The sequence below is a fragment of the Monodelphis domestica genome, chromosome 1 (assembly GCF_027887165.1).
Source record: "Monodelphis domestica isolate mMonDom1 chromosome 1, mMonDom1.pri, whole genome shotgun sequence".
In the NCBI taxonomy this organism is placed as follows: Eukaryota; Metazoa; Chordata; class Mammalia; order Didelphimorphia; family Didelphidae; genus Monodelphis; species Monodelphis domestica.
In genome coordinates, this window is record NC_077227.1 from 378812758 (window position 1) to 379101115 (window position 288358).

At 39.0% G+C, this 288358-nt stretch overlaps 1 protein-coding gene across 2 annotated transcripts; it reads right to left on the reverse strand.

Annotated features, from left to right (window-relative positions):
- Positions 1-28489: 28489 nt before the first annotated feature.
- On the reverse strand, positions 28490-192885 carry SH3PXD2B (SH3 and PX domains 2B). 2 transcript variants are annotated; one of them, XM_007474016.3, is made up of 14 exons: positions 192214-192885; positions 121420-121500; positions 93763-93838; positions 85010-85086; positions 79023-79114; positions 74814-74839; positions 65793-65927; positions 63093-63197; positions 60062-60145; positions 57985-58102; positions 51789-52015; positions 48922-48971; positions 47941-48066; positions 28490-36087 (listed from the first exon to the last, which is right to left on the reverse strand). In XM_007474016.3, exons 1-14 carry the CDS (start codon positions 192283-192285, stop codon positions 34540-34542), a joined length of 2817 nt encoding a protein of 938 aa, XP_007474078.1. In that variant the 5' UTR covers positions 192286-192885; the 3' UTR covers positions 28490-34539. The 2 variants fall into 2 exon arrangements, with proteins under 2 accessions (XP_007474078.1, XP_001380540.2); XM_001380503.5 differs by lacking the exon at positions 60062-60145.
- Positions 192886-288358: the final 95473 nt, after the last annotated feature.

Sequence of the window (288358 nt, forward strand, 5' to 3'; positions counted from 1 at the left end):
AGCTATGAATATTCTTGTCCAAGTCTTTTTCCTTATTATCTCTTTGGGGTACAAACCCAGCAGTGCTATGGCTAGGGCAGACAGTCTTTTATCACCCTTTGGGCATAATTCCAAATTGCCCTCCAGAATGGTTGGATTAATTCACAACCCCACCAGCAATGAATTAATGTCCCTACTTTGCCACATCCCCTCCAGCATTCATTACTTTCCTTTGCTGCCATGTCAGCCAATCTGCTAGGTGTGAGGTGATACCTCAGAGTTGTTTTGATTTGCATCTCTCTGATTATAAGAGATTTAGAGCACTTTTTCATGTGCTTATTAATATTTTTGATTTCTTTATCTGAAAACTGCCTATTCATGTCCCTTGCCCATTTGTCAATTGGAGCATGGCTTGATTTTTTGTACAATTGATTTAACTCTTTGTAAATTTGAGTAATTAAACCTTTGTCAGAGGTTTTTATGAAGATTGCTTCCCAATTTGTTGCTTCCCTCCTGATTTTAGTTACATTGGTTTTGTTTGTACAAAAGCTTTTTAATTTGATGTAGTCAAAATTATTTATTTTACATTTTGTGACTCTTTCTAAGTCTTGCTTGGTTTTAAAGTCTTTTCCTTCCCAAAGGTCTGACATGTATACCATTCTGTGTTTGCCTAATTTACTTATAGTTTCCTTCTTTATGTTTAAGTCATTCACCCATTTTGAATTTATCTTGGTGTAGAGTGTGAGGTGTTGATCCAAACCTAATCTCTCCCACACTGCCTTCCAATTTTCCCAGCAGTTTTTATCGAATAGTGGATTTTTGTCCCAAAAGCTGGGATTTTTGGAAGCTCCCTACTTCTTGATAGAGATAAAAGACTCAGAGTACAGAATAAAACTTTTTTTTATATGGCCACTACAGAGAGAGAATATTGGGTGGAAATGTTGATATTTTTGTCCTCTGTCATATCTTTGAAATAAATACCCATTCTAAGAGCTAATTGACTTCACCCCCATAAAAATTGCATACTATTGAAAGGACTCATGGAATATATGTGTGTATACACATATGCATATATGTAAATTACTATAGAAACAAAATTCATGCAAATAGATCATCAAATAAACACATTTTGAGGATTGTTGAAGTAGCATTCCTTCTCACTTCAGAAATACATTCTATGTAACTCTAGCAGGCTCAGTTTACAAGATCTATATCTTTTCTTCTTTCCCTAATCCTTCATGACATGGTTCCATTCTCATAGCTTCAAGGACCATACAGGCAATCCTCTTCCTTACCCAAGAAGCACATGGTTGATGAAATCTCACTCTACAAGATCAATACCCAAACTCTTAAATTTAAGATTATTCACAAAGTCAAGATAGTCTACTCTCAGGATCTCTAACCATAGACAAATGTAAAGATTAAAATTAAGAGATTGGTCCTTAGAATGAGTAATTTTATTAAATCAAAAGTAGTAAAAGAAAAGATAGAAAAATAGGAGAAAGGTATATTTAACTTACTGATTCATTAGCTTGCTAAATCTATGGCTGTCATTTCAGTCCCCCCTACTCACACCAACATTGAAGAGAGCAATCACGAGGAAACAGGAGAGTCTAGAGAGCGTCCTTTGTTCTTGCCTCCATTTATCAAGCCTATTTTCCTTCCACTAACTCTCATATATGATACCTCAGGAGTCAACCATGATTTTTTTAATTCCCAGGAGGCAGTTCCTGGGAAATCCCTCTGCAGTCTCCCAATATTCTTGGCTGACTTGCTCCATTTTTTTGTCTGTTGTTCTGCCCTTGTGACTAAATTTATCCAATGATTTCTCTCACACTATCTTTGCTCCTGGCTTGAGTTCAAACTTGTACCAGATACCCATAGTTGAAAAGAGAAAAAGATAAATTCTCTTATCACACAGGATTCCCTAATCACTGAAGGAAGGCCCACCATTGGATCATCTAAATCCACTACAAATCCATTATCTAATTTTGTTTGGGTCTTCACTACTTTACTAGTCTTTTCTGAGTGACTCTTGATCATAATCCTCCCTATCATACTTCAGTACTCTCTCTCTCTCTCTCTCTCTCTTTCACACACACACACACAAACATACACACAATGACCATTTAACCCTTTTTCTTTACCCTCAAGCACCCTTGTCCTCTTTTGTAGCTGTGGCAGAATATAACATGAAGGCCCCCATAGTGTTATGAATAAAAAGAAATGATATTATTAATATCATACTAAGTATTTGGTTTCATATTTCAGAGTGTGTTGGCAAAATATCTTCAGTAGTAGAAGAATTCTACTATCCTAAAACATCTTATGGAGAACTGGTCTGGGGAGACATGGGCTAGTCTATGTCTGAAGAGTGTAGCCAATAGATTGGTTTGTGAGTCCTGGTAAAGCATGAATGCCTGTAGAGGAGAAAAAATGAGTAAGCACTATAAGAATTAGGGAAAGAAGAAGAGATCTAGACCTTGTAAACTGAGCCTGCTAGAGTTACAAAGAATGTATTTCTGAAGTGAGAAGGAATGCTACTTCAACAAACCTCAACTGTTAATTCATTTGGTATTTACCCTTTGTGCTTCTTTCCTATCCTGTGAATTCAACTGTAATTGCTTTACCTCTGGTACATCATTCCTCTTTAGATTTTCTTTGAGGATTCATGGGGACTGGAGAAAATGCCTAGTTTGCCATCTTGTGAATCATATTTTGTGGACCCCAAAGCATTGTTTTTTCTCTTTAATTCAATAAAGAGAGATTTTTCTTTTTTTTTCTCCTGAGATTTTTCTTTATAATTTTTAAACCTTTGCCTTCTGTCTTAGAATTAATATTGAGTATTGGTTTTGTAAAAATTTAAATTTAGGTTTTTATGCTAATATGAAAGTTCTAAAGTAATATTTCAGTCACCAATTTAGAAATATTACAGCTTAAGTCAAAATGGTTTTATTTACAAAGAGGTAGGAAAGAGTGAAAGTGGAAGAAATGTAGCTAAAGAGACTGAGAGTACTGCCTAGCTAGGAATATCCTAAATTTAATTCTAATGTCTCCAGTCTGCAAATGTGAATCCAAAAGTGAATCTTACCAGAATCCAAAGTCCTAATTAGGAAGCTGAAATCCAAAGAACCAGGAGATGTGGAAGAATCTGCCAAGAACCTTCAGTGCACACAAGGCTAAGACCACCAAGAATATCACCAGAACTCATGCAGAAGGGAGTGTCCTAAATAAACACCAACAAGCAGAGAGGGTCTCCTCACAGAAGAGATGCAGAATCTAGGGAAAGAGTCTCCTCCTCCAGGCCAGTTCACCAATGCAGAGAGAATGACTGAATCCTCAAGCTGGCCTTTTTAAAGAAGTTTTCTCAAGGTCACTTCCTGTCACTCCCCCACTTTATAGGAACCAATCACAGTCTTTCAATTTGCTTAGCACTGCCCAAGGGGGTGGGGGGAGCCACCTTTGGAGGTGTGAGCTTACTCTATCTAGTAAGTGACTTACTAGTAAGTGACTTGTGAACTCTCTTTAGTAAGTGACTTACTTGTAAATGACTTGTGAACTCTCTTAGTGTCAAGTAGGGGTAGTTCTTGATTTGTTTAGTTAAAAATAGACAAGGGGAGATTTAATCCTATCTTCACGGTTTCTAGGCCGAAGACCAAAAAGGTCTAGGCAATGGGGGTTAAATGATTTGCCCAAGATTACACAGCTAAAGTATCTGAGGTCATATTTGAACCCAGGAATCCTGTCTCCAGACCTAGATTTCTATCCATTGAGCCACTTAGCTGTCTCTTCTTTATTAATTTTTGACCAGATTGAAAGGGGAATAGTTAAAAGAGGACTAGTTGGAAGAGAACATAATTTGATTAGCAGAGAGAACTCTGAATCTCTTTTTAAATAGAAATGCTTGTTTATTAAAAAAGAACACAGTAATCAAGTCAATGGGACCATTATTTCTAGAATGGGCATGTCACCTGACTATTCTATAACATCAACTCATTTTCTCTGTGATTCCTTAGACCAAAAATCCTTTCCCTGGCTACTACTCACCTACATCACCTATTAGAATTCCCTATTAAATTAACATACTCTATTAGAATCAAACAAAACTAATGTGGTTCAAGTTAAGAGAGAAAGTTAATTAGAGAAAAATCTCATTCAGCAAGTTTCTCTAATAAAAATCTTATGTCCAAGATTTATAAGGAAATAATTCCAATATATAACAATAAGTCACTTTCCAATTGCTAATTAGTTAAAGAACATAAACAAGCATTTCTAAAAGGAAAAATCCAAACTATCTATAGCCATATGAAAAAATGCATCAAATCATTACAGTAATTAGGGAAATGAAAATGAAAGGAACTTGAGATTCCATCTCATACCTATCAGATTGGGAAAGCTGATGAAAACATGGAAAAGGACAAATAAGGAAGGGGCTTTGGAAACAGCAACACTAACTCATTAGTGTTGGAATTACATATTGGTCATTCTGGGAAAAATGTGAAACTATTCATCCAAAGTAACTAAATGTCTCGACTCATAATTTTAGTACCAGGCTTATATATCCCTGAGTGATCAAAGAAAGAGGATAAAAGATCCTGTGTGTACAAAACTGTTTATAGTAACTCTTTTTTGTGGTGGCAAAGAAACTAAGGGCATAGTCATAAGTTGGAGAATAGCCGAATAAAGTATAGTTTATTAATGTAACAGAAAAATTTTTTAACATAGAATTTTTTTTACCATAAAATGTAAGAAATAACACAGTGAATGGTTTCAGAGAAACCTAGGAGGATTTATATAAACAGTAAAGTGAACAAAACCAGAACAGTTTACATCATAATAGCATTGTAAAGTGAATAACTTTGAGAGTTCTGAAATTTAAGAACACAATGCACAACCATATTTCTGATGATGACCTTGAAAGAGAGGTGTTGAATTCTAGGTGCATTTTTTTTGACAGGACCAAGTAGGTAATATGCTTTGTTTGGCTTATAACTTTGTAACTATTTTTATTGCAAAGATAGTTTGTTTTTTTCTCCTAGTGGGACAGGAGTTGGTAAGGCAAGTTGCTTATTAATTAAAAAAAAATTAAAAAAATATTTATGGAGAGAAAACTCATGATAGAGGAAAAGAGACTTGAGGACAGAGCCAACTACATAAGTAGCTAGTTGATGCAGCATATAGAAAGTGGACCAGGAGTCAGGAAGACCAGAGTTTAAATTTAGCCTCAGATACTTATTAGCCATGTGGTGCTGGGTAAATCTTTTAACCTCTTTTTTTGACTCAGTTTCCTCAACTGTAAAATGAGCTGGAGAAGGAAATGGCAAACCACTCCAGTATCTTTCCTAAGGAAATCCTAAATGGGGCTGTGAAAAGTCAGACAGGACTGAAGAACAACAACAGATTTTAGGGATTATTAGGCAATCTTTTTACCTGAGACAGAAAATGCCACCACTAAAAGACAATATAAGTTTTCCTGTTCATAGAGAAGAGAGGAAAAACTAATTCTTTAGAGTCTTTGATTGCTATCATCCAACTTTCCCATCTCTAATGAGTCCACATCATTTCAACCACAAGCTAGAGCTGTCCCGTCCAACATGTGCCTGGATGATCCAGTCTCCTGTCTTGAATAGTCTCTGTCAAGTTCATAGTCCTGCTGCTGCCCACTTAGTCTCTCTGTTGTGCTTTTTTAGCAAAAAATATATCAGCACAGCTCAAAATAGGTGCACCATCTGTTTCCTCCTTTCTTCTCTTTTAAAATGACAAAGGGCAACACAGGTATCCTTGAGAGATATTCCCTCTCTTAGCCTGCATATGGTTTTGAGAGACCCAGACTGCTCTCCATATAGCTAGAGTTCAGCTCTCCTCTAATCAGAGGCCAGCAGCCCAGCCTGACTTCGGTCACCTCTCTTAGGTGGTGTCCTCCAGTCAATCAGTTACAGATTCTTATGCCTCACATAGGGATTTCCTTTTAACCCATCTCTAACTTATGGCATGAAACTAAATACATTCACCTTTGTGTCAGCTATGATTGCAACAATTCTTATATATTTGTCTCATAGTCCCCAAACAGTTATTTGATTTATAATTTCTTAGCTATAACCATCAAACCTCTGAAAAGTCATATAAAGGTTAGCCAATAGTTCTTACTCACTTGGTGCCCCATCTGCTAATAGGTACTCCCGGTATGTTTATGAGAAGGCCAGCTTTCTCTTAATTCCTCAGAAAGGTCCATTTTTCTTCAAAGTTTTTATCTGAGAGGTTTGTGTTTCTTCTCAAGTTCATTTTTTCAGTGTTTCTTAAAACAAATTTTCTTTTTTCTGCCCTTTTAAGCAATGAAAATGTCCATGTACCAAATGGGCAATTTTTTTTGAGTTGCTTATAGATTTAGAGCTGGAAGAAATCTTCAAGGCGATATAGTTCAATCCTCTCATTTTGCAGATGAAGAAACTGAGGCAAGGGGGGTGTTACATGATAAAGTCACATTAAGTAAGGCCACATACTAGGATCTGAATTCAGCTCACCTGACTCCAGGTCTAGCACCTATAATTTCATCAGGGCTGAGGACCCCTGATGTGAGAATTATATTCATCAACAGGTCACAATTTATCTCTGCCCTAGTAATTAAGTCTGAGGGGGTTGCCTGGGGTAAATTTGGTTAAGTGACTTGCTTAAGTTCACCCAGCTAGCAAGATTTGGAGGTAGGGATTTGAATCTAAATTTTCCTTGCTATCACTCTAGCTATTATTCAAGACTGCCTTTCACTGGAAAGTTATTGATTTTAAAAAGATGGATTTTTGTTTAAGAAGTAGCATGGAATCATCAAAAGCACTGTCATTTCCTGTATGCAAGCCAGCTCCCACACTTCCATCTATTCAGTTCTTTGACCTTCTGCAGTATCTGATAAAGATCCATCTACTGATAGACCAGCTCATCCAACTGATTGAGGAACCATCAATCAAGAGCCTTGTTCTTATCTAATGCTTCTTCATTTAAGTCTGTCCAATTTTTTTAAGGACAATTTTGTCTATTTTCCTCTTGCCCCCAACAATGATTTAAGTTCCTCAAAATCAGGGTCATTTACATTATTTGAACAAAAATGAACATAAGAATTAAAAAAAAATTAAACTCTTACCTTCCATCTTAGAATCAATATTGATTCTAAGGTAGAAGAATGGTAAGGATTAGGCAATGAAGGTTAAATGACTTGCCCAGGGTCACACAGCTAGGAGGAGCCACCTAGCTCTCCCCATACACAGATATTTAATAAAAGATTGGTAAATACCACAAGCCACTATGGATGATATTTCTCTTGCCTATCTTCTCCTTGACTAAAAAGAGAAAAATTGCATATCATCCCAATCCCTTACCTGCACTCAAGTTTTTCTGAAGATTTCAATTTTTTCTAAATTTAGCTGTTGAATCATGGTTCTGAAATACTCCTTCAGAGTGATGTCATTTGGACTTTTTCTTCTGGGAAAGGCAGAGATTTCACTTTTGTGGGGCCTTAAGGGTAGAGTGTATGGCATCTTTGTCTCAACTTCACCTAGCTGAAATTACTGAGTTATATGCTCCCTCTATAGGTACAGACGGGGTAGGGCCTCCAGTTAGCCTCAGACGGCTGTCTTCATCTAAGGTCATTGAGAACTGCTCTCTGAAATAGAGGAACTGATTTGGGCATATCAGCAACCTGGACAATTAAAATCCAAACAATTAGGCAGTGTGGAACTAACATGAAGGATGTTGCCACATCTAGTACCTGGATAACTAATAGAAAAATCAGAGGAGGGATTAAGGTCAAAATGGATGGCTTCATTCATTAGGTTAGGAAGCATTTTTGGAAGTTGAGAAGGAGGGACAAAGGATTTTAGAACCAAAGGGACCTTAAGGATTATGTGGTCAAATGGGTTTATTTTATATAAAAAACATTTTTGTGATTGTACTGTTTAGTTTTGCACAAACATCACCTGTAACTCCTGACTTGTAGGTATGCTTCATATAAAGTTAGTAGCAATGAACATATTTTATGACTTCCTAAGATGTTCTATAACTAAGAACAAAAATATGCTTTTATTAAATTACAGTTGAAGGCGAATTATTTTTTTTATAGTTATAGCCACTAATTTAGCAATATAAACTATTTAAGGTTTGCATGTAAAAAAGTGCTCTGCCAATTATCAACCCTGAATTACCTCTATCGTCCACCTTTTCTGTTCCTGCTACCTTGCTCGTAAATGATATTGAGGAACTTGCCAATGGGATCCACTGCAAATCCAAGCTCTATTGGATTTTTACTATTACTTGATAATTCTTTCATTTTTCTCTGATGACTTCATATTCCCCCAAAGTTACTGTTCTAACCCTCCTTTCTTAAACCCTCCATGCCAATCCTATCCCATTCTTGCCCAGCTGATGACCTCATTTTCTTTTTATTTCAGAAAACTAAAACCATTCATCATGAGTTTCTTCACTTTTCCCCTTCTATACCTCAAAAACCTTTAGTATCATTACTGCTCTTTCTTCCTTGCTCTTCTCTGTGGGGAAGAGCTAGTCCTTATGCAGGCTAACCCTAGGACACTTTGATTCTATTCTCTCCTGTCTTTTCTGGGAATTTGCCCCCTGGTTTCTCCTCTCTCCTCTTCTACCCCCTCCTCCCCTTCTCCTGCTCCTCCTCTTCCTCCAACCTCCTTCCTCTCCTCCTCCTCCTCCTCCTTCTATTTAGGGTCACACAGCTAGGGAATGTCTGAGGTCAAATTTGAACCCAGGACTTCCTATCTACAGACCTAGTCTCCACTGAACCACCTAGCTGCCCCTTGATCATTTCCTCTTTCACCTACAATGATATTATCTATCCATCCTCTAGTTTCCCATTGTCTACAAACACCAGCTTCACCAGCTTTATCTTTAAAAAACAAACAAACAAACAAACAAAAAACACCAAAAGCCTTCATTTGATCCTGCCATCCCTTCAAGTTATTGTTTTATATCTCTTCTCTTTCATTGTGAAATTTCCTGATGGAATAGCTTATCTTCACTTCCTTTTCATCCATTCCCTTCTCAACCTTTTGCAATTTGATTGGTTTCCAATCAGTTCCACAAAACTGCTCTTTCAAAAGCTACTAACTAATATAACTCGGGTTTGAAGAGAGCATGGAGAGTTATCCTTCTGGATCCAGGCCGTATGGTTTGTTTTTTAGGATAATGAATGCTTTGGTTAGTTCTTAGCTTCCAGAGGAGAGACTTTGGCCCCATGTCTTGTGCCTATGGACAGTGAAGTATTGCTGTGGATAGAGGCCTGGAGTCAGAAAAAGCTTCACAAGTTTGAATCTGGCCTTAGACTCCTACTGCAGTATGATCATAGGGAAACACATCCTGTTTGCCTCAGTTTCCCCATATGTAAAATTATCTGGAGAAATGGCAAACCACTGCAATGTCTTTGCCAAGAAAACTTCCCAAAGGGGTCACCCTACTGAACAATAATAATATAATCCATGTCTCTCTTTTATCTATCCAAGCTCAGGTGACAAGTATCTGTCCCCTGCCTGGTGCTGATGTAAGCCCCTCTCCCCCTTTTCTTAATTTGGTTCCAGCCAGGCTTCCACATGGCTGACTGGGCCAAGTCTGTTCCTCCTTTTGCTCTTGCTTCTTTGTCCCCAACCCCTACGTGTCCTTGAGCCATCTAGGGAAAGTGAAAACTGTCTGTAATGGCTTCTAGAGCATGGGTTCTCAACCAAGTGCCTGGGTCCCTGGCTGCTTTTCTGCTTCATGTTTTGCAAACTGATAGGGGAAGCCAGTTCCTTTAAATGTCCTAGATTTCCAGCTTCTTCCCTAGCGACCTCTAGCATGGACCTTCTTGGGTGAAACCAGGCCATTTCTGAGCTGAGATGTAAAGCAATCATTCATATTTTTATGTTCTTTGGTATATTATAGTCTATAAAACTTCTATGATTTCTGTTTGCTATTTACTTAGATTAATGGACTTACTTGCTATTTGTAATTTGTGATAGTCTTTTACCTAATTAACTATAATGCAGGATGAAAAGAGCAGAGTCCCTTTGGACTACCAATTAACAACACTTTTTTACTACTCACAAGGGGAGGAGGAGAACAGATGCCAACAAGGAAAAGTCTCAGTGTGTGGTCTCCCCTGCTCTGGAGTGTTGGGTGGCCGGATGTTGGGTATCTTCCAGAGGTCGAACCACATAACAGGTTTGTGTTCCAGTCAGTGTCCCAGGACCCCTCAGGGTTCAAATTTATGTAGAATTTTAGACAAGGAACCAGAATAAGATACTGCTCTCAGCTACAGGGAAAGATAGTACAGTAGTAATATAGAGACCAGGGAAATGACGATATTTTCTAAATTGCCTAACAGAGAGTGAAGAATGAGGGACCAGGATGTATGGAACTTTTATCATGCCATCCAGCAAGAAGTCGTGTGTGTGTGTGTGTGTGTGTGTGTGTGTGTGTGTGTGTGTGTGTGTGTGTGTTTGATGCCCCGTTACTGGGTTTATTAGTTTTATTCAAATTGTATTTCACGATTTCAAATTCTGTCTCCTGGTCCTGGCACACTTCAGTCAAATCATGAATGTTGCAGTGTTGTTAGGTCATTTCAGTTGTGTCCAACTTTTTGTGACCCATTTGAGATTCTCTTGGCAAAGAGCCTGGATTAGTTGGTCATTTCCTTCTCCAGATCATTTTACAGAGGAGGAAACTGAGGCAGACAAGGTTAAGTGACTTGCTCAGGATCACACAGATAGTATCTGTGGTAGGATTTGAATTCAGGTTTCTTCACTCTATGCCCAGTACTCTATCCAGTGAACTATCAAGCTGCCCATGAACATGGCATAAAATGAAGGAATTATCAAGTTGGTGCTGAATACAGTCACTATCATCAGGATGATTATTTCTATCATGAAGAGTACTAGGGTTTGGAAGGCATTCTGGTTACACCTGTTAAATTTTCCTAGGGCCAGATGACAGATCCATCTGCTGCTAAATCAAGCTGCTGCTGCTATTTCTTGAGCTGGTGCACAAAGGATTTCATTGTCTTTGCCCCCAAAGTGATACATCTGGCAGAAAACCACAAAAACAGGAGGATTCTCTCAAAAAGCAAGGACTGCCACCTTACATGGTGCTATCTGTGTCTGGTTGTCTTTACTATATAAGGTGATGGCTTAAGTTAAAGAGTAAATGGGAAATAAAGTAGGCTAACAAAAACAATGAGAATGGAGTCAGCATATCTCCATTGTCTGCCACCCAGTGTCTAGCGTTCCCTGTGAAAATAAAGCAAGGGAAGGTGCCAATCAGAGTTCAGGGTTTTCTCCCTCACTAAGTCACATTCTCTCTTCTAGGTCTACTCACTTCCTTTCCCATTTTCCTCTAGGATCCTCCATGTCCCTACAGACCCATTAGCTTGACTGGGAACAATTTATCACCACATGCTAGTTTCCACCAGATTTCCCTATCCCTATCTGGGAGCTCCACTCTTTCTGGGACCATAGGCCCTAAAGTTTGGAGAGGACCTACATAATCCACTTTCCAATATCTGACTAGCTAGATCCCCTAGGGATTCTTTCTGAGGGATCTCCTGTTTAGATGGCAATGGAGTAGGCAGGAAGTACAATTCTCTATTCCTTGCCTTCTTCTTGGGCAAAATGGAGGCCTTTCTGGTGGGCCCAGTCCTGCATGGTGTGTGTGTATTTTCATGGCCCATTCAGGTTTCAAAAACAATAAAATTTGTAATGACCTTAGCACAGTGCTTGGCACATAGTAGGTGCTATAGAAATTATTTCCTTTCCTTCCACAAAGAACAGTCATATTACTGGAGAGATTTGTTAGATGAAGATTTGATCAGTCATGTTAGTTCATTTAGATTCCTCTGAAATGCTTGTCATGGGGCAAGATAAATGAGTAAGGTCTAGTGGTCAGTTTTTCAGTTTGTCTATGTAAGCCCATGAAGATGCCTTCTCTCCCAGTAAGGTTTCCATTAGTTTGACATTCTTAGAAAGTTGCACAATAATTGTGACAGTCCTTTGGGTAACCCATAAGGTGGAATCTGAGCTAAAGCCCCTGAAGGGAATTCTCTTCCCCCTCATCTTTGGACATCCTCGTACTAGAGTCACTTTTTTTGACCCTAACCTTCTGACTTACAATCAATATTAATTATTGGTTACAAGTTAGAAGAGCAGTAAGGACCAGGCAATTGGGTTTAAATGACATGCCCAGGGTCACACAGCTAAGAAGTGTCTGAGGCTAGATTTGAATCTAGGATGTTCAGTTTCTAGGCTTGGCTCTCTATCCATTGAACTACCTAGATGCCCCTTCTAATCACTTTTGAGCCGGTGTCTCAGAGACTCAGGAAATGCCCAATTCTCCTAGTTAGCCCATGTGTGGAAACTAGAATATATTCCCATGATCCCCTAGGGAAGAAACAGCCTGGGGATACATCCTATCTCCATTCCTGTTTGCCTGATTTGGAAGGGCATGCAGGCAGGATAGAGGACAATTATTTGGGATATTTCTTCCTCCTCTATCACAGAAGAAGGGAGACACAGAAGAAGGTTAGAGGCTGGAAGTTTCAGCCTAGCAGACCATAAATCTGTTAATTAGTTCCTTCTCCTCTGAGGCACTAGGTGTCAACTTGGAATCTAGAAACCCCAAGTTTGCCCTTTTGTCCCTAGAGAATTCTCTGGAGGGAGATCTCAGATTCACTTGAGTTTCATACTAACAATAGACCTTAAAGTACTTGGTGGTCCCAGTTAAGTGGGACTAGCCAGACCTAAGGGTAATTAAGTACCCTTTTGTCCTGGTAGTTTCTCCCATTGTATCAAAATCCTTTCCAAGGGTAGCCCAGTCCTTGGCTGGACCCTTTCCTTGGTATCCCTTGAAAAGCATCAGCTTCTCCCTGATAATCCTATCTCAGGCTTCTCCTTTCCTTGTAGCCATGGTAATGTCAATCAATCATGCTTTCATGTCCTCAGTTCCCCAAAAGGTATATAAGTTCCCCAAATTCTATTGTTCCTTGGATCTATCATGTAGCGTGGTGATTTCTCCCCGGGATACTATTGCCAGAGTGCCAGAGCCTTTGGCTCTATGTGGGTTTTGGATGCTTGACTCTATGTGGAGACCTAAATATTGAACACTATACCTCTCCTGATTAAAGACTTGATTTTCCTGACTATTTAATAGTTCTGAGTTTTTTCCAAGTTAATATAGGTTTCCCCTGCAATCTATTCTAAAGGAGACTGACACACCCTCCCTGGATCCTCTTTGTTCTGATCTTCTATTTTTCCTTACTTCTTGTTGTTAGTTGTTTTTCGGTCATGTCTGACCCTTCTCCATCTTATTTTACAGATGAATAAATGGAAGCAATCAGGGTTAAGTGACTTGCCCAGCATCACATAGATAGTAAGTGTCTGAGACCAGTTTTGAACTCAGAGAAAAATCTTCCTGAATCCAGGTCTAGCACTCTATCCTCTATGTTACCTACCTGCCCAAATTGATACTATTTCTGCCTAATCATTTTCAGAATCTGCCTGTCTCTAAATAGCTAAGCAAGGCATGGGTGGTGCGGGGCAGTGGTCATCTTCCTTATTCCCCACTACCAGAAACAGTTCTTCTGGTATCCCTGCCCTTCTAACCTGGCAGGTTATTTTACTGTGAGTAAAACATTTCTTCTTCTCTTTCCTACCCCTTCCTCTGTCATAGGGGGAGAGGGAAAGGGAAGCTTTTCAGACTTATGACCTGTTAGCCTGCTGTCAAGGAACTCATAAATCCCCAGGATATCAATGAAATACAGTCACTTGAGTCAGGCACAAGAACAGTTCAAGTTCTCACTCTACATTTACACTTCCCTTTTTAGCCAGCTGTTCTGTGACTGCTTCTATCACCATGAAGAGCAGCCAAGGGACAGAATCCTCAGCTTCTTTGAGGTGAGGTTAATTTTTGATTGTCACACGACCCCTTGTTCAAAATTCTAGGTAGTCTGAGGTGAACCCTTGACCATCGAACACTGGTAATCTGTATGTCAGGGCCACCCAACCACTATGCCTGCCATGTATGGAATGGAATATGATTGTGTTAAACTCTTATTGGTACAGTGATCAACCAAGATTTCAGTGTATTAATCATGAAACATGCCACATACCCCCTCAGAGAGAGGAAGGACTGAGAATGCAGAATGAAGCAAATAATTTTTAGAATATGGTCAATGTAGAAATTTGTTTTGATTGACTATATGCCCTTAACACAGCGCCTGGTGCTTAATTATCAGGTCCTAAATAGTAGGTACTTAATTAATGTTTTTTGGATTGGATTGGATTACACATATGTAATAGGTTTTGTTTTTCTCAAGTCCTCAGTGGGTGAGAAGGTTAGGAGTCAGGAAGGAGGGTGAGAAGGCAGATCTTTATCAATTATAATTCCTGATGATTCATGATGAAATATGCTACCCAGACAGAGGTGATGCATGCAGAACACACACACACACACACACACACACACACACACACACACACAAATGCACAAACATATTTTTAGATATAACCAATGGAACATTTTATTTTGTTTGTAACAAAAGCATGTATACATGGTTATACCAAGAGTTTGGTTTTTCTGCCTTCTTGGTGGGGGGAGAGTAGCAGGAGGGAAGTAAGAGGGAGAAAAGGCTAATGTTTGTTGGAAAATAAAATTGAATTTAAATAATTTTTTTAAAGTGTAACAACTTGCTTATCTGATGTAACTTCCTCTCATGGAAGAGGTTAGGGAGTTTGCTTCCAGGAGAATTTGTGATGATGTGAAATAGCAATGCCTTAGAGAGACTGAGGAACATATGTGGATTTTCCATTGCTTCTGGTTGGCTAGGTTATAGAAAGGAAACTGGTTAACTGTGGAGACATTCAAAAAGGCCTGTTAGCACTGGTTCAATGCTATTTGGGGCATTTTCTTCTGGTTCTTCCTTGGAGATTTGTTTGCACACTGAATGTAATGGGCATCTTTCTTTCTGGCCTCAGTCCTTGGTATTTCCATTTGTTTTTTTTTCTTTCTTAAGCAAAGGGACTGGAGCCTTTGAATTGGTGAGTTTGAAGGGTATGGAGGCTGCCTCAGCATCCTAGAGTACTGCTTTTTATTTTTTTATTTTTTTAATTTTTTTTATTTTTTTAATATATTTTATTTGATCATTTCCAAGCATTATTCATTAAAGACATAGATCATTTTCTGCTTTGTTGATAGTATTTGCATTAGAGTGTTCATTTAGAGTCTATCCTCTGTCATGTCCCCTCAACCTCTGTATTCAGGCAGTTGCTTTTTCTCGGTGTTTCCACTCCCATAGTTTATCCTTTGCTTATGAATGGTGTTTTTTTCTCCTGGATCCCTGAAAGTTGTTCAGGGACATTACACCGCCACTAATGGAGAAGTCCATTACGTTCGATTATACCACAGTGTATTAGTCTCTGTGTACAATGTTCTCCTGGTTCTGCTCCTCTCGCTCTGCATCACTTCCTGGAGGTTGTTCCAGTCTCCATGGAACTTCTCCACTTTATTATTCCTTTTAGCACAATAGTACTCCATCACCAACATATACCACAGTTTGTTCAGCCATTCCCCAATTGATGGGCATCCCCTCGTTTTCCAGTTTTGGGCCACCACAAAGAGCGCAGCTATGAATATTTTTGTACAAGTCTTTGTGTCCATTATCTCTTTGGGGGAGTACTGCTTTTTAGAGACATTAGAACAATACTAACAACCAGCAAGGAGCGACTTTTGGGGCGCCAGTCCAACAGTAGCTGAGGCATAGATTCATCTGACACTCTTGCTACATCAACTCACAAAGTTGGTGGGACCAGTGTTATATGGGAACTATGTAGGAGCTGAGTTATGGATCTGCTTCTCAGGAGACTGAAGTGATATAATGGAAAATATGCCCTGGAGGGACTGAGGGAAATATTTGTACTTTGTCCTTGCTATATCTTTGAAGTAAAATCTATCTCTTTGTAAAAGCTAACTGATATTAAATGGTTAAGTGAAATGAGAGTGCTAGTCATTGGCCCCTAACTGTGGTGGGTGGGTGCTTGAGTCCTTGAATGCTCCAACTTAAAAGACTATTTTATGGAGAACTCACAAAGGCAAAGTGTTCACCCAGAGATCAGGAGAGGCAATATAAGGACACTCTCAAAGTCTCTCTAAAAAGCTTTGGTATCAATTGTGAGTCACAGGAGACAGTGGCACAAGATCGCCCAACATGGAGTGCCCAGATCAAGGAAGGTGCTGGGCTCTATGAGCAAAGCACAAGTGCAGTGGATTGAAAGTAATGTGAGATCTGAAAATTTAGAGACATCTTCATCTCAAATGTTTATATGGTCTCTTTGTGCCTGTCCTGTGGTAGAGCTCTCTGAGTTCATATTGGTCTGATCAATCATGATTAGACCCATTGTACATGGACCCCAACAGAGTCCTCTTTAAGTAGGAAATCAACCACCAACCAGCTTGAGCTAAGCACACTATAGAGAAGAAATATTCCAGCCTCTCAGGGTATCCTAGAACCTTGAGGGAACACATGTAGTATTCGTGTCTACTGAAGAGGCTCAGGGAACTAGGTAGTTAGGTTCTTTTCCTTTTTCTGACCTCAATTTTTAAGTTAGAATTTTTAAAAAAATTAAATTGTGTTGGATTCACAGTTTAGATCTGAATGTTTGCTGTTTGTTTGTTTTTTCTTTTTGAGAGTGACTGATAAACCTTTTAAAAATAGAGCAACGTTGAGGGGGGGGTGGACCTGTATTTTTTTTTAAAGAATGCTATTATTTAAAATATTTTTCCCAATTGCATGTCTCAGACTCTATCAGTTATTTCTCTAGAGGCAGAAGGTACTTTTCATCAACTTGGATAATTGTATTGTTGAGAATAGCCAAGTCATTCACAGTTGTTCAGCATACAATATTGATATTAGTGTGTAAAGTATTCTTCTGGTTCTGCTCACTTTACTTTATTCTCAAGAATGTTTGGATCAGATCACAGCTCCACCAAAGGCTCATTAGTGTACCAATTTTGCCACATCCCCTCCAACATGATCATTTTCCTTTTTTTGTCACATTGGTCAATCTAATAGGTATGAATGGGGTACCTCAGAGTTGTTTTAATTTGCAATTCTCTAATCAAAAGTGAATGAGAGCATTTTTCATATGACTGTAGATAGCTTTGATTTCTTCATCTGAAAACTACCTATTTGTATCCTTTGATCATTAATCAATTGGAGAATGACTTAGAATTTTATAAAACTGACCCAGTTCTCTACATATTTGAAAAATGAAATACTTATCAGAGAAACTTGTTATGAACCACTGCCCCAGCTTTCTGCTTTCCCTTTAATCTTGGTTGCATTGATTTTGTATATAATCAAACTTTTAAAATTTAATATAATCAAAACTACAGAAAAATCTTGCTAATGAATGTTGATGCAAAAATTCAAATAAAATACTTTCAAGGAGATGACAGCATTATGTTACAAGGATCATACACCATGACCAGGTGGGTTTTATACCAGGCAATATTCAATTCAGGTTCAATATTAGGAAAATAATCAGAATAATCAATCATATCAATAACAAAAACAACTGAAACTATATGATTATCTCAATAGTTGCAGAAAACACCTTAGACAAAATATAATACCATTATCTATTCTAAAAGACAGAAAACATTGGAATAAAAGACACTTTCCATAAAGTAATAAAGGGCATTTATCTAAAACCATCAGCAGGCATTATGTATAATGGGGACAAACTAGAATCCTTCCTAGTGAAGCAAGGATACCCATTATCAACACTACTATTTAATACAAAAACTAGCTATGGCATTAAGAACAGAAAAAGAAATTGAAGGAATTAAAATAGGCAATGAGAATGAACATATCATTCTTTACAGATGATACAGTAGTATATATAGAGAACCCCAGAGAAAAAAAGAAAAACAAATAGAAATAATTAACAACTTTGGCAAAGTTGCAGGATACAAAATAAGCCCACATAAATAATCAACATTTCTATTTACCACCAACAAAGTTCAACAGCAAGAGATAGAAAAGGAAATTTCATTTAAAATAACTGTAAAATAAAATACCTAGGAGTATACTTACTGAAACAAGACCAGCAACCATATGAACACAATTACAAAACACTTTTCACACAAATAAAGTCAGACCTAAACAATTGGAAAAATATTAATTGCTCATGGATAGGCTGAGCCAACATAATACAAATGATACTCCTACTTAAATTAATTAATCTATTCAGTGCCATACCAAAAAAACTACCCCAAAATTATTTCCTAGAACTAGAAAAAATTTATAATAAATTTCATTTGGAAAAACAAAAGGTCAAAGATATTAAGGGAATTAACAAAAGAAAGATATGAAGGAAGGAGGCTTAGTTATATCAGATCTCAAACTATACCATAAAGCAGTAATTATCAAAATAATCTGGTACTGATTAAGAAATAGAGTAGTGGATCGATGGTATAGGTTAGGAAATCCACAAAGTTAATGACTATAGTAACTTCATGTTTGATAAACCCAAATATCCAAGCTAGGAAGGAGCAACTCTCTTTCTGACAAAAACTGTGGTGAGAACTGGAAAACAATTTGGCAGAAACCAGATAAAGAACAATGTCTCACACCATACACCATGATAAAGTCAAAATGGATAGTTGACCTAGAAACAAAGGAGAATATCATAAACAAATTAAGGGAACATGGAAAATTTTTCCTATCAGACTTATAGATAAGAGAAAAATTTATGAGCAAACAAGACATAGAGAACATTATTATAAAACATTAAATGGATACTTTTGATTACATCAAATTAAAAGTTTTCTGTACAAACAAAACCAATACAATAAAGATTAGAAGGGAAACAAGAGGTCAGAGAAAAATTTTATAGCAAGTGTCTTTGACAAAGACATCATTTTTCAAATATGTAGAGAATTGAGCCAAATTTATAAGAATACAGAACATTCTCCAATTGATAAATGCTTAAATATAAATGGGCAGTTCTCAGAGGAAAAAATTAGATCTTTAGTCAGATGAGTAAATGCTCCAAATCACTGTTGATTAGAGAAATGCAAATTCAAAGAACTCTGAGGTATCACCACATATCTATTAGAATGGCTAATATGATCAAAAAGGAAAATAATAAATGTTGGAAGGGATGTGGGAAAAATTTGACACTAAAAGACTGCTAGTGGAACTGAATTGAAACAACCATTCTGGAGAACAATATGGAACCATGCTAAAAGGGCCATAAAATCATTCATACCTTTTGATCTAGCAATGCCATTCTTGAGTCTGTTTCTCAAAGAGATCAGCAATAGGGGAAAAGGATCTTCTCATACAAAAATATTTTTAGAAGCTCTTTTTGTGGTGATAAAGAATTAGAAATTGAAGAAATCAGTTGAGGAATGATGAACAAGTTGTGGCATGCGGTTGTAATTGAAAACTATTGCTCCATAAGAAATGATGAATAGGATGACTTCAGAAAACCTGGAAAGATTTCTATGAAATGATACAAAATGAAATGAGCAGAACCAGCAGAACAGTGTATACAGTAACAGAAATACTGTATGATAATAAACTATGAAGGACTAAATTATTATCAGCAAAAAAGAGGCTCCAAGATAACCTTAAGGGGCTCATGATTAAAAGAAATCACTATCCACAAAGGAAGTGTTAGAATCTCATTGCAGAGCAAAGCATGCCATCCTTCACTTTATTTCCTTCATGAGTTTTTTTTAATTGTATATGTGATACATGTTTTTAGTTATAATATGGAGATTATGGAAGTATGTATTACACGAAAGCATTAATATAACCTGTTATTTACTGCATTGGGGAGTGGGGAGGAAGGAGGAGGGAGGAGGGAGAGAATCTGAATCGCAAAATGTCAGAAAACAATGATCAAAAATTGTTTCTATGTGTATTAAAAAAGTTAACTAAAATTTTTAATATAATAAAAATGATCCATTTTATATATGATGCCCTCTATCACTTGCTTGATCATAAATTTTTCCCTTCTCCATAGATCTGACAGGTAAACTATTTCATACTCTCTTAATTTGCTAACAGTATCACCCTTTATGACTAAATCATGTACCCATGTTGACATTATTTTGGTACTCAGTATAAGATGTTGGTCTATTCCTAGTCTCTACCATACCATTTTCCAGTTTTCCCAACAGTTTTTTTTTGTCAAATAGTGAGTTTTTGTTCCCCAAACTTGGGTCTATTGATTTATCAAACACTAAATTACTCTGGTCATTTATTACTAGATATTGTGGACCTAATCTGTTCCCCTGATCCACCATTCTATTTCTTAGCCACGAAAGATTGTTGTGATGATTATCACTTTGTAATACAGTTTGAGACCTCTTGCTACTTTCCACTTTCTTTCACATTTTTTCATTGATTCCTTTGATATTCTTGACCTTTTGTTCTTCCAGATGAATCTTAAAAGTATTTTCTCCAGCTCTAAAACAACATTTTAGCAGTTTAATTGGTATGTTTTTTTTTAAAGCCCAAATAATTTAATTTCCTTTCTACTCATATCCTGGAATTGTTTACCAGTAAATAATTCAGAAGATACCCTGAAAAGATCTCTCTAATATAAAAAAAAATTTCTTGAAGATACACAGTATTTATCCAGAGTAGTTTGTCTTATCTACCTTATGCTCACATGAAAATATTGCTACGTAAGAGTTGCCTATTGCTGTAAATATAACCAATTGCTATGTGTTTATACATGAAAAAGTAATTGATGGCTATTTTCATAATTTGAACTCACAGCAGTTGCTATGAAATTATGTTAAAGTAATATATTAATCAAACTAATGCTGCTGTAATATAGCACATTTATTGATTGCATTCATATTTCTAATGTTTTTATCCAACAAAGATTAAGGGTAGGATTTATTTCATTTTTATCTAAGTGCCTAGTATCATAGTAGGTACATCAAAAGCTTATTGAGTTAAATTGAATCAATGTCCCTGGAGTGTCTGGAAGTAAAATGGCTCCTGAGTTTGTGCCGACTGTGCTGAATGCTATCCATCCACCTGTTTGGGATTAGGGTTACAGTGAAATATGGACACAGAATTATAGTCTGGTTAAAATTTGGGTTGGTGTCAGGTTGACTGTCTACAGTGAGTTTTAGGCCTGGGTTAGATGGTATTGGAGTTGAAGGGAAGGAGATGAAGCTGGGCTCTTGCTCTTTCTTTTCCATCTTGAATTCATTTCCTTCACTCTTGCGCTGAGGTAAACTGCTTTGGGGATGCTCCTGCCTCTCCCTCCTTTCTTTTAAAGGCATTTTCCCTTCCTTTCTTTAACCTTCCTCTCTTGGGACTACAGCGTTAGTAGAGGGGCACTAGTTGCATAAATTCTACTAGTTAATGATTTTGTTTTAGGAATTCACAATTCAGCACAGCATAGTTATATTTACTAGTTTCTTCTTTATGATATGATCCATTCTTCAACAACAAAAAGATTTGTCTGAGGTATTTTTCTACTGTGGGGATCAACTTATCTGGAGTTATCCATATTCTCACATTGTCTCTTTTGGAACTAAGGGTACATGTGTATAAATGTGTGTGTGTGTGTGTGTGTGTGTGTGAAACCCTTTCCCACCTTCTTTGAATCAATACTGTGTATTGGTTTCAAGGCAGAAGAGCAGTCAGGGCTAGGCAATGGAGTTAAGTGACTTGCCCTGGGTCACACAGTTAGAAAGAATCTGATACCTGATTTGAATCCAGGACCTTCCATCTCCAGGCCTGGCTCTCAATCCACTGAGCTACCTACCTGCCCACCCCTCATCAAAAACTGATTATATTCATCCTCTGTTCATTTACATGGTCCCTTCTCATCTGAAGTTATTGATCATGTTAGAGGGCAGGCAGAGAATCCCAGACTTCTATCTGAGTGACATAAGAAATGACAAGCTTTATGAAGCCCTAGCCATATTCAAAGTTTAAAACAACTAGCTCTGAGTCCAGGCAGATTTTGAAAGTGACACTCAGATAAAATTGCCTCCACTGTGAGTTTAAAGATTGGGTCTTACTGCTCAGCATTTGCCAGAAGAATTACAAAATTACAACTAAATGCTCAAGCTGCATCTGAGTTTTGGATCATTCTAAGCAATAATTCCACAGAGAGATTCTCTCACAACTCTGGGATGAACACACCAAAGACAATGAGTAAATATGAAACTACTTTAAAGACTAGCCAAACTTATCTTTTTTTTTTTTTTACAATACTGTGTGTCTGGAGGAGGGAAACCATACATATCACCAGAGTTAGTCTCCTGAAATTCTGCATTCTGGGGCATAAATTCTTTTTTTTTTAACTAAAAAAAAGTTTTTTTTTTTATTTAGAATATTTTCCCATGGTTACATGATTCATGATTTTTGCCCCTTTCTTCTCTCCCCCCTCCTGGAGCTGACAAGTAATCCCACTGGATTATATATATATATATATATATATATATATATATATATATATATATATACACACATAATTGTTTAAAACCTATGTCTATGTTATTCATATTTGCATATCTTTTAAAAACAAAACTTTAATCATATCTCTGTCACACTACGTGATCGATCCTATTTTTTTCTTCTGCTTTTCTACTCCCACAGTTCTTTCTCTGGATGTGGATAGCATTCTTTCTTTTAAATTCCTCTGGATTGTCCTGGATCATTGCATTACTTCTGGTAGAGAAGTCCATTACATTTGATTGTGCCACAGTGTATCAGTCTCTGTGTACACTGTTCTCCTGGTTCTGCTCCTTTCACTCTGCATCACTTCCTGGAGGTCATTCCAGTTCACATGGAATTTCTCCAGTTCGTTATTCCTTTGAGCACAATAGTATTCCATCACCATCAGATACCATAATTTGTTCATCCATTCCCCAATTGATGGACAAGGGACATAAATTCTATTCAGTGCAATGACACCTTAAATGAAAGTCATTAAAATAAAGTGAGATCACATTTGCAAAGTGCTTTGCAAATTTTAAAGCTCTGAATAAAAGTCACAGGCAGTTAGGTGGTACCATGGATAGAGAGCATAGGGACTGGAGTCAAGAAAATATGAGTTCTAATCCAGACTTAGACACTTAACTAGTTGAGTGACTCTGAGCAAGTCACACACACCCTATTTGCCTCAATTTCCTCATCAGTAAAATGAAATGGAAAAGGAAATGGCAAATCACTCTAGTATCTTTGCCATGAACACCCCAAATGAGGTTGTGAAGAGTCTGAAATGACTGAACCACAACAAACTAAGATCTAGTTATTATTATTGTTATGATTACTGTTACTTATTTTTATTAGATTTTGTTACAGGCTCTGCAAATAGGTAGTTGACTGGATCACAGGTTCAGGGAGGGAAAGGATTTTAGAGGTTATCTAGTCCAATATCTTTAATTCATTTAGGAGGAAATGGATATCTCTAGATACTGAGTGACCTGCCCAAAGTCATAGAGACTCTAAAGTGGTTTTAGCTAGGATTAAAACCCAGGTCATTTGACTTCCCAAACAGCAACCCTACCCATTTATATAGGTTACAGAATGAATATGCACAGGAACATCACAAATCAGAAGGTTAGTTTTTTGTTTTACTCTGCCTATACTATATAATACACAGCATTTCCCTCTAAACTCTGGGATAGAGTAAATACATTTACTTCAAAGTGAGCCATGGGAAACAGAGAACTAATTAATCATTGTTCAGAAACATTTTTTGAGGTCGAAGGAAGAACAGAGAATATGCAAATATGCAAATCTCATTTGATAAATCTGACAAGTGTGTCCTAGGAGCTGTCATGAACTGGTAGGTCTCAGAAGGAAAATGTTTTCATGAGGTGAAAAATAAACTCCCCGGTTTTCTGACTGCTTTTCCAAGTACAGTTAACTGCATATGCAGATATCCATTCAGAGGGCTCCAAGATCCACATTTTAGATATTTAAAACTTTTCCCAAAAGTTCAGGAAAGGGGGTATTTGCCGTTTAAAGGGATATTTTGTTTATGCAAGATCTATTGATATTAACATTAAAAATTAAGTTTCAGTAGCGAGTAATGTTACATTGAGAATTAGGGTTAGGGATCTGGTTAAGGTTAGCTAGAGGCCATTGGCAGGATAGAATCAAATTTATAGTTTGAAAGCAGTCAGTAACATCGTGTTGACAGCCTGATCAGATGGCATCCAGGATGGAGGCAGACCGTAGGGTCATTTCTGAGTTTAGGATAAGAATTACAGTTACAAGAGTAAGATGTAGGCTTCAGAGGGTAAACCTTAAATTGCTTTGGAAACGTAAATTATTCCTACTCTTGTTGTATAATAAAAGTTCTAACAATGACCTGGAACATTGAAGGACTTATGACAAATCATGCTATCTACCTTCAGAGAAAGAACTGTGGGAGTCAGAACACAGATCAAAGCATGCAATTTTTCACTTTATTTGTGGTTTTGTTTTGTGGTTTTGGTTTTTATATGAGTGTTTTCTGACAACAATAACCAATATGGAAGTAGGTTTTGCATGATTATATGTATATATATATATATTCTGGATTAAGTTGCTTACCATCTCTGAGGGGGGAGGGAAGAGAGAGAGGGAGACAATTTGGATCTTATAATTTTGGAAAATGTATGTTGAAAATTGTTATTACTTGTAATTGGGAAAATAAAATATCTTTGAATAAAAATGAGAATTTGAATTTTTAGAGTTAGAATGTATAGATGTTTATTTTTGGTTATTTGGAAATTTGAGATATAGCATCACAGCTTTAGAGTGGAAAAAGGATCTTCAAGGTTATCTATCATCCTAATCACCTTCTAACAGTTGTTCACTCATTTCAGTCTTATCTAACTCTTCATGACCCCATTTGGGGTTTTCTTAGCAGGGATACTGGAATAGTTCACCATTTCCTTCTCCAGCTTATTTGGCAGATGAGGAAACTGAGGCAAACAGGGTGAAGTGCCTTGCCCAGAGTCACATAGCTAGGAAGTATCTGAGGCCAGATTTGAACTAAGGAAGATGAGTCTTCCTGCCTCTAGGCCCAGCACTTTACCCATTTGCCACCTAGTCACCCTATCTTCCAACTAACCAAAATCAAATTTCTAACATAGTTCTATCTGAATAAACATTTAAATATGCTTAAAATCTGACCCAAAATTTCTAGAGCCATCATATAGTTGAAGAGTTTTAGGCTGTCCTTTTTTCTAAAATGAAGATGATGACATTTATATTACCTGCCACATAGATTCTTTAGAAAGTACATAGAATAAACCAATTAAAGGAACAAGCAAGAAATTACTTTTAAGATCTAGGAATAGGGAAAGAGTTCATGCTCAAAGGAGGAATAGAGACAATTGCATGAGATGAAATGGGCAGTTTTGATTACTCTAAATGGAATTTAAAAAAAAACAACCTCTTACCTTCTTTATTAGAATCAACACTGTGTGTATTGGTTCTAAGGCAGAAGAGCAATAAGGGCTAGGTAATTGGAGTTAAGTGACTTGCCCAGGGTCACACAGCTAGGAAGTTTCTGAGGCCAGATTTGAACCTAGGACCTCCCATCTCTGGGCCTGGCTCTCAATCTACTGAGCCACCCAGCTGCTCCTGAAAATTTTTACATAAATAAAACTAAATTTTTTTAAGTGCACAGAAAATTAAGAGAACTTTGCTGTTGCACCACTATGGTACCACAAAGATTTATACTAATCTTTAGCGGTCCATCATAGGTCCTGTGTTGCATCTAGAAGAAGGAGGAGGTTCCTGCTGGTTTCTTAATCAGGGGTTGTGGCATTCTTGGGTTCTGACAGTGCTTCCCTAACATGACTGATACCACAGTCAGATTTGTTGTCAGAGATCCTGGAAGGAGAGATGGAAGGGATCCTTCTGTCTTAGAACAGATACTATATATTGGCAAAGACTAGGCAATTGGGGTTGTGACTTGCCCAGGATTGACTGAGATCAGACTGGAATCCAGTATCTCTTTCCTTCAGGCCTGTTGCTTTAGCTACTGAGCTACCTAGCTGCCCTGATGGAAGGGAACTTAAAGACCATCAAGAAAGACAGGCAGTACCTGCCCTCTAGGAGGAGCTTATATTCCAGTGGGAAAGACGCCTCACAAAAAGAAACTAAAAAAAAAGATAAAAGGGAAGAAGGAACCCAGCAGAGCCATCTCCAAAGGAGTGTAGCCTGCTGGGAAACTCCTTATTTTATCGATCAGTCACAAGAATATTAAGTACTTACTACGTACCAGTAACAAATGGGGAAACTGAGGCATTGAGAGATGAAGTGACTTTCCCAAGGTCCCATAGATATTCATTGTAGGTACTTCATAAATTTATTGAGTTGGATTGAATCAGTGGTCCCTGGAGTTTCTGAGAATAAAATATCGATGTGTAGATTCCTGAGTTTGTGATGACTGTGCTGAATGCTACCCACCCACCTCTTTGGGATTAGGGTTACAGTGAAATATGGACACAGAATTATAGTCTGGTTAAAATTTGGATTGGTGTCAGGTTGACTGTCTACAGTGTGTTTTAGGCCTGGGTTAGACAGTGCTGGAGTTGAAGGGAAGGAGATGAAGCTGGGCTCTTGCTCTTTCTTTTTCAACTTGAATTCATTTTCTTCACTCTTGCGCTGAGGTAAACTGCTTTGGGGATGCTCCTGCCTCTCCCTCCTTTCTTTTAAAGGCATTTTTCCTTCCCTCTTTTACCCTCCTCACATGGGACTACAGAGTTAATAGAGGGGAACTAAGGACATAAACTTATTAGAAAACACCATAGTTATAGTCATAGTTTCTCATTTATGATAAGATCCATCCTTCATCAGCAAAAAGAAATAGCATTTTCTCCTAGTGAGGATCAACTTGTATGGAGATATCCATGTTCTAACTTTGTCTCTTTTGGGACCAAGGACTCACATGTATAGAAATAGATGCAGGGTTCAGGAATGCAGTCTGGGACTGTGTTTTGTTTTGTTTTTAAACCCTTACCTTCTATCCTAGAATTGATACTAACAGTATTAGTTCCAAGGCAGAAGAATGGTAAGGGCTAGGCAATGGGGGTTAAGGGACTTGTCCAGGGTCACACACTTATGAAGTGTTTGAGGTGAAATTTGAACTCAGGGCCTTCCATCTCTAGGTCTGGCTTTCTCTCCACTGAGCCCCTCCTGGGGTTGTTTTTCCTGAATAATGGTAACTAGACCCCCAAGGGACTGAACCTAAAGTTAGCCTCATTAGAGATGTGCTTTAGTCAATTTAGTGGGATTTAAGATCTTTGTTTCTCCAAGTGTGACTGGAACATAGGTGATTAGTAAACAGGTTTATTTACATTCAACTAATTATATATATTTGCCTTTTAAAAGCACCCAGTAAATCATTCCAATGGGGCATTGGCATGCCTTTGGCATTTTGTCCCCAATTCTTCTATACCATTTAGCCATGAAAGATATAAATCCCCCCCCCCCATCCAAATCTTGCTTAAGTCTTTGGGACTTGGGAATCCTACTTAAGATTATGTATCTAGAGCTGAAAGCTCTCTCTCAGAGGATGGGGATAGGTAGGTGGCACAGTGGATGTAATGCTGGGTCAGAAGTCCAGAAAACCTTGGTTCAAATGTGCTCTCAAACATTTACCAGCTGTGTAATCCTGGGTAAGTAATTTAACTTCTACTTGCTTCCATTTTCTCATCTGTAAATGGGGCCATAGCAATACCTGCTATCTAAGGTTGTGAGGATCAAACCAGATAATTGTAAAGTACGCAGCATAATGCCTGATGCATAGTAGGCACGATATAAATATTAGCTACTATCATTGTTGTTACTGCCTAGTTTGTTCCCCTCATTTTAAAGTTGGGGATAGGAAGCCTAGGGAAGTTAAGTGACTTGCCAATATCATACAGGTTGTAATCAGTAGAGGTGGTTTTGAATTCTAGAGCCCATACACAGTCCTCTATACACACCCTCCACCCCTTGCTCTCATTTTCACCGGTGAAAAAATGGATGCTTAGGAAGTTATAGCCATGTCCAAGGTCACACAAGTGGCATCCAAGTCAGCATTCAAACCCAGGTTCTCAGACTCCTTAACCAGTGCTCTCCTCTTCTGTGCTAATCCCTCCCTTTAGATTCTTCTTCATTATAAACCTCAACTGGCTCAGGGTTTCTTCCTTGTACTGACTGCAGTGATCAGGGGACCTCCAAGAAAGAAGACAAAAGAGAACTGGCAAATGTACTTTTCTGCCACAAGAATGAATCACATACTCAGTGGATGTGCCAATGACCGTCTCATGTGAATTTCTGGGAATCCCATAAAAGCATCCATGTGGGGGAGTTTGTATAATTCACCAGATTAACCATCTTTCATGGATATCCTAGGGTACAAAGCTACTTCTGTGTACTCCTTCTTTGCTATTCATGGAGGTCTTTTTATTTTAGTTTGGTCAAATAAAATACACAGACTCTGCATTCACAATGAAGCTTGAAACCAGTCAAGCATTTTGTTTTATTTAAAAAAAAGGAAAGAAAAGAGTCTACTGGTGAAGTATATAGCCTACACATGCTACAGTTAATGTTCTGATCCCCTTTCCCCTCACATATATATTTATATAAGTTTATGTGTTATAAGGAAACAAACAGAAATAACCATCAGAGAATTTGTTGAGTAAGAGAAGTTCTGGAATAGCCAAGATTCTTAAGCTTTATTCTATGAAACACACAAAGTGTTTGGATTCAGCCCATGCAGGGCTCATTTCCTAAAGTTTATGAGAAATCAGATTGGATATACTAATGTTCCTGATCTAGGTTACAGGAGGTGGGGGGGTGCTGTTCTTATTGCTGACAATTAGCATAATACATTGGGTTCACTTTTTTTTCTTCCAAGAAAGTAACAACTATTGCTCTTTTATGTCTTTAAGGAAAGGCCTCTGAAAAACCTTCCTTGGAATGACAGAGGTTCTTCTATCTGGCCTCTTGTCACTGTTTGGAGTTAAGGATGTTTGATTTGGAATTGAAGGGTCAGAAACAAGATGGAATATGGAATGTTTTAACAAGGTACAAGATCATGTTGGAGACCTTGTAGCAAAGGAAGTCAGCAGAGAACTTTCCCAGCTGAAAAAGTGTAACCTTATTAGCTATTAGCCAATATTAGATAGATCTGAAAAATACTGATGGCACAAATTAGTGGTTGGTGGTTCCTGGATTAGGAATAGATCATGGATCCACCTGATCTGTGCCACAGTTTCAATAGGACTGTCCTAGGATAGCAGGTATTGCTGGGGGTTGTTCCCAGACACCAGTACCCCTGACAGTAGTTGCCAGAGGTGGCGGGTTGAGGGTGGGAATAGAGGGAAGGTCTAAGCATAGCTCTACCAAGTCAAAGGACTGAGCAGCTCTCATGGCACAAATACTGTATCAATGACGCCAATGTGGCCACTGTAATTTTCATGACTCATCCTTTCCCCACCAAATCAGACTTCAGGATCCTGTAACAGGCAATCTTTGGTCTCTGGATTATTGACTGGTCACAGTATATACAAGTCTGGAAGAGGTGGGTGTGGGAAACTAGATAGATATAAGGAACCTGGGGGAAAGGCTGCAGGTTAAAAGTCTTGTCTAGTATTTAACTTAACAGTCAAAAGAGGAACGAAAGACCCTACTGTGATTCAGTGGGGTGTAATTAGTTACAGCAGCAGTAGCAAGGAAAGTAAAACCAAGCAAAATTGGACTGAAAGAATAGCAGCCATGATATAAATTGCATATTTTCCATGTGGTCCTCACCACATCTTAACATATGCTCCTGGAGGGCAGGAACTGTACCTTCCATTTCTATACTGAACAGGAGCGACAAAATACTGACTACCACGCAGTGGTAGATTGGCTAAGAACCATGACTGCCATTATTATACCCATGTGATTTGTCACATGACTTAAAAAAAAAACTTTATGGCAATTGGTTTTCCATCTTCCATTGGTTTTCTGGTGGAGAGTTAGCTCTTGAGAGTTTTACTTGGCAAGAGAATTATAAGTGGGCTGTTTTAAAATCTATTAATTTTACTTTGAAAATTACATGATGCAAACAGGACGAGTCCCTGATGGGGCAGATCCAATTTAGTATTTCTTACAGATGTGCCTGACTTGGGGCCCAAAGGACTTCCAGTATACAGTAAAAAAAAAAATAGCTTGTACAAGGCTAGAGGTCCAGCTTTCTTTATAACATATGGTACAGGAACACAGAATCATAGATTTGGAGCTGAAAGGAACCTTGGGAGTCATCTAGTCCAATGTCTTCTTTATATACAGAAGAGAACATTGAGGCTGAGAGGTTAAGTGATAAGGCTGTAATTTGAAAGTAGGTATTGGATTCTGAGTCAAGTGTACAACACTGCTTGGGAATACAATTTAATGTGAAAAATATTCTTTGTCGGAGAGGTTTTAGGAGTGAAGCTGAATGAGAGACTGTGCTATGATGCAGATTCACCCCAAGCAGTTTTAGTATAGCAGGTTTAAGAATTAAGTATTTGACATAATTTGGTAAACAGGGATGTGGAAATCCAATCACATTTCTATGCTTCTTGGGTTGGTATTTAGCTTGGAATTTTGGTCCAGAGCAAGATATGGGGTTATACAAGAAGCTAACCTGTCTTTGACTTGTTTGAAGGTGGGATGGGATGGGAGAGTCTATATGATAAAAAGTTCATTTGATTTAAGAAAAAGATTTCACAAAAACACTGCTTATAACCCTTTAGCACTTTGAGGCAACTGCTGACTCTTTTCTGCAGGGTCACAGAGTCTTGTGGACAGAATGAATATCTGATTCAAAGACTAGCTTCTCAATGTTACAAGTGGCTCATCATCAGGGTGCCTGGAGCATGATAGATTTTTAAGCCATGGCAAGTCATGAAGAACATCTTTTGGGGCTGAGAGGTATCACAATAAGTATTAGTGAAGAGTACCCAAACCACCCTAAATCATAGATTTGTGAAATTACCACAACAATCCCAAAGCATTATCTAAACCTGTCATCAAGCAAGAATGCAAAGACCCTCAGCTATAGCATCAGACCACACTGAATAACCCTATCTTAACCTGGCTGGGAAGGACCCATTAGTGAAATGAAAGAGAAAAGAGAAATAAAGACCTGTGCTACAGATTCAAATTGAAAAGGCTGCTACAGAAAGTAAGGAAACGTGGCTTCCAATTGAGCTGACTCCAGGGAGAGAGTCATCAACCATTTTAGTGACTTCAATGTGTAATAAAATTCCCCAGAATAAAGAACAGGAGGGAGGTGGTGCAGTTGCTGTAGGATAGACATCATTTGCAGAATGACTGTGACAGTAAGTCAAACCACCTTAGGTTGGTAGAGACCTCAAAGATCTTTGAGGCCAAGGATTTGTGACTTCTTCATGTCTGCAGCTATTATGGTGCTTAGTGTGGTGCCCTCTATATAGTGAGCACTTGGTAAATATTTGATGAATGGTTGAATGAAACCAGGAAGCAGGACTATAACAAAATATGTGGTTTTCCTTTCCAAAATGAAGTAAAATCCAGGAAAGTATCAGGTAAACTATCAAATGTTAGCTCAGCTCTGATAGGTGGTTCCATTCTCTGACAATCAGAGCTTCAGGAATGACAGAAGGGTCCTGAGTGCTCAGACTTGCCAAGGTTATTCTCAAAGTCATTAAGATTCTTTATCCTCATCTCCCTTGCTGCTTATCTTCTCAAGTGATTTCCAAAGACAGTGATGGAGGAGGCCAATCAGAAATAGGAGAAACACTCAAGCCTATGGTCCCAGACTGATAGGTTCCCTGGGGCTACACATTGATTCCCTTAGAGAAAGGGACAAATAATGAACATGAGATTAACATTCACTCTGAAATCTTGGGAAAATTTTGATTAGGCTTTTCCCCTCTCTGAGGGCATTAATGGCCACTTAAAAAAAAAAAAAGCAACATTCCAAAAGTATTAAGTATGAGAGAACAGACTTTTATACTCCCACCTTTCTAATTGAGAATATGTATGGGGAATTGTCTTCCCAGGAAAATGGACATAAACACCATGAAAAGGATGGGCTAGAGCTGGCTTGTTTTTGAAAACAATAGGAAGGAAAGTACATCCCTGCTTCCAACTGTGCCACTGGTCACTTGAAGCCACTGCTCCTTTTGTTCCTTCCACAGGAGATCATGGGATCAAAAAATTAGAGTCAGAAGGTACCTTAGAGATCATCTAAAACAACTTCATTTTTATGGTTGAGGAAAATGAGGCAGACTGAATTTAAATGACTTGCCCAAGGTCAAGTAATTATTATTAACCGATAGAGCTGGAATTCAAATCCAAGTTGCCTGATTCCAAACTAACCACTCTTCCCAACAAATTATGCTTCCTAGTCATGATTTCTTTTGGCCTGAAACAGTCTGGTCTCTGGACTACCAGGCAGGATGCCTGGGTTCTCATCTTGCTTCTCTTAAAAAAATTAGCAAAGTAACATGAACAAAATGTGACTCTGATTCATCTGTCAAGTGGGGTAAATAAATGTTGCCCAACTTACATCACAAGGTTTTGAGGACAAAGTGGCTTAAAAGATGCAAAAGCACTATGGAAAACTTGGCTGCTTTCCAGATATGGGGAATTAAGAGTATAGCAGAACATTCGTGGGAATCTTCAACTAGGACTTAGTTCTTATCTCTTGCCACTAAATCACTGGACTAAACAAATGGCAGCTTTCACCCACCTCTTCCTCTTAGAATCTCTTCTCCTTTCTTTTAAGGTTCATCACAATGTCACCTTCAACAGGAAGTCTTTCCTAATACCCCCAGTTACTAGTACCACCACCTCACCCCTCCAATTACCTTGCATTTAGTATATACTTTCCTTTGTACTTGTTTATTTCCCAATAGAACATGAGCTCCTTAAGGGTAAGGACTATTTCATTTTTGCTTTTGTCTTCCTAGCCCCTAACATAATGTGTGACACAAAGTAGGCACTTAATGAGAGTTTGTCAAATGTTGACTGGGTGCTTGAGCTGTGTACTTATGAGGCTAGCCATTTAGGGGTTTCCCTAATCTCTTCTCCCTACCCTCACCCCATACCAACTGAAGTTGATGGATCTCAGCCTTTCACCTGGCCTGTGCCACGGATTTTAGCAGCTCTATCCCTAAGCATTTGCCCCCATTTGAAAGATGAGATGCTGTGTAATGAACACACAATGATTCCTCCTGGAATCCTAAGGAACAATTAGGATGAGATACATTTAGGGGAAGGAAGGAGCGGTGGGTAGAGAAAGTGGTGGAGTAAGGGAAGAGAGAGGAGGGCACTGTGGTTCGTTTAGAAGTAGGAACATTTAGAATCCTTGTCTCATAGCTTTTGGGAGCCAAAGTGCTCCATTGCCCTAGCTTACATCAGCTAGCTGTCAATTCCTATTTCAGGCCCGCCTTCCTCTGTCCCCCAAGTACAGTTGGGTTGCCCATGAAGGACAGAGTCCCATATTCGAAAAGCACCATAATGAAAGAAAAAGGTGGCTGATAACCAGTTCTAAGTAACCCTGGGATTAAGTGATATCCAAAGCATGTATTGAATGCTGTACTGCCTTAGGGTATGGAATCACCCTTCTAAGATATAAAGCTTTTTCCAGAGTGCAAAAAAACAAAAACAAAAACAAATGCAGATTTAGCGGACTTCTGTCCTTGTCTTCTTCTACTTCCATGGCATGTGAGGAAAGATTGTCCCTCTCCAAGTCAGAGATGACCATAACCTTAATGAAGGAAAGACCTGTTAAGATTAGAAAAAGCACACAGGTCCTTTGTGGCAGCAGGTATTTCTGCAAACAACAAGATTTTAGGAAAAGGCTCAGTGGTGGTGAACTTGAGTCTGATGGTCATGTGAAAGGGGAATCATTGCAAGGCTTATCCTGGGACACTGAGCCTGGCTTCATATTTAATCAAGGTTGATTAACTTTTAGATGCTCAGAGGAATTTCTAGGTTTGCTATAGGATCCGATATCTCAGTACCTTTGCTAGTTAGATTCTGGATACCAGCATATTCTGGTGAAAGGGCAGCTTCTGGTTCTTGGATGCTGTGTTAGAGCTACTGGATGAATAACTGCTCTTGTTCTAGCAAGAACTTGTTTCTCCCAATTAAAACACTACTTTCTGTGGGTAACTGAAAACATTTAGAAGGGACTTTGGTCTCATCTAACCCTCTCAAATTACACATGAAAAGAGACTGAAGAATAGAAGTGGAGTTGGCCATTTGGCCTGGAGATGGTAACATTGGAGACTTATTACCACTCATGATGGACTAAATCTCCTTATAAGTAGGACAATTACCAAAGAATGGAATTAAACTACATTGAGGCTGGGAGATACATTCTCCATGCTCCTTCCAGATTGGGAAAGCCCAATGCATTGGGAATCATTTCCTTTTAAAGCCTCATAGAAAATGATAAGTTAAGAAGCTAATTAAATACCCAGGTGAAACCAATGGAGATATTGGAAGGATAGATCCTACAAGGACAGTGAGAACTATGGCTTCTTTCTTAGATAGTTGGAAGGAATCCAGCCTTCCCAAGAAGGCGCTCCACTTAGAACCTGACAGAACCACCAGCCACTGCTATTCTTTTCGCGTACTTCAAATACAGTCCCCTCCTGGAAGCCACTGGTCTCCTCATCCCCTTCAAAGTTGGCCATAGCCACATATAATGTATCTTTGGGGACTTCTGTAGTGGAGAAAGGTGCAGCAACTGGTTTCTCCCTTGCTTCTCCTAGCTTGGTTGCTGCTTTTGGCCCGAGCCCACTTTTTGCTTTGACCTCTTCTTGGCCTCCTGTACCAGGCAGGAAAGGTTTGGCCTTTGGAGGGACAAGCATGGGTCGGCCAAGAGCTGGAGCAGTCTTGACCTCATTTGCCTCTCGATATGGCACTTTGGTCTCAGGAAGGGGCCTGGAAGAGGAGGAGGCTTTCTTGGGAGGTGGTGGCCTCCGAGGAGGTACTACTGGTCTCTGCTGTGGTGACTCTTTGGAAGTGGTAGGACTACTCTTAGGCATAGGATCGGTTGTCTTGGCTGGCCTTGGGGGGACTTTTGAGGAAATGTCCTTTGCTGTGAGACTGTCCTGTTTAGGAATGAACTTGGTGTCTACCGTGGCTCGCTCCAGAGGCCTGCCAGAAGCTTCCCCTGAAAGCAAACTGTTGCTGAAGGAGACATCATGAGTTCCACTTAGGTGGTGATTCTCTTCTTCTGATGACTTCTCCTGAGACTTAGCAGGTCGGAGCTTGCTCCTAAGGTTGCAGATATCCAACCTATCCTCAGCTTGAGGTGGCTCTGTCCTGTGGGAAGAAGCTGGTTTTGGTCTAACCTGAGGTTTAGACTTCAAGAAGGGGTTCTGGGTAAAAGACTCAGGTTTATCTTCAGGCAGTTCAGCTTTGGGCTTGATGATGGGACGGAGGTTTGGCTTCTTTACCTCTTTGGCGAGTACTTTGTGCCCACACTCTAGCCCCATTTCATTTTTTTGCTGAAATAATTTGCCTTTCTCTGATTTCAGCTCTGTTTTCTTGTTGTCCCTCGGTGGGGGCATGTGTTTTGGTGGAATCATGGGCAGAATCATTCCAGGGGGTTTGGGGGACCCTCTGAGCTGCTCCATCCGCTGTCGCTCTCTCTCTTGCAGTTCCCCTTCTGATTTGATGATGGACTCCTTCCGTGGTGGGAGGCTGGGCTTCTCTTCCATGTCTGGGTCAGAGATTTCCTCATATCCAGCTGATGCGGCCATATCTAAAGAGACATTCCGATGGCCCTCCTTCCCCTTCCATTCTTTGGACCAAGGCATGCCACAGTCCATGCCATTATGCGGTGCTTCAGGTAAAGGCCGAGAGGGGCCAGTTGCTTCATGGCTTGTGCTGTTTTCTACCATGGCCTCCCCCAGGCGCAGCTGTGTCATTTCATTAGGCAATGGGGCTAAGAAGTTAGGTCTTGAGGCATTGCTTGTTTTCTTGTACTTGTCAATGAATGTTGCTGGGGCCCAGCCTTCCTTATCATCAATTTGGATATACCACCAGCCACTTAGGTTCTTCTCAATCACCTGAAAAGTATAAAAGAATAGATCAATTTAGTAACAATGACTTTACAACCATTTGACTTACAGGGTTTTCCAACAGGACCAAACTATTTAGAGTTGTGTCTTTGCAGGAAGGGGAAAATTCTTGGAACCCAACACACTCTTTCTGTCTCTCTGTGTGTGTGCTTAACTAGAGAGGGGAGATGCTAAAAAAATTTTTTAAACCCATACCTATGTTTTGTTTTTGTGTTTTTTAATTTATGCCTTTACTTTAAACCCTTTGGTTTATTTTGGTTTATTTGGTTTACTTTAAACCCTCTGGTATTGGTTCTAAGGGCTAAACAGTGACTTGTCCAGGGCTACAGTGGATGCAAAAATTTTAAAAGATGCTTTAAAGGAATAGAGAACTGTTATAAGGCACTGTAACTTCCTGCCAGCATAGTACTATAGATGTACAATGATTCCAATTTGCCTGCCATTTCAGACCCCTCCTGGACAATATTTTCAAATCAGTCTAAAAGGAGCATCTACTTCTACTTCCAATTTCTGAAAAAGAACCCATCTTAGATTTTATCATTGATATTAATGGAACAAATAAGATTTACTTTACATAAACTAACTTAACTGATGTTAATATAATATCTCTAGCAAAAGACATTTTTGTATGTGTATGCTATATAGAAAAGTGACGTGTGCTCTAATAATACAGAAGTGGGTAGGAAAAATAATTCTCTAGCTCTCTTTATGCTTACAGTAAAAAACTTTCAAAAAGTTTTTTCCTGATTCTCTGAGTGTTAGTGTTACTTTCTTTTTATTTGTATATATCCTGTGTCTATTCACTTGTGGACACATTGGGCCACCTCAGTAGAATATAATCTCTCACAGTCTCTTCTGTATCTGGCACATAGATGAATACAATAGAGCACCAATAAATGTTCGTTGAATGACTGAAATAAATGGAATACATATCTTTATATCAGTTAATCATTAGCTAATAGAGACATGAATAAGTATCTTCATCTCTACTAGTCAGTGCAGCATAAAGATGAAAACAGGACAATACATGTTCTCAATTCAATGGACAGTTTTAAAAGCACATACTGTGTGTGAAGGCACTGTACGAGGTATCAGATAGTCAAAGATAAAATGAAAATGAGTTCCTGCCTTCCAAGAATTGACATTCTAATAATTTTATTACATCCTATTGATCTGATCCTCTTAATGATTAAGTGTCCACCACATGCAAACAATATGTTTTCCCATCATAATCTAGAATTTTCCATTAGTTATTTATTAAAAAGGAACAAATAAAGTCTTAAAATTTAAAAATGAATATACAGATGGCTAGACATAGTATGAACAAAATGCATATTCAATGGATTTCAGTGAGCTTCTATCAGTATTTCATAATTTTAAGTATATCCAGCATTTCCTAACTACCAATCTGCTGCAAATTTTAACCATATACAAAACTTTGATTACCAAATGATGTTACTTCCTAAAACTCAGACACTTCAAAGAATCCTCTCTTTCTTTCCTTGGCACCATAAATGCCCTCTCAATGCTGTTCCTAGTCCTTAAGCCAGACTGAGCTGCTAATCCAAAGTTGCTGAGAAGAGAATAGAGTATATTTATTGTAGCAGGAAAAATTAGATTTGGAGTTGGGAAATAATGCTTTAAATTGTATCAAGTCAAAAGAAAAATCTCAACCCAGTCATTTAAAAAGCTATATCACTGGCATCAGAGAAGTCCATGGAGAAGAGGAGTAGAGTACAACACACTATACCAAAAATTGCATAAGAGGAGGGGAAGTAGACACAGAAGATGCCAACAGAGAGATTTATAACCAGAAAAGGAGATGGGCCAGCATGTAGCAAGAGCAAGGGATGAATGATGGATAGCCCATGTATTCCCCTGGAACATCTTTTCAATGTCAAGAGAACAAGAGGAAGTCCAGACTTAAAACATATTACAAAGTGGTTGTCAAAAAAACTATTTGTACTGGAAGAAAATGGAGAAATAGATCAATGAAATGGAATCTAGATAGCAAACTATATGTATACCAAAGATTAGTGTTTGATAAATCTATATAAAATAAAAACTAGGAGAAGGATTCATTATTTAATAAATGTACTTGGGGAAAGTCAGTTGGCAATTTAGCAAAATTGATTTAAGCTTATGTCTCACATCACATATAACAGTGAGTTCCATCTGGAAGAAGAACTTAAACATAACAAAAAAAACCCCAAACTATAAAAGAAAATAAAAAGGAAGAATGGTATAATGTATTTGCCTTAGCTGTTGAAGGGTAAGACATTTTTTTCAATTCAATAAGTGAAAGAACTTTTTGCTTCTAAAATTTTAGAAGTGTTTGACTTACATTAGGAAAAAAATGTTCTAAACAATTAAACATTAAAATTAAAAAATTAAAGAAAACTAACAGACTGGGAATAATTTTTGTGACAAATGTCAGGTTAAATATTTAATATCTAAAGCATATAAGGAAAAGTTTTAAAAATTCATAAAGATAATTTCCATTCCAGAATGGATAAATTTGGCTAATAAGTCAATAAACACTTATTAAGTGCTGACTGTGAATAAGGCATTGTGTTAAGTGCAATGGTACAAAAGGAGTGTAAAAGACAGTCTCTGCCCCTAAGGAGCTTACAGTCTAATGGGGGAAGGCAACATGCAAACAAATCTGTACGATCTATATAGAAGATAAATGGGAAAGAATTAAAAGAGGGAGGGCACTAGGTGCAAAGGTTTCCTGTAGAAGATGAGATTTTAGTTGGGACTTAAAGGAAGTCAGGGAAGTCAGTAGTCTAAAATGAGAAGGGAGAACATAGAAGACAGACCGAGAAAATGCCTTGCCTACAGAGAATGTCTTGTTCATGGGAACTGCAAGGAGGCTGGAGTGGTGTCACTAGATGAAAGATGATGCAGTTGGGAATAAAGTCTAAGAAGACTGGAAAGGTGTATGGTTATTAGGAATGGGGTAGGTTATAAAAGACTTTAAACACCAACAATTTAAGGTGATAGGAAGTCAATAGTTTACTGGCTGGGGGTAGGGAGGCAAATGAGGGAGAAGGGTGACTTGGTCAGGTCTATGCCTTAGAAAATTCATTTTAGTAGATGAATGGAGTGTGGATTAGAGTGGGAAGGAATTTGAGGCAGGAAGATTCCCTAGCAGAAAATAGCAATGGTCTAGGTGTGAGGATCTTACGGGAATGGTGGCTGTGCCAGAGGAGAGAAGGGACTGTGTTTGAGAGCAGCTGCAAAGGTGAAATCAACAGTGCTTGGTAACAGATTAACATAGATGGTCATAGACTTAGTTGAAGATGAAACCTAGGTTGTGAGCCTGAGGGACTGGGAAGATATTAATGCCCTAAACTAAAAGGCAGGGAGAGGCTTAAGGGCGGTGGAGAGAGATAATAAGTTCTGAACTGGACATATTAAACTTAAGATGTCTAATAGACATCCACTTTGAGATGTCTAAAAGGCAGCTAGAGATGTGAGATTGGAGGTCAGTAGAGAGGTTAGAACATGAAAGGTAGATTTGAGAATCATCAGCATGGAGATGGTAATTAAATCTTTGGCAGCTGATGAGATCACCAAATGAAATAGTGTAACAAGAAGACAAGGATTCAGGGCAGAACCCTATGGGACATCAAAAGATGCAAACAGACAGGTTTTAAAATAGGAAACCCAAATTGTAATTTCACTAATAATCAAAGAGATGCAACTTAAAAGAACTTGGAGGTGCCAAGTCACAGGCATCAAATTGGTAGGCATAATTTTTAAAAACGAAACTCAGTGCCAGCATTTTGTGGAGAAATAGATGTGGTATACTCACAAAAGGGGCAGCTAGATGTCTCATAGAGGGCTAGGTTGGAGTTGGGAAGGCCCTAGATCAACTTTGCCTTTAGACACTTACTAGCTGTGTGATCCTGGGCAAGTTCCTTAATCTCTGTCTGATTTATGTTATTGCAAAAGGAAATGGCAAGCCACTCTAGCATCTTTGTAAAGAAAACCTCACAGATACTAATGATCCATAGGGTCATGAAGAATCAGACACAACTAAAAAATAACAAGACACTTATATATTACTGATGGTACTTCCAACTTATATGATATTTTTAAAGATCGATCTCACAGCATATAATAAAAGTCAACAAAAATAATCATATCATTTAACCCATTAATTCCATTTTTGGAACTATGTCCTGAAAGCCATTAAAAACAAGCAATAGGAGAGGCATTACATTTTTAATAGCAGCATTGTACTTAAAAAAAACCAAACAAGTCTGGAAGCAACATTGAACAACAGGGAAATGGTTATAAAAATATAGATGGGCATTTATGAAGACAAAGAAATTATGAAATAATACAAAATGAAAAAGCAGAATAAGAAAACAAAATACCCATGAATTATTACTATAAAACAGGAAAAGTGATTTAGAATGGATAAAATATCTTGGCAGAGGTTTATATTTTGTATTGAAATTAATAATTCAATTATAAATCACTAATAGGCAAATTTAATTACTGAACATTATACTGATATTAAACATTTAGTTTTAAATTAATCACAATCTAAAACAATTAAGAGAGGACTAGACAAAGGTCTTCAAAATGTTGGATAGGATTTTTTGAGAGGATTTTTGGGAAGACAGGGACAAGAGTCTTTACGATGCTTGGTTCTAACGAGGAGGTATGAGAATATATCTCCTTTCCTTTGCAGAGGTGGACTATGGTATGAACCATTACATACGATGTCAGACTAGTCAATGTGTTGGCTAGCTTTTGCTAAACTGCTTTTTCCCAGCCTCTTTTCTCATTTTTTGTTATGTGGGATTGCACTTTGGGAGAGGGATGAGGTTATATTGTGAAGTATAAGTGATATAAAAACAAATGATATAAATACATTTAAAATAAGACACACAAGATGAGAAGGCATGGTTAAGTTGTGATTGACCTCACTAAATCACATCAATGAAATAATAAATTCCTCAAAGTAGAGAAGTATCTCATTGTTCTCTTCCTCTTAGTTTATTATTTTAGATATTTGTGGCTGACTCACTGGAAGAAATGATCAGTCATATATCCAATTCCTCAAATCCTCTTAGCACTGGGAAACCCCAGGAAGGTTAGAGATACAGGAAGCCCTACTTCCTATTCTCTTGGATATGGGCCAAATGGAAAACTGCTGGGATGCTACATTTCAAAACTTGGAAAGAGATCAAAGCTTCACCAGGAAATATGTCACAACTGGTTATCAGCATTCATTCATTTATTTGACAAATATTTATTGTGTCTATTATGTGTCAAGAAGAATAAGAGGCCATTGCTATACTCAAGAACCTTATAATCTAAAAGTAGAGAAAAGATACAGTACATATTTATAACACTGTGCACCAGAAGACTGGTCTAGAGGGAAGGGATCGATTAGGGAAGACATCACAGAAAATGTGGCATTTGAGCTGGGTAAAGGGTGATGTTCGAGCCAGGCCATGAAAGAGGAATATGATTTCCAAAGGTAAAAAAGAGGAAAAGGCCATTCAGATTTAGGCAGGGGGAATGGTATGAATCAAGATAAGGAGACAAAAAACATTCCAGTGCCCATGTGAGAGATAGTGAGTACTCTACACTGGCTGCAGCCCAAGATTTGTACTAGAAAGTATGAAGCAAAAAGTCTGCTTTGGGTGAGAATATAGAGCCTTGAATGCCAAACTCATGTCTGAATTTTATTTCATAGATGATGGTAAAGTTCAAGATTTTTGAGCAGGGAATAATATGAAGTGGCACTTTGGGGGAGATGAGCTTGGAGAAGGGTTTGCAGGATGAGTTGGAATGAGGAGAGTTGGGAGGCAGAGACATCAGATTGGAGTTCTGAAGTTGGGACCCAAGAATTTGCTTTAAAAATATTGGATTGGGGGCAGCTGGGTAGCTCAGTGGATTGAGAGCCAGGCCTAGAGAAGGGAGTTCCTAGGTTCAAATCTGGCCTCAGAAACTTCCCAGCTGTGTGACCCTGGGCAAGTCATTTGACCTCCATTGCCTAGCCCTTACCACTCTTCTGCCTTGGAGCCAATACACATTATTGACTCCAAGATGGAAGGTAAGGGTTTAAAAAAAAATTTGATCATTTCAATATAATTGGTTTCCTTTGTAATCCTATTAATTTTATTTTATGTATTTAAAAATAATATTCTGAGAAGGGGTCGATAGGCTTCACCTAGTCATGACATAAATTAAATTTACATCAATTCGACTTTTATTAAGGCCCTATTGTGTTCGAGGCCCTGTGTAATAATCTGGGGTGAGGTGGAGATGAAGACCTGAATTGGTCTGGTGGCAGTGGGATTAGAAAGGAAGAGAAGGATGCAGGAAGTATTTTGAAGGAAAACAGATACTACTGTGAGTCAAAGATCATAGGGAAGTTTTAAGCTTGTATGACTGAATGATGGCCCCATTAACAGAAATATGGAAGTCAGTTGGAAAATATGGGAAAGGAGTAAAGAGAAATTTGATTTTAGACATGTTCATACTGAGTTATGGTGAAAAATTGAGGTGAAAATGTCCAGCAGATAATTGAAAATACAGGATGGAAATCTAGTAGAGAGATCATTCAGGCCCACAGCCATAGTGAACCATCCAAGTTACAGAAAATGGACTTTGAAGTCCAAGTTCAGTTGTCCCTAGGCTGAATTTTATTTTATTTTTAAATTTTATTTATTTTTTAAACCCTTACCTTCCGTCTTGGAATCAATATTGTGTATTAGAACTATATCATGAAAAGTTAATACTGTGTACTGGTTCCAAGGCAGAAGAATGGTAAGGGCTAGGTAATGGGGGTCAAGTGACTTGCCCAGGGTCACACAGCTGGGAAGTTTCTGAGGCCAGATTTGAACCGAGAACCTCCCATTTCTAGGCCTGGTTTTCAATCCACTGAACAATCCAGCTGCCCTCTGAATTTTATTTTTAAATTGCAAATACGTTTATCTTTAGGTAAAGACAGTTCTGTCTGGAAGACTTTAGTTTCTACCAGTCAAAGAAAATAATCTACAAGGAGGAGATGTGTTGCTTACACAGACAGGCCATAAAATGTTGTGAAGTGATCCTGAGGGTCCTGTTCTATATTTGGCTATTTACTAGCTATATAGATAGAACTTGGCTTTAGTCACCCACCAACTGTGTCTCAGTTTTCTCCTATTGAAAATGGAGATAGTAGTAACTTTCTTTTGAGGCTCAAATGAGATAACATTTAAAAATACTTTGAAAATGTAAAGTAGTTGCTAATAGATCTGAAGGTATAATTTCTTCCTAATCCTCATACCTCTTCCCCTAAATAACCAGCAATGGACACAAAAGAGATTTCTTTCTGATGAAAAAGGAGAGTGTGCATGATACCCAATGAATATGAAACTAGATGAATTGAAGACCACAATCTCAGAGAGTAAGAACAATGAACACAAATGGTTTTTTAATTCTTTTTGCATGTCATGACAATCTGGTGAGGGCTATACACTCAGAATAATGTATGTAAATGCACAAACTAAAATATATAGGATTACAAAGGGTGCCAATTATATTGAAATATAGTTATCAAAATATAAAACATAAGAACCTTTGTTCTAGGGGCTGTTTTGTCAGGGTCAGAGATTAGCCTCTTTTTTTTTTTTGTACTAAATGTCAATAGTAGGGAGGAAACAATGCTTGGAAATACAATGGTAGAAGAGAATGAAGGAAGAGAGCAGCAAAGAAAGAGATAATCTGAAGAGAAAAAGAAGAGGAGGTGAGAGATTTTTTTAAAAAGTGGAATATATGGTTTGGGCTCTGATCTCACCAGCTGAAAGTCATCTCTCTTGCTCTTCAAGTTTTTCTGGGGGTACTTTGGATTTCCTTTTGCTTATCTCCCAGTTGACTTTACATCGCCATGTGTACATATTCAATTCAATAAAGGGGTATTAAGTGCCTATATGCCAGGAACTGAGTGATTTTATGGGGAACACAAATAAAGCTGTTCTTGTCTTCAAAGAGCTTCCATTCTATTGGAGGAAGGAGGGGGCACCCTTCACATGTACAAATAGGTAAGAGTACAAAAAAATGAATGAAGGCAATATTAATAAGAGTTTGGAAAAAAATTCATTACAGAGGAGATGGCAGTCAAGCTGAACCTTAAAGAAAGATAAAGATTCTTTGGGGCAGAGATGAGCACACGGTGTACTCCAGGCATGGTGGATTTCTTGCACTAATGCTAAATGTGGGTTCAAGGAATATTTATTAGAAAAGTTTGTCTGAAATATCCCATATATGAAAGGGAATATGAAATCAGAATGGAATAGCAGGTGAAAGAGATTATGAAAGGCATTTGTATTTTTCATTGGAGGCAACTGGGAACCATTGAAAGTTTTTGAGTAGGTGAGGGATGCGGTGAGACTTATGCTTCAGAAAGATTTTTCTTTCAGATTGGAGTAGGAAGATACTGGAAGTTAGGATCATAATTATGGGTTATAACAATAGTCCAAGCAAGATGTGATAAGGGCCTGAACTCAGGTTGTTGGCTTTGGGAGCGAAGAGGTGATGGATACAAGAGGTGACTGACAAGACATAGAAATTGTATGAGTAATGAGGGATGAATGATGAAGAAGGGAGAGTCAAGAATGACTCTCCAAGACTGTGAATAATGGTAACTATAAGAATGGTGGTACATATAACAGAAATAGAAAAGTATGGAAGAAGGGGTATACTGAGGGGGGAAGAATGAATTTCATTTTAGGTATGGTGAACTTGAGATGCCAGTGGGACATCTGAGATGAGATATTCAGAAGGCAGTTGAAAATATGGGCCACTGACAAAGTTTTTGAGCATTGTGTCTCTAACCCCATTATTCTCTTTGTAAGAGTAGGAGGCAAAGGTAAGGATGAAACATAAGATATGGCAGGCATATCATATGACAGGCAAAGACTGTTGGTAGCAAAGATCATGAGAGAAGAATGATGACCTGGGAGAACTCCGAGAGGAACTCTGGCCTTTTGTGCTTGGATCTCAAGGTGGGAAGAAGCACCTTTGCTTGCTAGAGATTTGTCAAGAGCCAACTAAAGGATTTCCAAGTGACTAGTCCTGGGACTTCTCCAGAAGAGTGATATTACATCTTTTTTTTTTTAAATATATTTTATTTGATCATTTCCAAGCATTATTCCTTAAAGACATAGATCATTTTCTTTTCCTCCCCCCCACCCCCCATAGCCGACGCGTAAGTCCACTGGGCATTAGATGTTTTCTTGATTTGAACCCATTGCTTTGTTGATAGTATTTGCATTAGAGTGTTCATTTAGAGTCTATCCTCTGTCATGTCCCCTCAACCTCTGTATTCAGGCAGTTGCTTTTTCTCGGTGTTTCCACTCCCATAGTTTATCCTTTGCTTATGAATGGTGTTTTTTTCTCCTGGATCCCTGCAAGTTGTTCAGGGACATTACACCGCCACTAATGGAGAAGTCCATTCCGTTCGATTATACCACAGTGTATTAGTCTCTGTGTACAATGTTCTCCTGGTTCTGCTCCTCTCGCTCTGCATCACTTCCTGGAGGTTGTTCCAGTCTCCATGGAGTGATATTACATCTTAATATCTCTAACAACATCCATAGAGAGATTTTGGTTTTGTCAAACTTGTGGGGGTCTTCAGACTCATGACTCGAGAGCTGAACCTTTTATCTGCCCTATTGCAATCGCTCTACTTTTTCCATGACCCTTTTTAGTATTTAATTTAGTTTAAGATCTTTGGGGAAGGTGAGGTAAAATTCTGGTCTGTTGTTAAAGGTCCCAGTTTCACTATCTTTGACTTTAGTTTGGGAACTCTCTGAATTTGTCCAGTTGTACCTTTTATCTGGACAGAGCCCACTATAGTACTGTCCTCTGGGGATGTTTTGAGAACATTTCTCGTGGCACCTGTAATCTATAAGAGCTGGATAACACTCTGTGCCTACTTTGATTCATACATTAGGTTCTGTGTTTGTATTGCTTTGGTGCACTAGGATCATTGGTGCTTGGATCTCTATCTTCCCCATGTCCCAATCATTTTCAGAACTAGCCATAGTTTGTTCTTGATCCTTGGTTTCTGATTGTAATTGTGTTTCCATTTGTATTGGGATTGTACGCTCTGGGATACTGTTTGATGTTGCCATGGTGTTGTTTTGATTGTTCTCTTCTAGTATCCCAACGTTGCTACAGTTTGGTTCTTAATTTGCCACTTAAAGATGTTGATTCAGTAGGATTCTTTGTATCTTCTGTTGAGTATGATGCTGATTCTTGGACAGGTAATGATTTTCCTGCTTCCCTGTGTGCTTTGTTGATTTGTTACAAAAGTATCTACTGAGGATGTATACAGTTGAGGAACTTACATTTGAGTTTCTATATTGTTATAAGACATGTTGAGAATGTATGGTTGTTCATACATCCCATTCCAATCAGGCAGTAACATGATAGATGGCATGGTTGAAGGATTTAAAGGAATTTGTGGTTTTGGGGTAAACATGCAGTTGTTTGGATTGCTTATGGGCACCAGAGATTATATAGTATTAATCTCTGTGTGTCTCGCAGTGTTGGCTATGTTCCCCAATTCCCACTTATTCTTTTCTTCTGCTTTTTCATGATGTTCTTTAGGTTTTCCCACGTCTTCTTGTTTCCAGCATTCAGGGTTTACTTCAGTGTCAGGCTTCACTGGAGTTTCACAAGCATGACACTTTGGTGAGAGGATAATGCTTTTGCTTGCAAGAATCTCCATTGATGTCTTTGGTTGGAACTCTTTGACTTCAGGATTAAGCTTTGAAATTATTCCTGTGTCATTTGAATTCCTATCTGCTTTAGCATTCCCATCTACCAAGTATGTTGGAGGTCTACTCTTTTGAATGCTTAAGGCAGTTGCTTTTTTCACCCCACTGGACTCTTTTGCTTTCATGGTTTTCAATAGTAGTATGTGTTTTAAGTTCTGTAGAACACCCACGTAACTGTGTTTCTTTTACTCTTATACCTTAAATCCTGTGATGTGATTTTGCATAGCACTGTGCCTTTGGGGAACATATGTCAAATTAGAGCAGAATTGACTGTATATGGATTATGGAACTATCTGTGTAGAGATTATTCTTGAGCCCATCTTTGACTGAGACACTAGACTCCCACTAATGAACCATAAGCTCCCTATGGACAGAAATTGTGTTTTTCTTATTTGTCTGGTAATTAAAAGATATTTGTTCACTTGCTGACTACAACTGTGATGGGGAGTGATGAACTGACATCAGCTGTCATGGTGTCATCTTTTTCTGCTTCTCATCTAGAATGGTGTGTATGTGTATGTGTGGTAACTTTACAGAAACAGCATGCCAAATTGCCCACCTGACAGACAACCTGTTCTTGTTTTCTGATGATAGGGAGGATGAATGTGAAGGAGAGAAAAAAGGAAGGAGAGGAGGTAGTGTATGGGTGATGACGACTTACTCCAACAATTGTGTTGTGCTGGAGAGTTGGGTCAATCCATCCCATCTTTGGTGTAATGCCTGTTTCAGGCCCATCTCAAGCATCACCTCTGGCATCCATAATGTATGCTGCCAAGTGAGGGGTCTTTTGTTGTTATTCATATCTATTAAGGGATTTCCATGCATGTATTTTCATAAAATCTCTGAAAGGGCCAGGAATACCTTAACTTCCTAGAGTCATCAAGAAAGATGAGGAAAAAGCACTCAGAAGAAAGAAATTCCAAGGAATTGTTCAGACAGCAGGGAAGGAAGATGATAGGATGAGAGGGGATTATAAAGGAAGGAAGGAGAAGTCAGAGGAGGAAAATGGAGACTGGAAGTAGAAAGTGAGGTCAGGTCCACTTACCTCAACTTTCAGTCCTGCTTGGAAACTGATTCCATCGGGAATAGTTGTCTGGAACTCAGCAATGGTATAATACTCCTCTTCTACTTGGGGTGGGATAGGGGGTTTTGGCAGGTTCAGACCTCGAGGCTGATGGAATCAAACACAAAACTAATTTCAATATAAAGAAATTGAAACACAGGAGGTAATTTTTAATTCTCTTGAAATGTGAGCTGGTTCCAAAGAGACATGTTGGATTTTTGATCCTATGAGTGAGCTAGAAACAAGCTTTTCAATTGAAGGCACGTATAGGAAAACCTCTAGGGCTACACAGACTTTTTTTTTTTTTAAGAGAAAAAGGAACAGAAGAAACTAGGATATCACTACAGGAAGTATTCCCATTTCATCCAAGGTTTAGGTTTTGTTCATCTAGAGGGGCACAACTTTATATATTTTTATCCACTGGAAGGAACCTAGTCTAAGAGTCAAAGGTTTGCCTTTGTCAAAGGCTTTGACTTTATCACTAATATCCTATGTGACCTAGGAGGTAGCTAGATGGCTTAGTGGATAGAAAGCAAGGCCTGAAGATGGAAGGCTCTGGGTTCAAATCTGATATCAGACACTTCCTAGCTGTATGATCCTGGGCGAGTCACTTAACCTCCACTGCCTAGACCTTGCCACTCTTCTGCCTTGGAACCAATACACAGTATTGATTCTAAGACAGAAAGTAAAGGTTTTTAATATATCTCTATATAAATATATACATATGGGGCCTTAGGCAAGTCACTTATTGTCACTAAACCTAAGTTTCCTTATATGTTAAGTAGGATAATAATATCTACCAGATCTACTATGTACATTGGGACTGTTGTGAGAACCAGATGAGAGGATGCCAATGAAGATACTTTGTTGAATATTAAAAAAAAATGTGAGTGTTAAGGATTGTCCTATAACATGGGCCTTTCAAATAAGAGCCTGGATTCCCAGGGTAAGGATTTTACTTACTATGGTCATGTCTCGTCGAGGAGGGGGTCTCTGCCTCATCTTTGGAGATCCTGTGGGAATATATGATGTTATTGCGTTCCATTTCAATATTTAGTACTCCCATTTTAACACATATTTTCTGCACACCAAATAGGCACAATGCACAGAGGGGAGGTAGAAAGTAAAAAAAAAAAAAGGCAGGGTTGCTGTCACTTAAGGAGTAAAATAAGATGTACACACAAATAATTACGATGCCAACCAGAGTGTGAGAATATAGTAAAGGAAAAAAATTAGAATTTTAGGTCAAAACTCCAATTAGGGGAAGAATCAAGTATCTCCTGCAATATTACTCATAGCCTTCCCTTTAACTTTCTCCCAGATTGGGCTCTTGCCACTCTACCAACACTGCTTTTCCCAAGATAAAATGAATCAGTAGCCTTTGTCTATTCTAGAATGAAAGAGATTTCCAGAATTCCCATTCCAGTAGCAAGAGAAAACCTGTGGATGGGAGAGGGAAAAGGTACATGCTCTGTATGTTTGAGAGGAGGAGAAACTTCTGGCCTCAGTAAGAGAAAAGCCTTACCTTTTCCTTATGAACACCAAGTTTCAAGAGCCTACATCAGGGACTGTCGGAGGCTTGTACTATCGGGTGGATTGTCCCTGAAGACTTATGTAAGGGAAACTCTTCATGGAGGTTTGACAGTGTGTGCAGTGCCCATAATGTACTAAATGAAGGCTTCAGTATATATATGGCTGATCAAGAAAAATTTAAGGGTGTAGAGAGGAGGAGGGAATTATCCCCAGCTACTATGCTTTTATTCCTGCCTCAGTAACTTAAGGCAAGTTATTGACTCTCCCTGGGCCTCAATTTCCTCTTGTGAGGGAGTTAGGTACTATAGAGGATAGATCTTCAGGAAGAATTAAGGCCAAAGATGTGTGACCTGGGAGAAAGTCACTTTGCCTCAATTTCCTATAATAACACCAACTTTATTGTTATTGCAAAGATCAAATAAAGCAGTATATATTAAGTACTTTGCAATCTTCCTCCTCCTCCTCCTCTTCCTCTTCTTCCTCCTCCTTCTTCCACGTGTGCTCTGACCTCCAACATTCTGAGGTAGAGCCTTACTTTCCAGGTATCCTTTTCATCTTGCCTCATTTCTTTCCCTTTTCCTTATTCTTAATCCTGATCAACATAGCCAAGGATCTGGAACAAAGTGCTCTCTTTGTCCAAACTAGAATGGAATATTGGCCATGGCTATGGGGGAAAGGGAGATCCTGGGTAGTTCAAGCCAGAGATTTAATCAGTCAATCAATAAGTATATATGCTAAATGCTGTACTAGGTATTGGGGGAAACAAAGACAAAAACTAAATGGAGTCTACTCTCACTGGGTTTATGTTCAATCAGATTCAAGAATTTTGTACAAATAGGGTCAGGAAATGGTGATCAAGAACATAAAAAATAAAAGCAACTTGGGGGCAGCAGTGGATGGAGAGCCAGACCTGGAGTAGGGGGAACCCAGGTTCAAATTTGGCCTCAGGCACTTTCTGGCTGTGTGACCCTGGACAAGTCACTTAACCTCCATTGCTTAGCCCTTACTGTTCTTCTGCCATAGAACCAATACACAGTTTTGATTCTAAGGCAGAAGATAAGGGTTAAAAAAAAAAGTAACTGGGGAAAGAGAACTAGACCATCTGGAACCAAGGTACTGCTAAACAGAAGTAGCCATTTATATATCCTAGTAAGGTGATGGCCCTGGTATAAACAATAAGGTTATTTATTTGTTTTTCAATAACACAACCATCAGCAGAAAAAAAACAGTGCAACTAATTAGGGTAAAGAAGGATTTTTCTTCTCTAATAGTTGGAAGTCCTTTCCCCCAACCAAATCCTTTCTTCATAAGGCTCACAGAAGTCTATAAATGTGATTCCTGGCAGGGCAGTGAAATTAGTGGAAAACAGGAAACCAAGATTATTATTCTAGTTCTATTAGTCATATGACTTTAGTCAAGTCACTTAGCCCCTCAGAATCTGTTTCTTCTTATGGAAAATGGGGATAATCATACCAATAGTTGTGAGGTTTAAATAAGATAACACTATGAAAGTACTTACAAAAGCATAAAACATTATACAAGTGTAAGTTATTGTTATTAGAATGAACTATTCCCTCAATTGATAAATGGTCAAAAGTTATGAATAGACAGTTATTGGATGAAGAAATAAAAGCCATACATAAGTATATAAAAAATTACTCTAAATCACTAATGATTCGAGAAATACAAATCAAAATATTTCTTTTTTTTTTTTTAGCAAACAAATTCATTTATTCAAGTCAGTAGCAAGCAGAAATCAGAAATGTGAATACATGCCAGATGATATAGAGTGAATGAACTCTGATCATTGGGAGTGAAATGTCATTGCTTAGCCAGAAGAGAGTCCCAGATCTCACCCAAGGAGAAATTCCCCAGACTCTAGGATAGTAAGCTGGGAAAAGGGACATGATCAGATGCTGGCTTCTCTACATATTGAGTTCTTCCCACTGTCTTCTTCTTCCTTCAGGACCCAAAGAGAACATGGAACCACACATCTTCTCTCAAGAAACTGGAAATCTCTTCTCTCAAGATTTCACCAACTCTACTCCTCATATAAGCATAGAGCATTGAATAACCAATATCTAGCTATCAATGAGGAAAACCTCATGTAAATGAACTGTGAGGCATGGGTTACACAAGCAAATCAAAATATTTCTGAGACATCATATCACACCTATCAGATTGGCTAAAATAATAAAAGGGCAGAATACATTTTAAAAACTTAAATAAAAAAATTTTTAAAGAATGAACTGAACAATGACATATTTTCTCTTTATCCTGGTTGGTAATCTACTTACTTTGCTTGATGTCACCCTCTAGGCCTGGGCGGCTTTCAAACCTCCCATCTCTCTGGTTGTTGAGTATATCCTTTTCTCTGCTTCCTGAGTTCTGCTGCCTGGAAATGCCATCTACATCGACAGTACATGAATGAGCAGGTGACCCAGAGCTTAGCTTCTGAGCAAATAGCTCTCCACTGCCTTTTTTCAGGTAGGAGGCAGGGGCCCAGCCCTCTTTACCTTGAAATCTAGGAAAAGAAATATCTTTTGTCAGCTCCCATTATACTCTCCTTGTGTCAGTAACAAAGTCTCTCCAACCTTTTAAATTCACCTGGCCTACTAAAGTATAAAGAAAGGGATATGGGACTGAGAGGCAAAAGGCATTGGTTCAAGTCTTAATTCTGCTACTCTCTGACTTGCATGCTCTGAATGATCTTAGGTAAATCATTTAATTTCTGTGTAAAGGAATTTCTTTCCTTATAAAATGAATTTAATAATATTCAACTACCCAACTCAAGGGGCTGTTTTAAAGATCAAATTAAGTAATGTATTTAATATTTTATAAATTGTAAAGTGCTTTAAAAATATTGGCTAGAGCTTTATCCCCAATACATGTACTTTTAGGATAGACAGGTTAGTCAAGGGCCTGAAGCAACACATGTGATAAAACTAGTCTGCATTCATTTCATTAATCTATGAAAAGCTTGAGGTCCTCTGACCAACTTTACAAAGCCAAATACAAACTGAACAACTGTTTGACTCCCTTTATTACAGACATCAGCCAGTGTTGGTGTCTGGTGCCCACAGAAAGTCATTCTAGGCCTTTAAATGGAAACTCAGTATATTTGGAGGTGATGTGGAATATAGAATTGATCCCATTTGCCCAAGAGCCTTCTCAAAGTAAAGATTTGTTTACATTTGCCAGAGGACAAAATGATGTATGTTTCAGATTTTAAAAAAACCTGATTGTACTTTGCCCAAACACATTTTGAGATGTTCAAAAGCAAAAATAGGGCTTAAAAAAACTGGGAGCAGGTTAAGAAGACAATAAAATCATAGAACTGATAATATTCATGTATTAAATAGTTGAATGGAAGGGAAAAGCCACCCCACCCCCTGGTTCCCCAAGGGCCCTGGCCTTTGAATAGAAAAATGTCAAGGGATTTTGGTTTCATTCTGGACTGAAAGAATCATGATCTGTCATGGATTTTGTATTATACAATGCCAAGTTACACCCTTTCAGGAGAAATCATACAAAGAGGCATTATAGTTTCTTGGTAGCCGATTACCTGAATGTGGGTGGAATGTCTTAGAAGAGCCGACCTATGGGAGCAATAGCAAAGCTCCCAGCCTCCTTCTCCTAGCCTTCTCACTCTATATCCTAACTAGCATGGCCACTCCTGACCAATTCTAAAAGATTTGGCTTGAGCCAGTTTTATTAAAAGGATAAACCAAACAGCTCCTCATCGCTATTTTGCTTATCAGCATATCTCTAGCCCACCCTAAACTCTTTTTGCCCCAAAAGTATTAGCTAAAACTACCATCATGGTGCAAGGTCTGGGAAGTAAAATTTTTTTTTTCTTGCAGTTGCACCTTTTAGATGCCAACACCAATTATTTATTTCTAAGGTTAGACTTCTTTTTTTAAGGATGTTAAAAGTTGTAAGGTTTGTGGTACAAGTCAACAAATCAAATTATTGTACTCTGTTCCAAGCAATCTGTAGAACATTATTCAACACATATATGCAAAGAAGAAGATGATTTTGGGGTGGAAGACAGGATCATTAGTTGCTAGGGGATCAAGAAAGAGCTCATGTAGAAAGAGATGTTGTCTTCCAATATTCTTTTGTGCAAAGCCAGGCTTCTTTAGCCTTAATAAGGGTGCTAACCAGTGCTCTTGTGTAACACTGCTAGGGATAGACAAGAAACAATGGAAACAAGGGAGAGGAAGAAATGGAGTAACAGATTTGCAAAAGAGATTAAAGTAAGAAAAGGAGGAATTGTAAAAATAGACCCAAACTTTGGACTTCAATCCCCACAAACCCTTGCTCCACTTCCCCAAGATGCTTTGTAATATCACGGAATTCTGATGTGGGTGAGATCGAGAAGGGATTTAAGTTGATTGCAAAGGCTTTTGTGTTTCTTTTTGGACTTCCGTTTTGGAGCAGAGGCGTCTCTTCCATGATGTGAGATCTTGTCTAGGCCTCTGGCCTAGGCACATGTATTTTCTTATCCTGTATTTTCTTTAATCCTTAACCTTTAATAAACCTCTAAAAAATATAATACTCCTTGCAGAGAGAAACTAATTTCTACCTGCCTCAGTCTCCCCTAAATTTTGACTGTTACAGAATCAGAGAGGAGAGAGAATAAAGTGGTAGAATGTAGTTGTTAATATATCACCCAACAAGTGTGTGAGTACCCATATGCTTGTGCAAGATGCCAAGTTTTGCTTCGGGCCTTTTAAACCCTTACCTTCCATCTTAGAATCAATACTATGTATTGGTTCCAAGGCAGACGTGCAGTAAGAGCTAGGCAATTGGGTTAAGTGACTTGCCCAGGGTCACACAACTAGTACGTGTCTGAGGCCAGATTTGAATCCAGGTCCTTCCAACTCCAAGCCTTGAACTTTATTCATTAAGCCACTTAGCTGTCCATAGATGCCATGTTACACTATTTGCTACTGATGTCCCATGGCTCTGGTCCTGCAGGTTGACTATCATGACCTGATCCCAGCTTTAGAGATGCTACATATTTTCTGTCCAGTCTGTTGTCTGTGGTGTCAGGTCAGGTAGAAGAAAACCAAATCCTCCTCTCGCTCATCCCCAAATCAGCTCTAAAGCAACATGGGTGTCTCCATTTCTAAGTATCTCCTGAAAATATAAGGATGTGGTGCCACTCAGGGATAACCATCACCTGAGGGCAAACACCTGCTTAGGGATAGGGTACAGTTCTTACAGAGAATACAAAAGGGAGGCAAGCAGGAAAGGAGGTCAAACAGTGGAAGGACTTTAGGCTCTATGGGCAAAACTACCAGTCCCATCAGTCATTATGCTAATAATCTGCTCTATCAGGGAGCAAACAAATAACTGGGCAGAGCAGGCTAGCTGCTGCACCCCAGGAAGTCACATAAAAGAAAAGGGCATCTGCACAATACAGATGACAGGCCAGTGGCTCAAGAATCAGGGGGACTGAAATGAGCTTTAATGGCTGATTAGCAAAGGGAGAAAAAATAGCCATGCTCCACATGGATTTACAAGTGAATTCTATCACTTTTAAGGAACAGTGAATACTTATATTTTACAAATTATTTGCAAAAATTGAAAAAGAAAGAGACATCTAGGTGGCTAGGTAGATAGAGAGCCAGGCCTAGAGATGGAAGGTCTTGTGTTCAAATCTCATCTTAGACCCTTCCAAGTTGTGTGACCCTCAGCAAGTCACTTAACCTCCATCACCTAGTTCAGTGATGGTGAACCTTTTAGAGATGGAATGCCAGGCCCTGCCCCCAACTTATCCCCCAGACTAAGTATTGTGCTCACCTCCCCTCAGAGACCACATGCTCCGCCCCCTCCTTACCCTATACAGGGGAGGGAGGAAGTACTCCCATTGGGGTGCTGGGCAGAGGGGCAGGTAAATTAAGGAATGTCCTCAGTGAGGGTAGAGAAGGGAAGGGGAGTGGCCTGGCACTCTGCTCCCCTCCAGCTCTACCACTTGTGAGCCTCCCACCTTATCCCCTGTGCACTCTCACTGGCTGCCAGGCAGAGGGGTGGGGATGTGAAAAAAATGCCATCAAACATGGTGGAGCTGGGGAGGTGAGCAGCTCTGCTCAAGTCCTTCTATCTTTTTAGTAACCAACTCTGGGGGTGGGGAATGGTAGCCTCGTGCCCACAGAGAGCCTCTACGTGCCATCTTTGGTACCCATGCCATAGTTTCATCATCATGGATCTAGTCCTTACTGTTCTTCTGCCTTGGAACCAGTACAGAGTATTGATTCCAACACAGAAGGGAAAGTGTTTAAAAAAAACTGAAAAAGAAAGCACTTCACCAAACTCTTCTTAGGATGTTAATATAGTCCTAATACCTAAATCACTGTAAAACAAAACAAAAAATCTATATATTAGTATCATTAATGAATATTGATGAAAATTTTTATTTTTTATTTTATTTTATTTTTTAAAAACCCTTACCTTTCATCTTGGAATCAATATTGATTCCAAGGCAGAAGAGTGGTAAGGGCTAGGCAATGGGGGTCAAGTGACTTGCCCAGAGTCACACGGCCAGGACGTGTCTGAGGCCAGATTTGGATCCTGGACCTTCCATCTCTAGGCCTGACTCTCAATCCACTGAGCCACCCAGCTGCCCTCTGATGAAAAATTTTAAATAAAGTCTTGGCCAAAAAAGGGACGGAGGCTGATTAGATCTCATCAGTTTTTCTGGTAATGAATGGGGTAGATGAAAAAGCATTTATTGTTTCCTCTCTGCCAAATACTATGCTAAGCACTAGGGATTCAAAAGGAAAAGGATAGTAATCCTTTCTCCCATTGAGTTTGCACTTTAATTAGGCCAAGACATGAAGGAGGGTTCAGTTGCAGGGGGAATGCAAGAGCCTAGAGGTCAATCACCCTGGAATTCTTTGGGTGCATTTGGGTGTCTGCTTCTCTGGGTGAGAAGCCTGAAAGGGTTTGTCCCATCTTCTGATCCCCATACTGGCAAACAGGGAGTTGACTCCAAGGGTCCAAGTGAAGCAGGGATTCTAAGATCCTTCTGGGAGAGAACAGGGGAAGGAGCATTGCCAGAAACGTTGGAATGGTGTCTCAGTGACTTGGGCTGGTGCAGGGAAAGTATATGCTACTTCATAGCCTCAGTCTTGAATGGATTCTGGGTTGGCCTGAGATTGGGGAAGGATGCCCTGCTTTGTGTTAGCTCTAGAGGAAGCCCTGAAAGGCAACGTTTTCGTGTGGTGGGGGAAAATTCTTCAATTCTAAGAGAAACACCTTCCCTTGCTTTCTCCTTTCTCCTAGGCCTACTCAGATCTTTGAGTGAGGAAGGGCTTTTACTCTGGGGATGATTACATCTCTCTGGCACAATGATACATAGCAATATTGCTGAATTAGTGATCTAGAAACTCAGGCCTGGTCTAGGAGTCAGGAGATCTTGGTGCTGTTACTATCATGCTGTGTAATTTTGGGAAAATCATTTGACTTTTATGTGACTCCATTTCCCAAACTAAAAAATGGGGACAACGATAACTCTCTCATTTACCTCACACTGTGGTAGTTAAGAGAGAATGAGTGCTTGGCAGTTTTGGGAGGGGGAAGGGAAAGAAAATGAATCATGTAACGTGGACAAATATTTAAAAATTTAAATTTAAAAAAGAGAATAAGCTAATGCATGGAAGGACATTCTGTAAAACAGAATGCTGTACAAATGCAACCAGCAATAATGTTAATAACATTATTATTAGGCCCTGAGAGACAGAGAACGAGGCAATAGGCCCCTGTCCTTGGGATACTTACAGTCTGAAGGGAAAGCTTAACATCAAACCAAAGCAACTCATCAGAAGGAGAAGAACAGTGGTTGTTGTAGTGGCATAGCAAAGAAATAATGCCTTTCTTCCACATAAACAGTGGTAGCACTGAATAGTGATGGAGACAGAGAGTCCACATCTTATACTAACTAGCATTGTGAATCTGAGCAAGACACTTAATCTCAATGTGCTTTGGCAGCTCCCTTTGATTTATCTACCAAGTCGCATATGATTTGCAATCTGAATCAGTGGAGGGAGTTTGCACACTGGGGATGTCTTCACACTGATGAAATCATGGATCTTTTATATATTTGTGTTTTCACATGCACAGAGGATTTGTGATTATGCTTTTTCTTTGTCCCCTACTTGAAGGTGGGGTTGAAAATAATTAATAAGTGGTAGTTTCCAATGGAGTTCCCAGTTTTGGGAAATATTTGTAGTCAGAGTCCAGGATTTCTAATAGTTCCTGATAAGCTGTGGTTGTATATGTTTGAAGTTGAGATTGTTTATTACAGGGTTACAAAGAAGAATATAATGATGGAGAAAAACATATAAGAGATATTTCCTTTTCAGACCTAGGCCAAAAATCCTCATGAAATGTTTGCCTCCATTTATTATCACATACAGAGTCCCATGATGTAAGAAATATCAATCATCCCCTTTCTAAGGCTGTAGGGGAGATAGGGAAGAATACCTGATTTTCCACCAGCCCTCTAGGTTTTTCTGGATAACTTCCACCATGGCCCCTCTCTCCAAATTAATTTCATCCTGGTCTCGAGCAGCATATGGGTAAATGACGGTGTATTTCTCCTCTGTTAGGAACAAAATATGACATTAGAAATGGGTCAAGCCTGAACAATCATTGAGGAAAATCAGTTGTCATACAGCAAGTTTCTTAAAAAGTACTCTTTCTTCCCTTTAAGGTCAGAAAATCTTCCTTCAGAAACTGTCCAAGCCCAAGTGAACACTGGAGAGCTTATTTTAGCCTTTTAATAGGTCCCTTATTTTTCCACCCAGCACTGGAGGAAACAGGAGGCAGATGTCCCAAATTTATTTGAAGCTCCTGTAGTTTTATACTCTAGTTCTCAGGTCTTTGGGAGCCTTATGAGAATTGCTAATTTTCTGGTCAGTTAGAATCTCAGGAATCATCCCTTGAGGTCTACTACCAGGACTTAACTGAAGATGGGGCAATCTCTAAGTATCTAGAGCCAGTTCAGGAGACGAAGGGTTAAAGCTTCACATGGCGTAGACAATCTCCAGTTTGGATCTGGCAACCTGGCTGCCTGTAGTGTTGAGGGATTAGATCCATTTGGCAGCAGATGGTTTGAGGATGAGATCATTTACCAACCAAAGACAGCTAGAAGTTCCATTAATATAGTTAGGAGAAGACAAATGTAAATAGGTAATTCCTCCTTTCTTTATACTAATTTCTCCAAAGTTGCTTTTGGACTTTCTTCTTAGTTACTTTCAGAAAAGTTAATTTCAGCTATTTCCCTCCCACAGTAAAACCCTGAGGTCTCGGGCAATCAAGCAGAGAAGGTTTGTTCCTTCGGAATCATCCAGATTCAGGACATCAACTCTGGAGAAAGCAAGGCAACAAACTTGTCCTTCAGCTGCTTAAAGGCATTCATGCTGGTAATATGTATATGGCTCAGATCAAATTGCCTACCACCTCTAACTGGGAAGAGGGAAGGGAGGGAGGGAGATGGTTTAGATCTTACAGTTTTGGAAAATGCATGTGAAATTATTACATATAATTGGGAAAATAAAATATCTTTGAATTTAAAAAAAAGCATTCACACCTAGGGTGAGGGGGATAAGAGAAAGAGCACCACAGGAAACAGCCTTGGGGGGGAGGTTCCCCCATGCTCAACATTCAATTCTGAAAGGAAGCGACAGGCAAGCTAGGAGGGAAGGAGTGCCTTCCTGCATTTGCAACCTTTCAGTCCCCAGGAGAATTTCCTTTCTTTCTCACTGAAAGCTAAGGCCAGCTGAGAGGCTGAAGTCTGCATGGGAGACCTTCCTCTCCTCCCATCTCTCCTCTCCTCCCCCTCTCTCCAATAGCCCATAAGGGGCTTTTTTTTTTTTTTTTGGTGGCCTGCCTGTCTGGCACCAAGAGCTGACTTACACTGTGTTCATTTATTTATTTATTTAACCTCCCTGATCCACCCAAGTAGGGAAATAAGTTGACTCAAATAATGGCGTATCCTGTGGGGTGGCTGAGTTGGCTGTTCCACTGATTCATGAAAACTGCAGACCATGTAGGGAAAGACGCCAAGGCATATGTGTTTGTGAGAGGTTCCATCAGGTGAGAGGGTGGTGAAGAGCGGATGTTGCCCAGATGGGATGCCTTGTCTCTAATACGGAAAGGACATGATCCTAGGGAGAGCTCTGTACATGGGTGGGTGGAGAGTGTGCCTCTAACCCCATTCAAAGCTGAGGAGAGCAGGCTTGACAACCAATTGCTCAGCAAAGAGAAAAGCTTGTGCTTTCAAAGGCATGTGCTTAGAGGAGCTAAGGAGAAAACTCAGCAGAGGGGCGTCCTCTGCAATATAGCAGCTGTGAGAGAGGATGATGATGAGTCCTCTTTCCAGGCCCCCACACCAATTTATCTAGTGCAAGTGACACAAGCAAGGTCACTGTTTATCAACATGCAATACACAGACACACACACACACACACAGCCACAGGGACAGGGGACTTCATGCATGGGGCAGAAATAGGGGACCAGGCTTCAAACACAAAACAAAACAAGCCTCCACAGAATCCACCTTGACCCCATCCAATGGTGTACAAGTCCCCAAGTGTCCGACGGCGACCCACGTGCCGGGGCAAAGACCAGTATCTCCAAGAGACTGGGAAGGAAGCATGTTGAGTAGTGGAAACCAGGAAATGGATAAAACAGGAGATGAGAAGGTAGCACTCATAAGTCAGTTAGTACCTAATACCTACCATTGTTTCTCATTTATCTATACGTTACTTCTCACCCATATAACATCTGTTCTCTCAGAAGCAGAAAGTCCCCCAGTGAGAACCCCAAACGCTACCTAAGGGAGCAGTAACTTAGCCAACCTAGTTCTGTGTTTAACATCAGACTATAAGAGGCTTGGGATTATGGGTTCTTAACCTAGCATCCATGAACTTGCTTCTTAAAATATTTTGAGATCATTAAATTTCATTAAATTGGTTTTTTCCTTTGCAATCCTTGTGTTTCATTTTAGGCATTTAAACATTACTCTGAGAAGGGATCTGTAATCTTTGTTGACTTGCCAAAGAAGTTCATGACATAAAGAAGGTTAAGAATCCCTACTCTAGGGGTTAAATTATTTAGGAGAAACCCACTGATTACAGGTTTTTAAAAAGGGGATGAAACTGTATTGCCCAATCGTTTTTCCAAAGAACAGATGAAGAAACATTTTCCTTTCTTGGTAAAGCATTGGGGGTGAGGAGGGGCCATGGATGCAGAATGTCTCACACTGTCATGTATAGTTGGTTTGTTAACAGGGTTTTATTTAACTCTCCCAATTTTTATCAAGGGAGGATTCAGTGGAGAGGGGACAGTATCTTGAAGAAATGATTATAGTATAAATAGTACAAAAATAAGACAGTAATAATATACATTTTTGAATTTAATTAAGAGAGAGGTTTGGAGAAACTTTTGGAAGTGTGTCAAAAAGGTTCATGGCTTGGATTGTTTTTTGAAGGAGAGGGGGGCAGAGTCTTGACCCATGAAGGAAAGTCCTGATTAGGAAATTCTCCAAACCAATGTAACTCGGTCTTAAAGACTTGCCAATAATCACGCAGCTCTTGCACGTCAGAGACTGGGCTTGAACACAACTTTTTCTGATTCTAGGGCTGGCTTTCTCTCTGTTATACCCCATGACATCTTTGATGTTTTGGATAAGGGGGTGTATTTTTTTTAAAAAACCACATTACTAATACATTTAAAGTTGCTCATGACTTATAAAAACTTGAAATAACTGATCTCCTTACATTTAAAGCTACAGTGGCTTATTCAGATACTAGAGACCACAAATATTCACAAAAGCACTCAGGCTGGCTAGAGCACCAGGAGTTGTTTCTGATCTTGTTTCTCTAAAACTTGCTTAGGTGCCTCATGTTAGGAATAATTAACTAGTTTCAGGTCCTGGGTTTCCTGGGAGTAGTTTCATTCATGAATTCTTTGCTGTTGAATTCTTTAAAATAATATTTTGTTGATGTCTTCTATTTTTTAATAATCATCATAGTTTTCCCCAGTATTCTTCCTCTCCCTCCACCCAGAGAGCCACCCCACATAAAAAAATAGTATTTTCCCCCCTAAACCCTTACCTTCTGTCTTATCAATACTGTGTATTGATTCCAAGGCAGAAGACTGGTAAGAGCTAGGCAATGGGGGTCAAGTGACTTGCCCAGGATCACACATCTGGGAAGTGTCTGAGGACAGATTTGAACCCAGGACCTTCTGCCTCTCAAACCACTGAGCCATCTAGCTGCCCTACAAATAATTATTTCTTAAAGGCAAGAAAGAAAGAATAAAAGTTGAAAAAAAAAACAAGTGCAACCAATATATTGAGAAAAGCCTGAAAACATGTGCAATGTGTAACTCCTTTGGATTTCTCACTTATATGAAGAAGTTGGTTGGGGGTGTCCTTTCGTATCATGACTTCTAAAGGAAAACCAGTGCATTGCTAGAGACTGATGGTTACAATGGGAACATAGATTTCTATGTTGGCAATTCAAGTTAAATCATGAAATACTAGAATCCAAACATGGAAAGATCTCTGGATCATTTCACCTTGATTATTTTAATGGTGGCAGTACTCAAGTTTAGTATAAAAATGGACAGTACCTGTTGGCATTTAAGTCAGAAAAGCATCACAAGTAATCTCTAACTTGATGGTTTAGTAACAGCAAATTAGGCATTTGATTTGTTATTAAAAATTTCTTTTCCGGTCATCAGACTAGGTTGAGTGTAAATTTTCAAGTGATCAGCTCCTTTTTTTCTATCATTACTATGGGAATCTCTTTGGGTATATCTTTAATAAGAAGAACTCTAGATATAGTTATATAGTACTCTAAAGTTTGAAAGTCGCTATATATAAAAGTTAAATGTTATGTTAATGACCTGTTAACGCCTATAATGGACTGCCAAGGAATGATTCCTGGATGGAAAATAGAGGAATAGACTTCCATAGGACTACATCGTTAGAAAAATACTGTCACAACCTTGTACAATGGATTATGTAAACATCTGCGCAAAGGACCTATGAAGCCTCTAACCCATGAAGCCAAGTCCTTCTGGGTTTTTCTCCAAACTGGCCTCTAGGAATGGAGGCGGTGATTCCCAATTCAAATACTGAGTTTGCTTTTACTAAGCTATCAGGTCAGAGATTATACATCCCCCAGGAGATTTTCAATCTCCAGTAAAGATACGGGAGGGAGCTTGGAGAGTCCCATGCCAACCAAAAAGGTTTTAGCTGCCATTCGTAGAATCATATTTAACCACTTATTCATGCCTTCATTGAACAAACATGTTAGTTGTCTAATGTGTATAGAAAACTTTCTTAGAGGCTGAGAGAGATGCAAAGTTCAAATAAGATACAGTCCAGCCCTTTAGCACTGATGGTCAGGAACGAGAAGATACAAATGTGGACAAATAGAATATATGACACATATGGTCTCCAAGCTAGAAGGGATCAAAGGAATCATTGAGTCCAATCTCTCACTTGATGCGGTGATTCCCTCATTTCACTAGGAGTCATTGGAAGTATTTATAAATACAATGTTGATTTTTTTTCTTACCTTCTTCAGGTTGCAGAGAAAATTCATCCTGGCCGCCATCCTGACCTTCCAGACAAGTTGCAGGGACCCAGCCCTGCTCATCAGCAGTGCTTACAAACCACCAACCTGGAGGGGAAAAGGCTAATGGGTAGGCTGGATGTCCCTGAACAATGAAGAGTAGCTGTGTCCATCCATTCAACCATCTTTCCCATGTCCCATGCTCACTCCCAACTCAATGCCTTTGCTTCTGCTATTTTGTCCTACTTCTCTCCACCATTCCATATCATACATAGCCTTCAGTGTCCAGGGCAGGTATCACTTCTCCCTGATAATCACTGTACACAGTGATTTAATTTAATCCAATTCCATGAACATAACTGAATGCTGACGGCATATAGAATTTTATGCCAGATCTTGGGTGACATGCAAAGTTAGATAAGATATTGTTCCTGTCCTCATAGAGCTTACAGACGAATAGGATGAGGGATTAGGAATCAAGTAACTATTGCACAAAATGGTACATAATAAATATTCAAGAAAGAAGTTGGGGCAGCACAGTCCTGGAGATAGGAGGTATTGTGTTCAAATCTGGTCTCAGATACTTTTTTAGCTATGTGATCCTGGACAAAGTCGCTTGATTCCATTGCCCAGCCCTTACCACCCTTCTGCCTTGGAACCAATACTTAGTAATTATTCTAAGATGGAAGGTAGGTGTTTAAAAGAAAAAAGAATAATTTAAGATATCTCTCCTGTCTTTGAATTCTCATAGCACTTATTGTCTACCACATTATCTAGATCTTGGTTAATGTAAACTTGTATTATTGTCTTTTTGGGTGTATGTAAATTTTGTCTTTACAACTTCGATGAAAGCAGTAGCAGTTGTTTTTTTTTTTTGTCATTTTATAAGCTTGTTGATGTGTTTTAAGTACTCCTTTTCTGCATATCCTTCCTGTACACAGAAATACTTAATCTATTGTTGTTTAGTCTTTTTCAGTCATGTCTTACTTTTTGTGACCCTATTTGGGGTTTTCTTGGTAGAGATACTGGAGTGGTTTGCCATTTCCTTCTCCAGCTCATTTTCCAGGTGAGGAAACAGGCCACCAGGGTTAAGTAACTTGCCCAGGGCCACATGGCTAGTAAATGTCTGAAGCTGGATTTGGACTCAGGAAAATGAGTCTTCCTGACTCCACGTCCAGCACTCCTACCCACTGTACCACCTAGCTGCAAGCCAACTATAAGAGCCTGCCTTCTGTACTCAAAGCTATGCCCAAGTTTGATAAAGACCATGCTGGAAGCTGGAGTTGATAATGAGCACTTGATGCTGATGAGAGGAGCAAGAATATGCCACGTAAAAAGTTGGAAAGAAACTGGAATATCAATTTAATTCTGCTGCTACATTAGATTTACTGAGTCACTCGGGCCTCTTTCTGTGTATCAGTTTCAGTCAAGGTAATAAGACACAAACCAGCCTTTTCTGGAAAGAGCTCGCTTGTCCTCTTTACTGTACTAGGTAATTTTTAATCGCTGAGATTAAAGACATGATTATTTTTCAACAATTGTGGTTAGTGATATATTTGCTTATAAATGCATCTATGTTAATATTAATGACAGTCATATTTAGGAGCTAACATTCATCACAGATTCAGGATATATGCAAGTCTAATTTAGTTGGCTAATGGTGCCAATTAGTATCTTAGCCAATGTTTATATCATCCAGAAAATGTGAGAAAAAGATTTTTCTTCCCATGAACCTCAGTTTAAATCTGGCCTCAGATTCTTATTAGCTATGTGACACTGGGAAAGTCACTTAAACTCTGTTTTAGTTTCCTCATCTGTACAATGGGGATGATAACAATAACACTTACTTCTCAGGGTTGTTGTGAGGCCCTAATGAGATAATAAATGTAAAGGGTTTAGCATAGTGCTTGACACCTGGTAAGCACTAGAGAAATGTTAGCGACATATTATCATGGTTCTTAGTCTTTGGGGATATTTTCTAAACTCACCAACTACAGACTTTAGCCATAATAAACATGCTGAATTTTTGTATATTTTGTTCTTCCATTAAAAGATTTTTTACCTCTTCTGGTCTCTCCCTTCCTTCTGTCCTACCCTAATGTCTGCTATTATGCTTTTTTTTTAAACCCTTACCTTTTGTCTTTGTAGCAATTCTAAGGCAGAAGAGCAGGAAACTGGGGCTAAGTGACTTGCCCAGTGCTACATAGCTAGGAAGGGTCTGAGGTTATATTTGAACCCAAGTCCTCCTGATTCTAGGCCCATCACTCTACCCACTGTGCTACTGAGCAGCCCTGCTATAATGCTTGATAAGTACTACCCACCAACCCTTCTAATGCTAAGGCTAAAAAGGGGGCTATTTCTAGCTAACCTAGTTTCTGAACTGTGAATATGGGTTAGCTAAAAACTGGGCTGAAATCATCAACTCTATAAAAACCTGGAACCCATGAAGATTTAGTCATATCAAATGTTCAGGGTGTTCTAAGTTGGACAGTAAAAAAAAAAAAGATTTTCTTTGGAATGGACAAACTATTTCATTTTACCAAGTTCATGTGACTGGGATAAAATGACCTTTATTATGGGTCACTAGTGTTGTTAGTGGTCAGTGTGGCTCACTTGGAATGGGATCCTGGGACTCAATTCTCCTTCCTGCCAGCTGCCATCCCAAAGCATCAAGATAGAATGGGTAAGGACTAGCTGTCTTACCTGATTCATTCTTCTCAATGATGTCCACCACCTGGCCCACACACAGGCTGATCTCTGAACTTTCCTGTTTTTGGTAATCTGCCACCACCACATATTGTTCCAGGACCATTGGATCTACTGAGGCTGAATCTCCTCCTGAAAGTGGGAAAAGAAAAACAAAATAAAGCTTCCTATTTGGCCAATGTAGACACTGGGGGGAAGGTTGGGGTGTTAACTATGACCCTAGTGAGAAGCTGGGGAAGGGTGACATTTTGAATGAAGAAAAAGGTGGCCAAGTCAAGTTGGTTGGTGTCTAAGATCTTAGGTGTCTTTATCCTGATTCCTTTAAACTGAAGGGACATCACATTTCAGAAAAAGTCTCTATGGTACAGAGAGGAGAGAGAATCTTCAGGGCTAAAAGAATGTGGAAGAAAGGGTTTAAGGTCATAACATGGGTATGGGGGTGTATGTGTGTGTGTGTAGCTCCTTTTATATCATCAGACTGCCAAATGTGGTAGGAGACTACGAGAGTCTTTTGTTTTGAGTTCCTGTGACATCTCTCTTCTGGGAAGTTCTGGAGGAAATTATCCCTTTTATCTAACCCTAATGTTCCTGAATAAAAGATGAAGGAAAAAAAGAAATGAAAAATTGTAGCAAAAAAGAATGAATGAAGAGAGGAGAAAGAGAAGTGAAGACAAAGCAGGAATAAAAGAAAGGAAATAATGATTAGAATCTGCCTTTCTTTCTTTTACCTTCTCCTTGTGATTCTCTCTCTCCATTTTTCCAAGACAGTTAGAGCAGACTAGAAAAAGGAATGCTGGGTTTGGATCAGGAGATTTGAGTTTTTATCTTACCTCCAATTCTTACTAGTTATGTGGTACCAGGCAAATCACTGCATTACCTACCATACAGCATTGCTGTGAACAAAAGCTCTGTACATCTTGATGCTCTATCAATGAGAATTATTATTACTGTTTCAGGGCCAAAAATGAAGCCACAAGCATTTTAAAATGTGGTTTTGTTTGGAGACCAATGGTGAATACTAAATATAGGTATCAGTCCTTCCTAGCATTAACCATTCCCTTTCCTATACAACCTGGGGGTGATTTCCTCAGGGTCTCCCCTCCAAAGCTCTGGAACTCAGTTTATCTGAGAGGGCCCAAGCCACTATTACTCACTCAGAGCAGGGAGGCAATGGAGATAGAAATTTCCAGGAAGGCCTTACAGTAACTCAGGGCCAATGCAGGGCATTTGGCTGAGGATCTGAGGGGGAGGGAGGTTAGTATTTTATCCTAAAGTTAGGTTATAGAAAGAGTTCAGCTGTCAGCATTAGGCTACCACAGGGCAGGGTATCACTTTCTAGAATAACCCCAACAGGTGGAGCCGGACCCCTGAGTATGCATTTCTTCCGAAGGGTGTAGCCCAGCACATAGGACTCAAAATCCCAAGACTCTCGCTGCCTTTGCACTTCGGTGCACATGGGCATGCTCACAAAAGACCAAAAACAACCCAGCAAACATCTGTTCCTGAGTGAACCCTAAATATGCATACAAATATAGTGAGCTTGTACTTTTTTGGGGCTATGATTTTTATATTCTTCTGGTATCCACATAGCTAATATAAATGCATTGGATGATAGTTGAGGGGCTATTTGTAGCATATCCCTACTAGGATTTTCCCCACAGGAAAAGGAAAATAACCTGAGAGCAAATGCTATCAATGTCTTTATATACTTATTGTCCGTTTTGCTGAGTTAAACATGGAGGCTAGGCTTGGTCTGTGGGGGTTAAAAATTAATTATAACCATTAAAAAAAGTAAACCCTTACTTTCTGTTTTAGAATTGATACTAAGTCTTTGTTCCAAGGCAGAAGTAGTAAGGGCTAGGCTATTGGGGTTAAGTGACTTGCCCAGGGTCATTCAGCTAAAAAGTATCCGAGGCCATATTTGAACCCAGGACCTCCCATCTCCAACCTATCTTTATCTTCTATCTTAGAATTGGTACTAAACTCTAAGGGTTAACCAATCCGAGTTAAGTGACTTGTCCATGGTCACACAGCTAGGAAATGTCTGAGAATGGATTTGAACCCAGGAGCTCCTGTCTCCAGGCCTCCCACTCATATCCACCGAATTTCCTAGATGCTCTTCAGCTTAATGTTAATGTTAATTTTGGGGGGAAAAGTTCCTGGGGACCCCTAAAATCACCTTTTTTTGAAGGGAGGGGTTTCTAATTGAGGAGAACAAAGGAAACAAAAAATCCATTCAAAATAAAACATAGTTTAAACTCTCCATCCTGAACTAACATCTATTTACCAAAAAGATGATTTCCTATTGGTATGATGGCCCTGAACTGGACTGGACAAGATCTTTATCAATGGACTGAGCCAGTGAGGAAATGACACTTGAGTTTCCAACTCCATGTGAATGTTTCTGTGCAAATATGCAAAGAATCTGTGATTTGATCAGCTCCTCAACAACTCCCTACACCAACAAAGACTACCAGTGGTGTGTCTTTGGCTACAAAGAACTGCTGTCTAATCCAACCCACATCTGGAAAGGAATTCCCACTATGCCATACCCGGGGAGTGGTTTTCTAGCCTCTGTTTGAAGCTCTCTACTGAAGGGATACCTACCATTCCTTGAGGCAGCCCATTCCTCTTTGGGAGAGTGCTACTCATTGGGAAAGTTTTTCTTTACATCAAGTCTAAATGTACCCTTTGCCACTTCCACCCATTGCCTTTGAATCTTTCTCTCTGGGGTCAAATAGAGCACATGTAATCCTTCTAGATAAGACTTGGGATACATTGAAGTTAAATGCTTTGAACAGGGTCACATACCTTGTAGGTGTCTAAGGTGGAGTTTGAACCCAGGTCTTCCTGATTCTAGGTCTAACAAATTATCCACTACACTGAAAGAGTAAAAAATATATAGTGGCAGGCAACACTACTCCAGATAGCAAGATGGGAAGTATTTAACCAAAAAAAAAAACAAAATACAACAAGATGTAGAAAATGTAAATAGGTGGTTTGTGAGTCAACATGCAGCTAGTAGAGATCATTAGGTAGAGTTTAGAAACAGAAATGGATTTCCATTTCTATTTGCATTTGACACCACTGCATCACACTATGCTGACTTTTGCACATTTCTAAACAGTCCAAAAATGTGACCTGTTAATGCCTTGCAGCAATATAATAAGTGAATCAGAGAGCTGATTTCAGAAGGACACTGAGCATGGAGAGAAGGAAGATGGAAAAAAAGGAGAGTGGGTCAAGATTTAGAGATGACATTTGTGAGATGATGCCTTCTCCTTATCCATAGAATTTAGTGTTTCGGTTCCTTTCAAAACTCGGCAGGAGCCTCTGTGGAAGATCATACTCTGGGTACCTAGGGCTAAGCGAGGGCAGCCTTCTTCCCTTTCACATCCTAACGTGTTCCTCTCTGACATCAGGTGGTCTAATAGAAGGGAGGACTGACTACAGTGAAAGTCAGAAGCTCCATTTTTTGCCCTGATCGGGTAGCTCCCTTATTAGTATATTGACATATGAGGTGTGTTTCCTTTGGTTCAGATCTATGATTTCATCAGAGTGGGAAACACCAGGTCAGGATAGATCCTCCAATGCGGATTCCACAACACAACTGTTCTTATCTCTTTAGAGTAGCCTGGTTCACTAAGGGGTTAAGTGCGAACAGTCAGAATGTATGGGACATGGACATTGAACCCATATCTTTCTGATTCTAGGCACTCTATCCACTACTCTATATTGTCTCTATATAGATCATTAAACTTACAGAACTTACAGATGAGAGAAGAGCATTTTTATTTTACCTTGATCAAGAAGCCTTAAAAAGTTATTTTAAGATTGGGCACTTTAGGCAGGAGTGCTTAGTGTGAAGTGTAATATTGCCAGCAAGCTCCCAAATACAGCTCACTGCATCCTTTTGGATAAAAGCTGAAGAATCTAGAAATCTACAAATAGATATGTGGGTGTATATACATATATACCTACACACATGTGTGTACACACACACATATGTATAAATTCATTCAGTAGACAAATAGGGGGGCAGAGTGCATAGTGTACCAGACCTGGAATCAGGAGGACCTGAGTTCAAATCTTGCCTTATACATTTCCTAATGGTGTGACCTTGGGCAACTCACTGAATTCCTGTTTGCTTAGCCCTTGTCCTTTTGTCTTGGAGTTGTTTCTAAGACAGAAAGTGAGGATTTAAAAAGAAAACACACACACATATTTGGGGGAAGGTGGCATAGAATATATTCCAATGGTACAGCTGGAAGAGGGAGATAAGGGTATAAGGCGGGGGTAAGGAAAAGGACAAGGCATAATGGCAGTAGGGAGATTTTAGAGTTGGGAAATGTTGCAAAGCACCTCCCAGAAGGCAAAATATTTCTGAGTATACTTGAAACTGGCCATAATAATCCCTATTCAACAAATCCCTGTTCTCCTTTCCGCTGAAGCCCCTCAAAGATTCATTATGATACAGAGATAACCCTGAGTCCACTACAGGCTACTAAGTCAGCTGGAGCTCAGCTCTAGAAGGTGCTACCAAGCTGGAAGGGCTTTGTGTATGGTCATGTTTGTCCTCTCAAGCTGGGTGAGGAGCAGGATTCGGAATCTGAAGACTGGCCACTAGGTGGTAAATGGGGAGAGAGTGCGGGCTCTGCCTCTAACGAATACTATCTGTCAAAGTGTGATGTTATGATCTGATGGTGTGAAAGGGAATTCTTTATTCTCTTTGTCTGTTTTGAGTTAACACTTACTTAACCCCTATTTAACACTTTGTTAGCCATCAAGTATGTGTATCAGTACCTGGAAAACAGAGATCTTCTAAAGCAAATGGGAGCAGAGCCACTAAACCATAAATAAGGATTTCAGTGGGCTGCATATTGACTTAAAAGACCACGTATTAATATTATCTATGTTCTGTTGTGGTTTTATTTTTATTTATTCATTTTCCCAATTATATAATATAATTACGAATTTCCACATAAGTTTTCCAAAGTGTGCTTTTATTTTTGTCAAATATTTCTCAATTACATTTTAATCTGTTTTGGTCTTACTTGGGGATATTATAGACCACAGTGTTTGATACTTCTGTATTTTTTAAAGTAATTAACTTTTAAACTCTTTCTTGTTGTCCTAGTAAGAACTTTAGGGTGGAAGAGCATGGCTTAGGTAAATGGGGTTATTTGACTTTTCTGGGGTCAGACAGCTAGGAAGTGTCTGAGGCCAGGTTTGAATTCAGGTCCTCCCAACTCCAGCTCTCTCTCTCTCTCTCTCTCTCTCTCTCTCTCTCTCTCTCTCTCTCTCTCTCTCTCTCTCTCTCTCTGTCTCTCTGTCTCTCTCTCTCTCTCTCTCTCTCTCTCTCTCTCTATATATATATATATATATATATATATATATATATATATATATATATATAGTGTGCCACATAGCTGACTCTGTCACTTCTTTTGAAAGCATCACAACTTTTACAATGCAGGACAGTGGCAAATAGAAGATTCACTTTGCTCTACTGACAATCTTACTAGAACATATCAGTTCTGGAAAGTGAACAATAGCTCAGTAAGGAATAATATCTGGGGTGCTAAAATATATTAAAACCCAGAGAATTCTGGTTCTGGGTGGTCCAAACAGGAAACGTAAAAAATTGCTAAATAAAATGATCAGGAGCACTGTGAGATTGTGTGATCCTCTTCTCCAGTAGAATTGGTGTAATTCTAATAGCTTCACAGTTCATAAGACTGGTCTAGCCAAAGTATTGGGAGGGGGAAATTGATTGAAAGGAACTGCAGACATAGGAAATTTTCCCAACTTAATTATCTTCAGTTCCTTAAAGCAAGAAGATGTTCAGAGGTTTTGAACCTTAAATGGCTCTAAAACATCTGCGCACACCGCTCAGCTGGTCCTAAAGAATGGATACACTTAAAGGTATTGGTAGTAAGAATAAGTAAGAGCCTGCTCAGCTCTGATTTTGAAAGCTGTGGTCAAGACCATATAAACTTTTCCAGTATTGCAGCAAAATGAAGTAGTCAGAGTTATCACTAATTAGAGGTTCCTCTGTCCCTTCTAGGTGAGGGCCTTCATCATTGTCTCTGAAAAAACAGGTCCATTCCATGCAGACACATCAGTTTTATTTACCCAAGCTGATTCTCCTTCCTTTTTATCCCTCCCACTAGTTCCTTCCAGGGACAAGATCCTAGCTATAGTCAAAAAACATAGGCCTTTTGGCCATCTCATGCCCTCCTATTTTCTACTCCCTTCTAGGGCCTATATAATTATCCATGGGTCTAGTGGCTATTTGTAGCTTTAGCAGGATGCCAAAGCTCCCCCAAGTACCTATTAAACCAGAAAATGAGGGCTGTAAACAAACCTTGGTGAGAAGAGATAGGAGTTAATTCCAGACTTTGGGTCTTTGGGCAGTTCCTTCCAACCCTTAAAATGCTAGATTTAGTTTATATTATATCTTCTTTCCAGGGACAACCTTAAGTCTTTTTAAAAATACTGTGGACCACAGTCTTTCCACTCAGGAGTGGCTCAAGAAACCAGAGATGCTGAATTCAGAATGCCGGAAGGTAGACATGTGCAACTGCAAACAATGGAGAAAGCCAATCTCCATGACAGGAACCACCAGATTGAAAACTGGAAGGGATCTTGGGGATTATTTGGTCCAATCCCTTCACTTCACAGAAGAATAAACTGCAGTCCAAAAAAAGTAAAATAACTGGCCCCAAGTCACCTAGGCATCAAATGGTCCAGTCAGAATTTGAATCCAGTTACTTTCTAGGAGTGGCAGCATCTTGGGACATCCTTTTGACCCAGAAGCTAGTTCCAAAAATATGGGAAGTGAATATGTATACACTGACCCACAACCACCACCGCCATGAATACAATACTCTTTCTTAATTTCTACAAATTCAATTGCACTTAGAAATCAATGGATGAAACTTAGTAAAAGAGCTCTTGTGACTTGGGAAAGATTCTACCAGTTGTGGTCCTCTTATCTGGCTTTCTTTTAACTTTTAACCTTAGGATCTACTCTGAGGTCACAAGCTGTCTACAGGGACAAAGTTGGGAACAACTATTAAGTGTTTTCTGCAAGACACACACACACACACACACACACACACACACACAGAGTCAACAGTTCAGGGCAATGCTAGGACATCTTTAGGTGGTCATGGATCATAGATCAGGTAGAGACCTTAGAGGCCATTTAGCCCAACTCATCATTTTATGGGTGAGAAAATGGAACCTGGAGAGTCTAAGTAACTTGTCCCACAGTTATACAACCAGTAAATGTTTGAGATCTTTCCAAGTCCAGTTCCAACATACTCTCCACTACAAATGTGAGAATCATTACAAGAAATTCTCATATTGTGATGGCTCTCAAGCCTGAAAGTAGAATGCCCTTATCTAAACACTCTGTCCTTTCCTTTCTCTGTTGCTTCCCTCACTAGAGAGTTGAGCATCCAGACAAGAATGAAGAAAGCTGCAAATGTTAAAACTTTGGCTTTGGGGAGAGAAGGAGCTGCCTCTGCTTGAAAATCTTTGGGGATGGGGATCTCAGTATCTCCTGAGGCAGTCCATTCCCCTCTGGAACAAGATTGAAGGGTTGAGATGAGACTGTGTACCACATTGTTGGTGAGAGCAGGAGAACACTTCCAGAGGGCTTTAAAGAGCTTACAAATGGCTTTCTTTAAAACAATTTTGTGACATATGAGACACTTCTAGGGCCCTCTGACGTCACTGGTAGTCACTGCTACACATCACAACTCCTTTATTCCTTCCTAAATTATCTTTAACAAACAAACAAAAAACCCTTACCTTCCATTCTAGAATCAACACTGTGTATTGGTTCTAAGGCAGAAGAGGTAAGGGCTAGGCAATGGGGGTTAAGTGACTTGCCCAGGGTCACATAGCTAGGACCTAAATCATCTTTGAAAGTTACCATGCTCAAAATAACCCATCACCTTGCAGTCAGTCTAATGAGGGATCCTTTCTGTTCTTAGACTGGTCCTCAGATGGCAAGATATCCAGTCCATTGCTGGGCCCAAACTCAAAGACCTCTGACTTCATAAAACCTTCCTGATGTACAAGAATATTCATAGCTGCACTCTTTGTGGTGGCCAAAAATTGGAAAATGAGGGGATGCCCTTCAATTGGGGAATGGCTGAACAAATTGTGGTATATGTTGGTGATGGAATACTATTGTGCTAAAAGGAATAATGAACTGGAGGAATTCCATGGGAACTGGAATGACCTCCAAGAAGTGATGCAGAGTGAGAGCGGCAGAACCAGGAGAACATCGTACACAGAGACTGATACATTGTGGTACAATCAAAGGTAGTGGACTTCTCCATTAGTGGCAATGCAATGTCCCTGAACAATCTGCAGGGATCTAAAAAACACTATCCACAAGCAGAGGATAAACTGTGGGAGTAAAAACACCAATGAAAAGCAACTGCTTGACTACAGGGGTGGAGGGGACATGACTGAGGAGAGACTCTAAATGAACACTCTAATGCAAATACCAACAACATGGAAATGGGTTCAAACCAAGAACACATGTGATACCCAGTGGAATCGTGCATCGGCTATGGGAGAGGTGGTGGGAAGGGGGGGGAGGAAAAGAAAATGATCTTTGTTTCCAATGAATAATGTTTGGAAATGACCAAATAAAATAATGTTTAAAGTGAAAAAAAAATAAAACCTTCCTGAGCTTACAATTGGCTGTCATAGCCTTCAATGACCCTGGGTCCCTCATTTCCATGCCATGAGGAGGTACTGGTATAGGACTTTGGTGGAAGCTGTAGGTAGTCCAAGTATTATTTAATATCTTCACTTTATAGAAGAGGACAATTTGGATCAGAGAAGTTAAGTGACTTTTCCAGGGTTGCACAGTTAATAAAAATTATAACTAAGACTCACACTCAGATCCTCAGATTCCAAGGCCAGGAACATATGCAAGAATCTGGAGAGATAATTCAATGGCATAAAGGGGGAAGAGAATTTCATTCTTACCAGATTTCTTCTTTCCAATATGTTCCCTGTATAGGAAAAAAAGCAGGGATGGGAGGGAGAATAATAGTAAGTCAGCATGTGTTGTGTATAAATGATGAGTTATTTAATTTAGTAACTGTTTTTGCATTCTAGAGAAAAAATAGCAAAGTCTCCAAGATATCTTGGGATTCTGAGGTTGCTTTGGATAGAAAAAAATCTCAGAAAAACCCTTGACATTTCTATACCCCTCATCCTGGTGTTTCACTTTGCAAAGCTAAATTTCTTAGAGAAATCACTGGTCAAGGAGGCATGTGGGTTCTCTGAAAAGAGGAAACCACTAGGATAAATACTGAGCAGGGCTCAGGCTGAGGAGCACGCTGCTGATGAAGAACTTGAGCCAGCACATTAGTAAGAAATCCAAGAATGGGTCCCAAAATGATGTCCCTCTAAGCTGCTGGCATTTCACAAAAGCTGCCATGGGGATGGAGCACATGCTCAAAGGCTGAATCCAGGATATAAGTAATACATACACTTGTCTTTAAAGGCGGTAGTCATGCTGGACTAACACCAATGCATGTTAGGGACTACATGACTTGTAGAATACTTCCTACCCAAAGAGCTATACTGTAGAGTGAAAAAGGATTGTGAAAGAGATTGGAGGAATGGGGCTCCTAAATTCGGAAATGCTGCCTTAGTTTTGTTCTCTAGAATCAAGTGGACTATCCTTCTACACGTCAAGTACACGTATGGCTGAGTTTTACCAGTTTTTCCTAATCTTTATCATATGCAACATCAACTTTGAAGAAGCAGCCAGGAGAACATCAGAAATCTATAAAGAGCTCCAATTCCCTTCTACTTAATGCAGAAGCACAGGCTTCAAGGGACTCCACCAACTGTTTGAACCTTACTCAACACTTACTCTTTCTTTCTTACTTTTTTAATATCAGAGATTCCTTATTCTCACTACTTCTTAAACAGAATGGGAAATCCAGCTCAACATCTGTATTCTAGGTAAGCAATTGCAACTGCTGGCTTTAGTCTCAGTTTCAACTCAGACATTTTGTTTAAACCTTCCCCAACCTGCATCTTTCTCCTGCCAAAATCCTACTACAATGCTCCCTCACAGGATTTGTTTTGGAAACAACCTCCATTGATCAACTAGTGCAATGCTTTAATTTTATACATGAGGAAACTGAGGCCCAGAAAGTTGAAGTGATTTCCTTAAATTCATATAGCTGGCAAATAGTAAAACTGGGATTGTTTGTTAAAAAAAAACAACAACAAAAAACCTTTATCTTCCACTTTGGAATCAATACTGTGTATTAGTTTCAAGGCAGAAGGGTGGCTAAACAAGGGAGTTAAGTGACTTGCCCAGGGTCACACAGCTAGGGAGTGTCTGGGGCCAAATTTGAGCTCTGGCTCTCTATCCACTGAGTCACTTAATTGCCCCCTGGGAACCAGGCTTTGAACCCAGGTCCTTGGACTCCAATTCCATTGCTCTTCCAAGAAGCCTTTGCAGATGAATCCCACCCATTTTTCTCACTCCTTTTACACTGACCGTGGACATATTTAGTTTCATGCATCTGAATTCATTTGCTCTCCCTGGATCCTCCTCTCCTGCCAAGCCAAAGCCCTTTCCAACATAAGCGTTTTCCACCCTTCAGGATGGATACAAGTCCTCCATCAACCGAGGGGAGAAATCCAAAGCAAAACCAGCAATGCAGCTAAGCATGGAATGTGCTGACCTAGTCTCTTCTCTGCCAGCACTTCTGAATAAAGGAAGAAATAATGAATGAAAAAAAGTTATTGATCTTCCGATTCCTTTTAAGTGTTGGCTTCCATTCAATTTCCTGGAGAAAGAAGTTTATCTTGTTTATGAATGATGACATCCACACAAATCTTAGAACCACTGTATCACAGACAGCTGAGTCAGGCTGTTTTCTATCACTCTTCATCATGTGGTACAATGTCTCCCATGGAACTTGTGGACCAGCTTAAAACCAATTTCACCAGGAGGAGAATCAGAGACGTGGGATAATTAGCATTTTGGATCTGAGCTTAGATAAGCATGTGGGCATTTGGCTGGAATAAGAGCTTATAAATGAAAATCTTAGGTATCCCAAAGTCAGAAAATAGCTTCCTTTTCTAGCGGCTTTTTCTAGTGACCATTCTCCCTCCCTTCTACACTTTGAAAAGAACAGTGGATTGGGGGTAAGAAAGCCTGTGTTTGAATCCAAGTTCTGCTATTTCCTAGAAATTGTACCTTTCTAAGCCTCTATTTGTTCAGGTATAAAATGAGGCACAGTGCCTAGAACACAGGAGGTACTCAATAAAGTTTAAAAGATTTCTGAGATCTTTCTTCCACCTCTAAATACGACAATTCTCTGAACCATGTGCTCCCAGTGGGTCATTCTGTTCATGTTTTAGGGTTTTCAAGACATGCCAACAAAAAAGGTGAAAGCTGGAAGGGAAGGAGAGTCAGCTATGGAGTCTTGTTTGAGCAGAGGAGGGTTCTGTTGTTGTCCAGTCTTTTTCAGTTGTTTCCGACCCATTTGGGGGTTTTCTTGGCAAATAAACTGAAGTGGTTTGACATTTCCTTCTCCAGCTAATTTTACAGATAAGGAAACTGAGACAAATAGGGTTAAGTGACTTTCTTAGGGTCATACAATTAATAAGTATCTGAGAGCATTTTTGAACTTAGGTCTTCCTGACTCCAGGCCAAGCACTCTAGTCAAGATCCACCTAGTTGCCTCTAGGAGAGAGTTCTAGCAAGGGACATTTTTGATGATGCTTTCAAATCTAATATCTTATTTGATTCTTAAAACCACGATGTGAAGTATTATTATTCTTATTTAAAAACTTTTTTGTGTCTAGACATGCAATTATTTTGGTGTCAAGAACTCTCTTGACCTAAGCAGAGCAGTAACTATTCTGCAACCTACAGCCTTAGAGAGTTGCCCATTATAGTGAAAAGTTAAGTGACTTGCTCAGGGTCACACAGCTAGTATGTTTCATTGGCAGGACTTAAATCCAAAGCTTACTGAATTCAAGGCCAGCTCTCTATTCACCTATGCAACACTGTTTTTCATCTTTATTTTATTAAAAAAAGTTTTTTCTGGATACATTTTGTTTTTGTGTATAGCTTACATTTCTTATTGTAAGCCCTTCATTATCCCCTTCATTATCTTTATTTTAAGTGAGAAAAATAAAAGTAGAAATGACATTAGGAGGAAGAAGGGGAGAAGTTGGAACATTTTGGCAGGGCTTAGCTCTAAGACTTCTGAAATTCTCTCCTGAGTCTATGATCTACCCTTTGTTATTTTTAAATTACTCTATTTTGAAGGAATAAATGGGAAAGGATGACAATCCAGTAAAAGGTGGGAACAAAATAATTTTGGAGACTATAATGAAACTATTAATCATGAAAGTTTGGGTCCATAATAAATATTCTTTTTGCAAAGTGAACTTTGCTCACATCAGGGTTAAGGGACCTAAAGGACTTAAGACTTTAAGAATCCCTGGGAAGATGGACAAAAGCATGGCATTTAGGCTTCTTCTCTAATGGTTTTCAGGTCCTGGTGCTGTTCTTCTCCACCCACTCCCCAATTCCACCAGACAGAAGACTGCATTCTCCCTGAACTGGAAATAGATTTTCAGCAGAGGAGGCTACTGCAGCCCAATACTCTTTAAACACAGAAGGGTCTGCCAATATCCCATGCCTCTCTCTCCACCTTTCAATTGAGTTCAAGCTAACTTGAGCTTTTAGGCATTTGTGCTGGTGCACAGAAGAGTCATTCAAACCTAGCCCTGGAACTAAAATTTCTCCCTGTTTTTCCCTCCTATTTTTCCCAGGCCTACTAGTAGCTCCCTACTCCTTTCTAGGTTGTCACTTCATCTCTCTGATTTCCCAACTATCTTTTTTTAAACCCTTACCTCACATCTTGGAGTCAATACTGTTTATTGGTTCTAAGGCAGAAGAGTGGTAAGAGCTAGGCAATGGGTGTCAAGTGACTTGCCCAGGGTCACATAGCCAGGAAGTGTCTGAGGCCAGATTTGAACCTAGGACCTCCCACCTCTAGGCCTAGCTCTCAATCCACTGAGCTACCCAGCTGCCCCATTTTCCCAACTATCTTATTCCTTCAAAAAACACATTTTGAATGTGGTTGTCCCCAGAATTGCAATGGATGTTCCTGAAAGGAAAGCCAACTGGACATTCACAAAACGACTTACTCTTTAGGAGGATTCAGATCTTCAGGTCTTGTTTCAAAGAATTGAAGTACTTCATCACACTGAGAAATGTAGGGTGGTAACCGGATCAGGGCCTAAAGAAACAGAAATTCGAAATTTGGTTCCTGTAGGAAAATTGACTATAGGACCATCCTCCCACTGAGCTCTTCAGATCTTTATCTGGATCTGTACTTCATATTTTGATAAGTATCTTCCCAATGTTTTTTTCTGAGGACATAGTTCAAGTTCTAGGATATAGTTCAAATTGCTGGATTCTCAAAAGGTTTGGGAGATTTCGTGTTTGGTTACACGGTTCAGGGGCTTGAAAGTTCAGCAAGGGGATTAGAGCTTTCTTGTTCAGGGTTAGCTAGTCAGCTCAGTGAATGATAGAAAGTCAGATTTGGAGACAGGAGATCCTAGGTTCAAATTTGACACTTCCTAGCTGAATGGTGTTGGGCAAATCACTTAACCTCCATTGCCTAGCCCTTTCTGCTCTTTTGCCTTGAAAATGGTATTATCAATTCTAAGAGAATGTAAGGGTCAAAAAAAATGAGCTTCCCCTGGTGTAACTGGCTCTCCCCCCACCCCAAGTAGGTGAAGTTTGCCTGGAGATTAGGGGGAGAAGTCTCTAAGTAGCATCATTACCCTCAGTGATATTAAGGAGGGCTCCTTCTCCCTAAAAATAGACAACACAAAAGAGACTGAAGCTATTGGGCTCTAACAATGAGATGCACTGGTTAAAGACACACAACATGGTACAAACATTTAGACACTGCCTTCATGGAAACATCCAATTATTTCCCACCCACCAGATGCTATTTTTATTTTCAGTTTTTACCCATCTGGCAACAGATACCCAAAGGAAACAGTCTAGCACCCATTGATGGGGATGAATTCCTTACCGAATGCACAGGGTAAGAATGAATGGAGCAAGAGCTGAGTGCTTAGATATTTCTGTATTGATCAGTCAATTAACTAGTCAACTGAGTAGGTCACTGACTAGATTATACATTCAGTCCTCTGCTGGGCTTTGTGGAAAATTAAGAGAAATGTTCATACTCTTGCCCTTCAAGGAGCTGTCAAGTTAGCTGGGGTGGCAGGGAGAGACTAATATAGCATGGTACAGGGATATTTCCCTTCCTGTGGCTCTCTCTACCCATACCACTGAACTCCACTGGAACTCAAGAATGGCAAATTTACTCATTAGTACTCTATGGCAAAAACTAGCATTTTATAAACTGTCCAATCATAATGGCAATTTCTTGAAAAAGCCTTACTTAAAACACTTGGTATTTATGGCTCACTGCTTTTTACTGCCCGCTTTACCATGCCATTTTCTTCAGCACTAATCCAGAAGGAATAACTTTTATCCAGGTATAGATCAAAGAATCCAAAAGAGATTTTAGTATTTTTTTTTCTGCTCTAAACTCCTTTACTCACTGGTTCAGAACTCATTCTCATCTTCTGAGTTAAGCAGGATATTACACTACTTATTGACCTTCCTCTAAATTTAGAGACTAAACCTACTAATATATATATAGGATATTCCAAAAGTCTTACTGAAATTCAAGCCTCATGGGTACACTCTGCTCTAAAACTTTTGGGATAATCTAGTCATTTCCTGCACACTGGGGTTTGGAGTCAGAGGAATGGGGTTCAAACTGAGAACTGCAGCACTGGTACTTACTAACTATATGACTTTGGGTAAATCACTTAATCTCTCTGAACCTCAGTTTCCTCATCTGGGTTGGAAGACTTCTAAGGTCCCTTCTAGCTCTAAATTTTGGAATGTATGAATATTTAGCATTATTCTGAGTGAGACTCAGGGCTGCATCTTGAGAAGATGCTGAAAATGCTTGCTAATGATAATATTTGGGAGGGAGAGGGGGTGGTACCTGTGCTAGTGGTATACTCTGCCCAAAGCAGGCACCTGAATCCTGTCACATCTCAGACTTGTGACAGCCTCCATCCATGATTGTTAGCTCACTTTGTCTGGGAGATCAGGCTCCCAGGAAAAAGGTGAAGAAAAAAATAATAGGAGAGGAAAATCATAAAAAAAGAACCGATCTATAAATGAGCCCAAGGCACCTAGAGCAAATTGGCACTTAGAGGATATGTCTTCACTCAGAGACCACAGCAGGCAGAGCCAATCCAAATAACAAGGGAGAAGACTGGATAAGTGACATCCCCAGACAATGCAAGACCTAATTTTAGTGCCAATCTCCTCTTTCTCCAGTGAGTTCAAAACAAAACGACGCTAGACAAAAGTGGCCACACAGCCAGGTTTAATTTCATCTTCTTCAATCTATGGTGGGAGTGTGAACAATGAATTTTAATTGTGAAATCAGACAAATTTCTATTACTAACAAAATGCAAAAGGGAAGATAACCATTAAGTTTCTGAAAAAAAATTGCATTATTCTGGTTTGGGGTTGCATCTCTCTTTTCTTTAATTGAAATTTTTTATTTAATTAGTTAATTTAGAGTATTTTTCCATGGTTACATGATTCATGTTCTTTCCCTCCCCTTCTTCCCCACCCCCCACCCCATAGCCAACAAGCAATTCCTCTGGGTTTTACGTGTGTCATTGATCAAGACCTATTTCCATATTATTGATAATTGCACCAGGGTGATCGCTTAGAGTCTACATCCCCAGTCATATTGGGGTTGCATCTCTTAAGGTAGGGACAGACAGATCATAACAATGGCTGTCACAGGACTTAGAAATCCCTATCCCTTTGAGTAAGATGTAAGGGATTAGCACAGGGCATAACATGAGCAGAGAAAGTCTTGCTTACCTATCTGCCCATCTGAACCCTGATGGTTTTGGTTTATTCCAGAGGCTGGCCTCTTCCTTTCGAGGAAGCAGGAATGTGGAAATTCAGGCTAAACTAAACATCCACTTTATTCTACATTAATGCAGAATGCAATGCATTAACCAGAAGGAGAGAAAGCTTCTAAGTGGGTCATAGAACATCAGGCATTATGTTCCAGTTGTTAAGCCAAATGGATTCATTATTTCTTATACCATCAAACACAACAGCCAGAAGCAGAAGGCAGTTGTTTCTTATCACTTAAAGACTTTTTCTTTCAAAATCAAATTTGGTAATGGGGGTAGTGAAAGGAGAAGTAAGTATGTGTGGATTGCTGTTCAGATTTGGGAAATTAGACTCATAACGGTAGAAGAGCCTGGATCATAATTAAGTATGAGGGAGAAGTTAATCTGGCAAATGCTAGCCCATTAGGAAGGTATGGTGGGACATGTTAGAACATCCAGCAGCTTGGCAGAGTGACCCCAAGAGGCCGAAGAGCATGGAATTCTTGCAAGGCATGGACTTCAACAAAAGAAGATTCTCTCTTAATGGTTCATAAAGAGAAGGGATGGAAGCAGCTAGGTAGCACAGTTGGTAAAGTGCCAGGCCTGGAGTTGGCAGGATTTGGGTTCAGTTTTGGCCTCAGATGCTTCCTAGCTGTGTGATCCTAGCCTAGTCACTTAACCCCATTTGCCTAGCCCTTGCTCTTCTGTCTTAGAATCGTTATTAAGGCAGAAAGTAAGGGTTAAAAAAAAAGAGAGAGGAACAAAATTAATTACTCTTCTATTTCCATAGTGCTTTATGGTTTAAAAGCACTTTCTTTACAACTCTAGTGTACTATAAATCTTGTCATCCCCAATCACAACCTTAGTAGTATAAATCATCATTCTCATTTTACAAATGGAGAAGGAAGAGTCTTCCTGTGTCACATGTACTAGTAAAGGTTAGAGGCAGGATCCAAACCCAGGTCTCCTGGTTCCGATATTTACACTCTTTCCCATATATCACTCAGCTTCACTAGGCTTTGAAAATCTCCTTTTCCCCATACATAGAGTTGTCTAAGAAAAGACAGTTTTATGAGATCATATTTCTTTTTAATCTTCTAAAAATTCTGAGGCAAAATTCTCTCCCTCTCTTCCCAACTCCCTAAGATGGTAAGCAATTGAATATAGATTTTACATGTGCAATCAGAGATCATACTTTTAAAATTCTCTCTTTTTTTTAAAGAGTTTGGATTTGCCTGATTTTTCTGAGAAATGACCCTTCGAATACATTAATAATAGTGACAATTAGCATTTATACAGGGTTTTAAGGTTTACAAAGCAATTTACAGACCTTTTTTATTTTATTATGGCCATTTTTTTAAAAAGTAAAGAGAGATTTATTAGTACTGTTGAATTTTTGGCAAGCAAGATGGCATGAGTGGAGCAACTGCTCCTGTTATGCCCATTTTACAGATAAAGAAACTAAGCTTCAGAGAAGTTAGAATAACAAAGCTGGCAGTCATATTTCTGGCATGAAGTCCAATACTCTCTTTTCTATATGATGTTGCCTCTTCCTTCTGTATCATGTTCTTTTTCCCATACTCCAAAGACCTCCTCCTATACTGTCTATCTCAGAGCCACCAACATAATAACATTCTGAAAAGATTATCTCTCCCTTCCAACTCAATATCTTGTCACTTCATTTACATCTCAACATTTATTCAATCTGCCTTTTAGCCACTGTGCAAACCTCCAAGCTTTTGTATCACTCCCACAGTGGGTTAGGATGGAGTGGATCTGTAGCTTTGAAGGATAAAGATTTAGGAAATGTAGAGCCTTTATGTTCTATCTAAGAACCCTTTAGCCCAGGTATCTAATTGACTCAGTACATATCCCAAGAGGTCTGCAGCCTCTCCCTCCAGAACTATAGCCCCAGAGACACCCACATCCAGGTGCCAAAGATGCCTGTATCATAGCCTACCTCCATCCATGCTCACAGCATACTAAATATGACAGCTAATAGAATTGATTCCTGAATACCATGCCACAAACAAGACAAAAAAAAATCCTGGTCTTTTTCTTCCTCCCTCCCACAAAACAAAACAAAGAAACGGGTCACTAATTATTTCCTAGGAAATGTCATAGGATCACAGAACATTTCTGCCAACTAATCATCCCTCTCCTTGCTTGAAGATCTCCAGTGATAAGGGGCTTACTACTTCCTAAGGCAACCCATTTCACTTTTAAATAGCTCTAGCTGCTGTGAAGTTTATCTTTGTAGAATATATGAAATATATATACCTATATATGCAAAACAAGTTTAATTTTTCTTTTCCAGAACAGACTTTCAAATGCTTAAATGGCACATACCATTGCATTTTCAAGATCTCTGGGGATCAACGTCTTGGTTGCTCTCCTCTGAAAATGTTTCTGTTTATCAATGTCCTTCCTGGACAAAACTCTCTTGATAAAAACTAGGGCAGTGATGGAGAACCTTTTAGAAACTGAGTGCCCAAACTGCAACTCTCACACTGCATATGAGTTGCCCCCTTAACCCCAGGCAAGCTACTTTACTCCAATTGGCTAGCCCTTGCTGCTCATCTGTCTTTAAATTGATACTAAAACAGAAGGAAAGGCTTAAAAAAAAAAAGACTATTCAGGACTGCGTACCATTGGTCCTGACACTCAAACCCAGATTTTGTCTTATAGCCACAGAAATAAATACTGTTGACTCATCCTGAGTTTGAAGTCCTCTAAAACCTGGAGTGAGTTATGTTTAACCAGGATCCTCTTTGAAATCATGCCCCCTGGCAGAAAAATGCTACTTTAAAATATCCTGTGCCTGCTAGAGTGGCTTCTGTGTTGATGTCTGAAAAGCAATTTCCAAAGATGAAAGAAGCACAAGTTATGTGCATGTGGATATGTGAAATGATAACAATACTATTTTGTCACTTGACCAGCTGCATAAAGTCAATTCCACTGAGGGAAAAACCAATCAATAAACATTTATTAAGGGCTTTCTATGTGCCAGACACTATGCTAAGCAGTGGGGATGCAAAAAGAGGCAAAACATAGTCCTGCCTATCAAAGAGCTTATAATCTAACAGAGTGCTAGATACAACAATGGAGACTGACAGCTTTAAAGATAGGGAAGATTGGGCTGCTGATTCTGAGATAGCTTTCAACACACTTACCTTACAGTATTCATCAATGGGAATCAGACGTTTGACAGCTACATCCCTAATGTGGCTTCGTCTGAAGAGAATTTTGCCTGTGGAAAAGAGCAGGATACTGCTGACATTAGCTAATCCTTAAGGTGGAAATCCACAAGTATTTAATGCTTTATAGGTCATCTCAATGCACCCCCCCCAATAATTCTGTGCTTAGTTGATGGGGGCCTAGAGGGAGGGGAGGCATGAAATGACAACCAAGATGCATAGGATCTAATCCAGAAAGGGAATGAAGGTCCCTCAGGGGGCAAAGAATCATAGAAACATAAAATCTCAGGCTTAGAAAGGGACTTGATGGCATCTAATCTAATCCCTACCTAGGTAGGAACTGCCCCTATGGAATCTTCTACAATTGGTCATTTACACTGCATTTGAAGTATCACCTAAGTGTTAGGTAACTCATGTTAGGTAACTTATTATCTCTTGAGGCAAGCAATTCTAATTCTGGACAGCTCTAAATGTTAAGAAATGTCATATTTGGGGGCAGCTGGGTAGCTCAGTAGTTTGAGAGCCAGGCCTAGAGATGGGAGGTCCTGAGTTCAAATTTGGCCTCAGATACTTCCTAGCTATGTGACCCTGGGCAAGTCACTTAACCTCCATTGCTCAGCCCTTACTGCTCTTCTGCCTTGGAATCAATACACAGTATTGATTCTAAGACGGAAGGTAAGGGTTTAAAAAAAAAAAAAGAAATGTCATATTATATCAAATCCATTGGTCCTAGTTGTATTCTTTATTACCAAGAAAAGTCTATTCCTTTTTCCATCTGACACAGCACTTAACATACTTAAAAACATATATTATATATATATATATATCACCCATTCTTTCTTCCTCTACGCTCCTCATTTCTTTCAATTGATTTTTTTTCTTTTCAAAATCCTTATTTTCTGTCTTAGCAACAACTTTAAGACAGAAGGGCAAATGAAGTAAAGTGACTTGCCCAAGTTTATACAGCTAGGAAGTGTTTGAAGCCAAATTTGAACTCAGGTCCTCCTGACTAGAAGCCTTACTGAGTTGTTATTGAAACAGAAAGTAAGGATTTTATATACAAAGACCTATATGTACACACACATATGTCTGTCTGTCTATCTATCTATCTATCTATCTATCTATCTATCTATCTATCTATCTAAAAGAACAGATGCATCCCTGAGAAAAGTCCTTATAATGTGAAATTCTGTAAATTGAATCCTATCTTTTCATTAATTTACATTAAAAAAATTAGAGCTGTAGCTCCAAAGATACCTTAGATCTATGGACTCAAGTTTACTCTGTGAATGAAAGTTCTAGTTGCCCTCCCCTCTAATGCGGCTTAATAATGTGACTTTAAGTGCACCACTCTCATAAAATGGAGAACATGAATTTCCTAGCAAATGGTTACAACCACTGGAATCCTTATAAAAAAGAGGATGGCAGGGTGTTGGGAAGAAGTGGGTATCCAGTATCCTTTAGTGGAAGCAGCTCAAGGAAGTCATTATCATGACAGTAACTTTAATTCCTTTAACAACTGATCATTTACAAGATGCTTTTCTCATAACCACCTTGAAAAATAAAGTAGGTATAAGTATATAAGGAAAATAAGTGAAAGTGTCTCTCTTAAGATCACATGGCTTACAAGTGATGGAACCAGAATTTGAACACAGGTCTTTTGATTTCAAATCCTGTGATCTTTCCATGCTGCCTTGTTATAGCTAATATTACCTCTCCTCTAATGTAGCTTAAAAACTCCTCTCTCTTGGAACAAATCAAATTCATTATATATTTTACTGATTTTAAAAATTTATCACCAGAGGTGCCTTACTTGGTTGTTCAGGCCTTCATGTTATTTGCAATAAGGTGAAATTCATGCTACTCCTAGTTTATGGTGCTTTTGCTCAGTGATTCATTTGTGAGGGGATGACTAGATGCTCCCCAGTTTTAGGACCTTCTTCTTTGTGCTACAGGCAAGGAGAGCACAATACTACAGCTTTCCAGCCTCTTGCTGGATCAGTTGGGCTCTTTGGAGTGGAATCGGTGCTTTACCAAAAAAAAAAGAAAAAGAAAAGAAAAGAAAGCAGCATTCTGGTGGGAACTAGTGGGTTTTGTTTTCTATGGTGGAAAAAGGCCAAACTGTAATTCCTATTATTCAAGCCATGCCCTTGGCCAAATTAGCTTTCCTAGCTCTGGTCAGAACGGAAAATTGTACAGGACTGCCTCTCTCCCGCCCCCTTTGCTGCTAATATCAGACTTGTTCTTGTTTTGCTGATGCTAGTGTCAGGGCTTGAAGGGTGAAGCCAGACCTCCGCTGGGTTCCTGGGAAACAGAATGTTTCTAGGGAGCTTCCCCACCCTGCTCCTGGGTTGCAAGAAATGCCACTAGGGAGGTTGAGAGGAGACATTCCAGAGGGTCACACTACACAGAGGGGTTTGGAGTACCCAAGAGATTCCCTGAATACAACAAGTGGTCATTGCAGCTTGTTACAAAGAAGTCCAGTTTCTGGGAACAGAGTCCCCATTAATTCTTGGGTGGGGGTGGGGAGCACATGATCAATAAAACTCCGGGGGTCAAAGAAGGTGAACTCAATTCTATCTAGGAGATTTTCTAAATACCCTTGTGACTGTCCAATTTATCCAGTAAAGTTATAGTTATCAGTTGTACTATACTCTAAGAATATATGGTGCATGCTTAGAACCCAGTGGATCTTATTTGGGCTGATTAAAGCTAAGTATAATTCCAGTAAATATTCTAGCATACTTCTCAGGGTTGTTTTGTATGGAGAAAAGGAAATAGTATTGGTGAAAGCACTTTCAAACTGTAAAGCAATATGCTAGCTATTATTGTGATCATTATTGCTGTGGTTATTAGGGAAATAGAACATAATGGATAGAATGCTGGGCTTGGAGTCAGGAAAATCAGGGTTCAAACTTGACCTTTGGTTTTAGTTTCCCATCTGCAAAATAAGGGGGTTTGGTAGATTAAAGATCTCTCAGGTCTCTGCCAGCTCTAAATTCATAATCCTAAAGAATGAATTTACAAGCAGAGTGGACTTGGGTAAATTACTTAACTTCTTAGTGCCTCTGACAATTCCTTAGAGCTAATTTCTTAAATCTGTGGCCCTACATGGTCTGCACGGCCATTTTGGGGCATGTTTTTGCAGTCTGTATGCAGTATGCCTTGAGATAAGAATGGTATTTACAGTTTAAAACAAAGTTTTTATTGTATTTTAAAATATAAAAATAATCCTTAGTTTGTAAACAAATAGCCAGTAGTTTGTCAAATGCTGTCTTAAATCATAAATGAGTTGCAACTGGTATTGGAGGGAGAGAGTTTCCAGAACTGGGGATGTTCATACTGATGAAATCACAGATCCAGTACATATTTGAATAAAAATTAGGGAAGGACTGTCTTTGAGCCTGCCATGGAGGTTAGAAGAAAGGGGAAATACAATTCTGTTGGGCTAGAGTTCTAAGAAGAAAAATCTGACCTAGTAGAGGCTGGGGTCCCTTTGTATAAGTCTCAGGAAGAACAGTTTAGTGGAGAGTACTGGATTTAAATTCAGATCTAGTTTTGAATCCTGGTTTTACATCTTACTTGCTAACTGTCTGGGCTTCAACTTTTTTTTTCTTTCTGAAAAATAAGAGACTCTCTTTGCATCTTTGCTTCATTTGGGAAATCTTGTTCTTATGATTCTTGCTCATGGTGTCCAGTGAAACCATATGATAAGGGGGAGGGCCTTCTCCCTCTGAGGTTCCTGAGAAATAGGACCTTCTTAACCTGGCCTTTTACTTCTTTTTGTTTGTTTCCCCCATATTAGGTACTGGGAATGGACTCCAACATTATATGTCAAAGAGAAAGCCATAGAATACAGAAAAAAAATACAGAATATAGGAAAAGAAATGAAGGGGTTTGACTAGCCGATCTCCAAGGTTCTTTCAGTCCTAAATCTTATGAGCTTCTCCTTGGTCTAGATCAACTGGGTCCAGATAAACAAAGTTCTATTGAACCTCCAGATACTATACTTAAGTTATATTCAATAAAACTCACTCATCATGTGGAAGAAATTTACCAACTTTGATAGAGCAGAAAAGAATCTTGGGTTAGATATAAGCTAACTTTAGAGGCAGCATGATGTAATGAGCAGGACACTGGCATTGGAGTTAGGAAGTTCTAGGTTCAAATCTTGTATATACTCAGTAGTCTTGTGACCTTGGGCAATTTCCTTAGTCTTTCTGTTTCTTGGTTTCCACATCTGTAAAATAATGGAGTTCTACTTAATGGTTTCTCCTCTCTCTTAGAATCAATCCTGTGTATTGACTTGCTCAGAGTCACACAACTAGGATGTGTCTGAGGTCAGATTTGAAACCAGGTCTTCCTTATTCCAGGCCTGGCTCTCAATCCACTGAACCATCTAGCTGACCCTATGCACTTAATGGTTTCTAAGGTCTCCTCCACCTCTAAATCTATAACCCTGTAATTTTGCATCCATATCTCCAACTCTGCCAACCTGTAGGATCATGGATGAATTGCTTACTACCTCTTCTGATTTCATTTCTCTCTTGAAGAGTGTAATAATCTCATATTTCTTGACTTCTCTGTAGTATTTGACACTTTTTATCATCTTTTCTTTGATACTCTCTTCTACCTAGTTTTTTGTTTTTTTTCAACATTGTTGTCTTCTGGTTCTCCAATTTGTCTTATTACCCCATCTCGGTTTCCTTTACTGGATCTTTCTTCATGTCACACTTGATAACCATGGGTATCCCTCAAGACTCTGTCCTGGGTTCGCTTCTTTTTTGCTCTCTACTATCTTTCTCAGTGACCTCATCAGCTCCTACGGGCTCAATTATCCTCTCTATATAGATGATTCCCAGCTCTACACATTCAGTCTCAGTCTCTTTGTTGATCTACAGTCATGAATCACAGACTGCCTTTCTGGACATCCTGAATTACATATCCTACAGAGATCTCAGACTCAGCATGCCCCAGTGTCTCTCTCTTTTCCCCAAAGCCTTTCCCTCTTACTAACTTCCCTATTGCTACCAAGATCACTACTATTCTTCTAGTAACCTGGGCTCGCAGCAGTGGGGTCATCTCGAGTCCTTAACAATTTTTCACTCCATATGTTTGAAACAACTGTTAAATCTTGTTTGTACTCTCACAATAAGACTCATGTAGGTCCCTTCCTTTCCACTTACACAGCCACCATCTTAGTTTGGACCACCATGATGTTTTATCTGGGCTATTGCTGCAGCCTTCTGATCAGTTACCCTGATTTAAATTTCATTCCTCTGCAATTCATCCTTCTCTTAGCTGCCAACATGATTTTCCTCAGGTGCAAGTCTGACCAAGTCACTGCCCTCTTCAATAAACTCCATTGTATTCATTGTACTCTCAGGATCTAATATAAAGTCTGATCTTCAGCACTAACGCTCTTCACAACCTGGACTCCCCCTACCTCTTTGGTCTGACACTTGTTCTCCACTATGCATGCTTTGATCTAGCTACACTGACCTATTTACATATCCCATTCCCCAACTCCATGCCTTTGCATTTGGCTTGCCATACCTAGAATACTCTGCTTTCTCATCTCTACCTTAAGTTTCCCTGGCTTTCTCTAAGACTCAATTCAAATGGAATGAAATAAGCATTTATTAAGCACCTACTATATGACAGGCACTGAAGCACTTTACAAACATAATTTTATTTGATGCTCACAACAACCTTGGGAAGTAGGTGCTATTTTGTTCCTCATTTTATAGTTGAGGAAACTGAGGCAGACAACAGTTAAAATATTTGCCCAGGTTCATATAACTAGTGTCTGAGACTAGATTTGAACTCAAGCCTTTTTGACTTCAGTTTTCTTGACCTCTTTGCATTATTTGACCCTATCATCACCTTGATACTCTCTTCTCCCTAGGTTTTTGTGACATTGCTGTCTTCTGGTTTTCCTACTGTTTTATTACTCCTCAGTTTCCTTTGCTGGATCTTCATTCATGCCAAACTCACTAATCATGAGTATCTCCTACGGTTCTGTACCACCTAGCTGCCTCCTTCTGAAGGAAGGTCTTTCCTGGTCCCCCTAGCAGCTAGTTCTTTCCCTTCAATAATTATCTTTCCTCTACTCTATATGAATCTAAATGAAGTTACCTCCATTAAAAATGTACATACATTAAAAAAAGAAATGTACCTCCATTAAAATATGAGTTCTTTCATAGTAGAGACTGTCATTGCTTTTTAAGCATATAATACACTTAATAAATATTTGTTGACTGGCTGGTTTTATTCATCTAAGATAAGAAAAATAAATATTTGGACTACCTGCCTTATAGGTTTATTGTAAGAACACAAGGAAATGATGATTGTAAAATCCTGTGACCATAAATTGCTATGCAAATGTGAGATTATTATTATCATCAATAGAAATCACAGAAAGGGTGCATTTTGTGCTTTCAATGCCTATAATCTTATCTTTCTGATACTTTTTTGATAGAATATAAATTTCTTAAGAGCAGGGACATTTTTGTCTATACCAAATGCTTAACAAAGTGCCTGTCACATATTAAGTGTTTAAAGAATGCTTGTAAAATGTAGAGTTATTTTATAGAAAAAGAAAAATTTACAGTAAGGAAAGGATGATAGATTCCAAAGAATCTAGGACACTGGGATCCTAGTCCTAGTTCATCAAACACTGTCAGTGGCAAAGATTTATTAACAGGCCCAAGTCAGAGAAAGAAAACAATGAAAATTCATGTGTAAAGGTTGTGTACACCTTCTGTCACTGAATGGATAAGTATGTAATTCTCATATAAATTTGTAGATAGCAGATGAATAACAGTGGCCTTCTATCTACACTACTAATACTTATTTTTCTGGTCTCCTACTTTAGATGAACAAAATCCAAGACTTTAAAGCCTGGAAGATCATTTAATTAAATCCACTTCTTTTATAATATAGATAAGGACCTGGTATATAGTAAGTAGATAGAGTGATGGACTTGGAGAAAAAGAAGATCTGCTTAAAAAGTCCCCATCACACACTTAATTCTAAGCTTGTGACCCTGGAGGAAAGTCATTACATAGCTCTGAATCTCAGTTCTTCATCTGTAAAATGCCAAAATGACTAGATGACTTCTAAAGTTTCTTCTAGTTCTAAATTTACAATATTGTGATACTCTGATATGAATGATTGAAATGAAGGAGTAAAATAACCACAGCCCCCAAATCCCAAGGACTTCTTCGATATCTACACTTGGAGGAGATTCTTTGAATAAATGCTGCTGGGTCAGAAATCCAAAACATATTTGTTTTGTACTGAAAAAAGGCACTTGGTATGGGTGGGAAACAAAGCTTTGGGTGAGGTTTTCTAACAGAAACTTTGTTAATAGTCAATTTCACTCCTTGATTTTAAATTATTTTTCTATAGTCATGCATCTTTGTGTTTATGTCACATAGAAAAACCAACTTTTAAAATAACTAATAATAAAAGACTTGAAAGTTCACAAAACAAAACAAAAAAATTAAAAAGGGATACCTAAGTGACTTGTATGAGGATTACATGGCTTGTGGCAGGATCAGGACTATTGCAAAAACCTTCAAATCTAACCATACTCAGAAGAAATTCCCACTATAATATAATATATTATAATATATTATATTAATAATATTAATATTAATATATAATATTAATTAATTAATATAATAATAATATTAATAATAAATATATTATAATATAATAATAATATATAATATATAATATAATAATTCCCACTATGATGAATAGTCATCCAGCCACTGCTTGAAGAGGGGGAACCCACCATCTCCCAAAGAAGCTCACACCACTTAAGTTTTCCTTTATTTCAAGTTCAATTTTGCCCCTTATTCCTGGTTCTATCCTTTTGGGTGAAACAGAATAAACCTAACCTATCTTCTACATGACACTCTTTCTGATACTTGAAGACAGTTATCATGCCTTTCTCTATCCTCCCAGTCTTTTCCAATCAGTGGTTGGTTGGTTAGTTAGTTGGTTGTTGTCTTTCATATTTGAAGATGACCAAAATGACATCACTAATTTGGGTTGATATAAAGTGTGTCCAGAGGTGACTGATCAGACCATTATGAGCTTGGAAGACTCTACCACAGGGCAGGCACACATATTCCAATTAAAAAACACTTATTAGTCATTTACTATGTAATAGGCACTGTGCTAAACACCCTAACCTTGAATCTTCAGGCCAAATGACCTCAATACTTCCAACCATCCCCAGCTGCATTTCTTTGTCTACTCAGAATCCTAGTCTCTCCACTCCTCATCTAGGGCCTGACCACTGTTAAATGTCTCTAAGGTTAGCATCTTGAATAAAGAGATAATCTTTTTACCGCACCCTGCTTAGGATCCCAATGGCACTTAACACACACCATGAATGTTAAATATGGTATAAAGGTGGCAATGAATATTCTGTACAGCTAAGTGGAGCATATAGAAATTTCCCAGGAATTGGGCAGAAACCCTGATGATTTCTTGGCTAGAGCATCAAAAAAAATTTTTTTTCTAAGAAATAACTAAATGCAAGAACACAGAGGCTAAAATAAAGATGGGAGAATTCTCTGCCTCTTTTATAAACTGCTTGCCCAGTGTGCCTGGTTTTAAAGAACAGTTTGTAAGGTATCCTGGGATCTGCAAATTCCATTCAACTACAGTAAACAAAAATCACAAGCTTGAGAAGTCCTGATTATACCCACCTGGCAGAAAGGGAATAATCCTCTGCTTTGGGTCCTTCTGACCTCCTTCCATAGGAAATTTGTCCAACATTTGCATCTAAAAGGACAGCCAGGAGGGATTGAGGGAACAAGAAAGGTCAGTATTAACCAAGGAAATCTTGAAAACAGTTTTGAAAAAATATCTTACCAGTTTCTCTTTAAAAAAAAAAAAGTTTTCTTTGGGTTATTATTTTTCCTGTGGAAATAAATCCATATCTGGAATTGTGGTGAAAGTCAGTATGGAAAATATGATTTGATATTTCAGAAAATGGAGATGTTGAGGTTCATAATCTTGGTAGATCATTTATAGGAGATCTATCACCTGACTATGTATGGCTTTAGCTCAGAAAAATTCTGACAGTAATGATCTAATGGCCAAGGCAGTTATCAAAATCTCTAGCAAAGTGACTGAGTTCTGCTATTACTTAGAGTAACAAACAGAAATTCTTCCATTTGCCATTTAAAGGTCTTTACAATTTAGTTTCCAGCCTCCTCTTTGAACCTTATTCCAGTATTCTAAGGTTCAGCTTTTGCATTGTTTGACCCCTATTCTATGCATTCTCTATAAACCTCAACTTTTTTTTTAAACCTTTACCTTCTGTCTTAGAATCAATATTAAGTTTCAGTTCCTAGGCAGAAGAACCAGTAAGTGCTAAGCAATTGGGGCCAAGTGACTTGTACAAAGTCACACAACTAGAAAGTGTCTGAAGCTAAATTTGAACCAGGAACTCCTGTCTCCAGGCTTGGCTCTCTATCCATGAGCCATCTAGCTTCTCCTAAACCTCAGTCTCTTTGATTCTGGATTTCCTTCAAAACTTTGCTCCAGCACCCACCACCTTTTGCCTATGGTCCTTCCGGTGACTGGGGTCTTCTGCACCAAAGGATACATTGCATTGTTCTTGATGTGTTTTGTATATAACTATATGTTCACATTGTCTCATTTTCAGAGACTTTCACATTTGGCTTCATAGTCCAGTAACTACAGTAAGTCCAGGAACTCAGTAAGTGCTTACTGATCAAGTGATGTGTAGAATTTTCATTGTACAATTTTATTTTATTTTTTCATTATACAATTTTAAAGAAACACACCTAGTGGAGATGGCTAAGCTACTTCAGAGCCCACATTAAAATACAGCACAGCTAGTCACAGCAAATGTCAGCCTATGTCAGCCCTCATTGAGGACAGGCACCATTCATTTTTGTCTTTGTATCCTGCATGCCTAGCCTAATGCCAGGAACATAGTAGGGGCTTAATAAATCATTAGTATTATTAAAAAAAATCACACACCTTACTTTCTGTCCTAGTAACAACTTTAAGACAGAAGGGCAATGAGTTAAATTGCTTGTTCAGGGTCACATAGTTAGGAAGTGTCTGAGGACATATTTGAATTCGAGAGGACCTCCAACTTCAGGCCTAAAGCTCTATCCATTGAGCACCTAGATGCCCCTTAATAAGTTGAATGAATTCATTGAATGAATTCATCTCTACACAGGTTTTTAACTCTCTGGCCTGAAGTTCACATAACTCCTCTAATGACAGTAAAGATTCATAAACTTGGTGATTTTGTCTCCTCAGACTAGCAAGATTCTATTTAGGAACGAGTTATAATCATTTTATTTCCTAGGAAAACCTGTGAACTCAAGGAAATTTCATCTCACTGAACCATTAAAAACCCTTGGAAGAATCACTGTTTTAAAATCTCAACCTCAGGAATTCAACTTCAACCTTGTGTTTATCTTTTAATTTTGCTCACAAGACTAACCACAAGCTAACATCAATGCTTTCCTATGAGCAAATGAATCTCAAATGTCAGACAAAAGTACCTGATTGTAAGAGAACCCTATTTATTGTATATAAAATTCCTTTCCTTTAGAATGTTAATTTTCCAGAATTCAGAAGTCTGGAGAGACTCAGAGTCAACACTAGTTTCCCATATCTTCCACCGTTTTACTTTGAAATCAAAATCTTATTCAAAGGTTGAACCTGTACCCAAAGGAAAATTCCCACTGCCAAATTCCAGAGAAGTGATCATTCAGCTTCTTCTTGGGGACTTCCAATGAGGAGGAATTCCTCTTTTGAAAGCAGTTCATTCCGTTAAGAATAATTCTAATTGTTAGGGAGGTTTTCCTGGTATCAAGCAAAATTGTACCCATTATTCCTAGTTCTGATATATAGGACCAATTACATGTAAAAAAAGTTTCCAACATTTTTCAACAAATATTGAGTCTCAAATTCTCTCTTCCCTCCCTCTCCCCCAACTTCCCACCCCTCTTGAGATGGTAAGTAATCTCATATAGATTTTATATGTGCCATCATGCAAAATATTTGTCTACATTAATCCTTTTGTGGAAGGAAACAAATAGGAAAAAAGTAAGTGAAAAAGGTTTGCTTTGGTCTGGATTCAGACTCAGTTCTTTTTCTCTTGAAGTAAATGGCATTTTTTTTTATCATGAGTCCTTTGAGATAGTTTTGGATCATTGTATTGCTAAGAATAGGTTTTATTCACTGTTTTTCATTGTAAAATATTCCTGTCACTGTACAATGTTTTCTTGGTTCTGCTGATTTCACTTTGCTGCAGTTCATGTAATTCTTTTAGGTTTTTCTGAGCTTCTCCTGCTTTGTCATTTCTTACAGCACAACAGTATTACATTACAATCATATTCTAAAATACTGTTTTATAGCTCTTGGGCATGGGTCCAAATTGCTCTCCTGAATAACTGAATCAATTCTGAACTTGGGATTTTATTTCTTCACCCAATTTCCTTGTTTTCTTAAAAAATCTGTTCAAGCGACACTTTCTACAAAAAAAAAATCTAATGTCTCCAGCTGCTAGCACCATCCCCACAAAAATTTTTACCCTGTATTTATTTTGTGTATATCTTATTTGTAGGAATATTTATAATTGCCTAAATCATAAAGTGGTCACATATATATCATTACATTATCTTTTACTCCAAATTTACCCTCTTGAACTTATATATTTCTATGGAGGTTATTCCCATCTTTCTAGTCATCCAAGTTTTCAACTTTATTATCTCTAACTTTTTACTTTCATTCAACTTGTCAAACCTTGTCACTTCTCCCCCTTATCTTCAGTTTCTTCTGTATCTGTCTCCTTGTTTCTCCTTGCCATTGCAGGTACTCAACATCTCTCAACTGAATTCTTGTAATTTTTTTCTTATTCTTTTCTCTTTTAAATTTTTTAGAAATATTTCCCAATGTTTCCATGATTCATTTTCTTTCCCTCCCTTCTTCCTTTCCCACTCCCAGAGCCAACAAGCAATTCTACTGGGTTATACAAATGTTATCACTTGATATCTATTTCTATATTATTCATTTTTGCAATAGAGCAATCCTTTAAAACCCAAACCCCAAATCATATACCCATATAAACAAGTGATAAGTCATATTTTTCTTATGAGTTTCTACTCCCACAGTTCTTTCTCTTGATGTGGATAGTGTTCTTTCTCATAAGTCCCTCAGGATTGTCCTGGATCATTGCATTACTACTAGTAGTTCATTACATTGCATAGTTCCACAATGTTTCACTTTCTGTGTATAATGTTCTCTTGGTTCTGCTCATTTCACTCTGTATCAGTTCATGGAGGTTCTTCCAATTCATATAGAAATAAATCATCCTGTTCTTTAGTCCTTGTAGCACAATAGTATTCCATCGCCATCATATACCACAATTTGTTCAGCCATTCCCCACTTGAGGGACACCCCCTCATTTCCCAATACTTTGCTACCATTTTTCATTATTTTTTGGGGGGGGTACAACCCAGTAGTAGTATTATTGGGTCAAAAAGCATATTGCAATGGTTTTTTTATTTGGTCTCCCTGCTTCAAGTTTTTACCCCTCTAATCTACCTACCAAAGCCACTTGCCAAAAGCAAATGTGCGGCCAGCTCCCCTTCCCATCTCCTCCTTCATTAAACTCCAGCCATGAGGAACAGTGAGTATAAAGACCCAGAGATAAAAAAGGGAATGTCACCCATGAGGAATAGCAAGGAAGCCACTCTGACCTACTTCTGGCTTGCATTTGGAATAGGGATACATAAAAAGGTGTACTGTACAATAAGCCGGGAAATCATGCTGAAGCCAGGTTGTGCAGGTCTCACATAGGTCACTTTCTCCTCAACAGTCGCTACCAACTTGTTAATCTCTCCAAGTGACCTGTCACCAAGATACAACACCCACGATATCAATTGTGCTGATGAAGATGCTTGTCCCAATTTTGTTCCCACATCTGAATCTGGTCACTTGCGAGCTTCCTGTTGAATCATACAGTCATTGTCAATTTGAACTGTGTTACTGGTATGTTGCATTTGTTGAAGAAGGAAATTCTTAGTTTTCTAATCTGGGAAACAGAGATATTACTGACACTGAAAATTGGATGGTGACATCATTTCCACTCTGGTGTTTTGTCTAATGGCTCTCAGGTTCATATGGAATCATTTTAACATGTTCAATGACCATGTTGAGATAACCTTTAATAGTTTATTTGCATGTGAATCTAATGCTTTAGATTTTCTTCAAGTTCTTTGACTAATCTCTGCTATAGAACATAGTGACTCATTAGGATTTTTGTAATATATCTTCAATCTCCCATATTCTCTTTACTGTCAGTAATCCCACTAAACTCAGGAAATGGTCTTCTCATAATTTTTCCTCTCAGTTGAAGAGCCTGGTGACCCAAGGGCCTGGTAACAGCTCTACCAGTTTATAAATAAGATATATGTTTCAGGCTGAATATGTAGTCTCTCATATCAACCTCTGTTGAAACTAAGGTTTTTGGATGGTTATCGTCAGTAGTTTATGAGCCTATGTTTTAGGGTTGGCTGAGTGCCTCCAGCTCTCCATGTCCAGCCAGTGGTTGAAGATGTGGTTTGCCTCTTTATATTTTCATTTTAAGCCCTATCTGATGCTATTGAGTTTTCTCCTTCATATTGCTAACATAATAGGCTATAACAATATGAGGAAATAGTGAAAAAAAGGTTGAGATCATAGGCCACAGGTTTCAGTGGTACCAGGTCCTTGGAGCACAGGGAATTTCTATTCAGAGGATATTTGATGCCTTTTGCACTCACATGAGGCATGGGACATTGAGGGAATTCCACGCTGGCTAAGACACTCACTCAGATGCCTAGTGTCTGGAAGAGCAAGACAAGAGGCCCCTAAAGTCTAACCACAGAAATTACCCCTGGAAACCAGAAAAATTCCCCAATTTCCCCCAAATAATAAAAGGAAGTCATGGTGGTAGGAGAAGGGCTGGTTTTAGAGGAGGTAAATGAGTCAGTCTGGGGAGAGGAAGATGGGAGTCGGGGCTGGGGCTGGGAAGGGTGTCACGTAAAAGTTGCCACATCACAAGGCTCAAAAAGGAACAGAAGAATACCAGTTCAGCAGTTTACAAGACATAAGCTTGCAGCTGAAGGAAAAGTAAAATACTTTGTCCAAAAAAAACAATGTTGAAAGCTGGCTCTAACTCCTGCAGGTGGTTTGTGTTAGTGGCAGATCTGAGAAGCAAGCTCCAAGAAGTTCTCAGGCTCAGAACTGCTCTTCTCTTTTCTTTAATATCACAATTCAAATATTCTGAAGCCAAAGCCCAGGAAGAAGACACAGTGATTGTGGGAGAGAGGGTAGGAAGACTGGGGAAAACAAGACCACATGGACTCCAGTAAACTTGATGATACTTTTTAAAAAAATTTTATAATATTTTATTTGATCATTTCCAAGCATTATTCATTAAAGACAAAGATCATTTTCTTTTCCTCCCCCCCAGCCCCCCATAGTTGATGCGTGATTCCACTGGGTATCACATGTGCTCTTGATTTGAACCCATTGCCATGTTGTTAGTATTTGCATTAGAGTGTTCGTTTAGAGTCTCTCCTCTGTCATGTCCCCTTAACCGCTGTAGTCAGGCAGTTGCTTTTCCTCGGTGTTTCTACTCCCAGTTTGTCCTCTGCTTATGGATGGTGTTTTTTCTCCTAGATCCCTGCAGATTGTTCAGGGACATTGCATTGACACTAATGGAGAAGTCCATCACCTTCGATTGTACCACAGTGTATCAGTCTCTGTGTACAATGTTTTCCTGGTTCTGCTCATCACTTCCTGGAGGTTGTTCCAGTCTCCATGGAATTCCTCTACTTTATTATTCCTTTTAGCACAATAGTATTCCATCACCAAGATATACCACAGTTTGTTCAGCCATTCCCCAATTGATGGGCATCCCCTCGTTTTCCAATTTTTGGCCACCACAAAGAGCACAGCTATGAATATTCTTGTACAAGTCTTTTTCTCCATTATCTCTTTGGGGGTACAGACCCAGCAGTGCTGTGGCTGGATCAAAGGGCAGACATTCTTTTATTGCCCTTTGGGCATAGTTCCAAATTGCCCTCCAGAATGGTTGGATCAGTTCACAACTCCACCAGCAATGAATTAATGTCCCTACTTTGCCACATCCCCTCCAGCATTCATTACTTTCCTTTGCTATCATGTTAGCCAATCTGCTAGGTGTGAGGTGATATCTCAGAGTTGTTTTGATTTGCATCTCTCTAATTATAAGAGATTTAGAACATTTCTTCATGTGCTTGTTAATAGTTTTGATTTCTTTATCTGAAAACTGCCTGTTCATGTCCCTTGCCCATTTATCAATTGGAGAATGACTTGGTTTTTTTGTACAATTGATTTAGCTCTTTATAAATATGAGTAATTAAACCTTTGTCAGAGGTTTCTATGAAGATTTTTTCCCCCAATTTGTTGTTTCCCTTCTGATTTTAGTTACATTGGTTTTGTTTGTACAAAAGCTTTTTAATTTGATGTAGTCAAAATTATTTATTTTACATTTTGTGATTCTTTCTATGTCTTGCTTGGTTTTAAAGTCTTTCCCCTCTCAAAGGTCTGACATGTATACTATTCTGTGTTTACCCAATTTACTTATGGTTTCCTTCTTTATGTTTAAGTCATTCACCCATTTTGAATTTATCTTGGTGTAGGGTGTGAGGTGTTGATCAATTCCTAATCTCTCTCACACTGTCTTCCAATTTTCCCAGCAGTTCTTTATCGAATAGTGGGTTTTTGTCCCAAAAGCTGGGATCTTTGGGTTTATCGTATACTGTCTTGCTGAGGTCACTTGCCCCCAGTCTATTCCACTGATCCTCCTTTCTGGATCTTTGCCAGTACCAAATTGTTTTGATGACTGCTGCTTTGTAATATAGTTTGAGGTCTGGGACTGCAAGGCCCCCCCTCATTTGTGTTTTTTTTCATTATTTCCCTGGATATCCTTAATCCTTTGTTATTCCAAATGAACTTTGTTATGGTTTTTTTCTAAATCAGTAAAGAAATTTTTTGGGAGTTCAATGGGTATGGCACTAAATAGATAAATAAGTTTGGGTAGGATGGTCATTTTTATTATATTGGCTCATCCTATCCATGAGCAGTTAATGTTTTTCCAATTGCTCAAGTCTAGTTTTAGTTGTGTAGAGAGTGTTTTGTAGTTGTGTTCATATAGTTCCTGTGTTTGTCTCGGGAGATAGATTCCTAGATATTTTATTTTGTCTAAGGTGATTTTGAATGGGATTTCTCTTTCTAGTTTTTGCTGCTGAGCTGTGTTGGAGATATATAGAAATGCTGATGACTTATGTGGGTTTATTTTGTATCCTGCAACTTTGCTAAAGTTGTTGATTATTTCAATTAGCTTTTTGGTTGAATCTCTAGGATTCTTTAAGTAGACCATCATGTCATCTGCAAAGAGTGATAACTTGGTCTCCTCCTTGCCTATTTTGATGCCTTCAATTTCTTTTTCTTCTCTAATTGCTACTGCTAGTGTTTCTAGTACAATGTCAAATAGTAGAGGTAATAATGGGCATCCTTGTTTCACTCCTGATCTTATTGGGAATGGATTTAGTTTATCCCCATTGCCGATGATATTAGCTGATGGTTTTAGATATATACTGTTTATTATTTTTAGGAACGACCTTTCTATTCCTATGCTTTCTAGTGTTTTTAATAGGAATGGGTGTTGTATTTTATCAAAGGCTTTTTCTGCGTCTATTGAGATAATCATGTGGTTCTTGTTGGTTTGCTTGTTGATGTGGTCAATTATGTGGATGCTTTTCCTAATACTGAACCAGCCCTGCATCCCTGGTATAAATCCTACTTGATCATGGTGGATGACCCTTCTGATTACTTGCTGGAGTCTTTTTGCTAGTATCCTATTTAAGATTTTTGCATCTATATTCATTAGGGAGATTGGTCTATAGTTTTCTTTCTCTGTTTTTGACCTGCCTGGTTTTGGAATCAGTACCATGTTTGTGTCATAAAAGGAGTTTGGTAGAACTCCCTTTTTGCTTATTATGTCAAATAGTTTGTATAGTATTGGGATTAACTGTTCTCTGAATGTTTGATAGAATTCACTTGTGAATCCATTGGACCCTGGGGATTTTTTCTTAGGGAGTTCCTTGATGGCTTGTTGGATTTCATTTTCTGATATGGGATTATTTAAGAATTCTATTTCTTCTTCTGTTAGTCTAGGCAGTTTGTATTTTTGTATATATTCATCCATATTACCTAAATTGGGGTATTTTTAATGATTGCCTTAATTTCCTCTTCATCAGAGGTGATGCCCCCCTTTTCATCTTTGATGCTGTTAATTTGCTTTTCTTCTTTCCTTTTTTTAATTAGATTGACCAGTACTTTGTCCATTTTGTTTGTTTTTTCAAAGTACCAGCTTTTTGCCTTATTTATTAAATCAATAGTTCTATCACTTTCGATTTTATTAATTTCTCCCTTAATTTTTAGGATTTCTAGTTTGGTTTTCTGCTGGGGTTTTTTAATTTGATTGCTTTCAAGTTTTTTTATTTGCATTTCCAATTGATTGATCTCTGCTCTCCCTAGTTTGTTAATATATGCACTCAGGGATACGAATTTACCTCTGATTACTGCTTTGGCTGCATCCCAAAATGTTTGAAAGGATGTCTCACCATTGTCATTTTCCTCGATGAAATTATTAATTGTTTCTATGATTTCTTCTCTAAACGATTTTGGAGCATCATATTGTTTAATTTCCAATTAGTTTTTGATTTGGTTTTCCATGTACCATTACTGATCATTATTTTTATTGCCTTGTGATCTGAAAAGGCTGCATTTATTATTTCTGCTTTTCTGCATTTGTGTGCCATGTTTCTGTGACCTAATATATGGTCAATCTTTGTGAATGTGCCATGTGGTGCTGAGAAGAAGGTGTATTCCTTTTTATCCCTATTTATTTTTCTCCATATGTCTACTAATTCTAATTTTTCTAAGATTTCATTCACTTCTTTTACCTCTTTCTTATTTGTTTTTTGATTTGATTTATCTAAATTTGATAATGATTGGTTCAAGTCTCCCACTAATATGGTTTTACTGTCTATTTCTTCCTTCAATTCTCCTGGTTTCTCCATTAGAAATTTGGGTGCTATATTATTTGATGCATACATGTTGATTAGTGATATTTCCTCATTATCTAAAGTCCCTTTTAACAAAATATAATTACCTTCCCTATCCCTTTTGATCAGGTCTATTTTTGCTTTGGCTTTATCAGATATCATGATTGCCACTCCTGCCTTCTTTCTGTCAGTTGAGGCCCAGAAGGTCTTACTCCATCCTTTAATTCTGACCTTGTGGGTGTCTACCTGCCTCATGTGTGTTTCTTGAAGACAACATATGGTAGGGTTTTGGATTCTAATCCATTCTGCTATTCATCTACGTTTTATGGGTGAGTTCATCCCATTCACGTTTAAAGTTATGACTGTCATTTGTGAACTCCCTGGCATTTTGATATCCTTCCCTAATTCTAACCTTTCTTCTTCAGCTCTACCTTTTAGTCCAGTGATTTACTTTAAATCAGTCCCCCTTGTCCCCTCCCTTGATATATTTCCCTTTCTAGTCCCTCCCTTTTTCTTCCCTCCCCTTCCCCCCTCTTCTTCCCTCCCTTTTTTGTGTTCCCCTCCCCTACACCCCTTGGTTTTCCCTTCTCCCTTCCCTTGTTGGGTAATATAGAATTCAAGATCCCAATGGATCTGGATGTTCTTTCCTCTCAGAGTTGATTTCCCTGAGATTAAGGTTTAAGTAAAAACTCTCTTCCTCTCCTTCTTATAGGAGTTTTCTTCCCCTCCCCTTCCTGTGTGAATCTTTGTGTGAGAAAGATTATTCTATTTGGTCTTTCTTTTCCCCCTATTTACACATTACATTTCCCCCACATGTTAATATACATAGATTGATATAAATGTAGTCCTTATAGAAGAGAGTTTGAATGAAAGAAAAAGATAACATTTTTCTCCTTTTCCCTTTCCTTCATATTTACCTTTTCAGGTATTCCATGCTCTTTGTTTTTCGATATCAAACTTTCCACAGAGCTTTGGTCTTTTCTTTGCAAAAACTTGGAAATCTTCTATTTTGTTGAATGCCCATACTTTCCCTTGGAAGTATATAGTCAGTTTTGATGGATAGTGGATTCTTGGTTGGAGGCCCAGCTCTCTTGCCTTTATGAAAATCATGTTCCATGCCTTACGGTCATTCAGAGTGGAACTTGCAAGGTCTTGTGTGACCCTGATTGGCATGCCTTTATATCTAAATTGTCTTTTTCTGGCTTCTTGTAAGATTTTTTCTTTTGCTTGAAAGCTTTGGAATTTGGCAATTACATTCCTGGGAGTTGTCTTTTGGGGATTTAGTGTAGAGGGTGTTCTGTGAACTCTTTCAAGTGCCTGTATTGCCTTCTTGTTCTAGGATCTCTGGGCAATTTTCTTTGATTATATCTTGTATTATGATGTCGAGTTTGCTGTTTATTTCTGGCTTTTCTGATAGTCCAATTATTCTTAAATTGTCTCTTCTCCCTCTATTTTCCAAGTCTATGACCTTGTCAGTGAGATATTTTATGTTCTCTTCTAATTTCTTGGTCTTTTGGCTTTGCTTTATTAATTCTTGCTCGTTGTCTTCGAGTTGCCTAATTCTGACATTTAAAGCCTGGTTTTCCTTTTCACTTTGGTCAAACTGGTTTTGTAGATGCGTGAATTTCTTTTGCATTATTTCCCACTTTTCCTCCCAGAAGGCTTCCATATTTTTGATCCTTTCCTATTCAAATTCTTCATGGGTTTGTGGAGAGTTTCCATTTCCTTTGGAAGGTTTCGGAGCATTTGCTTGTGTTTCTTCTTCTATCTCCTCTGTATTTTGTATTTTTGCTCCATAAAATGTGTCCAAAGTTGCCCCCTTCTTCTTATTTTTCTTGGAGTTTTGGGGCTTTTCTGTGGAGTTTGCCATCTCTATCTGAGTGGGGAGGTCTAGCTTTTCTTATCTCTGTCTGGTGTTCAGAGGTTTTAGCCCTAGGTAGATTGTCCATTCTCCTCAGCTGTTCTGTCTTCCCGGGGAAGCCAGGAATTGCTGGTGTTTCCGTGTTACTGCCCTCCCCAGTTCCCTCCCAATGCTTCTCCGTTGCCTTACTTCCATGCTCTGAGCCTGGCTTGGCCCTTTCCGTGAGGTGTTTGTTTCAGTGCCTTAGCCGGCCAGAAGAGCCTACACTCTGAGGGTGGAGAGGCCACGGCTTCCCGGAGCTCCAAGGGCTGCTGGTAGGATTAACTTTCCCTGGGTTGAACTGAGTATGCCCTGAGGCAGGGACTTCCCGTGAGACTCGGATGGAAGGATCCAGCCAGGGAGCTACAGGCTCCCCTCTGTCTCTCTCTGTTTCCTGGCTGTCTGGGTAGTCCCGTGACTGGCTCAGGTTGTTTTCAGGATGTGGCCTTCTGAATAGCCGGCCCTGAGGGTTACTGTTGTCTCAGAAGACCCTGCACTCTGAGGAGGGAGGGGCCGCGGCTTCTCAGAACTCCAAGGGCTCCTGATAGGATTAACTTTCCCTAGGTTGAACTGAGTATGCCTTGAGCAGGGACCTTCCATGAGACTGGGATGGAAGGATCCAGCCAGGGGGTTACAGGCTCCCCCCGTCGCTCTCTGCTTTCCTGCTGTCTGTGTTGGGTGCCCCCTCATCTGAGTCAGGTTGTTTTCAGGAAGCGGCCTTCAGAATAGCCTGCCCTGAGGCTCTGAGGTTCCCTCTGCTGCCTCGGACTCAGCGCTCTGGGTTGGGGGGGGGGATGGGTCCTGGGACCTTCCTTCTGCCTGTCCCTTAGATCCGAGTGATCTTGGGTTCTGGCTTTTGGGGGGAGCTGTACCTTTTGATCCAGGTCCAGGAGGAGGATTCCCAGGGTCTATGCTGTTTTTTGTTTTGAATTTCGGTGCCCTAGGAGCATATAGTTTGAGTTCGGTAAGGAAGGGTTTCCGGAGATCTGAACTTTAGCTTTCTCTAAGCCGACATCTTGACCGGAAGTCTTGATGATACTTTTTGCCCATACTTATACATATGCCACCTCCCTCCTGTATATTTCAACTTTCTCAATGTGATTTTTGAAATAGGTGATTTTTTTCTTCCCTTAACTTCTCTCCTAAATAACTATTTATTACTATATCAAGGGGCCTAAAACTGTTGTTAAAATGACCTTATAAAAGGAAGTTCTAAGACAGTGTATTAAAAAGAGTTACCATTGATTGACTGCTCCAATTCAGTAATTCATAGCAATCTGGGTTCCTCCAGTCACTCTCTTGTCTATAATAACTGGGAACAACTGGCCCATGTAATTCTGCCCCCTACTCCCACTATTTATTTTAGCAGAAAAATATCTTCTAAACTTGGGGGGATGGGGGGTGATTTGAATAAATATGGTAGCACACTTCCCTTGCTAAGTATTAACTAGACTTAACCTTTCAAAAGCTGGAAGAGCCTAGGAAAATGCTCTATGGGTATTGGCATGTTTGGTTTGACTTGGGGCTCTCTAGCTCCTTAGGCTTGGAGACCCTTGTGGCTGCCCTCTTGACTTTAGAGAATAAAATATTCTTTCCTTCCATAGCTTGTCAGCAATTTCCCCCAAAGGGTCTGGGAAACATGAAAAGGCACACTGGACTGCATTAAGGAAAGAAAGGGTTAAGAGATGAACTAGTGAGATCCAGTAGGGGAAGGAAACATGCTTGGCCTGTGCCCTGACCTATATTTAAAGCAGCATCTCCACAACCCAGTAGCAAAGGCAAATCAGAAAGAACATTCAGATTATAGTAAAATCTAAGAGGTGAGTAATTAGCCAATTAGTGGACAAACAATATCTACTATTCCCAGGCATTATACTAAGTATTGGTCATATAATACAAAGACAAAAATGAGAGGGTCCTTGCCCCTCAAGGGGTTTCTATTCTAATAAGGAAATGATGTTCAGGGAAGGGAATTTTTGCCTGGGCAACCATCCACACAGTGAATAGTCTTAAAGGCATAGGCTGTCATGCTCTTTCTAGTAGCAATGGTAGGATTGATTTGATTATTGTTCTGTTTTTTACAAATCTTTACTTTGGGGCCAGCTGGGTAGCTCAATGGATTGAGAGCCAGGCCCAGAGATGGGAGGTCCTGGGTTCGTATCTGACCTCAGATACTTCCCATCTGGGTGACCCTGGGCAAGTCACTTAACCCCCATTGCCTAGCCCTTACCACTCTTCTGCCTTGGAGCCAATACAAAGTATTGATTCCAAGATGGAAGGTAAGGGTTTAAAAAAAATCTTTACTTTCTATCTTAGAAGCAATATCATGTGTTGGTTTCAAGGCAGAAGAGCAGTAAGGGCTAGGCAATTAGGGTTAAGTGACTTGCGCAGGGTCACACAGCTAGGAAGTGTCTGAGGCCAGACTTGAATCCTGGTCCTCCCATTTCTAGGCCAGGCTTTCAATCCACTGATATACCTGAATAGATCTTAAGAAGAGTAATGACTCTAATCTGTGGTTTACTCTTTCTCTTTCTATCTCCCAAATGTACAAGCAGCTCTGGAGGTTCTCTTTCATAGACTTGCTCTGGCTCCTCTTGCCCTTGTTCCCCAATAGCTAGAGCAGCTACTTACACATAGCAAGGGGCATGTGTGCTGTCTAGGCAAGTCTGAGCCTGGACCTCAGGTCCCTAGCTCCCTTTTCTGCTTTGGGTTTCCCTGAGCAGAGGTGATCAAATACTGAACCTGTGGTGAATATGCTCAGCTATAGGAGGCAACCTCGTGGCTATGAGAGTTTGGGAGCTCCCGAGTTCCTCAGTTGGAGCTGACTGTCAGCAGGGGGAATTTTTGGAACTACATTCTTTTTAGAAAAAAATGACTGTCATCAGGAGGGTGAGCACAAGTCAAGCGCTAGCATGCAAAAAAGTTTGGAATTTGAAAGATTTGCTCAAAAAGTGCAGGGCTGAGGTTAAGGAGGTGAAATGTCTATTTAGTAGTCCCACAAAATGTCTCATGTTTTAAGTACCTCCTAAGGGAGTATAATAGGAGTTATGGGTTACAGTTTCATATTTTATGTCTAAGAACTTCTTTGTATGAAGGAAATACCTTAGATCACCTCAAAGGAATTCAACTCAATCCAGTTCAAAAGAAAAATGGTCAAAGGACAACTTTCTGAGCATGATGAGATCACAAAGGAGAATATGGGCTATTGAAGATAAGATACAGCTGTCCTATACATGATCTACATTGTACATTTTTTATCTTTCTATTCTCATTGGGGGAGAACCTAGACTTAGGCCAAATTTAAACTTCCAGGTATTTTTCTGAGGGCTCCAGGGTAAGAGCAAGAGAGCAAAGGAAAGTCAAATCCCCTTTTAGAGAAGCAGTTCCCCCAAAGTCCATATAAGTGCAGAACTAGGGCTCTAGTAGGAGAGGGGATGCCCAGGAACATGGCAGTGGATCCTTTGTTTCAGGAAGTATGATGTGATGCTGGCTAACTACATAGTGGATTGGGTGACTGTCATTATTGTTCAATCATTTCAGTGTCAGATTCTTTGTGACCCCTTTTAAGTTTGTTTGTTTTATTTTTGGCAAAGATACTGGAGTAGTTTGCCATGTCCATCTCTGGTTCATTTTATAGATGAGGAAACTGAGGTAAACAGGTGATTTGCCCACATGGCTAGTAAGTATTTGAGGCCAGATTTGAACTCAGGAAAATGAGTCTTTCATACTTCAAGCTCATTGGAACTCTATCCATTGGGCCATCTAGGTGACTTTATTCATTCACCAATCAGTTCATCTCAGTCCCAGAGGGGAGTTCCAAAGCTGAGAGATTTAAGAGTAAGATTTAAGAGAGATTAAGGTAAGGAAGAAAAGAGACAGTTTCTCCTAAAAAATGACTGAACAGTATGATAACAGTGGAAAGAATGCCACTCTAGGAATCAGCTTCTAATAGTGCGATTATGGACATTATTCTTTCTCTTTTTCTTTCTCTCTCTCTCTCTCTTTCTTTTTTTCTTCCTTCCTTCCTCCCCCTCTCCTACTCTTTCTTTCTTTCTTTCTTTCTTTCTTTCTTTCTTTCTTTCTTTCTTTCTTTCTTTCTTTCTTTCTTTCTTTCTTTCTTTCTTTCTTTCTTTCTTTCTTTCTTTCTTTCTTTCTTTCTTTCTTTCTTTCTTTCTTTCTTTCTTTCTTTCTTTCTTTCTTTCTTTCTTTCTTTCTTTCTCTTGTTCTCTCTGTCTTAGAATTAGTACTAAGTATCAGTTCCAAGACAGCAGAGCAGTAAGGATTAAGTAATGCAGGCTTGCCCGAGATCACACAGGTAAGAAGTGTCTGAGGCCAGATTTGAACCCTTCTCCAGGCCTGACTCTCTATTCACTAAGCCCCCTAGCTGCCCCTTACAGCCATTATTCTTTACTTTTTCTGGTCTCATTTTCCTCATCTATAAAATGGATATCAGGAATTAAATGACCTCTTCAGGATCAACTAAAAATATTCACTTCTGCACCGGGAGTCAGGGCATAAACACAAAATCAATAGAATGTGTGGGGCACAAAGGACCTTTCCAGCTTTGGCACTTAACACAATATGCTGCTCCCACTTTCCCATTAAAATCATGGAACTGTCCATGGGAATATTCTCATTTACATGGCAGATGTTTCTGACATTTTCTGAAATTATTCTGCCAGGTGGAATGATATGGTTGGGCTCCGCTTTCCTCCCACTCCTGAATTCTGCATGTGCTTGGCTGAATCATCACATGGAGCGTATGTAGCAAAAGGTCACACAAAAGGCAGGATAACAGCAGAGGAAAGACAACCGATACTATCTGGGCTAGACCTCCCCCTATGGTATAGTCTAATGAAAAAGGCAAATCATCATGAGGTTGGAGTCCTCACCCAGCTCACCAAATGACTCACTGTTATACCTCCGTGGGCAAGTCAAAGAAGCTCAGAGAAACCTTATAGGATATAAAGTCCAAACTGTATTTAACCAAGAATCTCTGAGAAGTGGTCATCTAGGCTTTACTTAAAGACCACCAAAGAAGGGGAACTCACTACTTCCCATCATGTTCCATTCAACTTCCCCTGGCAGTCCATTCCATTTTTGGAACTGCCTAATTATTAGCAAGTTTTCCCTTGCATTGAGCTAATCTCTGCCTTCTAACAATGTCTACCCCTGGATTCTGCTTCTGCTTCTAAGGCAGGGCAGCTAGCTGGCACAGTAGATAAAGCACTGGGTCTGGGGTCAGTTCAAATCTGACCTGACACACTAGCTGGGTGACTCTGGGAAAGTCACTTAACTGTGATTGCCTCAGTTTCCTTACCTGTCAAATGGGCTAGAAAAGGAAATGACAAATCATCCTAGTATCTTTGTCAAGAAAACCTCAAATGGGGTCATGAAGAGTCAGACACGATTGAAAATGACTAAACAACAATAACAAAGGCCAATTAGAATGATTCTATTCCCTCTTCCACATGACAGCCTTTAAAATTCTTGAAGTCAGTTAGCTTATTTTTTCTGAAGACTTCTCCAGGATTCACAGTTCCCTTCAATGATCTAATTAAAACCTCTAACCATCTTGCAGCAACTAAAACAAATAAGTAAATAACTCTCTGGGTCTCAGTTTCCCCATCTGTAAAACTAGGGAGCTGGATTGATGGCCCGTTTAAATGCTAACATTTGATGACTATACTCACCTCAGAGGTGGTCCTTCTAGATAGAAGGACCCCAAGTACTTAGACTAGCTTTGTACCTTACAAGGCAGACTGAGGGCTGGCAACAATCAAGCCTGGCTAAGAAAACTGAAGTTTTAGGCCAGAACACTTTTCCTTTCCCTAATGTGTTTCCTTGGCAGCTTAGTGCTCCCTCATGACTACTAACCTCCCAGCTCTACAGAGAAGTCCTGAGGGCCCACTCCTAGGCTGTCTGCCATTGGCCTAGCATTTTATAACTATGGGCAGTGCTTCAAGCTCTTGGCATCTTGGAGGGCTGGCTGGCAGTTATATTCTCTTCTGCACTGAAAGGGTTCCATGTGGGTCAGTGGTTAAATGCTTCCAGTACCAAATAAAAGAAGGATCCCTAACAGGAAACTCAGTGGACTGCTGAGATAGCCTAAGGAGAAACTTCGGTACATCAGGCTGAGGGACTCCAGCCCATGGCTTCATTCAAATACCTAGACGTCTCACAGTCCTCTAGCAGATGCAAGAAGCTGTGTCCAAAATAATAGAGAGTGAGCACCTGCTGTGTACACAACATGCATGAATGAGGCACTGTATGGAAAATAAAAGTACATGTGGCTTTTGCCCTGGAAAACGTCCCAAATTCTGGAGAAAACACCTGCAAAGTAGATATAGGGATGTCTATGATAAATTTTATATTTGTGCCAAGAAAATAGAGCTCTAATGACTCTCTAGGTGGCCCCCTTTCAAATTTGTTTAATGTTATAAGCAAGAATAATCAGGTAGAGAGTGCCGAGGGGTGCTCCCCGGGGCCTCATGAAGTTCTATTCTGATTCCTCATTATGGCGTGGAGGCCACCTTGGGCTCTTGAAGGCTGTGCCAGCACATTATAATTGTGGCAGGAGTATCATGCTGGAAAGGTCTACTCTCAGATGGCCAGCTTATTTAAGCATTTCTAGTAGTTTAGCAGCTTAGTGATGATGAATATTTTGGTCGTAGCAACCCATGAAAAAGAAAACATAAAACTGTCCTCCGTCCTCTATGGCTCCCTGCTGCCTCTATAGGGACTGTGGCAGAACTGGAAAAGGGAGCATAGGATTTTAAGCATTACCCATAAGCTCTAACTTAAACGTTAGTAATATAACTGTGGAACCTTTGCCCAAGGATCAACCAATTGGACACGTTACTGGAGGAATGGAATTGTACTGATTTTGACATCCATGCTATATAAATGGTATCCAAAAAAAGAAGGAAGTTTTAGCTCAATGGAAAGGTGGTGGCTTATAGATTCTCCCTAAAGAGATAAATAAAGGAATTGCAGGTGGGGTTGATATTATCATGCACCCAAGAGGCAATAGAAAACATCATTTCATGAGATATTTGTTCTTCTTATATTGCAAAGCTCTTAACAGGTATTTGTAAAAAGGCCATGATATATAATTGTAATAGAATACTATTATGCTATAAAAAAATGACATGCAGAGGGGGCAGCTGGATAGCTCAGTGTATTGAGAGCCAGGCCTAGAGACAGGAGGTTCTGGGTTAAAATCTGGCCTCAGACACTTCTCAGCTGTGTGACCCTGGGCAAGTCACCTAACCCCCATTATCTAGCCCTTACCACTCTTTTGTCTTAGAACCAATACATAGTCTTGATTCCAAGACAGAAGGTAAGGATTTAACTTTTTTTAAAAATGACAAGCAGGAGGGTTTCAGAAAAACCTAGACAAACTTACAGGAACTGATGCAGAATGAAGTGAGCAGAAACAGAACATTGTTTACAGTAACAACTGTTAATAACTTAGCTATTCTTAGCACTAAGAATCTAAAATAATCCGAAAGTACTCATGATAAAAAATGCCACCAACCTCTAGAGAAAGAACTTATTCAGTGGGAATACAGACAGAATCATGCTATTTTCTACTTTTTTTGTTCAAGTTTTCTTCCACAAGATGACTAATATGGAAATGTTTTATATGATTATGCATGCATAATCCATATCTAATTGCTTGCCATCTCAGGGAGGGAAAAGGTGGCAAGAAAGGCAGAGAATTTGGAAATCAAAATTTTAAAAAATGAATGTTAAAAATTGTTTTTACATGTAATTATGGAAAAAAAATATTGTTATTTTTAAAAATCCACCATGAAAATAATTGCTGTTTATGTATTAATGTTTGTTGCAGAGAGTGAACAGGTAGACATTCTATGAAGAACTTGTTAAGACCTTCCAAATTAAATCAGCATATATGTCAAACTAGGTAAGAATGGTGAGGAAACTTTTGGGAAATGGTGACCAGGAATAAATAGTGAGGCAGGCCAATGACTTGTACATAGAAGCTTCAGGCTTATATATCATGAATAATTTCTTTTAGAAAAGAAATGGTATGAGCTAGAAACAGTAAGTGCCAAAAATTTTTTTTAAAAAAAGAAACACATTTTAACAGACAGGAGACAACTCATTATTGATAGTCTACTTAGAATCTTAGTCCAAACTATGCTCAAAGGGTTTTAAAAGACTGTCTGCCTTTTTTATCCAGCCATACCACTGCTGGGTTTATACCCCAAAGAGATAATAAGGAAAAAGACTTGTACAAAACTATTCATAGCTGCACTCTTTATGGTGGCAAAAAATTGGAAAATGAGGGGATGCCCTTCAATTGGAGAATGGCTGAACAAACTGTGGTATCTGTTGGTGATGAAATACTATTGTGCTCAAAGGAATAATGAACTGGAGGAATTCCATGGAGACTGGAAAGACCACCAGGAATTGATGCAGAGTGAAAGGAGCAGAACCAGGAGAACATTGTACACTGATATACCACGGCACAATCGAACATAATGGACTTCTCTACTAGCAGCAATGCAATAATCCAGGACAATTCTGAGGGACTTATGAGAAAGTACACCATCCACATCCAGAGGAAGAACTATGGGAATAGAAACATAGAAGAAAAACGACTACTTGATCACATGAGTCAATGGGGAATATGATTGGGGATGTAGACTCTAAACGATCACCCTAGTACAAATATCAATAATATAGAAATAGGCCTTGATCAATGACACAAATAAAATCCAGTGGAATTGCTCATTGGCTAGAGAACATGAATCATGTAACTATGGAAAAATACTCTAAATTAATTAATTAAATAAAATTTATCAATTGGAGAAAAAAAAAAAGAATCTCCGTCCAAGTGTGGTGGCTGTAGCCAAATCACAAAACTGTTCAAGCAAAGATAAATTAGTACAAAGCCAGAACAAAAGTGAGAGAAAAACACGGTCTACAATAAAAATAACTACCCTGACCTACTTATTTATAATGAAAATTGTACTATGGGTGGAAGAAAGGACAGATATAGACAATAACAATTTACATATTTAACCAGTATAAATCAATTGTGAAAACAAGAGCAGAATAGCTTTTTCATCATCTTAGTAGTCAAACAATTGAGTTATTTAACAATTGGAGAAATACAGCTTAAAATATAAACTCAGCTAGAAAATCTTCCAGATAAGAATGAGATAAGTTTTTGAGCAGTGTCACCTTATAAAACAGAAGCAAAAGAGGGTAAAATGCATTTAAAGTAAATCTGGCAAGAAAACAAACCAAGAAAAGTTGTCTGAAGAGCATCTGAAGGTGAAAATGAAAGGGCAACAAATAGAAGAAAAATGGGAAAGAACTACAAAGATTTTTTTATAGCCATTGTTTTCAAGAGCAGCAGGAAACCACATTTTGACTCTAATATAGCATTCCCAAATATACTTCCAGAGGCTGTAGTAATAATTCTCTAAAGAGAATAAAGATAGAAGTAGCTGGATTAAGCCAAACATATATAGAAGAGATCTGTGCTAAAAGTTAAAATCGTGAAGATATTGATTGAGATATTGGAAGGCAGGGGATATGCCAAAGGCATAGAAAAAAACAAACTCAAACCTTTTTAAGATGAAAAAGTTGAGAAAGAGAACATCAACCAATGCTAACCTATAGAACTTCTTTCCTATCTACATAAAATACTTATGAAATTCATCCATGTGAATTGAAAGCATCCATAATGAAGGAAGTCAGATCTGCAAGCACAATTTTATAGTAGAACACATCTTTACCATTATACAAATGACCCAAAAGTTAGAGAATACAAGATCTTATTGTTTATTGCTTAAAAAACAAAACCAAAAAGCAACTTGATTGACTAGAGCAAAATATTTCCTTAAAGACTGTCAGATTCTTGAAGCTTTCTGAGGATGTTTATGTATTTTGAAGTAAGCCATAGGCTGATGTATTGTAATTTCTTCTAGGGTTATCTCAAGAAGTCTACTGAGTCCCCCATCTTAGGGACCTTTCCAACAAGGTGCCTTCTATGCATATACCAAAATTATTAAACATTCTATGAAAGATATAACAGAGATTATCTATGATCTACTGATTGTTGATATATCAGGTGAAGCATAAAAGGGATACATAGGCTCACCAAAGGTACTGACCCTGTCAAGTAGATTAGTATGGAGGACAAGATGAAGAAGAATTCCCTATTGATGATAAAGTTCTCCAAATACTCCTGTTCAATTAGGCTGGTTACACTAGGTTCTACAATACTGCCAAGGCTCTTGAATGAGATCAATAGTCACTTAAAAGAGTTTGTCCTAAACATCTACAGAGGAAAACCCCAAACAATGCCTATTTACCTAGATTATGACACAGTTAGATGGACAGCCTATAAGAGCCTGCCCACATGTATCCATATCTTGGAAGATACTGTAAATGGACAATAAGTTGGTCCCAGAATTAAACAGGAAGAGAGGGCAGATTGTATTGCCTTTTGGAAATGGCCTCAAACTTTTCTCAGAAACAAAGGGCAATCTTTTTAGTACCAACAGTTTATCAGTTGTTGTACAGCTGTGAGTCACAGGAAACTCTAGTCTGTAAAGACTTTAAAATGTATACCAGACAGAAGACAAAGGGGAGGTGTATACCAAATGTGTGTAGGTTATATAATACAGAGAATAAGATATTGAAAAAAAAAAGAGTAAGTTGGTCCCATGATGGGAAACAAGCACAAACAATAAAGAGTCCAAAGTGTGTGACTTTTAGGGGGATATAGACAGGTAGCATAGGGGATGGATGAGCATGGTACAATCTGCATCACTGGTTGAGATGTCATGTAAATGATTGGTGACAGACTCATTGGAGTTTGAGCCATCTCAGAACTGGTCAATCAACATGGTTGTGACAAGTGGTGATGACTTTTATCATTACATCCAAAATGCAGTATAGATCCTGGAATGGATGGAGTGATCTTTTAGAGAACATCAAAAATGGCTGTTGACTTCAGAAGTCATCTTGTCCAATCTCCTCTGTAAAATGAGGAGATTCCCTAGAGGGAAGAGATTTGCTTAGAGTCATATGGTAAGTTAGCTATCAGAACTATACTGACTCCCCTCAAAGAAAGAGAGGTTAATCTAGGAAAGATTCAATGAGGAGGTTGAATTTTAAAGCAGAGGTAAAGAAACATGATTTCAAATCAGCCCTATAAATATTTTCCAAGTGTTCACAGCACTGTGAAGGTCACATAATTATTCAATCCAGTTCAACAAATTTTTATTAGGCACCTACTATGTGCAAGGTCCTACTGATAAAAAGCCCCTACAAAAAGCAACAATTGTCTCCCCCCTCAAATAATTTATATTCTACTGGATGATAAAACACAGAGGGAGAAAAAGAAATACAAGGTGTTCCCGAAGTCCTTGACTTTTGGAACATTCTGCAAAAGCTTAAAACTGCACCAAGATTTGTGGAATGTTCTGTACAGGATAATTTGAGGGAGGAAGGAGCATAAAAGTGAGTAATCAGGAAAGGCTTCAAAGAAGTGATGCTATTTGAGCTAAGTTTTGTTAGGAGTTATAGATTTTAAGAGGTAAGGGTTGGAGGGAGACTGTACTTAGGAGTTTATAATACAGTTGAGATTAAAAGCTAATTTGAAATAGAGTACATCCTACCAAGGGATATTATTGATTGATACAGTATAGATGATAATACTACAGAAATCCAGAAAAAAGGGAGCTTACCCAGGGGCAGTGGGCAATGAAGACAGCCTTCTTTCTAGCAAAGGAAATGACTAAAGAAAATCACACATCCTCTAAGACCTGTTTCCAGAAAAGTCACCAAATTCTTCAAACTAAATTAATTCTAATTTACTTTAATTTATACTGATACCTATACCACGAAATATATATTTTACAAAGAGACAGTATGAAGGGAGAGAATCTCATGAAATCAAGTAACATTTGGATATCACACCTATAAATTGCCTTAGGGATCAACTCCCTCTTTCTGCTCCCTTGCAACAGCTGAGATCAGCTGGTGCATTTCCACTAACCATTTCCAGATTTACACTTTGGGGAGCTGGAGGCAAACGCATTTTCCATGATGAGCCGAAGCCTTTGGAATTCCATGCCTTCTTAGGTCCAACAGCCCATCTGTTAATCTTTAGAACATGTTGCAAGTCATACCTTTTAAAAAGTTTTTTAAGACAGGGAAGTCTGGGGCTATTTATGGTAGAGTAAACTCCTTATTACTGCGGATTGTATTAGGGGAAATCTGGCTTCTAACTTCTAACTGATGGAATTAAGCAAGTAAGTAATATAACCTTGAGTTGAAAGTGCTCTCTTTATTTCTTCTTCCTCAGGAAAATGCTGGTCTAGCAAAAGTAAGCCTTTTAAAACCAGTGTACTCAGTTACATTCCTCAACATGGAAAAGCATGAGCCAGAAAACCAATAAGGTTAGAGGAATAGAAAGCTGATGCTGTTTGTCTTCGCCCTGGACTGTGTTTACGGAACACAGAAGAACTCTAAACAGCTCTTCAACTTGTCCTGAGTCAGCAAATGACTTCATTATTTTGTTTATAAAAGCATTATGAATTCCCAGATCAGCAGGCACGCCCATTTTCATGTATGTTGTGTTCCATTATAGGGAACTGAAGCTAACAACCTACCCTCAGAAAGACACATGCTTTGAGTTGTTTTTTTTTTCTAGTGCTCAGGATGGGTTTGCACAGACACATTCTCTCTCTGGTACTCCTTGTGTCACAGGGTATGCAATTGCAAAAAAGTTCTCTAGTTTCAGGGATTTAATTTGTGATAATGGATCATGGAGTTTATTTCTCTTGAGTTAAGTAGCTTCCATGGGGAATTATACCCATGGCCTTGGATTCACTAGTATTTTTAATTCACTCTTGATCTGGTCAAATTAGACATCTTATTTTTCCTCACTCAGGATAGTCTATTTTCCATCTCATCTGCTTTTACATAGCTTGTTATCTATGCTTAGAACACAGTCTCTCTTTCACTATACTACTTAAAATTCTTAGTTTCCTTCAAAGGTCAGTATCCCTCCTGATTCTCCACAACTGCTACAGCCTCCTCCTCTACAAATTAATTTGTGTGTATTTTATACACATTTATATGTATACTGTGTAGGTATATGTATGTATATGCATATGAGTATGTATATGTATATGTATATGTGGACAGCTAGGTGGATAAAGCACCAGGACTGGAGACAGGAAGACTCATCTTCCTGAGCTGAAATCTGGTTTCAGATCCTGATTAACTGTGGGACCCTGGGCAAGTCACTTTAACCCTATTTGCCTCAATTTCCTCATCTGTCAAATAATCTGGAGAAGGAAATGACAAATCACTCTAGGGTCTTTGTCCAAAAAAACATTAAATGGAGTCATAAAGTGTTGGATGTGACTGAAATGACTGATCAACAAAAACATGCATGTATAATGTTAGCATCTCAAAGGCTTTTTTTTCTTTAGCTGTTGCATAATGGGTGCTGAGTAAATGCTTCTTGATAAATTATAATACCATCTGAATTAACATGCCATTTTGAGCCATATTCAAATATAAATTCAAAAAACTCAACTGAATTTGGAGTCAGATGACTCTGACTGGGTTCTAACCCTGGGTTTGCTGTGGCCTTTGGTAAATCCTCTAACCTTTCTGAGCCTCAGATCACTCATCTGTAAAATGAAGTGTAGGCTAGATAACCTCTGGGATCCCTTTCAGATCTAAATATATGTTGCTATAAGGATTTGCAAGTCATACTTAGGCTTTTCAAATGATCCACCATTTTATGGTTCCCTTTGACACAGACAACTAGTTGGCCTGTGTATGTTTGTATTTTGATAATTAAAATATATAATGTGGCAAAAGCAACATGTGAAGGTTCTCCTCTGCCAAAGAAGCTTTAGAAATTAGGGTGCCTGTGAGCGTCTGCGTCTCAATTGTGTTTGTTCTGTGTCTGCCCATCACTTTAAAGGACCATAGAAAAGGGGACCAACACCCAGGCAGCTCTATCCGAACCAGGAACCATGGCACACAGAGAAGAAGTCTCCCCTCCTTGGGGCTGCCACCCCCTGAAGGACCCCAGGGTGGCCCCAGCAGAGAGCCTGCAGCCAGAGAGAATGGCTCCCAGGACCCCGAGGTCATCCTCCCAGGGGTTAATAACCTTCAAGGGTGTAGCTATGGACTTCCCTCAGAAGGAGTATTGTTGGGCCATTCCCAGAAAGAGCTATACCTGGAGGTCATGCTGGAGAATGTGCAGAATCTACTCTCTATGGAGCTTCCAGTTCCTAGAGAAAATTTTATCTCCTGTTTTCATCAAGGGGAAGCACCATGGCTGCTAGAGCAAAAAGGCCCAAGTTGCTCCTCTCCAGCAGAGACTAATTTTGAAGTGAAGGAGATACCTACCAACCTGAGCCTTTTGGTGGATGAATCTGGCTCCCAAAGATGCATGAATGAGGGTCCCTGTGACTTCATTTTGAAAGAAATCTGTGATTCTAATATCAAGGGAAATAAGAATCCAAAGAATGACTGTGAATTTGATGAAACTGCAGAGAAATTCAGCCAATATTCAGTACTAAATCAGTATATGAAATTGACTTCAGGAAATGACTGTTGTCAAGATATTGAATATAACAAATACTTTCTTGAAGAAGTAGGAGTTGTTCAGTTGCCTGAGAAACCTCCTGTAATGTCCACGTATCAATGTAACCTGGAGGAAATGGCCTTTGACTGGAGTTTTGACCTCATTAGACATCCAAAAAGTAAACATGTAGAGATGGTTTCTGTGGGTAACAAAGATGGGAGATCTTTCAGTCAGATCTCTGAGCTTGGTTCACATCAAATAATTCACTGTGGAGAGAAATCTCTTGAATGTAAACAGTGTGGAAAGACTTTTACACAGAAGTGCAATCTTGCTATATATCAGAGAATCCACACTGGAGAGAAACCTTATAAATGTAAACACTGTAGAAAGGCTTTCACACACAGGAGCCATCTTGCTGCACATCAGAGAATCCACACTGGAGAGAAACCGTATGAATGTAAACACTGTGGAAAGACTTTTACAATGAGGGACAATCTTGTTGCACATCAGAGAGTCCATACTGGAGAGAAACCTTATGAATGTAGACACTGTGGAAAGGCTTTCAAACAGAGTGGCAGTCTTGCTAAACATCAGAGAATCCACACTGGAGAGAAGCCTTATGAATGTAAACAATGTGGAAAGGCTTTTAGATAGAGGAGCTCTCTTGTTACACATCAGAAGATCCACACTGGAGAGAAATCTTATGAATGTAAACACTGTGGAAAGGCTTTCACACTGAGTTCAGGTCTTGCTGCACATCAGAAGATCCACACTGGAGAGAAACCTTATGAATATAAACATTTTGGAAAGACTTTCACAGTGAGGAGTAATCTTGCTAAGCATCATAGCATCCACAGAGGAGAGAAACTTAATCAGTTTAGATTGGTTTTCATATGAAAGTCCACAGTTGCTTCACATCAGAAAATGTTCACTAGAGGGAAACCTAATTAGTGAGACTGAGCTTATAGTTGCCACTTTTAGATTATTTAACTTAAGAGGATCCACATTAGAGAAAAACTTTGGGAATACGATCATCTCTTATTCCTTACCTAGAATTCCTTTTGGATAAAAATCTTATTACTGTCATAAATGATGATGGACATTGAAATGAAGAGTCCAGAGCTTATTTAGTAGGACAAAATGTCTTCTGAACAGACTAGTTCCAGATGGATTCTCTGTAGGGATATTTTCACTGAGAGATCCTCTCTTTATATCAGTGGATGTATAGTGTAGAAAAACCTAATGAATGTGTACTACTTGTATGTGTTTTCCTCAGGAGAATGGTGATCACTATTATTTAAAGAAATGTAACTTCTAATAAGTCTGAGAAACCACCCCAATCAATTCCACAGAAGGAACAATATGGAAAAATATTTATAGTATTACACGGGCAAAATCTATAAAGAGATTACTTAACAGCTCTTACACATGAGGGAAAAAAATCCAAGACTAAATTTTTTTTTGTTAATGTTGGATATTGTTTTTACACATAATTATAAAAAAAATGGAATGATGGAGAAAAAAAGAAATTAGGGTACCATTTTAAAAGCCTAAGAAAATGAAGTCCCTTGGATACTTCTGGTACTTCTGGTAGAGAATCTAGTTCCAAAGGAGAGAACATGATGCACCATGTAGGAAAGAAAGAAACCTTCCCAGAGATCCCACCTCCAGAATTAGTGTTGCACAGATGCCATTGTGGCAACATCTTTACCTGTAGGTCAAAGAACTTGCTGTACCGTCGATAAATGGCTTCAGTGGAACCACTGGACCAAGTAACTTTGATGATGTAGACCTGTGGAGACAAGGGAAGAAAAGAGTTAATAAAATCAAGACCAAAAAACATTTATTAAAATACTCCTTTCTATATGCAAGGTACAATGCTAGGTGCAGGAGATACAAATAGAAAGAATAAAATAATCCTTTCTTTGGATGAATTTATATTCTAAAGTGGGGAGGGGATGGGTGGGAGTAACAAGGACATGTATTGCTATCTCCAGAATAACTATAAAGAGAATTAGTATAAACAAGTACAAGATGGTTAAATATATGGCAGTTGGGGTGGGGCATAGTAAGTAGGGGAATGAGGTAAGGCTCTGGGTGAAATAGTGATACTTAAACTATATCTTGAAAGAAGCCAGGCATTCTCTGAAGTAGAGATTAAGAAAAAGTGAACTCCAGGCACAAGGGACATCTACTGTAAAGGCATGGAGATAGGATATGGAATGCCAGATGGAACCAAAAGGGCAGTTTGGTCAAATCAGAGAATGTAGGAAGAGAAGTACTTTTACAGTGAAACTGGAAAGGTAGGTTGGAACCAAATTATAAAGGGTTTTAAAAGCTAGAGTCTAATCTACAATATTATATAATGCTATATAATAAACATATAATATGTAAATATATATAAATGTATAAAAGTATATATAAAATATATTAAAATGAATATGAATATGTACAAATATCTAAAAATGAAGATCTGATATTATATGCAGTATTACATACTCATGGATCCACCTACCTATAGATGCAGGGAGAGGTATTTCCTCATATCTCTTTTGGGGGGGAGTTTAGTCATAATTTTGCCTCATTCCATTTTTGTACTTAAATGTTTAATATTTGCTGTTTTCCTTGTTGAATAAAACAAAGCAAATATGAACAATGGCCTTTGGCTACATCTCATTTTGTTCCATATTTAACTTCAATATAATTCCATTTTCACAACCTCCATCTTGGTCCAAATTATTTTTGCTTATGTGTGGCTTAACAAAACACCTACTTAGCTGATCTTTCCTTGAGGCCATCCTTTGATATTAATGAAATTTTAAGATCATCTCCTAAGTACTATGTTCAATGCCCTGTTGTAATTACTATGGAAGATATGAGTTAAGTATATGATATGTTCTCTGTTTTCAAAGTTTATAGTTTAGTTAGGAAAATAAGACATCAAGTTATAAAAACAAAGTAACTGATGACTAAAGGATTGTGTTGCTTGTGACAAAACAGGGAAACTTGGGAGAAGGATGGGTTGGGGGATAAATATTTTATGTTAAATCTGAAATTTTATAGGGCATCTAGTTCAAAATGACCAATAGGCGCTTAATGAAATGGATTAAAGCTCAGAGGAGAGGAAAGGATCCAGAAAACTGCAAATTATGGTCATTAGACCCAAGGGAACTAACAAGAGCATATAGAAGGAAAAAAAAAGAAAATGTAGGGAAAAAAGAGGCTTGGGACAGAGCCTTGGGGGTGTACTCATAATTAAAACATGGATAGAAAAGGAGACTAAGGAGGAGAACTAAGAGAGAATAATGTTATGGAAATCTAGAGAAGAGAGGATGTATTAAAGAAGAGAGGGTGGTCAATGGTGTGAAGTGTTGAAGAGAGATCCAGAAGGGTGAGAACTGAGAAAGAGTCATTGAATTTAGCAATTAGGAGATCCTTAGTAACTGTGGAAAGAGCAGTTTCAGTTGAGTGTAGTAGATTCCAAGGGGGTAGGGAAATTAGTGAGACTAGGACAAGGTAGGAGCAAAGGGTATTGACAGCTTTCTCTATGACTGACTATGAAAGGGAGAAGTGCCTGCGGGGATGGTAGAGTCGATTGAGAATTTTTTTAAAGAAGAAAGACCTGGTTATGTTTCAGGGCAGCAGGAAATGAGCAAGTAGATAGGGAGAAACTGAGGATCAGAAAAGAACATGATTTGAGATAGAAGGAGGGAAGCTTAGAGAAGATAGGATCAAAGATATAACTAGAACTGGCTTTGTTCAGGAGAAGGATCAATTCTTCAGCAGACAAGAGGAAAAAATAAGGGAACAGGGGATAATGTGAAAAGGTTTTAAATGTAGGAGAAAAGAGGGAGCAAATGGTTCATTTTCTTAGTAGAATACAGGACAAGGGAGTCAAAATGGCAGCTTAGAGACAGCAACAGCCCAGACCTCCATAAACCCTTCCTCACCAATCAAAAACACAATGCTTTGACAGAACTGAAAACCAAATCTAACAACAGGACAGAGCGAGGGAACCCTGCTCCTGGACCCAACATAAAAGGTATGCCCCCCAAAAGCCTGAATTCTAGAACACGAGGGTTTAAGGGGAAGGAAGAAGGAAGATCCCAGGACCCCTCCCCCACCCTCAGTACTGAGCCTCCAGTGGTGTCTGGAATCTCTGGGTGGGCAAGGGTGCAAGTCCAGAGGGAAATATTAAACACCTCATCCACAAAATAGAAGATTTAGAAAACAGGTCCAAGAGAGACAACTTAAGAATCATTGGTCTACTGGAAGATTATGACAAAAGAAAAATCCTGAACATCAATCTACAGGAAATTATCCAAGAACACTGCCCCGATCTTCTAGAACAAGAGGGAAAAGTAGAGATTGAAAGAATCCACAGATCACCTCCTAAACTGTAAAGGATAATTTTAGTGTTGTGACCTAAATGATATTAATTATTTGGACACCATGGATATTCCAAATAAAAAAAAAATACCCAAGTCAGCTAGAAATTTATGGTGATTTAATTAATATAGTAGAAAGAAATGAAGAAGAATGGAGAAGGAAAAGGTGTAGGATTTCTCTTCCTGGTTTGTGCCAGGGGGAAGATTAGAGGCTCTAGGAAGGTAAGGTTTTGGAGAGTAAAGGAGGAAGGAATCAGCCTGAACTCCAAGAGGACTCAGCCAAGATGCCTGAACCTGAATTATCTCAAGGGAAAACTCACCACCAAAACCCAGACAAATAGCTGGCACCATGCCAAGATGTTGGAACACTGAGCACACTGCCAGCCAGAGCCTCCTCTCCGGGGAGCAAAGAGAGGAAGTCACATGCCCTATATATAGATGATTTTATGTCACTTTCCTGTGTCTCATCTGTACCAATGTTAGCTTAGCTTGACTTAGGACAGCCCAGGGGTCTGTCAGCTGTTTCTGCACATGTCTGTTGAAGGCCATCTTCTTAGATATTTAATCCTTGAGTATGGGTGCAGACATTTCTGACCTTGTTAAACTAAGTAGGGTGGAGCAATGTAGAGTTCCCAAGACCTGATTCTGTAAGACCAAGTATCTCCATTGTTACAAATCAGGAAATAACTAAATCAAATTTTCTAAAATACGGTCTGAGTAGGGTGGAGTAGTTTTAAAATTCACAGTACTTAATTCCCAAATGACAACACCCAGGAATGTTATAGTCAAATTCAAGAACTACCAAACCAAGGAAAAAATATTACAAGCTGCTAAGAATACGTCATTCAGATACCATAGAACTACAGTTAGGATAACACAGGATCTGGTTGCATCTACACTGAAGGAGTGAAAGGCATTGAATATGATATTCCAGAAAGCAAGGAAACTAGGTCTACAACCAAGAATCAAGTACCCAGAAAAACTGACTATATTCTTGCAGGGAAAAGTATGGTCATTTAATAAAATAGAAGACTTCCAAGCATTCATAAAGAAAAGACCAGACCTGAAGAGAAAATGTGATGTCCAAACACAAACTCAAGATAATCACCAAAAAAGGTAATTAAGAAAAGGGAAAAAAAAAACAAAAAAATGTTTAAGGGACCTAATAAGTTGAAATGATATGTATGCCTACAAGAAAAGAGGATATTGTTAACTCTTAAAAATTGTTATTATCACTTGGGTAGCTAGAAGAATTATACCTAAGAGTGAAAAGTGACAAACTGTATAGGATGAAATGCCAAGATATAAATATATATGTATACATATACACACACACACACACACACATACATATATAAAACTAGAGATAAACAAGAGGTTAATACTAAGAGAAATGGGAAAAGAAACAAAATGGCGTAAATTTATATGTCATAAAGAAGCGCATGTTGGGAGTTGGGGGAGAACATCAATATACTAGAAGGGTAAAGAGGTTGGAGATAGGAGATACTTAATTCTTATGTGCAATGAAATTGAGTCAAAGAGGGAAGAACAATCCAATCCATTGGGCCAGAGAATTGATTGTGCCCTATGAAGTAGAAGGGTAACAAATGGACTGGTGGGGAGGGAAGCAATACAAGGGAGGGAGAGGGTGGTGGGGGTAGTTTAAAAAGACTGTAAAGAAATAAGAGGGGAATAAGAAGGGAAGAGGGGTAGAAAGGGAAGGGAAGGGTAGGAATTAGGCAGATTGGTTAAAAACAAAACACTGGTATAGAAGGAAATAGTGAAAAAAGGGCAAGACTAGGAGTGGAAATCAAAATGTTGGGAAATACACAGCTAGTAATCATGACTCTGATGTGTGAATGGAATGAACTCACCCATAAAATGCAAGCAAATAGAAGAGTGGATTAGAAATCAAAATCCTACTATATATGTTGTCTACAAGAAACACACATGTGGAAGGTAGACACACATAGGGTCAAGGTAAGCATATGGATCAAAATCTATTGGGCATCAACTGAGAAAAAGAAAGCAGGAGTTGAAATCATGATATCTCATAAAGTCAAAGTAAAAATAGATCTAGTTAAAAGAGATAGGGAAGGTAATTACATCTTGATAAAAGTCAGTATAGACAATGAGGAATTATCAGTACTCGACATGTATGCACCAAATGGCATATCATCCAAATTTCTAAAGGAGAAACTAGTGGAGCTAAAGGATTAAATAGGTAGAAAAAATAGGCTAGTGAGAGACCTGAACCTTCCTCTATCAGAACTAGATAAATCAAACCAAAAAATAAATAAGAGGTAAGAGAAGTGAATTAAATCTTAGAAAAATTAGAGTTAGTAGATATGTGGAGAAAAATAAATAGGGACAAAAAGAAATATACCTTCTTTTCAGTAGCACATAGTACATTCACAAAAAAAGTGCAAAAGAGCAGAAATAATAAATGCAACCTTTTCAGATAACAATACAATAAAAATAATAATTAGTAAGGGTACATGGAGAGGCAAATAAAAAATTAATTGGAAATTAAATAATACGATTCTCGAAAATCAGTTAAAGAACAAATCATAGAAATAATTAATCATTTCATTGAAGAAAATGACAATGATGAGATATCCTTTCAAAACCTATGGGATGCAGCCAAAAGCAGTACTCATAGGGAAATTTATATCCTTGAGTTCATATATTAACAAATTAGGGAGGGCAGAGGTCAATGAATTGGGCATGCAAATGAAAAAAACTGTAAAGTGAATAAATTAAAAATCCTCAGATGAAAACTAAATTAGAGATCCTAAAAATAAAAGGAGTAATTAATAAAATTGAAAGTCAAAGAACTATTGATTTAATAAATAAGACTAGAAGCTGGTAGTTTGAAAAAACAAATAAAATAGACAAAGTACTGGTCAATCTAATTTAAAAAGGAAAGAAGAAAACCAAATGAACAGTATCAAAGATGAAAAGGGAGATCTCACCTCTAATGAAGAGGAAACTAAGGCAATCATTAAAAACTATTATGCCCAATTATATGGCAATAAATATGCCAATCTAGGTGATATGGATGATTACAAAAATATAAATCGCCTAGATTAACCTAAGAAGAAATAGAATACCTAAATAATGCCATATCAGAAAAAGAAATTAAACAAACCTCAAAGAACTCTCTAAGAAAAAATCCCAAGGCCCAGATGGATTCACAAATGAATTCTATCAAACATTCAAAGAACAACTAATCCCAATATTATACAAACTATTTGAAAGAATAAGCAAAGAAGGAGTTCTACCAAATGCTTTTTATGACACAAATATGGTACTGATTTCAAAGCCAGGCAGGTCAAAAACATAGAAAGAAAACTACAGACCAATCTCCTAAATGAACATAGATGCAAAAATCTTAAACAGGATACTAGCAAAAAGACTCCAGCAAGTGATCACGAGGGTCATTCATTATGATCAGGTGGGATTTATACCAGAAATGCAAGGATGGTTCAATATTAGGGAAACCATCCACATAATTGACCATATCAACAAGCAAACCAACAAAAATCACATGATTATCTCAATAGATGCAGAAAAAGCCTTTGACAAAATACAATACTCATTCCTATTGAAAATACTAGAAAGTATAGGAATAGAAGGACCTTTCCTAAAAAGAATAAACAGTATATATCAAAAACCATCAGCAAACATCATCTGCAACGGGGATAAACTAGATGCATTCCCTGTAAGAGCAGGAGTGAAACAAGAATGCCCATTATTATCTCTATTATTTAACATTGTAATAGAAACACTAGCAGTAACAATTAGAGAAGAAAAATAAATTGAAGGTATTAAAATAAGAGGAGACCAAGCTATCACTCTTTGCAGATGATATGATGGTCTACTTAAGGAATCCTAGAGAATCAACTAAAAAGCTAGTCAAAATAATCAACAACTTTAGCAAAGTTGCAGGATTCAAAATAAACCCACATAACTCATCAGCATTTCTATATATTTCCAACACATCTCAGCAGCAAGAATTAGAAAGAGAAATACCATTTGAAATCACCCTAGACAATACAAAATACCTAGGAATCTATCTCCCGAGACAAACACAGGAAGTATATGAAAACAACTACAAAACACTCTCCACACAATTAAAACTAGATCTAAATAATTGAAAAAATATTTATTGCTCATGGGTAGGATGAGATAACATAATAAAAATGACAATCCTACTCAAACTAATTCACTTATTTAGTGCCATACCCATCAAACTACTAAAAATCTTTTTTTACTGAATTAGAAAAAAGCATATCAAAGTTCATTTGGAAGAAAAAGAGATCAAGGATATCCAGGGAAATAATGGAAAAAATGTGAAGGAAGTTGGCCTTGCAGTCCCAGATCTCAAACTATAATATAAAGCAGTGGTCATCAAAACAATATGGTACTAGCTAAGAGACAGAAAGGAGGATCAGTGGAATAGACTTGGAATAAGTGGACTCAGCAAGACAGTCTATGGTAAGTCCAAAGATCCCAGATTTGGGGACAAAAATCCAGTTTTTGATAAAAATTGCTGTGATAATTGGAAGACAGTATGGGGGAGATTGGGTTTGGATCAACATCTCACACCCCACACCAAGATAAATTCAGAATGGGTGAATGACTTGAATATAAAAAAGGAAACTATAAGTAAATTAGGTAAACACAGAATAGTATACATGTCAGATCTTTAGGAAAGGAAAGATTTTAAGACTAAGCAAGAATTAGAAAAAATTATGAAATGTAAGATAAATAATTTTGACTATATTAAATTAAAAAGTCTGTGTACAAACAAAACCAATGCATCCAAAATCTGAAGGGAAGCAACAAAATGGGGAAAAAATCTTCATAACAAAAACCTCTGATAAAGGTCTAATCACTCAAATTTATAAAGAGCTAAATCAATTGTTCAAAAAATCAAGCCATTCCCCAATTGATAAATGGGCAAGGGACATGAATAGGCAATTTTTCAATTAAATAAATCAAAACTATTAATAAGCACATGAAAAAATGTTCTAAATCTCTTATAATCAGAAAGATGCAAATCAAAACAACTCTGAGGTATCACCTCACACATAGCATATTGGCTAACATGACAGCAATGGAAAGTAATGAATGTTGGAGGGGATGTGGCAACGTTGGACATTAATGCATTGCTGATGGAGTTGTGAATTGATCCAACCATTCTGGAGGGCAATTTGGAACTATACCCAAAGGGCACTAAAACACTGACCTTTGATCCAGTCATAGGACTGCTGGGTTTATACCCCAAAGAGATAATAAGGAAAAAAGACTTACACAAGAATATTCATAGCTACGCTCTTTGTGGTGGCAAAAAATTGGAAAATGAGGGGATGCCCTCTAATTGGGGAATAGCTGAACAAATTGTGGTATATGTTGGTGATGGAATACTAATGAACTGGAGGAATTCCATGTGAAATGCAATGACTTCCAGGAATTGATGCAGAATGAGAGGAGCAGAACCAGGAGAACATTACATACAGAGACTGATACACTGTGGTACAATCGAATGTAATGGACTTCTCCATTAGTGGCAATGCAGTGATCCAGAACAACTCAGAGGGATTTAGGAGAAAGAACATTATCCACATTCAGAGGGAAAACAGTGGGAGTAGAAACACAGAAGAAAAACAATTGCTTGATTACATGGGTCAATGGGGATATGATTGGGGATGTAGACTCTAAATGATCATCCTAGTGCAAACATCAACAACATGGAAATAGGTTTTGATCAAGGACACATGTAAAATCCGGTGGAATTGTGCATTGGCTATGGGAAAGCGTGGGGAAGGAGAGGGAAAGAATCTGATTCTTGTAACCAAGGAAAAATGTTCTAAATTGACTAATTAAATTAAAAAATAAAGAATACTGGACAAGATCTTCCAAGGACAGGGTTGAGGGTGTGGCAAACTAGAATAGGGAAAAGAAAGTTTGGGAAGAGCTATTATTCAAATTGCAATGGGAAGCAATCAGGGATTATTTATGACTTCCACCACTGATGCATTAGAGAGCTGTTCCATTAATTAGTTAATGGTTTTAAAGTGTTATTGTTATGGAACTATTAGGTGGCTCTGTAGACAGAGAGCCAGGCTAGAGAACCCAGGTCCTGGGCTCAAATCTGACCTCAGATACTTCCTAGTTGTGTGATTCTGGGTAAGTCACTTAACCCCAGTTGTCTAACCCTTACAGCATTTCTGTTTTAGAAATGATACTTGGTATTGATTTTAATACATAAATTAAGGTGTGTGTGTTTTTTTAAAGATAGTTATTGTTATTAGAGAGAAATGATTGCCCTGTGGTTTAAGAGATTTGAAACTGAAATAAACCCTAGAAAGCCATCTAGTTCAAGCCCTCACATTACAGATGCAGAAACAGAAGCCTAGAGTTTTAGTGAGAAAGCCACACAACACACTGGCAGACCCAGCATTTGAACTCAGCTCCCTTTTCTACAAAGTAAGTGTCCTTTCCACTGAAACATGGCTGGTGATGAGCACTCCTGACCTCCTTAGATAAAAGGCATCTTGCTCATCCCAGGGCTTGGTTGAGAGAATTTCCATTACCTAAGAGATGTTTTTTCTTTGTTTTGTGGTTTAGGTAAATGAAGAAAGGAGAGAGGCAAGGCAAGGTGATGATTTTCCCCTAAAAGCTCAAGCTATTCCTTTAGAACTACCAAGGACACCATCACTAATCAAGAAATAACTTCTTCCCTATTCTTGCCAGACCAGAATAGGTTTCCTTTACCTTAAATCCTCCTAGTAAAGATCCCAAAGCTGATATCTTGAGTGATTTCCTTGGCATAAATCCCACAAAACATACATGTAACCACCTACTTTCTAAATAGCCTCTGGGGCCCATAAAAAGGAATTAAAGAATCATGAAAAAAGAAATTGAGCCAAAGATCAAAACAAACGAATAAAAACCTACCACCACCACCACAACAAAAAAAGTAGATTCCCATAAATGGAAAAAAAACATTTTGATTACACTTTTCATTGGTGGGTTGTTGTTTACAATTTCAAAGTTCTGAACGAACCGTTCAGAACTATGAAAGCTTTCCTAAATGTTGCCCTGGAACCAAATCCACATTTCTAACCTACCTTGAGTATTCCGAGTATTATTCAAGATTTGGGGATAATTTGCATTTGTTTTTTCCCTAATGGCTAGAATAATCTATTGCTAGTTCCTTTATACTCTTAAAAATATGTTGTTTTGGTTTAATTATAGGAAGAAAATTTGGCCTCACAGAGATATGTAGTTGTAAATAATGTCTTAGTATTATTATACAATTAGTTTTTGACCCCAGGAACTCTCAGGCATGTGCTAACCACACTTTGAGATCTCTGCATGCTTCCCCTACTCCTCTCCCATGACTATTCTTTTATTTACCCACAGCAGCATGAATTTACCAAGACCAAATGTGTTAGCAAGTTGAGTAGGTTTGTAGGTTGAGCATATTTCAACTTTTCGACTTGAGTACAATAGGCATCTAACCACTGCACTACCATTAAAAAATATTGCTGATTACAATACAAGAAGGATGATCATTCCCAATCTTCAAATGTAAAATAATGTACTTTATTCATATCCTTTGTTGGTGGTCCTTATTAATAATGATTAATAATCAACACTTTAGAAGAGTACAGTCAAAAAAGCAATATCAGAGGCCTAGAAGTGATTTCATGATCAAGTTAAAAAAGAAGTCTTGGTATAAAGATGATGTATGGCAGGGATTCTTAATCTGCGAGTCCCTGTATATTTTTCAGAGGGGTTCAGGAATTTGCATGAGAAAAAAATTACTTTTTTAGTTTCTTTGGGTCCTTAGTTTCAGCATCTTCTAAAAGAAACTGTTGATCATCCTTTGTTTTGGCAGAGAACCAATGACATCATGGGGTGATGACTTGCACGTGAATTGTATTTAAGTAAGGACAGAGTTTCACAAAGTCATTATTTTCTCTCTCTTTCAGAGTCATCCAAATCCAATGATAAGACAAAAGTTGAGACATCTGGTGATGACTGGCATATTTGATGTTTGACCAAGCTCTAAGAGCTCTCCCATTCCTGCTTCGGTTGCCTTCATTGCCACTGGAACAATGGTTCTCATTCACCCATTCCACCAGGGGAGGTCTTCATATATTTGTGGTAGATATCTCCCTAATTCACTGATGGGTCTGAGGCCTCTCAGTTACCCTCAATCTGGTTTAGCCTGTCTGCTGAAATGGTTCTAAATGAGCTGTGGCTATTGTGAATGTTATAGGTTCTTAAAGCCACAAGTGAGAGCTGGGTGACAGGAAGATACAAAATGTGGGTGAGTAGTCCTATAAAGGTCTAGTTAGTCCTCTCTGAATACCTCGCAAACCCCAATTATGAATGTAGACAACAAAACTCAGTCTCGGTCAATCCATCAATAAGCATTTATTAAGTATTGGTCATGTACAACACATTGTACTAAATTCTAGGGATATAAAGAAAGACAAAAGGTAACCCAGGATTTTAAGGCTCACAGTCAAATGGGGGAATCCATGGTGTAACAATTAGCCATATTTGTGACTCCATCATCAACAGAAATCACAGATATTTTCACGTCACATTAAACTATTGCAGCAATCTCAAAAGATTCATTAATCCTTAAAAATTATTGTAGTTATTAGATCCATGTCAGGAATGCACAGGATCAAGGTCTTCACATCTATGAGTTATATTTCATTATAAAGTTTCTTTGTTATCCTATGTATTTTATTTTATGCATTTAAAACATTATTTTGAGAAAGGTTCCATAGGCTTTACCAAACTATAAAAGCAGTGCACGACACAAAAAAAGTTAAGAACCTCTGATAGAGATAAAAAGAGGAAGATTAAAGAGCAAGAGAGGCATATATGATATGAAAAGAAGGGTGAGGTGAGAAGATTGGAATGAAAGGAAGGAGTTGCATGTTTGGTGGAGAAATAGGTCATGCATATGATCATACAGATAGAGTCAGAAGAGACCCAAGAGGTCATCTATTCCCATATTCTCATTTTACAGTTAAGGAAACTGAGGCCCAGAAAAGTTACACAAGTAACAAGTAACAGATCTGGATTCAATCCCAGGTCCTGTGACTCCAAATCTAAAATAATCTCCATACCATATTACATATGGTGGAGAAAGATAGAAGAGAAGGGGAAAGAAGTTAATTCAACCAAAATGAATTGCCCATTGTATATAAGACATTATGGCAGACTCCAGAGGAGTTATAAAATTTAGATAAAACATAGTTCTTGATTTCATAGAATTCAATCTAGAAGGAGGATAAAACCCATAAGCAAAATAATAGACAATAGTCATAGAATCAATAGAGAGATGTAAACCAGTGGTATATGAGATACGTAAGTAGATGGGGAGGGGTAACTGAGCACCAGGTCTGGAATTGGGAGGACCTGGATTCAAATTTGACCTTACTTCTCCTCTGACTTGGAACTGATATTAAGACAGAAAGTAAAGATTAAGAAAAAATAAAGAGATGGGAAGGATGGAGAATCAGAGCATATGTGATGGGGAAAGTCACCCTTGAATTGGGTTTTATATGAGAAGGAAAAAGTGACTCGAGACTCCATTCAAATTTTTATCTTCTTAATGAGACTTTTCCCAATCACTGCCACAGGCAGCTAGGTGGTGCAGTGGTTAGAGCACCATTCCTGAGGTCAGGAAGATCAGAGTTCAAATCTAACCTTAGAAACTAGCTATGAGACCCTGGGGAAGTCATTTAACTATTGCCTCAGTTTCCTCACCTATGAGTTAGAGAAGGAAGTCGCAAACCATTCTAGTATCTTTGCCAAGAAAATACCCTATGGAGACATGAAAAATCAGAAATGATAGAAACTAGTAAATGACAATAAGTCATCCTTCACCCCCACTCCTAGCTGCCAGTACCTTTCCCTCTGAGATTATCTTCCATATACTCTGTATATATCTTGTAATATATGCATAGTAAATATATAAAATATATACATGATATACATACTATATCTTGTAATATATATATTGGTAATTTTGGTGACACTTCTTGCTCCAGCAAAAGGAATGAACATTATTCCCTAATCTGATCTATTTCTTTATTGCCACGGAGATAATGGGAGGTTCCTAGCTATTTCCAAGTTCTCTTCTTCCTTAGAATGTGAGTTTTTTAAGGGCAGAAAATATTTTTCTTTCTATCTTGAGAGCTTAGCACAGTGCCTGGCACACTAAAAGAACTGAGTAAATGTTTTGGAACTGGTAGTGAGTAAACATCAGTTGTGCCAACTGTTCTCATCATCTTTTTTTTTGTCTGATTTGGGTCCTGGCTTTACTCCTAACTTACCATGTGATAATGGTCAAGTCATTGCCTTCTCTGGGCCTCACTCTCCTCATCTTAATGGAGAGGGGCCTGGACTAGAGATCTAAGATCTCTCCCAACTCACTATGATTTCAGTCATCTAACACCACTTACCAGGGGGAAATCAGGCAAGGCACTCTGACACAGTGATCCCATTTTCCTATTGCCTAAGGGGCATTCTGCTTCTTTATACTACAAGAGTCCAAACCAAGTGTGGGCTCAGTCTCAGGAGATGGCAAAAATGGAAGAGGGAACCGCCTTGCCTGGGCTATGACATTGTTTCCAGGCTGCTCCTGTTGAGCATGTGAAGCTAAAACTTTCCCCACTGCAGCCCTGAGCTCCTGCTTTCGTCTGTGGAAAAGGACTCAGGCAATGGTGGGAGCCAAGAGCAGCATCCAGCCAACAGGAGTTTTCTTTTGTTTCTAGTCCCCTCCCTTGCTTGTTTTCTCAGTTTCTTCCCATCTCCTTATGAGCTATAGCAAAATTCTTACCACCTTTAGGTCATGTAACAGCAAAACTTTAACAATAAGAGAACTTCCCATTATCTCTCTGGAGATAGATAGATTGGATTAAGGAATAATGTTAATTCCTTTTACTGGAGCAAGAAGAGTCATTCAAAATTACTGAAGGGCCAGATTTCTTCTAATAAAAATACTGTAGACTGGACTAATATTATTTCTCAAAACACTGGTGCGCTGTTTCCTAATCAGTACTTTGTGATTCTCAAGAGGATCTCATTGTTATGTCCAGATGTCCTGGGTTTCCTCACTTCCTTTTGACCATTTTTTGATTTGGAGGGGAAAAGTTGTGGTATCCATGGTGGAAAGAGAAGGGAAGTTAACCACTGTATTTTTGCATGCACAGTACCCTCTGGGGGGTGGACAGACAGATGGCTGGACTGGTAGGTGGCCTAATTTGAGTGTGTGGGAAGAGAAAAAAGGCAGTGGGAATAGAGAAGGAGGAGAAGGGAGGAAAGGAGGAAAGGTGCTTAAGACAAGGTAGATCATCCTTTCAAAAACCAAGTGAGTAAACACATGTAAAGTACTTTTTAAACTTTAAAGTGTACAATAGATGCTAGCTATTATTGTTGTTGTTATTCTTGGCAAATCCACAGGTAAACTGTACACTAAAAATGGTTGGAAAACAGTGTAGTAAAAGGCAAAATATAATGCTGGAGTACATACTGAACAACTAGAGCATACCCAGTCTATGCTTTTTCCTCCATTTCTTTCTCTCTTCTGTTTCTTTCCCTTCTGTTTTTTCTCTACTCCATTTGTTCTGTTTAGCTTTCTACTCTTCTCCTTAAGTTTCTGTATTCAATTTATTAAAGCAATACATTCATTCATTCAGTCTAAAGGGTAGTGAGGTGGCACAGTGGATGGAGTGTGAGGCCTGAACTCAGGAAGATTAATCTTCCTGAGTTCAAATTTGGTCTCAGACACTTACTAGCTGTGAAACTCTGGGTAAGTCATCTAACCATGTTTGCCTCAGTTTCCTCTTCTGTCAAATAAGCTGGAGAATTCAATCATTTAATCAACAAGCATTTATTAAACATCTACTAAGTGGCAGGCACCATATTAGGTGGTAGGGATACAAAGAGAAAAATGAAACAATCCCTGCCCTCTAAATGTTCACATTCTACCGAATAATCTGGTTAATATTAATGATCATTAGATTACTATCTAATGATCATTCATATAGTTAGTGTTTTCATTTATATTCATATCTCAGCAGGATAAATTTAAAGGTCCTTTCCCCCTTTGAGGAACGCTGACAATTCAGTGTCTCTCCTTTCATTGACCAGGGAGCACTGTCAAAGCCTAGGTTTTAGTTTGCTGGTGTGAGGCTGTGGGTCTCACCAATTGTTAAGTGTTTTCTTAAAAAGACCACAGACACTACATTTTTTTAAACCCTTACCTTCCATCTAAGAATCAATACTGGGGGGACTTCCGGGTAATCATGGCTGCAATCTAGACGCGGCACGCTTCCTCTCCCCAGCACCGAACGAAATAGACTACATCAAAGGAGCATAAAATCACCTTTGGAGGAACAGAAGGACTCCCCAGTACCCCACAGAGGCAAAGGTACGTGGGGCTTGAACATTTCCACACTAAAACAAGAAGGAAAAGCTTGCACAGAAAAGTGAACTGAGCCGCCCTTCCCCCACCCCACCTCCCCCACTAAACCAGAGTGAGCTACCTGAGCGCTCACGGGGACAGCGAGTGAGTGGGGAGCGTCTCTGTCTGGGGGGGCACTCCAGGGTCCTTGGGATCTGGGGACTGCCAGGAAAAAAACGTCTCAAGGCGCTTTTACTGGAGAATCCAGCGGACCTGGACTCGGTGCGGGCTGCGCTGAACAACGCGCGCTGATTATCTGGGCGGAGCTGAATACCTGGGCTCGGAGGCTGGGAAGAACTAGTCTGAAGCAACCTAAATTCACAGAAAAACCGCTCTTATAACCCAGACCCCAGACCAAAAAGGAAAGGGAAATAAAACCACCAAAGGGATGGCTCACATGGCCCAAAATCAAGCCTCCAGGAAGAAAGGGAAAAAAGTGACTATTGAAAACTTTTATGGTGGAAGTACCCAAGGAAAAGAGGAGAATGAGGAGGAAATCCAAAAAAATTCAGAACACGCCTCCCAAAATGGAAACTATCAACAAGCTCTGGAAGATCTCAAACTGGAACTTATCCAAAAGATGGAAACCTTCTGGAAAGAAAAATGGGAGAAAGAGATCAGCTGTCTGACAGATAAGACTGCTCAATTGGAAAAAGAACTCGAAGCATCCAATAGAAGGGCAGACAAGGCTGAAAAGCAAATCCAGTCCCTAATGACCAGAATTAAGGACCTCGAAGAAAGTGAGATGATAAAACAGCAAGAATCAATAAAGCAAACCCAAATAATTAATGAATTGGAAGAAAACAGAAAATATCTCACTGAGAAGGTCACGGACCTGGAGAACAGAGGAAGACGAGAAAATCTCCGTATCATCGGTCTCCCAGAAAAACCAGAGGTAAACAACAAATTGGATTTTATTCTAGAGGAGATTATAAAAGAAAATTGCCCCCACGTTCTGGAGCAAGGGGGCAAAATAGAAATAGAAAGGATTCATAGAACACCTTCTATACTAAATCCCCAAAAGACAACGCCTAGGAATGTAATTGCCAAATTCAAGAGCTTCCAAGTAAAGGAGAAAATCCTACAAGAAGCCAAGAAGAAGAGCTTCAGATATAAGGGGGCTCCCATAAGGATCACACACGACTTAGCGGCTAATACACTAAGAGACCGCAAAGCATGGAACACGATATTTAGAAAGGCAAGAGAGCTGGGTCTCCAACCAAGAATCAACTACCCAGCAAAACTGACTATATACTTCCAGGGGAAAGTATGGGCATTCAACAAAATAGAAGATTTCCAAGCATTTGCTAAGAAAAGACCAGAGCTCTGTGGAAAGTTCGATATCCAAGCACAGAAAGCAAGAGAAACATGAAAAGGTAAATATGAAAGAAAGGGAAAAGGAGATAAATCTTATCTTTCTCTTTAAGTCAAACTCCCTTCTATAAGGACTACATTTACATCTAATTATATATATTAATATGTGGGGAAAATGTTTTGTGGAACTCTTATAAATTGTATCATCATAAGAGTAGTTAGAAGAAACATGCATAGGGAAAGATTGGGGAATTAAGAAGATTTGGGGAAAGTTGGGGCAAAAAAAGGAAAAGGGAGGGGGGAACCGTGATAATACTAAGATTAACTTCAAGAAATAGGGGGGGAATCAATAGAATAAACTTTCCCATATAAAGATACACATGGGAAGGGGAGGGGAAGAACTCTCATATGAGAAGGAGAGGAAGAGAGCGTGAAGTGGAATTACTTAAACCTTACTCTCAGTGAAATCAAATCTGAGAGGGAAGAACATCTAGATCCAGTGGGATCCTAAATTCTATCTTATCCATTAGGGCAAGAAAGAAAGGAAAATCAAGGAGGGGGGGGAGGGAGTACAAAAAGGGAGGGAAGGAGAGGGGGGAGGGGAAGGGAGCATAAAAAGGGAGGGGCTAGAAAGGGAAGCATCTCAAGGGAGGGGACTAGGGGGACTGACCTAAAGTAAATCACTGGTTCAAAAGGAGAAAGCTAAAGAAGAAAGGTCAGAACTAGGGGAAGACATCAAAATGCCAGCGAATCCACAAATAACAATCATAACTTTGAACGTGAATGGGATGAACTCACCCATAAAACGCAGACAAATAGCAGATTGGATTAGAACACAAAACCCTACCATATGTTGTCTTCAAGAAACACATATGAGACGGGTTGACACTCACAAGGTTAGAATTAAAGGTTGGAGTAAGACCTTTTGGGCCTCAACCGATAGAAAGAAGGCAGGAGTTGCAATCATGATATCTGACAAAGCCAAAGTACAAATAGACCTGATCAAAAGGGACAGGGAAGGTAAATATATTCTGCTAAAAGGAAATATAGACAATGAGGAAATATCACTAATCAACATGTATGCACCAAATGGTATAGCATCCAAATTTTTAATAGAGAAACTAGGAGAATTGAAGGAGGAATTAGACAGTAAAACCATATTAGTGGGAGACTTGAACCAACCACTATCAAATTTAGATAAATCAAATCAAAAAATAAATAAGAATGAGGTAAAAGAGGTGAATGAAATCTTAGAAAAATTAGAATTAATAGACATATGGAGAAAAATAAATAGGGACAAAAAAGAATACACCTTCTTTTCAGCACCACATGGCACATTCACAAAAATAGATCATACACTAGGTCATAGAAACATGGCACTTAAATGCAGAAAAGCAGAAATATTAACTGCAGCCTTTTCAGATCACAAGGCAATCAAAATATTGATCGGCAAGGGTACATGGAGACCCAAATCAAAAATTAATTGGAAATTAAATAACATGATACTCCAAAATCGGATAGTTAGAGAAGAAATCATAGAAACAATTAACAATTTCGTTGAAGAAAATGACAACGGCGAAACATCCTTTCAAACCTTATGGGATGCAGCCAAGGCAGTACTTAGAGGAAAATTCATATCCCTGAGTGCATATATTAACAAATTAGGGAGGACAGAGACCAAGGAATTGGAAATGCAAATAAAAAAACTTGAGAATGAACAAATTAAAAACCCCCAGAAGAAAACCATACTAGAGATCCTAAAAATTAAGGGAGAAATTAATAAAATAGAAAGTGACAGAACTATTGAGCTAATAAACAAGACTAGAAGCTGGTACTTTGAAAAAACAGACAAAATAGACAAAGTACTGGTTAATTTAATTAAAAAAAGGAAAGAAGAAAGGCAAATTAATAGCATCAAGGATGAAAAGGGGGATCTCACCTCAAATGAAGAGGAAATTAAGGCAATCATTAAAAACTACTTTGCCCAACTATATGGCAATAAATATACCAACCTAGGTGATATGGATGAATATTTACAAAAATATAAATTGCCTAGACTAACAGAAGAAGAAATAGTTTTCTTAAATAATCCCATATCAGAAATTGAAATCCATCAAGCCATCAAAGAACTGCCTAAGAAAAAATCCCCAGGGCCTGATGGATTCACCAGTGAATTCTATCAAACATTCAGAGAACAGTTAACCCCAATATTACACAAACTATTTGACATAATAAGCAAAGAGGGAGTCCTACCAAACTCCTTTTATGACACAAGCATGGTACTAATTCCAAAGCCAGGCAGGCCAAAAACAGAGAAAGAAAACTATAGGCCAATCTCCCTAATGAATATAGATGCAAAAATCTTAAATAGGATACTAGCAAAAAGACTCCAGCAAGTGATTAGAAGGGTCATCCACCATGATCAAGTAGGATTCATACCAGGGATGCAGGGCTGGTTCAACATTAGGAAAACTATCCACATAATTGACCACATCAACAAGCAAACCAACAAGAATCACATGATTATCTCAATAGATGCAGAAAAAGCCTTTGATAAAATACAACACCCATTCCTACTAAAAACACTAGAAAGCATAGGAATAGAAGGGTCATTCCTAAAAATAATAAACAGTATATATCTAAAACCATCAGCTAATATCATCTGCAATGGGGATAAACTAAACCCATTCCCATTAAGATCAGGAGTGAAACAAGGATGCCCATTATCACCTCTATTATTTGACATTGTATTAGAAACACTAGCAGTAGCAATTAGAGAAGAAAAAGAAATTGAAGGCATCAAAATAGGCAAGGAGGAGACCAAATTATCACTCTTTGCAGATGACATGATGGTCTACTTAAAGAATCCTAGAGACTCAACCAAAAAGCTAATTGAAATAATCAACAACTTTAGCAAAGTTGCAGGATACAAAATAAACCCACATAAGTCATCAGCATTTCTATATAATTCCAACACAGCTCAGCAGCAAGAACTAGAAAGAGAAATCCCATTCAAAATTACCCAAGACAAAATAAAATACTTAGGAATCTATCTCCCGAGACAAAGACAGGATCTATATGAACACAACTACAAAACACTTTCCACACAACTAAAACTAGACTTGAACAATTGGAAGAACATTAACTGCTCATGGGTAGGACGAGCCAATATAATAAAAATGACCATCCTACCCAAACTCATCTATCTATTTAGTGCCATACCCATGGAACTTCCAAAAATTTTTTTTACTGATTTAGAAAAAAACATAACAAAGTTCATTTGGAAGAACAAAAGATCAAGGATATCCAGGGAATTAATGAAAAAAAACACAAAGGAAGGGGGTCTTGCAGTCCCAGATCTCAGACTATATTATAAAGCAGCGGTCATCAAAACAATTTGGTACTGGCTAAGAGACAGAAAGGAGGATCAGTGGAATAGACTGGGGGCAAGCAACCTCAGCAAGACAGTATATGACAAACCCAAAGATCCCAGCTTTTGGGACAAAAATCCACTATTTCATAAAAACTGTTGGGAAAATTGGAGGACAGTGTGGGAAAGATTAGGCTTAGATCAACACCTTACACCCTACACCAAGATAAATTCAAAATGGATGAATGACTTGAACATAAAGAAGGAAACTATAAGAAAATTAGGCGAACACAGAATAGTATACATGTCAGACCTTTGGGAAGGGAAATACTTCAAAACCAAGCAAGAATTAGAAAGAGTTACAAAATGCAAAATAAATAATCTGGATTACATCAAATTAAAAAGTTTTTGTACAAACAAAACCAATGTAACCAAAATCAGAAGGGTAGCAACAAATTGGGAAACAATCTTCATAAAAACCTCTGACAAGGGTTTAATTACTAAAATTTATAAAGAACTAAATCAATTGTACAAAAAATCAAGCCATTCTCCAATTGACAAATGGGCAAGGGACATGAACAGGCAATTCTCAGCCAAAGAAATCAAAACTATTAATAAGCACATGAAAAAGTGCTCTACATCTCTTATAATCAGAGAGATGCAAATCAAAACAACTCTGAGGTATCATCTCACACCTAGCAGATTGGCTAACATGACAGCTATGCAAAGTAATGAATGCTGGAGGGGATGTGGCAAAGTGGGGACATTAATTCATTGCTGGTGGAGTTGTGAATTGATCCAACCATTCTGGAGGGCAATTTGGAACTATGTCCAAAGGGCGATAAAAGACTGTCTGCCCTTTGATCCAGCCATAGCACTGCTGGGCTTGTACCCCAAAGAGATAATGGACAAAAAGACTTGTACAAAAATATTCATAGCTGCGCTCTTTGTGGTGGCCAAAAATTGGAAAATGAGGGGATGCCCTTCAATTGGGGAATGGCTGAACAAATTGTGGTATATGTTGGTGATGGAATACTATTGTGCTAAAAGGAATAATAAAGTGGAGAAGTTCCATGGAGACTGGAACAACCTCCAGGAAGTAATGCAGAGCGAGAGGAGCAGAACCAGGAAAACACTGTACACAGAGACTGATACATTGTGGTACAATCGAAGGTGATGGACTTCTCCATTAGTATCAATGCAATCCCTGAACAATCTGCAGGGATCTAAAAAAAATACTACCCACAAGCAGAGGATAAACTGTGGGAGTAAAAACACCGCTGAAAAGCAACTGCTTGACTACAGGGTTGGAGGAGATAAGACTGAGGAGAGACTCTAAATGAACACTATAATGCAAACTCCAACAACAGGGAAATGGGTTCGAGTCAAGAACACATGTGACAACCAGTGGAATCATGCGTCGGCTACGGGAGAGGGAAAGGCGGGGGGGGGGGGGAGGGGAGGGGAGGAAAAGAAAACAATCTTTGTTTCCAGTGAATAATGTATGAAAAACGACCAAATAAAATAATATTTAAAAAAAAAAAAAGAATCAATACTGGGGAATGGTTCTAAGGCAGAAGAGTGGTACAGACTAGGCATTGGGGATTCAGTGACTTGCCCAGGGTCACCTAGCTAGGCAGTGTGTGATGCCACATTTGAACCCAGAACCTCCCATCTCTGGTCTCGCTCTCAATCCACTGAGCCACCCAGCTGCCCCCAAGACACTACATTAAAAAAACAAAACAAAACCTAGGCTCCCAAGAGCTTCTTGAGAGAAAAGAGAGATTATTTCATAGACTGTTAACAGGAAAAGATCATCAAAGCTAAACTTCTCATTTTACTGATGAGCAAATTGAGGACTAGAAAAGTTAAGGATGCAAACCCAGGTCTCTTGACTTAGATCATATTCTTTCTATTACAACATATTCTCTAGTTTTCAGGCTATCAGTTCAGTCCAGACTTCTCAGGAATCATTTTTGGAAAGACTACAAATCAATAAAACATTGAGATAACAGTTGGAAAAGGACCTTGGGGGTTTTTATCCAGTGGTATTGAACTCAAATAGAAATGAAGCCCTAAGGGTCCATAATGAGTTAGAAAATCACAGATTAACATTACTAATGTTATACTGTATTTTTAATTTATTTTACTTCCCAGTTACATTTTAAGCCAGCAGGGAATTTAACATCTTTGTTATTGTCTAATGCCCATATTGGGAAACTAGGGCATAAAGAAGTTAAGTAACAGTCATACAAGTATTAAATGGCACAATCAGAATATAAGTTCAGATCCTTTGACTCCAAACCAAGTACTCTTTCCATCACACACCACTCTAAGCATTTCTATATACCAAGCACAATGTAAGAGCCAAAGACAAAAAAGAAAAGATAATCTCTGTTCTCAATGAATTTGTCATCTAAATGGGGAGAAGACATATGTGTGTGTGTGTGTTTCTAAATAATTTACACAAAGTGAATACAGTATAAGGTATTTTGGGGAAAGATGATAGGGGAGGGAAGGGCAGGGAAGAGGTAGAAAGTGGTGTTTAAGGGATCTCCAACCCAAGTAAGGGATTCTAAGAGGTAGAGGTGAGAAGGGAGTGCATTCCAGTCATGAAGGAAGGCATCCAGAGGAGAGATGGAATATAAATCAATTGGGGAGAGGAAGCTGATTTTGAAATCAGCAGAGCTGATAATAATCATATAATCATGATTTTAGAATTAAAAGGGACATTAGAGATCATGGATCCAACTTCCTCAATTTCACATAAGATGATTGATTGAAGCTCCTGTAGGAGCTTTTAACCTGTAGGTTAAAAGGCTAGATCTGTCATACAGACCGTAAATAAGAGTTGGGATTTACCTATCAGGACAATGCCTGCAATAATTCTTTTGGACAAAACCCAAGTGGGTTTCTAATGACTCTTGGGGGGAAAAAAGCATTAACTCTAGTTGAGTTTTAAAGGCCTTTACAACCTGGCCCTAACCTATCTTTTCATCCTCATTGGCCTTTATTCCCCCTTCAGCATTTTGTAATCCAGCCAAATTGGTTTTCCCTTAATTTCTTACTCATGACACTCCATTTCCCATCTCTGCACTGGCCATCCTATTCCTGGAAGGTACTCCCTCCTTACCTCTGTTTCCTGAACTTCATTTTTCCCTTTAAGATGCAGCTAAAACATCATGTACTGCTTGAAGCCTTCCCTAATTCTCTCTCCTAACAGCTGGTACCCTCCCTTCCAAACTACCCTATATTTAACTACTTTGTGTGTATTAAATATATGTTAGTTTTGTATTTTTATATGTCCTCATCTCTCCCAATAGACTGTTAACTTGTTACAAGTAGAGGAATTGTTTCATTCTTTGAATTTGTATATCCATCACCTAGTACTTTTTTGAGTGTGAAGAAAGAGAAATTAGATGGAAATGGAGAAGGAGGAGGGTGGATGGAAGGAGGAAGTGTGGTTAAGACCTTTAAAATATCAAATGAATAACTATATGTAAAGTATTTTGCAAAACTTTAACAATTAAAATAGATGCCAGCCATTATTATTTTTGTTAGTCTTGCCAAATCCACAGGTGAATTGTATACTAAAAATGTTGGGAAAACATTGTACTAAAAGGCAAATACAGTAGGTGCATGATAAATGTTGAGTTTTTGATTATAGGCATCACCGTGGAATGTATTCCAAGGCCACATAGCTTCCACTTAGCCGATACATATAAAATTACTACTTCAGGGAGGCTAAAATGGAATTGTATCAAGTATACTGTGAAAATACCAACTCAGGAGTGAAAGGTCCTGGGTTCTAGCCCTGGCTCATTGTGTGACTTGGACAACTTGTATCACCCTTTCTAAAATTTATTTTCCTCATCTGTAAAATAACATAAGACTAGAAGATGGAATACTGTTGCACCACAGAGATGATCATGAAAAATCCTGGGAAGACTTATATGAAGTGATACAAAATAAAGTTAACCAGTAGAATATTGTACATAGTAATAGCAATAAAGTACAATAATCTACTGTGAATGACTTAACTATTATCAACAAGGCAAGGATACAGGACAACTCCAAGGAACTCATGACAAACAAGGCTATCTATTGTCATAGAAGGAACTGATGGTCTGAATACTGATTGAAGCATATCATTCTTGATTTGATTTCCTCCATGAATCTTTTTCTTGCATCTTGTTTCCCAATGTAATGGACATGGAAATATGCATTGTATAATTGATATCATATTACCTGCCTTCTTTGGGAATGGGGAGGGATTACAGGGAGGGAGGAAACATTGATTGCAAAATGTCAGAAAATAATTAGTAAAAATTGTATCAACATGTAATATGGAATTTAAAAAATGATTATTAGATAATGATTAGGGTTTTTTCCTAACTCTAAAACTATACATTTTTAACCCCACTCTGTATATAAGAATAAAAGACAATGCTACCTTAAAATATACTCTAGTATTTCAAAGATCTTTAATTTTGTTAGAATGGGTGCCCCCTCCCACCACCCATGGAAACCTCAATATCTGAGTGACTTAGTTGATTGTCTTCAAGAGTTGCTGTGATCAGGGGCAGCTGGATGGCTCAATAGATAGAGAGTCAGGCCTTGAGATGGGAGGTCCTGGGTCCAAATCTGGCCTCAGACAATTCCTGTCTGTGTGATCCTGGTCAAGTCACTTAAGCCCAATTGCCTAGCTCTTACAGTTCTTCTGCATTGGAACCAATACTACATATATATGATATAAAGAAAGTAAGGGTTTAAAAAAACACATGCGAAATTTTCCATTTATCCTCATCATCTCATTAGATTCAGGTCTAACCTTTCAAGACCTTTCCTAGCTTTTTGTTATTTGGTAAGCCTGCCATCTATGCCTTCAACCAAGACACTAATTAAAATGTTAAACTGCACAGCATCAAAAAGTAACATAGAGACTAGAGTTAATTTTCCAGCTTAACATTAAATCCATTGGGTTCAGCCATTCAACCAATTCCAGTTTCACCTAACTATGCAACCATCTATCCCATATTTATCCATAATTACCTAAGGAATACAAAAAGAGACTTTTTCAAATGCTTTTCTCAAACCTAGTAAATTATATTACATGTGTCCTCCTGACTGGCCAATTTTAGGAGCCTTTTCTAAGAAAAAATAAGACTATTCTGGAATGACCTGTTTTTTTTTATTTTTAATTTTATTTTTTAGTTTTTTTTTCATGGTTACATGATTCTTTTTGTCTCCCTTCCCTCTTCCCTCCCCTCTCCTAGAGTTGACAAGCAATTTCACTGGGTTATATATATATATATGTGTGTGTGTGTGTGTGTGTGTGTGTGTATACACACACACATATATAAAATCACTCAAAACTTATTTCCATATTATTCATTTTTATAATAATTTTTAAAACCAAACCCCCAAATCATATACCCATATACACAAGTGATAAATCATATCTTTTCTTCTGGATTTCTACTCCAGTTCTTTCTCTAGATGTTGAATGCATTCTTTCTCAGAAGTTCCTCAGAATTGTCCTGGATCTTTGCATTGTTTTTAGTAGCAAAGTCAACTACATTTGATTGTCTCACAATGTTCTAGTTATTGTCTATAATGTTCTTCTGGTTCTGCTTATTTCACTTTGCATCAGTTCATGTAGGTAGAATGATCTGTTCTTATTGAAACCATGTTGCCTCTGTGATCATCACTTCTTTTTCTAGAAGTTCACTAACCAATATTTGAAAAATGTATTCTTAAATTTTGTCAGAAATCAAAGTCAGATGAAATAAAATTAAAATTTAAAAAAAAAAAAGGAAATCAAAGTCAATCTTGCCATAGTTGGCAGGCTCTACTCACTTTGCTTTAAAAAAAATTGGAACATTTGTTATTCTTTAGTCCTGCAACACATCTCCTATATGCTATGACATTTCTTTCATTTTTTAAAAAAATTAAGCTCTTAAAAAATTAATAAGCATTTATTCTTTTTTCTACCTCCCCAACTTCTGACTACTATAAAAGAAAAAAGAAGCCAAAAACCACTGTAACAAACATATACACCACCAAACAAAACAAATTGTCACATTGGCAGTGCCCCCCCAAAAATGTTTCATATGTCTCATTTAGTCCCTCACCCCTCTGTCAGACTGTAGGCAGCATTCTTCATTATTGGTCCTCTGGAATCATGGTTGTTTATTCCATTGATCAGTTATTAAATTTTTCTTAGTTTTTTACTTTAGTGATGTTGTTATAATATATATATGTATGTTATATACATATATATAATATAATATAAATTGTTCTCCTGGTACTGCTTACTTCACTCTGCATTAGTTTTCAAAGACTCAGTAATAATACCTTCCAATTTAAAAAAAAATCCCTGCTATGTAACTTAATTAGTGACTTGATCTCTTTGAAAGTATTAATAGTGGTATTGCTGGCTCAAAAGAGATGCATGGTGTAGTAGTTCTCTGGGCATAATTCATACACCAACTTCTTAACCAGCTGTTCACTTCCCAAATCTAGAGCCCTTGGCTTCAAATGGCAGCAGTGATGAAACTACCACCTGTGGCCTTATGTGAATGTTTCTTTCCCAAGAATTCATCCCCACAGGCAACACTTTCTAGATTCCTTCTGGTAGTTATAATTTGTGCCCATTTGGATCACCAGATATACATAGCAGTAGTCCAATCTGAAAAGTCTTGGGAGGTTTTCTATTCAACCCTGATACATACCTCAGGAAGCCATCTGATTTCATTATTCCACTGAAACTATTCTCTCCAAATTGACCAATTAACTTACAGTCGACAAATCAAATGGCCTTTTCTCCATCCCCATTATCTTCAGGCTTTCTGTAGTCTTTAATACTATTGGTCACCTCCTCCTTAATTGCTGGGAGCCATCAGACCATGATGTCCTGACAGAGTCATGGGTGGTAGCTGAGGAGACTACAGAGTGGTCCTTGGTGAGATGTGATTGCCCACCCAGTTCCCCTTTACATGACTTCTTTCATCAATGCCCCTTACCTATAAATTGACAAGATTATTATTCCCCATAGTCTCAAAAGAAATAATGCAAGAGCAAAACACCTGTACCCTAATTCTCTAAAACATCACCAAAAGATCAGACCCTTAAACCCAATCCCAAAAAGACTATCATGGGTTAACTTTTACTTAGGTACATAATTCCCAGCAAAAACAAAGCTACAGGCCAAGCCCAAAACTTTCCCACTCACAGAAGCCTATTTTGATGAAGTGAGCACAGAAATCAATCATAGAGGCCCATACAATACGTACAGGTACAGTACAAGTACACTAAGCTTCAATATGCCTCAGTGACTCAAATACACAAATCGGTAACTCAGAAACTCCCTAGTAAGCCACCTGTGACAAAATCATTTATCTTATATTCTGTCTGTAATCACAATACAAAAATATAGAATGTTAATCAAGTGATTTGTTAAAAGTTAATGTATCACTTTTCCAATTATCTCTCTTTGAACATATATGCTAGGTAATGCAATCTGCATGCCAAGAAAATAGGTATAAAAATAAAAATCAAGCCTGGGAATGGTGGAGCAGCTGTCAAGATGCAAAGCAGTCCCATGGCCATAATGACTAAGCTGGCTTCCGTTTATTATTTATTTTGACTGATCGTTCGCCACCTGTTGGGAACCCTGGAGTCGCAAGTGAAGCTGGACCCTGACTGCAGCACTTAATATCATTCCTCTCTAGGTTTTGAGGATACAACTTTCTCCTGGTTCTTCTCCTACCCATGTGACCACTTTTTCTCAGGCTCCTTTGAGGAATCCTTCTCCAGATCACACCCTCTAATGATAAGTATCCCTCAAGGGTCTGTCCTGGGTCCTCTACTCTTCTCTTTTTGTACTACTTTACTTGACGATTTTATCAGCTCCACTGGTTTAATTACTACATCTACATGGATGGTTCTCAACTCTATCTATCCTCTGCTGAACTCCATCTCAAATGCCTTCTTAATATCTCATAGTAAGTGTTCAGGAGCCATCTTAAACTCAAGATATCCCAAACAGAAGTCATTATACCCCCCCCCCCCAAGCTTTTTTGCCTCTTTCCTGTTGAGGGCAACAGAATGCTCTCAGTCTCACAACCAAGACATCATCCTTGACTCCTCACTATCTCTCACCTGTCCTCCCCCATATTCAATCTGTTGCTAAGACTTGTCCATTTCATTTTTGCAACTTCAAAATCCCTCAAAAATACTGTATTCAAATTTTTCTTTTGACTCTACCACCATCTTATACCTGAACTATCGCAGAAGCCTTCTGCTAGGCTTGTCTGCCCCTAGTCTTTCCCCACTCTAGTCCTTTCATTCAGTCACAAGAGTGATTTTTCCTAAAGTGAAGGTATAACCATGTTACTCCTTTACTCAAAAAATTCCAGTGGTTCCTATTGTCATTCGAAGCCCTTTATAACCTAGCCCCTTCCTTACCCCCCCCCCCAAACTTTCTTATATCTGAATCTTTTTTTTTTTTGGTTGTTGTTAAATAGTTGTTTATTGGAAAAAGTAGACTGAGGATGGGATCACACACTCTTTGATCCAGTGACACTCCCTTTCAGGATGTTCCATAAACAAGATAATCCACATCTCAGCTCTGAGCATTTTCTCTGATTGTCATTCGTGCCTGGCATGCTCTCCCTCCTTATCACTACCTCCTGGCTTTCTTTAAAGCAAAGCTAAAATTGTATCTTCTACAGGAAGCCTTTCCCATCTCTCTTCATTGTAGTTCCTTCTCTCTTAATTATTTCCCATTTTCCTGCATAAATTTGTGCACTTGTATTGTTCCTTGTAAACTACTTGAGGGCAGAAACTGTCTTTTGCTTCTTTTTGTATCTCTAGAGCTTAGCACAGTGCCTGGCACATAGTAGTTACTTAATAAATGTTTACTGACTAAGTGATAACAATAGTTTCTGAATTTAATAGTAATATTAAGTCCCAAAATAACTGTATCAGTAACCATTGGAAGACAGTCACCAACTAATTGGTTAATCTCATCTTCCTCTGATCCCTGCTGGATGATCTTGGACCCACATCTATAGACCTACATCTCAGATAGATCTGTGATTTTACATCTTCATACCTTAAAGAAAAGTAGTTTCTCCCTCCTCAGAGGTTCTAGTTCCCTCCTCTCTGAGAAGTCTCATCAGTTACTTAGAATGAATTGCTTTCTTCTCTGTGACCTATTCTTCTTCTCTTAAACTTTTCAGCATAGGTCTGTATTCTCCCTCCCCTACTTTTCAGATGCTCTTTTTCCTTTGCTTTCACAACAAAACTCTTCTGTCTTTTTTTTTTTAAGGAACATTTGATTCTCTCTAACAATCTGGAGAAGCATTCCTTCAGCTCCCTTAACCTTTTCTTTGGGAAGGAAACCAACTTGGAGCATAAATCCCTAAGAGTCACTTAGTCATGGCAGAAAGACAAACCTCAGGTACTGCTCTGCACAGATCACTGCAAAATAAAGTTTTTATTTCTCTTTTCCCCAAATGACAAATACTACTGGAAAATATGCAATGAGATTCTCTTTGTACCACACATCTTCATCCCCTACATCTCAAGGAGCACCTTAATTAATTAAATATATTTTTTTAATGTTTGGAACTGCTCGTTGGCTATTGGAGTGGGGTGGGAGGAGGGGAGGGAAAGAACATGAATCACGTAGCCATGGAAAAATATTCTAAATCAATTAATTAAGTAAAAATTTTCAAATCAAGGAGTACCTTAATTTCCAGCAGAGCTCTATGCCATCCTCTCTCCAAGACCCTGAGGTGTGAAGGTGTCTGATAACATGGGTTACCTCAATAGATAACTAAAGAGAAAGACAATTTGCTCTCAAACTTGCAAAGACCTGATTTCAAGTTCTGTTTCTTATACATAAAGACTATGTAATCCTGAACAAGTGACTAGCACCTTCTGTTTACTTCTTTTTTATCTAGCTGCTTTGTATGTATGTATATATATGTATGTATGTATGTATGTACCCATCTGGTTTCCCCATTAGACTGCAAAATCCTTGAGGGTAGTGTCTGCCTTTTGCCACTTTATGCATACCTCCTGCCCGGATTATAGGTGCTTAATGTTTATTTATTGATTCAACTTCTTTGTGGCCCCAGGAAAAGAATTTAAGTTCAAAAGTACTACATAGGGGCAGCTAAGTGAGTCAGTGAATAGAGCACCAGGCCTGGAGATGGGAGGTCTTAGGTTCAAATGTAACCTCAGACACTTCTGAGAAGTGTGACCTTGATCAAATTATTTAACCTCAGTTGCCTAGCCCTTACCTGTCTTCTGCCTTGGAATCAATACTTAGTATCAAATAAAAAAAAAGAAAGGGTTAAAAAAAAGTACTACATAAATAATTATCTGAGCCCCCACCCTAGGATTTAAAAAAATAAAATAAAACAAACCAATTAAGAGCCTAGTTTAATTAAAAAGAAAGAAAATGGGAACCAAAAAATCTTGTAAATATTAACAAGTCTTATGTGTAGGAATCATGCGGAAAAAGAAAAGAAAAGAAAATTGGACTAGAGATGGCTCATGTGTCATTTACATACCACAAAAACAGACATTTTGAAATCAGACCTAAACAATCCATGTCTAAATGAAATACCTTATCCCTGTCTGATATACTAGCCCTGATTTATGCACAGAATGACTTATTCTTGGAGAGGGCTCAAAAGTCAATCGATACCCCTTTTCCAGTCCAAGAAGATAGGGAAAAGCTGCCAACTCTGTCTTCTGAGCTCCATGATCTCATATGTTTTCATCGTACAAACTCAAAAATATGAGGTGTTTTCACCCTATTAATAAAATCTCTGAGGCAAGAGGGTATGTCTAGCAATTTCACTTTATTTATTCTATTTTTCATATCCTTTCCATGGGATTTCTAGGTTTGGCAAAAGCTGCCTGAAATTCCTTACCCATATTAATTAGAAGGAGATGTCAGAAGGGGATTGTTGCTATTCACATGTTAAAGCGATTAACATTTTGATTCCCGGCAACCATGGAAAGAGGTTTTAATTTTCTGTCTGGTTTCAAGGTCTTCAGTGAAGGCATATTCCTTCCCTTCCAAGTCAGTGGAAGGAGATTCTGCTTTAAATTTGCATTTGTGATACTTGTCTTCTAGAATTTTGTCTTCTGGCCATACTGTTTTTAAGTGATTGTTCCTCAGACTGTATGCAATGAAATTTCCCATTTTTCTGGCCTCCCTCTGTCTCTTTCTAGTCAAAGAACTCGCCTGTGAAGCACTTTCCATTCCTTACAGTTCTGAGTTCGGAATATCATTAGGGTTCATCATCCACTTAAGATCACTGTCTTAGAGTTAGGAGGGAAATTTAGAGCTGAACCTTCGTGTCCATCTTGCAGGGGGGAAACAAAGGGAGAGGGATGTGTCTGAGGTCATTGGTGGCAAGCAACAGAGCCTGCGTTTCAACACAGGCCATATGGCTTAAAAACCCATGACTTTTTTATGATGTTGCATTTGCCAAGCAAAAAGCTCAGAGTGGCAGTGATAGAATTTCCAAGGGAGATTAATGGGAAAGGACAGATATAAAGCAATGATATTGGAAATAAGGGGAGAGTGAATAGTGGGCTGTATTGGAGAAATTAATGGATTTGGAGTAAGAGTACTGGATTCAAATTCCATGGTTCTGTTGATCATTTAGGGGATTATCTCTGAAGATAGTGCCCCTTACCCTCCCAAGTCACTTTTTCAAAAGACCTTTTTTCTTTCAGCTCAGCTCTGTTTTTTCCCTTCAAGACTCACTCCTCTTAAGACACACACTGTCACCCATACATTAACTCTGGAGTTCTGCTGTTTTGAGATTAATTAGCCAAATGAGTCTGCAGGGCTAAAAGTCATTTCTTGCCTTCTGCACAGCTGTCTTGGTAGATTGGGAAGGCCTAGGAATTTTACTGCTTAAGAAACACAATCAAGTGAAATTAGGACAAAAGAAGGATGGGGTTATAAAAGATTCTTGAGCCTGGGGCTCCCTGGGCCCTAGTCTCTCTGCTCTAGTTGCTACTTTGGTGAGATTTAGGCCTAAAACTGAAGATGGGATAAAAGGGAGTTTTCTCCCACTCGGAAGATATTGGCTGGAGGAGGGTACTTCTGAGGCAGAGAGATATGAAGGGTTAAAGAATACTTAAAGCTTAAAGTTGGGGCCAATCACAAAAGGCTCTCTAGAGCTGAATTTTGAATCAGATTTAGAAGAGGGGCTAATGTTGCTGGGCAAGTGACTATTATCATTTTTTAACCCTTACTTTCCTTCTTAGTAGTAATTCTAAGACAGAAAGGACAAGGGCTAAACATTGGGGGGTTAAGTGACTTGCCCAGCTAGGAAGTGTTTGAGGTCACATTTGAACCCAGATCCTCCTGACTCCAGTCAAACCCGGAAGACCTGGGTTTGAAATCTGCCCCACTTTTCAGTTGTGTGACCCAGGGCAATTCCTAAATCTCTCTGAGCCTCAGATTTCTCATTTGCAAAATGAGGTTAATAGCTCCTATCTCATAGGATTGTTGAGATGCTTAAACAAAAAAAGAATATCTTTACATTTTTGTTCTTTAGTGCTATCATACTCTTTGTGACCCTATTTGGGATATTGGTACTGGAGTGGCTTGCCCCTTCCTTCTCCAGTTCAGTTTATAGATGAGAAAATGGAGGCAAACAGAGTAGAATGACTTGTCTATGGTCATTCAGTTAGGAAGTTTATGAAGCTGGATTTGAATTTAGGTCTTCTTGACCGAAGGTTCATGCTCTATCCATTGCATCATCTAGCTGTCCCATCAATGGGTAAAAGCTCCCTGCAAACTTTAAAGCACTCTACAGTTAAATATAGATGAGCATTGGGGACATTGTCACTCTTTCAGACCCCTTGGTCTGAAACTTGCACAGCATCTTCTCCATACCTCATCCTCCTTATCCCCAATCAGGTGTCAGATCTCTTTGTTCTGCCTCCACAAATTTCTCACATCCATTTCCTTCTCTACACACAGACCCACCATCCTGATCCAGGCCCTCATCTCCTCTCATCTAGACTTCTACAATTCTACTCCAACTGGTCCTGCTGCCTCAAGTCTTTCCCCATGCTCCAGAGCTACCAAAGGGATTTTCCTAAAGATCAGGCCTGACTATGTTACTTCCCCATTCAATAATCTGCAGCATTTCCTTAATTAATGACTGTGGGTACAAACATTTTTCATCTTTATCTTAAACTTTAAAACATGCTAATTTTTACATAAGTTTTATAATGTATATAATTACTATTAGAGCGATGCATGGCTACATCTGTCTGGGGGAAGCTAGGGGAATAGGTTGAATGTTGCCCTTGGAATCAGAAAGATTTGAGTATGAATTCTGCCTTCAGAAACTTAGCATCTGTGTAACTCTGGGTCAAATCCCTTCATCTACCTCGGTCTCAGTTTCCACATCTGTAAAGTAGGGATGATCATAAAAGCACCTATCTCTCAGATTCTTATGAGGATCAAATGAGGTAACATGCAAAAAGTGCTTTGTATATCCTTAAAAGATACAACATACACACTGTGTACATGGAGCTGGGTGACTCAGTGGAGGGAATGCTACCATAAGGCAGTATTTCTGTGACCCTGGGCAAGTCATTTAACCCTGTTTGCTTCAATTTCCTCATCTGTAAAATGAACTGGCAAAGGAAATGGCAAACCACTGTAGTATCTTTGCCAAGAAAACCCCAGAAGGTGTCATAAGAGTTGGACATGACTGCAAATGACTAAGCAACAACAATATATACATGTACATATATATAATTTTCATTACATATCACATGTAATAAATGATATATAAATATATATAACATCTATTATGTATTTTATATATTTATATAAAATCACTTCAATATATCATATCTCTTCAAGACTTTCTGAAATGCATTTCATATATTATCTATGTTTATCTATTTATTTATTGTTATCAAGGCAGCTTAGTAGAACAACAAATAAAGTGTTGGACCAAGAGTCAGACAGACCTGAGTCCAAATACCGCCTTCAGATACTTACTAGCTGTACTACCATAGGTCAAGGCACTGAAACTTTCTCAGCCTCAGTTTCCTCTTCTGTAAAATGAAGGTAACATTAGCATCTTCTTCACAGGGTTGTTGGAAGGATCAAATGAGACAATAATAGCTATAGCATTTTACAAATCTTAAATAATTATGTAAATGTGAACTATCATGATTATTAGTTGTAAATAAGTCAATATACACATATTGGAGATACATGCTCATTTTTTTCAAACCAATATGCCTGATTAAAAATGAATATATTACCTGCCTTCTTGGGGAGGGGATAGAAAAAAAAAGGAGACATAGATTTTTGGATACAACTAATATAAAACTTTGTTTCTCTTGCATAAACATATTTGTTATAATTTATTATATGTTTATAACAAAATCATATGTATTACATTATTTTATTACATATTATATTATGTTTTATATTTAAAAATAAATTATAAGTCCAAAAAAAAAACTGTAAAGACATCACTGATTTAGTTCCATCAGGAAAGTGAGGGAAGATACGGCAGTCCAAGTTAACAGCAGAGCTAGCTCACAAAATCACTTCTCTTGACTCCCCTGGGCAATGTCTTCCCACTTCACTTCTAGGGCATTCATTCTCTCCTCTGCACAAGCAGGGTGCCAAGTTCTTCTTGGGACCATGGTACTAGTTGACACCTTTTGCTGTGAACAGATTTAGGTTGCTCTGATTCAGCCTGGTGCTGATTTTTCCCCCTTCCAAACTTTGGTGGGGCTTCATGATTGGCAGCTCTGTGTAACAGCTCTGTAATGGTTGGACGAATTCCACCTCCATCTTTCTGACAATCTGGAGTCTTGGCAGTTCCCCATCAGAAGACTTCCCAGGCCCATTTTCCACTGGCATGTGTTTCGATGGACTTGCAATTGCATGAATGTGGAGTGGCTAAATCTGGTGGGACCAGACATAAAACATGGGCCAGTTGGACAAACCCAGTGAGCTTGATTAACTGGAAACCCTGCTTCACTTCTCTTTAGGAACACTCTAAGCTCCCTTGGGTTCAAATTTGCTGACTCTGCACCTTCTGCTTCCCAGCATCTGGTTTATATAGGTCAGTAATTCCCAAGTGTGTGTGTGTGTGTGTGTGTGTGTGTGTGTGAGAGAGAGAGAGAGAGAGAGAGAGAGAGAGAGAGAGAGAGAGAGAGAGAGAGAGAATGAGAGAGCCAGCTCTGTGACACCCTATTGTTGTCCCACTTCCCAAGTATCTTTCCACATCCATCATACCATTTCCACTGGAAATTCTGCATAGCAATATTTATATTGAAAAATTGAACTTTTTTCCCTCCTATCAGACTTAGAAATGCTTGCTAATTTCACGATATCTTTAGGACTAATCAAATAATCAAAGATCTTCACAGCTGGAAGAAAAATCCAGGGATCATCTACAAGGGATATATCAGGGACCGCTTTGACAGTTTGGTGAAATCTAGGGATCCCTTCTCAGAATGTTTTTAAATGTAGAAAATAAAATACATAGGATTACAAAGAACACCAATTATATTAATTTTTCCCATTCAAATTTATAGATCACCTAAATATCTATAAACCCCTTATGCCTCTTGGGAGGGAAGTCTGTGAACCACTCAAGCTTAAGAGCTCTTGATTTAATCCAATCTCCTCACTTTTCAATCAAGAAAGCTGATCTCAGAGAAGGGAAATGCCTTGCTCAGGTCAGAAAGCTAGCTAGTAGCAGCACTAGGACAGAAACCAAGGTCTCCTACCTACTAATCTAACCATCAAATCAGATGCTTATGATAAATTAAATGTTTTCAAGGGGGTGAACTGCTGCCAAATTTTTAAAAATTTAAATTAAATAAACCCTGGAGATTGGGCTTGGGCTCAATGCCTTAAATTTACATTGGCTGATGTCAAACAAAACATCTGACCTAATCTGAGTAAATATTCGGTGAAGGCCAATTGAAGGTGATGGTGATGACAGGGGCCATCTTTCTATCACATCTGTTATACAAAGTGAAAAATCTACCACTGGGATGGAAGTGAATCAGAAAACTCGAATCTGTTTCAGGAGAGCTCTGTAGAGCTGTTTTATGTTAATGGTTGAGATTCTAAAATCCTATGCTAGTAGCATCTGTTAGCCTTTTGTGGGCAGGGTTTGGCCATACAATTGCTTAAGAAGGTCAAACCCCTGGATGACTAGAGAGAGCTAGAAGAGACCTTTGAGATAAAGGGATCCAACTCTCTCAATTTATAGATGAGGAAAGTGAATTCAAAGAAAGGTTGCTCATGGTCACACATAGCTTGTGTGGCAAAGGTGGGGTCTGAACCCAAGTTGCATGACTCCAAGTTCAACAGTTATTCCACTGTAGCATGCTGCCTCTCAGCCAATGCTAGGTTAGTCACTCCCATCCCTCTGAAGCTGGGGAATGAAAAAAAAATCCCTTGGAATGACTTAATAATGTCATTAACTGCCAAGGGAACTAGAAACAGATTGTGCTTTGTTATAAGAAAGAACTCATGCATGCCAAACAGTCCTGCAAATGACTGGTATTCTTTGTAAAGTGTTTTGCAAACCTTAAATTGCTATAGAAATGTCAATTTTTATAAAGCTTCTCTTCCTGGCCAGAGGATATGAAATAAGGCTTAAAACTATAAACAACCAAATGACCAGGACTTGCCAGAAAGGCAGTACTGTGAACCCAGTTGTGGCTTTGGGATCAGATAACCTGGATTTGAATCCCACCTCTGTCACTTCCTACCTGTGTGATCCTGCACAAGTCACCTCATCCCTCTGATGATAAGTTTCCTCATCTTCAAAATAAGGGAATTGGGCCAAATGATCTTAAAGAGTTCTAAATCTGTGAATTTATGACTGATTCCTGGAAAGTGAGTGGCTTTGGTTAATCACTGAATTTTCTTGAGCCTGTGGGAATGCTTGTGTTCTTCAGTATTTATAGCTCATTTTTTGTTATCCCTATCTGGAGGCAAGGGATATGGAACAGAGGTGCTGTAAATAATTGGGAGCAATTCCCCACTGTTGTCCTTTTCCTAAGAGATAGGGAGATTGAACCACAGATCATGACTTAGGCATAGAAATTGATGCACAAAGAAATAAATCTTGACAGTATTTTACCCCACCTATTCTAAGAAGTAGATGGCATGAAAATGACCTTGAACTCTAAAGTCATATTGGTGAAGCCCAAGTCCAGGCAAGTTTCAAATCTTACCAAGCTGTAAGAGGTTTAAGCAGTGGCATGGTGACAGACTATGAATCTGTCTTCTGGGGATCAGTCTAACTTAATGGAGAGACTCTCACCAGGAAGTTGGCCAACAGGTGACTTTTTTTTTTTAAGTATGGCTAACAATCCACAGAGAGGGACAAAAGCCCTGTGGAAGGAAAAGACACATCTTCATGAGTAGAACAGATAGAGCACATGGTATATAAGCTAACCAGATGTGTTTGTTAGATCAGTACCCTAGAATTCTCTATTCTACTCGATGCCAGAGCCAAAGGGCAACTGGGCTCTTCCCAGGCTTAACCAGCTACTACAAATGTAGATAAGTAAATGCCCATTGAAGAGCAAGATGGGGGAAGCAATGTTGTTTGGCTGTCCCTACTGAAAGCTCCATGAATTCTCCAGACATCAGCCTTGACATCCTCAAGAATAGCCTTCTCATCCTGGAGAAGCCTCTGTCCTGAGGCCCCTTCTCCTGACTGATGTGTTAACTTCTCTCCTGGCTCTACACATCCAGGACTTCTCATTTCTGTTTCAGACATCCTAATTCTTTCATACCCCTGATTTGCAAACAGCTTGTGTCATACCTACCCATCTATCAGACTGGGGAAGCTGAGTCTAAGACAGAAGGTACCTAATTACAGAATCAGAAATTTTTTATGTCAGGAAAGCACTTCAAAAAGATGATTTCCCATAGATTAAAAACTTTTTTGGAGCTAGGAAGCCTAAACCAATGATGGTGGACTTTTAGAGGCTGAATGCCCAATTTGCAACTTTTAAGCCACATGTGAGCTGCCCTCTTACCCTAGACAGGGGAGGGAGAAAGCTCTACCATTGGGCTGCTGGGCAGAAGGAGGGTGGGTGATGTGAAAAATGTCCTCAGGCTTGGTAGAGAAGGGGAAGGGAGCAGCCCTCTCTGGCATGCATGCCAGAGGTTCACCAACAGTGGCCTAGACATTCTCTAGTACACTCTCAAATCCAGTAAAGGAATTTCCTTTATATATATATATATATATATATATATATATATATATATGTATATATATATATATATGTATATATATATATATACATATATATATATATATATATGGGGTGCTCAGGGAGGGGTAGTATCTCTGGGATGGAGGGCTTGTTGTGCCCTCCTAGGGCAGCTCTCCAGCCTCTGACCCCCACCTGACACCCAGCTCTCACTTGTGGCTCCTAGTAGCTGCTAGCATGCGGCAGTGGCCACACCTCGGACAACGGCTTCAACAGGCCGGCTAAACCTTGTGAGGGTAGCCATCGGGTTGTTGTTGACCCCTGGTGAACCAGGGCTTTGCTCACCCAGCATGTGAAGACTGCTTTGGCCAAACAGATGGAAGAAACCAATAAGAAGGTTCAACGGCTGAGAGGGCAACACAGCAAAGCACTGTGGAGTGCTTAGGGTGTGCTGGAGCACAAAAGACAACAGGGCCATCCAATGCAGCTGAGGAAGTCTCCAGGTGTAATGACTTTTCATGCCAATGGACCCAGGCTTCCAATGCTGAGAGAGTGGGACTGTCTCTGTGCAATGACTTTTCCACTTAAATTTCCTTCACGCACAAGTGTTTTTGTGCACACTCATCTACATCACAGATGAAAGTGCACAAAGACAGTCGTCATCCTTGGTTACTGAGAGACTACTACTACTACTACCAGCAGACTTGCCTGGATGGCATCCTCCTTCCAACCCTTTCCAGCTCTCCTTTTGATACTGTCATATCCCATTAGGATATAAATTCCTTGAGGGTAGAGATTAACTTATTTAATATTCTCTTAATAAAAAGCTTTATCTTAATAGATTGATGAATCTATCTATCAAACTATCTATCTATTCATCATTCTATCTATCTATCTATCTATCTATCATCTATCTATCTCTCTATCTCTTTCTCTCTCTCTATTAATCATCTATCTATCTACCTACATACCTATGTATCTATCTACTTATCTATCTTTCTGTCTTTATCTATCTACTATCTTTCTATCATCTATCTTTCAAATCCCTAATGAATAGGAGACAATTATCTTCACTTCCAGTATCTTTTTTTTTAACCCTTACATTCTCTCTTAGATATATACTAAGAATTGGTTCAAGGCAAAAGAACAGTAAAGCGCTAGGCAACTGGGCTTAAGTGACTTGCTCAGAGTCATACAGCTAGGAAGTGTTTGAGGTCATATTTGAACCCAGGACCTCCTGTCTCCAGGCCTGGCTCTCTGTCTCCAGAGTCACCTACCTATCCCTCTCCCAATGTCTTTTTGATTAAACTACTAGAGTCCAGAGGGCTCTAGCCCAGAGGAGCAATTCCCAGAAACAGGACAGGCCAACGCGAAGGTCTGTGCCTTCCAGGTTGAGAAATTTAAACTTCGGAAAATGCTGGGCAGGATGACGATCCCTCCCAAACAGCAATGCACTCCAGCCTCTTCTTGCCAACTCGGGTCATAGTTTCTTCCTCACACATCTGGCCCCGGTAAGGCTGACGGGGAAATTTTAAATGGCAAGAAAAGATACTGGCAGCTGGCTTGTTCTATCTGCCTGAAACCAACCTGAAAGCCAGCTTTCTAGGAAAAACAGTAGTGCAGGCACTGAGGGAATCTGAGGGAGTCCCTTAATGGAGTCTTCACAAAGGCTGAAAGAGTCAGAAGAGAAAACAAGCTTAATATTTAAGATCAGGCAAAGAATTTCTCCACTTCTTAAGCCATTATTATTAAGTCCACAATCAGAGGACTAATCAACAATTTATTGAGGGCTAATTAGGATAAGTGCTCTGCTACAAATTGGGACAATGTGAGTATCAGAGAATCATAGCTAAAATCCTAAGGAAGTCATAGTGACACAGGAAGAAGTGACTTATTGATGATGGTCACACAACTAGTAATATAAAGTATTATATAATACATAGTCCCTGACTGAAAAATAATGAATATATTTTCATTTATCGAGGATAATTATTAGAGAATGATAAGCAGATAAATAAAAAAACACATGCAAAGACCTATTTGAAATGATGAGTGAAATGAGCAAAACCAAGGGAACATTATAAACAACAACAGAAATATTATTTATGGAATATATGTCTGCCTCCAGAGAAAGAACTGATAAACAGAAATAAGTAAGACATAGTTTTACATACACACTTATCTTTTTGTCATATCATGCCTTCTCTAGAGCAGGAGAAGGATGGAATGGAGGGAGATATTTGGGAACTTTAATGTAACAAACAAATAAAAAAATTTTAATGCTTACCATCTGCCTTAGAATCTAATGTGTATTGATTGATTCCCAACACAGAAGAACAGTAAGGGCTGGGCAATGGGGTTAAGTCACACAGCTAGTGTTTGAGACCAGAATTGAACTCATGAAGATAAGTCTTCCTGATTCTAGGCCCAGTGCTCTATCCACTGAGTCAAGAAGTCTAGTTCTCTTTCCATTAAATTATGATCTCTTTATATAAGGTTAAAAAGACAGAGTCATTGCTCTCAGATAATCTGTAATCTAACTGGGAAGATAGTCTATAGAATTTAAAGCTGGAAAATTTCTCAGAATCATCTAAAATCATCTCTTCATTTTAAAAGGAAATGGAAGCCCAGAAGAGTTTCTCCATGATGGTAAATAGGAGAGGCCAAAACAGATTCTGGTTCTATTACACCATCACTCTTCAATAGATTTGTTCTCTATGGTACTTTCCCCCCAAAACAGATCACAACCCAACCATGTCTTCTCAACCTGTGCAATTCTTGTTCATGTTTTCTCAGTAATCCTCCACAGGAGATCTACCCAGGAACAATTCCATTGTTATGCATTTTATGGATACCATGAAAGCACTCAAATGTCCCATTTGTCATCCTTCCCTCTTGCCACAAAGCCAGACCATCCCTTTTCTGGGCATATACCCAATCAATGTGATTTTTTAAAGACCATTTCTTGCAAAAACCCATGAAATAAAGTAAAAGACATCATATCCTGCCTTATATATAAAAATGTAAACAATAGCAAAGAATCAAATGAGAGACATAGTGGAGCCAAGAAAAATGTTCATTCTGGGCTAGTCAGTAAATGTTTCAAAGATGAAGGACTTTAAGTGAGCCTTGAAGGATAAGTAGGACTTTGACAAACAGAGAAGGGGGAATATACTCTAGGAAGGGATAATGAAGGATATAGGCAACCTGATAAAGTGGATGGAGAGCTGGTTTTGGAGTCAGAAATACCTGGGCTCAAGTATTACCTCTGACTCATAAAAGCTCTATGACACTGTGAAGACACAACTTCTTTAGGTGTTCTAGGACACCTTTAAAATATACATTGTACCCTTGGAGTTTGCTGGTAAGAGAGTTTCCTCATCAGGAGTGCCATATATCAATGAAATTATGTCTAGACAAGAAAAATTAGATTTCAGAGGGCATCCATCATCCCACCATTAAAGCTACAGTTTTCCTTGCCCTTATAAGGCAAGGATTAGCTTGCTACTAGTTTTTTTTTAACAGTTCTAGTTAAAGAAAAGCTCTAGTTTTACATTTTAAAAGACAAAAACTTTATTTAAACTTTCTTTTATTTACATTTTAATATCAAGGTTTTTTTTTTGTCTTTTAAGATGTAAAAAACATTCTTAACTCAAGTGAGGCAAAGAGTATGATTTGACCCTTTGCTATAGTTTGCCAACCCCTGCTCTAAGGAAATGCAAGCTACAAGGTGTTCCTCTTTGGGAACCTGATGATTGGTGTGGCCAGCTGCCCTCAATCTGATAGGACAACATGGGAGGAAGAAGAAATAAACAGCTGGAGTATGGAGAGTCCAAAGTAAACTAAAGCAGAGATAAGACACAGCACTTGGTCACTTTTACACTGAAACAGTTCCAGAAAATTAAAAAAAAAAGGAAACAGGGGCCTCTACTCACTTGAGTCTCAGAACCACTCACAGCTATTTCAACATATCTATTCACCCACTACCAACCTTCTCTAACCCCTACTCTCATACCTAGATATATCAATGCATGCGAAGTTCATAGATTTTTTGAAGTAGAAGGAACTTTAGAGTTCAACTAGTCTAGTCTAAACTCCTCATTTTATAGATGAGGAAACCAAGTCCAAGAAAGGTGATATAACTTGGCTACACAGTAAGTGGCAGAGCCAAGATTTGAAACCAGGTACTCAGACTCTAAATAGAAATTCTTCTTGGCATGTTACTGCTTCCTTATCATCCTGTCCAGCACAATACAAAGAAATCCACAGTTCTATCATGTAATCACAAATAATTATTGTTCTACTAATACATTCTATTCTTCATGTTTGAATGTGATACTACCTAGAGGGAACAAGCAATTATTAAGCACCCACTATGTTCCTGGCAGTGTGCTAAGCATTTAAAAAATATCTCATTGGATCTGTCCACCATAAACCAGCATGTGCTTTTAAAGTCTATCCTCTTATCCTGACATAAGACTACATAGAATGTTAGAGGAGAATCCTCATACTTGAGAAAGAACACTATCCACCTTCAGAGGAAGAACTGGGGGAGTAGAAACACAGACGAAAAACAACTGCTTGATCACATGGGTTGATGGGGTTATGATTGGGGATGTAGACTCTAAATGATCACCCTAGTGCAAATATTAATAATATAGAAATAGGTCTTGATCAATGATACATGTAAAACCCAGCGGAACTACACGTTGACTATGGGAGGGGGTGGGAAGAGGGGAGAGAAAGAACATAAATCATGTAACCATGGAAAAATATTCTAAATTAATTAAATAAATTTAATTTTAAAAAGAATTGCTACTATATTCTTATTAACTTAGATTCTATCATTGATCCAGACCTATTTCCATATTATTAATATTTGCACTAGGGTAATTGTTTAGAGTCTATAGTAGCAATTCTAAGGGGAAAAGCAAGAGAGGGAAAACTATTTAACCCACTGGAACTGTCCTGAAGCAGCATGATCTATCTGGACAGATACCTATTCACTGCAAGTCAGCAAAAGCTCAGGTGAGAGGCAGTTGGTGGCTCAGGAAAGAGAGTGCCAGGCCTGAAGATGGGAGGCCTGGAATTAAAATCTGGCCTCAGATACTCCTTAGATGTGTGACCCTCAGCAAGTCATTTAACCCCAATTCCCTAGCCCTTACAGGTCTTCCACCTTGTAACCAATTCCAGAGGTTCAAGAAAAGCTTAGACGAGCACTTGTTTGGGTGACATTATATATGTCAGTCATAGGTTGGGACAAATGTCTCTCTGATGACCTTCCATTTAAATAATCTCAAAGAGACTGACAGACAGATCAAGATAGTAAATTGGGTCATGGGAGAAGTTGAGCCCAAGAAACCAACATGGAGAAATGTTTCTTTCTCAGTTAAATAACAGGCATAGAGGTCAGGGGGAGACACACCAAAAAGGATGCAGAGAGTAGACAGACTTAGAATCCATAGTGATCATAATAGAGCTAAGAATGTGGGCATAGCAATGGTTGAGCTAGATAACAGGGCAGGGTAACTGGCTCAGCTCAAAATCAGTTTGAGTTTAAGGAGAAAGATAGCATGGCATAATGGATAAGATGCAGGATTAACAATCAAGATCTGGATTTGAATTCCATCTTGGATACATAATGTATAAATCATGCAATTCCCTTAAACTCTCTGAGCTATAGTTTTCTCATCTGAAAATGAGAAATTTGTTCTTCCATTTCTAAATCTATGATCTGATGATTGTAACACAACAAATATATGAAGAGAGTGGTAAACTCTTGGTGACCGAGAATGACAATTGTCTTTGTGCATTATCATCTATTGATGTACCCTCATGTGGCTTTGGAGTCCAAAGGCTGAGGCACACAGTGTGTGGCACATGGAGCATGGGACGCCAGTTGTTACGGGAGGTGCATTTGTGGCCTGGTGTCAGCGTTCACGTGCAGCAGCAAGACGTCGACGTCGCTCATCTTCAAAGGCGGTGGCGGCATGGTTAATGTGGGTTCGCCAGCTGCTTCTGTCAGAGGCAGCAAGTTCTAGTTGCTTTGGTGTAATGCCAGCCCACTTCAAGTTTGACTGTAGCTGATCCTTGAATCTTTTCTTTGGTCGGCCTTGTTTCCTGAGTCCAGCTGACAGTTCACCATAGAATACCTGTCTTGGTATTCGCTGTGGGTCCATGCGGATGATGTGTCCAGACCATCGTAGCTGGGTTTTGAGGACCATGACTTCAATGCTGGTGGAGTTGGCTCTGTCAAGGACTTCCTGGTTGGTGATACGGTCCTGCCATCAGATCCTCATGATTTACCAAAGAGAGTGTTGGTGGAATTGCTCCAGCTGTTTCATGTGCTTCTTTCTGGTACAGTGTCCATGTCTCACAACCATACAGGAGCAAGCTGAGGATCACTGTGTTGTACACTTTGAGCTTCGTCGCAGTGCTTACACCTCTGTGTTGGAGGACTTTGGAGCACAGCCGCCCGAGTGCCTGGCTGGCCTTTTGGATCCTGGCATTAATCTCATGGTCTAGGGACCCGTCTTGGCGATGGTGCTGCCCAGGTACTTGAAAATGTTGACGTTAGAAAGATGCATGCCATTGATTGTAATGCATGGTCTCCCTGGTGCAGGTTGGAACAGCACCTCTGTTTTGCTAAGGCTGATAGTCAGGCCAAACAGTTTTGTTGCTGTAGAGAACCTGTCCACAATGGTTTGGAGATGATTTTCTTGGTGGACCATGAGAGCACAGTCATCTGCAAAGAGAGCTTCCAGGATGAGTCTCTCTGTTGTCTTTGTTTTTGCAGTCAGGCGGCGAAGGTCGAATAGTGAGCCATCTAGTCGGTATTTGATGTAGACACCCAGGTCTAGATCCATCACAGCATGTCATAATACTTGGGTGAAGTATAGGTTGAATAGTACCAAAGCGAGGACACAACCTTGTTTCATGCCATTGGAGATGTTGAAGCGATCAGAAGTCTCTCCACCAGATAGGACTTCCCCTGTCATGTCGACATGAAAGAGCTGGATCAGTTTGATGAATTTTGAATTTTGCTGGGCAACCGAGCTTGCTAAGGATCACCCACAATTCGTCCCTGTTCATTGTGTCAAACGCCTTTGTCAGGTCTATGAAGACAATGTAGAGACTCAGGTTCTGCTCAAGGCATTTTTCCTGCATTTGCCTCACCTTGAAGACCATGTTGATGGTGCTACGATCTGGTCGGAAGCCACATTGTGATTCAGGCAGGTTCTGCACTGAAACAGATGACAGGAGTCTGTTGAGTATAACACAGGCAAGGATCTTTCCAGCAGTGGAGACTAGTGAGATGCCTCTGTAGTTGTCACAGGCTGCTCGTGAGCCTTTGTTCTTGTATAGGGCTACGATGGAGGCATCTCTGAGTTCTGGGGGCATGTCTTCCTCTTCCCATATGCTGGTCAGCACTATGTGGAATGCCTGGAGCGCCTTTCCATTTAAGGCTTTGTACTCCTCGGTTGGGATCCCATCTTTACCAGGTGCCTTGCCTGCACTCATTTGTTTAATGGCTTTTTGGACTTCCTCTATTGAAGGAGGGACGTCAAGTTGTTCAATGGAGCAGTTTTGGGGGATCTAGTCAAGGGCGCTTTGGTCGACTGAAGAGGGTCGGTTGAGAAGCTGACTGAAGTGTTCTTTCCACCTGTTGCTGATGCCTTTTTTATTTTTTATGAGAGTGTCACCATCAGAGGATAGCAAGGGAGTGGTGGTGGATTTTAATGGCCCATAGACAGTCTTGAGGGCACTGAAAAATTGTTTGTAGTTTTTTGTATCAGCAAAGCGCTGGATTTTTACTGCCTTTTTTTCCCACCATCGGTCTTGCATCTTCCTGATCTCACACTGTGCCGTGGCTTGGAGAGACTTGAATCTGTCCTTTTTAGAAGCAGAGTTTGGGTTATTTTGCCACTCCATAAAGGCTTTGTTATTTTTGCTCAATAGGTCTTCAATAGCAGTGTTGTTCTTATCGAACCAGTCCTGGTGGTTGCGTTGTTTGGGGCCTAGGACTGCCTTTGATGTTTCTTTCACTGCGTCTCTGAACTGGTTCCATTTCTCGGTTGAGCTTCCAGTGAGTGGTCCCTTGGCAGACAGCTTGTCATCCAGGCAGGACTGGAATGTTTGCAAATAAGATGGATCTCTAAGATGACTCACGTTGTAAAATATACAACAAATATATATTAAATGCCTATCTTGTATAAAGAATCAATTAAGTAGATACAAAATTCATGTCTTTTTTTCTCAAGAAGCTTGTAGGGAGAAATTGGTAAATCAGATACCAAAAGATGGCTATAATACATGATATATACTTAGCACATTAGAGAATTACAGAACAAAGGATATATGAAGTCTGAGGGGGAAAATGGTTGCTGGGGTATTTAGGTTAGAGAAAGTTTCACTGAATAGGTAACAGGAGTTGGGCATTAAAGGATGAATAGTAATTCAATAGGTGATCACAGAAGGAAGGGAAGGCATTCATAGGACTACAAATTTAGAATTGGAAGGGTCTTCAGAAACATCTAGTTCAAATTTCTTATTTTAAAGTTGAAGAAATGAAGGATCAATGAGGTTGAGAGTTTTCCAAAGTCATTTCCAAAGTCCAGATATTATGTTCTCTTTCTCTCAGGTATTATGTTCTCTCTCTCTCTCTCTCTCTTTCTCTCTCTCCCTCTCCCTCTCCCTCTCTCTTCTATCTTAGAATCAATACTATGTATTGGTTCCAAGGCAAAAGAAGAATAAGGGCTAGGCAATGGATGTAGATTTGTCCAGGGTCACACAACTAAGAAGTGTCTGAGGTCAAATTTGAACCCAGAACCTCTTTTCTCTAGGCCTGGCTCTCAATCCACTAAGCCATCTAGTTGCCCCAGAACCTAGTTCTTTTGATTTCATATACATTCTTTCTACTATACAATGCTACCCTGAAAGCATCTTCTTTGCTGGGAATGGGAAAAAGTATTAATGGGGGTAGGGGAGGTGGAGGTGGAGGTAGTGGTGGTGGTGGTGCTGAAAAGGTACAGCGACATATAAATTACTTGGGACAAACAATAAACTATGATAATGGTTTCATGTTTGTGACAACTGGGGTCAGGCATGTTTGCTACTGACCCTACAACAATTCAGAACTTCTAACCCTGTTCAGCTGAAACTATACTGAACTGGTTTGGCTACCTTTGTATAGCTCTCTAGACACCGAGAAGATTTCCTGTCATGTATAACAGTTTTGTTGGTTTCTCTCTCTCTCTCTTTCTCTCTCATTTCTGTTCTGTAGTCTTTAAGGATGGTCATTACTCTAAGGAAACATGGAATAATTATAGTTTTTGAGAAATACATTTCAATGACTTAATGATATTATAGCAGCTGTGCTGTGGAAATCAAGCATTTCTAGAATCACTCAAGCTCACAATAAAACAGGATCCAGTTATAAGAGAAAATGGGGTCACAAATGAAAACCAAGGCCAAGACTGACAAACTCCTGCTAGAAAGTAGTCTAAATCTTAGAAAACAAGAAAAGGCCTTCGGAGAGGCCTTGGCATTTGGAGAATGTGCTCCAAGTTAGAAGAATAGTGAAACCAGCAAAAACAAGAACAAAACAAAAATAGCTATACTGTTGCTATGAAGGAAAAAAAATGCTTGTAATGAGCAGGACAGTACAAAGACTGGAGTACTAAAGATGAGAAAAGAGTAATTTTAATGAACAAAACTCAATTTTTAATTCAAGATTATATCAAAATTATTGTGAAGACTAGGCAAGTCTGCAAGACCCAGGCATTCTTGTTAGACTACAAAACACCTCAAAAAATATTTGGGAAATTTTTTAAATTTCCAATGTATCTGGAAACCTTGTCCCAACTGAGGGAATGATGAACTTTTATTAACATATTTTTAAGTTGAGAAGTTTGTTATTTACTTATTTTAATCATATGTGACTGTGACCCCATTTGGAATTTTCTTTGCAAAGATACAGTAGTGCTTTGCCATTTCCTTCTCCAGCTCATTTTACAAATGAGGAAACTTGGGCAAAAACAGTAACTTCCCCAGGGTCATATAGTTAATAAGTTTCTGAAGCTGGATTTGAACTCAGGTCTTATTGACTCCAGTGCTCTATCCACTATGTCACCTAGCTGCACAAATTGAGAAACAGAATTATAAAAATTCCCAGATGGAAATGGGATACTGCAACATGACCTTGCCATATATCATAAAAAGTTAAGAAAATTATCTAAGAGAGGATATAAATGTGCTTTATTACCTGGAAACTTATCTCATTTAAACCCTATTGAAAATCTAGGCTATATAATCAAGGCAAAGATTTGAAATAATGAATTGTTCATCAAAAGTATGATTACTATCCAATGTGATAAAAGTGTGGTTTTATAACAAATTGAAGAATATGTGTCCAAATCTTGTGAACTCAGTGACATATTGCATAAAACAAGTGACAATAAAAGTCTTTAAAGATGCAAAAAATGGTAAAGTTAATTGAGTAAATTTATAATTTTAATTACTTCACTTTGTGCTAATCTGTACACCTCTTTGATGGGACCAGATTGTGAAGGGACATCAATATCAGTCAAAATCGGGAATTTGAATTTTATTCAACAGGTATTAGGGAGCTACTAAAGACCAGAACTGGAATCAGCAAACAAGTGGCTAAACTTCAAGTCAAAAAAAGTTTTAAAAAATCTTCAGAAGGAAAAATTAAAAACAGCTAAAAATTATCTCTACTCCCTGAAGCTCTTTGGAAAAGAGTATGGAAATTAGACTGTTGACCAGAGAGGCAAAAGTATATAGGAAAGATGACAATCAGTTATTTTTCCTGAGAAGACAGGGAAAGAGAATAGAAAGAATAGTGGCCTTGGAATCAGGTGACTTGGATTCAAAAATTGACTATGATATTTACTGCATCAATGGCCTTGGAAAAATAATTTAAACTCTCTGGGTCTCAGTATTCTCATTTGTAAAATGAAGGGGATTCAACTCAGCCTCTAAAGTCTTTTTCATTTCTAAAGCTCTATAGCCATGATAGGGGAGCAATAGCATAACCTGATGCTTCCTTTTTTCTTCCTCTTCACCCAGGAGCTACCAGGGGTCACAAACAATAAAATAAGAGTATCTGGACAGTGCTCCTAGAGACTGCCATGGGGGTGACACCAACAGCCCCTCAGAATTTTGTAGCATCTTTTTCATAACCTCGTGATATAGGTAATACCAGTATTATGATCCTCATTTTCAAAATGAAAACTCACTTGACCCAGGAACTTAAAACTCTAAGGCAGCTCTGGAGATGTAGGTTAAAAGCTAAAGGGAACCTGAATCCAAGGACCACTGCCCCAAGAGAGTTTTCATAGTTCAGTTAGTTATTAGTTTGCTTTTAGAAAGTGCTTTTTAAAAAGTTAGCTTTTAAATTGATGCCTTTTGTTTTACACCAGAGTCCAGTGCAGATAAGCCCATTTCTTCCTCGACCCCCAGGCTTTCCTTTTAACAAAAAAAAAATCCATTAGGCAAAAATCAACCCACATAGCAGCTACATCCAATAATATATTAACTTTCTACATCTATAGTTTCCCACCCTTCCAAAGAAAGAAAGAGGGGTGTGGGAATTTCCTTCTCTCTTCTCAGGAGCCAATAATGAGTTCATTGTTCTGGAGACTTCAAGAGAATGTTGCTTTTCTAGAACAACTCAAGGAGTAATGGGAAGGGTAGTATCCTAGAAAGATCCATTCCAGGCCAGACACATCCTCTTCTCCCCTAACCCCTAAGACATTTAGAATTAGAAGGGTAAAAGAGAGAAGAACCAAACCATTCCAGTCACCTAGATAAAATCTAAAGATGATATTCAAATTCTAGAACTAGCTTCTAGGATCCCCCAATATTGGAATCTAATTTCAGATAGCAAAGGTCCCTCCAAGCTACTGGTCAATCTCTAAATACCTCTTCATTCTTCCATTTCCTAACAATCATCCAATAAGTGAGCCAATAAACATTTATAAAATGCTTTCTCTATGCCAAGTGTAGGGGATACAAGGAAAGGGGAAAATAAGTTATCATCCCTCAAAAGAGGCCATCCTAGTAAGGAATTAAAAAATGAAAATGAAAAGTAATCATAGAAGGAAGGCACAAGCAACAGGAAGGATTTGGAAAGGGCTACGCTTGAAAGTGGGATTTAAGTTGAATCTTGAAGGAAGCCAAGGAAGTCAGAAGGTGATAAAGGAAGAGAATTACTGGCTTGGAAGACAGCCAGTGAAATGGAGAGTTATGTAAAAGGAAGAATAAGAAGATTGCTCTCTTGGATCATAGAATATTTTGTTTTTGAGTCATTTCAACTGAGTCTGACTCTTTGAGATCCCATTTAGGGCTTTCCTGGCAAGATACTGGAGTGGTATGCCATTTCCTTATCTAGTTATTTTTACAAATGAGGAAACTGAAGAAATTGCTCAGGATCACACAGCTAGTAAGTGTTGTGTTTGAACTCACGAAGATGAGTCTTTTTGACTTCAGGCTTGGCACTCTAGCCTCTGAGTCACATTGCTGCCCCTCATAGAATATATAAACATTTAATAGGCACCTATCAAAAGCTGGGCCTTGAAGTCTTAGACCTCCAGAAGCTTATGTTCTCTGAAAGAAAATAATATGTACACATATAATTATATATAAAATATTTTTAACATAATATAAGGTATCTTTTTTTTTTGGTGGGTAGAAAGAAAATACTAATACATAAAGGGATCAAGAAAGACCTCATATTGAAGTTGGCATTTGAGCTGCATATTGAAGGAAACAAGATTTTAAGAAGCAGAAGCAAGGAGGAAGTATATCTAGGCAAAGAGAGTTGGGGAAGGGAAGTAAGTGCAAAGGCACATAAATTTAAAGTTGATCAATGTGAAATTCAATTTGAAACTGAATCCCAGAGTACACAGAGTTAGGTATAATAAGGTTGAATATGGGGCAAAGTCATATCTTGAAAGGCTTTAAATCCTAAACATAAGAGTCTATACTTGACTGCAGAGGCAGTAGGAAGCCATTAGAATTTACTGAAGGGGAAGGAGGTGACATGGTTAGATCTGTGCTTTAGGAAAATCACTCTGTGCAATGTGTGGAAAATAAAATGGAGTGGGGAGACAAGACAGGGAGACTGTGGTAATAGTCTAAGAGTGAAGTGATAAGGGTCTAAACTAGAGTGGTGGTCACGTAAGTTGAGAAGGGGACATATGAGAAATATATTTTAGGAGCAAAATATATGGACTCAGTCAATCAACAGAAATTTATTAAACACCCAGTATGTGCCAGGGACTGTGCCAAGCACTGGGAATACAGGGGAAGGTAAAAGTTCCTTTTCTTGAGAAGCTTACCATTTAATGGGGAGAAACCATGCAAAAAGTTATGTACAATCAAGCTATATACAGGATAAACTGGAAATAATCATCAGAGGGAGGTCACTAGAATTATGGTGGATGAGGAGGGTGTAGATCAAGTAGAGGGTGAGATTTTAGCTCGGACTTGAAAACCAAAGATGAGGATGAAGAACATTCCAGAAATGGAACAGAGCCAGTGAAAATGCCCAGAGTCAAGAGATGGTGGAGAATAAAGTGTAAAAAGCCTGGAATACTGGCGGGGGGAGGGAGAGTCAGGCTATGAAGGGCTTTGAAAAACAAATACTTATATTTGATCCTGGAGGTGATAGAAACTCTCTGGAATTTATTGAGTAGGAGGTGGTGAGGACAAGATCAGATCTTTGGGGAAGATCACTTTGACAAGTAAATAGCTGATGGAATGGAGTGGGGACAAATTGGTGGCTGGAGACCAACAATAGTTCAGGAATAAGGTGAATAAGATTTGTATCAGAGTGGTGGCAGTGTCAGAGGAGAAAGTGAGGAGTCAGAAATGACTGGGATTGCAAACCAATGTGCCTGAGAATAAGTATGAGTTTGGGGGAAGAGGAAGATAATAAATCCTGTTTCAAATGCACTAATGTTTATGGGACATTCAGATACAAATGTTGAAGGTGATGCAGGGCTGGAGTTCAAGAGAAAGACTAGGGATAGATATTAAGGTCTGGGGGTCAACAACATAAGAGATCTTAATTCATCAGTCAATAACTGATGAGGTTACCAAGTAAGAATATAGAGAAAGAGAAGAAGGCCCAGGGAAGAGTCTCGAGATCACCCATAGATAGGAGATACAATATAAACGATGAGGTCGAAAAAGGAGATGAAAAAGGCCTGGTCAGTGTGAACTTAGAAATTACTCCACCCTAATTAGACATACTTTAGGGGAAGATAAAGTTGTAAACTCCTGATTGAACAATGAAGGTACTTAACTCGTACCTTATAGTGAAGCTAAAACTTAAGCTAAGTCTATTTTTAGATCTAATACAAAAGGGTGTTAAGTACCTATAAATGTTAAATTAATCACAAAAAGGTCAAGTAACTCACAAAAGGTAAGTTTAACAAAGAAGTGTGAAGTACCTCAGAAGATATAATCTAACCAGAGAAGGTGAGAACTAAAGAGTGGACAGTCCTGGAGAAAATCTAATCAAAGAAGGTGAGAACTAAAGAATAGGAAGTCCTGGAAAAAGTGTCTACTGTGATTGGTAGATGTGAAAATTTAGGGGAGGTGACATAAGAGAAAATTTCTTTAAAAGGAGACTAAAAAGTCAGTTCAAGCAATTGAATTCAGTTTGGAGTGCAATTAGATTCCAAGTGCAGTTCAGTGAGGACTGGAACTCAGCCTGGAGGATCCCCCTCAGACAGCTTCCTTGGAGACAGTCTCGTGGTGAGTGATAAGACTGACTCCCTTTCCCTTAGGTTTAACCTTTAACTACTGCCTGGCTCAGCCTGAGTCAGAGCAGTTTAAATTAACTCTTTCTCTCTCTCTCTCTCCTTTCTTTAATTCCTTCTCTCTCTCTTAATTAAAATCACTATAATTCCCAGCTGACTTGGGTATTTTATTATTTGGGAATTTTCCCTGGTGGTCAATTATTTAGATTTCAAGTCACAAAACTAAAATCATCTTTACATCAGACAGGTGAGAGAAAGTCCAAGAAAGAGCAGTGTGCTAAAAATCTAGAAAAGAGGGAGCAGCTGGGTTGAGAGCCAGGCCTAGAGACAGGAGGTCCTGGGTTTAAATCTGGCCTCAGATACTTCCCAGCTGTGTGACCCTGGGCAAGTCACTTAACCCTCATTGCCTAGCCCTTATCACTTGTCTGCCTTAGAACCAATATATAGTATTAATTCTAATACAGAAGGTAAGGGTTTAAAAAAATCTAGAGAAGAGAGAGAGAGCATCACAGCATTATGATGCAGAAAAGTAAAGATAGATGGGGTCTAGAAAAAAATGACCATTATATTTGGTCATTAAGAGATCCTTGGCAACTTTGTGGTACTTCCTTCTCTTCTCTTTTCTCTCTAATCCGGCTTACATATTCAATATGTACTCAAAGATTGATTAGAAGTTCTTAGAAGAGAGTGTCTATGCTGCTACAACTAACTTTCTTGGGGGGGTAACTGGTGTGGGGGAGCAATAATTCTACTGTTCATAACTATAGTTTCTGGGCACCCATAGATGTGCTTCCCATTCTATAAAACAACAAAGATGATGCCATTAACTCTAGTTAAATTTTTAAAAAATATTTTTTACCATTAACTTGTTTTGTTGGTTTTTTTTAAACCCTTATCTTCTGTCTTAGTATCAGTTCTAAGACATGAATGGCAAGGGCTTAGCAAACTGGAATTAAGTGAATTGCCCAAAGTTACACAGCCAGGAAGTATCTGAAGCCAGATTTGAACCTAGGACCTCCTGACTCCAGGCCTGGCGCTCTATCCACTATTCTCTAGAATTGCCCCACCATTAACTCTTTTTTTTTTTAAACCCTTACCTTCCGTCTTGGAGTCAATACTGTGTATTGGCTCCAAGGCAGAAGAGTGGTAAGGGCTAGGCAATGGGGGTCAAGTGACTTGCCCAGGGTCACACAGCTAGGAAGTGGCTGAAGCCAGATTTGAACCTAGGACCTCCCGTCTCTAGGACTGGCTCTTAATCCACTGAGCTACCCAGCTGCCCCCCATTAACTCTTAATTAGAAACATTCACTAAACAGAAAGCAATGCAAGATTAAATATAACATAACATTGTACCCATAAACTTGGGGCACATTCACTCACCAATGCTCAGTGTCCATGGAGGAGAGCAGGTAGAAACCTATAGAACAATAGATGAGAGGCCAAGAAGTAAGGAACACCTGTCCAGGGCAACTCACAGTTTTGGAATATGGGCCTTGATGTCCTTGCTTTTTTTTTTTTAGGGACAATATGTACCACAGATCACTGATGACAGGGTCTCTCTTCACTCCTGCTATACTAGGGCTACTCCTTTCCTGGGCTGCTGAGGCAATGTTAAGCTTTTTCAGTAAAACAGAACCTTTAGCTTGGACAGCAAAGCTTTTCAAGGTCAGCTTCCTGAGCTGGACCTTGAAGGGTTTCTACTTCTCAGGAAGCAGTTGGCAGTGCCTTTGCACTAGAAAAAGAAAGGTAGAAACTTTCTCTTCAAAGCTCTTTCTCAGCTCTTCAAAGCAGCAGAGGTTTTTCCTTCAATAAACTTTTCCAAGTCGCTGATAGATGGTAGCATAGACCCTGAGGTCTTACTGTGATGCTGCTCTGAGGTTCCTTCTTGGACCCAGCTCATCTTAGACCCTCCTGAAATGTCTGATTTTGACCAACTGACTTTTCACAGCATGTGAAAGAATTCATCTCTATCTTATGAGGAAATCCACATTTCTGTTAGTTAAGCTACAACTAAGCAATACATGGTTGTTCCATAGTCACCAAAATAATTCTAGGTATTGGGAATCTCCAACTATTGACTTAAAAATTCCTCATAGTGGTCTTATGGAGCTTAGGTACCACATGAAACTTTACCCATCTTTGCCTTGAGAAAGTACTTTTCTTTTGATGGACTGTTTTTCAGTATATCTCATGTAACTTTCTTCTTCCTTTCTATCAATAAAATCGTGCCAGTCAGAAAGGGATATCACTTTATACAAAGATAGGCCTTTTGAGGAGCAAAAAATTCAGCAAACTTTCTAATGATGCGGGGCAGGAGACAGGATGTAAAGAAATAAAATACAGAGGAGTAAATTAAGGAAAAAATCAAAGTGTTAAAATAAATTCAAAGATGAAGAAGTCACTTGGAGGAGGAAGGAGAGCCATAAAGGGGAAGATGGGACTTTTGTTAGATTTTGAAGGAAGGAAAGGACTTTAAAAGATAGAAATGAGAGAGGGAGCCCATTCCAGGCAGGGCAGACTGTATTAGTAACAACACTGAACTAGAAGATCAGGAGCTCTCAGAATGAAAATGAATGATAGAGAGTAATCCAGTTTGGGTAGAATATAAAAAATACAAAGGAAAATAGCATGAGACAAGGCTGAACAAGGAACAAAACTGTGGAGGGTCTTAAATACTACAATCAAGTATTTTATATACTATTCAGTAGACAGTGTAGGATCATTAAAGGTTTTTGAGTAGTGGATACATTATAATTATCTGGAAGTATCAAAATCCAGACATGAGACATAGCTATTTTTCACCTCTCGAGTTGGTAGAAATAAACTCTCAAGACACAGAGAAACTCTTTCAAAAGGAATTAATATTGATAGACTGGATCCAGAATAAGAGAAAAAATTCAGGTCAAGGAATATTGGAGCTTGAGATCAGTCTGCTCTATGACTAGAAAAAGTGTACCACAGTTATAATAGCTGTTCTACCTCATTCCCTATTCCAAATTCCTTCCATTTTCCTGCTTCATCACTGAGAACAAGGTATCCCTTCTCAGAATGAAGAACATGTCTAACAGAGAGGAGTCATCATGATAAAGTTGCTGATTCACTCCTTTCCTGGGAAGAGAGGAAGTTATTAACAATTGTTTTAGTTGAAAAGGACTTCTTTTCCAGTTCCTCCTAGACCAAGTGTACACACACAGACACAGACACAGACACAGACACACACACACATGCTATTTCTATTAACAAATAATTTAATTAAATTGGGTGAATGAAATCAATAAATATTTAAAACTACGGTTTTCTCTCAAAGGAATTGTGGGTGAGTTGAATGTTCAGCTGACTTACAAGCCACATTTAGACAGGAAGCAGTCTACAGCCCTTCCCTAAGTCCCTTTATATTTTTAAAGGTCTGTCTAACATTCAAGATCCTCCATGATCTGACTCCATCTGCCCTTCTATCTTTATCTTCTACTACTCTCAAATAGCCCCTTCATCCACTGAACAGACCATGTTTGTTCCTGCCTATTTACCCTTGAAAAAACAGCTTTATTGTTCCTTTTTCACATTAATCTTTCCCTCTTTACCAACCCTTTAATTCCCCTAATTCACCAAACAAAGAAAAACACCTGAAAGTAGCAGCCATGTCTGATGGCAAATATACCACCCTAAATCCATAGTCTTCCACCTCTGTCCTGAAAGAAGAGAGTTATATTTCATTACCAATTCTCTAAGACCATTTTGTTCATTACTATTAATCAGAGTTCCTGTCTACTTGCTTTTGCTCAGTGCTTTCCCTCCCACCCCATCCCTTGCATTCATCTTGGCCAGTTCATTTCCAACCTCCTACACAAAGCTTTCCTTTGATAACTACAGTTCCTGTTAATATTTTTCTTTTCTAAACTATTTTCACATTTTTTTCATTTCCACTGTACAATATAGTACTTCTTACAAGTCATCATGGTCATGGGATCCTATATCTAAAGCTGGAAAGTCCTTTCAAGGTCATCTAGTCTAACCTCCTCATTTAACAGATGAATTAACTGAAGCTCAGAAAAATTAAATGAATTTTTCTAAGGTCATGTAGGTAATAAGTATCAGAGTAGGATCTAACTGCAAGTCCTCTGACTGAATCCAGGAGACCACATAAACTGGAGCTAGAAGACTTAATTTTGAGACCTATCTCTTAGGAATTGTGTGATCTTGGGCAATTCACAGAGGCATAATGAGATCATTTGACTACTAACTTCTGATTCCCTTCCTACAATCTTGTCTGGTTCTCTAATCTTGCCTAGGAATCGGCCCTGCATATCCAATTATAGGAACTATAAGCTCTTTAAGGGCAAGGGCTTTGTCTTTTGACCTCCCATGAATCTTCCACAGTGCCCACTGAACACTTACTAGGTGCCTGGTGCTTAGTTAAATATTGGTTTATTAAATATAAACTCCATCCCAAGCCTTCCTAATAATGTTCCCATTCCTCTTTTATTTTCCTTTTGCTCTGGCTGGACACTGACTTCCGATCCTTCCCTCCAACTCTACTCCTACCCGAGGTACCCCAGAATCCCAGCTCCTCTCTGACTTGGAGTATCCACTGCCACCTTCTTGATAGTAGTGGGCCACTCTCTTCCAGCCTCCCTGCTTTGTTGCAGCAGACATCCCATTCTGGGTCTTAACATCCTGTCTTTAAGCTGAACTTGCCCTATATATGTTATCTTCCTCAATCACAGTTTGAGTTCCTTGAAAGCTAGGTCTTTCTTTATCTTCTATGAGTTTCTTTAGCACTTAGAATAGCCTTTGGTCACAATGTTTGGCACATAACACTTAAGTGCTCTTTCTTTCTTTCTTTCTTCCTTTCTCTCTTTCTTTCTTTCTTTTTCTTTCTTTCTTTCTTTCTTTCTTTCTTTCTTTCTTTCTTTCTTTCTTTCTTTCTTTCTTTCTTTCTTTCTTTCTTTCTTTCTTTCTTTCTTTCTTTCTTTCTTTCTTTCTTTCTTTCTTTCTCTCTTTCCCTCTTTCCCTCTTTCCCTCTTTCTCTCTTTCTCTCTTTCTCTCTTTCTCTCTTTCTTTCTTTCTTTCTTTCTTTCTTTCTTTCTTTCTTTCTTTCTTTCTTTCTTTCTTTCTTTCTTTCTTTCTTTCTTTCTTTCTTTCTTTCTTTCTTTCTTTCTCTTTCCTTCTTTCTTCCTTCCTTCCTTCCTTCCTTCCTTCCTTCCTTCCTTCCTTCCTTCCTTCCTTCCTTTCTTTTAACTCTTACCTTCCATCTCAGAATCAGTACTGTATATTGGTTCCAAGGCAGAAGAGCAGTAAAGGCTAGACAATGGAGGTTAAGTGATATGTTCAGGGTCACAAAGCTTGGAAGAACCTGCAGCCACATTTGAATCCAAGACCTCCCATTTCCAGAATAGGGTCTCCAGCTACAGAGCCACCTATCTGCCCCTCACTCATTTATTTCTTCAATTAAGTTAGAGAAATGTCTGTGAGTGGAAACTCTGAGACAGTGAGTTAATAGCAGAGAAGAAAGCTTACTTTCCTTCCAGGATACATTCCCTGGAGCCTTCTCCCTTTACCAACCAAAAGAAGGTCCTAGGTCTGGGATTCTGGCCCATTCTAAGTCCCGCCTTTAGGGTTTGCAGCTGGTTGGGTTAATGCAAGGAAAGCAGTTCAGTGTGGGGAATGGGGTAGAACATCTAATTTGTGGCAAAGCCCTGGCTCGCAGGATGCTGGCCAAGACACAGCCAAGGAGGGATGACTCAGCTATGCCTGCCCCTCTACCCAGCATCCTCTCTGATCATTGGAAATATTAAAGCGTTATGATTCCATATAATTAACAGCCTGTGTGACTCCCCTGGCTCCAAAGTGATGTAGGCAAATTGGCCTTGCCCAATTGGTCTAAGGACCAGAATGGGGCTCCTAATCAGCAGGAGAGGGTATTTGAGATGGATTCTATGGCTCTGCCTTCTCAGGGCATTATCCCAGGAGTAGAAAGAACTTAAAATGAAGCAATGATGTGTGGCTGTCACCATTCTCACAAACCTCCAGAAGGTCTTGTCCATGTACTCTTCATACTCTTCAACTCCAGGCTTATCAGATCAGTTCCAACGAGATAGCTCCCAAAGAGCCAAAGAGATGGCTCACCCATTCCTATAGTGACATAATTTTAGGCAGTTGAAAGTTCTCTGAGTTTCCAAGATTCCAGAGGACGAGGATGGGGAAGAAGGTAAATTTCAATTATGTGGCTTCAACAACCATCTTTTCTGTAGAATTGCAATTGCACTGAACTCTGAGTCACTGAAACTCTTATTCAAAGTAGGCAAACACTATAAACACTCTTGAAGATCCATCAACTTCAAGACTTCTGAATTCCCCTTGCTGGAAACAGCATTTTGACTCAATTCAACCAACCTTTTTAAAGCACTGACTATGTGCAAGGCCCTGCCAAAGGTGCCAAAGAGGCAAAGATAAAGAAGGACATTCTCTGCCTTCCAAGAGCTTCCAGTCTAATTGGAAAAAGGAATGGAAAACATATATATATGCACAACTAAATCTAATACAAGGAAGAATGTGACAAAGGTAAAAGAGTCAGGAAAAACAGAATGAGAAATTTGAGGAAAAGATCACTAATAGATAAATATGGTGGTGGTGGTGGCGGCGGGGTATATTGCAAGTTGAGTGAAGGCTTCATGGAGGAGATTGGGCCTTGAAGGAAGTAGGGAATTCTGACAGTAAGGGAGAAGGGGTTATAAACTGGAACAAACCTCATGAAAGAGAATGCTATTCCACAGAATGATAGACAAGTTAGAACTAAACCAGAAAGTATTGAATGCCAGACTTGGGAGTTAAAATCTTAATGAGGTATGCAATAATGGGGAGCAAGTAAAGGTTTTTGAGTAGAGGAAAGATGCAATCACAGCAATACATTAGAAAGAGTACTTAGGCAGGAGGAGGGGTAGGTTAGGGTTTTGGATGCCTCAGAAGCTCATTTAGTCAGTCATGACAAGTCAAGGGAAGAGCTAAAGGCCTGAACAAAGGCTGTTGCAGCGAAGTTATTGGACATGGGAGATACTGTGAAGATAGAAATAACAGGAACTGGCAACTGATTGGATGCAAGGAATAAGGAAAGGGGTGGGGGGGAATCAAAGAATTCTTTTTTGCTCTGATGAGCTATTCCTAATAGTTCCTGAGTTGATTAGCAGAGAAACATTAAAAGCATTTGTCTAGATTCCTCTTCTTTGTATTTTACATGCATCTCATTCCAAGAGAGAACAGGAATGTTCAGCCAAAGAAGCCACAGCCACAAGAATTACATATAGAGGGTCTCTGAGCTCACCCCATACTTGAATTGGAAAGTCACTGGACCTAGTAAGTTAGGGAGAGGACAGTTGCCCCTTTGTAAATCACAGTGAGGAAGCACAGATGGTTGAGAAGTGAAAGGTGAGAGATTTAATTCATCACCCCGAAGTTCCACAATGACTGAGGTCTACAAACAATAGTCAATGCCAGACCTGGCAGATGTCCACCCTTCCTCTCCCGCATCCAATCTGAGAAACCTTTATCTGCAAGGCCATGGATTACCATTCAATGCTCACTGAAGGCAGTCCAGGAAGGGAGTAAAATTGATAGTCTGCTTCTCTAGTAAGAATCAACCCTACTCTTTTAATACTAGTGGTCTTCCTTATTGGATCTGTCAAGATACCCATTCTTGTTTCTACATATGCCCTTCCAATATTATTTTTACTCTTTTAAGAAAGGGGTCCATTCAGGGGCAGCTAGATAGCTTGATGGATTGAGAGACAGGCCCTGAGTTCAAATCTAACCCCAGGCACTTCCTAGCTGTGTGACCCTGGGCAGACCACTTAACCCCCACCGACTCACCCTTATTTGCTCTTCTGCCTTGTAACCAATATAATATTGATTATAAGATGGAAGGTAAGAGTTATTTTTTAAAAAAGCAAAGACAGGGGGCAGCTGGGTAGCTCAGTGGATTGAGAACCAGGCCTAGACACAGGAGGTCCTAGGTTCAAATCAGGCCTCAGACACTTTCCAGCTGTGTGACCCTGGGCAAGTCACTTGACCCCCATTGCCTAGCCCTTACTACTCTTCTGCCTTGGAACCAACACATAATATTGATTCCAAGACAGAAGGTAAGGGTTAAAAAAAAAAAAGCAAAGGAATCCATTGAATATTAAATCACACTATAATATATATTATATAGGTGAAAATTAAAAGAACTAGATTTGGTAACTTTCAGAGCTATATCTGGAGGTCAAATTCTTAACTGAACAAGATATAGAATTAATCAAGAAAAGTAAAAAAATTTTAATTGATTAAATTAAATGGAATGTTTTTGTTTGAAGAAACTTAAACCAACTCAGATAGGAAAGGATGTGGTTTATTAGGAAACAAATTTATTTGCATTAAGTATCCCCTGATAAAGGTCTGATATCCAAGATACATAAGGAAGTAAAACAAAGACCAAGACATTTTACAAAGATTAGGTGGTTAAAAGATATGAAGTTTTCAAAAGAAGAACTACAAATTATTAACAACTACATGAAAACTTTGTTCCAAACAACTAGGAAGAAAAAGGGAAATCAAAACAACTCTGAGGGGGCAGCTAGATGGCTCAGTGGTCTAGAAAGCCAGAGCTGGAGATAGAAGATCCTGGGTTCAAATCTGACTTCAGATATTTAAGTCACTTAATTCCAATTGCCTATCCTTACAGCCTTGAAACTGACATTTAGTGCTGATTCTAAAACAAAATATAATGGTTGAAAAAACAAACAAACCACAACTCTGAGGTTGTTTGCACCCAAAACACTGGCAAGGATGAGAAAACATGGGAATAGTCATTGTTGGAGGGATTATGAAAATTCAGGTACACCGGTACACTTTTGGAGCTATGAATTGGTCTTAACCATTGTGGAAAGCAACTTGGAAATATTCTAAGAATGTGACTAAAATTTCCATACTCGTGGATGCAAGAGGTTGAAATGCCAGGCATATAGTCCAAGAAGATCAAGATAGAAAGGTTCCAGGTACACCCAAATATTTATAGTACTACTTATTTTAGTGGTAAAGAACTGGAAACAAAGCAGATGTCTATTGCCTGGGATATGGCTAACAAAATTGTAGGACAAGCATACAATAGAACACTCTACTATGATATAAGAAACAATAATTATGAAGAATCCAGTAAAGCAAATCTAGGAAACCTATACATCATGACTACCACAATGTATATGGAAAGAACAACAAAAACTGAAACTGAATGCTGTGAAATTCTGACCAAAGCTGACCCCAAAGAAGAGCAATGAGAAAGCATCTCTCTCCCTTTTTGGCAGAGACAGAGGAACATGGGTGTGGAGAACTACATATAATCTTAGATTTGTTTGGCAGGTCAATTCTGCAGGACTGTTTTTCAATGTCTTTTTTTATTCTTGTAAGGTTCTTTAGGAAAGGAAAGGGGAAGGATATATTGAGAAATGAAAATCATATTTTATAAAAGAGATCAATAAAATTTTCAAGGGGTCTAGCAATTCTTAGTTGATAACTGAACTTAAGATTCGATGATATCTGAAAGAGCATTTGTATAGGACTTGATAGTTTACAGACATATCTGTGTATGTGTGTGTATATATATATGTATGTATGTATATATATATATATATTCTTATGACAAATAGCTTAAAAAAACTAAATTTGGAGTTGGGGGTCCAGATTTGAATCTGTTGATTATCACCAGTGAGACCTTAGGTAAATCACTTCCCTCATCTGTATAATGAAGGAGTGCGTCAAGGGTGACTTTGAAGGTCATATAGAACTCTAAACCTATATAACTGTGCTCAACTCCATAGGTTAGGTAACACGGGTGAGATTACCTCATTTTACAGATAATTAAGCTGAGGCTCAGAAAGCTAGTAAGTGGCATAGCCAGGATCTGAACTCAGTTTCCTCTCACTAGAAATCCACTCTTTTCTCTGCCACATCACAGCTGCTTGCTAGATGATGTTAAACTGACAAACAATCCTGCCTTAAGTGAAGACCAATGACTACAAATCCATTGAGGTGTTTTTCTAGTAGTGAGAAGGAGTTGCACTGAACCATCCTGAAGTGGCTGGTGTCGAGAGGGCAGGGCATGGAATCAAAGACCTAATTTCACTTCCTAGATGTGTAACTCTGGGCAAGTCACTGGACCTCTCTGCCTCAGTTTTCCCAATTGTAAAATGAAGATAATAGCATCTCTCTCACAGAGTCATTGTAAGGATCCAATCAGCTAATATTTGTAAAAAAATGCTTGGCACAGTGCCTGGCACATAAAAGATACTACACATACATTTGTATTGTGTTCTCCTTCATTCCATTTCCTCCTCACCCTCTTAACTGGGATATCTTGTCCCTGATAGCACACATTCCCCACAGCACATATTTCCAACATGGAAGGTCTGATTAGGTATAAAGTTTATGGCTGTAAAACAGAGCCAAGGCTTGTGGATTGCGAATCCCTTACCTTAACTGGCTAGTTGGTCTCATTAACACTCTTCTAATCATTCGGGTTAAGTTCCCACAGAGAAGCTACTAACTGTAAAAGACAAGGAAGAATGAGAGATCTTCCAGTCATAAGAAATTCTACAGGAGCAGCTGGGTGATGCAGTAGATAGAATGGGATCAGGAAGACCTGAGTTCAAATCCAGCCTTAGACATTTAACTAGCTATGTGTCTCTGGGCAAGTCACTCAATCTTTGTCCAAATTTCCACAGTAGTAAAGTAAAGATAATAACAGAATCTCTCCTGCAGGATGTGGTGAGGATCAAAAGAGTTAATATTTATAGAGTACTTAACACAGGGCATGCCACATAGTAGGTGTTTATTTTTTCCACCCCCACTCCCATACTGCCTCCCTCCCACCTTTTGAAATCTCTTACCTCCTGTCTTGGAACTAATACTAAGTATGGATTCCAAAGAAAAATGGTGTTCAGGGCTGGTCAATGGGGGTTAAGTGACTTGCCCAGGGTCACACAGCTAGACTTGTCTGAGGTCATATTTGAACCCAGAATCTCCATTGTCCACCCATGGCTCTATGGCCAATGAGCTACCTGGCTGTCCCGGTCCCCCACTTTGAAGAGAACAAATTCTTACAGGGCTCAATCACAGAATACTAATTGCCCTCATCCTGGCAGCTTGCTAAGCCACTGCTTGCCTGTCTGCCTTTGACCCCAGAAACACAAACCAGTAAGTCTTTCAGCTCCAATTCCAGGAGCTAAAATAATTTTAGAACTGGAAGTGACTTCAGAGATCCCTCTGGAACTTTGTGCATAGTACGTGCTCCCAAAAATTTTGAATGAATAAATCACTTCGTCCCAAACCACTCATTTTACAAATGATGAAACCAAGGCCTAGAAAGCTACTCCAAAAGCCCAAGTTATTTCATGATATCTGGGAGTGGAACTCAGTCCCACAGACCCTAAGTGTGGTGTTTCTCCCCTTATAACATAAAGCCTCAAGGCTTTTCTTTCCATTTAAAGAGCTCAATATGAAAAGCTTTTGAAGGTCTACTTAACAAAAAAAAAAGCCTTGTTCATTATCAAACTACAAGGAAGTTGAGATTACTGAAATAAAGCCCCTAAATACCTACATCGATAAATCAATAAACATTTACTACTACTATATTCTGGCCCTCTGCTAAGTGCTAAGGATACAAAAACAAAACTGAATCAGTTCTGCCTTCAAGGTGTTTACATTTTAAAGGATGAGAAGCCACCCACACACTTAGGTATATACAGAATATCTACAACAGGAGTACAAGTACAAGGCAATTTAGGGAAGGAAAGCACTAGCATGGGGGGGAGTTGGGATGAGGGAAAATTAGGAAAGGCTTTACAAAGCAGCTTCTTTTATCATTCATAGAATTCTGGAGTGGGAAGTTTCTCTTCCTCTTTCTCTGGGAGTCACACTTGAAGAAGTCACTTGCAACACTCATTCAGACAACTCAGAGAACAAAGATTGTAAAGTAGTATAGGGAGCTGGAGGCAGTGAGCCCCAAATCTATCCATCACATTGTTTTGTTTTTTTTAATATTAAATTACATTTTTTCAATCAATGAAAATCTGACTTCTCTCCTTTCTCTCTCCTGCTATTGAGGAAGAAAGAAAACAAATCCCTCTTACAAACATGTAGAGTCAATTTAAAAAAATGTAATCATCCCCCCTTCACCAAAGTCTCAATCTTTAGTCTGAATCTATCACCCATCAAGAGGCAGGTAGCATGTTTCATCTTGGTTGGTCATTGCATTGATCAGAGTTCCTAAATCTTTCAAGTGTTTGTCTTTACAATACCATTATTACTTTATAAATTTGTCTTCTAGTTCTGCTTACTCTATTTTACATCAGTTCATACATGTCTTCCCAGATTTTTTTTGAAACCATTCTTTTCAGTTACTATGTTTTTATGTATGAATTTTTAAAAAACCCTTACCTTCCGTCTTAGAATCAATACTGTGTATTGGTTCCAAGGCAGAAGAGCAGTAAGGGCCATGCAATGGGGGTTAAGTGACTTGCCCAAGGTCACACTTCCAGGAAGTGTCTGAGGTCAAATTTGAACCCAGGACCTCCCATCTCTAGGCCTGGCTCTCAATCCACTGAGTCACCGAACTGCCCCCTGTGTGTATGTATTTTTAAAGCTCATATATTTAACGTTTTATTTTATTTTCCACAGATACAAGTCAATCTTGGACAAGCCCAGGACTCTCAGAGAAAAATAGTCCTTTGGGAGCATAAAGCATGCATGAGCCATCCTGAACTAGTGAGAGAGAACAGAACCCTTCTGTTTCTAAGTTTCTCTTTTTTTCCAAGTGTTTGGGTCACGGTCTGACAAATCTAGAAAAGGTATATTATTCCTGATTAAATCTGCTAAATTGTAATTTAAGATCTTAAACCAGCTCATTCTCCCTAGGGATCTCAGAAATTGAATTCACTGATTCTACAGCCTTCATTTAAAAAAAAAAACAACCTACAGAACATCAGAGCTGGAAGAACTCTGCAAGATTAATTAAGCAGTTGTAATTTTATTTAATTTGGAGTCAAATGACCCGAGTTCAAGATATGGTGGTGAAGAGAGCTAGACTTATAGCATAGAAGACCTGAGTTCAAAAGCTGCCTCATATTTATTGTGTGATCTTGGGCAAGTCACTTAATGTTTCTCAACCTCAGTTTCCTTATCTGTAAAATGGGTATAATAATAACATATCTATTACAGGTGAGCTTGAGAAGGAAATGTCAAACCACTCTCACATCTTTACCAAGAAAACCCCAAATGGGATCACACAAAGAGTCAGACATGATTGAATGACAATAACAATAATAACTCTTACATGGTAGTTGTGCAAAGCAGAAGAGATCATAGATATGATGCCTCTGAAAACTTTAAAGCCTCATATAAATGCTATCCATGTTTGAATTCTAGCTCTAACATTTACTATCTGTGTGACTTTGGCCAAATCACTTTATTTCTCTGGGTCTCAGTTTCCTTATCTGTAAAATGAGGAGGTTGTAGTAGATAATATTAAGGTCCCTTCAGTTTTTTAATCTATCATCCTATGAATCTAGTCCAGCTCTTCTCTTTATTTACAAATGAGGAAATAGAGGCCCAGAGATATTTCCAACTTTAGGAGACTTGTAACACTCTGAGTAGGAATTCTTCTACCATCTCCCCAAACCCATACACACATACAGCTAAGTCAGTGATGGTGAACCTTTGGCACCAGTGCCAGAGATGTTATGCATGTTATGTGGGCACTCGGGCACCTCCCCTCCCCCAGATTTTGTTACTAGAAAGGCAGAGGGACTCTGGTGGAGCTGCTCCCCTCCCCCACTCCATTGTGCCTGTTGACATGGTCTGCCCAGTAGCCAATGGGAGCACACAGGAGGTAAGGTGGAAGGCTCATAGGTGGCAAAGCTGGAGGGGAGCAGAGTGCTTGGGTCACTCCCCTACCCCTCTCTATACCTGCTGAGGACATTCATCACTTCACCTGCCCCTCTACCCAACAGCCCAATGGGAGCGCTTCCTCCCTCCCCTGTGTGGGGTAAGGAAGGGGAGGCAGGGCACACTGTCTCTAGTGGGGTCAGGTACAGCACTCAGTCTGTAGGGGGAGGGCAGGGCCTGGCACTCCATCTCTAAAAGGTTCATCATCACTGACCTAAGTGATGGATTGTAATTGGTATTGATGATTTCGTATAGGTGATTCATTGTGTATAGGTGATTCATTGTAATTTCATTCACATAGATAATACCCAGATAAACTCCCTCTATCAATATAGATGAGTGCTTTCTCTGCAATTTTTATAGTATTAGAGTGATGTAGGGCACAAGGAGGTTAAATGCACATTTTACTAGTGGCATATATTTAATACTTTTTAAATTATGTTAATAAGAAGGTATCAAACATTGGCCTCCATTACTCCAGACTTTGGCCCGAACCATATTAAACCAAATTGGGAAAAATTTAACAAAATAAATAAAAATATAATAAAATATAGATAATGTTAATCTGTGGTTTTCTTAGCCAATATGTGTCCACAGGGATCCTTGTGTATAATTTTGTAACCCCTATTTAAACTTGAAAGTACTGCCTTAATAAATTCATAATGTGGGTACTCCCTGCATCAGGGTAGATAACCACTCACTGAAAGCCTCCAACATACTGGGCACATCCTTTATGCAGGATTTATAGAAGGGTACAGACAAGAATCATACTTCTTAGATTAAGTGATTTTAAGGTATTATTTGTTTGGACCATTTTATAAAATCCAAATATATCACATGAAGATACTAGAGCCCACCAGGATATTGGGAGACAACAAAGAACAACTAACCTGAGGCTAAACTCCACTCTTGGGCTGGTTGTAAATGAGCACTCTTTCATCCCAGGCCACAGGAGGGAAGTCCCCACCCCACTTGGTACCAAACTTAAACTCTAGGAGGTTGGCCAGAACCAAACCAACCTCAGGAATATAACATGCAAAATAATACCCTACCTTTGGCTGTCTAGGGTGCTTCCTGCTCTAGCTTGTCTCCCCACCCCCCTAGTATACAGAGAACCATCATGGGGCATAGTTTTCCTTTCTCTTGGATACATGCTTCATTTGAAACCCAGTTCTCTTAATTGTCTCAACCTTGATTCTATAACCCAGTGGAGTACAATGAAAAGTTTAATGGCTTTGGATTAGAGAACCAGAGTTGAAATCCTACTTCTGCCACTACCTGTATGACCTTGGACAATTCATTTCCCCTTGTTAAGTTTTTATTTGGAAAATGAGTAGGTTGGACCAGATAGTCTCTAAGGTGCCTTCTAGAGCTAAAGCTAAGATTCTACAAACATAAGAGCCACTAAACCAAAATGCAGAAAGGCAAGCTCCAAATGACATACATGTCCATGATAGTTCTTGTGTGCATTAAGTCTCTATGCTGTGTGTGGATGTTAGCAACACCCTAAAGGGCAAATCTGAGATAGAAACTGAGATCTTTCCCAAGTGAATGATAACAGATAAATTGACTTAGGAAAAGGACTCTATTTAATTGATCAAATATCATCAATGAGGCTGGAGGAACTTGGCAAAACACTAAAACCAGAAATCCCTTTGCTTCTGGGTAGAAGATGATGTCATAAAGGAACAGAATCTCTAAGCGGGTTTCTAAAAGACTTAGCTAGGACTAGGAACCAAGGCTGATTGTTTTATGAATTGATGAGAGGGAAAGGCAAAGCAAGGAACAATGGAAGTGCTGGAATTTCACCCTGCTCTGACCAGGGAAAAAACAACAGGGAGAATTAAAGTGGCTAGGTTGATCCAAATAGCCATACAGTCCAAATAAGCAATTACTAGGCCAGCGGTTAATCCAAGTATATATACCAATATTTGATTTTTTTTTTTAAGGCGATTCAATTTGAAACTGGAAGCAGAAGTCCAAAATCTATTTAAAGATTCCACAGGTCCAGGAAGTAGCTACTCACTACCCTTGAGGGCAGAGATTGTTGAGGTTTTTGTCTTGGTATCTGCAAGGCTTTAGCCATAAAACTTATTCCTAGTAGGCTCTTAAATAAATATTCTCCGAATTGAACTGAATTACCTAGAGACCAAATTGTTTTTGTAGCCAATACTAACAGAATTATCTTCACTCCAAAAAGCTCAAAGCACATTCACCTACCTTTTCCTCTCTGAATCTTCTGCAAATTTAAAGGTACTCTCATTACAAATATAGGTATCATATACATATTGGCAAAAAATGTATACATTCACTCAGAAAACATAGCTAAATTTATTCAGCCAACGCCCTTCTCTATTCTATAGCCCATTGTTTCCCTGTCTTTGTCACTCTGTCTCTCTCTCCTCAACTTAATACCTAATACATTCAACTTAATGTGTGTTGTCTTCTTTTAAAAATTCCTAGATAGTATCTATTCCAATACTACTATGTTTCATTCTTATGCTAGTCCATTGTCCTTCCCGGGGAATATAGAACCTGTAGATTGATGATAGAACCTGTAGCCCCTTCTACTCCATCTGTCCCTATCAAGTAGAGTCCACACAAGGCCTCCAATCTCAGCCTATCCCTAATCCTGTCTCAAATATATCTAAGGTTCTTGCTACCAAACATTAGGATACATACATACATACATACATACATACATATATATATACTTGTATATACACACATGGGTGAGGGGGGGTAGTCTTTGAAGATCTTTAGTGTTTCTACACTCAGACCTACAATACCCGTCTTTCCCTAATATCCAAACTTAAATTGCCCCTTTACCAGCCATGCTGTGCAAGCCTCACACTGCATCAAAATGAGGCAAAGGAAAGAGCATCAAATTGAGAGTCTAGAGACCAGGATTCTAGTTCTGGTTCTTTTAAAAACTGCACAGCTGTGGGACCTTGATTAAGTCATTTCCTTTTCCTGGACCTCAGTTTCCAGTTCTCTAAAACACTGATTGAGCTAGACAATCTGGCTGATCCTTCCTTGTTCTAATATTCTATGAATCTATGTTTCCATAGATCAGCCCTATTTTATAGATCAGGAAATTAGTTGCTGGACAGGTTTCTACTTTAAATAAAACCAAAAGTGGTGAATCTGTCTTTCCTTTTTGGAAAAGCTAATACCTCAATGCCAGAAATCTCCTTCATAACAGGGGATTGAATCCTCCAAAACCCTAAGGAACCAAACTTTCTGTGGAGAGGAAACTTGCTGTCCTGAGAGTCCCTAGACAATAAAGAGGCATATATATGAAAGCTAACACACGGATCTGCTCAGGACAACGACGTTATAAATATTCTCTCTCACTCAGTAGACAGTGAGTGAAATCAGGGGCCTTCCCCGCCCCTTTTTCTTCCCTTTCTTTTTTAAAATAGTGACAATGATGTTAAAAACAGCACCAGCCCGAGCCCCAGCCAAACTTCTTGTGTAATGTTCAGCACACGGGCAGTAAAACAAAAGGCCACTCACCGCCAGAGAGGCAGGGTGATAGAGGGACACAAACAGAGGGCAGAGGGCAGAAGAAGTTTTAAACCCCTAAAGGAAAAGAGGGAAGCATTGGGCATATTTTACAGCCCCCAGGGCCAAGCGCTCTGGGAACAGTCCGCCAGCCCGACGGGTGCAGTGTTTTTTTCCCCTTACATCTCGGCTGGGCTGGCTCCTCACAACTGGAGAGGGCTGACCACCCACTCGTGTGAGGTGGAAGAAAAGGGAGAAATCACACTGGATCCAGAGGTGGCCAGTCCAGCTGCCAGAGGCGCGGGGAGGGGAGAGGAGGGAAGGAAGACGAGGGGAGGGCAGGGGTCTCCCGGAGAAAGGACAATGTCGCTAGCTCGCTCACTCACATAATGCTTGTTGGGCACTCGCCGCTTCTGCACGTCCAGGACTTTCACCTCCACAATACTCCTTCGGGGCATGGCTCCCTCGGTCCGGACCGGCCCCCGGGACAAAGCACCGATTGCCCCTGGTCCACCTCCTCGGGCAGCTGTGCACGGGAGGGAGCGAGATCTGGAGCTGGACACGGTGCGCGGGGCAGAGATCAGCTCGGCGCACGGGCCACATGCAAGGCTCTGCCGGGCCCAGGGAAGCTGGAGGGAACCCAGGAAACGACGCGAGTGGCTCTCAGGTTGCGGCTAGCCAGGAGAGAAGGCGCAGCAGAGGCAGCCAGCGGTCGCGGGCCCCAGCGCCCCCGTCCCCACGCTAGCCCTCCCCTCTCTGGCGCTGCCCAGCCCAACCGAGCCCTCCCCTCCACCACAGTCCGCTCCAGCTCCAGCGCGCTCTCCCCTCTAATTCCTCCTCCTTTCCCTCTCCCTCTCCCGGTCCCGAGACTGCTGATGGAGGACGACTCCAGCCCTCCCTCGCCAGCTGAGTAGCCTATCCCACCCCAGCGAGGCGGTAAGTTACGAGCTTAGAGCCAGCCCAGTTCTTAAAGGGGCCGGCTAGGCGACTGCTGCTCAGAGACCCAGAGGAAGAAGAGGAGCCCCAACCTTTGCAGGCGCTCCCCCCTTCCCCTCCCCGCCATTCCGACACGGCTCCAAATGATTCCTCTCTCCCTGGACTCTTCCTTTACATCAAAGCGTCTCTGGCCCCTCTAGCCCGCACTGTCCCGTTCTTTTCCCAAAACAAGCGTCTTGGCCACTTGGGCTCCCCCCCCCCCCCTATGATGGGACCAGACTGGAGGTAGGAGCTCGCTTCTCCCTCCTGGCTGGAGGAACGCCATCCCCGTCCCATGCGATGTGGATCCTGCAGCCGCACACTTCCTTTGTCCCCACACCCTCTTCAGGTGGCACGTGCCAGCCCTCGAAGGCGAAGCAGTAAATGGTTCCCCGATCACCTGGACTTGGAAAAAAGAGGGAGAGGGGAGCAAGTCCGTTGGGCAAAGTCTCCTGGAGTGAATATTGTTGGGGCGGTTTTAAATGGAGCCGGGAATTGAACCTAGGGTTTCCAGGCACCTTTTAATCCAGCAAGCCTTGGAAATGGGAGCCCTCTTAAAGGTCAGAATCTGGATGACAGAACTGTTTGGGTGAATTTGAACCTTAGACCCACTGCACCTTTCCCTCTGGACCCTTTTGGGAAATCTGGTAGCTCAGGGTCACTTGTTTCCCTATCTCATTGTGGGGCCTCTTAGTCCTGAAAAGGGAAAGTCTGCTAGCCAGCCCTTTCCCCTTCCCCCATTTTCTTCAGTCAGTAGTAGTAAGATAATATTCTAAATTGAAAATGACTACCACACAGAGGGCAATGCGCAGGCACATAATGGGTGTGAGCAGGCTTCAGTGTATAATCAATAAGAAACTTCAAAGGAGAACTGGAATAAGATGCCATCAGGGAAATGTATAATGGGAAGAGATGGGTGGGTCAAATAGTGAAGGATGACAGATGAATAGCCAATGTACTCCGCTGTTATTCTGGTATTAGGAGAAAGTGAGTAATGTGCCTAGCAAGTTGGGCAAATCCTCTGTGGCAGACATTTAGGGAGGACATAGACAAGGGCGCCATAGGATGGACAGGCACGGATGGGTTTGGTAGAAATGAGATCACAGGTCCATGAGAATATTTGAATAGCCAAGCTTGCCCCTAATTTATTCTAATCTTTAGAGGTTCAGCTCTGGCATTTCAAAGACACTGGCATATCTGATAACTAAACAGTACTTTAGGCCTGAGGTTCTCTACCTCTTATAATGAGATGGTTGGACCAAGTGATCTCTAAAATTCAGGCCAGCTTTAGACTCCCAAAGAACTAACTCTCTGACCTCTAATCCATGGAAATCAGTTGATTTTTGGTGGGTTAATCTATCATGCCTTCCAGGTAATACACTCCTGTGGATGAAAGAATTACTCAAAAGGCTTATCTTAAATATATGGCAGATTAAGGTTAGGGTGGGGGAACATGTAAGGGAACATGTAAAGGAACTGTTTAGAACTCCTCAATTCTCACTATGAAACCTCAGCCCTTGAGTATGAATAAGGTCTCTTTTGAGTCCTTGAAATGGCCCAGTATGCTAAATATCCTCCTGTTTGGACAAAGTTCAACCCTTTTATTGTATTCTTCCTAGCTCCAGCTAAGCCCTTTGATAAAGATGAGGCAGGGTCTTAAATTATTTTAGGTGAATATTCTGTATCTTCTGTAAAATGTAAATCCCTCAAAAGCAAGACCATTTTGTTTTGGGGCTCCTGGTAATTAGCACAGAACCTAGTATCCATAGTGCCTTTCACACTTTTTAGGGGGGAGGGTCTAGACTTGTGATTTCATTGCTGTAGGCAGCTCTAGGTAAGCAAATTCCTTCTACCCATGCATTTGGACAACTGAACTGCAATTTAATTTAGAGCAAGGACTCTTAACCTGGACATATAGCACAATATCAGATAGTCTATGGACTTGAATGGGAAAATAATTATGTCTTTTTTCACTATAACTGATTTCCTTTGTAATTCCATTTTATGCATTAAAATGTGATTATCAGAAGGGAGGTCATTAGGCTTTACCAGACTGCCAAAGGGATCTATGACACAACAAAAAGTTAAGAAACTCTGTTTCAGACTGTTGACTAGCAAACTAAGAAGATAAGTGACTTTTCGAAAGTGACACACACAGTGTCATAGATGGTTCTTGAACCCAGGTCATCCTAAATTATGTTTTAAATTCTTAGCCTCTTGGTATCAGTTCTAAGACAGAAGAGCAGCAAGAGCTAGGCAGTTGTGTTTAAGTGACCTGCTCAGAGTTGTACATCTATGAAGGGTCTGGGGTCATATTTGAACCCAGGTCCTTCTGACTAAGTCTGGCACTATTCATTGTGCTACCTAGCAGCCCTAGCTGGCTATCCTAACTTGAGTGTAATTGTCCATTACATCATGCTATTTCTGGTATTTATTAAAAGAATGAGTGGGAAAAAAGCAGGTTTAAAAAAAAGCATAGATTTGTTTTTATTTTTAATATATAACATATCAATAACATAATACATATACTTTATTTTAAATCTGTAACAAATTATAATAAGGGCTTACAATTTGTTACAGTCTAAAGTTGCAAATAAAAAAGCAAGGCAGTCCCTGATCTCAAAAAGCTCCTGTCTTTATGCAGGATACAACACATAGAGGAGGTTTTAAATGCAAGTCAAATGGAAAGGCTCAGTAGTCATTAGGCAAACAGATGGTATTGCATCTTTTAATATTTGAATTGAATTGAATTGGGGGCCAGCCAAACTTTAGTCCCTAGGCTTTAGCAGAAGATGCTAAAATTTATGCATCCTCAAAGATCCTGGGATCCAAATCTGGAAAGGATCTTAGGATGGTTCAACCCTCTTATATTATAGGTGAGAAAATAACAGACCAAAGAATTGAATGTTGATTTTAAGGTAATACAGATAGGAAGAAGCTAGATTTTGAACCCACATCTTCAACTGTGCTTCCCAATATACTTAAATTTTCTCCTGTGTCAATATATTAATTTGGGCATAGGAGAAATAAAACTGAATACATATGTAAGTTCTAATTCTTATTCTATCACTAGTTGGCTATGCAATCTTTACCTTGATTTCTTTTATCTGTTAAATGAGAGTCATAGATGAGATGGCATCTACAGTGGCTAAGTGATATCATAGGTTGTTCAGTCTGGCATCAGAAGACCTGTATTCAAAATCAGACTCAGGCACTAACCCTGTGATCCCAGATAAATCACTTAAAAACCTCCATCTGCCTCAGACTCCTCAACTATAAGCACCTATCTCCTGGGACTGTTGTAAGGATCAGCTGAGCTTTCTAAAGCTCTTAGCGTAAGGCCTGGCACATAATAAATGCTTAATAAATGCTTATTTCCTTCTTTCTACCTTGGAAATTCTATGTTCTAATATTTATTTAGAACACTCATTGTCTGTTTATTGGCATCACCCCATCTTAATAATATTTGTATAGCCTTTAGATGTTCTTAAACATTTTTTCTTAAGTTTTTTCAATAAAATTTTTAATTCATTATATCCCATTATATAATTACTTTATCCATTCCATCTAATTTCTTCTTCTTGGGCAATTGCTTGTAGCTTGGCACCCTAATGTTCATACCTCACCTGACTCTTAGTCATGTCCTTAGTTCTTGTCCTCTCTTCTGGGGATCACAGTGTCTTAGCTACAGCAAACAGTCATACCCTTACAGACTTTTCCTTTCTTCCTTCCTTTTCTCTTTGAGTCTAGAACTGAGCTATCAGAATTGGAGACCTTTCTCTGTCCTTTTCTTCACATGGACTAGAAACTACCCAAATCCCAAATCCTAGGATGATGCTGAACTGTAGAGGTCTGTAGAGCTTATAAGTTTTATGCTCCAAAATTTCTATTCCTTATGTCAATGATTACTTCATTTCTTCAAAAGATAACCTGATGAGGTAAATAAAGCACATATTGTTATTCCTGTTTTATTGATGAAGAAAGGCAGATATGGAGAAGTTGAAAATTTTACCGAAGATGTTAGCCAGTGCTTTGCCCTACACATAACTAATATAAGCACTACTCCAAATCTAAATTCCAAGTTCCTAATTTTAAAGAAAGAGGTTTACCTTTGATTCTAATTTTAAATCTAACATTAGAAGAGAATTGAATTGAAATCCTAACCTTTTTTTCACTACACTAGTAATCTGAATTCAAATTCTTATGCTTACCATAAGCCTAAACTTAACCCTAAATCATCATATAAATCTTAACCCAGACCAATCCTAACTATAACCCTTACCTTAAAACTCCAGTTTGACAAAGCCACTCACCTGCTTAAGAAGTAATGGCTCTTTATTATCTCTAGGATAAAGTACAAATTCTTCTGTTTGTTATACAAAGTCCTACACAATCTACCCCCAACCTACCTTTCCCAATTGATATTATTCCTTCTCTTTATTTCAACTAAAATTAAGGATTTACTATTTCTCTGATATGACTCTTCCTATCTTACTGTGGGCTATTTGTTTCTATGCCTTCAACAAGGCACACTTTTTTTTAAAGACATGGTTTAACTTTATTTTTACTCAGTTAAAGCAAGAATTTACAAGAAAAAAAACAAACCCATCCCAACTCCCTAACTTTTCTTTTTCTAATAGATTTTAAGTACAAAATACTTCAAAGAAAAATAAATTAACACATAAAGATAATTTAGGCATAACAATTTTTGTATAAAGTCAAGTTTAGCTCATTCTGTGCATGATGAGGGTTGGAATTAGCTGTTGGAAAGTCATGGGGAGAATCCCTCTGTACATTTTTTTGGAGGGAGGAATGAGAGAGAGAGGAAAGAATGAGGAATTCCCACCCCACCCCCACCCCCCATCCTCCTTGTTGGAGTGGTTCTGTGCACAGGCTTCTGACCACACAGAAGCTTGGGCTTAGAAAAGTTTGGGTGCTTGGTCCAGGGCACACAAAGAGGGAGCAGTGAGGTAGCACAAAGGAAGACAGAATAATTTTATCATGGAATTCTCTGGCTCCTCTGCAACACTCCAGAGCTTGCTTTTCTGGTGTGCTGATGGAAATTTACTCTCTCTTTTTCTTCATGCCTTAGAATCCATAGCATTCTTCATGACTCTCTTCAAGGGTCATTTGCTACATGGAACCTTTCCAGATGCTTCCCATTGCTAGTTACCTCCCTAAACACTATTCATTTTGTATGCATTCTAAATTTGCCCGTCAGTCTACATGTTTTCTATACCCCTTCCCCAAATTAAGAGGATTATAAGCTTTATGCCAGCAAGGCCTGCTTCTTTTCTTTTCTTTTTGTCTTTATATCACCAGTACCTAGCATAGTACCTGTCTTCTTAATCTCTCTGAATTCTAATAATTTACCTCTGTTGATTCTCATTTATCTTGTATATACCTTGTTTGTACATTGTTATTTGCATACTGTTTCCCTCATTAGAATGTGAGCTCCCCTGGACAGGGACTATCTTTTACCTTCCATCTCCTGGGTTTAGCACAGTACTATGCTTGATAGACAGTAGGTACTTAATAAATGTTGATTGCCTGACTGACACCTGGTAGACACTTAATAAATGCTTATTGAATAATGGTTGAATTAGTTCCTAATCTTAACCTGCTTCTAACCTTAAAATATTTCTTAATTTTGCTTGCAGACTAGCCACAGGAACTCTTTTTGTCCCTCTGACACTCTTTCATTGGTCCAAAGAGCTGGGGAATAGGAGGAGAGAAGGCAAGAAAAAATACCACTTCAGCTTATTTTATTTTGTTAAAACTCCTTTTTCCAAAGTCAGTTTTGCAACATAGGTATTTGTACACTAAAAAGAAAATTCTCCTGAGTGCAATCCTAAAGCAGCTTGATTACAGAATCCCATTTGCTGGATATGCAGATTTAATGTGGTGATGGGGAATGTGGTTGATGGAGTTGAGATCATCCTGACCTAACCTCTGGAAAATTTCAGATTTTGCTATTTCTGTCTGCCCTCCAAACTTCATTTCCCTCAGAGTCCTATAGCTAGGATAGAGCTCTGTGGTCCTGCCCTAGGAAACAAGAACCCATTCCCTTTTCCCTTCTGCCTTTTCACATCTTCTGTGAGGTAGGGCCAGACTCCTAGCCAATACAAACAGACATGATGGAGCAGAGGATGAACTAGGTGCTCTTTTTTCCCCAAGAGACTGCAATCTAATTGTTGGCATCAAAAGATGTTCATAATTATTTTGGACAACCACTGCAAATGCTGAGGAAGCACTGGGCATAATTCTGAGAGGAAACTCAATAGAATTGAACAGACTTGCACTGTCTTCCTCCAGCAGACCAAACAGATTCCCATGACCTCCAGCCATTGAGTGGAGCTTCTGTGTGCTACTACTAGAGGGATTAAAGGAAAGGAAAGTGAAGAATTTCAGGGACTAGCTGAGACTGAGTCTCCCTTCTGACCACACCTCTCCTAAAGTATCAGATGTAGAGTTGGAAAAGATTTGAATAACATTCAGTCCAACACTCCCATTCTCCACATGCAGGAACTGAAGTTACATATACAGGTGCAACCACACACACATATAAACCTTCTGAAGTACTTGAAACAGAAATACCAAAGTATATAATAAGAATTACTAGGCAAAGTACAAACTTAATAAGCTCTTGCTTGATGAACGAATGAATGCAGCCTTAGAGTACACATGAAAAGCAATCCTGGGAAATTCTCTTGATGTTTACTAGACTGAGACCAAAGGTGCATCTTTTCTATCTCTCCTTCCCCCTCAAAATGCTAAATAAATATAGGTTGTTCCTATAACCACCAACACAGTTTTCCTACAGAGACTTGCCTGTCCTTGTTTAAGTCTCATTTTTAAAAAACTTTTTGTGTTTGGATCATTTGTAATTCAATAGGATCTGAGCATTTTTAAAAATTGTAGAAATTAGATTTAGACCTTAGATTTTAGCCAATCCAACCCCCTAATCATACAGATGTATAAATTGGGATCTAGAAGGATTAAAATTTATCCAAAACCCCTTAAGTAGGAAGCAACAGAGCCAGCATTCACTCCCAGGTTGTCTTGTTCCAGTGTTCTTCCCATTCTACTGGGCAGAAACATCAGCCTAGAAATATGATAACTATCCTAGTTGCAGAGAGCTATCTTGGGATATGCCTTTATATTTATCCACAGATCTCAAATCAAACAAGTATTCATGGAGAGCCCATTTTGTGCTGACCCCAGTGTTAATATCCCTGCCAAAGCTTTGTCCCAGGGAAGGGAGACCAAGCAAACTTATTGCATTGAGCCAATTAATTAACAGGTATTTATTGAACATTGATTATATGTGAGACACTGGGCTGGAGCAGTAGGAGACACAAAGATGAATGGCACAGAGCTCTGCCCTTCAGGAACTCAGAATCTAATTATGATAGCAATAGGAGCAGAATATGTTAAGGAACTAATTAACATTATATTTAGTTTCATTTTAGTAAGCACACTGACAAGCGGGAGCCCAGGGAAACCAGGATGGTGAAGGGGCTACTGACTCCATGCCAAGTGAGGATCGATTTAAGGAACTGGAAATGCTTAGCGCAGAGAGGGGAAATAGGGTGATGCCGGACAGGGACAAGATAGGTGGCTTCAAGTGTTTGAAGGGCTCTCATGTGGAAAAGGAATCAGACTTGCTCTAATTGGGCCCATAGGGCAGAATAAGGAGCAGTGTGGGGAAATTGAAGAGGGCCAAATCTTGACATAAAGGAAAAAGCAATGAACTATTGAAAAGGTATAATAATAGCCAGCATTTATATAGGGCTTTAAAGTATGCAAAGCATTCTATGTATATTATCTCCTTTGATCTTCACAGAGATCCTGTGATGTAGCTGCTAGAATTCTCTCCACTTTATAGATGAGGAACCTAAGGTTGAATGCATTTAAGTGACTTAGACAAGGCAAGGGGAGAGGATAAGCATATTTTAAGCTTCTACTGGATGCCAGGCATCATGCTGAGTATCTTTACAAATATTTTATTTGACCTTCATAGCCTTGAGAAGCAGGTGCTATAATTATCCCCATTTTTTGTAGCTGAAAAAACTGAGGCAGAAAGACACAAGTTAGGTGACTTTCCCAAGGTCAGACAGCTAGTAAGTATATGAGACCAGATGTAAACTTATCTTCCTGAATGCAGGCCCAGCACTATGCCACCCAGCTAGCTGCCTTTAGTCTGGGGTTAAGGTGGGGTGGTAATGGGTCTTATGCTAGAATGATCCAGGCAGATACTGGGTAGTTGCTTGTGGTGTTGAAGGGAAGAGTTCTGTCCAGATATTGTTAGCTTCTGAGGTATCTTCAATTCTCAGATTCTGTGATTCTATGGGCAGCAGATAATAAGTGCTTCCGAAATTGAGTAAATTGAGGGACCTCAGTAGATTGAGATAGTTCTAGAGCTTTCCAAAAAAGAAGTGGAATTTGAGCTTAGAGAACTTCTAGGATGGAGAGATTTTGATAGATGAAGAGGAGGGGAAAGAGTAAGGGAGAGGAGGGAGGGGAAAACAGTAGAGCCCTTAATTTGCAATTCTGACAACTGGAAGAGCAGCATAAAACCCACAGAGATGGGTTATCTAGGTGGCTCAGTGTATTGAGAACCAGGCCTGGAGTCAGGAGGTCCTGGATTCAAATCTAGCCTCAGATACTTCCTAGCTGTGTGACCCTGGGCAAGTCACTTGACCCCCATTGCCTAGCCCTTATTGCTCTTCTGCCTTGGAACTAATACACAGTATCAATTCTAAGACAGAAGGTAGGAGTTTAAAACACACACACTTATAGAGCAGGTTAATACAAATGGCATTCTAAAATCAGTTAAGATAGGGGAATAGAAATATAGACTAATGGGACATAAACTCAGGAAGGTAGAGGCTCCAGAATACTGCTGCATGAGGAGGGGGACACTAAGGCTTGTCCTTAGAGTTTGCCATTGTGTCCTCAGCCTCTTCAACCTCTTCCTTTGATAGGAGAGTTCCTCCGAGAGCCTCTAGCTTAAGGGAAGTAACCAGGCCAACTATGACTTCATTTCTCTCTGGGGTCCACTCCTGACTCTCTCTCTCTCAGGACTTTCTCTACCACACCCTCTCCTTAACTTCCTTACCCCTTTTAAATTTTCTTTTATGTATTTTCTTTCCCCTTTAGAATGTAAGCTCCTCAAGGGCCCAGGGACTGTCTTTCTGCTTATTTGTATTATTAATTCTTAACAGACTGCTTGGCACAAAGTAAACACCTAATAAATATTCATTGACTTGTGTGAATTTTAAAACTACTCCACCCTACTCAGACCTTTAGAAGATTTGATTTAGCTATCTCCTGATTATAACAATGAAGACACTCTCTTTAACAGAATCAGAAATGTCTTGTAGTACTTTACATTACTCCACCCTACTTAGACATATTTTAGGGGAAGATAAAGTTGTAATCTCCTAATTCAACAACTAAGGTACTTAGTTCTCACCTTATAGTGAAGCTAGAACTTTAAGCTAAGTCTATTTTTAGACCTTAATACAAAAAGGTGTTAAGTAACTATGAAGGTTAAATTTATCACAAAAAGATCAAGTAACTAACAAAAGATGAACTTAAGGAAGAAGTATGAAGTAGCTCAAAAGATATAAACTAATCAAAGAAGGTGAGTACTAAAACTATGGGCAGTCCTGGAGAAAGCCTTTGATGTGATTGGTAGATGTGAAAATTTAGAGGTGGAGACACAAGGGTGAAAGGTCTATATATTTGGGATTTTTTCATCTCTCAAAAACTCTTTCCCCAGAAAGTGGGATCTGGCTGATCACTTCCTGTGAGCAGCCTGGGCACCAGTTCTATCCTGGAACTCAGCCTGGAGGAGCTCACTCAGACAGCTTCACTCAGACAGGTGAGTGATAAGACTGACTTCCTTTTCCCTTGGGCTCAGGGAGGCCCCTTTGGCCAAGGCTTTTAACTCCTTCCTGGTTCAACCTGAGCCAGAGCAGTTTAAATTAACTCGTTTTTTCCTCTCCCTCTCTCTTCTCCTTAAATTCCTTCCCTCTATATTAATTAAATTACCATAAATTTCCAGACTGACTTGGGAATTTTATTTGGTGACCATTTAAATCTAGATTTAAAGTCACAACTCTAAATTCATCTTTACACTTGGGAGAGGGAGAAAAGTAGGGCCCATTTGGGGAAGAATTCTCTTAGGATGCCAGGAACAAAAGTTGCCATATGATAGTTTCCTATTTTAACCAATTTTTGTTAATGCTACAGTAATTCTACAGTCACTTTTCTGACCTCTACTCTCACTAGAACAATAATGGCAAATCTTTTAGAGACAGAATGCTGGGCCCTACCCCCAGCACCATCCCCCAGACTGAGTGCCATGCCCCTTCTCCCCCCACTGAGTGTTGGATATACCCTACTCTCCCCCTTACCCCACTTAGGGGAGGGAGAAAGCACTCCAGTGGGCTGCTGGGTGGAGGGGCAGGTGAAGTGAGGAATGGGGGAAAGGAGTGACCCAAGTGCTCTGCTCACCTCCAGCTCTGCTGCCTGTGAGCCTCCCACTTACCCCCTATGTACTCTCATTGAGCTGCTGGGCAGAGGGGTGGGTGATGTGAAAAAATGTCATCAGGCATGGTGGAGAGGGGGTGGGGAACAGATCCATCTGAGTCACTCTGCCTTTCTAGTAATGAACTGGGGGGAGGGGTAACCATGTGCCCACAGAGAGGCCTTCTTTGTATGCTATCTTTGGCATCCATGTCATAGGTTCACCATCACTGCACTAGAAGGTCATGTCCCCAGAGTGCCGCTGGCTCCATCTTCTTTTAGGATGCTAGAGATGATCATGAGGGTTGGTGAGCTTTCTAATACTATCTCTCCAATGTGTTTCTCTCCTGTCCCCTTCCTCCTCCCCTACCATATCAACCAACTTGTTAATGTATCCCTAATATAATTTTTAAAAATAACATTAATTAGCTTTTAGAAAGGGAAATTGACAGAGAAGGCATAATTAAAACTAAAGAACAATCTCTTGAGCCAGGAGCACACCCTCCTCTAACTTGGAAATTTTGGGGAAGAGGAAATGCAAACTTCACATGGTAGTTGCAAAGCACCCTCTTCTACCAAGTCTCCATCGGAATGTGGTATAGCCAGTGGACAGACAAGTCATTGCCTTGCTTTCAAGACTTGATGTCTTAGCTGATAGGTTGAATGATTACCAGGCTGCATCAAACAAGTTGTTCAGGACTAGCTCAATGGCCTTGGCTTCTGCAGCCACTAGACAGCTCTGCATTGGACCCTAGTTGTTGGATATATGGTGGTTCTTTTGACACTGGTGAGGTCATAACTAGGTTTGTTCCATCTCTGATATTTTTTCTTTTTTAAAAAATCCTTACCTTCCATCTTAGATACAATACTCTGTATTGGTTCCAAGGCAGAAGAGTGGTAAGGGGTAGTCAGTGGGGGTTAAGTGACTTGCCCAGGGTCACACAGCTAGGAAGGGTCTGAGGTCAGATTTGCACCCAGGTCCTCCTGACTCCAGACCTGGCTCTCAATCCACTGAACCACATAACTGCCCTTCTGATACTCCTTTTCCAAAGATCAAGGAAGAATACACAAAAAAGGGACAGAAATAGAAGTAGCCCACCATGTGTTCCCAGCCACATGGCCACAGGCTAGGGAGAAAAGGCATTGGGAGGCAAGTGGCAGTCCACCACTGTTAACTTCTTCCCTGACTTGTAGTCTTACAGTACTTCTTTTCACTCCAAAGCCACTGTGGGGGATGGAGGGAGGGAGGGAGAGAGAGATTTTGTTTGAGCCTTTTGTATTTTCATTCAGTTCTGGCTCCATGTAATAAGTCAAATAGGAAACAGAAGATCTGTACATTTTCTGAAGTGGGGAGGGAAAGGATCCCTCTGGCACACTTTTTTGGAAGCAGAGTATCTAAACCCCGACATGAGTTGGAACTGGGCAGAGTGGGTTGCACATGCTGTAGGGATTGTGCCCTTATTGACCAGTCTCTCCTGTTCTATAAACCAGGTGCTAAACTCACTTATTTCTATGTTGCTAAAGGAATACAAATGTCATGGGAACTTTCCAAACTTCAGTCCACTGGGGCAAAGCCCATTTGTTCCCACCTTGTTTCAGCTCTGGAGAACAGTGTTCTCAGAGGTTCAAGAATCAGAAAATGAAGTTGATGTTTTATTGCATATATATTACACGTACTTTAAAAGATCTTAGTAGGGTTATTCCTACTGCTAATGCAGATCACAGCTTTTCTATACATTAAGGATAGGAACTAGATCTATGATTTTATTGATATAGGAAATTTGGGTGAGGAAACTGTCTCTTCTAATTCAGGGTAGAACTGTTAGAGACAGCTAGATGACTCAGTGGATAGAATGCTGGGTCTGAACTCAGGAAGTTGTTGTTCAATCATTTTTCAGTCATGTCTGTAAAAAATAGACTCAAATACAGGACTACAATCCCCACGAGCCTTTGCTCCACTTCCCCAGAATGCCTTGTAATCTCACCTGGGCCGAGATCGAGAAGGTATTTAAGCTGATTCAAAGGCTTTTGAGGGCTCTTGGCTCTTTTTGGACTTCCGTTTTGGAGCAGGCGGTCTCTTGCGTGATGTGAGGTTATTTTGTCTAGGCCTCTGGCCTAGGCACATGTTTCTTACTTGTATATTCTTTAATCTTTAACCTTTAATAAACCTCTAAAAAATATAATACTTCTTGCAGAGAGAAACTAATTTCTACCTGCCTCAGTCTCCCCATCTCCCCTAAATTTTAACTGTTACATGTCACACTCTTTGCACTCATATTTGGAGTTTCCTTCACAAAGATACTGAAGTGATTTGCTATTTCCTGTTCTAGTTCATTTTACAGATGAGGAAACTGAAGCAAACAGTGTTAAGTGACTTGCCTAGTGTCACATAGCTATTAACTGTATGAGGTCAGATTTGAACTCAGGAGGATATTCCTGACTCCAAGCCTAGCATACTATCCATTGCCCAACTAATTTCCCCAGGCTCAAGGAAACTTGAGTTCAAATATACCATCAGACATTTAGTAGCTGTGTGACCCTGGGCAAGTCACTTAACCTGTTTGCCTCTGTTTCTTCAACTGTAAAATGGGAGTACCTAAAATAGGACTTGCCATGGCAGCAAGATGGCTCAGTGGATAGAGACCCAGACCTGGAGATGAGATACTTCTTAGCTATGTGACTGTGGGCAAGTTACTTAATCCCAATTGCCTAGTCTTTACAGTTTTTCTTTATACATACATACATATATATATATATATGTGTGTGTATATTTCTTTATACATATATACAGCTTTATAACTGATACTTAGTATCAATTCTAAGATAAAATCAAATAATTTAAAATAAAATAAAATAGCTCCTACATCTCAGAATTGTTGTGAGAATGGAATAAGATAACGGTAAAGCACTTACTTAGCATAGTGCCCAACACATAGTGCAATATAATGTTTTTTGTTATTCAGTCATTTTTCAATTCTTTGTGACATTATCTGGGGGTTTCTTGGCAAGGCTACTGGAGTAATTTGCCATTTCCTTCTCCAGCTCATTTGATAGATGAGGAAACTGAGGCAAACAGGGTTAAGTGATTTGCCCAGGGTCACTCAGTTTGGAAGTGTCTGAGGCCAGATTTGAACTCATTTGAATTCAGTCTTCCTCATTCCAAGCCCAATGCTCTCTCCACTGCTCTACCTAACTGCTCATATATAATAGAATATAAATGTTAGCTATTTTTATTAACTTATGGTCTCAGAGAACTGTCTAGAGCACTAAGAGGTTAGTACTTGCCCACAGTCACCCAGCTAATGTGTATCTGAGGTGACACTTGAACCCAGGTATTCCTGACTTCCTGTCCTAAGCCTTGTGGTTTCTCTCCGCCATGATCTTCTAGATAATAGTAATAAAATCTGACATTTATATAGTGTTTCAAGGTGCATAAAGTATTTTTTTGCATTATCTTATTTGATCTTCACAATAAGCCTACAAGATAGATGCTTCAGTGTACTATCTACATTTATACAGGAGTAAACTGACTCCGAGAACTTAATTATGATTGCAGAGCTAGTAAGAGCCAGCAATAGGATTCACACCTGAATCTCTCCTAGTTCCAACCATGCTTTCCACAGCACCATCCTACCACTTCCCACATGGCTCTGAGCTTAGAGATCTATCACCTGGTCATCAATCTTATGGAGATGAAGCCTCTCTTTGGATGATGTAACCATGAGCTATATCATCCAAAGTTTCTCCAGCTTGGTAGGACCAGCTAGAGCTGGTGACCTTTGAGAACTTAAGGTCACTCCTCTATTGGAGGGGTGCATGATAATAACTCCCATTTCTGGGATGTATAGTTGTATAAAGCACTATTTTCATGTTCCTATGGTATAAGGGATTGCGGAATTTTGATTTCTTTGTTTTACAGTTGAAGAATTTAAAGCTCAGGGACATCATATAGTCCTTAAGGATCAGATTCAGAATTCAAACTCAAGTTTCCTTCATTCATGTCTTTATGGTATATCATGTCCAGACAGCAGAAGAGTTTTATTAAAGGAAACATGTGTTATGTTATATGGACATATTTAATGGAAGTGCTGGTGGGGAAGGTTACTTCTGGAACAGCTGATATTCAGTAACACATTTAGGGATGAACTGAAGATCTAGGCAGATAGTAACTATATATGTAACAATATGGCTGTGAGCCCGGCTGTTTTCTATAACTACATTTTAAAAAGGACTTCAGGCTCTCTCTCCTTCTGGCCACTAGCATTAATCAAGCTTTATTCAAAAACAGCATCACTTGCTGTTTCTTTTAATTTTCACAATGTTTTATGATCCATAAATCATGACATTCATACATGGAAATAATCATATACAAATTTAGATCTGGAAGATACTTTAGAGGGCATCTAGTCCAACTGCAGAGTATATAGGGTGTTCCAAGAGGAATAGCACCTCTAATGTGAGAGTTTGTGCCAAGTCCTTTTCAGAGCTGCACATTCACTTTTGGTACCCACCTTCCACCCAACTCTCACTCTGACTCCAAGAAGCCCTAGCATGTACAACAGCCATGCCCCAGTCAAAATTACTCAGTAGCCAGGCTAAACCAGATTGAGAGTAACCAAATCCATTGGTGAAAAGGGGGGGATGTCTACCCCAAGCAAGTGAAGGCTGTCTCTGGGGGAATGAGTAGATCAGATGTTCTAGTAGCCATGAAGGTGGCTGAAGCATGCTCTGTGGATCTCTTAGAGCTTGGTTGGACATCGAAGACACCAAGATCATTCACTGTATTCTGGGCCATCACCAGTGATCTTGATTGTTGTGCTGCCACTGGACTTCATGATGACTCTGGAAGAGAGTGAGACTGATGGCTTTGTGCAACTCTGCCTCACTTAAATCCAATTCACAAGTGAATTAAGACATTACTATGAAAAATGGGACATAATTCTACAGGGGGGGAAATAGATTTTTGAATGAAATAGAGGTCTTCCAAACATTTCTGATGAAAAGACTAGAGTTGAGTAGGAACTTAGAAATATAAACATAAAGGTTCAGAAAGACCAAGAAAGCTAAACTTATTTGAATAATTGCAAGGGGTTGTATGATGATGTCATGTTAACATTCTAATAGGAAGAGGAGTCCCTTCAGAACCTTAATGTTTGCAAAAGGTATTGAAGGAATTTTTTAAAAAGAAGAAAAATAATAGAGGATTGATAGGTGGATTGGTTCTGTTCTGAGGTTTTGAAAAGGGGAAAGGAGAAGAAGGGTAAGGATTATATTAGTGTAGAAAGGTGGAAGACAGGAGTGTAACTAGCTATATAATAGTGGTTCATGAAAAGAAAATACAAACATAGAGAAAAAAGTGTAGTGAACAGATGTCAAATGAATGCCATTTTTATTTCATATGGATGAAGAGGGGCTCACCATACAAACAAATAGTTTGGTTTAGAGGTATATCAAATTCAATAGGAAAACAAGAAGGGATGGGGTGGGGTGGGGTTTAGGAGAGAAGATAATATTAGAGAGGAAATGGTCACAAACAAAATAAATTTCCTGGTCCTGAAAGGGGAGGATTAAAAGGGATTGGGAACTAAGGAATACCTTAGATTGTGTCTTTACCATTTGGGTAATAGCCCAACAAATTATGATATATGAAGCTAGTGGAATATTATTGTACTGTAAAAATGATAAAAAGAGGTCATGTCAGATAATCCTGGATAGAATGAAGTGATGCAGAGTGAAGTGAGCAGAATTAGGGAAACAGTTTATACAAGAACAATAACACTATAAAGAAAAGCAACCTTGAAAGCCTTAAGAACTCTGATCAATGAATACGATGACAAACCATGTTTCCACAGTACCTATCATGAAGCATGCTGCCCACCTCTTGACAAAGAAGTGATGGACACCATATGCAGAAAGAAACATGCATTTTTTTGGACTTGACTACTATGTGGATTCTTCTTGCTCACAACAATATATTTTACCAGAGTTCTCCCCCCCTTCCTTTTTATTTTTAAATTGGGAAGAGGAAGTTGATGGGGGTTAGAGGGATTAACAATAATAATACCAAAGAAGGCTATTGAAACTTTTTTTAATGTACAGAAGAAGATGAAAGCAAACAGAGACAGGCAATATAGTTCTGAAAGTAACTTGCAGAATTTTATAGAAAGATAGATATACCTATACCTATACAGATATAGATATATACACACACATCTATCTATATCTATCTTTATACAGAAGCAGTATGAAATTGAGATTCACAGTTTCTTTTTGTGTCTGTTAAAAAAAGTATTTAATAGAAAACAATTTCAAGGGTGACAGATGGGATGATCAATAAAGGTCTAATATAGGAGGTTAGTAAGGATTTCTATAAGACAGAGGTGAAGGAGTTTAATTCAGATATAAAGGCAACTTGTGTAAAGGAAAAAAGGCAGGATATAGAATGTTGTTGATGGGAAATAGTTTAGTTGTCTGGTTAATTTCAAAGACAGTGGAAAAGCCCTATACCCAGGCAAAACCTTTCCTTCTTGCTGGCAGAAGCCAAGAGGACTCTCCAGGACTGTCACTGACATATACTTGGAATCCAGGGGTAAGGGTCTTGAGCACAATAGAAAACTTTCACAAAAAGAAATAGGAAAATGAATGGACAATGATTAAATAATTTTACATGAATATTGAAACAATAATGGAAGATTTTTTTCCTTAAGACGTGAAATTATATTTAAAACAACTCATGGTGGTACAAAGAACATCATATATTACATTCTTTTCTACCAAAATAACTAAGTAGAAACTGCTTTATATGTCAGTCATCTATAAGTGGTACTCAGCCTAGTTCAGTCAATCATAGGATCATGAATTTTGGACTGGAAAGCTAGCAAGTTCAGTCCCCTCATTTTGTAGATGAGGAAGGAAAGGAGAGGGAGGGAGAGAAGGAAGAAGGAAGAGTGGGTAGGAGGAAGGAAGGAAGGGAGGAAAAAAAAGAAGGAAATAAATATTTGTTAAGCACTTACTGTGTACCAGACATTATGCCAAATACCTTACAAATATTATCTCATTTGATTAAGAGAGGATAAAGAAGATTAAGTAACTTACTTAGTCACACAATTAGTAAATGTCTGAGGCAGGATTTGATTTCAAGCCTTCTTGACTCCAAGCTCAGAGCTCTCTCCACTGTGCCAGCTAGCTACCTGAATCAATTAATTATGAATCAACATTTATTAAATATTATGTATATGATAACTAAGAAACAAATACAAAGTGGGATATTTCTGATCCTCAAGGACTTATTATTCTACCAGGATAATATGTATTCCCAGATCACTATGAACAGGATAGATACAGAATAAACACATAGTCATTTGGAGAAGGGAGTACCAATGACTTGGGAATCAGGAAGAACTCTTGAAGCAGGTGACATTTGTGCTGACCTTTGAAAGAAACTGGTAGTTCTAGGTGGTAGAGGCAGAAGAGGGTTCTAGGCATGGGGACTGTGCAAAAGCAGAGATGAGAAGTGGAATGTCTTCTATGAAGAATAACAAATAAGCCCATTTGGCTGAAATGTATAGCATGTGAGAAGAAAGGCTCATATTGATAACTACTATTTCACCTTCCTGGGAGGTTGATACTTAAAACATCAAAATGTAAAACATTTTGTAAGATTGCAGGAAAAGCATTTCAGCATCTCCTCTGCTCTCTACTGTCCAAACAGTTCTCTAAAGACAAATGTCTTCTGGCAGTCCATGACAGGGGTGGAATCTTCCTTCCAATGATCATTGCCTTCTCTAAAAAGTATTGTAGAAACTCTAAAGAGTATCTCCTGTATTGTAGATGGTACCAGCTGGGGCAGTAGCTCCCTGGGTGGTTCTGAGGCAAACTATACTCAAAATATACTGCTGTGGGGTCATTTGGTATGAATTGTCAGGTTCCTGATTTATGTCCCTAGGATTATTATCAGTCCTAAAATTACGATTCCTGAAATCACCGTTATAATTATCATTCCTATAATTGTTCCTATAATAATTTCTCCAGTTGGTATAGTTCATCAGTACTGGGGAAAAATTCCTACAGTTCGTCATTATGTAACTAACCCTTCTTATGACAGAATTGGCAGGTAAGGGACTGATAGGTTCTTGGAGAGGGGCTAGGGCCATTGGTTGATTAGGGTCTTGGAGAGGGGCTCATGCCATTGGTTGATCATCATTTCCTTTGTTTTGTTTATTAATCTTTTCCTCCAAAAATTTGATGTGTTTTCTGAAGGTTTCTATGATATTATTAGCCTCTTCCTGGTTTTTCTTTTGGCTTTTAAAGACATAAGAAGCAGTGTTTTGCAACTCTTCAAGGTCCATCTGAGGCCAACATGGGCAATGCATCTTAAAATAATATTGGACCACCCTTCAAGAGTTGTTGACAAAATGTCTCCTTATTTGCTTAATATCTTTATCTTTAGAAATATCAAGGCCTAGATATTGACCCCCAAGCTCAATGAGATTATCCATGAATTGTGAGGGTGTCTCATTTTCTGATTGTCTAAGCCTTTCACATTTTGAACATACTTCTATGTCCTTAGAGCATTCTCCCATAGCTGTTATAATGGCATCCCTACAACGATGTAATTGCAACCAGTTCACGGTACTGTTATAATCCCATGCAGGATCCTGAGCTGGCCAGTGTGGTGCACTATGCCCCAGGCCTTGTTAACATGAGATGATTTTATTTTTCTTGCATTCCTTTAGAAAAAAACATTGAACAAATTCTCAACATCCTTATAGGATAGGTCATATTGATAAAAAATTTCAGCCATCTTCTTGGTCACCACCAAAGGTTCAGATTCAAATGAAGGTATATTATGTTTCAGTTCTCTAATTTCTTGGGGAGTAAAAGGAATATGGTGTCTTAGGGTCACCACATCCCCATTGCGTCCTATTTCAGGCACTTCCCTTAATGGTAAAAGGCCTTCATAGTAGTCATATGATGTCTGTGATTCCTTAGAAATTGACTGTGGGGATGCTGAGGCAACATTGGTAGGAACAGGTATGGGAGCAGAATAAGATTTCTTTGGAGTTGCGGCTGGTCGTGAGGTGGGAAGAAAGGGCAGGAGAGGATGGGGGGTTAGAAGAAAGATCAGGGGAGGTAAGATCAGCCAGGAGTTTCAGAGCATGAGAGAGATGCTGCAGAGTACGAGAGAGAAGGGTCTGCACCTGATGTATATGAGAGGAGTGTCTCATCTCCATTTTGGGAGAAAAAGGTTCATCCTCTATTTGTGGTTCAGGAGCAGGCTCACAAAATTCAGACTTGTTTTGGGTGGAATCGGTATTTTTCAATAGGTCATGTAAGTGTTTGAAATTTTTTTATTGAATTTTCCCTTTGGCCTGCATTTCTGCTTTAATCTCTCATATAGAGGTATCTTTTGTCTTAAGAATGAAGATCAGAAAAATAAAATGTCCTAGGATTACAAGGAGGAGGAGGGAATTAGAATTTTACATGCTTCTAATTGGGCAAAAAGCAAAATACTTTCATGCATGGTAGCATTTATGCTGCTTAGCATTTTGATCAAGAAAGGAGGAAAAAATGTATATTTATTTTTTATTGATTTATTTTTTTAATTGTTATTATTATAAGGGGCGGGGTAGAAGGTGAGGGTATTTAGCTTATTTAATTTTTTTATTTTATTGGATTTTTATTTTTTTAAAAAAGGGAGAAAATTATTTTTAAATTTTTTCAATTTATTTATTTGTTTATTTATTTATTGCTTCAATCTAGTGGCAGCAAACAACCACTGTAGCTAAGCAGGAAAAGGGAAAAAAATAAGAGAAGAGAAAGAAAGAAAAAAAAAGAAAAGGAAGAAGAGAAGAAAAAACCAATGCTCAATATAGACCTCTAGTGGCCAAGAGGCAGCACTACAACTGGGAGGGGTTAGGGGAGTGGTTAGTGTGGTTTAAAAAAAAAAAGGGCTAGGACTTTCCTAGCTAAGGCAAAGATCCTGGTGAAGCCTAAGGGGCAATCAGCTGTCTATCAGGGAAAGGAGCTTCCCTTTGAGCTGGCTGGGGAAAGGGAAGCTTATGCTCACCAGCTGGAGTGGAGATCAGGGCAGCAGAAGCTGCAGAAGTGGCAGCAACATGGGGGCCAGGCTAGAACTAGCTCTGGCTAAGGGAAAAAAACCCAACAGAGGCTTTGGGCTGCAGGAAGGAGAAGCCAAGCCTGGTGTGACTAGGCTTCAGCAGCTTGAGGGCATAGCAGCACCAGGGCAGTCCCGGGTGCTGCAGCTGAGGTAGTAGCTTGAGGCAGCGGTAGCCAGGGTTTGGCCAAGCTGCAGGCAAGAATGGTCAATCAGGCTGATTGGATTGCTCCCCAGGCCTGGCAGGGAGCGGCTTCTCCACCAAGTCCCCTAAATTAAGGCAGCTGGGCATGGCAGGATGGCCAGGATGTAAAAATACTCAAATCCTCACAGCTGCCACAGGCTTGGAAGGTGGAAGGAGAGCTAGAGGAATGAGCCACTCTGGGTGGTTGGAGAAGGGGTTTGAAAACTACCAGTAGAAAAGTAGCTTTGGTTGCAAACCAGTAGCAGTTTTAAACTGCCAAGTTGCTTAGCTGTAACCATGCTGCTGGCTTTAAAGAAAAGGAAAAAGAAAAGCCAAGTTCTAGAATCTCTTCGTGGTTGCCAAAAATGTAAAGATTAAAATTAATATCCAGTACTCCAAGTATTATATTTAATAATATTTATTAAATATTTATCTAGAGATGCACAAACAAGAAAAGGAAAAGGTGATTGTGGGAAATGTAGTCTCTAGGATTCAATATTCTAAATCAATACAGGACCCCAGGAGCTCCTGACTTCTCAAACTCACCATTTTGCCTCAAAGGTTGGAAATACTCTTCTCAGGATCACTATTCAGTCACCTGTGCTCTGAGAAAGGAACACAAAGCAGATGAGGGAGCCAGAGGCCTCTAATCAAGCTCACTTAGCATATTCTCTTCTGGCTATGGGTAACCCATGGCCTTCCCTGTCCCTCATAGGAAATCACAGTCCGAGTTGATTGCTATACATTCTGGTGAATTAAAGAAGAGAGAGACAGAGATAGACATGCGGACAGAGACAGAGATACAAAGAAAGACAGATACAGAAAAAGACAGAGAGACAGGCTAACAAGTACATAAAGGCACAGAGAGTTAGATGGAGGGGGGGGTTAGAAGGGGAGGTAGAGATTGAGAGGGAGAATGATGGAAGGCATAATGACTCCTTTCCAGTCTACTAAATTGATAGATCTTCCTGGGTGAATGGTCACTATTCGTTTTTAAGGAGGTGTTAGGGTTGACCAGAGGACCACCCAGAATTTACTGAGTCATCTCAAAGCACCAAGTTCTTTAGGGATGAACACATGACCATGAAAGTGGTCAGGGTGCAAGATCAACATTTCATGGTAAATTCTGCAGCAAGAACATATACATCACTGGAAGTAGTTGATTCCTAGGTCTAACATGATGAATAATCTCTTTTAAAAATTTTATTTAATTGCTTAAGAGAATTTTTCCATGGTTACATGATTCATGTTCTTTTCCTCCTCTCTTCCCCTGTAAAGGTTAAAATTAAGGTTGACACTGAATATAATAATTATTTTGGTCACCAAGGATTTTATTTATAAAAAACTAATGAAACACTCAAGTCAGCTGGAAATTTTATATGTTTTTATAGAAATTTAATTGATAGTGGAGGAGATTTTTTTTTTTAATAGTATTTTATTTGATCATTTCCATGCATTTTTCATTAAAGACAAAGATCATTTTCTTTTCCTCCCTCCCACCCCCCGTGGCCGACGTGTGATTCCACTGGTATCATATGTGTTCTTGACTTGAACCCATTGCCATGTTGTTAGTATTTGCATCAGAGTGTTCGCTCCGAGTCTTTCCTCTGTCATGTCCCCTCAGCCATTGTAGTCAGGCAGTTGCTTTTCCTTGGTGTTTCTATTCCCTCAGTTTGTCCTCTGCTTTTGGATAGTGTTTTTTTCTCCTTGATCCCTGCAGATTGTGCAGGGACATTACACCACCACTAATGGAGAAGTCCATTACGTTCGATGATACCACAGTGTGTTTGTCTCTGTGTACAATGTTCTCCTGGTTCTGCTCCTCTCGCTCTGCATCACTTCCTGGAGGTTGTTCCAGTTCACATGGAAATCCTCCGATAGTGGAGGAGATTAAGGAGAAGGAAGAAGGAAAGGAGTAGCTTCCCCACACCCCCACCCCCACACCTGACTATAACTGAGCAGAGAGATTGGGAGATAAGGTTTTGGAGTATGAAGGAGGAAGGAGTGAGCTTGAACTCCAAAAAGGAAAGGGCTAAGCCAAGATGCCTGAACCTGAAATCAGCTCCAGGGCAAACTCACCGCCAAACCCAAACAAAATACCTGCCACCACTCCAAGATTGTTGGAACACCTAGCAAGCTGCCAGCCAGAGTTGCCTCTCTAGGGAAAAAAAAAGAGAGTCGAAGTGGCATGCCTTATATAGACGGTTTTATGTCACTTTCCTGTGTCTCATCTGTACCAATGATAGCTTAGCTTGACTTAGGACAGCCCAGAGGTCTGTCTGCTTTTTCTGCACATGTCTGTTGAAGGCCATTTCCTCAGATAATTAAATCTTGAGTTTGGTGCAGACCTTCCTAATCTTGTTAAACTAAGGAGGGTAGAGAAATGCAGGGTTCCCAAGACCTGATTCTGTTAGTCTAAGTATCTCTATTGTTATTTATTAGGAAATAGCTAAATCAGATCTTGTAAAGTATGGTCTGATTAGGGTGGAATAGTTTTAAAATTCACACCTCCCACCCCCATCCCATAGCCAATGAGAAATTCCACTAGGTTTTACATGTGTCATTGATCAAGACTTATTTCCATACTTTTGATATTTGCACTAGAATGATTGTTTAGAGCAATAATGGGCAACCTTTTGAGCTTGGTGTGTCAAAATTCATCAAAAAACTGAGCATAACTTGAGTGGTGTGTCACTTTGAGAAAAAAACCATAATTTTGTGATATTTATTTATAGTTTAAATAACAAAAATGTCTAATTGTAATATATAACTAATTTTAATAAAACAAAAACTATTTCACTTACCTGCTTAGTGACTTCTTTGTTCATCTGTCATTTGGTTTCTTTTGCTGGTCTTGATATTATTTAAGTTGTTTGGGGTGCCATGAACTAAGATAAGTGAGGGGGAGGGAGAATTCTTTATCCTGCCTATTAGTGACGTTTTTGTTGTTGAATTTCATTGACTAAATCTTCAATTGAAGTTTGGTATTTTGTATACTTCCAGCCCAAGCAAGTGCTACTAACTTCATCTGTCAATCTGCTTCTTTTGTTGGTTTTGATTAATGCTAGAGTATAAGGTCTCACAAAAGTACATAGAGGAAAAAATTGTGAGTAAAGCCATTGCTATATTTTTTAGGGAGCTAAAAGTGTCTGGTAATTCCAGTTCCAGGTACTCCAAATTTCCGGTTTGTAGTGGCACTCCTCTTGATTCTCCAAGTGGAACCTTTTCAGATTCTCAAGCTTTGACCTCAAGTTGACAAACACCTGAGCCCAGATGTTGTATTGAAATTCTGCAAGTTGCTTCTTCAAATCATCAATTTGCATCCATAAGAAACCATTTAATTCCAAACTACCGTAGACTACTATATCAGGATGCTTAATTATTTTCATGGTCTGTTCTAGGCTTCTAAGTTGATTAAATCTATCACTGAACTGGTTAAGTAATGAATCTAAAACATGCTGGTACTTTATATGCAAGGGTTCCATTTCATTTTGTACAGATACACTGGCCTTCTCAAAATACTTTGTTACTCGAGGAAAATACTTATAAGTTTTAGTTTCTACATCTTGCTTGAAAATTAAGCCTTTATGTATCCAAATATAACGTCAATACTTTTGCCAAAACCTTGTAACTTTAAGTTCAGTTCATTAATATAAACAGAGAGATCTGTAAAAAACTTCAGACTGTTGAACCGCTTATCATCATTGAGCTGAGGAAAGTTTCCCAGATCCTTATCCTCAAGAAATATTTTGATTTCTTCAAAGCACTCCACAAAGCACTCAAGAACTTTGCCTTGGCTCAGCCATATTACATTATTGTACATCAGCAGTCCACTGCAGAAAATTCTTGCTTGTGAAGGGGGCAAGCAACTATTAAATTAACTATTTTTGTAACTGACATTAAGTCATTTAAGTCGTTGAATCCTGCCTTGGCACATAAAGCACATAAAGGCACAATCAGATGTCCAATAGCTTCCTTAAACAATTTGACAAATCCAAGTTTTATCCCCACCATGTGTGGTGCCCCATCTATTGTCACTGACACAACTTTAGAGATATCAATGCTTAGGTCACAGAATGTTTGTATAACAACCTTACATATTTTGCTTCCTGATGTATTTATTGGCACTGATACTAACTTTATCAATTCTTCTCTCATTGTGAGACCATCAGACTATCGATCAATAGTGGTCAACCGAGTATGTGATGTGACATCAGTAGTTTCATCTGAGAGATGGAAAAATATTTACAATTACTTATGTCTCTCTTTATTTGATGTTGTATGTTTGTGTTCAGTCTCATTGTTTGGTCTTTTGTGATATTTCTACTGAGTGGTAACTCAAATATTCTCTTAATAAATGCATATTTATTCTGCAAATCATGAAATAGAACTGGTGCACATCTCAGGAGAGTTTCTTTAATAAATTCTCCCTCACTGAGTGCTTTTCCATGGTGAGCTATGGAGTGAGCAATGCTCAAGCTTGCAGATGTTAAATTTGTAGAGCCTTTTACAAATTTAAGGATGGAATTAGATTGGCTTATATAAAGGTGTAGCTGCCTGAAAATGTATTCCTTCCTTTCATCCTCACTTTTTTTTCAAGAGCTGGGAATGATTAGTTTCAAAATGTCTATTTATTTTCCACATTCTGCTTACTACCGTTTCAGTACATAGAATGCAAAATGATCTGCCATTTTTTTTCTATAATGCCATACATCTTGGTCCATGTCTCTTGAAAGGATCAGCTACTGCTACTACCACTTCCTTTACTTAACCTTGGTTTTTTATTTTTTGGGTTCTCCATCCAGGGGCAGTGACAGAAGATAGAATTATAGATAGCCTATTAGCCCTACAGGCAACTAGGGGTTAACTAGCTTAACTGATCACAAGATGGCACATGTAACTGTCTTTTAGGAAAGGGCAGGATTAATAAGCAGAAATAGGGGTTAATAAAGATGCACAATAATAATAGTGGTGAAATGGAGTCTGCACTATGCTACAAGATGGCGTTCCTTATGTAAACTAAGATGGCTGCCGCTATTTCTAATGGCGGGAAAGAGCACCCATAGCACAGGCCCTTGCCTCTCCCAGCCTCCCCCTCACTTATCTCAGTAATGATGGGCAATTAGAAATCCATGACAACCCAGAACAATAGATTGGATGATGGTTGCTATGGTTATGTGGTTGCTGGTAATGGAGATCACAGGGCCCCCAGAGATGCGTCCTGTATTGGAGGGGTTGTTTATTTGTATTATAGGGGTTAAGACTTTCAGTATAGAGAGGGGGAAATAGAGGAGAACCTCCATTCTCAAAGTGGGGTTCAGGGGGACAGCTGATGTTTAAGGTTGTCTCAGAGAGAGAAGAGGGGGTTTGAAGACGTTCCCTCTTCTGCTTTCCCTCCTTAGCTAAGGCTGCTCTCTCAAATTTGCTCATAACCCTCTTGTTCCCCCTCCACTACTCCAGACCAAAGGGTCTCCCTTTGATCTGTTCACTCACACACAGCTTGGAAAAAAAGATAATTATTTTAATGTCAACTCAATCAGGGTATACAAAGGAATAACTAGCAGGGAAAGAATGGGAGAGGAAAATAGGGGAAAGGGGGTCCCTGTTTCTAAAACCGTTTTCCCTCCCTCCTCAAGTTTGGGGGGAACTCAGGCCTTGGCATCCTGAGTCCCCTGAGAGAAAATCAGGTTGACTCACCCTAGGTTTGGCCCCTTGGCCACACAGTTCAGACTCAGGGCAACAGGAGCTGAAGTAAAGTCGGACAGAGATTTAAAATGTCTTTCTCGGGTTTCCTCTTCAATAATCTTTTCAATTGGGAAATGTTGGGGGGAAAGATTTCCAGTCACCAGCAGGAAAAGTGGGTAACCCTCAGGAGAAAGTTTTTTCCCACTTTCTCTCTTCAGCTTCTCAAGACTGAGAGAGCCTCACTGCTCTACCAGCCAGAATCTTCTCCTCCTCAAGATTCCAATCTCCTGGGGCCCCTGCCCTGTCAAGGTGATCAGTTCCTCACACTCTTCAGCCTGACACTTTTCTTATGTACCAGCCTCTGTCACAGTCCCCTGCAGCATTCCACTGCCCCCTGCTCTGCCGGCTGAAAGTGAGGTCAAAGATCCCTTAATGGTGTAAAAAATAGACTCGAATACAGGACTACAATCCCCACAAGCCTTTGCTCCACTTCCCCAGAATACCTTGTAATCTCACCTGGGCCGAGATCGAGAAGGTATTTAAGTTGATTCAAAGGCTTTTGAGGGGCTCTCTTGGACTTCCATTTGGGGCAGATGTGGCTCTTTCCATAATGTAGGTGAGGTTGTGTCCAGGCCAGAGAGAAACTAATTTCTACCTGCCTCAGTCTCCCCATATTCCCTAATTTTAATCTTTACAATGGCCTAACTGGAAGTCCCAGGACTAGACACTCTGTGCTGGAGTTCTGTTGTTTTGGCCTACAGACCTCCAGCACAGAGTGTTTACACTACACTACAACAAATGTTTTATCCTCAGCTCCTGCACATGGCTCTGCAGGAGCCAAGGATGAAATGTCCTTTTCGGCATAAGGTCCCTTACTTCTCTGAATGTGACTGCATGTGGTCGTATGTCATAAAAATGGCTATACGTGTCAGTGCTGACACACATGTCATAGGTTCACCATCACAGGTTTAGAGTCTCCATCCCCAATCATATCCCCCTCGACCCATGTGATCAAGCAGTTGTTTTTCTTCTGTATTTCTGCTCGCACAGTTTTCCTCAGGATGTGGATAGTGTTCTTTCTCATAAGTCCCTCAGAATTTCCTGGATCATTGCATTGCTGCTACTAGAGAAGTCCATTATATTATATTGTGCTACAGTATATCAGTCTCTGCGTATAATGTTCTGGGTATGCTCCTTTTGCTCTGCATCAATTCCTGGAGGTTGTTCCAGTTCACATGGAATTCCTCCACTTTATTATTCTTATTAGCACAATAGTATTCCATCACCAATAGATACTACAATTTGTTCAGCCATTCCCCAATTGGAGGGCATCTCCTCATTTTGCAATTTTTTGCCACCACAAAGAACCCAGCTATGAATATTTTTGTATATGTGTTTTTCCTTATTATCTCTTTGGGGTATAAATGCAGCAATGGTATGACTGGATCAAAGGGCAGACAGTCTTTTAGCACCCTTTGGGCATAGTTCCAAATTGCCTTCCAAAATGGTTGGATCAATTCACAACTCCACCAACAATGCATTAATATCCCAATTTTGCCACAATCCCTCCAACATTTATTACTTTCCATTGCTGTCATGTTGGCCAACCTACTAGGTGTGAGGTGATACCTCAGAGTTGTTTTGATTTGCATCTTTCTGATTATAAGAGTTTTAGAACACTTTTTCATGTGCTTATTAATAGTTTTGATTTCTTTAACTGAAAATTGCCTATTCATGTCCCTTGCCCATTTATCAATTGGAGAATAGCTTGATTTTTTTTGTACAATTGATTTAGCTCTTTATAAATTTAAGTAGTTAGACCTTTGTCAGAGGTTTTTGTTATAAAGAATAAATAAATAAACAATTTGTTGTTTCCCTTCTAATTTTGGTTACCTTGGTTTTGTTTGTATGAAATTTTTAATTTGGTGTAATCAAAATTATTTATTTTACATTTGGTAATTTTTTCTAACTCTTGGTTGGTCTTAAAATCTTTCATAGGTCTGATAGGTAAACTATTCTGAGTTCACCTAATTTACTTATAGTTTCCTTCTTTGTATTCAAGTCATTCACCCATTCTAAATTTATCTTGGTGTAAAGTGTGAGATGTTGACGTATACCTAATCTCTCCCATACTTTTCTAATTTTCCCAGCATTTTTTGTCAAATAGTGGATTTTTGTCCCAAAAGCTGGGATCTTTGGGTTTATCATAGACTGTTTTGCTGAGGTCACTTACCCCAAGTCTATTCTAATGATCCTCCTTTCTGTCTCTTAGCCAGTACCATATTATTTTGATGACCACTGCTTTATTGTACAGTTTAAGATCTGGTACTGCTAGGTCCCCATCCTTCACATTTTTTCATTTTTTCTCTTGATATTCTTGATCTTTTGTTCTTCCAAATAAACTTTGTTATTTTTTTTTCTAATTCAGTAAAAAAAAAAGTTTGTTGGTAGTTCGATGAGTATGGCGATAAATAAGTAAATTAATTTGGTTAGGATTGTCATTTTTATTATGTTAGCTTGTCCTACCCATGGGCAATTACTGTTTTTCTAATTGTTTAGATCTAGTTCTAATTGTGTGGAGAGTCTTTTGTAGTTGTGTTCATATAGTTCCTGTGTTTGTCTTGGCAGATAGATTCCTAAGTATTTTATATTGTCTAGGGTGATATTAAATGGAATTTCTCTTTCTAACGTTTGCTCCCAGAATGTGTTGGAAATATATAGAAGTGCTGATGATTTGTCTGGGTTTATTTTGTATCCTACAACTTTGCTAAAGTTGTTGATTATTTCCACTAGCTTTTTAGTTGATTCTCTAGGATTCCTTAAGTACACCATCATATCATCTGCAAAGAGGGATAGCTTGGTCTCCTCACTGCCTATTTTAATACCTTCAATTTCTTTTTCTCCTCTAATTGCTACAGCTAGTGTTTCTAGTACAATGTTAAATAATAGAGATGATAATGGGCATCCTTGTTTCACTCCTGATCTTATTGGGAAGGCTTCTAATTTATTCCCCATTGCAGATGATGTTTGCTGATCCTTTTAGATATAAATTGTTTTTTTTTTTTTAAGGAAAGGCCCTTCTATTCCTATACTTTCTAGTGTTTTCAATAGGAATGGGTGTTGTATTTTGTCAAAGGCTTTTTCTGCATCTATTGAGATAATCATGAGATCTCTGTTGGTTTGATTATTGATATGGCCAATTATGCTGATAATTTTTAAAAGATTGAACCATCCTTGCATTCCTGGTATAAATTCCACCTGATCATAATGAATAACCCTCATGATCACTTACTGGAGTCTTTTTGCTAGTATTCTATTTTTTGCATCTATGTTCATTAAGGAGATTGGCCTGTGGTTTTCTTTCTCTGTTTTTGACCTACCTGGCTTCAAGATCAGTACATGGTGAATAATCTATGGAAGAGAGACTATTAAACAAAGAAAGGAGTTTGAGTTTTCTCCAAAAAGAATCTCTAACTTCTTGAGCTGAAGATTGATTGGCAGGGTCAGATTTCCACTTTATTAATAACAGTTTGGTAACTGTATGGAGGAGGGATTAGAGATCCCTTTAATATGGCATTTGTGACCCCATAGCCTTATTATAGAGCCTCAGAGTTTTATTCCTTTATTTTAAGACTCTGATGGATAATAGCTTAATTTCTCTATTTGCACTTTAATATCAGTAATTATATCTTATCTAAGATGAGTAAAACCTTGAAGAGATTTTGACAAAATCATTAAGTACAGTTTGGGGAGAAACAGGAAAACAGACCAAGGACTCAATCTGGAAAGTAGAGGACTCTTAAAATTTATCTATTTGACAGTTTTACCAAAAAATGACCTTTTTCTGCCATAAGCTCAGAGGCCTTGGGCCTCTCACATTTCACATCTGGGCTTCAGTTTCTTCATCATGAGAGAGTTCGACTAGATAATTTCTGAATTCCCTTCTAGCTCCAACATGAAGATAAACAGAATAAGCATCAATTTTGGAGCTATTTTGTGGACAGGGAGAGAGAAGCCTAGAGAGGTAACAGCTGGGATACTGACTGAGTTGGGAACAGTGCCATGATTAACAACTCCTCTGCCTTTGTTGAGCTAATCCCTCATTTGAAGGAAAAATGAATGAGTGAGAAAATAGAGAGCTTAAAGAATGGATGGATGAAGTGTAAACATAGATAACTGCCTGAAGAAAAGACAGTTGAATAAACATTTGGAACTTTAAGAAATGAGGGACTTGTATTAAATGATCTCTAAGATCTCTTACTAGGTGGCACATTAGGTAGAGTGCCTGGCATGAAGTCAGGAAGACCTCTTCCAGAGTTCGTCTTTGACCTCAGAAACTTGCTGTGTGACTCTGGGCATGTCATTTAACCCATTTGCCTTAGTTTCCCGATCTGTCAAATGACCTGGAAAAGGAAATGGCAGACCACTTAAGTAATTTTGCCAAAAAAAAAAGCCCAGGTGACTTAATGAAGAGTAAGATCTGACTGAAAATGACTGAACAACATAAGGTTTATTATAGTCTCCACATTCAGTGACTCTGATTCTAAGACATAAAATAGAAACCAAGTAGAAGTAATATCAGAAAAGAAATATAGGTATAATATATAACAAATATAATTTTATATGTATACATAAGAGTCCAGAAATATGTCTGTTTGCATGTATTTCTGTCTAATGTACATTTATATTATATATTTTTCTGGAAATGAGTACTTTTTTTAAAGGGGGAAAAGTTCAGAGATTGACTTACAACTAAAATAGATTTTGGAAGGAGCAAGTGAAGGAAGCAGTTAAAATAACACAAAAGAACTAGATGAAGAATTGAAAAATGTCTAGTAGTAAGTTTACGGATAAAAGGAAGTTCAGAAAGAAATAATCTCAGAAAAAGAATCTATGCCCAACTAATCAAGGATAAAGAAAGACAGACTTTTTTTTTTTTAATGGCTGTAAAACTGGCTGGTTGCTGACTACATATACATAATAAAGACAGGAATGAGGTTAGGCAGGAGGACAAAGACTGTGCTTCCTGGGCTTAGCTGGGCTCCTATGCCTTTCTCCCTACTATTCATTTGTGTGGGAGACCAAAGAATTTTAGGTGCCCCTCCAGTAATATGTAATAGTTATATTGCCTCTCAGATCCTGGATGCTACATTTGCTTCTCGGGGTACCAGAGGTAATCCTGAGTGTTTTGAGGACAGTCTTTACTCTCATCATTTGAGTTCACACCATATGTATTCCTCTCATTGCAAGGTATTCTGGGAAATGTTTTAAAGACTAGCTCTTTGAAAAAAGTGTGAGGACACATGTTGAAGTTTAGTCTGCAATATTAAAATATCCTCTATCACTTTCTTAAGTCTCCGAAGTAGCGAGGTGGCACATTGGATAGAGTACTGGACTTGAATTTAAGAAGACTTGAGTTCAAATCGCTTACTTAACCATGTGACCTTGGGCAAGTCACTTAAGTTCTATTTGTTTCAGTTTCAACTCTAAAATGAGGATAATAATAGCAACTACTTCTCAAGGTTTCGTGAGGATCAGATGAGATATTTGTAAAAAATGCTTATAACAATAACTGGCACATAATAGGTACTATTTTAATGCTTATCTCTCCACACCCCTTCCACCTTAAGTCTAGGCAATCAAACAACAAAACAATAAATTCCAGCATTTGCTTGTTTCCAAGATGTAAAATGGTCACTGTGAAAATTTAACAACCTGTTTCCAGAGCTTGTTCAAGCTGGTTGCAAAATATTCCTGCCCCAGTGACTGGCACACCAGATCCATTTAACCATTTAGCCTTGGATATTTTCAACATGGAATCTAGAAGTCCCCAAAGTTGTAGCTTAGAGGGATTTGGTGATCCCCAGTTTATTTAGTTTGGAGGTGAAAGCCTCAGGTTTGAGCCTGTTCCTGTGAGAATCCACCCCAAGGGGAATCTCAGACTTAACAATACTGTGCCAAAGAGTCACTGGATTTTGGCTAGCACTTAGTCCCAGTCTGAAGTGGATTGTTAAATCCACAAATTTGGGAACTTCTAGATTCCATGTTGACAGTATCTTTCACAAAGAGAAATATACTTCAAATATATGAAAGAATAAAGGTATAAAATTTCTTCCAATACCTCCTAGGCCTACTCTTCCCTCTGTACCACCTTGGACTCTAAAGGGAGTAGGCTCATGATTTAGATCAGTTTATACATGGTATCTATCCCATAAAAATCATGTCCAGATGCAGCAACTGCTGGATGAGTCCTTGTCTCAACTACCACTTTCTAGAGTCCCCCAAATCATTCATTGCTCCTGGGATCACCAGTGCTTCCCTGGCTACTGAACAGCATGGCATGCTGGGGCTCTGAAGTGCCTTCTGGACACGTAATGCCACAATGCCAAGCCACCCTACTGACCTTTTAAAACTCATAAGTTCAGTGGTTCCACTCCCTTCACCTAGGATGGAAAAGAATAAATAAGAGCAGCTAAGGATGGAGGCCCTTCCTTTCATGGGGCCCCCAGACCTCAAAAGGGAGATGGCCTCTAGGTCTTCCTCCTTTCAGTATTCTCTCTTAAAAGATGCTGCAAGCAATGGAGCCACTGAGATTTCCTAAGAGGGAAGAGACTAGACCACTGCTGACTCAGGTCCTTTGGAATGCATTTAATTGAAAAAGGCTCTGCGCACATGCTCTGTGGTCTCTTGGAGACACCTTTGCAGTGTTACAATTCTTTTGGAAGTAGACTTCTTGTCTTGTCCACTTTGAGAGAAGCCCTCTGAGGCACTTTGTAAATATGCCAGATCCCATCACATTATGTAATTCTTTTTTGACATACTGTTATCTAGTCTCTCCAGCTAGGTTGTCGATTTGTTTTGATTGCCAGTTGCAGTGTTCTCACTTCTGTGCCTCTGGGACCAAATATACAGTGGGGGAATGTGTTTGATAGATACTTCATAATGAATCTATAATTTCATCAATGCTGATACTCTACTCCTTGACAAAGCTCACAGCCCATCCATGCCTACTCATCCTGTGTGATTCCTGCTCACATCCTCCTGGGAATCATCCATTGGGGTTCTGCCCTAAACTCTGGGGACCCTCCACTGATCTAGATCTCTTGACCTTGTCAGGGTAGCTACCTAAGGAGAACATGGGTTCTCTTTCTGTTATCCATTATTCTTTCTTCTTTTTAAAATAAACTTATCTTTTATTTAATAAATTTATGAAAGATGAAGAAATATTTGGTTTTAACAGTATTTGCAATCATGACATCACATTTAAATTCACAAAAAGTACAAAATGATTTAGTGTCAACATAGGATCCCTTATTCTTTTTACATGATCCTTCTGATCTCTTTTATGCTGCTTTTCCTGAGCATTTGTTTAATGTGATGTGCTACTATCTAACTGTCACTGATCACTGGGCAAAATGTAAATATAATTGTTTAGCAGCCACAATACCTCACACTGGATAGAATACTGGATCTGAATTCAGAAGATGCGAGTTCAAAGCTCACCTTAGACTCTTCTTGGCTTTTTTTCACTTAATCTCTGTTTGCCTCAGTTTCTTTTATATGTAAAATAGGGTTAATAATAGTATCTATCTCCCAGGGTTATTGTGATGTTAAAATGAGTGCATATTCATAAAGTGCTTTACAAACATTAAAGCTCTTTATAAATGTTAGCTATTATTATTAGCTATTATTTCATGTCTCATAACATCATCCAAAGAAATATGGAGGTTAAGTGATATGTAGATACATAAATAAATATATAGACACATATAGGGCTAAAATTAGGTCTTGGTAAAATAAAATGAAAGAAAGGAATGTTAGCTATTATTATTATTATTAGCTATTATTTAATGTCCCTTAGTTTCATTCAAAGAATATGGGGGCTAAATAATATGTAGATGTGTAAATAAATATATAGACACATGTCAGGTTAAAATTAAGTCTTAGTGAAATAACATGAAAGAAAGGAATGTTACCTATTATTATTATTATCTATAATTTCATGTCTTTAAGATTAATTCAAAGAATATGGGGGTTAGATGATATGTTGATGCATAAATAAATATATAGACACATGTGGGTCTAAAATTAGGTCTTGGCAAAATAAAAGTAAAAAGCCATGTTAGCTAGCTATTATTATTATTACTATTATTTTGTGTCAGCTTCATTCAAAGAATATGGGGGTTAGATGATAAGTCGATCCATAAATAAATATATAAACACATGTAGGGTTAAAACTAGGTCTTGGCAAAATAAATGAAAATGAAATGAAAAAGAAAAAATCATCTATTTTTCATGAATGTTGGAAAATAGCATTCATTTATCTGAAACTTACTTAATGAATTAGCTAGTTAATTAATTAATTAAAACCCTTACTTTCTGTCTTAGAATCACTACTGTGTATTGGTTCCAAGGCAGAAGAGTGGTAAGGACTAGGCAATGGGGGTGAAGTGACTTGCCCAGGGTCACACAGCAAGGAAGTGTTGGAGGTCAAATTTGAACCCAGGACCTCCTGTCTCTAGGCCTGGCTCTCAATTCACTGAGCCAGCCAGCCAGCTGCCCCTCAAAACTGACTTTAAAGAAAACTTTTCTGGAATATAATTTCATCAAGTGAGGGATTTTTGTATAACAATAATAGCTAACATTCATAAAGCATTGTAAGGTTTCCATATATTATCTCACTTGATCCTCACAACAACCCTGTGAGGTAGGTATTGCTATAATCTTCAATTTACAGATAAGGAAACTGAGCCCAAGAGTGGCTCAGAACCTCACTGGGAGTTATACAGGTAAGTAATTGAGGTAGAATCTGGACTTGGGCCTTCCTGACTCCAGATTCAATACTCTGTGCCACCTAGTTGCTTAGAACATTGAGAGAGAAGCCAGAAAGAAGTCCAAAGGAAAGAGTGGAAGAAAAGAGGATATTGAAAGGAGATACAATAAATAAAATTAGCAGTCATGAAAGTGGTCTTAATGACTCATGAAGAAGGAAGTAAATGAACAATAGGAAATGTTTGGCAGGGAAGTAGAATAAACAAAGAATATGTTTTCACCATTATTTGTTCAATGAACTTTTATTTAGAACCTACAATGCTCTAGGTATCAAGGATGAGGTGTGATTGTGACCTTCTTTTTAAAAAAGTATTTACAGTCCATTCTCTACTAGCAGCAGTGCAATGATCTAGAACAAATCTGAGGGACTTATGAGAAAGAACACTATCCATGTCTAGAGAAAGAACTGTGGGAGTAGAAACACAGAAGAAAAACAACTGCTTGATCACATGGGTTGAGGGGGATATGATTGGGGATGGAGACTCTAAATGATCACCTAGTGCAAATATTAATAATATGGAAATGGGTCCCATGGAAAAATATTCAAAATTAATTAATTAAATAAAAATTTCAATTAAAAATAATAAAATTTTAAAAAAAATTTAGAGAAGTATTTACAGTCCAATAAGTAACCCGGCAGGAACTGAGATAAAGCGACTGGGCTGAGTTTCAAAAGAGAAGTATAAAAGGCTGTAGGTAGGCAGGTATCCAGAGTGATCACTTGCTCTAAGATGATAGGGAAACAAAATAAGCAGAATCAACATTTTTTGATGAAAAACCCTAACGTGATGAGAAAATACATAATTAAGATCTTTGGATATATTAAAATTTAGCTTCCCATTTAAATTCAAGATAGTGGCCAGATGAGGGCAGTCTACGCATTTCTATTTTCAGTAGCAATCAAGAATCCCCCAGTCACATTTGAGCTATTTCTTTCCAGCTCCGTGATGCTACAGTTTACCACTAGAGGACTTCATCATTCATTAATCAACTTGAAAAAATGATATTTTTTTCCCCTGAGGGTTGTCTATGTCTGGGGATAGCTATTTCCTCTTCTATAAAGCTCTGGGAATTGAACTAGATACCCAAGTCCCCTTTCAACATTCCTTGATTCTAAGAGCCCATGTAAGTTCTTTGTAGAGACCCTTATATTCTAGAAAGAATGATATACAGGCCACAGATTCTGAGGACTTACACATACCATTCAGGACCAGAGGATCTCACCAACATACTTACTACTTGTGGAAATTTGGATAAGTTGCTTAAATCTTTTTTTTTTTTTTTGTGGTTCAGTTATTTCAATCATTTCTGATTCTTCGTGACCCTACTTGGGATTTTCTTGGTAAACAAACTGCAGTGGCTTGCCATTTCCTTCTCCAACTTATTTTTATAGATGCAATGAGCTGCCCAAGGTCACACAGCTAGTGAGTCTATATCTGAACTTAGGTCTTCCTGACTCCAGGCTTAAAGTTCCTGGATCTTGATTACCTCATTCATAAAATGCTCAGAGGGTCAGTCTTGATGATTCTATGGCCCTGAGATTTGAGATGAAAGAGAAGTTAGAGGTCATTGATACCAATCCCATTAGCTTATTTATACAAAGAAGGAATCTGAGACCCAGAGACACCAAGTTGTGTTTTCTTTTTTTAGCATAGTATGCCTGGCACCCACAAGTCACTTAATAACTGTCTACTTGATTAATAGTTGCCCAAAGTAACATAGATAGTAATGGAAAAGGCAGGATTTGAAATCAGGTGCTCTGTGACTCCAATGCTAGCATTTTTTCCCATTAGATTCAATTTTTTCATTATTATATAGGAAGCTTCTAATGTGTGAGTTAGATATTTTAAATTTTATGAAAATAATAATAAAGGAAGGTAGCTTCTTTAGAACTTAAAAACTTCTATCCCAAATTTCTGTTTCCAGAGATGAGACAGGAGGACATCATCCATTTGGTTTTCAATAATCTAGATTCATAATAATTCATCTGTTGTATAATGGTAATATTTCATTAATTATAACCATGCTGCTTCATAATTTGTGACCATTCAGACAAAAGTTTCTAATTTATACATTCAACAAACATAACCTTTATTAAGTCATTATTAAGGACCAGATCCTAGGAGAGATGCCAAGATAGAGAATTGAAGAATGGATGTCTGAGTTAGAAGGTGCCCCAGAAGCACTTATTCAACCCATTTCTGAACAAGTATCTTTGCTACAACATACCTGATAAGTAGTTGTCCACCCTTTGCTGCCAGAGGAGGAACTACTATCTCCTGAGGGAGGCCATTCCACTCATGGATAGCTCAAGCCTAATTTTTCCTGACTAGGTGGTGAAATTAATGCCCAGGTCTGGAGTCAGAAATATTCCCCTTCCTGAATTCAAATCTGGCCTCAGATACTTACTGGCTCTGTGACCCTGGGCAAGTCACTTAACACCATTTGTCTCAGTTTCCTCATTTATAAAATGAATGGGAGAAGGAAGTGGCAAACCACTCTAATATCTTTGCCAAGAAAACACTAAACACCATAACAAAGAGCCAGACAACTGTAAAACAATTTAACAACAACAATAACAATGATTTTTCCTTTGCAACTTCCTTTTGTTCTAGACCCATAAAGAATTAATCCAACTCTTGTGATAACATTTTAAAAACTTGAATATAACTAGCATGTTCACCCCCCCCTCCCCATCCTCCTCTTTTCTAAGACAAACATCTCAATTTCCTTTACAGGGTGAACATATGGTATGCCTCCAAAGTCCTTCACCATCCCAAATGACCCCTTGCTAGTCAGCAGTGTTCTTCCTAAAATACGGTACTTAGAACCAGTCCCTGCCATCCAAGAATTTCATGACTCCTTGAGGAGATAAAACTAACAGCATGTGAAACAACCCTAGGAAAATAAGCATAAATTAGGAAATGCTGATTTTGAATCTGATAAGAAATTTTATATCATATTCATTTCCAATTATAGTCCCACCACCAAAATAGATCAAAATTCCAATTCAAAGATTTTGTCTGATAATGGAAGCAACATTCTATAGTTGGCCACTTCTCTACCAAAAGGAGGAAGAAATATTTCATTATCTGTGCTCTGGGACCAAAACTGATTATTACATCTTCTTAGAGCTCAACTCTCTTTTAGCCGCTATTTCATTTACATTATTGAGGTCATAATGTATATTGGTTTTCTCCTTTGGTTCACTTTGGTCTGTCTCAGTTTGTAAAAGTCTTTCAGTGGAATGTTTTTCAAAGAAGTGGTTCAACAACATTAAGAATTCCTTCTGCTTATCTTATCACCATATCTCTTGATTCTTAAGTCATATGTATGTACTTGTAGTTATAGACTGCAATGTTTTCATTGGAAACCCTTTTTGGCACAAGGTTGGGTAAAATTTTTGGATGGATCTTAGTATTTGGGAGTGGGGGTTGGTTATTAAATTGTGATTCACTTTCTCCTGTTTCCTTAGCCTTAGTTCATTGCTGTCTTGGAAATTTCCAGGGAGGCAAGGAAGAAGTACTTTTAGTTACTTAAGGAAACCTCGAAATCTCTTTACTTTTAGGACAAAATAGAACCCATAGTAGACTCACCAGAGGCTTGAAGTCACTATGACTTCATTTATTCATTCATTCAATTGGTATTTATTGAAATTCCCTTAGTACAGTGGTGGGAGTACCAAAAGAAATGTATGACGCAGCTTCTTTTTTTTTTTTATGAGCTTACAATTACATTATAGGTGTAGGAAAAATAAAAAAAATTCCTCTAGCTTTAAAGTTCATCCTAGCTTTAACAGTTTGATTCCAATCAAATCTCAAAGAAATAGCTCTCACATCTCTATAGAACATCGCCCCCTCTACTTTAAACAGAGTGAAGTCTGTAGCTTGGAACTCAAATAAGATTTTTCTAAGAAAGACATTATTAGATAGATAAAACATTTATTAAATGCTTTCTACATGTCAGCACTGTGTTGAATGCTAAGGATAAAAATAAAAAGCAGGTAAGACAATTTCTACCATCAAGGAACTTACATACTAATGGGGGAAGATGGCATATAGAGAAGAGCTGGTAAAGGTGGGGATAATACATGCCTGATGACATGGCTGAAAAGATCCAGAAAGTGCAGTGGAGGCCTAGAACTGAGCAAGATAAAGCTAAAGCTGTCCTGTCAAAGCTCAGTGTGGCTCCAGGGTCAGAGTCATATTCTTAAGTGGAGAAGGAGTAGCGATGATGGCCAGAAGTTTCTGAAGAGATCCATGTAAAAGGATTGGTTTCTAGGGCAGGTAGACCTATATAGATAACTAATAAAACTAATATATTAATATAATCATTTATGTAATACTTTAGGTTTTCAAAGTTATCTCTTACCTTTGCTCATATTCATGTTCAGTTGTTTTCAGTCATGTCTGACTCTTCATGACACCATTTAGGGTTTTCTTGGCAAAGATACTGTAGTGTAGTGGTGTGCTATTTCCTTCTCCAGGTCATTTTACAGATGAGGAAACTGAGGCAAACAGAGTTAAGTGACTTGCCTAGGATCACACAGCTAGTAAGTGTCTAAGGCTAGATTTGAACTCAAGAAGAAGAGTCTTCCTGACATCTATCCCTTGCACCACTTAGCTACCTGGTCATATCTTACCAAATGCTATTCCATTGTTCCTTACAATGACTCTGAAAAGTAGGTGCTACAAACCCCATTTTATAGATGAGGAAAATGAGCTTAAGGAAGACTGAGTTCCATGCTCAGTTACCAAGTGTCTGCGATGAGATCTTCCTGAGTCCGAGTGCATTGATTTTACCCACTGTGCTACCCAAGTTGGGACTCAGGTTAGGCCAAGGTTGGTGCCAGCCTAGGTATAATATGCAGAGGTGATAGGAGGGTACAGTGAAGTACACTGCTCAATATTAGTTTAAAAAATTTAATGCCAGAACATTCTTTCTCCGTAGCATATTGGTATTTATTTTTTGATAATTCAGATGTGGTGACTTGAAGGTTACTGTGAATGTTTGGTAAACAAGGTGTAATTTCTGACAAATTTCTACAAAGATGGAGAAAACTTAAAGGTACAAGTTGGAAGACTGTGTCTGCCATCTCTATATCAAATATTGAAGGGAACCATCTTAGGGTTCATCCTTGGAACATTGGCCATCAGGTTATAAACTTTCTTAGCCCTCCTTTAAAAGTAGTCATTGTGGCCCAGTGGAAAGAGTTCTGACTTTGAGTCAGGATTTAGGGGTACATGCTGGCTGGCCCTTCTGCTTATAACCTGTGGAACTTTGGACAACCCACTCGCTATCTCTGGGCATCAGTTTCCTCCACAGTGAAATGAGTGGGATGCCCTTAGTTATCTCCAAAACTTCTTCTAATTTCAGATCCATGGGTTCCTGTTCTCAGAGATTTTATATTCCAGTGGAGGAAATGTATACACAAAGAAGGGAACAGTAAATATGTACAAAATAGTTTGGGAGAAACACTTACATTTTAGGGAAGGACCCACTTAGAAGGAGGCATTGGATCCTAGCCTTAAATTGAGCTCAGGACTCTAAGAGGCAGAGGTAAAGAGGGAGAGAGTTCCAGGCACAGGGGAGGATCCTATAAGAAGATATAGAAGTGGGATATGGAATATCATGTATATGCAGCAAGTCGCCAGGTTTGACTGGAACCTGGAGTATATGAGGGAAAGTAACATGAAAAAAGTCCAGAAAGAAAGGAAAGAATTAAAAATGTATTAAGCACCTTCTATGTTCCAGGCACAGCTAGAAAATATTCATGGTCAAATTTAAATTCAGATCTTTCTGACTATAGACCCACATTCTAGCCCCATAACCCCTTACCTGCCTCTTGGTCTTCCTAACTCCAACTCCAGTGATTTTATTACCTGCTCCCACCCAGAAAGACAGTTTGGAGCCAGGCTGTGAAAGGATTTAAATGATAAACAAAGGATTTTATATTTTATCCTAGAGGCAATAGGGTAGGATGGCAGTAAAGCTTTTTGAGCAGGGATGTGATCAGACCTGTGCTCTATGAATATCATTTTGCCAGTTGTATGGAGGATGGATTGGATCAGGGAGATCAAATAGGAGGGTATTGAAATAGTCCAAGAAAAAAGTGATGAATGACTGAAGAGGAAGGACTCATGAATGGAGAGAAAAGGATGGATGTTAGAAATGTGGAGGTAAAATGGATAGGATTTGACAACTGATTGGATATGCGATGTGAAAAAAAATGAAGAGTTGAGGATGACACTGGTGACTGGAAGGATATTGGTGTCTTTGTCAGAATTAGGAAAGTTTGAAAGAAGAAGTGGGGTTTTGGGAGAAAGATAATGAGTTCTGCTTTAGACATATTGAATTTGAGCTGGCTATAGGATATTCACTTGGAAATGTCCAATGGGCAGTTGGTATTGAGGACCCAGTAATCAAGAGAAAGACTAGATATGCAATTCTGGGAGTCATATGCCTAGAGATAATTGAGATACTTGGTATATAATAAGAGAAGAGGATATGGAGAAAGAAGATAGTCTCTCCAAGAGAGAAGATATATGGGGTGAAAAAAATCCATGATTTCTTTTATGTATACATTCCCTCCACTGTTGAAAATAATTTCTCCGTGCTTTAATAGATGACTTTCAGGAATTACCATAGCCCAAAACATTTATCACCAGCTGACTTACTAATAACAAGCCCCTCCAAATGTAGCTCAGACAACAGATATCCAGTCTATTCTACGTTTGTCTCAAAGTCTTTCCTTATTGGTGGGATCTGCCAAAATATACCTTTAAGAACCAAGGACAGTAGGGGGAAGCTGGGTAGCTCAGTGGATTGAGAGCCAGGCCTAGAGAAGGGAGGTCCTAGGTTCAAATCTGGCCTCAGATACTTCCTAGCTGTGTGACCCTGGGCAAGTCACTTGACCCCCATTGCCTAGCCCTTACCACTCTTTTGTCTTGGAACCAATACACACATATTGCTTCCAAGACAGAAGGTAAGGGTTAAAAAAAAAAGAACCAAGGGCAGTGATGGCAAACCTTTGAGGGACCCCGTGAAGGCCCCACTCTGCCCCCAGACTGCATGTTGTATCCTGCAGAACCCTTGCATCTAGTTGCATGGGAAGAGGGCAGAGTGAGGGGGCTGCTGCTAAAGAAGACTGGGGGGAGGAAGCTTAGAGACGGAGTACCTTCTCCTAGCTGGGAGCTGGCCCACCCTGGAGCTCGGGGAAGGGAGCACTTGGTCTCTAAACTTCCTCCCCTGAGCTCCAGGGTGCATCAGCTCCCAGCTGGCTTACTCCTGCACAGGGGGAAGCCACCTCCTGCAGACACAGGGACTTGTCCCTGCATCCAGCTCCCCACCTTCTGCCTATTAGACTATGGTCCACATGGAGATGGGAGCAGGGGGCAGAAGGAGCGCAGTTAGCCTTTGGAAGACAAGGTCACCTCCCAGACTGGCTGCTGGCTGGGAAGGAAGGAAGAAAGTAGAAATATTTTGGGGCATGGGGCTGGGCTGGGTGGTGGGAGAGGAGACCCCACCACCACCACTGCCCTCCTGCAGTGCCTCATCCTGGACAGGGGAGGGAGAAAAGGAGTAGTATGGCCTGAGGGCTCCACTCAGGGAAAGGAGTAAGCCCAGAGGGGTGGGGAGGCACAGGGAGGCTCAACTACTGGGAGGGGTGTTGGTGTGTCCACAGAGACATCTCTGCAAGCCAGCATGTCTTTGGCACACATGCCATAGGTTCACCATCAAGACCCTAGGGCTTTTATATCATACTGAGGCATTAAAGAAAATGTTTAGTGAGAGATGCACTCAAAGTGTTCTTATCACATGTTGTTACAAACTTTCTTTGGCACATATCTTTTTAATAACCTTTACCTTCCATCTTAGAATTAATACAAAGTATTGGTTCCAAGGTAGAAGAGTAGTAAAGGCTAGGCAGTGAGGGTTAAGTGACTTGCCAAGAGTCATACAACTAGGAAGTGCCTGAGGCCAGTTTGGAACCCAAGACATCTCTAGACCTGACTATCAACTGAGCCACCTAGTTTCCCTCCTTTTACACATTTCCTATCCCCCTAACTCTTTTTTTCATTTTTCCTCTCCCTCAAGATCTAGCATGGTACTTTGTACACTAGATAGGTTTGTTGAATTGAATTAATGTTAAATACTTCTTCAAGGATGATTCCTTAGGAAGATAGGTTCCTGGAGCCTTGGTTGAAACCTTGAAAGAGTTCTCATAGAAATATTGTTACATGTGACAGGTACGATTTATAGTATTAATATAATAGGCAGAACTGGAGTAAGGAAGTTGTGTTCACTAAGCAAGATTTAAAACTCACTCTACCCCTAAGTACATATGAACACAGTTTTCCTTCTGAAAAGAGATGTGTTCTTCACTGAAGGACTGACATTTTCACCAAAGCACATAGAACTTAACTTTCTTCAAACCTTCCACAAATCTATCATTTCCTCAATGTATCTGGATATCAGCTCCACCATTACAGGTTACAACTTCTTAGAAAGCATGGTAGATGGTCTTTGGAATTTATCAAAGCCTTTTCTGATCCTCCCCAATTGCTCATCCTGCCCCTCCCATTTCCTTTTATTTTGGGGGAGTACACATCCTCTAGTTATCTGTGTATGTTGTTTTCCCCAGTAGAATGTAGAGCAGGAATTGTTTAATTTTTTGTTTGTTTGTTTTTATATCCCCAGTGCTTACCATTGAGCTGGCATATAAAAAGGTACTTAGTAAGTATTTGTTCATTGATAGATTGATGCTTGAAACATTAAAGTAAGTGATACAGGCAAAGGAGGAGTGGTATGATAGGGTACTATGAGAAATCTGAGAAATAAGAGATCAGTTTCCAGCTTGGAGGACTGGGAAGAGATACTGAAAAACTTCATGAAGAAGGCAATGCTAAAATTAGACCTTGAGTGATGGGAGGGATTTTGATGGACATAAATTTGATGGTCGTGGTGATGGTGGTAGTGGTGATTGTGTGTGTGTGTGTGTGTGTGTGTGTGTGTGTGTGTGTGTGTGTGTGTGTGTGTACCTTTAGGGGAGGTAAGTCCATTTCAGGCATAGAGAATAGTGTAAGCCATTTAGAGAGAGGAAATAGAAGGATAACAACAACTGATGGCTTAGATGGCTTTATCCCTTGTTCTTATTTCTCTATATGCTCTATATGGTAGCAGATACAAGTCCATGCCAATGTCTGCAGCTAATGTGGTTTGTAGAAGATGATTAAGAGTAAGAAAGGGAGACATGAAATACTGGGGGTGGAAATGAAAAGTTGTGGGAGGCTAGGGTCTCTCACCAGTGTAATACCTGGGATTCTTCTTGTTCTTAAGGTCAGTTTCTTAGTCCTCTTTCTTTTCTTCTCAGATTCTTAGGGATTGAATGGCATCCTTGTTCCCCTTTCCACTGCCACTCTCTGAAGGAATATAAAGAGCTTTAATTAGGAGCTATCTATAACTTTATCTCTAATACCTGTTTTCTGAACTAAAAATGATAGAAATATCTGAATGGGGCCCTAGAGAACCCCTCATTTTATTGGGGAGGAAATAGCATTCATTGACTTAGAATTAGCCATAGAATCTTGGGTAAAATGTTTCTATTCCTGGGCTTCAAATTTCTCTCATATTTACATTGAATTTCTTTATGATACCATGGAACACCTGCCCTGTTTTCTATGGCTAGATACCTTGAATATTTGAGTTGGCTTAAAACTTTAGCTAGTGATACTTTCATCCTTCTTGTCTTTCCCTTGCAAAGACTGATCTCCTGGATGCAAGTCTATCTTTGGCCTCATGCCACCATGTACTTATGTATCCCTTATATATCAACTCCTTGATCTGGCTCTCCTGTTTTTAACCTTTAGTCTTGATCTGACTCCCCTGTACCCACCTGGATTCTCATCCCTGGCCTTCCCAAGTCTGACCTATCCCTCTGCTACTCAAGTACCATGTCTGCAAGGGTATTAGCATGAGCAAAAGTTTGGAATCCAGAGTGAATCTGGTCTGTTTAGAGGACAATGAGTAGAAAAATCTGACTGGAGCAAAGGATTTATATATAGAAGAGAATAGGATATGAAAACAGAATGATAGATTGGGCCCAGATTCTGGAGGAACTTGAATGCCATCCCAAGTGGTCTATATGTTAAATCAGCAAAGACTCCCTACTGCCTACAAGATAAAATTCAAAAAAGGCATTTCAAGAATATTATTCATTTATCATTTATTCCCTCATTTATTCACCTACTCAACAATTGTTTATTACATCTGTAATAGGACTCCAAAGCAAAGAAAGTGATAAGTGATGGCTTGATCTGGCAGTAATATTTAGGATGGACTGAAGTAGAGAGAAGCTTGTGTTCTCCCAGGTCTACATGCACAGGGACCTCATGCCCCTGCGTGATTTCTGTGGTGTATTTTAGGGATACAAAGTTAACCTGGCAGACCTAGTTTGGGATAATCAGCCCAAGTTCAGCTGTCTCAGAGGTGCTAGCATTTTGGGAGGGTACAGAACCTGCAGTTCCTGTTTAAAAAGCTGTTGAGCTTTAGCTTTCCCCTAGTTCTCCATCCTGAAGATAGTTGTTTATCTTGTCCCTTTGGTCCAGAATAGCATATTTGCTTCTTCTGTAGTGTGCCTTAGCTAAGACTAAACATCTTCCACTGCTTTGCACTGGGAACACTGCTTCCAACCAATGCACGGATGGCAAATACTTCACACATCTTGGGTCTGTTGGATGTACAAATGACAAAAGAATTTAGGAACTCTTCCCTGCCTTCTTTATCTCTGAAACTCATTAGCTTTTAAGGTTTTCAGTCAGTGTCTACTGTGTGATCTTATTATTTTGCTTCTGATAAAAAAATCTGTAATGGTTTCCTATTTTTTGATTATGCATTTGGATAGAAGGACAATGTCAAAGGTTAGGAAATCAAAGGATCTGGCTTCAAATCCTGATTCTTTCATTGACTAGCTGATCTAGAAAAAAATCAGTTAATCTCTTTGACCCTCAGTATTCTCAGCTACAAAATAGAGGCTGTACTAGATAACCTCGAAAGGTCCCTTCTAGCTTTAAAAAAATTCTTACCTTCTGTCTTAGAATGGATATTAAGTATCAGTTCTGAGGCAGAAGAGTGGTAAGGGCTAGGTAATTAGGATTAAGGGTATACAGATAGGAAGTGTCTGCGGCCATATTTGAACCCAGGACACCCCCTTCTCCATCTTTGGGCCTGGTTCTCCATCCCCTGAGCCACCTAGTTGCTCTTCCATGTCTAAATCTGTGTTCCTATAACAATATCCAGCCAGAATTCTTCAAGATCCTGCCTATCCTATCCCTAAGCTACTCATCCAAACTTATTTCCCCTCCTCACCAGTGTCATATTTTGTTCCAGTCAGACTGATTTTCTCATTGTTCAATCCAGACAATTCTCATTAATTACCCAGACGTTTTCATTAATATTCTGTGCTTTTCATCTCTCCTCTACCTAAGCCCTACCCACCTTTAATTCCTATTTCATCCATGAAATCTTTCCTTCAGCCCACACATATCTGTTCTCAACTCCCCTAGCACCAGTCTGTACCATACAATTTAGCTCTTAATTATATACTATCTCATTTATTCTCTAATTTGTTCAGCTGCTAGTTTCTCCTCAACTACATTATGAACTCCTCAAGGGCAGAGAATATTTTCCTCCATTTTTGTAACCCCCACAGTGCAAGATACACAATAGATATACAATATGTGGGTTGATTGATGGTAAAGAGACTTTTGGACAAGTTATTTCTAGTCTTTGAGTCTTGTCCATAATCTGATCTAGATGAGCTCAAAAGTCCCATTCATCTCTCAAGTTTTATGATTCTAGCCAAAATTCTATTTATTTGTTTGCTCCTCCATCCTCTGTAAATAAGGTAGGGAGGATTACTTAGCTGTTCTCTTGAGTCCCCTACAGGTGATGTTTCAGTGGTGGAAGTGGCAAAGGCAAGGCCTGAGTGGGACAACATAAAGTTAACAGGATAAAAAGACACAGATTTCAACAGGCACCCAGATGTCTCTCACATCTCAAATCCACTCTGTCTATAGATACTATACTTTGTAGTTTTCATTATTTTAATAACCTGCTTAAAAGTGTTTAATAGCTCTCTGTGCCTATAGCTATCAGGTCCAACTTTGTTCACTGGTTTTTGGGGTCATCTATGCTCTGACTTCATCCTACATAATTAATTTTACTGCCTATGAATCGCCCAGGCAATGATTTCTAATTAGGCTGACCTTCTAGAGTCCCAGATTCCTTCCCAGGTAGGCAAAATGGTAGATAGAAGGATGGAGTTGGGAAGAGATAGATTCAAATCTTGTCTTAGATACTCATTACCTGTGTGACCTTGGGTAAGTTAGTTAGCCTATATATAACTCAGTTCCCTCCTCTGTAAAAGGAGAGTAATTAGGGCTACAGTACTCCCCCCCCCCCCAGGGTTGTAAACAGTAAATGAGATAATGGACATAGAGTACTTTGTATAATTTAAAGCATATTAGTAGTTATTATTGTTGAGATAATTTAAAATCCTTGCTATCCACTTACCACCTCTGATTATTATTTCCTTCTTCAATACATTTTTTTATTGAATTAGTTTATTTAGTCAATTTAGAACATTATTCCTTGGTTACAATAATCACATTATTTCCTTCCCTCCCCTCCACCCACCCTTCCCACAGACCACGTACAATTTCATTGGGTATTGCTTGTGTCCTTGATCAGACCCTATTTCCATGTTGTTGTTTGCACTAGGATGTTCATTTAAAGTCTACATCCCCAACCATGTCCCTTCGATCCATATATTCAAGCAGTTGTTTTCCTTCAGTGATTTTACTCCCACAGTGTTTCCTCTGAATGTGGATAGTGGTTTTTCTTGTAGATTCCTCCAAGTTTTTCAGGATCACTGCATTGCCACTAATGGAGAAGTCCATTATATTCAATTGTACCACAGTGTATCAGTCTCTGTGTACAATGTTCTACTGGTTCTGCTCCTCTCACTCTGCATCACTTCCTGAAGGTTGTTCCAGTTCCCATGGAATTCCTCCACTTTATTATTCCTTTGAGCACAATAGTATTCCATCACCAACGTATACCACAATTAGTTCATCCATTCCCCAATTGAAGGGCATCTCCTCATTTTCCAATTTTTTGCCACTACAAAGAGTGCAGCTATGAATATTTTTGTACATGTCTTTTTCCTTATCTCTTTGGGGTACAAACCCAGCAGTGCTATGGCTGGATCAAAGGGCAGACATTTATCACCCTTTGGGCATAGTTCCAAATTGCCCTCCAGAACGGTTGGATCACTTCACACTCCACCAGCAATGCGTTAATGTCCCAACTTTGCCACATCCCCTCCAGCATTCATTACTTTCTTTTGCTGTCATGTTAACCAATCTGTTAGGTATAAAGTGATACCTCAGAGTTGCTTTGATTTGCATTTCTCTGATTATAAGAGATTTAGAACACTTTTTCATGTGCTTTTTAATAGTTTTTATTTCTTTAGCTGAAAATTGCCTATTCATGTCCCTTCCCCATTTATCAATTGGAGAATGGCTTGATTTTTTGTATAATTGGTTTAGCTCTTTATAAATTTGAGTAATTAGACCTTTGTCAGAAGTTTTTGTAATGAAGATTGTTTCCCAATTTGTTGCTTCCCTTCTAATTTTGGATGCATTAGTTTTGTTTGTACAAAAACTTTTTAATTTGATGTAATCAAAATTATTGATTTTACATTTTGTGATTTTTTTCTAGTTCTTGCTTGGTTTTAAAGTCTTTCCTTTCCCATAGATCTGACAAGTATACTATTCTGTGTTCACCTAATTTGCTTATAGTTTCCTTCTTTATATTCAGGTCATTCACCCATTCTGAGTTTATATTGGTGTAGGGTGTGAGATATTTATCCAGACCTAATCTCTCCCATACTATCTTCCAATTTTCCCAGCAGTTTTTATCAAATACGGGGTTTTGGTCCCAAAAGCTGGGATGTTTGGGCTTATCATAGACTGTCTTGCTGAGGTCATTTACCCCAAGTCTATTCCACTGATCCTCCTTTCTGTCTCTTAGCCAGTACCAACTTGTTTTGATAACCATGGCTTTGTAATATAGTTTGAGATCTGGGACTGCAAGGCCACCTTCCTTTGCATTTTGTTTTCATTATTTCCCTGGATATCCTTGATCTTTTGTTCTTCCAAATGAACTTTGTTATGTTTTTTTCTAATTGAGTAAAAAATTTTTTTGGTAGTTCAAATAAGTAAATTAATTTGGGAAGGATTGTCATTTTTATTATGTTAACTCGTCCCACACATGAGCAATCAATGTTTTTTCCAATTGTTTAGGTCTAGTTTTAATTGTGTGGAGAGTGTTTTGTAGTTGTGTTCATATAATTCCTGTGTTTATCTCGGCAGATAGATTCCTAAGTATTTTATATTGTCTAGGGTGATTTTTAATGGAATTTATCTTTCTAATTCTTGCTGCTGATGTGGGTTGGAGATACATAGAAATGTTGATGACTTATGTGGGTTTATTTTGTATCCTGCAACTTTGCTAAAGTTGTTGATTATTTCGACTAGCTTTTTGGTTGATTCTCTAGGATTCTTTAAGTAGACCATCATATCTTCCACAAAGAGTCATAGCTTGGTCTCATTGCCTTTTTTAATACCTTCAATTTCTTTTTCTTCTCTAATTGCTACTGCTAGTGTTTCTAGTTTAAATAATAGAGGTGATAATGGGCATCCTTGTTTCACTCCTGATCTTATTGGGAAGGCTTCTAGTTTATCCCCATTGCAGATGATGTTTGCTGATGGTTTTAGATATATACTGTTTATTATTTTTAGGAATGACCCTTCTATTCCTATGCTTTCCAGTGTTTTTAATAGGAATGGGTGTTGTATTTTATCAAAGGCTTTTTCTGCATCTATTGAGATAATCATGTGGTTTTTGTTGCTTTACTTGTTAATATGGTCAATTATGTGGATGGTTTTCCTAATATTGAACCATCCTTGCATTCCTGGTATGAATCCTACCTGGTCATAGTAAATAACCCTTGTGATGACTTGCTGGAGTCTTTTTGCTAGTATTCTATTTAGAATTTTTGCATCTATGTTCATTAAGGAGATTGCCCTGTGGTTTTCTTTCTCTGTTTTTGACCTGCCTGGCTTTGGGATCAGTACCATATTTGTGTAGTAAAAAGAATTTGGTAGAACTCCTTCTTTGCTTATTCCATCAAATAGTTTGTATAATATTGGGATTAGTTGTTCTTTGAATATTTGATAGAATTCATTTGTGAATCCATCAGGACCTGGGAATTTTTTCTTAGGGAGTTCTTTGATGGTTTGTTCAATTTCTTTTTCTGATATGGGGTTGTTTAGGTAATTTATTTCTTCCTCTGTTAGTCTAGGCAATTTATATTTTTGTAAGTATTCATCCATATCACCTAGATTGCCATATTTGTTGCCATATAGTTGGGCATAATAGTTTTTAATAATTGCCTTAATTTCCTCTTCATTATTCCTCTTAAATTCCTCTTCATTCCCTTTTCATCTTGGATATTGTCAATTTGGTTTTCTTCTTTCCTTTTTTTAATTAGACTGACCAGTACTTTGTCTATTTTATTTGTTTTTTCAAAGTATCAGCTTCTAATCTTATTTATTAAATCAATAGTTCTTTGACTTTCAATTTTATTAATTTCTCTTTTGATTTTTAGGATCTCTAATTTAGTCTTCATCTGAAGATTTTTAATTCGTTCACTTTCTAGTTTTTTAATTTGCATGCCCAATTCATTGACCTCTGCCCTCCCTAATTTGTTAATATATGAACTCAAGGATATAAATTTCCCCCTGAGTACTGCTTTGGCTGCATCCCATAGGTTTTGAAAAGATGTCTCATCCTTGTCATTTTCTTCAATGAAGTTATTCATTATTTCTATGATTTGTTCTTTAACTAACCGGTTTTGGAGAATCGTATTGTTTAATTCCTAATTAATTTTTGATTTACCTCTCCATGTGCCCTTACTAATTATTTCATTGCATTGTGATCTGAGAAGGTTGCATTTATTATTTCTGCTCTTTTGCACTTTGTTTGCAATGTTTTTATGCCCTAATACATGGAAAATTTTTGTGAATGTACCATGAGCTGCTGAAAAGAAGGTGCACCTCTGATTTTTTTTTGACCAGTCATTAACATCTGTAAGTCTCATTTTTCTCATTTTTAAAATGTGGGTCTTTGGCTAAGATCTCCTATTCCTTAAAATATGTGCTCCTCCTTAACTAGCTTGTAAGCTTTTTGAAGACAGAGTTCATGTCTTAGACTTACACTTCTCTCCTGTTGGAGATGAATTGATTGAAAATATATCCTATTGAATTTTTGCTAATTGATTAATCAGAACAATGCATATTTCATTTATTTATTTGTTATTAAATGCATCAGTATAGTAGAAGAGCTATTTTCTTGGCAGGTGAATGTGGACAATGTGAGCCTCAGTCTCTTCTTCTGCCATTAAAGATACAAATTGTGAAACCACCTACAGGTCTCCTAGACCTAGATTTGGCAGACCTATGTCTATATCCTAGGTCAGTGATAGTGAGCCATTTAGAGGGGTGGATTATTCAAGAAATGTCCTTAGGTGCCCATGGAGAAGGGGAGGGGAGCAGCCTGGTCCCACATCCCTCTGGCTTTCTAGTAACAAACTCTAGTGAACTTTGTGCTGGGGTGACAGTGCATGTGTACACCAACAGGGCACTTGTTCCATAGGTTCACCACCACAGTCCCAAGTCAATACTAGTCTGTTACATGACCTGTTCAAGTCACATCATGCCCCTACAACTCTAATTTTTCATTTATATAAAGGTGATAATAATACATGGCAGCTAGGGCATCTATGCTTCAGGTATGAGTCCTCTAGAATAGCTACCCCAATTTCAAGGCACTTTATGAATCTAAATCAACACAGTTTACAAATCCCACTAATGTATTACTTTTTTTCCCAATCAGCCAAAGAAACAACTAGTTAAAAAGCAAAGGGATCTCATGAAATACCATTGTAAAATTTTCATAGTAGAGTATTACCTCCCACCACCCTTGCTTGCATACTAAAAACCTAGCACAGGCACAATATCCCACAAACACATATCATCATGGAAGGTGTGGGGATGGGGGTGGAATTAGCACACATTTGGTGATGTTATATGGTGCTGTTATTGCATTATTTTCATTGGATCTGATCACTCAATATGCCAAATATACCTGGCATCTCCTATCAGTTCCTAGTATTACATCAACTCTAGTTTGCTAGTGTATAATGGCTAGAATCTCTCAATGATAAAGTCAAATTGATAAATCTTTAGAGACCTCCAGCATTCCAAGCTAACAGAAGTTAGGCAGAACACATCTAAGTTAGAATAAAGTCTTTTTTGTTCTTTGTTCCATTCCAACATCAAGGTAAGATTAATGTCCTTTGTAGAGAAAACTATCTAACTTAAGGTAAGAGATTCCCAATATCCCTTCTAGCTTTACCATGAGAAAGAAGAAAAGGTAAACTAAGAAGGCAAAGTCATTGTTACATTATCTTCCTACCTGTCCTGTATAACTGCCTTATGTATATGTGAATATAAATTATTATTACCTTATGTGGTTTCTATTTTATTGTTTTTATAGCATTTGGGGGGATTTAAAAGAAGTAGAAAGTCATTGCTGTTTTCAAGGGCCTCATAATCCATTTGAGAAGAGAATTCAAATTGACTGTCTTTAATGTGCTTATAACCCTGGCTGTTCCTAGTGCAGGGTGTCCCAAAAGTCTTAGTGCCTTTCTGCTTACTAAAGCTTTAGTAGGTCTTAATAGCTTACAACTGCACTATATGAATGCATGTACATGTAGTATATGCATGGAGTACACATACATGTTTTGGAATCCAAAGTCAGAGCATGGAGTGAAATTGTTCATGGAAGGTTTCCTGGAGCAAGCCAGTCTTGGGCTGGGCAATGCAGCTAGGGGACAGTAGCAGGAAACAGCCCTACTTCTGCCTTTATGGGGCTATAATTAGGAACAGACAGCTATGTGGTGCAGTGGATAGAGTGCCAGACCTGGAGTCAGGAAGACTCATCTTTCTGAGTTCAAATCTGAGACAAGCTGTGTGATTCTGGGTAAGTCATTGACTCTGTTTGCCTCAGTTTCCTCATCTGTAAAATGATCTGGAATAAGAAATGGCAAACCACTTCTGTATCTTTGAAACCCTCCCCCCAAAAAAACCCAGAAAACCCCAAATGGGAAAACAAAGAGTTGGACACAACTAAGAAATAACTGAATAACAAAAAATTAAATATAAAACTTGCATTATTCAGCTCTTTAGCTCAAGTTGGATTCATCCCTTCAAAATGGGGGCATATAGAAGGGAAAGAAAATCCTAGAGACTCTCCTGATTAGAATGAAAGGATCTCTCTCTCTCTTTTTTTTTTTTTAATTAAAACCCTTACCTTCCATCTTGGAATCAATACTGTTTATTGGTTCCAAGGCAGAAGAGTGGTAAGGGCTAGGCAATGGGGGTCAAGTGACTTGCCCAGGGTCACACAGCTAGGAAGTGCCTGAGGCCAGATTTGAACCTAAGACCTCCCATCTCTAGGCCTGACTCTCAATCCACTGAGCTACCCAGCTGCCCCCTAAAGGATCTCTCCTAATCTTCTCTCTCTTAATCTTTTAAAATTGGAATAAACAGGAACTTTCCCTACCAAAATTCAAATAAAAATCCTTTTTTTTCACTTACACTTGTTTCTTAAGATGCTTGAGATCAGGATTAAATTCCTGCTTGGTTCCTTCAGGAGACTATTACCAGGTTTTCATGGCCCAATAAACAAAATATCTCAGCTATCTCAGTTCAGCTTCCAAAGATCTGTGGTGCCTGGTCATGACACATACCTTGGAGAAGTTGAGAAGCCCTCGTAAACCTTCTCCCATCCTTCAGGGACCAAGGATTTGATATTTTTTTTGAATGTGTGATCTTTGAAAATCATTCTACTCCTATTCCCAGGCTTCAGCCTATTACTCTTTCTACCTCAGTTTTTTTTTTTAATTTTGTTTTGAGATCTGTGATTTGATTGGGTTAACTTCCAGTAAGGAAATTCCCTCAACACCTTCTCTGCAACTTATATTTTTATAATATAGTTGGGCACTGAAATGTTGAAGGATTTGTCCTAGGTTACTTAGCCTGTATGTGTCAGAAGCAGAAATGAAAACTAGGTCTTCAGAACTTTGAGGCTAGCTCTCTAGCAACTATGAAATACCACCTCTTTTCCAGTTATAAAAGGGAATGTAACACATTCTCCTATAAAATATGTCTGAGAAACTATCTGAAAGATGTTTGCACTGGCTCATATCTTTACTTGTTGCTTTCACTCCTTCTTGTCTCACTTATTTCTCAACTCCTTGCAAATTGCCTTCTGCCCTCATCATTTAACTGAAAATTGCTTAGTGTTGCAGTTGAAAAAAACAGTGAATTTTGGAACTGGAGTACTTGTGTTCAAATCTAGCCCAGTTAGGGACAGACCTGATGTATGAATGGTCCCTTAATGCCAAGTCCAGTATTCTTTAACAATTATTATTCCCTCAGAAGAGGAGGTTTGCATATAGACAGTCTCAAATTGCTTATCCAGGACAAAGAAGAGTCCAGCTTATCTGTAAATGCTGTTCTATGTAAAAAACTGTCTCAGGTAAAACTCAAGTCTCATCTCCTGAAAGGGGAAGGGGAGTAACTCGCTTAGATCTGTCCAGAATATAGCTGCTTGTACTATATAATTAAGGAGAAAAGTCAATGGAGGTGAAGAAAGGATAAAAGTTTATCATCTTGACTCTATGATTTTGTGGATAGGGTCCTAGACTTGGACTCAGGAAAACTGAAATCACATCTTATCTCAAACATTTACCAGCTGTGTGAGACTGAGCAAGACACTTGATCACTTTGTCTCAGTTTCTTCATCTGTAAAATAAAGAGGTCAGATCTGATGACTTCTAAGGGACCTTCTACCTCAAAATCTGTGATTCCTGTCTTTTGTTGAGGAATACTTTTCCACAAACACCTCTGTGGTCTCAAAAAAAAAGCCTGAAGAGCAGAAGTGAATGAGAATGAATGGACAAAGAATACTGAGATTCCTAACTGAGGAAAGTGGTGGTAGAGAGCAACTGGGAAAAACCTAGGACAGTGATGGCAAACCTATGGCACAGGTGCCAAAGATAGCATGCAGAACACTGTCTGTGGGCACTTGGTCACCCTCCCTCCTCACCCCCCATCTCCAGAGTTCATTACTAGAAAGGCAGAGGGTCACAGGCAGAGCTTCTCCCCTCCCCCTCTCTACCACCTAATGACATTTTTTTCACATCTCCCATTCCTTTGCCCAGCAGCGAATGGGAGTGCACAGGTGGCAGAGCTGGAGGGGAGGGGAGTACTTGGGCCACTCCCCTTTCCCTGTTTACACTCATTGAGGACATTCCTCCCTTTACCCATCCCTCCAGCCAGCAGCACAATGGGAGGGCTTCCTTCCTCACCTGTGTGGGGTAAAGGGGCAGGGTGGGGCATACCCAACATGTGGTGGTGGGGAGGGGCAGGGCACACAGGCTCTGGTGGGGGGTAGGCATGGCATTTGGTCTGGAGGGTAGGGTGGGGTCAGGGCCTGGCACTCCTTCTTTAAAAGGTTTGCCATCACTGACTTAAGATAATACTTAAAGTATCTAAAGTAATTCACTCCAATGTAAATTATGACAAAGCATAGTTTGTTGATATAGTTGTTGATATAGATTTTTTGATTTCTAGTAAAACATTTTTTTAGATGAAAAGCCTGAGGGATTATCTGGCATTTTATATTATCCATGTTAATGTTCGTAATCCATTAATAGAAATTATACAGAACCTAGAGTCATGCCCTCTTCCTTGAAAGTTCAGCATATACGAGTTCTCTCAATTCCAATTAGATCAAAACGTTAAAAGCTCTGTGTATAGAGCACTGTGTTAACCACTGGAGGAGATACACAATTTAGATAAAACACAGGCCCTCATATTCAGGATGCTTTAGCTAAGGAGAGAACTCCTCATATTTCCACAGCATTTTGTGGTTTATAGATACCTTTTCTCACAATCCTCTTGTGAAAGGAGACAGACCAAGCATGTAAAGGCCTCTTTAGAGGAATCTTGAGCCAGATGGGGCTCATAAAAAGCAAGGTACTTGTGGTATATATATGTGTGTCAAAGGACCTCAATTTCAAACAGGTCTGGTGACAGCCTCACTTAGGTAAGGTAAGCAATAAGAAGAAATTTAAGCCCTTTCTTTATCAAGGTGCCCTTTGGCAGAAACAGGTCCAATGTGAGGAGAGGAGATTTTCAAGTAATTTTTCTTTTAAGTTTTCGTCTATCCACATCCACAAGGTAAAGAACTAGGATATAATCTGAACACTTTCATATGCACTCTATAAAATTATTCTCCTTCTATAATATGTAAAAATACAATTTTAAAATATGTAATTGTAGTAATAACTGTCACATACGTGGAAAATTCATAAAGATGACAAAAGAAGAGACTAGTTAATGTTGGAAGAGTTGTGGAAAGGTGAGCAAACTAATGTATTGTTGGTGGAGTTGTGAATTGGTCCAGTAATTTGGAAAAGCAATCTGGAATTAAGCAGAGAGTAACTAAAAGTCCATTCTGTCTGACCCAGAGATTCTACTTCCAGAAAAAGAGGTTAATAACAAAAAGAAAGACCTCATCTACATCATTTATATTTATGACAACACTCTAAAGTCACAAAAACCTGAAAACCAAGTAGAGGTCAATTGATTGGGGAATTAACTAAACAAATTGTGGTACATGAATGTAATAGAATATTACTACAGTATAAGAAATTATGAGTGTGATTATTCAGAGAAGCATGGGAAGAATTACCTGAACACATGATGATCCAGAAAAATTATATACACATATTTTTATATAATAATTACAATGATGTAAATAGAAAAGAACAGCACCAAAACTAGACTGAATATGGGGAAATTACAGTGTCCAAGCATGGTCACAAAGAAAAGCTATGAGAAGGTCCTTTTCAGTTGTTTTTTTTTTTTTTGCAGAGGTTAGGGACAAAGAGATTATGGGTGGTATGGGGGAAACTAGCCCTCGTGGGGTCAGGGGGTCCTTGGCTGGATGATGGCATTGGCAAATGAAGAAGATAGGAGACAGTTAAAGTTTTAAACTGCAGCCAGGAGTCACAAGGAAACTTCTCTGCTCAGGCTTGGGCTGACCTTTTTTTAATATACTCAAGGAGTACACATCTCCTTGGCACACAGTTTCATTTCCAACATACATGCTCCCTTACAAGTAATGGAATGTCATAAATTAACTTTTACTAAATCATTTGATTGACATTCTATAATTATCCTGCATACTTTGATTCCATGAATTCTAACAACAAACACAAAGCTTAGAAGATATATGTGTTCTCCTCTTGGGTTTAGCTCAACTAGAGGTCAGTTTCTCATTAACCCATGAGGTACCAGACATGGAATTAAGCTAAGAATGATTATTCATTACACTAATCAACTACAAAATCAATCAGACTTAAAAAGATATAATTAACACACCATTGTTGCCTGTTTTTCACAGTCAAAGGGTATAATCAACATAACCCAGTTTGAATATTATTCCAGTAATAATTTTTCATTCTCCAATGTTTTACTAAGGTATCCAAGACATATTGCCTTGCCTACAGAGTTAACAACACAATTCAGTGTAGTAGAACATACCAGACTTTCCATGAAAGGCAATTAATATACAGTACAGTTTTGTTGGGGACTTATTCCTAAAGGGGGTCCCATCTATGAACCCTTAACTAAATGGGTACATAGGAGTCCTTAGGTCTGATTTTGTAAGTAGAATCTCTTGGCAATATTCTAAGGGGATTACATATAAGGGTGGAGTTTTCCTGGAGCTGAGTGAGAATAGTATTTGTAACAATTCTAATAATAGGGGGTGTTAGTGAGAGAGAAGTCACACAAGAATGGGTGTTTCCATCCTTCCTGGGGGTCCCTTTGCACTCCCCGGATCCCACCTGCGACCATGTCAGACAGAGTAGATTTGATGGCTTCCAGTATGTGGGTATTATTGTTCAGTTGTGTCCAACTCTCTGTGGCTGTATTTGTCAAAGACACTAGAGTGGTTTTCCATTTCCTTCCCTGGCTCATTTTACAGGTGAGGAAACTGAGACAAACAGGATTAAATGACTTGTCCAGGATAACCCAGTTAGTAGGTGTCCGAGGCCAGGTTTAAACTCAGAAAGATAAATATTACTGACTCCAGACCTGGCACTCTATGCACTATATATCTAGTTGCCTCTGACTGTGGATATAGAAATACTACATACCATATCATATTTTTTCATTGTGTTAGTTAATTTTGCTGAACTTCCTTCCCTTTCTCTTTTATTCTTTATGATAAGGGATGGTTCTCTTAGAGAAGAAATGGAGGTAATACACTGGAAAATGCATGTGACATAAAACAAAAAATAAAAAAAAAACTTTTTGAAATAAACAACGAATGCACTTTCTTATTAGGTAGCTAGGTAGTGCAATAGAAAGAGTACTGACCCTGGAGTCTAAAAAACTCCTCTTACTAAGTTCAAATCTGGCTGAAGACTCTTACTAGATGTGTGATCCCGGATAAGTCATTTGTAAAATGAGCTGGAGAAGGAAATGAAAACAATTCCAAGAAACCCATTCTAAACTTTGTCAAGAAAACCCCAAATTGAGTCATGAAGAGTCAGACATGATTGAAAATTCTCATCATCATCATCAACAACAACAACAACAATAATAATAGTTCTCTTATCAGCTCTGCATCCATGCACTCTGGTTTGAGCTGGGAACAATCTCTCCCCTTTGGGATTTGGCTTTCTCTTTCTCAGTTATGCTCTATACATTCATAATCAGACTAATTTGTGATAGAAGACTGTTGAGTTTTTAATAATAGCTTCAAATAGTATGTAAACAAGAATAAACAAATAAATCATATTTCCAAATGCCTACTGCTTTGGTTACTGCTGAGAAGGGATAAATAACTTTCTCCACATATCTCTTCCCCCTCCTCCCCTAGGTTGAAAAGTAGACAAGGAAGTGAGTGGTTGGTCAGGTAAACAGAAATCAACTTCCTTCTCCAGTAATGGAGGGGGAAAGAAAGGTATTGTGGACCAGTGCTGTGTGCCTCACAATTCCCTTGGTCTGTTTGTTTTCACTTGTTTCTCTGGCTCTGCCCCATCCTTGTTCTTACCTGTTCTGTTTTTTAGGTTCATTCTGGTCTCAACATCTCTATAATCCTTTGCATCTCTTTGCTTATGCTTCTGTGAGGGGTTGTAGACAATCTGGATGCTTGTTACTATGGATTCTCTGAGCAACACTCCTTTTCCTTCTCTATTTATCTGCTTGGCTGCCTGGATTTCTCTACAGAAGCCCTTTTGAAGTAGAAAGTCTCCAGTATTTGGATAATTCCTTCCCATTCAAAGGCAGGCACTTCTGATCCATTAAAACCCCATGATAATATCTTTCCAGATGGGGCAATGTGCATGGAGATGAAGGCTGTAACTTTTCCTTGTTTTGTAGATGAACCTGACACTGAGAGAGGCCCAGTTACCCAGGGTCCCTTAGCTTGTAAGTGGATGAGTTGGAGCCCATACCCACATCTTTTTTCTCTCCACCCAGTCTCTTTCTATCACAAGTTGTTCTTTTATATGGCAAGATTTGGAACCACATGGATGTTTATCAAAAGCTGATTTTAAAACATTGTTTTAGAATGTGACCTGCCAGATTTTATGTTCCTCAGTACAGTTTATCCTGCTTATAACTTAGGTATAAGCCCACAATAATGGAAGAGAAGTGAACAGGAGTGATGACAGTTCATCCACACCTTGTCCTGCTTGGATATAGGCAGCAAAGGATCAAGGATGGCCAGAAGGGGGAGAGGCAAGAAAATTCATTTAAGCAGGTAGTCTAGTAGATTCTATAGTGCAGTGTTGGTGAAGGTTTTCAAGTTCATGTGCCCAGACTGCAATTTCAAGTTGCCTGTGAGTTCCCCTTTCCATTACCTCAAACTGCAGAGGGAGGGCATGCTCTTTTGGGGCAGCTGGACAGAGGGATAGGGCATGCAAAAAATGTCTTAGAGCTTGGGGAAGAAGGGGAATGGAGCAGTTGTCCAAGTGCTGACTCTGTGTGCCTGCCAATGCTTTACTAATGCTGCTTTAGGACCTCAGATGGATAAATAATCATAGTTCTTTCTATATGAGCTTGAAGGGATTTCAGAAGCCTTGTAGTCCAAACCCTTCATTTTACAAATGAGGTAACTGAATCCCATGGAGGTTGTCAGTCAATCAACAACCATTTATTAAGTGTATACTATGTGCCAAACACTGTGATAAATACTGCTGGAGATGTTGGTCCTTTGTTTTGAAGTAGACCAATGACATCATGAGGTGATGTCTTGACCAGAGGGTGAATTGGATTTAAGTGAGGCAGAATTGCACAAAGTCATCAACCTCACTCTTTCCAGAGTCATCCAAGTCCAGTGGCAAGACAAAAATCTGGATGACTGATGATGCAGTGGATGACTTTGATTTCTTCAATGCCTGGCCAAGCTTTAAATGCTCCACAGTGAATTCGTGCTGGTTGCGAACAAACCATTCTCATCTGGTCCTTCTGCCAGGAGAAGTCTTCTCATGCCCAGGGTAGACATCCCCTAACTCCCCAAGAGGTTTGAGGTCATCAGTTTGTTAGCCTGTTAGCCTGTCTGCTGAGACAGTTTATCTGGGATTGGTGATTGAGCATGCTTCAGCTTCTTGGAGTCATAGCGAGAGCTAGGTGGCAGGAAAGCAGCCCTGCTAGGAAGAAAGCAGCCCTGCAAATGCTCAGCAAGCCCTCACACCAGAGGTATTAGTCTTCCCTGAACACCTTATACACCTCAAAGAAGATAGTCTCTGGGCAGCTAGATGGTATAGTGGATAGAATGTTGGAGCTGGAGTCAGGAAGACTAATCTTGAATTCAAATCTGGCCTCAGATACTTACTAGCTGTGTGGCTGTGAGCAAGTCACTTAATCTTGTTTCCCTCAGTTTCTTTATCTGTAAAATAAACTGGTAAAGGAAATGGCAAACTACTCAAGTATCTTTGCCAAGAAAATTCCAAATGGGTTCATGAAGTGTTGGATGTGACTGAACAATGACTGAATGAGATCAAACATAGTAATCTCTGATATCAATTAAAACAAAATTATTAAGCATCTACTATGTGTTCTTTACAAATATTATCTCTTTGGTCTTCATGATAACCCTGGGATGTAGGCACTATTATTATTATCTCAATTTTATGATTGAGGAAACTGAGGGCAACAGAGGTTATATGATTTGTCCAGGGTGCAGTTAGTGCCTGAGGCTGATTCTGACTCCAAGTTCAGCACCTCTCTATGGTTGCTGTTTGGTCATGTTTATTCATGTCTGACTCTGTGGCCCCATTTGGGGTTTTCTTGGCAAAGATACTGGGATGGTTTGCCATTTCCTTCTCTGGTTAATTTAACAGATAAGGAAACTGAGGCAAACAGGGTTAAGTGACTTGCCCAGGATCACACAGTTACTATCTGAGGTTATATTTGAATTCAAGAAACTGAGACTTCTTGACTTCAGGCCCTCTGTCTCCCATATCATCTAGGTGCTCTGTTAGTTGCCTATCCACTGTTGCTAGTAATTGAACCATGGTAAGCTTGAGGTCTGGACAGGAGAAAAGAAAAGAGGAGGAGACAGAGACAGAGGAAAGAAAATGAGAGGAAAACCAAGAGGAAGAGGAAGAAAGAGAAAGAGAAGGGAAGAGGAATATGTGGAAGTGGTGGAATCTTACAGAATTTGCTGGGGCCTTTAGGCTCTGCTCAGAATCTGACCTCACTGTTCTACACAAGCATCTCTTATGGGCTCCATCTTCAGATATGATCATGACAAAAGTCGATTGAGTTGTGCTGTTGTCTGATTCTGGGTGGATCCTCAATAAATTCCTGATTACAATAGAGAAGCAAAGGCCTTGGCAGTGTTTAATCATCATTGCCATCTCCCGAGGGGGAGCTGGCATGTCGTAGAGGATGAGGACTTTATTAGTCCCATTCAAATCCTCCCCATCTGAGTCACTACCAGTACTGTACTTGAGGGCTTATCTGCAAGAACATTTGCTTCAAATGGCTTGTCCTTTAGCTTCATTTTCTTTATGCCTGGACTTGGAAAAAGATGTCATCCCACCCACCATAGGCTAAATGTCCTGAGGTCCACGTCAGTTAGTCAGCCAGCATTTATTAAATGCTTACTGTGTGCCACACATCGTGCTAAGCACTGGGGGTACACAAAAAGGCAAGAGCCATTTCCTGTCCTCCATGTAAAATAGGAGCTTTGATGCTTCAGAGGGAGAGAAGTGAGACAAAGAAGCTATTTTAAGGGTCTGCTTCAGTGTGTGGCCTGGTTGTTTTCTTGTCAAAGGCTTGTCAGAAGATCTAGACAAGCCTGCTAAAGTCGGAGGGGTTAGAGACTGAGAAATATGGGGGATTGGGATGGGGGAAGGGAAGGAGGCGAGGAGAGGAGGGAATGGTTAGGTTTACTAAACACTCTCACTTGAAAGTAGGGCAGCTGAAAGTGGGCAAGATGAATTTTCATGTGAAGTCTGAGAGGACTTGCCTTTAAAGATTAATGAGAAGACTGCATTTCGTACAATAGCCTAAAGGATTTCTTTCCTATAGAATGGAAATGCCATCCCTGAGGACATTTACTCCCGAAAACATTTCCCTCAAAGGCTTCTGCCCCTAGGGCTACTGAATTCTTCCTCAGGCCAAGCTTTATCCCAAGCCCAGGGTTTGTTTGGCAAAATACAAATGATGATTATAATACAAAACACCACACTCTCTCCCTTTGGCCCCATCACATTCCCTGGTTTTGACTAATCTAGAAATTCTGTGAGAAGAGCTTCTTTTCTCATGGTGCTCCCTGCTTCCAGGAAATACCAGAACACTGGGATAGTTTTTGAAAGATTAACTCTTAATTTCCAAATCAGAATTAAGTGTACCCTGAAGCTGCCTAAGATCTTTCTTAATAAGATCCTCAAAACCATGTGGGGGACCTGTTATCAGCCTATAATTTACCTATGAGATGGGAATCAAAGGATCATGGGTTTAGAACTAGAAGGTACATTATTAGTGGCCATCTTACTCTGACAGTCTCATTTTAGATGAAGAAACTGAAGCCCAGAGATGTAAAGCAAATTCCCCAATGTAGCCCAGGGCTAAATGACAAGGGTAGATACACAGTGGTACAATCGAACGTAATGGACTTCTCCATTAGTGACAATGCAATGTCCCTGAACAATCTGCAGGGATCAAGGAGAAAAAACACTATCCACAAGCAGAGGACAAACTGTGGGAGTAAAAACGCCAAGGAAAAGCAACTGCTTGACTTCAGGGGTTGAGGGGATATGACTGAGGAGAGACTCTGAATGAACACTCTAATGCAAATACCAACAACATGGAAATGGGTTCAGATCAAGGACACATATGATACCCAGTGGAATCGCCCGTAGGCTATGGGAGGGGTGGCAGGAGGGGAGGAAGGAAAAGAAAATGATTGTTGTATTCAATGAATAATGTTTGAAAATGACCAAATAAGATAATGTTTAAAAGGGAAAAAAATTAAAAAAAATAAAATAAAATAAATGACAAAGGTAGGCTTTGACCCAGCAGTATGGGACAGTGGAAAGAGCACTGGTTCTGAATCAGAGGACCTAGCCTCAAAGTCTGCTTCTGATCATTTGCTACTTGTATGACCCTGAGCAAGTATTTGACCTCTCAGGGGCCTCAGTATCCTCAAATGTAAAATAAGGTATTTGATTTAGGGGGCCTCTGGCACTCCTGATTCTACATCCATAGTCCTCATCCTATAAGCCTAGGTGGTTTGACTCTAAATATGACAGACCCAGGTGGTACAGTGAAAAGAGTGTTGGTCTTGGAGTCAGGGAAGTCTCCTCTTCCTGAGTTCAAATCCAGCCTCAGACACTTACTAGCTATGTGACCCTAGGTAAGCCACTTAATTGTTTGCCTCAGTTTCCTCATTTATAAGATGAGCTGGAGAAGGAAATGGCAAACCACTCTAGGATCTTTGCCAAGAAAACCCTAAAATGGGGTCAGAGAGAATCAGAAATGCCTGAGAAGTGACTCAACAATAAGCATGATGGTCCTTCTCTTCTCTTCCCTAGTATCACACTGCCTCTAAGCAGCAACCTTTTTTTTTTGACAACACATAGGCAATAATAATAACCCTTCCCCCCTTTAATGCTAGTGATTTCTCTCTGTTGTTTATCTCCAATTTTTCCCATTTGTATACCTCTTTTGTGCATAGTCATGTTGTCTCCCCAGTCAGAGTGTGAGCTCCTTGAGAGTAGCTACTGTGAGACCTTTCCTTGTATCCTTAACACTCAGCACACTGTTTGGCACATAGTAGGCACCTAATTAATGTTTGTTGACTTGAGTTACATATTGTTTTAAGTTTGCAATTTGATCCTTACAGCTACCTTATGAGGTAGGTGTTATTATTATCCCCTCCCTTCCATTTTTCAGTTGAAAAAGCTGAGGCCTCAAGTTTCTTGCTCTGGGTCAGGCGCCTCATATTAAGTATCTGAGGCAGGATTCAAACCTATGTCTTCCTGACTGAAAGGCCAGCGCGTTAGCCCATCATTATCATGGACAGCTGATGACAACAGCTTTTCTGTGCCTGGAGTCCTGAGGGGCCCTTGGGCTTCTGTGTCTCAGAGCAGAATATGACTTTCCTCCTCTTCCTTAGCCATAAAGACTGGAATGATTTATCTGGAAATGATTGTATGGCGAGCTCACTCCTTTACTCCCCAGGCCTCTCATCTTTTCTTATGTAGAAAGAGAGGGGCAAAGTTCAATGTAACATGTTAGTTCTAAACACTTTTCCTTTCTGTCCACCCGTGGCTTTCTCTGCAGCCTTATTTCTACATGCCTCTGTCATAGTCCTGAGGGATCCCCACATCCTTTGGGAAAGAAGGAGAGACGGGATGGAGGCAGGTCATTGGGTCCTGAAAAGAGAGCTCATTACTACATATTATCCACTACAGTCTTCAGTTAAAGAATTTAGCTGTGGGAAGCATCGGCCTGGGTACCAGATCCAGGCTTTCATAGAAAAAGAATAAACTGTATCAAACATTCAGGATTCTTTTTACAAAACCCTTTGCTTGGTGTGTGGAATTGTCCACAGGAGGCAGAGATGTATTGGGGTGAGGGAAAGTGGGGAGGGAGGATACAGAGGAATAAAACTAAGGTACCAGAGCCATATTTCCAACTGTCTGTTTGATATCTCCACCTAGGTGACTTGCTGCCATTATAAAATGCCATTGTCTTCTTCCAGACTTGCCTCTCTCTCAACCAGCTTCTCCAGTTGTTAATGGCACCACAGTTCTCTGGGATTCCCAGGTCTTACCTCTTGGAGACTTCCTTGGATCATGTTGTCTGAGTGTCAAGAAACAATCTATTGCCAAGTTCTAGCTTTGCTCCCCTCCTCTGTCATCTTACATCCAACCCTTCTTCCTCTCCACTCCCACTGCAACGACTCTAATTTGGACCCTCATTTCTTATCAATTGTACCTCAGTAATAACCTCATCATTGACCTTTCTGCTTCTAGTCTCTTCTCTATACTCCTTTACATCATCTCCCAATAGTGTTTTCTAACTCACCACCACCACAATGCCACTCTCCTGCTCAGAAACCTCTCATTGTTCCCTATTGCTTACTAAATGTCATTTAGATTCCTGGCCCTGGCATTCAAAACCCTCCACAGTCTGGCTCCAGTTTACCTCTCTAACCCCATTTCTTATTACAATATTCCCTTTTCTGTTCCAGGAAAACTGCCACACTTTGCATCTCCCACACATATCCTGCCTTCTCCTGTCTCCATTTCTTTGTTCCCATGAACTCCATGCTTTGCAATGACTTCATTGTATTCTTCCATTTTCATCTTTCCCACCTCAAATCTCAAATCTCTCTCCACTCTAATCTATCCTTAAGCCAGCCACTAAAGTGATTTTCCTAAAGCATAGGCTCCATTATGTCATTCCACTTCCCAACATGCAAAAAACTCCAGTGACTTTCTCTTTCCTCCAGGAATGAATACAAAATTTGTCATTCAAAGCCCTTTAGATCCTAGCCTCCTCTTACCTCCTCAGTCTTCTTACACCTTATTCCCATGACACATATTCTTCAGTCTAATGACACTGACCTGCTGGCTTTTCCATGAACAAGACCCTCTTCTCAGTGCCCAGCATTTTCTCTGGGAGTCCCCCATCCCTGGTAGCTTTCCCTCTTCCACGCCACCTACTGCCCTCCCTTGTCTTCTTTTAAGTCCCAATTAAAAACCCACCTTCTACCAGAAACCTTCTCCAACCCTTCTTAATTCCAGTGCCTTCTCTCTGTTAATTATTTCCTATTCATTCTGCATTTAGCTTATTTGTATGTTGTCTCTCCCATTATATTGGAAGTTCCTTGGAGGTAGGGAATGTCTTTTGCCTCCTTTTGTGCTCCTTAGTGCTTAGCACAGTGCCTGGTACATAGGAAGTACTTAATAAATGTTGATTGATAAATTGGTCATTTTTATTAATAATAAATGTTGATTGATATCTATAAATATGTCACATTTATTTACATGTACACATATATTAATTTTACATGTACATATAGATTCCAATATAATATAACAAATTTGTTTAAATCCAAACATATATAAATATATATATAAATCAGATTTGTCTTGATTTGTATAGACGTCAATTATATTTCTAAATTATATGTGAAATGATACACATATAAATCATATATGTTTCATATATATGTTGGATTTAATGTGGGATTGTGTGTACATAAAGACTATTTACCCAGAAGGGAATTCAACAAATTCATTGAATTTGTGTGGACATGCACAAATATATATATATATAGAGAGAGAGAGACTTTGTATTGTTATATAGGAGATTATAAAAAACCCTGAGCAAGCATCATATATATGAACATACTATCATGAAAACCCAAACAGTCAGTTTCTCAATAGTGGTACAATAATGCTCTGCTTGAAGAATCAATGTTCTTTTATACAGTGAGGCAGTTGAAATAGCACTGGTTGTGGGGGGCACTGGAAAGTATGCTGGATTTCAGAGGACCTGAGTTTGAAGCTTGCTTTATCACTTAATCCCTTTGTGAGTCTAAGTAAGTCACTTAACTTCTCTGTGCCTGTAAAATGAGGAACTAAATGACCTCCAGGGCCCATTCCAAAATTAAATCTATGATCTTATGACCTGAACTCAAGTCCTGGTTCTAATATTAGCCATGTGACTCAGGCAGCTTGCTTCACTTTCTTTGAGTCTTGGTTTCCTCATCTGTAAAATGGACATAATGATGCTATTATTGAGTTGTTTCAGTAGTGTCTGGCTCTTTGTGATTTGATTTAAGGTTTTCTTGATGGAGATACTGGAATGGTTTGTCATTTCCTACTCGAGCTCATTTTATAGAGGAAGAAACTAAAGCAAGCAGTATCAAATGACTTTCCCAGGATCACACAACTAATAAGTATCTGAGGCCAGTTTTGAACTCAGGAATATGAGTTTTTCTGACTCCAGTCCTAGTGCTGTGAAAAATTTCACAGTCATAATATCAGTAATCCCTGACTGAAAACAAACAAATCATGATGACAAAAGTCAATGTTAATGTGGCAAGCCTTTCAAATGAATTTTTTATTTCATCAATCACTACAGCATTTATATCTATTTGAAAATGGCAATAATACATATATATATATGTGATTATTGTTTCTTACAAAAATTGTTTATCTTTGGCAGATGGCTCATTTATTTTACTGAATCACACTGGTGATATTTTAGTGAGGCTAACTACAGATCAAAAAGATAATGTCAAACATGGACTTGTATTTGAGGACCCCTTGCAGTAATTCAGAATTACCCCACTGCCCCAGCTCACCTATGAATCTTTGGTCCACAGGCTCAGATCTATTCAGTGCAAGATCTAATGAGTGCAAGGGTCCTTCTGGTTCTAAATACTATGATCTGGGTTGGCTAGAAATTAAGCAACATTAGGAGGATTTAAAGTTTTGGTTTAAAAATGCCCTTCTGGATCGGCGTGACAATATCCTTACATGTGTATGCTGTTGTCTGCCAGGCTAACCCTGGGCTAACTCTGGTTTGGAAAGAACATCAGAAGTTACTTCATCTTGGCACTTGGTACCCGCTTAAGACAATTCCAGCCCCCAGATGTTGAATGTAGAGGACTCCTAGATGAATAGCTTGATTTTTCAAATTCCCTAAGGATCTAGGTCAATTTAAAAGGAGACTAGGGTTTGGTTTGGCCTACCCTCTGCATAATCTGAATTGCAAGAAAGCCTAGAGAACCAGGAACAAGCTAGTTCTCTGGGAATACTTTCAGATTTAACCTCCTATTCTATACCCCACCTAAACACCCAACATAGAGCTTTAATATTCCTGTTTCAAACCATACCCTTGGGTACCTCCCTAACCAACCAAACCCCCAAGACAGTAAGGAAAAGGCAACCTGAGGCCTGGGCTTTATATCCATCAGTCAGTCAAAATTAAAACTGACTCACCAAGGATATAGTTTTCCAAGACAGAGAGGGAAAGACACAAAGAATAGAAATACTCTTAAGAAACTATCTCTAATTGTCCAGACTGGAACCACTTGCTGTCAGTTATTCTGGAAAATTCAATTATTCATGAAAACTTAGAGGGATCTGGAAAATATTCAATTGAATAGTAATTTCAGAGTGTCATTTGGTCCTTTCCCTCCATATACCTAGTGTTCTCATGGTGGCCCCTCTTTAGGCAAAGTGATTTGATAAGTATAATGCATAATTCTCAAGTACTCAAGTGAATCTTAGAGCTCTTGTATGGATATTTCCTTTGACCCAGCTATGCAGATTGCAGCCCATTCACATCTAGCCAATCTTATTCAACTCTTATTCATATCTCCCCACAAATTTAACACCAGGGGATCTGAGGACATAACTGGGAATCTTCTTCAATTTCTCCTGAAATGTCCAGTAGAGCACACAGGATCCTAATTTACTCTCCTTCCCTCCACATGACTAACCCATCTTATTTTTTTTTAACATATATTCTTTGATGAAATAGGATCATATGATCAGAGTAATGTAGACCTACAAGAGACTTTGAGGCCATCTAATCCAACTGGTTCCTTTTCCAAATGAAGATAAGGAATCCCAGAAAAGTGAATTAATTTGTCCAAGTTTGCTCAAGCAGTCAGTGGCAGACTTGGGATTTATTTTAAGGAACTATGACTCTATATTCATTACTTTTTCCTTTCCATTACAGTGACATCTTGTACTCTAGTTCTTCTTTATAATTCCTTCTCAGTTTAAACCTACTCACATGCATTACAAGTCTTTCTACTGTTCTCTGGCTTTTACTCCTTTTTAATTTTTCCAAGACTGATTCCTCACAGCATTGGCAGAATATTGGTATTAAAAATGATAGCTCTGTGTTCTAGAGAGACATTTGAGTCTTGAAAATCAACTCACAGTTATCTAAAGGCAATTCAGCTAGTTTTCCTTCTCTTATCTAATTATGCATGTAACTCATTGTCCTTTTGCAGTACATATGTAAATAAATATATTTTACACATACACACAGACTCACTAACACACTAACTCATTAGGTTGTGAATCTGGTTGGTTGGTTGTTGTCCTTTGTACTTGAAGAGGACCAAAATGACATTATTATGTTGGTTTCATTGTGCAATGTGTCTTATGTGGCTGATCAGACCAATGTGAGCTTGGAAGACTCTATTGCAGATTGGGCATGAATAGCTCATATGAACATCTGGAGCAGAGATATTTCTCTTTCTTTAAAAAAAATTATACTTTTTCCAGATTGCGTGTAGATATAATTTTAATATCATTTTCTGATATTTTGTGATCCATGCTCTCTCTCTTCTGGTCCTCTTCCCTCCCAAGATAGCAGGCAATATGATATAGATTATACATACAATACCATTCAATACAATTTTCATGTTAATTGTGTTGTGAAAGAAGATACATGTCATTTATACTACAAAAAAAGAACTCATGAAGGAGAGATGTTTCTGTTCATTCAGCACAGGACCTTGTGGACAAAAGGAATCTTCCTGTCTTCTTTCAATTCTTTTCTTTCTCTCTCTCTCTTTCTTCCTTCCTTCCTTCTTTCTTTCTTTCTTTCTTTCTTTCTTTCTTTCTTTCTTTCTTTCTTTCTTTCTTTCTTTCTTTCTTTCTTTCTTTCTTTCTTTCTTTCTTTCTTTCTTTCTCTTTCTTTCTTTCTTTCTTTCTTTCTTTCTTTCTTTCTTTCTGAGAAATTACAAGGCATGCAGTAAGACAAGAAGCTGGAGATTGATCAGCTGTTAATCAAAGGAAAATTCCATTTAGAATGTGACCTGGAAACAGTTGAAGGCAAGAGCCAACTGCTTGACTGTTTTTCTGGACTTTTGGATTGATGGTGGCAATTTTGAAGGAAGAAGCTGGGTTTATCTCTGGGACTTCGGATAATCAAGTTGGAGGTGGCCCTGGCTGATTTGAAGGAATAAGAAAGATAAATAGTCCATATATCTCTCTGACTTGCTGTTTCATGGTAGTGACTGAATTGCCATTTCTCTAAATATCCTCCAACCTAAAACTCACTGTAGATAATAGGGAAAACCCCAACCCTCTTACCTTAAAGAAGAGAAAGGAGTATTTCCTCTGAAACATCATAGCTCACCCTGAGTGACTTAGAAGAAGGCTGAAGAAGAAGGGGGAAGGGGAAACTGAAGGGAAGAAGAGGGGAGGAAGGGAGATTGGAAGAGGGAGAAAGGGAGGTATAAAAGGGAAGAGGGTAGGCAAAAGAAGATAACTACCTGATCCATTAGTTATCAGTATCCATCAAATATACCCTCCAATATCATCTATTACATTTCTTTCTTCTCCTCAGTTAGAAATGAGTTTTCCTTTCTTTGTATTCCCATAGTATTTTATGCCTCTCTTATGCCACTAACAGCTCCTATATATTTGACTTATTTGTTTGCAATGTTTTAAAACCCTTACCTTCTAACTTAGAATACTGTGTATTGGTTCTAAGGCAGAGAAACAATAAAGGCTAGGCAATGCAGGTTAAGTGACTTGCCCAGGGTCACACAGCTAGGAAGTGTCTGAGGCCAGATTTGAACCTAGGACCTCCCATCTCTAGGTCTGGCTCTCAATCCACTGAGCCACCCAGCTTCCCCCTCGATTACAAATTTTAAATTCCTTTGTCAGTGTATAAATTCCTTTAAAAAGTTTGCATTTATATAAAAGGTGTTGTAATGCCATTAAAAGGATTGAACCTAGTTCTCTTCCATTTCTAAATCCATAATCTCTAGTTTTTGAAGATTTTGAAACAAAGAGCTTTCCCCTGATAACCCTATGAGGTAGCCTTCATATTTATTCTTTTTTCCCCTTTTAAATTCGTACTTTCTGTCTTAGAAACAACTGTTATAAAGGCAAAGGGCTAGACAAACAGGGTTAGGTGATTTTCCCAGGGTCACAGAACTAGGGAGTGCCTGAGGCTAGATTTGAATTCAGGTCCTCTCAGACCTGGTGCTCTATACATTGTGCCACCTAGCTGTCCCACACATTTATTCCTCTCCCTGCTGGCCTCCATAGTTCAGATGAAGAAACTGAAGTTCTGAGGTTAGTGATTCACTCATAGTTACTAGTAGGCATCTGAGACTTGAGATATGAACTCAGCCCTCCTGGTTCCAGGAAGGTCCAACATTCTTACTGCTGTACCACCTTGCTTCTCTTCCCTCTAAATAGGGGGCCATGTGTTACAAATTTTTTGCATTCCCCAAGGCATCCAGAATTGCATTTTACAAAAAAGTGGACAATCAGTAAGTATTTGTTGAATGAATAAGTGAAACAAGTATTATAGGGGAAAGGGGAGTAAGGCTTATTCTAAGGAATGACCTGCTCATAGTAAAATTGTGGAAGGGCAGCTTAGTAGCACAGTAGATACAGTGCCAGACCTGGAACCTGGGTTCAAATTTGGCTTCAGACATTTCCTAGCTGTGTGACCCTGGACAAATCACTCAACCCCATTGCCTAGCCCTTGCTGTTCTTCTGTCCTAGAACTAATACTAAAACATAAGGTAAGGGTTGGAAAAGGTAGAGAAAAGTAATAATATACAGACCAGGGCCTCTCCCTCATGTTTTAGGTCCTGTCCTGGCTTTTTCCCCTCCATGGGACTTTGGGTGCTTCCCTTCTTTTGGACAGAAGAGAGCAGTGCTGAATAAAGCAAAGTTCTGAATCCTGCCCCCCTCTCTTCTGACCCTGTGAGCAGGGAGTGGGGGAGATGGGTACTTGGTTTTAGGTACAGAGAAGAGAAAGTTGTGATATCATGGCAAGAACACTGGATGCAGAAGCAGGAAGTCTGGGTGGGAATCTTAGCTCTGCTATTTATGATTTAGGTGAATGTGGAAAAATAATTCGACTTCTCTTGAGTTCAGTCCTCATCTATAAAATGAGGGTATTAAACTGGAGAATGGCCAACTTTTAGATCCTTTATTCCATGGAGCATTCAGTGGAGGCCTATCCAGAAAGGCTACATACAAACCCAGTCACCATTCCCCCTCTTCATTCTCTGCCAAATCCCAGATTTTGCTGTCCATGAGCACATATGGCTGATGTTAGTTCGTTTAAGAGACCAAATCCGTTATCTCTGTTTCCCTCTTCTCAGTGTGGTATGTGGCCTGGCCTCTCTTGGGGACTTCCAGGGCGTCTGGGAGTCCATTAGCTTTATCAGTTTCTGATAGAGAAGAGGCAGATACCCTTACTCGACCCAGGGAGCTTCCTAGGAGAAATTCCATCCCACAGCCCACTTGTTGCCTTTCCAAAATGAGTAGCTGTGAGGCAGGAGCTGAAAGGGGAGTTAGGGGAGGGAACCCCCACCATCCTATAAAATATAAAAACGAGACTGGAAAAAATGACTCATTACCAGTAGCTGCCTCAAGCCAGTAGAGACGGTCAGAAAAAAAGGTACAGAGGGTTTTTTAGCTCCTTTAGCTTTAGATGAACTTTCTAGAGTCAGAGTCTCAAGCCAATTATGGGGTTCCCTGAGGGAGCTTCCAATTCATTTGAGAAAGTTCTTAGATATAGATTAATGGTGGGACAAAAACAGGCAAATTCCCACAAACACAGCATAATCCTGGTAGGAAAAAGGTTTGTCTACAAGTATTGAGGAAACCTTTTCAGTCAGGACAGGAGAGGGGACAGGAAGCCATTGGGTGTCTTTGTCAACCTCCAAGAGAAGTCAAGAAGGGCAAGTCCTTGTTCCCCTAGATGTCCTGCTCAAGGTTTCACTGTGCCTCATAGTCTTCTACTGTATTCATATTAATTTCACACAGGGACTTCCCATGCTTCATTGACAAATAATTCTCCTTTCTTTATAACAAATAAGCACAGGACAGATAAAATACAAAGCCAGGCACTAGATGACAAGTACAGAGACTTTAGAAAATTAAGGAAATTACAAAGTTCAGGATGAAATATCACATTTGAGAAATACATTTATATTTTTGTAGCACTTTCCAACTCAAGTTAAATATTCTCAGACAGCTACAGAAGTATTGTTCTGGGGGCCAAGAAGGCAAAAATAAACCTTTACCAACCAGGATCTCACCTATCATTTTGGGGTATGTTACATGTACGCAGAGAAGCAAATAACATAAGACAGAGGGGAAAGGAGAGACAGAAGCCAAAGAGAAAGCAGACAGAATGCTTTGGGAATATGCAAGAGGGAAGAGAGCATTAATGGGTGCAATGGGGGAGGGCACAGCAATGGAGTAGATCTGGGAAGATTTTATAAAGGATCAACTGAGCAGAGACTAGAAAAAGAAGGAATCTGAAGGACCTCCAAGGATTAAGAGGTGAATTCCAGGCAAGGAAAGCTCCTTGTGGCAATGCTCTATGACAGAAATGGCATGCCAGGTTTGGGAAAGTCTAGTTTGACAGGGATGTTGCATTCATGAAAGAGAATATTATGAAACAAGAGTAAAAAGATAGGCTGGACACTCATAGACAATAAAGAATCTAAAGATTTGGAGTTAGGGGAGTGATGTAGTCAGTTGAAGAACTTGAAGTCCAGAAAAAGGAAGTGGCCTGCCCGCAGTCACACAGGTAATGTGTGGCAGAGTGGAAATTCAAACTTAGGTGGAACCAAAAAAGGAGGGCCATGGGTATAGGAAAAGCCTAGCAGCAAAAGGAAGAAGAATAACTCATTTGTTTTGGGCATGGACCTCTGCTTTCATAGGTGAAGGAACATGTTCTTCTATGCTAATGTAGATTATGCAAATCTACTCTGTCTAGTTTTAGATTCCTTGCCTAGAGGTACTGAATTCTTAAGTGATTTGTCTAGTTACATAGTTATTATATGTCAGAGGCAGTACTTGAATCTAGGTCTTTTCAATCCCATGGTAAGCCCACTATCCACTAAATTCTGCTTCAGTACATGTAAATTACATTAAAGTTTGCAAAACACTTTTCTCACAGAAATCCATTTGTTATTATGTCCATTTACAGATAAGGAAATTGAGACTCAGAAACTTGTGCATGGTTATATCAATTGAAATAGTCAATATCAGAGCCAGTTTGATCTTAAGGCACCTGACTACCAAATCAGTGTTCTTTATTCTATCTCTACTCCATTGTGTTTTGAAATCAAAGATGTACCCCAAGCCATCATCAGTCATCCTGACTTTTGCCTGCCGCTGGACTTTGCTGACTTTGGAAGAGAGTGAGGTCAATGACTTTTTGTAACTCTGCCTCACTTAAATCCAATTTATGTGCAAGTCAAAAGGCATCAACAATGATGTCATTTCAGTTCCCTTTGAGTACAAAGGTCAACAACCAACTAACCATCACACTCATTTGATTCCCCATAATACTACCCCATTGTGTGAGCTTGGACAAATTAGTTGACTTTTGTCTCTTATTTCCCCCATCTATAAATAAGGGCAGTGGATGAAGTCTCCAAGGGCCCTTCTTTGAACTCTACTATTCGATGTGCCTTTGGGATGATGCTTTTGCTTTCCATCCCATCCCCACTCCCCTCATAGCCACCAACTCTAAAATGTTGTTGTACAATAGCTGTGCTGTCCTATCCTATCACCACTGCATCAGTGGCCCTTGGGAATGAAAGAGTCTGAAAAATAAGCAAGGTTAGGGCTTCTGCAGGTAGGGGCAGCAGCTCTAGGGTTAGGGTAGGAGAGAGGTTGGGGGAGGAAACCTGTGATCTCCAGCTGTTGCATACTTCTGGCAGCTGGGAGGGCAGGTGATACAACCCCAGGTGAACGTGATGCCTCCTTTCTAAGTTTAGCTGTGTGGCTAGAAAGTACTTCCTCAGCTGAAGCTCTGGGAGGTGGGGAGCTGGTGAGGAGGGAGGCACTTTTCAGAAAGAAGGGCTAAAATTACACCCCAGGAAGCAGCTCCAATCATACAGTCACATAGGGAAGACTGGAATAGTGGCGTCTAGAAAAATAAGGAAATCCAACCCCCAAACCCTGGTACTTGGCAGGAGGCTGGGGATGTGAGTGCATGTTTAACTGTATGTCAAAAATCACACTGAGACCATGTGGTGAATACAAAACCCAGAAGTAGCAAAATATGCCCAATAGCTGTAGAGCCTGCTTCCTTACCTTATGTTCCCTACCCGTTTCTGGCCTTGTTTGGAGGTTAACCTGGGGTCCATGGACCCCGTGGGTAGATTTCAGGGAGTCTGTGAAGTTGGATGGTGAAGAAGTACATCTGTATTTTCACTCATTTCAAACTGAATTTTAACATTTCTTTCAACTATTAAAAATTATTCATAGGAGGGTCCATAGGCTTCACCAGATTGCCAGAGGGATCTATGACCCAAACAATGGCAAGTACCACTAGTGTCTCAAGCCCTCTTTGTACCATGTAGCTGCCTATAGTGAAGTGAATAGAGAACTAAATTTGGAGTCAGAAACTCTTGAGTTCAAATCCAGCCTGAGACATATCCTAGCTCTGAGTGTCTGGTTCAAATTCCTCAACCATAAAATGGGGGAGGGGCAGCTAGGTGACTCAGTAGATTGAGTCAGGATTAGAGTTGGGAGGTCCTAGGTTCAAATGTGACCTCAGATACTTCCTAGCTGTGTGACCCTGGGCAAGTCACTTAAGCCCCATTGCCTAGTCCTTACTGCTCTTCTGCCTTAGAACCAATACACAGTATTGATTCCAAGATGGAAGGTAAGGGTTTTTTAAAAAGTAAATAAATAAATGGGGGAAATAATAGTACCTACCTTGCACGATTGTTGCGAGGATCACATGAAGTAATATTTGTGAAAAACTTGTAGATAACTTAATAAATACTCTTCCTCCCTTACCATTCAGTGCTAAGAGGTAAAACTCTTTAAAAGTTATTATATAAATATGTAACATATGACATTTATACTTATAGAAATTACTATGTAACATAAAAGTTATTCTTATAAGTTATAAGTACTTATATAAGTTACTATGTCACATGTAAAAGTTACTCTTATAAGTAATTTTATAAGTTGCTGTGGCCACAGAGTCTATCAATTAATGGCCTATTTCCTTCTAGAAAAATATGATTGATCTTTTGTCTTTACATGTAGTCGTTGTTTCTTCTCCCATATTTCCCACATAGTCATTTCTGGTATGCTCCAGGTTGAAATCTCTTTTGTGATAAAGAAAACAAAACAAAAACTTAACAAAATATAACTTATACAGAAACCTGAACTGAACTGACAATGTATATAGTATTCTGTCTTAATGGTCCCCTATCTCATGAAGGAGGAATATTTCTTTATTTTTCCTTCTGCACTGTCATTGGTTTTTTCCAAAATTCACAGTCCACCTCCATCATGAGGGATTATTTCCAGCATTAATTTTTCCTGAAGAAGGGGAAGCTGGTGTAAGAATATAACAATGGCTCAGAATAGTATAATACAAAAAACCCTGGATTTGGAGTCAGGAGAGTTGGGTTTGAATCCTAGCTCTGCTAACTTGTGTAATCTTGGGCAAGTTCCAAGGTCCTTGGGCCTTTCTAGCTCTAATGTCTTGTGATCCTAAATCTATTACACTTCTAGAAAAAACAATCTATTGTTTGTGTTCTAAGGACAATGAATATGGTGTTTATATAGGAAGGATAATTCTATGATGATCTGTTTGACACCTTCCCCTTGTACTCTTCTAACTTGTTTTTTTGTTTTAAAAAATCCTTTACTTTTGTCTTAGAATCATTTCTAAGGCAGAGAGGCAGCAAAGCCTAGGCAATTGGGGCTAATTAGTTATCTTGATTAAGGTTGCACTGACAGGAAGTGTCTGATGTCAAATTTGAACCCCAGACTTCCTATTTTTAGGTCTGGCTCTCCATCCACTGAGCCACCTGTCTGCCTCCACCAGTTATTTTTAATATTCATCTCCTCCTTGCTACCTAAACTTCTCATTCTGGGCTGCTAGGTGGATCCTTACCTGACAACCTGCCCTCTCCCTGTGCCACTGTCTGTTTTTTCAGACCCCAGTCATCCCTAGTCTGGCCCACTCTACTAGTAACTGATATTTGCTTATGATAGGTACAATACTTGTAAAAACAACTTATCCTTTAAGAATCTATTCCATGCAATCTTTTCAATTCTTTCCCCAATTCAATAAAACCTGCTTTATGAAAATAAATTTGATATTCTTTGGCTATTTTATCTGGTCACTTACTTATTAATTTGCTATTCTGGTGACCCTAAGGAAAAAACGAGAACGTTGTTAAGATGTTTCTGTGTCCATGACAACCTGGTAGCACCAAATGGGAGGATGGAAGATGAGAGCAGACTTGTAGGATTTGGCTCTTTGGAGGAGAGCTTTGAAAACTATTTTAGAGCTGAGCTCTTGCATTCCTGTGAACCTTAGATGAGAGAGGGAATTAGCAGGGTTCCCTATTTGTAGCCTATTCTAGTCTTATCTACTGACATTCAAGAAGTTGACTTTGATAATGTCCCCAATTAATCTGGGTTACAGCTTTCCTAGGCTGTCCAGTTGGTAAAGCAAGTTATCTAGTTAATACTAATAACAATGTGCTGTAACAAAAAGAGCACTGGATTTGGAATAAGAATAATTCAAATCCTGGCTTGTACTTCTGTGCCACTATTGGCAAGACACTTGACCTATCTAGGTCTCAGTATTCCCATTAATAAAATGGGAATAGATTAGATGACTCTCCAGGCTCTAAATCTATGCTTCTCTGATCTTCTTATTTAGCATGGAGGGATAAGGAATTAGCCTGGTTTGGAATATGCATAGAAGTAAAGAACACAGTTCTGGAGGGCAGTTAGGTGACTCAGTGAATAGAGAGCCAGACCTAGATTTGGGAGATCCTGGGTTCTAATCTAAAATCAGATACTTCCTATCTGTGTGACTCAAATCACAAACTCCATTGCCTAGCCCTTGGAACCAATACTTAGTATTGATTCTAAAATGGAAGGTAAGGGTTTAAGACAAAAACAGAACGCCATTCCTGCCCTTCAGGGGCTTATACTGTAGTAAGAAGACAAAAATAACTTAATGATCAAATAACCAAAAACAAGGGCTAAACTATATTGTGCGATTTCTTCCTGTAGGAATTTATTGGCTAAAAGAGGTTATTATGAGTTTGACTCCCCCCAAAAGTTTTCCTGGAAAATGTAAGACTTTATCAAGACCTAGATTGAATAGGATTAAGCTAAGTGGAGGATTTTGATTAGTGGAGGAGATGAAGAAGGGCATTATTGGCAGGATGAAGGGGTGGGAAGCAGTATGAGGAAATAACCAGAAGCAGCAATGAGAATGGAACATATTGGGTACTGTGCAGGGTTCTGAATGAGTATAGAAGTGGTGTCAGTGGGTAGGAAATAAAGTAGGATGAACTAAATTAAGAAAAACTAAAGAGAATTTGGGTTCGTTGTCTTTCAGCACAAAGCATTTGGAGTACTGAATTGTAGTCAGAGGACCTGAGGGTCAAATCCTAGCTTGGCCACTTCTTACCTGTCTATGAATGTGGCCAATTGATCAATCAGCAAGCACTTCTTAAATTCATACTAGGTCCTCACCACTGTGCAAAATGCTGGAGACACAAAGACAAAATATTGAAAACAAATCTTGCCCTTGAGGAGCTTATACTCTATCAGGGAGACAGAATATACATAGTCCGATATTTAATCTCTTTATAGATTAATGTGCCAGGGCCAGTTAGGTATGACTCATGAGAACCCAATTTAAAATTTTCTGAATAAACCTCTATACCTAGAAATCTGCAAATGCTACAAGTGAGTACAGGAATTGTTGTTTTGTTGACTGTCTAGACAAAGGTTTGGCAAATTATGGCCCATAGGCCAAATCTAAATACATTTTTAAAATTGATTAATTTATTAAATCTTTACCCTCTATCTTAGTATCAATTCTAAGACAGAATTGCAGCAAGAGTCAGGCAATTGAGGTTAAATGACTTGCCCAGAATTACATAGCTAGAAGTATCTGAAGCCAGATTTGAAACCAGGTCTTCCCAGCTCTAAACTGGTGCTCTATCCACTGTGCTATCTAACTGCTAGACTTAAAAAGGTGATGGAGACAATATTAATAATGCAGTTTAGAAAATTAGATGAGTTCTTTCAAGTTCTCAGTCATTTCTTTTATTGTTCTGTATGCTACTATGCAATGAAAAGTATGATTATAATGGATTGGAAATCAGGAGATCTAATTTGGAATCCTCACTCTAGTATTAGCCATGTGATTCTGGGAAAAGCACTTGACCACCTTCTCTGAGTTTTAATTTTCTTATCTGCACATCATGGGTTATTTTGAGGAAAGTTCTTTTTACAATATATGCAAATTGGAATAATCATTATTACTATTTATTCAGAAAATTTTGGGCTGATTCATTCAGGAGAATAAGAAGATAATCTAGTGAATGTAGCTAAGGAGAGTTTTTTCAGGTGAAAAAGAAAAAAATAACCCATTTTTAGTAGTCAGTCATTGAGTCCTAAAGTTCATGATCTCAATTACATAATCCTAACTTTCTAGTGTGCAGTTAGAAGTACAGATAGGGGAAGGGAATAGTTGGAGAATCTGGAAGCTTAGAGGAAAAATAGAGTTCTATGTTTCTGGGAAGGGGGCTGGTGACAAATCCTATTGGAGCAATTATGAATCAGAAAAAAAAGATATGAAACTCAAATTAGGGCCTTCAGAGCTACAAAAAATTCTGAAAAGCGGGTACAGGCAATCATCAGCTTTTTTCAGATAATATTCATAGAAAATATGAAAGTAAAAAATTTGACTGTTGATACAGTGATCCCATGGGAAATAGGGAGTTAGGTTCCCTGACCACGAAAAACTGTAACCCTTTTATTAGAGATGGCTAAAAATATGCTTCTCTGTATATATATATATACACATATATATATGTATGTGTGTGTGTGTATATATATATATATATATCAAAACATAAATTCTGATAATCTGCACTTTCCCTAACACAATAACTTTGAGATAACCCACAAAATAAAATTGGTAATATGCAAAAAAAAAATTTCTTGCTAGTACTTTCCTGCTTTTTCTGGATGAAACAAACCAGTTCTTCACACCATACTCATAGGCCAACAGCAGTTGCAAACATTCAGGCATCAAGTTTATCTAACATCTTTACTTTCTCACTAAGCTGTATCACTGAATCTGTATGCTTGGACTTAAAGCCAAAGGACTTACACTATTCTTTGGGGGATTAATTATAGCATAAAACTTAAGTTTTGAAGGCGAACAATGAAAATATGCAACAAATGCACAGGGAGTTCTTTATAATGGGAAGGCGAATGGTACCAGCTTCTCCACAAACTTGTGTGTACCTTGCCTTTCATTTTTTCCTCTACTACACTTAGCCAAGAATGGGTACAATTGCCAACGCCAATGTTGAAATGAGGTTTTTAATAAAATCATATGAATCCCTGAAGTCACAAAAGCTAAACCGTGGAAAGGTTGATGATTGATTGAAATAAGATAAGGGTAAAGTCTGGCAGGTAATTTCAGTGACAAATTGCCGAGGTTGAAGATAGCTGGAGCTTTGGAGGAATGATGAGTCCTAGGAGCTGATTTGGGTGAGAGTGATCATGGCATACAGCTCCCTGTTGGCCTAGTCCATCAGAAATAGTAAGTCAAGTTTCTGTCATATCATAATTTCTTGAAGAACAAATTTGTGCAATAGGTACATTCACCATCATCAGTACCAATGGCACAATCAGTGTTGTGCAATAGAAGGGATTTTGGATTTGTAGTCTGAAGATATGGTTTTAAATCCTGGCTTTTACACTTACTACCTTTGTAACCTTGGACAAGTCATTTCATGACTTTGAGCTTCAGTATGCTCATCTGTAAAATGGAGAGATTGGACTAGGGGACTTCAAAGTTCCTTTGAAGCTCTAAATCTATGAGCCTAGTGTATATAATAGATTCTCCCAAAGGTAGTTGCTATTACTTTCTCCAGAAATTCAGTTCAATTCAATCAGCATTTATTAAGTGCCCATAGTGTTCAAAGCATGGATTATGTGCTGGAAACACAAAGATAAGAAAAAAAAATCTTTTTCTTCCAGGAATGTATACTTTTAAGAAATTTTAGGTTTTAGAGAATAGACTCTGAAGAAGTGCTGTGCTCTCTAGGGTGTCTTGGGAACAATCTCAGATGGAATTGCAGTAATAACAATAGTATCACACATTCAAGAAATTTATCATCTAATATAGATAGAGGATGAGAATGTGACTTAAACAAATAAGTATGACCTAAGGTAGAATATTAAAGCATCTTTGGTATGTACCAGTGTCCTAAGTTTCTTGACTGTCCTTTGTTAAAATCGAAGGATAGAAAACATGGCAAAATGGTGAAGAAAGGAAGGGGAATGGATGGAGTATGTGGTGTGGAGTTTTGTGTGTGTGTGTATGTGAGATAGAGAAGGAGAGGGAAGGAAGGAGAGGAAGAGATTGGAAGCATAGGAGTGTGAATAGACAGATGGTTAGATGGAGAAGTCAGAGTATTTACAGTCCCACAATATCCTTTTCTCTCACTTTTTTCCCTTTGTTTGGCAAGACCTAACAAAGTCACTGTGTCACAGTGAAAAATGTTGGGAAACCCAGGGTGGTGCAGCTCATTATCATGTTCCTTCTGGTCTTGCTGCAGTTCTTTGACCTGCAGGCAGGAATCCAGAAGCTGACCACAGAGCCCTAAGGGAACACAGAACACAATGCAAAGCTTGCCCTTCCCACAATATCCTGATTATTGGAGACCCAAGGTAAGTCCAAGAAATTTTGTGCCTCTGTTCATACAGAGATGCCACCCCACCACCTTATATCTCTTTGCTTCCAAGTCCTGCCTTATCCCATAGGAAAGAATACCACTCAATAACAAAGAGTTTCCCATTGACCAGCTCAGGATGGATCATCTCCAAGGCTTTGGAAAATCTGCTTAGTTGGGGCCTCTGTGTGTGCTGTAAGCAGACACAGAAGGGAAAGAGCCACTAGGAGCATGGGAAGGAACTCAAGGAACAAGACCCTTTGCTTGTCACATTGACCTACATGGATGTTGGAAACTCTACAAGACAATCCAGGAAGGGTGGAGGAAATCTGATCAGAGAGCAGGACAAGGCCATTGCTCTTGGGTAGCTTATTCTAGTATCAGACTCAAACAAAGAAACTTGGATCCAAGGTGGAGAGTGGAGGGTGGGGGAGGATAGACCTTTCCTGGAAACTGTCAGCTACCTTGAGGTAGCAAGAGATGATTTTATATGCATGAGTGTGTTTTCCTGTGAGGCAACAAAATATGACTCCCACCCTTCCCTACCCCCCAAAACAAAGCAGTCACACAGCTGGGCAGGAAGAAAACAGGACCTAAAACTTCCCCTGAGAGAGGTGAAGGCTCAGCCTGGCAGGATAATGGGGAAGGGCTATCAGGACACAAATGATAAACAGGAACATTCATTCCATAGGGATTAACATGGAGCCTTTCTTCCTCCAATCTAAGAGATTTAGCCAGAAGGGTTGAGTTTCTCCTCCAAGAAAACTTTCTTGATTGTGTCCTATTGTGTTCACTGAGCTCTCCTTTCTTTAAGAGTTAGGCCTGAATTCTAATCCTGACCATGCCTCTAACTAGCTGTTAAATCTTAGGCAAGTCATTTGGACTCAATTTCCTCATCTGTTAAATGAGAGTTAGAATAGGTCATCTCTAAGCCATCTTGCAAATCTAAAACCCTGTCACCACTCAGAGCTTCCATTTCCTCATGTGAAAAAGCAGGAAACACTTTTGGAACTATGAAAACCTTTAGAATTTGTAATAAATAATCTTGATTAGATGATGCCTTGGATCGTTCTCACTGATGTGCCTGTTATCTCTGCAGAAATTACCTCTTGAGGCTAGGGAATATCATACTTCTCTTCCCTTCTTCACTCCCTCAGTAGTGTGAAGCATAGTACTGAACACACACAAGGTGTCCTAGGTCTGTTTCTTCCTCTGTAGAATGGAGGAATTGTATAACTTCCCATTTCTTTTTTTCTCTTTGAGTAGATGGTTCCTATGTCTGGAATCCTCTCCCTTTTTATTTCCATCTTGTAGAATTTCTAGCTTCCTTTAAAGTACAGTTCTAGTGTCACTCCCTACAAAAGGCTTTTCCTGATGCTTCCTAATTCTTTGTACTCTCCTCCAGCTTCAAAATTACTTTGCTTTTCTTTGTATGTTTTTCTACTTACTTATACATGTATATGTTGTTTCCTACCAATAGAATGTAATCTCCTTTGGGGGAAGGGACTATTTTGTTTTCATCACTGAAAGGCTAGCATAGTGCCTGACATCTAGTTGGTGCTCAGGAATTGCTTGATGAATTAAATGTTGAATAGACAGGTTTTCTAAGGTCCCTTTGAGCTCTACCATGCTGTGATTCTCTGCTTGGAATTGGATTGTGATTTTTGTCCCATTGTCTTTCTTCTGGGATCTCTCTTGTTTCCCCATGAGTTCTCTCATAAAGGGAAAGGACTGATGCCTACATTAGTAGAAAATGGGCCTACATGGATTCTGTGATAACCAGCTCAAACTCTTTTTTTTTTTTTTCAGGCAACAGCCTCCTCTGTTACTGCCCAGCCCAACTGACTGCAGGGTGCTCTGGGGTACATATCAAGTCTCTTGCTGCTGTCCCCATTCCTCCTTGGAATCTACTTCTTCTCTCTTTTCCTCTTACAGAATTCCATTGGGTGCATAATTAACACCTAGGAGAGGGGCTGCTAATGAATTCTTCTAAGTGGGAAATCACAGGGCAAGAAGGAAAAAAAATTGCTGCTCCTGAATAGTAGGAGCATTGGGAATGAGGAGCCACTTATGTGCAGGAAGGGAGGAGTTCTTGATTGCTCAACACTTGGTTCCACTGCTAGTGGTATTTCCCACTGGGAACCATTCAAATAACCTACTTCCTGTTAATGAGGATGCTATCTTACAAACCTTGACTGCTTGAACTCTTCTCTCCCCAAATAAAGAACAAGGGGCCTGAAATTTTCAGCAGTCCCTTCCTAACCTTTTCAGTTGCTAGTCCCAAAGAACAAGACCTTAAAGGGTCTTTGAACCCTTCCTAAAATAGGTTAGTATATTGTCGCCATCAGGAAATATTCATTGAGTGCCTACTTTGCCTAGCTAAGGCAGTGGACTAGTTGGGCACTGTCCAGAGGTTTGGTAAATCAATAGCCAGAAGGAAAGAATGCTATTAGAACTATAAATAGGGTGGAGTATGACATGGGTTATTCCTCTGGGGAGGGGCAGGAATTTGTGGTTGTAGAGATTGTTCTGAATGGCCAACCTATAGATGAGCTGGGGGACTCAGATAAAACCAAAACAATCTACCACATTGGCTCACTGAGTGAAACAAGAGATAAGAGAATCACAGGTATGTGTATCCTATCAAAGTGATATAGATCAACAACATCACATTGGTTCTGAGTTATTGGAGAAGGCTTTAGGAAACTCAGCACCCTCTTCTTATTTCTAACCTAAGACTTGTTCCAGATTAGACATTAAAAGCGCCAAATATTCCACTTTTATGTTTCTTCTCCCCCTTTAGCATATAAACAGGGGACAGGACCAAGATGGAGAAAAGGCAGCAACTATCTTGAGGTCTGATGAATCCCCCTCCAAACAACTTAGACAATAGCCCCAGAAAGATTGTAGCAGGTTGAGTTTAGGCAAGCCCACAGCATGTCTTGAGGGCAACTGAATCTGTAGAAGATTCCAGAGCTCAGTCCAGAGATGGTAAGGGGGACAGACAACTGGTCAGGAGGAGAATACAAAGGTCCTTTTGTTGGCACCATGGTAGGTGAATGGGGGACCCTAGGCCTAGTATGTGATTGTTCACAGATCAGAACACAGTCCAGGAGAGTAGTAAACACTTCTTATATCATACCACTTTAGAGGAACTAAACACTTATAGATCCCTGGAATTAACTCTGAAAAAAATTGTATCAAAAACCTGAAGCTTTGGATGATGCTTTCTCCACCCTGGGAGCAGAACCCAACTTTAACATAAGTTAAAAATCAAGAAATAGGCTAAAAAAAATGACCAAACAATAAAAGATGTTGACAATAGAAAACTTTTATGGTGACAGGGAAGATCAAAGCATACACTCAGAAACAGACAACAAAGTCAAAACTGCTACATCCACACTCGGAGAAAAATATGAATTTATTTCAGGCTCAAAAAGAATGACTAGAAGAGCTTTTCAAGGATTTTTAAAATCAAATAAGAGAAATAGAGGAAAAATTGAGAAAGGAAATAAGAGTGATAAAAGAAAATCACAAAAAAAGAGTCAACGACTTGACAAAGGAAGCACACGAAAGTACTAAAGAAAATAGTATCTTAAAAAACAGAATAGGCTAAATGATTAAAAAAGGTATAAAAAAGGATATAAGCAGGGGGAGAAAAATAATCACCAATCTTAGTTTCAAGGAAGAGCCATCAGAAGAAAACTCCCTCTCTTCTTTACAGAGTTGTGGGATTAAGGGAATATAACCTTGAATACAAACATTGACTTTTTGGATACAATGTCTAATTTTGTTGAATTGTAATTTTTCCTCTTTTTTTTTCTTTGTGACAAGGCATGATTCTTCAGAAAGGAGAAGAAGGAGATATAGATTGAGAAATGGGGGTAATGTGAAAGTAAAATATGTCAATAAAATTTACTATTAAAAAAAGGAATTTAAGGAGGGATTTGACAGTAAGAACTACCTTATTATTGAACCTATGTCCTTGCCCTTAACAACATGCTTGGTGTATAGCTAAGTAAGGATTTAACAAATGCTTTTTAATTCATTTTAAACACCAGGTTAGGAAAAGATCTCAAAATGATATAAAAATCCTACCTACCTGGCAAATTGATATTCTAAAATACAGATTTAATTGTCACCCTATTCAAAAATTTTTAATGGGCAGCCAGGTGGGACAGTGGATAGAGTGCCATCTCTGGAGTTCAAATCTGGTTTCAGACACATCCTAGTTGTGTGTTCCTGGGCAAATCACTTAACCCCAATTGCCTAGTCCTTGTATTGATTCTAAGTCAGAGAGTTCCTTCCTTCCTTCCTTCCTTCCTTCCTTCCTTCCTTCCTTCCTTCCTTCCTTCCTTCCTTCCTTCCTTCCTTCCTTCCTTCCTTCCTTCCTTCCTTCCTTCCTTCCTTCCTTCCTTCCTTCCTTCCTTCCTTCTTTCCTTCCTTCCTTCCTTCCTTCCTTCCTTCCTTCCTTCCTTCCTTCCTTCCTTCCTTCCTTCCTTCCTTCCTTCCTTCCTTCCTTCCTTCCTTCCTTTCTTTCTTTCTCTGAAAATTGTCTCTCCTCAACCTTTTTAGTCTTATTTCTATTACTTCCCATCCTACAGAGGGGCAGAGTAAGGTAGTAGAAAGAGAGAGGACCTAGATTCGAGTCCCTCTCCTAACCAATACTTACTGTATAACCCTGGGTGAGTAACTAACCTCTCTGGACTTCAAGGTGCTAACCTGCTTTGCTAAACCAAATTTCTTTATTGGGAGCTCCTTATGCCAATGAAATGAGAGGTCCAATCCCTTTTCCAATCCCACTATACACTTTCCCTTTTAGGCAAACTTTCCTGATAGCCCCAGTTATTAGCACTCTTTCTTGAAATTACCTTGCATTGCTTTGCACCATGACCAACCATGATTACATCATATTAATGATGAAGCATGATTCTCACATCCTAAGGGAGGGAAGATAGGCCAGGGTACGGAGGGAGGCATATATATATATATATATATATATATATATATATATATATATATATATATATATATATATATATTTTTTTTAAACCCTTACCTTCCATCTTGGAGTCAATACTGTGTATTGGCTCCAAGGCAGAAGAATGGTAAGGGCTAGGCAATGTGGGTCAAGTGACTTACCCAAGGTCACACAGCTGGGAAGTGTCTGAGGTTAGATTTGAACCTAAGACATTCTGTCTCTAGGCCTGGCTCTCAATCTACTGAACTACTCAGCTGCCCCTAGGAGGCATATTTTTGATGAGGGCCAACATGGGGATTTCCTTTACTTGGGAATGCATATTTATTACTAGGGTTTTATTTTATTTTCCTTGAGGTGGGGAGAAAAAAAATAAATTTCTGTTAATTAACAAATTTAATTTAAAAATTAAATACATTATAGATACTTTGCAGTGTTAAATATCAAATTGTACTTCAAAGAAGTAGTTCTCTAAACAATTTGGTACTGGTTAGAAAATTGAAGGATCAGTCAATGAATGGAACAGATTAGCTATACAATCTAACAGAAGAAAATACATCTAGCCTCAAATATTTAAAAAAAAAAAACACAAAGATTCCAGCTACTGAGATAAGGACTCACTGACAAAAATTGCTGGAAAAATTGGACAAGAGTATGAGAGAAATTATATTTAAACCAGAATTTTATACTTTATGAGGTATAAGGTGCTCCAAATTGATACATGATGTTTATGTAAAAGGTCACATGATAAACAAACTAGAGAAACCTGGAAAATTTTTTCTATGAATTGCTTTTCCCCATACATGATCTAGAATCAATGTTCTATCTCTTACCTCCGGACCTTTGTACATTTAGGCTCTTCATATCCTGAATAACCTTGACCTCTAACTCAGAATGTCAAATTCCATTTACAGCACAACTCAGTAGATGTTTCTTACATCAGGCCTTTCCTGATGACCAAACAAGGGATATAGAAGATAATGGAAGATGAAATGGCTAATTCTGATTACATAAAAGCAAATGCACAAACATTCTTAAATAAAGCTAAGACTAAAAGGGAAACAATTAACTAGGAAAAATCTTTGCACCGAGATTCTCTAATAGAAGTCTCATTTTTAATATACAGAAGAAATTGATTCAAACATATAAGAATAAGAGCTATTCTCCAAATGATAAATTGTCTAAAGGATATGAGCTGGTAGTTCTCAAAAGAAGAAACTCAAGTTATTTGTAAATATATGAAAAAAAGTTCTAAAATCACTACTAATTGAGAACGTTATAGCAATTATGAGATTCTACCTTTGCTTATGTCTATGTCTCTATCTTTATCTCCATTTTTTTTTATTCTGACCTGGTACCTGTGTCATGCATGTGGAGAACTGCTGGTTAAGGAACTCCCTCTCTCAGTACAGGTCAGTAACTGCAACAATAGCTGCTCTACAACTTTTTAGTTTTAGAATTTCCTGGACCATTAGGTTAAGTAACTTACCCTTGGAGATCAGTCCGTATGTGTTACAAGTGTGACTTGAACTCAGGTCTTCCCTTATTCATGGTCCTGATAATTTTTTTGGGAGGTGGGTTGGGGATACCAGCAGTTATCTTAAACCTAACTGGACATTAGCTGTCCTTTTGCCTAATCTTTGAGTCATGGGACAAGTGGATTGCCATTTCCCCCAGCATGTTCCATGTTCCCCCAAGCTAAAATCTTCCACATTCTAGATAAGTTCCAAGAGAACTTTGACCCTTAGGGTTGCAAGATTCTAGGGAATTACCTTGTAAGAAATATAATTGGGGTTTTTGACTCAAGAGAGTTACAAAGTAATATTGTGGTTGTTGATTTTAAAATATTATAGCTTAAGTCAAAATGACTTTTAGCAGTTTATATTTACAAAGAGTGAAAGTGGGAAATGTAGATAAAGAGACAGATTGTTAACAAGCCTACCAGCTCTAAGAGCTTCTCCAACAAAGTGAAGCCTGGTTTATCATCCTGGCAGGAGGCTTCCTCAGGTCTTGATCTCCATGTGGAGTCTTCACCCAGAAGTCTACCAGTGCAGCCTCCTCTATAACCAGAGCCACTCACCTAGCAAGCCCATGCAGTTTCCAGGGAAAGAATCTCCTCCAAAGCCACGGTAGGAATATCTGGAACCAATCTCTCCAAATGCCAGGAAAATAATGGTAGAAGGCCCTCCAGCCCATATTGGTTTCTTTATACCCCATTTTCCACATCATTTCCTGTTTTTCCCTCTTCTTCACAGAAACCAATTGTAGTCTTTCAATTTACTTAGTCCTACCCAGGACTAGGCAGTTCCCTTTGGAGGTGAGAGTTTTTGACTTGTGAACTCTCTTACTTAAGTGTTAAGTAGGGGTGCTTTGAGTTCTTGATTGATTGAGTTAAATTGCTGATTGATTTAATTAAAATAGACAGAGATAACTCTGTTTTTACAACCTTATCATACCAAAGATAGAATAAATATTTTTACTTTAAAGGATTTTATCCTCTAAATTTCATAGTCACTTATCTATCTGCAACATTCAAGGTGCTAACAGTAGAGGCTGAAACTAGAGACTTGTTAGATCTGAAGGAAAAAGTCAAGGAAAATTCCCCAAATTATGCTAATGAATCTTTCTGTTAGGTTTGTAGAAAGAAGATGGGACAATTGATGTAGGACCAGTATTGAACATCATTTTACAAAATGAGCCATTTTAAAAAGTTGTCAATGTCCCCTGAAGATTTCTGGCTTCTGGTTGGTGCCTTAGCTCCATCTTAGTGTTAATGCGAAGCCTTTCTTCTTTCTACCTCATCACTTTACTCTTGCTTTCAGATATACTTGCATTTCATCAGCCAACATCCATAGCTGGTTAGAATCTCTGAAAAATAGAGCTAGTGCATGCACACGCATACATACATACACACAGTCATAGTCATATACACATGGGAATCCACAAGCCACTTCCTAGAACTTTAGTGTGCAAAGATGGAAACCAGCAATGCTCCATGTGGGAGGATTTTACGTGACTTTTCAGTTCACCCTCACATTCAACATGGTAAAACTCTAATAAGAGGCATAGATGTGAGTTAGAGAAATCTATAAATGGAGTGATTATTTGTTTGTCCAAACTCTTAGCCCTAGGTCTGTACATAGTCACCCTGAAAAATGCGTGAGCACCCATAAAACTTAGTGGCCCAGGAATGGCTGGCATTTTCCTACCAGACAAGGGTAAGTTTGAAGATGATGTGTAAAGGCAAGGGTAGCCATGCCTTGGCTAGAAGCCAGGATGACATAGCAAGAGTTAGAGAAACAACTTGGCATAGCCAAAAGAGGCCAGAATTTGAAGTCAGAAAACCCGAGTTCGAGTCTCAGTCCTGCCACTTATTAATTGTATAAACTTGGGCAAGTTCTTCATGTTGATAAAACTTAGTTTCCTCTTACAGCAAAGAAGAATATCATGAGGTACATTCTTGATCTCAAAGAAATATGCTGAGGGCCAAATAAGATAATATATAAAACACTTTGTAATCCCAAACACTTTTATAAATATCAGCTGGCAATAGGAACAATCGTAGCAACAGCAGCTCCCATAATGGGAATAATATCACAAATAGGGCTAAACTGGGAAGTAAAAAAATTGCCACCCATTGTCTCTTCTCTGCACTCTTCCATCACCCCAAATCTCATATTCTGTTTTACTCTGAAGGTTCCCCTTCTCATCAAAATCTGCTTTCAGGAAAAGACCTACTGATTCATTTTTACTTGAGTATACATGGCTAGCCAAGCTTAATGTGGCATTTGCTTAATACAAAAGAATGAATCTCTAATTATGAAATGTATGACAAAAATTTCTTTTGGTATCAAAGGTTGCATCCATGGAGGTAACTAGGTAGCTCAGTGGATTGAGAGCCAGGCCCAGAGCCAGGAGGCCCTGGGTTCAACTATGGCCTCAGACATTTCCTAGTATGTGACTCTGGGCAAGGAACTTAAACCCCCATTGTCTATCCCTTTCTGCTGTTCTGCCTTGGAATCAATATGCAATATTGATTCTATGGTGGAATGTAAGGGTTTTTTGTTTTGTTTTTAAAGGCAGTTATTCCAAACTGTATACATTCTGTATACACTTCCCCTGCTCCTCCCTTTGGGCTAAGGGCCCTAGTCTAACCATCAGGCATCATTCTACCCTTTGGCTGCCCTGTGGTACCTGAACAGAGGAATTATTTTGGAGTGTTTAGAATCTTCCTGGTTTGTCTCCAACCATGCAACATGGTTATTGCATGGCAAGGCCAGCCTGGCTATTGCTCAAAATTGCCAAGCTATAATCCTTTATACAAGAGATTTAAAGTATATTAACACATGATAGCAGAGAATGTTTCTCTTGGTGATGGCATCCAGAAGTATGATAACTCATATGTACCTTGATTTTGTCCTGCTACCTAATGTTCTACCTCCATGAAAATCGTTCCTAGGCTCTATCTACTTTCAAAAGGGCAAATGGTAAATTGGATTTGGTTTCTTCATTTGCTTTCATTTCTCTGGCTCTACTTCAGGGGTTCTTAACTAGGTATCCAAGGACCCCCAAGAGGTCTCTGGATAGATTTCAGGGGGTCTGTGATCTTGGAGAGGAAAAAAATCTAAATCTTTATTTTCACTAATTTCTAGCAGAAATCAAGCAATTCCTTCAATTCTTTAAAATGTTATTCTGAGATGACTTCACTGACTACTACCGAAAGGACACAAGAGCTTACTTTTTGGAATTATCTGATGACTGCCTATCTTTACTCTTACGTGTAAGGCTTCATTTCCTAACATTGCCTCTACTTATTTAGTGGGCTTTACTTTCTAACACTACTATAAAACAGGTCAGCTGAGGATTTCAAGGCATCTCCAGATAGTCATATATTTTTCTCTATCAGGTTTACCAACAGATTACAAACCAATACCCCCTCCTCTCAAAAATCAAATATAGATTTCCCTTCCATATTGCAGAAGCTAGGGACAAGGAGCCCCTGAGATCCAGAAAATCTACATAAAATGTTTTGGACTTCCCTAGTACCAGAGAAGTCTAAATTTTTTCTTTTTCTTTATGGGATGTTTATATTATCTTATTGGAAAAGTTGTGAAATTGTATATATTTAGAGTATTAAAAGATAAAATGTGTTGACATTTTATAATGTTATAGGTATATTTTATTCATTTTTCAGTTTCAAAATTTTTTCTCTGTCACCTGCAGCTTCTACAAAACTCCCTCCAAATCCCCATTTAATTTCTTATGCTGGCTCGTGATATATTGAAACCACAATAGGATAAGTTTCAGTGTGGAAGGGATACCTCTACAAGGAGACAAATACTTCTGTTCCACCTCCACCTTTGGGTCTCAAATCTTGCATCGGTCTCCAGGAGCAAGCCTTCCACTTCAAGTACAACCCAGAAAACCAGCCCAGAGCAGAACCATAGACTGATTTAGAGTGGCCCACATGTAGTTATCAATCACAGGGACATAGACTTAAGTTGAGGGGCTTTGAAGTTATCTAGTCCAACCCTTTTAGTTTAGAGATGGAAAAACTGAGGCCCAGAGAGGGGAAGCATCTTAGCCATCATTATATACTCCCAAGGACAAAGGGGACTTGAACATTTTATAAATATACAATCAAGGATAATGAGAAAGGATTCACAAATGAATTCGATCAAACATTTGAAGAACGGAGAGAGTGCTAATAACTGGAGCTATCGGGAAAGGCCTGATGTAAGAAACGTCTACTGAGTTGTGCTGTGAATGGAATTTGACATTCTGTGAGTTAGAGGCAAAGGTTATCCAGGATATGAAGAGCCTAAATGTACAGAGGTCCAGAGGTGAGAGATAGAACATTGACTCTAGATCATGTGTGGGGAAAAGCAGGCAGGATAGTTTGCCTAGAAGGGAAAGTGTATAGTGGGACTGGAAAAGGGATTGGACCTCTCATTTCATTGGCATAAGGAGCTCCTAATAAAGAAATTTTGAAAAAGTGTTTACTATGTGCTAAATGTTGGGCTAAGTGCTTGGGAAACAAACACAAAAACAATTCCTGCTCTCAAGGAGCTTCCAGTTTAATGGGAGATATAACATATAAATGATTATGAACATACCAGATGCAGACAGGGTAAATTTAAGGTGGGTTCAAAGGGAAGGCACAATCAAGGTAGAGGAAGGACTAGAAATGGCCTCTTGTAGAATATAAGATTTGAGGCGAATCTTCAAAGAATCCAAGAAGCCAAGAGAGAGGATAAGATGGCAAAGCATTCTAGGCATGGAAGACAGGCAGGAAAAATGTCCAGAGTTGGGGTAGCTGGATAGCACAATAGATAGAGTGCCAGGCCTGGAGATGGGAGGTCCAGGGTGCAAATATGACCTCAGATACTTCCTAACTCTGTGACCCTGGGCAAGTCACTTAGCTCCCACTGCCTAGCCCTTTTTCTTCTGCCTTGGAATTGATACTAGAAAGTAAGGGTTTAAAAAAAAGAAAAAGAAAACAGCCAGGGTCAAGAGATGGAGTGTCTTATTTAAGGAACAGCAAAAAAAAAAATGCATAAGCTAGGTAAAGATAAACATAGAGGTTTGGTAGAATTCCTTTGGTAACAGGGGCTGCACCTATAGATTCCTCACTTATTCCAGATGTTTCTTTTTTACATTTCTGCCATTCTCCTTCTGAGGAAAGGGGCTTAGTTTAACCAGCTGGCATCACTTCCTTCTTTGATGAAGTACATAGGGGCAGGACTTGAGGAACCTTCCAGGCACAAGGCATCCTTTCCTATCCAACTTATCCTGCCTCCCCCACCTCAAACAAGCATAAGGCACACTGACATAAGGATGCCAGACAAAATCCAAAGTGAAGGCATAAAAAGCATGCCGGAGGCCCTGGCAGATTCATTATCTTGAGTACATCCCAGGGGAATTCCCACTAGGAACAATGGTTTAGAGCTGTTGCCTAGTCCAACTGGTGCTAATGCATCTTCTGGTCATGAACTGTCCTCTCTTAGTTTCATATATTAAGGTTCATTTTCTAACACTGTGCTTACTTACTCTTACTTGTTAAATCTCATTTTCTAACATTGTCTCTATGGGTAGCTAAGTGGCACAGTGGATAAAGTGCCAGACCTGAAGTCAGCAAGACTCATATTGCTGAGTCAAAACTTGACCTCAGACACTTGCTAGCTATGTGACTCTGGGCAAGTCACTTAACCCTGTTGGCCTCAGTTTCCTCATCTGTAAAATGGGTTAGAGAAGGAAATGGCAAACCACTCCAATATCTTTGCCAAGAAAAGTGGGATCCCAAAGAGCTGGACATGATTTAAAAATTATAAAACAACACCAATGACAAAATTGTTTCTACTTACTCTCATTTTTAAACCCTAAGAAATGAGAATAGTAGAGGCAAGTGTTAAGAAACCAACTCATTTTTTTTTGTTGTTCAGATCTGGCCCAACCATTGTGACTTAAGTAGAAATCAATTTTCAGTAGCTCCACCCCAACTCTTTTCCCTGATCATCAAGGAAAATCCAGAAATATGTTCTCCTTAGAGACTGTCTGCATCTTTGGCCCTGAACTGAAACCACATGTTATTTATGCTCCAACTGGGACTGTCTCCCAGCCCCAGACAAGGAACAGGCTCATAGATTTAGAAGTTTTATCCTGCTTTATCTATCATCAGCTAGGTCTGACTCCTTTGGGGATTTCTGTTTTCTTGTTCTT

What these genes read in the sequence shown, in the direction of transcription:
- SH3PXD2B (XM_007474016.3), bottom strand. Translation starts at nt 192,285, where the DNA reads ATGCCCCGAAGGAGTATTGTGGAGGTGAAAGTCCTGGACGTGCAGAAG. An exon ending in GATCTGAATCCTCCTAAAGA is followed by an intron (nt 74,840 to 79,022) that starts GTAAGTCGTTTT and finishes TTTCCTATACAG; the next exon opens with GGAACATATTGGAAAGAAGA. An exon ending in CTCGACGAGACATGACCATA is followed by an intron (nt 48,067 to 48,921) that starts GTAAGTAAAATC and finishes TGATTCCATCAG; the next exon opens with CCTCGAGGTCTGAACCTGCC.